Source organism: Mercenaria mercenaria, chromosome 18, assembly GCF_021730395.1.
Source record: "Mercenaria mercenaria strain notata chromosome 18, MADL_Memer_1, whole genome shotgun sequence".
Taxonomy (NCBI): Eukaryota; Metazoa; Mollusca; class Bivalvia; order Venerida; family Veneridae; genus Mercenaria; species Mercenaria mercenaria.
Window position 1 is genome coordinate 23,151,760 of NC_069378.1, and position 288,358 is coordinate 23,440,117.

General features: G+C 33.2%; 1 protein-coding gene across 10 annotated transcripts; it reads left to right on the forward strand.

Annotated features, from left to right (window-relative positions):
• The first annotated feature begins 26,787 nt into the window (after positions 1-26,787).
• LOC128550755 (BDNF/NT-3 growth factors receptor-like) lies at positions 26,788-205,526 on the forward strand. Of its 10 annotated transcripts, none has more exons than XM_053530473.1 (9): positions 26,788-26,911; positions 197,351-197,494; positions 199,679-199,797; positions 201,559-201,919; positions 202,226-202,390; positions 202,717-202,835; positions 203,126-203,299; positions 203,907-204,065; positions 204,830-205,526. In XM_053530473.1, exons 1-9 carry the CDS (start codon positions 26,830-26,832, stop codon positions 205,046-205,048), a joined length of 1,542 nt encoding a protein of 513 aa, XP_053386448.1. In that variant the 5' UTR covers positions 26,788-26,829; the 3' UTR covers positions 205,049-205,526. The 10 variants fall into 10 exon arrangements, with proteins under 10 accessions (XP_053386448.1, XP_053386447.1, XP_053386445.1 ...); XM_053530472.1 differs by lacking the exon at positions 26,788-26,911 and adding an exon at positions 37,413-37,566; XM_053530470.1 differs by lacking the exon at positions 26,788-26,911 and adding an exon at positions 64,108-64,667.
• Positions 205,527-288,358: the final 82,832 nt, after the last annotated feature.

Here is a 288,358-nt window from a genome sequence, read left to right on the forward strand (position 1 = left end):
CCATCACGAGAATAAGCCTTTATCCAGATACATTGACAGGAAAATATACCATTTCAAACTTTGACTTAAGTTTGCACTCTAGACCTAAGGGCTTGAAAAACGTGTTGTATGCTTATACATTTTGCCAAATTTATCAAAATCCGTCGAGATTTTATATTTAGAAGAACGGCTCGAAACGGAAATAGGACACATATCTCGCTATTAAAAATCTCGGCCTTTTAACAGAATCCTTTTTGCATATTCAAACATTTTTTGACGTTTTGCTTTGAGAAATGCAATTTACCAAAATATATTCAAGCTGCATTTGTCAGAACGAAACGTCCAGCATGTAATTATTTTCGAAAGTTAAAAGTTTGGAGACATGAATTGTGCAAAGAAACATAAATGACGCGTTAGTCAGAACTGTCAACGAAAAGCGTTATGATAAAACCAATCTCTCCAAAACCGGAAGGTTTCTGGTTTTAAATAACATCATTTCAATACGTTACTTGCATTTAACGACTTTAATGCAGCCAAAAGATATTTAATTGTCAACGTTTCTATTAATAGTTTTGATTTATTGGCTGCCGATTAATGAACAAAATATTCTGCCAGAAAACATTTTTCACATTCAGGATCAATAAAAAAACGTTTGAAATTGCGTTTCTTAAAATCGTTTAAACTGCAGTGAGAAATTGATATATTTTGGGTAAAAAATCAAACAACTATTATTTTTCAAAGCTACTCGCCCACAGTGAAATTTTTCAACATGTTCATTTCCACCAAGACTGGCATAGAATGTATATATGACACTGAAAAACGATAGTGGGTGGAAATAAAAGTTAGATATTGGTACAAAAGCAAGAAGAATGTAAATTTTCTGCATTATTCCAAAAGCGTTGCAACAGTTTTATTACCTTCTCAATAATAGTTTTGGTCATTTATAAGAATACCTTGCAAAAACAATTTTGTCAGTAAGTTAGTACCACCAGTTACTTTCTGAGTACTCACGTTTTTATGGATTTTTGAAAGAATATTTTTTTCGCTTGAAATATGTGGGATAGTCCCTTTAAACTTACACTCATTTGGCAACAAATCAACGTACAAATGAAAGAACATTTTCTTGACTCTGCTTTGTTTTGTTTTTTGGTCTTTAAAGATCATGTTATTCCATAAAATATTTGCGCAAAGGAATTCCGCCTTTTTCTGGGCTAGTGAGGAATATTGCAAGTTTCGGCAATTCTCATGAACAGATTCATTCAAATTGAATCTGCTATTATTTTTCTTCGTTACAGTGTATGCTTCTGAAGGAACTTCTTTTAGATTTTATCTTTGTCACGTTTACGTTAAGAAAACTTTAATATCAAGTGATATTGGTAGAAGAAAACAGCTGATAATTGATTTTCATTTAAGTATGCGAAGCATATCAAGTTTATATTCATAGACAAACCTTGACGTCCGTGTTGTTAGGGTGCATAGTATGCTCCTCTCTTTATTTAACTAATATAAACAGAACAGAATGAACTTGTTACAGTTACAGATACTGCAGTTTACTTTGTCCTACGTGATTGTAGTCTTAACTTATACACTTTGGCACGATTTAGGCATTGCATAACTATTAAATGATGATATATTAAGATGTTTAATTTTATATGTCTAATTAGTACTTTTTCTAAAGACACATATTATCTATACATGTAAATATTTGAAACGAGGTATTGTCGATTTGTGGACTGTGCGTTTTGGTTTGAAATTGCTACTTAATTGTTTTATAGTTTGTTGTGTTAATCTATTTATACATTATTTTCGAATGTGTGTCACAGGGTGAGAATAATGTGAAACTAGAACTAGAAACCGGGGACATGGAATGTATTTCCGATGCTCTACCGACTGAACTAGCCGGCCGCCTACACATTTTCTCCCCGTTTTAATATTCAAGTCATGTACCATGAAATATTTCCCAACCATCTTAAAATTCGTCTTCGAATTTCAGCGGATACTTTATAAATTAAGCACTTACAGTCATCGGAGACTAACCAGTGTAATACCATCACGGCCTCACGTTGGGCGTCAAATGTCACAGGGTGATAAAAATGTGCAGTATGACCAGGAGTTAAACCCGGGGCCAAGGAATACCGTTCCAATACTCTACCGAAAGAGCTAGCCGGACGCCTTTCTCCCCGTTTTAAAATATTCAGGACCTATACAATGACATGTGTACACTATGTCTAAGATATTTATTTATATACTATGTCCTCTTTTGTTTACGTAACATAACATGGGACTGGATCGTAAATACAACCACAAAGAGCTATGTTCTTGTCTTGTTAGTAGCATGCATCGCATTTTTGTCGCGTAAAATACCCTAAAATATATTTCATAGAAGGACAAAAGTCAGCATAATGTTGGATAATGTGTTAATTTGTTTGAGATAACTTCTGTTAATAAGTAGATGCATGGGGACATGTGAAATGGTTCATTACTTCTTATGGGCAGACTGGTTCTGTTCCTTGTCTCCAAATGGTCATATTAAAGATCAGCTGAGAAACGACCGTTTTCTTCTTTAAATTATTGATTGTCTTTTGTTGTTTGCTTCGTAAAGGTTATTACTATAATCACCAGGATAACGTGTCATCTGATCAGGCACAGATGCTTATGTACTTAGGTAATATTTTATATCAGATTTTTAGAGACAAACACATTCAAAAGCACTTTACATACCAAGGCAGCCATTAAGGGCGCCAAATGTATTCTCTGACAGTACCGGCACAGAACAATCTGACCTATAGACATTTCCTCGCCTAAAGAATATCCACATCATTTATTTGCAGGGGCCTCGGAGTGGTTAAGGTCGCTGACTTCAAATCACTTGCCCCTCACCGATGTGGGTTCGAGCCACACTGGGGGCGTTGAATTCTTCATGTGAGGAAGTCATCCACCTGGCTTAAGGAAGGTCGGTGGTTCTACCCAGGTGCCCGCTTGTGATGAAATAATGCATGGAGGGGCTCCAAGGGTCTTCCTCCTCCATCAAAGCTGGAAAGTCGCCATATGACCTATCATTGTGTCGGTGCGACGTTAAACCCAACAAAACAAACATTTATTTGCTGCATTTCGCTATTATATGTAGAACATATATTTCTGTTTAAGAATAATCATTATGTAATCTGATAATTAAAAGTAAATTAGCTAATTATAAGGTAGATTTGAGCTAGCAGATTCTCTACAGACCCGTTCATGTTCTTCTCCTGCTTGATTAACTCTAGATATCAATACTACTAAATGGACGTTTCTTTTTATGGACAATTGGCTTTACCTGCCAAAACAACGTATACATTTTAATCTATGTATGTTTATGTTTTACTCAAGATCTTTGTATAAGCACCATCTAAATTAGTATCAAAACATATAGACTTTTCCTCGTAAATGCTTTAGAACAGCTCCTCTATTTTCCACAATTGATTCATTATCTTGAACATTAATCAGCGAGTGGCTGAAATTGCAAAATAATTCATTTTGTTTAGAACTGTTTTGGGCGACAGATAATAACATTTCGTTGAAATGGGATCATTTAAGAGTAATACTTCTTTTCTTTTTATTTTGAAAATGAACGGCAGTTTCCTGCAGCTGCAATATACTTTGGAACAAATGGCAGAGTTATGTGTATTTTTGTTGTACAGATTTGATTGTAGAATATGAAATTTTGCAAACGATTACAATACTGAAAATTTCAAATAAAAGTAATATACATTTCAAAGGATTGAAACAGGATTGTTCGGATAGGTTTGCTACTGATGTATACAATGTCAAAGACGCCATGATTACATAGGCGACTGACAGGTCAGATTCCTCAAGGGCCTTGCAGTTTATAAATAAGGTGCTGTTCTTATCTAACTTTTATTTATAATTATATTCTAAAGACCACCGTATGAAGGAATTTTACATACTGGTATGCTGGGTATGTCTTCTATGGGAGGTGACAGCAAGCTATCACAATTTGACAGAAACAGTCAACAGACACTTTCCCTTCGCTGAAGAAACTCATTAAATGCAGTGTGAGATCATGCTTAAAATGCATACGGCATTTGATATGAAGGCACAAGAAGACAAAATCCATGTTCCAGTCTGCCCTTTAACATTAACTGCCCGTTGATGTATCCTGTATAATGACGATGAAGAGAGATTGTTAATAAGCAGCTGAAAACTTCAATTCTTGGAATATAACAGTAGCATAAAATAAACATTTATTGAAGTAACTGAAGAAGTTTCCAGGTCAAGTTTTGTATATGCATATGATGGGGAGCCGTTTCAGAGGAAAGGGAAATCCAAACTGTTATTTGGTAACGTGGACCTCATTGGCAGGAAAAGATAGCATACACCGTGTTTTTCACCACAACTGGTGTCACCAATGTATTTCCTTTACCACAAAGTAAACTCTGAATTACATAAGGCAGGACATTTGATACATGGCGTATTCCTTTAGGGAAGCCGTTCAGTTTTAGTTGCTTTATATACCATGTTAAAGGACTCCAGAGGTAGTTGTAGGATCTCTATAAATTTTAAAATATCTTAAACAATATAAGTTCTTTGGAGAAAGGTGTATTGTTCACTGTGAAAAAATCTGGGTAATGTCTACATTTTGAAGAAAAAAAAAGAAAACGCTTTCTTTGAATTGTATTGTAATCGTCTCTGCGCTTTGAAACTTCAATTATTTCTCAAATATACGTATGAAAAGGTATCATTTTATAACAGACAACCTTCAGGATTTTATCTTCATTCAAAATCGAAGATGTGTAGTGCTACTTTAGCAAGTCAAATAAATTGATTAAAACGAGTTCATTCAATATCTGTATGTTTTCCAGAGAAGTAATGAAATGTTTTCGTAGAAAAATGTACTTGATCTGTTAATAAGATTTGAAAAAGAAGGAATGCCACTTTTATTTCGTTAGATGTTATAACCACAAAACATTGTTGCTGGGAGCTAGGAAAAAATCGTTGATTAATTCCTGCCCTCCGACACAATAAAAGTAAAAAACGACGATACTGAAAACTCGATGGAAAATAAAAAAAATAATGGCATGTAATTAATTCAGATATTCCTTTTATAACTATTTTAAGTAATTTCAGAATCAAGATTTCCAACATGCAAATATTTTGGAAGTTATAGTTACAAGATATGAATAGCGCAGAGAAACAGTAATGAGGCGCTTGTCAGAATTGTCAACAGAAAGCGTTATGATTAAAAAAATCTCTCCACAACGGAAGGCTTCTGGTTATAAATAGCCTTATTTAAATACGTTCTTTGCATTTAACGACTTTGGTGCCGTCAAAAGATACTTAATTGTCCACTTTTGATTTACTGGCCACAGTTCCATAAACTAAATATGTTGCAGAATACTCTAAGAATACATTTGGACTTGCGTTTCGTTTCTTAAAAAGGTTTAAACAACAGTGAGAGTCTGAAATATTATTACATTAATTATATTTTCTGGACTTTTAGGATCATGTAGCCAATTCTAGTATATGTATATTAGTATTCCGTTTAAGCCTGTGCAAGCAGGCGTGAGAGATTCTGCCTTTTTTAATACCTCTCATGAACAAATTCATTCAATCTGAGTTACTCTGCCATTATTTTGCTTAGATGTGTTCTATGTTTTCGAAAGGATCTACATTTGTACTATCATTTGTCACAGTATTGACGCTAAAAAAAATAAAAAGATGCAAATAGAACAAAACAGCTGATCAAATTTCTAAATATAAAGGCACGAAGTATATCAGTTGATATTCTTGGACAAACGTTAATCTCTAGTATTTATGGCAGCATGGTACTCTTCCTCTATATTTTACCAAAGTATACAGAAAAGAATGAATATCGTCACATTTACATGTATCTTAGGATCATTTATTCAAATTTATTTGTCATCTTAGCTCCAAATGCTACGGCATGGTTTACATATTACATTGCTAAAATAGTTTAGTTGACATGTCTGAAAAGCAATATTTAGCTGTATGACATCTGTAAATATTTAAAATAGACTACTGTCGGTTTGTACATTGTGCAACTTTGTTTTAAAACTATCTATTCAGTTGAAACAAAGGTTTGATACTGGTCCAAAGCTGTCATTTTTAATGCTCTTGCATAATGTTTTGTTTGACACATATAATGGGTTTGACATGAGTTCTTTTTAAGTAGGCGTTAGGGGGGGGGGGGGGGCGCGAGTGGGTGATCATTACCCGTATGAACAGACGTTTTGCGTTCTGTGCATCCAAAATATCCTATTAAAGATGTTACTATTTGCTTACATAAGACATAATGAACCGATGCAGCTTATTATTGTATACGCTTGTAACTGTGACTTAGTCATTGGCTTGCTAAAAGGTTAAACATTCGTGCAGCGTGTATTACCGTAAACACCTGAATCTCTCAGACCACGAGTTCTATCAGCAAAATTACGAACATTTCCTTCGTTGAATTGTGGTCCGTATTGTGCTTTATAAATCGTTAAAATAGCAAAAAAGACCAGATTCTATGAGGTTAATTAACCGTGTTGAGTACAATACTGAATTCTGTTGGACCAGTGCGCAGCAGTGATAATCCATATTGCCGAGTCCAAGTATGGTTTATTACTGCTGTATACGATTAGCCTCGTCGAAACATTGATCGTTTTTGATGTCCTCGAGTACAGCTGAGTACATATAGCTGTATAGATGTTTTGGATTTCAGTTCAAACGAAATAAATATGAATTATTTGGACTTTAGGTTTCGAATGATGCTAAGAGACTGTTGTGCTCGAAAAAGATGGACAGTGAACGAATACACAATGAAATAGATGGTTCAGTAAATTAACCAAAATTCGAATGAAAACATCGTCCCACACAAATTTCTTAAATAAATGAAGTGTTATACCCTGTATGTGAGAATGGGTTTTCCTGCACGGGTAAAACACCGGGAATTCCTGTGCGATGATCTGAAAATGTTTATTTACTTAAACCACCGTTTATTTATTTTAGTTTAGAATGATGTATGTTTAAAACAGAAACTATGGAGAGTCTTTAAGTTCTCTGTAATCAGTGTCGAAAAAGTGAATTTCTTTTGATTTTAAAAGCAGAGAATATTTCAATTTGATTTACACGTGTATTGTGCTTTTCTCATCGCTTTGAAAATTTAATTATTTCTTGACAAGTTCGTATAAAACATGCATCCCTTAATTATAGTTAAGGTTCAGTTTTTATATATCTCCGGTCTAAATCATGCTCATTTCGCAAGTCAAATGAGTTAAATGAAAGGAGTTCATTCATTTTATATTTGATTTTCAAAACAAGTGTTGAAATGTGAACTTTTTACAAATTGATGTTTTAATAAGATTTGAAAATGAAGGAATGTCAAGTTGATTTCGTTAGAAATGTGATAAATGAAAACAAGTTTGCTGAGAGCAAGTAAAATCGTTGATTAATTCCAGTCCTCCGATGCAATGAACTCTAAAATAATACAACGGAAGATGATAAGACAATGGCATGTAGTTGATTCAGATATTTCTTTTTATATTTTAAAGCATTTTGTTATTGAAGATTTTAACACATTTACAACTATAACATAACAATCGCCATGTCCTACCAAAAGTCCATCAAATTACGATATGAACTAACCTTGCTTAACGAAGAATATGGTCTTGGTAAGCACAGCTTGTGCATTTCTTTCTTATGATTATACATACATGTATCGGAATATTAACAAAATAAATGATGAGCTTTAGAGTGCTATTCGGATCCTTTTAATGGATATCTAAGTATAATAATTAAATTAGATATACAAACAGGTATTGTAGATAGGAATAACTTCGTTCGGGGAGAAATGACAGGTGAACGTACTCACAGACCAATCCGCTAATTAGTTAGATATTTTTAATTACTGAACCTCACTCCAGCTGATAGTCTAATAGAATGTAGTTTTTATTTTCTCATAAAATACGCTACAAAGTGTCAAAAGCAATCGGTACACCACTGAAGTTTGTTAGAAGAACAAAACACAATGCAAATATGTGATTTGGCATTTTCGTGATACTTTTTAACCAAGTAATGTTGTTATATAAATGCAAGACTTGAATCTTTTTTTCGTCACTTATGACTTCGTTTTATCTTACTGTAAATAGGAAAATATATGTGATGCTTTGTTTTTTGCTAGTTTTCGAGAATTTATTTCATATCCGAATTAAACACAATCCGGAATATTTTTTCCGTCATTTTCCGTAAGCGTAGCTTAGGATTTCTTAACAAACAAAACCAAAAGTAAGAACTTAAATTCATCTTTCTTTTTAACTACAGGCTATGACTGTCTAGATAAGTCAGACAGATACATTTGGTTGAAAGATAAAAGGTAATGGTAGACTTCTCGGAGGCACATAGCACCCCAAACACAGCCATGAAATCGAAATACTTTTCGTAACGCGATAAACATAAATTTGGAGCAATATGCTTTCAAATGGAAGCCATCAGTAAGCCTTCCAAAATTAGACTTGTATAATTGACTATATCAAGACATGATTTGTTGATGTTCTTCAAAAACATAGTGCAAAGACTAAATTATGTACTGTATTAGCTGGAATCTCATCAATGCCCATGGATTTTATTCATCAACTGGTCTATGTCGGTGACTTATATATTGCACATCTCCATAAACGCCCACTCGTGCAGACACTACAAATTGTTTCATGCGTTTCTCCTAAATCCTACAAAAATGGACGAAGGGAGTGGAATTTTGTCTTGCAACTTGTGTAGTCTCACCCTTAAAAGTTAAGCTCTTGATGCAGGTCGTTCGTTATTTTAGTCTAATTATACCTTTGATTACCCTGTTTGTTTGTTTTACTTGATATAATTTTGTTTTTAGTCATTAATGTTTCAACATTTTTCAGCGGGGAGATATTTATTTACATATTTATTATCTCAATTCTTACTTGTTGAAAATAGGGTACATTCGAGAGTGAATGCACTAAACGCGTTTAAATTCAGTTTCCTTAATATGTTACTGACCGTTCCAAGGCGAGTCCTACTGATAACTTTATTTGTTGTTGTTGTGCGTTTCGTATTTTATTTATTTATGTTGTCTTGTTGGTTGGTGGTGTTACTTTGTTATTCCCCCACCAATTATCGCCACTTGGCTTTTACGTCCCCTCTCCTTTTTGTTATGAGTGAGGATATGTACTTACCATTTTTTTTTTGGTCACCGACTTCCCTGGGTTGTGCCACGTGCACGTCCGCGTTTGCGCTGTTGTGTTTTTTCTGTGTAGCGAGACTTCGTTGTTGGAGCATGCCTTTCCCTTTTGAATATTCATTCTTGAATTTTCCACTTCCCCCAAAACCACTTACCCATGTTTGCATTTTGCATATGATTAAATTGTACTTGTCGTTGGATTTTTGAAGCAACACGTCTGTATTATCTTTCGAATACAATTTCTGTTTGTTGCGGGCCTACTGTACGATGCAAGGCTCTTTGGCTTTGTTTGGGGTTCCTTTTGCTTCCGTGAAATCTGCCCTAACGTTTGGTTCAAATTGAAAAAGAATCATTTGATGTTTCAAACAGTTCCGTCAGGTCATGAACAAATAACCGACACCATAAAAAACGAAGTATATAATCACATCAGGAGAAACAAAGAGCTCAACATTTAATTTCACGCTCGTTATTGTTATTTAAGTTGGAACTTAATATAAACAATCTCAATCCAGTCATTTTCAGAAACTTAATTTCTGTATTATTTCAGATTGCTTGTTTCAAATGGTTTATATGTAACATATGTTTATATTACCAATAAGTACAGTTTTAACTCCGCTTACAATATTGTAGCTTTTTTATAACGAGGCAATGAGCACAAAGGCTTTATTTTACATGTTGTCAGACGAAACAGCGGAGATCTTCATATGAATGCAAATATTGAATGAACTCAAACGTCGTACAAATTGTATTCTGTTGAATGACATTAAAATGCTTTTGATTCAAAGTAATTTTTTTCAAATGTTTATTTCATTCAATGATATTTAATGATAAGTCAAATAAAACATCGTTTTTATTCAAAGTTTTAAGCAACTGAAAATAGAATGACTTTATACAAAAAGTCATCGCCAAGCCATTTGTGTCACCAAACTGGTTGCGTGTTCCAAAATGTACATTTACAGCAGATGTAGCGCAAGAGGAGGTAACTGCTGCTGGTAGTTTTGACAATAATCCGTGTTGTTGATATTTCGCTGGACTGAATAAATAAAATGGATCTTTAACAAGTCTTCTGCTGGTGTCTCTTAATTGTATTTAGGTACTCGTTGCATATGCAAATGTTGAGTTCTGTTCAACTTAGGGCTACAGAGTATCGACCTTAGCATGCATTTCCACCGTCCACGAACAGGCTCAATCAAGTCTTCATTTTTGTCATGCTTGGCGATTTGTGGAGTTTTCACTTTTCATTTTTTGTAACGAGAGTACATGGGGAAACTTCATTGTTAACGACATTTTTGCGTACAACCACATCCTACAGTGTAGATTTTTATGAAACTTCTCACTGTTTTACACTTTCCTGTTTTTACTAATATAATATGAGGCTAAAATGTGATGTAATCTTTTTAAATGTATAAATGTGTACATTACATGTAATGCTGAATGTACATGTTCTAGTTTTCCACACATTCAGTGGCATTAATTAAGTAGCAGCTTACAGCACGAGGTGTGCTGCTTCTAATATAGTTTGTCTTTAAGACTGTTCTTAAATCATTATTAACTAAATACATAATGTTATGAAAATGTGGTATCTAATTGTCTCTGCAAACGTGTCATTACCATTGGCAACACAATCCATAAATAGTGTCCCAACGATGCACGGAAACTCCCCTGAAATTAGAAAATAAATGATATGACGGTAATAGATATCGTTTTGCTGACTACTGGTTTCGTACTTCAGTTAGGTTATCATTATTGCGTATACTTATCAATCCGGAGTAGTCATATTACAAGACATAATCACGAGACATTTTGTTACAGCCTGAAACAAATCTTCGGAATTGTTAAGTTTATCTTTATGCCCATCAAGTTAATCATCAAGCCGTTAAGATACTTCAGAAATGCATATTATTTGAGGACTACATCCTGACTACATATAGTTTTTTATCTACGTTCGGAACAAATCAATGCTCTAAAAGTGGGTATAGCCCACCATTGCTTTAAAGTAGTTCAGTAAGTGCCTTTAAAGATTCATGTTAGAGGTTAATTTGTTAGCCTGATTTCATTGAACATTGTAAAAGTAACAGCATTTAGTATGTTGAAAAAGTATTCATTCGAAACATCTTACCAAGGTGCTATATATAGTTGTAATAGTAACGTGACGCATTAATTATTTTTTATTAACTTAAAAATTAACGATGAAACGTACGCAGATCTATACGACAGATTCAAAATCAATTAAAGATACTTTGAACATTTAAGCGTTAAAAGCTCATGAGACAAATGTCACTGATATAATCTCATATTGAAAAAGAAATTAATAACAGGCTCCTCTGTAATCAGTGAGAGAAAGGGAAAATTTATTCTGAGTGTGGAATATTTAATTTAAGTTTACCCGTATATTGAATTCTTCTCGTTGCTTTGAAATTCAATTATTTCTTAACATGACGTATAAACATGTATCTTTTAGAAACAGTTAACTTTCATTTTTTATCTTCATTCAAAATCAAGATGTGTGGTGCTACTTTCAAATAAATTGAATAAAATTAAAGTTCATTCAGTATCTGTTTTTGCTAAAATGTGTACTTTTTACAAACTCTGTTTGATCTGTTGATACATTTGGAAAAGGGGAATGCCAATTTCATTTCGTTATCTAGATGTTATAAATGAAAGTTTGCTGAGAGCTAGCAAAAATCGTTGATTAATTCCTGTCCTCTGACACAATAAAGTCAAACAAAGACGATATTCAAAATTCAATGGAAATAAAAAGGATAATGCCATGTAATTCAGATATTTTTGAAGTAACTTCGGAAGCATGATTTCCAACACGCAAATATTTTGGAAGTTATAGTAAAAAGAATATGAATAGCGCAGAGAAACAGTAATGAGGCTCTAGTCAGAACTGTCAACAGAAAGCGCTATTATTACGTCAATCTCTCCAAAACGGAAGGCTTCTGGTTAAAAATAGCCTTATTTCAATACGTTACTTGCATTTAACGACTTTGATGCCGCCAAAAGATACTTAATTGTCAACGTTTACGTTAACAGTTTTGATTTACTGACCACAAATCCATCAACTAAATATTCTGTAGAATGCTCTAAGACACGTTAAGCTTCAATAAGAATACAATTGTACAGGTTTTAACAAAAGTGAGAGTCTGAAATATTATTACATAACAATGTAGTATTACCGTTTAAACTTACAACCTTTAACAGTTTAATGATATAAACACGCGCAAATATAATGACATAGTCTTGATATTAGAATCCTGGAGTCAATCCTAGTATACGTATAATAGAATACCGTTTAAGCCTGTGCTAGCAGGCGTGAGTGATGCTGCAATTTTCAATACCTCTCATGAACCAATTCATTCAAACTGAGTTACTCATGGTTGCGTTATGTGTTTTGGAAAGGATCTACTTAAAGCTTTTATTATTTGTCACAACATTGACGCTAAGCAAATATAAAAAAGATGCAAATAGAACAAAACAGCTGACCAAATTCCTAAATATAAATGCATGAAGTATATAAGTTGATATTCTTAGACAAACGTTAATCTCTAGGCTGTAATATTTTTTATTTACGGCAGCATGGTACTATTTCTGTATATTTTACCAAAGTATACAGAAAAGAATGAATATCGTTATATTTACAGATGTCTTACGACCTTTTATTCCAACTCATTTGTCATCTTCACTCCAAATAATACGGCATGGTTTACACGTTACATTGCTTGCTAAGATACTTTAGTTGATATTTCTGATATTAAGCAATATTCAAAAGTTGTATGACATCTGTAAGTGTTCAAAAAGGACTACTGTCGGTTTGTACATTGTGCTACTTTGTTTAAAAATGTCTACCTAATTACTGAATCGTTTATGGTATTTGTGCAATATGATCTAGTATGCACAGTATGTGTTAGGTATTAATGTGTACGATATTCTCTGATGTTTCCGCAATGCAGCTGGAGATTTCACTATGGATACAATCAGACAAAGCACGGCTATGGTCGGCGGCATAGTTGCAGTACCATACATTGAAAATCATGTCAGAAGAACACATTTTAAACTTTGAAAATAAAAAGGTTTTCGCAGTTTTTATTTTATTGTAATATTATATTCAAGCAAAATAATTCTAAATGACTCTTTATAAGGAATCTGAAGAGTTATCTCGGCAAATATGAAAAATATGGATTTTAAGGACTTAAGTCCCATACAAAATACATATTGAATTATTGAACTGTAGGTTTCGACTGTTGTTACGAATTTTAAATTACACAAGTGATAGAAAAAAAGAAAAAAAAGCATTGAATAGTTTAAAAATACGCAGGTGAGAAATAAAAAGGCTCATTTAAGTAGTGAAACAACAAACAACTTTGTTGTGGGCCTACTTTGCAAATGCGTGGTGGTGCTCTGTGCATCCGAGAAATCTACCCTTACTTGTACATCTTTTATACAATTGCCAAGGTAGAAAATAAAGGTTTGTAAAAACCTTACAATAATCAAAACGGACAGGGGTCATTCAAACCTAATATGGCGTACGCTATTTGGAAATGTTCAAATTGTTGATAATAAAAAATACAGTTTGCTACCAGAATGATTTTAAAATATACTTACTTAAGTTGTTTTGAAACAGAATTATCATTTCGTTCAAAGCATGTTACTGTATACTAGTATTGTTGAAATCACAGATGTTTAAGACAATTGGCATTTTGCCATACTTAGGTCGCATAATTATGTATGTTTCAGTAGTGAACATAATTACGGGCCACAAACATATTTTGACCATTTGTCCGTCTTCTTTCACAGAATTTATGGTCTGTTTTGGTTGTGGTTGACAGCTGTGCCCACACTGAAAATTTAAGATTTCTTTAAAACGTTAGTTAAAAACATATTGTTTCCCAAACAGTTTTCATTTATGACAGGTATTTTCTTAAATAATACACAATTATATGTCACATGGCCACGTTCCGACTTTGATGACGGAAGAAGACCCCAAGTGCCCCTTCGTGCGTTATTTCATCACGGGCGGGCACCTGGGTAGAGCAATCGACCTTTCGTAAGCTGGATGGCTTCCTCACATGAGTAATTCATCGCAAACCGAATGACGCTTGAACCCTAAACGGTAAGGGGTAAGTGATTTGAAGTCAGCGACCTTAACCACTCGGACACAGAGGCCCCTTAAAGTTCTTTTGAATGATGTATGATGTAGCTCATTTTGTCTCAAATTAAAACAGAAATTATGGAGAAACTTTTAGTTCTCTGTAATCAGTGCGAAAAAGTTAATAGTGGGACTATTTCAATCTAATTTACTCGCAAATTGTGTTTTTCTCGTCTCTTTGAAAATTCAATTATTTCTTTACAAGTTTGTGTATAACATGCATTTTTTAATTATCGTTAAGGTTCAGTTTTTATTTATCTCCTGGTAATATCAAGATAATTATGCTGTGCTCATTTCGCAAGTCAAATGAACTTCATGTAATTAGATCATTCATTTTATATTTGATTTTCCAAAACAAATGTTAAAATGTGAACTTTTCACAAATTGATCTGTTGATAAGATTTACAAATGAAGGAATGTCAATTTAATTTTGTTAGAAATGTAATAAATGAAAACAGGTTTGCTGAGAGCAGGCAAAACACGTTGATTAATTCATGTCCTCCGACACAATAAAGAGTAAAATACGACCATGTTGAGAATATAATGGAAGATGAGAGATAAGCTAATGGCATATAGTTAATTTAGATATTTGATTAAGATCATTGTATTTCAAAGCCTTAATAATATTATTATAATAATATTATTGAAGTTTTAGATATATTTACAACCATAACATAGCAAACGCTGTGCCCTACCGAATGTCCAGGAATTCAAATGTAGTAATTAGGAAGCTTGGTTATGAAAGAATATTGCCTTAGTAAGCAAAGGTTGTGCATTTAATTCTTACAATAATTATTATACATACATATGTCGGAATATTAACAAATAACCGAGGAGATGAGAGTGCTGTTTAGATCCTTTGATTTGATATTATATAAAATAATAATCAACTTTGATATTCGTACTGTAGATAGGAATGTCCCAGAAAAAAGATAATCGCGAAATTACCCACAGATAAAATCCTTTAGTTAGATATTTGTAATTTTTAGAACTCACTCCAGCCGATCAAATTGTAGAATTTTCTTTCTTATAATGTATGCTACAAAGTGTCAAAAGAAGTCGATACTTAAGCAGTTTACATACTTGAATGAAGTATGTTACAAGAACAAAAACCAAGTTGAACGTAAATATATGATTTTTTGTATTTTCGTGCTTCTTATCCAAAGTATAACTAATGTCGCCAAGTTATTGTAGGGCTTGACTCCTTTTTTGTCGTCACTTATGACGTCTTTTTATTATACTGTAAAAAAGGGGAAATATTCGCGTTTTAATTTTCGCTAGTCCGCACTGAACTACCACTAGGCTACCTAGACTGTATTTTTTAAATTTGACACAGAACGAATAAACAATCGGAATTTTCACCCTTTAAAGGGTAATATATTTAATCCCTTATCGTTAGATTTTAAATAATTCAAATTCTGTTATTCTATATTTTTACTGGAAGTAAGAACATGCTCACTGTATAGATAACATTTGAACATTAACATTAATGATGATAGTTTAAATATTCAATTGAATTAAACGTAAAATATATACAGGATGATTCATATTGCCTATTACCATGCTTACTTTTCACGTACTTGCCACAGTAATTTTCAACCATTTTAAATTATATCTACGAATGCAAATGATACACAAATTCATTATTCGATACCGTCTAAGAAGACAGCCGGGAACAGAAATGGATCATCCTGTACATCTTTTGTCATACATGGCAGAGGGCTTATATCCTTCATATTCGATATGAAGACGATTCAGTACCCTTTCTTACACCATTGTGACGTTACTACCTGTCGTCAATGTCCGAACGCGCGGACGATCCGATTACTCGGAGCCATCATGATTTGGCGCGTAATGCACATTGCACAATTATGTAATGACCATTTTCAACGGCCTCTTTGTTACTAATTATAGAAAGGTATATAATATTAAAATACTTATACACAATTACTGCCCCGACTACCAAAGGCAATGTCTATCTAGTTAAACCAGTCAGATACAGTGATTAAAAACAAAATACGAAATGAAATTTAAATCTGAGATAAAAAAAATATGGAATTGGCTTGATACAAAATGTGTGCTTCTACATCTCGTATATGCTGTTAGCAAGCAAATATTAACGCAGATAATGCTTCGGGAAGACATCAGTATTTATATAATAAAATAATCGTAAAACATCAGGAAACACAACATGTTTTCCCAATCTGAATATATTTCACGATGTATGATATAAAATTAATTAATCAATATTAATGCTGAATACTATGATGTATACGAGAAGCTTCATATTACTTCTTCCTTTACCGATTACGGTTATACCTTTTATGTATCAATATTAGACACGACAAAAACTCATTGAGTAATTTCCATAACACGTTTAACATAAATTTGGCAGTCACCAGTAAGCCTTCCAATAATAGACAGGTATGGACAATCAAGACAGTCATGTTTTGTTGATGTACTTTGAAATCACATTGCAAAGACTAAATTATATGCTGTATTTGCTGGAATTTCATCAATACCCGTGGATTTCATTCATCAACTTGTCTATGTCGGAGAAAGATATATCTTATTTCTCAATAAACACCTCGTGCAGACATTACATAGAAATCGTTTCATCTAAATGATGTGATGTTTTTCTTCTAAAGCCTACAAACACGGTTCGAGGGAGTGGAAGTATGTCTTGCAACTTGCCCTTAACAATGAGGCTCATGTTGATCTGGCTTCAAACAAGTTGATTAGTACAATAAAATTATACCTTACATTGACCCTATAAATTTATATGGTTTACATTATATCATCTGATATTTTGTCACTTATGTTAGAGCCTTTCTCAGCGGGGCTTTATTTTATTTACACTGTCTTTTTTAACTTGCTGAAAAAAGGGCAGGTGCGAGGTTGGCATGCCCCAAAAGTGTTTTAACTCCCGGTTACCTTTATATATGTTACTTGCCGTACCAAGGCTGTATCCTTATTTTCAACATGCATTTCTGTCCGTTTCGTATTTCATGTATATGTATATTGTCTTTAAAATGCTTTTGATTCAAAGTGATTTTTTCAAATGTTAATTTCATTCAGTGTTTTTAATGGTAAGTCAAATAAAATATCGTCCTTCTAAGAATGTCTCAAAACGTGTTCATTCAAAGTTAAAAGCGACTTAAATAACAGATAAAGAAATAAAGGCATGTCGACTAAAAAAGAACGAATTTATACGAAAGTCATCGTCAAACCATTCGTGTCACTAAACAGGTTGATAAAATTTCATGTCATCAAGATATGCCGATCATTACATGAGGGCATCTTTGCATTACTATTTTTAATCACACTTGTACATCACCGAACTTCATTAAACTCGAAATGTAAAGCAGTGTTGCATGCTTTTTGAGGATTCTTAAAAAACAATGTTCACATGTGAAGTTATTATTGTAACAAATGAATAGTAATAAAGAAATGATTAAGATATTAGATGAGCACACACATTGGCAGGTATTGAACAAGAAACTAAAATGCAATATTTTAGCATTTAAGATGACTTTGTACATTTATTGCAACAGTAGTAAGTTGTTTGTTTACGTTGGTTTATACCTCATTGCTCAGTTGGAAAAGATAGTTCTACTTTCACAATTAGGTACTGTACTGTTGTCGTTATCATTTCAAAGGTATAGAATCGTGGTAATTTTGACGTGTTACTGTGAGTGGTGGAAAACACAGTTATGCTGCTAACATTTGTATCATAGTTTAAAAAGTATTTTGTTATATTTTTGGATAGTTCTTATGTAATTTATCATATATATAGGCACTTGTTTAGGTCAAGAATACAGTCTACCAGATTCCTGACTTGTCTTCGGAAGAAGAAGGAAACATGTGTTTCGTTTTAAAGGAAATATTATCAAATTAAATAACTTTCTCAAGTTCAGTGAGTTTATATGTTTTGAAACATTCGTCTGTTTTCTTTTTCTAAAAATTGATTACAGGAAATGTCACAATGACGCAAGATTACTTTCAGAACAGACCCTTACTGCTATTTTATGGTAAAAATCACACAATGTTCAGTTGAATATAATTTGCCTTAATGCATTTAGAAATATAAGGCAGTATAGGTCGTGTGACTTAATTACAATAGCGCACTTTAGTTTTGAGTTCGATCTTTTCGGTAAGAACGGAAGGTAATCTCCTACGCAGTTGTCTCCCCTTATAGTAAATGTAGTGCAATGGCAGGTAACTGCTGTTGTTGATTTTTCGCTGTACTGAGTAAAATAAAATGGATCTTTAAGAAGTCTTCTGCTGGTGTCTAAATTCCATTTTGGTACTCGTAACATGTGCAAATGTTGAGTTCTGCTCAACTTTGGAGGGCGTAGATATTAGCATGCATTTGCACCACAGTCCATGAACAGGCTCAATCAAATCGAGTCTGCAGCATTTTTTTTTTGTTATGCTTGGCGACAGTCGGAGTTTTCACTTTTTCTCCTTTATAATGGGAGTAGGGAAATTTCATTGTTAACGACATTTTCGCGTATAAAACACATCTTACAAGATAGATTTTTCATGAAACTTATCACTGCCTCACACTTTCTTATGTTTACTAATGAACCTAAAACGAAAAGCTTTAGATGTTTTCAAATTCATAAATGTGTAAATTACATGTAATGCTAAATGTACATGTACTCGTGTTCCACACATTCGGTGTATGCTTCTTCTAATATAGTTTGTCTTTAGGGCTATTCCTAATTCGTTATAAAACAATAGAATTATTGTTATGAGAATGTACATTTGTCTTTGCAAACGTGTTATTACCTTCGGTAAATATAACCGCTATATAGTATCCCAACGATGCCCTATTAGAAAAAAGTGTGATATGACGGTAGTAGCTAATAGCTTTTTTGCCTAACAAGTTAATTATCAAGTCGTCAACATACCTCAGCAAAAATATTAATTTGAGGACTACTTCCTCACTATTTATAGTATGTTGTCTAGGTTCAAAACATAATCAACGCTTAAAAATGCAGATACAGCCAATTATTGGTCTATAGCCGTTATGTACGTTTCTTTAAAGATTAATATTTGAAGTTTGTTTCCATTGAACATTAATAAAGTTACATAATTTAGTATGTTGAATAAATGTTGTTTTTTAATGTACCATTCCCGTGCCTTAGACAGACAAGCCGTTGCATAATGTGTAATTGAATTGTACCTACTTGAAGACGTTATTGCTTACAAATGGAAATCTTTTTGGAATGTCAATATCAATAACTTTCATTTTTCTTACTTGACACTCAAACTTGTTTTGGATTTGAAGCTATTACATGTTGTTTATCTATTTGTTTTATTACCAGATATTAGTGTCTTAAAAAATCACGCGCCTTTTAAAACACATTTTTATCATATAATTTCATGTACTCACGGGCGTAAAATAGTGTAACATTTTAACCCTGAACAAGATTATCATGACGTTATAAATTATCTTTGTTCTATCTTCATTGGCTTACAATTTGTAAATACATGTTAGTTGCATTGTCATCTATTAACAGATTAGGGTGGTGCACTCTATTTCTGTAAATGAGTAACTTTAACCCTATTATGATTAAGTTAAAACTTACATTTTTCTATATTCATTTCGTTCAGATGCTATCGAACTCAAATAATAAGAAATTGTTATTCTCATTGATTAAAGAGGAAGGTTGTTAACCGCAACGGGTCAGTATCTTATTTTAGGAAGTTAGATAATAATTATCTACTTTTGGCCAGACAGAACTGTTTGTCATGCAACTTTCATCTGTGAATACAGGGAGGAATCCCGCGAATTATATTTAATAATAATGTTCATAAATTTATACGGAATAAATTGACATCCAAACGTGAGAAGAAGAGTATATTTAATCCAAATAAAAAGCAGACAATATGATATCTTCATCACAAACACATTATTTTGAAAGACTGAAGTTAAATAAAAACGTTATAGGAAAAACGCATGTTCGTGTAATAAAGAATCTTATTGTGGCTGTCAATATGATTTGTGGCATTCAAGATTGTATGTTTATGACGAGAAATATTTAAAGCGCACGCACTTGTACCATATAACAATAAAAATGGCACTTCCTCTGAAACTATATGAACTTTTTCAGTTCAGTAAACATTTTCCTTATAAGTTTTGAAATCTCGTTTTATAAACGTTTAAACAGTCAAGGGAAAATTTGATCTAAACTTCACAGCTTATTCCAAATACAATGCAGACCGCTGTTTCTGTTTTTGATAATTGTCCTTAAAATGCCAGTGTCAATTGGTACCAACGATAATGAGTACATTTACAAAGTCAAATGAGAATAACTCTCATCACCATAGGACTGGTTGCTGCATTGGTTCAATAAGTTCGCTTTGTTAAAGGTCCATTACTAAGGGAAAGTGAGTTGGCAATTTTTTTCATAGCCAGTGCATAGACTTCTGCAAGACACTAAATAATGAAGATTGGCAGATCAAAATTTACAGAAGGTCTTTGGAACTCAAAGAAATGTATGTGTATTATGTTGAAATTTCAATGAATCGACAGAATGACCCCCCAGGTCTTTTTAACTTTCTTCATACTTCATAGAAAAATAATTGTACATATAATGCGATTTATTTCGAATTTCTACATAACAACTTTCATTTTCCAATAAAATGAAATAGTCTCTGTGCTTTTTAAAAGAAATTAAAATGTTCACTTTCCTTAGTATTGGACCTTTAACATATTCAAAAGTACACTGTGTATGCGATTCTGACTTGTACGCTTCCAAAGGATCTGTACAACATGCTACAACACGCTACAACACGCTACAACACGCTCTACACTCATTTTTTGTTTTTGTTTCATCTTTTAGTAGTTTCGCATGTGATATAGTTTATCTTATATTCACTAATAACGTTTTTAAAAGTCCATCTGTGTTTCAGTTTTAACCTAATGTGATATAAACACTTATGACTTGCCTGTCAAACGTTAGAACTATTGTCTGAAGTCCGAAGATCCGAGAGTCAATTGTTTCGGCTTATGACCGGCAAGACATTAAATATGGCTTTTATTGAGTGAAAACAGAAATTGATTTAATAAGTTCATCATCTTTTGACTTATTAGCCCAGTGAACGTAATGTGTTCCTTTAATTGTTAATTGTCTTTATCCTGCGCCCGAATTGGAAAAGCTGCATATACATAATTTGTTTTTGAAAATATTGAAAATATTCTTTTGGTCATTTCAATCAATATTTGACTGAATCCTCCCTAGTATAGGTATTATCAAACATTTCAAATGGAAATGTTATCAATTAACAAGTAATGAATACAGTTGAGAGACCTTTAAACACTGCGTGAAAGTAAGCGGTAATTAGAGATACGAAACTACGATTAAATCGCATTTGAACATTAGAAGACGTTTAAACAATCGTATTAACTCAATGCAAATTATGTTGATAAAAGTTCAAAAATGGCTTAAAACTGAAAGTCTAAATGGAACAACTCTAAGTATCTTTTCATCAGTGATTATAATTGTTTATCAAACTGCATGTAATACTTTGCAAGTTATTTATTATTGAAAAATAAAATAGATGATGTAATTGAAAATAGTTTTAATATAACGGGTAAAGAAAAGCTTCATGTTTTAAATTAACATTTTAAACTAATATGAAGATTAAAATATGAGAACGGGAATAAATCCCACAACTCACCATAGATTTTAAGAAAGAAACTGAGCATATGGTTATTTTTTTTTCATAGTCCTTGACTGTATTCACAACTAAAATCATTCCATTTTTTTTTCAAGAGCATGAATATTTTCCAAAAAATATGTAATATCAGCAATATTTTATGACATGTTTTGAACAAAATAATAATTGCGTTAAAAACTAGATTTAATATTTTTAGAATGCTCAAGTGAGTTTTTCTGATCACTCGATGTCCGGCGTCCGTCGTCTGTCGTCTGTCTGTCTGTCTGTAGTCTGTCGTCTAGATCTGTCAACATTTAGCTTGTGTATGCGATAGAGGCTGTATTTTTCAACTGATCTTCATGAAATTTAGTCAGAATGATTACCTTGATAAAATCTAGGCCGAATTTGAAAACGGGCTATGTCAGGTCAAAAACTAGGTCACTAGGTCAAATCAAAGAAAAACATTGTGTACGCAATAGAGGCTGTATTTTTCAATTAATCTTCATGAATATTGGTCAAAATAATTACCTTGATGAAATCTAGGCCGAGTTTGAAAATGGGTCATCTCGGGTCTAAAACTAGGTCACTAGGTCAAATCAAAGAAAAACATTGTGTATGTGATAGAGGCTGTATTTTTCAATAGTCTTCATGAATATTGGTCAGAATGATAACCTTGATGAAATCTAGGCCGAGTTTGAAAATGGTTTATCTCGGGTCAAAAACTAGGTCACTAGGTCAAATCAAAGAAAAACCTTGTGTATGCGAGAGAGGATGTATTTTTCAATTAATCTTCATGAATATTGGTTCGAATGATTGCATTGATGAAATCTAGGCCGAATTTGAAAATGGGTCATCTTGGTTCAAAAACTAGGTCACTAGGTCAAATCAAAGAAAAAAATATTTTGTATGCGATAGAGGCTATATCTTTCAATTGATCTTCCTGAAATTAATTCAGAATGATTGCCTTGATGAAATCTAGATCGAGTTTGAGTATGGGTCATCTGAGGTAAAAAACTAGGTCACTAGGTCAAATTAAAGAAAAACCTTATGTATGCGATAGAGGCTGTATTTTTCAATTGATCTTCATGAAATTTCTTCAGAATGATTGCCTTGATAAAATCTACATTGAGTTTGATTATGGGTCATTGGACCCAAAAAGAAGTTCACTAGGTCAAATCAAAGAAAACTCTTCTGTATGCGATAGAGGCTGTATTTTTCAATTAATCTTCATGAAATTTGGTCAGAATGATTGCCTTGATGAAATCTAGGTCAAGTTTAAATATGGGTCATCTGGGTCATAAAGTAGGTCACTGGGTTAAATCAAAGAAAAACCTTGTGTATGCGATAGAGGCTGTATTTTTCAATTGATCTTTATGAAATTTGGTCAGAATGATAGCCTTGATGAAGTTTAGGTCAAGTTCGAATATTGGTCATCTGGGATCAAAATCTAGGTCACTAGGTCAAATCAAAGAAAGTACTTATTTATACTCAAGATTTTTTGCTCCAATTTTAATGATAATTGATCAGAATATTTTTTTCCATGAAATCATTAGTCAAACATGTTTACACTGTTATGGTGTGTTATGGTGTGTTTTTCACGTGAGCGACCTAGGGCCATCTTGGCCCTCTTGTTTGGTAAACATTTTGGTATCAGAAAGTTTTTTTTTCAGTTATCACCAGATTGAAACATATACAAATTGAAATTTTGTAGACCATATAAGGCTTTTGTCCTTTTGAAGCCTTACAAAAAAGAGCTTTTATCATATTTCATGTTTATACCATGTTCTCAAACCTCCACAAACTGCTAATGAATGTTTCTGCTGTAGTACCAGCATTTGCCGCGTTGAACAAGGAATTTAATTATGTACATAATATTTCTTTCCAGTGTCATTTCTTGTAGCAATTTTACAGAAGACGGGAAGGATTATTAAGGTTTCTTTTAACAGCTGATCCTTCATTTTGTTTATTGTTAATATAAAAAATAGAAGTCACAATTTAGCAGGTTATTCAAACATTATGCGATTAAGAATTGAATCGCACAATGGTTTACTTATGTCTCCCTAATGAAGTCTGTCTGTATGTCACAAAAATGTTCCTCCAACACCACCGGGCGGATTCAGACCAAACTTCCCAAAAGCGATCACTGCCAAACCTAGTTAAGCATATCATTGCAGGTGATTTTCAGCGGAGTTACGGCCCTTGATGTATTTAACGAGCCAGCATTAATGCAATATATCTAAGTTTGAATGTCCAGGAATGAGTTTTCATGTAGTTTTCACCGTTGATTTCCCCGATGCTGAAAAATGTTGTCATGCAGCTCAATATATAGGATGACTGTCTTTATTGAGAGAGCTACACCGTGATGCTCGTTTATGAACAAATGCATTAACTCGTACGTTTGAATAAGAGGAACAAAGATAAACTGAAAATCGTTTACTTTTGTTTATATCTTATATCATTTTTTTTAATACTGTAAACAAGACATGTATCACTGAATGGTTGGAAAATCTGGCTCTAAGGTAATGGTGTTGATAATAAATCAACGGTGTCTCGGCTCAGATATTCACCTATAACTGGTCTTGCATCTCAGTTTAACAAACGATTACTTTAAAATCATTTAATTTCGTGGGCATGAAAGTTCGTGGTTTTGGTCAAAACGGCAATTTCGTGGGGATATGAATTCGTGGATTTTAAATTTTGAACATACAATAAATGGGAATTTTACTTTTTCGTTGGGATTAAATTTCGTAAATTGACTCAACCACGAAATTCACGAAAATTAGTCCCCCACGCATATTAGTGATTTCACAGTATATGAGCATATGAGCCTAGAAACCTGGCTTGTTATATTGTGATTTCGAAACTTAGTAACACAATCCTTTTAATATAAAAATGCATCAATATATTAAGATGGATCAACCCTATGCAATAAGCCTGGAGGAATTGTCTTTGTTAGTTGAACATATTAATGAACATGTAGTTCATAGTGAGTTTACTACTCTATAAATTGAAGGTACTGAGTTATATTAGTTACTGAATCACCTCCGTGAAAACTTGCTGGGTCACCACGATAAATAGTGGGGGTGGGGGAGGGATGTGGGGTGTGGGGGATTGTGTGGAAGGCAAACCAAATAATTTGTTTTACAGATCACTTATTTTCAGCCTATGGCCACGTTTTAACCATTGAAAATGCTAGAATCTTGTGTGAGATTAAACAATAACTGTTGAGCTCCATCGAATAATTCGGACCGTCAGACAATTTTTACTTTTTATCACATAATATATGTAACCTTTGCTAACAAATGGGCCAGTATTTAAATTTTCAGCAATACTCTGCAATATTTCTAGTAAAACATTCTTTTAATATACATTTATTCACCTTTGTCCGTTTTCAAACCTTGTGATCAGTGCAATCATAATATTGTCATAAATTACTTTTTTTCAAAAATGCAAGTTGAATTCGTTACAAAATACCAATTAGTTATTCAAGAAAATTGTTAATTGTTGTATTTTCATTAAATTAGAAAATATATTTCCATGATCTGTTTTACACTATTTCACACAGAAGTTGATAAGAAGTTTTTTCGCCTAGTTGCCTTCTAGCTAAGTTCTGTTTCAGCATATAGAAGAGGCAGACATATTTTGTTTCTAATGTTATTAGAATCAGTATCAATCTAATCGAACAAATCTGAAGACTGAGGAATTTTTCAATGGCGCTGATATCATTCTATTGCCATAATCTTTTCAAGTACAAGCCGAAAAGAAATATTTATCAAAATATGTTTTAGATTTATGGTTATATAATCTGATAACTTCTTTCAACAATTTAAACGTGGTAGTTAACTGCTCGGAAGCTGAATGCTAAAATTGGTCAGTTGTTTGACTTCTGGAATTGTAATAATAAGTGTTTAATTATTTAATTGATTAAATAATTGGCTTCATCGCTTGAGAATGATTACAAAAAGGTGACAAACGACCGGTCGGAGTTATTTCTGGTTTTGTGGAGGTGTTAAAAAATGAAATATTTTCACGTGCAATTCTATCATTTGAAAAAGGTGTATGTTAATATTGAAATTATGATTGAAAGAAACGTGAACAGTAAAAATAAGCAATGACTCAAATATGTTATAGACAATAATAATCTATTTAGAATGAACGTAACTATCATATATTTTTTTTTTAATTTGTATAAGGATAAACCTAAAAAAATCTTCATAGAAACTTTAAATTGGTGCACAGTGAAAGTCAGATAAGTGATAAAAGTCTTTAAGCCTACGTCCTTAAATGAAGTAAGAATGAAAAGAAATACCTTCATATAAACTTTATCAATTCCGTCGTTATAGTCAGATGTTTGATACCTAATTGGACGGTGCATAATACGGATTCAATCACATATAGAAAGATTGTACACATGCTTAATTAACTTTTCTACAATCCTCTTGGTGTCTTTGATTATCCTGAAATGGAATCGTCTGATCAATCCACAGTAACATCGCTTGTTGCACGTCGTCTTTCAGATATATAATAAACAGGATATATTTAAATTAGTTTGTGATCGGAAAAATAGATTGACCTTGACCTTTCTAGAGAATAACAAACTTTGTGAAAATTTCAAATATACTGATCACGTGCAAAAATGTTATCATTTAATGGGAAATGTTATTGAAAAGGAGAATGATTAACGAAATACAGCCAATATAATAACTTATTTCAAGAGAAGCACGTAGACAAGATGTGAAAAGGATGTTATCTATCACTTTATAGACAGATTCAATGAGATATATTCAACAAGTGTGAACAAACACTCTTTTGCAAGCTAACAATGGATGTATGGAATTCACAGTCTGGAATTAAATTGCAAGGATTTAATTCTTCTTCCTACAGCCATATGTATGGAAATACTGGTAAGTAACGTTATACTTTGTTATTATCTCATTTCATATAAAATGTTTAAGCAGTATTTGATATTAAGGCCAGTTTCAAAATTTGTATTTGAGTCATCATTTATCATGTTTATCACATACTCCTATGCCGCGTGAACTTCGTCTAAAAAAACACGCGTTTGCTTGAGAGATTCCTGTAGACAGTTTGAATTGATGCTTCATTCTAAAAGGGCCAAGATTTGACTAATTTTGTAACACCACTTGAACTATAGTGAAACAAAATTAACCCCAAGGACACAACAGCCAAAGACAAAGCATAAATTGCTTTGTACATTACTTATTGTGTCTTTCTCTAAGGAGAGCGCTATGGACCGTATCATTTATAAGAGCATACTGTACGTTTGCGGTATTGTGTTGACGAAAAAGTATTATCAAAGAAACAGATCAAAACTACGACAGTCGTTAAAGAAATACGTAGATTGATGTCATAACTTCAACACAAACCAATGAAGACTTCTTAACGTTATATCATTTATAAACATTGTGTCTCGGCTACGTATGTACTAAATCTAAAATTGATAGTTTAAACATATGTATTCCACATAAATGTACATATAGTTATATAAAACATGTATTACATCTGTATGGATAGGATTAGAACGAAAGACAATGTCTTATAGAGTTTTTCTCCTGCTGAAATTGTTACCATGCAGAGTGTTTGTCCTATGGCTATTTGATTAAACAAGAGGTATGCTGTGCGGCCCAGGTCAACGACGTCTTCATAAACAAAAAAAAAATCGTATTCACTTTACTTGACAATATGTTTTAAACTGAACATCTTCTTTGCTTAAAACACGTAGTGTATTATGAAAAATGATTTTAATATTCATTTTCAACAATATATCACCCTTGGTTAATGTAAACATTTAATATACATTTAACTGAAGAATGTAGATATCTTTTTTTATTTTATCATTCATTTCTTTTGAAACCATAATATATAGGTGTATTATGTCTTATCAAGTTCTTAAAATGAATACCTATGGCTGATTGAGCAATATTTTAAGACAGGTCAATTAAAGCTCTTGTTTTCTACAGTAATTCAAAAGTGTTCCCAAGTTCTTGTACTATCAAAATATTCATTCACTTTTTTTTCGATAGATACCGAAATGTATCAATATTTTTTACTTATGTAAAGCAAATCAAACTTATAGCACAACAAACATTCTAGAACACATTTAAATTTATATATTTATGGAGCTAAAACATTTCATCTTTCCGTCCGTCCGTCCGCAATTTTGTGTCCGCTCCATAACTCATATGTTGTGCGTAAAACCCGGACCCCTGGCTCAAAGGACAAAGTCACAATGGGAGGTCAAATGTCAACAGACTTTTTTTCCTGTCCGGTCCGTAACTCCCATGAAGGGATTTTAATATTACTTGGCACAAATATACCTCATAATAAGACAATGTGTCAGGTACAATTTTCAGAGTTTAAGCTCAAACGTCAAGGTCACACTTGGCAGTCAGATGTTTACATGGCATGAACAGGGTCTGTTTCGTTTCCGGTCCATAACTCTGTTATTTATTAAGGGATTTTAATATTACTTTGAACAAACATTTCCCATGATAAGACGACGTGTCACGCACAAAACCCGGACTCCTAGCTTAAAGGTTAAGGTCACATTTGGAGGTCAAAGGTTAACAGTTTTTTTTTCCTGTCCGGTCCCTAACTCTGTCATCCACCAAGGAATTACAATATTACTTGGCATAAATGTTCCCATTATTGTGATGAAATGACGTTTCATTTCAGTCACGCAAATATGATATCTCCATTTAAGCAAAAAATAACGAATTTAAGTATTTGCTTAAGTATATTTCTTATTTCTATACCCCGTTTTCTGTATAATTCAGAATTATTATGTTTCGATCTATGATATAGTCATATGGTTCTAATATAGATGAAAAGGTCAACATTGAAGACGTATAAAGGACAAGTGAGTGAGTTGGGTTTTACAGCGAATCGACAATATAAAGGGCAAAGCAAGCATTTGAAATAACAGACTTACCTAAGCAATTACTTAAGTTTTTGTTGTGATATTGGGGCCAGATGTTCGCTTCCAACTAACTAACGTTACTGTAACAGCTATCTGACCCGAGCTTACAATAACCGATTTCAGATTGTTTGAGTTGTTAACACATTAGATATCTGCGTAAATTAATCATATCAAGCGATTTCAACTGGAGGAAACAATCACGGACCATTAGACTAACGTTGTTACAATCTAACTTGCTCAAAGGAAGTAACCTGTTTTCATACATTTTCATTGCTTGTTTCACAATTAGTATAATAGGTATAATGCTGTCGTTTAAAAGGGACGGAATATTGATGTTTGACAATGTGTTACTTTCAGTGGTGAATAACACACTTTTGCTGCTAACATTTTTTCATGGTTTAGAAAGGTTTTGTCATATCTCTTGATAGTTGTGGTATACATTGGGACACATTTAGGCACTTGTTGAGGTGAACCTTTCAGTCTACCAGACTCCTGACCTGTAATCGGAAGCGGAAGAAAATTTATTATCAGTGATTTTATATGTCTAGAAACATTCGTCTGTTGTTTTTCTTTTATTTTAAAAGAGTGATTACACAAACTATACCAATGACGCAAGGTTTCTTTGCAGGTGGGACGCAAGGTTACTTTGCATGTGGTACAATTCGCACAATATACAGCTGAATATAAATAATGTATTAAGAAATATAAGGCAGTATAAGTCGTGCGCCTTACTCACAATCAAGAATTCGAGTTTTTAGTTCGACGTTTTCGATCAGAACGAAAGGTAATCTCCTACGCAGAGGTTTCCCCTTACAGTTACTGTATTTTATTGTATTTTCCTTTTCACGTAGGAAACACACCACACAAAGTAAATGTTCATGAAACTTATCTCTGTTTTACATTTCCCTATTTTCACTAATAAAATTAAAACGAAATTTCTTTAAGACTTTGATGTTTTAAAATTTATAAATGTGTAAACTACATGTAATGCTAAATACACCTGTACTCGTTTTCCACACATTCGGTGGCATTTATTCATTAACTAAGAAGCATACAACACGAAGTATGCTGCTTCTAATATAGTCTGTCTTTAACCCTTACCCTGCTAAATTTGTATAATGAATTTATACAATTTTTAATCTGAACAGTATCATTAACTGTTAAAACGGGTGCATTCCAAATTGATACTGACGGAATGGCGAATAGTATAGATCAAAATCAGACTGCATGGATGTGCAGGCTGATCATAATCTATACTGGTCGCTACAGAAGAATCAGTCGTATCCAGCATGATAAGGGTTAAGGCTTTTTTTTTTTAATTCATTATAAAACTAAATAGTTATTGTTATGAGAATGTGCTATCTAATTGTCCTGTAGATGTGTCATTACCTTTGGCAATACAACCGAAATTTATAATATCCCATCGATTCCAGGAAGTTGCCCTGAGATTAGAATGCAAATGATATGACGGTAATAGATATCGTTTTCTGGCTAATAGGTTCTACTTCAGTTAAGATAACATATTGCGTATACTTATAAAAGGCATACTCACGCAACAGTTTGTTACAACCTGTAAACAACTCTTCGAAATTGTAAAGTATAGTTAGTTGTATGCATAACAAGTTCACTTTCAAGTCGTCAACATACCTCAGAATAGAACATTAGTTTGATGACTACTTCCTCACTATTTATAGCATTTTATCCAGGTTCGGAACAAAATTAATGCTCTAAACTGCGGATACAGCCAATTATTGGTCTAAGGCAGGTCCGTACGTTTCTTTGAAGATTGACATTTGAAGTTAGCTTGATTTCATTGAACAGTAGTAAAGTAACACAGTTTAGTATGTTGAAAGAATCTTGCTTTCCAATTCACTTACAAAATGGTTAATTTATGTATGTAACACCCCTTTGCCTAAGACAGACAAGTCGATGCATAATGCGTATTTGAATTTTACCAAGAATGTATTGTTACATTTTTATTTTTTACAAATGGAACTCTTTTGGAATGTCGATGTCAATAACTTTTATTTTTGTTATTTGACACTCAAACTCGTTTTTAAAGCTCTCAGTTAATTTAGTTGTTTTATAACGAAATATATATTATCCGATTAGTGACTGGAAAAAAGATTTATTCCCATTTTGAAACATACGTTTTATTCATATAGTTTCATGTGCTTACGGGCCCAAAAATATTGTAACATTTTTAACTTTGAACACAAGTTCATTAAATCACAACATTAGGGTGCACTGTTAGTCTTTAAATAAGTAATTGCAACCCCATAACATTGAGTTAAAATCTTACACTTTATTTTCTTTTTTTTTCAACCGCTGTCTAAAGCAAATTATAAGACAATGTTACTTCTAACGAATACTGTGAAAGCTTGTTAACTGCAACGGTCAACACTTTTCATTGTCAGGTTAGATAATATCTACTTTTGGCCAGACAGAAGCTGTTTGTCATACCACTTATACTAATAATTTTTATGATTTACGAATTTACTTATTTATTTATTTGGGTTTTACGGCGCACCAACACAGTATAGGTTATATGGCGCCAAACAGGACTACAAATTTTGGTTTCACATCTCATTTACTTCAAACAAAAACATGAGGTATGGAATCAAAATTTGCATACCTGCTGGAATCACAGAGTTACAGCAAAACCAAGTGTTAAGACCCTTTTAGTCGCCTCTTACGATCATGCAAAGGTAAGGCAGTGGTTCCAATTCTTTTCATGCACAGGTCGTCCCAGAACCACATGGGGCGAATGCGGAATAACACGACATCCAAACGTTAGGAGAACAATACATGCTCCAAATGCAGATAAGTTCTTAGCAGTCAATATGATGTGTCTATAACGAAAAGTATTCTTTTGAAAAACTGAAGTTAAATCAAAACGTTATAGGAAAATATGCATGTTCAATGTATATTTTATTGTAGCAGTCAAAATGGCTTGTTAAAAACGAGAAACACTGGAAAGACGCAGTAAGTCTTGTTACATATAACGATATATGGCAGTTCCTCGGGGACTACATGATCATTACTCTGTAGTGAACAACTTCTTCAGTTTATTATGATGTTTTGAATTTCATTTTATAAACGGTATTACTGTCAAGAGTAAATTCGATCAAAGCATTTACCAAATACAGAGCAGAATTGGGCCATTCGCACACTGTTAACGAACCACAGCACTATGCAATATAGCTATGACTACACAAAAGCGTGTATGCCGAACGAAGAATAAGTGCAGAATGCTGCTTCGGTATTTTGGTAAAACATTTAGATTATGACCTCCTAATGCCAGTGTCAGTTTGTACCAACGTTTATGAATACATTTACTAATTCGGACGACAGTAATTATTTCAATGTTAAACGCAAATTAAGTATAAATACCATAGAATCCTTGATGTTTAAGACAGACTGGTAAAACAATTAAACCTGTATTCAAGACTTTATTATTTTGTTGCTTTGTTAACATGATTTAAATTATATGATTCTGACTTAGAATATTATTATCTACATTATCATTGTGTTTGTTTCATCGTTAATTAGTTTACAAACTGCCGAATGTGATACAGTTTTGACCGACATAAGGAGAGGCACGAGTTATTATTGAATGTGCACTTATAGCATTTTTGGACATTCCATCTCACTTTGAAACTCAAACTAAATGTTAAACACTTATTGAATGGTTTGTTGGTCAATAGTCAGAACTATTGCTTGAAGTTTTAAGATCAAAGGGTCAATTGCTTCGAATATTGACCCGTAAGTCATTCAGTACAGGTTTTATCAAATGACAACATAAACTGATTTTCATTGTTTTTATCTTCTTTTGACTAATTAGCCCAGTAAACATGTGTGATGCCCCACTGTGTTCCTTTGTTTTTGTCTGCGCGCGTGCGTGTGTGTGCGTTAGTCGTGTGTGCGTCCACATGCTGTGAACGTGCTTTTCCAGCTGGATGATCATTCGTCATTCTTGAATATAGACCAGTCATACGGCACAAACTATGGATCGACAATTTACATTAGGAGACATGTAATCAAGATATGAACACAATTTTGTAATATTGAGGTTAACATAACATAGAGTGTATTGAGTGAATTTATAACTCTATCAATTGTAATGAGTAATATTAATACTGAGTTTGCTTCTGACCTCAGTGGAAATATGTGGGTCAATAAATCTATAAATTTGGGGTGGGTGTGTGGAATGGGGAGGCAAACCAAATTAATGATTTGTTGTATCGACCATTTATTTTTAACCTAAAACGAAACGAAAATCTATTGACCCTTCAATAAGATATAAGAGTTCACCTTGTGACCTCTTTTTAACCATTGGAAATGCTAGAATCGTGTGGAAGAGAAAATAATAACTTATGTAGTATATAGTCAAGTGTGCAGTATATTAAATAAATTGGTATCTTTTGAATAAATATTAAGTACTTGTATTATCATGCTTATCAGTTAGTGTCAAATATACAGAAGTATAGAACTCCTTTGGTCATAAGTTCGCTTATTCAGAAATGCCTGCCTCTTCATTGCCTGCAAGTCCACAATGGGATGGAATCCACTGAAGTGCTACTTTGCAGGTTATACTCAGGCTCTGCATTCTCCTGGCTAGCTGCGGAGCTTTATTGTTGATCAGAGCTTCCATGACAGACAGTGCGTCTGTGAGAAGGACGACTGAGGAGCTTTCTTCTGCTGAATCTTCAAACCATTGAGGCGGCCTTCATGAGTGCTTCAGTCTCTGCCTTGTAATTGCTGCAGTGTTTTCCTGTGGCTGCATATAGTGTTTCTCTCTTGCCAGATGGGTATTGAATGAAAACTCCTGCTCCTCCATCTTTGACGGCGCATGTGGCTGATCCGTCTGTATAGACATGAGTCCATGATTCCGGAGGATAGTCTTCATTTATCATAGCAAGTGTGAGGCTCTTCTGCCTTCATCCTCTTGCTTCCCGCGATCAAGACGAGGAACAGCAAGTCTCACAGTCACGGAGGACAGATCATTCGCTAGTGGGTTTATAATGTCTTCACTACCTAGGGGAGTCGTAGTTCAGCTCAGTTTTGTACTCTCGGTTGAGTTTCTTTGCCTCATGAACGAAGCTGCTATGTTTGAGCCGATTTTGGTGTAGCCATCTAGCTTAGCTTTCATGGGATGGTCTTGAAAAGACCTGAACTTCTCTGCTTGAAGCAGGACCTTTGCATGTTTCCTGTCTTGTAACGGCTGTGTGCCTGTTAGCTTCTCCATGAAGGAGATTGGTGTAGACTTTGTAGCACCTGTCATGATCCGCAATGCTTGGTTCTGAACCTTGTCTAAAGTCTGTTGGTTAGTTTTGGCAGTAGTGAACCAGGCAGTTGAGTTATACTCTAAATGGGGTCTCATTGTTCCCTGATATACTGTCTTGAGTATTGGCTAATTTGCTCCGCACGTTGTTCCAGCAAGTTTGCGCATCCTGGCAAGCTTCCTACGGGCCTTCCCTTCTGCTTTACTAATGTGGGGCTTCCAGGTTTAGCCGTTTGTCAAAGGTCACTCCGAGATATTTTGCCTCGTCTGCTTCAATCAGCGAAGTATTTCCCATCTTAATTTTACCCGCCCTCTGCTTGACGACAGGGAGAATAGTGATTGGTTTGCTTTTGGATGTACACAGATTATGCCATGAAATATATTAGTATGTTTTGTTGGTGTTTGATTTGACGAAACATCGCACTATTTAGCTTTATTGAATTACTCGGACTTTCAGACAAGTTCTAATTTTTATCACATAATATGTGTAGCCTGTTGCTATTATAAACAAGTGAACCGATATTTAAATTTTCAGCCATATTCTGCAATATTTTTAGTAAAAGTTTCACTTAATTGACGTTTCTTCACCTTTGTCCGTTTTGATACCTTGTCATCAGTGCAATCATGATATTGTCATAAATCGTATACAGTATTTTCAAAAACATAAGTTGAATTCGTTACAAAAAGCAAATTAGTCCAGAAAAAACCTGATTTTAATATCTTCATTAAATTAGGATATATATTTCCATTACTTCACACAGATCTTGATAAGATGTCTATTCACCTAGTTGCTTTCTAGCCAACTTCTGTTCCAGTATATAGAAGAGACAGACATTTTCTTTCTAGTATTATTATAATCAGTATCAATCTTATCGAAGACAGGAATTTCACAATGGCCCTGGTTTCATACTATTTTCATATTATTTTCGATTGCAAGCCGAAAACGAAAGATTTATCAAAATATGTTTTAGATTCATTGTTATGTAATCTGATTACTGAATGTTCTTCTGACGGATTTGACTTACTGACACAAAAACTGTATAGTTTTCTCTTGTGCGATGTGAGACATCCCAAAAAAATCACAGACTAAGTACCTGCTGTTGGCACTTGAATATTGGTGTCTATCTGCAAAAGGAATGCATTCCCATTGCCTGTGGACGATTTTAGACAAAATGCCCCTTATTGATATACCTATTACAAGCCATATTAGGACAAAAGAAATAATAAATAATTTCATATATATAATGATATTTCTTTTACCCGTTACCTTATATTTAATACTTTACATTGCGTGAAGCGTTTAACATTAAATCGTATAAGGAAGGAGAAGTTTAATTTTGGTGCTAAAAAGTAACAATGGAATATAAAAAGCTGTGAAAATGGTAACTTTGGAAATGTTTACTTTACTGAAATAATTCAATACTATTTACTTCAAAATCAGTTTGTTTCTGTTCTGCAAAGATAGGGGGTCGCAATTCAAAAGTTACTGGGCTAAACTGCATTTTTAAATTATATATGCACGACAACTTTAATAAATGGTCAACATTGGCACTATGGCATGAATTTTCGGTGATTTAGTTTCAAAGGTTTTAGTAAAGATCTAGCTCCTCCCTTTCTTACATTTGATATGTTCAAAGTTACTAATACAAACAATTTATTTCGGAAGTAATACCTACCAATGTCTGAATGCAAATCTTGCACTATCTATTATCGAAATTTCCTGTTTATAGTGTTTGTCTGTGGGTTTTAAATTAGAGTCCTTTGAACTGCTTTTCATTGCATGCAATTTAAATTGAATCCGATTACAAGTTACAAGAATTATCGCCATACAATTGTCTTAAATCAATCCGTAATGGAAAGTCAAAGTACAACAATGAAATATATTGCACTTAATCCAATTAAGTTGGAATTAGATAGCAATTAAGGTACCAGTGAAATCAATATCATTTCCCAAATAACAATCTAAAACTGATTATGCTAATGACTATGAAAACTGATTTAAAACTAAGTGGAAAACAATGTAATGTATGTAATGTCATGCCTGACGAAAACAAACCTGGTTCTTGTCAAAGAAATACAATCAATATAATAAGTTATTGTATAAAAGAGACAACTTCTTTCAACAGTTTAAACGTGATAATTAAACTGAAACAGCATATGGTTTATTATTTGACTACTGGAATTATAATAATAATAATAATAATAATAATAATAATAATAGTTGTTTAATTCTTTAATTGATTGAATAATTTGCTTCATCACTTATAAAATGTGTAAATGCTTACAAAAAATTGACAAACTACCGGTCGGAGTTATTTCTTGTTTTGTGGACGTGTTAACAAAAATAAAATATAGACTCTTTCAACGTGTAATTGAAAAAGACTGTAAAATTATAATTACGATTGAAAGAAACATCAACGGTAAAAAGAAACCATGACTCAAATGTGATATAAATAATGTATAAGAATGAACGTAACTTTCACATTTTTTAAAATTTGTATATAAGGATAGACACAGAAATGAAAACTTAAAAAAGTCTCAAATATCATAGAAACTTTAAATGGGAAATTCAGATAAAGGGATAAACGTCTTTAAGTCAACAACCTTAAATGAAGTAAGAATGAAAAGAAATAACTTTATCAATTATAACGTTTAAACGGTCTTTCCCTCGTTATAGACAGATGATTGATACCTAATTTGATGGTACGTAATATGGATTCAATCACATATTGAAAGATTGTGCATATCGAGGACTTAGAGCGAAACTGGTCTATCTGTTTCTATTTCTGTATAGAGATAGACCTGTTTCGCTCTAAGCCGTCGATATGCTCAATCAACATTAGAAAATATTATTTTCTACAATCCTTTTGGTGTCTTTATGGAATCGTCTGATCAATCCACAGTAACATCGCTTGTTGCACGTCGTCTTTCAGATATATAATAAACAGGATATATTTAACTTAGTTTATAACTGGAAAAAAATAGATTGACCTTGACCTTTAAAGAGAGAAACAGACTTAAAGTTTGTGAAAATTTCAAATCTACTGATCACGTACAAAAAACGTTATCATTTAATGTGAAATGTTATTGAAAAGGAGAATGATTAACGAAATACAGCCGATATAATAACTTATTTCAAGAGAAGCACGTAGACAAGATGTGAAAAGGATGTTATCTATCACTTTATAGACAGATTCTATGAGATATATTCAACAAGTGTGAAGAAACATTCTTTTGCAAGCTAACAATGGATGTAAAGAATTCACAGTCTGGAATTGAATTGCCTGGATTTAATTCTTCTTCCTACAGACATGGTTATAAGTATGGAAAAACTGGTAAGCAAAGTTTTACTTTGTTATCATCTCAGTTAATTAAAAATGTTATAGCAGTATTTGATATTAAAGCCAGTTTGAAAATATTAATCTCTGTGCATTAATGTCATCCTTTATCACACACTCCTATGCCGCTTAATCGTGGACGCAAGCTTGAGAGATTCTTGTAGTGTGAATTGATGCATCATTTTAAAAGGGTCAGAATTTGACTTATTTTATTGCACTTAAAATAACGTGACAAAACCAAGTAAAAAAAACAAAATAGCCAAATTCTTTGCACAATACTTTTGTGTTTTTCTCAAAGCAAAGCATTATAAACCGTCTATAAGGGCATACGCTCGTTGCATTTGTCTTGACGGAAAGGTTTTGTCAAAGAAATAGAACGATACTACAAGGGTTGTTCAGTAAATACGTAGACTGATGGCATAACTTCAACACTAGCTAATAAAGACTTCTTAAGTTTTTATCGGTTTGAAACATAGTGTCTCTGACACATGTACTAAATCTGAAATTGTTATCATACGGAGTGTTTGTGCTGTGGTTATTTGATTCAGCAAGGAGTATGCTGTTTAATTAGCGTTGATATTTTATGGAAGCATTTAATAAAAACTGTACTAAGTTATTGAAACATTTTGTAAACTCAGTACTGTTTTGTTGAAATATGAGTGATCTCCTTACTGTGTAATGGAGGTACTTAGTGAACTCTTAACTCTGTTACTGAAGCATTTAGTAAATTCCACATTGTGATGTTGACGCATTTATTTCACTCCTAAATATGTTGTGGAAACATTTAGTATGTTCAATACAGTGATATGAAAACATTTAGTAAAGTCCGACTTGTGTTATGAAAGGATTTACTAACCACCGTACTGTTACGGAAGCATTTAATATACTCCATACTGTGTTATGGAATCACTCATTTAACTATGTACTATGTAATGGAAGAAATTAGAAAACCCCATACTGCGTCCCAGAAGCATTAAATAAAATTCATACTGTATTTATTGAAGCATTAAGTTAAATCAGTACTGTGAAATCATTTGTGTCCTGGAAGCATTTGGTAAACTCTGAGCAGTGTTCGGGACACAATTAATAAACAACTCCATAGTGTGCTATCTGTCCTTACTGTGCAGAAGGACCAACATTTTCAACCCTTGAAAAGTTTCAACATGAAGTATACAGATCGGAATTTTCAGCAGAAAATGAACTATATATGTATAAAAATAGACAAATACAATTTTACGGATATAGACAAGAATGATTTTTTTTATTTCTATTCCGATGTACCGATAAGATTCTAAATGTAAATTGTATACAAGGGTTTCATCCAAATGCCAGATGTTGCTTGACATTGGGCCTTAGAATTGTTTCAGTATATTTAAACTATATTACTGAATTATTATTAGTGATCACTTATGTAGGCATCTTCGAGAGAAGTAAACAATTTGTCTGCTGTACGATTGAGTGTTCAACTGAATGAACTAAATTAATAAATGATGCGCTAACAGCCTTGATCTGACATTAAATATGAATGAATAACAGCTGAACATGCTTGGGTTGCCATAACTGTGAAACGGAGTTACTGTATCTTTTCGTTTAAATTCACCTAAAATGAGAATAGTTGTTCGAGGTAACTTTATCCTTCCGATTAAAACCACCGCAAAGAAAAGTTGTACTATATAATACAATCCATCGTGAATGGTCGATATCTTAATACGAATTCGTAAAAACGTACGATTTCCGTTCAGAGTAAAGACACTATCTTTTCAACTAACAATACCTGGTGAAAACTAAAGGCTTCTACCATAATTAAGGTTAATACATGGTTATTTTGTCTGGCTTTGTATGTCTCAAATGTGAGCATAATACAAAGTAAAATGACCTATAAAAAATTCCACTAAGCCGGTTCCAGGGAGTGTGAAATGTCATTGAAAATGACTTATAGTAATAAAATTAAGCTTAAACTGGTGCTAGAGGGTGTAAAGGGTCTTGAACATTTCATTTCCTCTCATTAACAGACTCAAAATGAGTGTGCTATTAATTTGTTTAATTGCATTATGTGCTTCAAAAGGATTTATTATTATCGTTTTCATAATAATACAATGTAGCTTGATAGATAAATAATATAAACGTTTACTTTATTACGGTTTACTTCCTATGGAAAATAATCCAGCCTTGGACTAATATATACAAATTACTAAATTAACATAAGGAAAGTAGCATACTTATATTTCCTGATAAATGATTTAAGGTATGACCCATGTATGACCCATGTAATAGTGTACCTCCTTCTGAAGAGTATTCAATTTTTACAATAAACCTACCTTGACGTAAAAATTTCAGGGAGTATAGGTTCATACTCCACTGGGACCATTTTTTTTATATTTAATATTCGGAATCCTTCTTTTCTAGTAAGTTTTTACTTTTTTCAAGACTTATTATTCATTTATTGTACAAAAGTGAAAACTTTTCATTTGATAAGCGATTTCTTGCTGTTCAAAGTGAATTTACCTTTGAAACAGAAGGGGGAGAGTAAGACATCTTTAAAAATACTGAGTTACATGCGGTAAAAATTCTCTATTTTGCCTTTACTCTTTAGATTACATATTGTGGAAGAAATGTAGGTAGGTTTTACTTCTACTCCAAGATTATTTTTGAATAACGTGAGCAAAATTTAAAACAGTCCAACAGTACTCGACCTTAATTTTTCAATGTCTGTTAGAATTCTGTCTCATTAAATCCTTTCACATTGTGTTTTATAATTGTTTACCAATAGGTTGACATTTCTTTGTCAAAATTAATGGTAAAATGAATTCTCTGGAAACGTTTTGGGCAGTGGCCATCACTTGAATTTTTTCTCTACTTGAGCTTAAGGAAATATCCTGAATTATTCAAAATTTATAAAAAAAAAAAACGGCACGGTAAAAATTGTTTAAACTTTGCATACAAGTCTCTCACTGGATACAGTATATTACTGTTGCATTGTTTTGAACATTTGAAATATTCACCATTAGGTGGGTCATACCTTAAACCATGGTCAAATGGCTGACCTGTGTAAGCAATCGGATATATAAATGGCTCCCCAGATGTATAATTCTTAGTACAAACGATAATAGGTAAAGGTAGATTTCTCGGAAGCAGGGAGCAGTAAAACCACAGCCTCAGAGCCACGCATTTGCAAAGTAGGCCCACAACAAAAAGAAGCTGTAACGGAAAAATATTACAGACGGGCTGCTTCGAAAATCTAAAAAGAGTTATGAACCACAAACGTGCTCTATTTGTTGTTAAAATCTTGAAAATCTTAATTGCGGAAAAAATATCTATTCATCTGCATAATATCTCATAGCGAATGACAGTTAAAACTTTATCAGTTTTACATATTGAATTGAAAAGCTTAGAGAAATTCTCTCAACTAAATTCTCATTTAAATACTACATTTACCTTTACTAATTAAATGTGTATAAATAAATACTGATGGAGCATTTCAGCAAAACTGCACTAGTGTCTTTGATTAGCATGCTCATGAACAAATGAGTATTTGGTAACTCACAGACTTAAGGAAAACAGCGGCGTTTAAAGTAGTTCTGCACTTTTGATAAACCGGAAATAACTGCGTTACGTCATTTATTCGGCTACCGTACAATAAAGCCTGGATTCGGAAATGAAAGCATTTTATGAATTAATGTCAACCGTTGAGTAAATTTATTAAAACGGCAATGTTAATATCTTTCTAGAGTTATAAATGATATCAAGACAATCTGACGTGCTAAATAATTTTAAAATCATGTATTAAAATCAGCTTGAAATTATCATGTGCAAATATTTCAAAAACAACAAAACGGACTTAAACATTTTACTCACTATAGTAAAGGCCATGTGTTTATATACGACTGTGAGAATTTTAAAATGTACATTATAAAAAAATCTATCAAAGTTATCAAAATTGTAATTTTCCCATAGAATCTTATTATGAAAACTTGTGTGAGGTCAAAATCAGTAGAGCAAAAAGTCGAGCACAAACCCTATCTTTTTTGCCGACTTTCCTAAGTATATTCTGAAGTTTTGAAAAATCAAGGTTTTATCAAATTCTATATTATAGACAAGTACATTACGTGAGGGTTGACTAAATAGTTCACCTTTCTAACTGGTCAACCCAAACCACTTTATTTTCGATGGAAGTATCATTTATTTGTTTCATTCGTGCAGAATTGCCTTTTATACTAAGACTGTTTCATTGCATTTTGTATGTTTAAGGTGCTGGTAATTTTTTACAACTCTGACAGTTGCTCATTTTTTGTTGCATTTTAGAAGCGATTGTGACTATGCTAAAAGTGTGTCTACCAAATAAGCAGGGCTAATTGTAATTTTTACAGCTTGAAAAACTTGATAAGTACATATTCTCTCTTATGAATTCATGAATATATACTCCTGGGTATCGTAGTTGCACTTTCATCTAGTTCTACCTTACAGATGTAATTATCTGAACAGGTGTTTCCCTGTGATTCGTTAAGCAATTCAGTTAAACAAATGTGTAAACATGTAATGTTACTGCTCATTAAAATTCACAACAATTCTCTTTCTGCAACAAAATGAAGTATAAGCCTGTAATAAATGAGAAGAAATATTATAACAACTGCAGAAATATCAGTGGCACTTCCCACTCGGTTTTTACCTATATTTATTGTTTGGCAGCTCTTTTCTTATAATTATAATATTGAAGCTACACACGCAGAATGATTACATCCGTTAAAGTTATAATTAAAAATGAAATGCTCCATCAGTATTTATTTATTACAATATCAACATATATGAATATTCAGGTTGCATTTTGAACGTTTTCTATATATAACAACCGGGTCAGTGTAACATAAATTTATGTTTCAAATGGAAGTTCACTGCTAAATAGTTCTTAGTTTTGAAAAAGAACATGCCGCAATGAAGATGAAATTTTGTCATTTTTATGTTTACTATCTTGGGATAGATGTGTCAGTATTAAATAAATATAAAGTTGAGAGATTTAATGCACCATTCTGCATGTTTCGGACCCAGTATAAACAACGCTAGATAGAGACATCTATTCCAACATTATGGTTTTTAAGTTTCCGAAAAAAAATTTATTGACGAAATAATGGCAATCTAATACAATCCCGCTGAAGCTGAAGCCATTCAATATGTAATTGCAACGCTATATTCGGTCAGGATATTACAATAGCAAATGTAATAAAAGCGGTTAATAAACATTAACTTTCTTCAGACGTATCATGAGCCCACAGCGGAGTTTTCAAACCTTCAAAAAATATCCCTCTTCCTCGTACATGAAATCAGTGTTGTTACATTTCCTGATCCTCGGGGGGTGATGGAGTGCATAGGTGTGTTGCAACTTAATTACCCCTCAGACTTAATCGGACCGAAATTGCTATTATTTTACTTGGTTGCGTTCTACGCGTCCAAAGGATCTTCCTTCAGTTTTATTTAAAATCAGACAGTCATAGATAAGAAGATCCTGGGCGGAACGTTTTTCTATTTGATTACTGACATCATGTTGGGAAGCTGTAAATGACACAATGATTACAGTTTAATTTTTTGAAGGAGTCCGTGAGCACTGAGCAGTTAACTATCTGGCCGCTTTATGTTACAGAAATACAGTTAATGAATGTCTTGTAACAAAATAAATAGAACAATTAACAATGACGGTAAAGCTGCTAGGCAATCGGTAGTATGTAGTTGAACATTCGAATATACCATGTGCTAGTTGGTTATTCGAAATTTATTGGCAAGTTCGATTACTGTATAAACTCAAAATTAAACGCGTTATTAAACATTATCAATTTGGAGGAATAGGGTTATCAGTTTTCACTTTGCATGATTATTTAACTATTTAGTAGAAGATAGTTGGTAACTCAAATTTCGAACAAAATTCGTACCTCTTTTATAGGGATAAAATCATTCCAATTAGCTTGATTTGATAGTAAATCATTAATAATCAGCAGTTTAAATGTATACAGGTCGAAAAGAAAGTTGCAAATTAGGCTGAATAACCGATAATGGAGTTTATAAAATGTATTTCTATTATAATTTACCGTGTAACTATGGTAAACGTATTTGACTAAAACTATCTTACATTTCTTTTTCAAAATTGTTTTACATGTAGTTGTCAGTTTTTGGCTATTGAAATTTCGAAGTAATCTACCTCTCCCAAAGAATACAATTATTCAATTCAACGTTTTAATTTCGATATTGATATAAACGGTTTAAAAGTACAAATCAGTCTCCGCAACGACCAAGACAAGCAGTTGCCGAGTCGAGTGTGAATAATCAACTGCCTACTGGATGGCAGTTGGATATTCGACATTTTTCAGGAAATCAATTTGTCAGTCGAAATTGATAAAACACTTAAAATTAATGCTTGATTTGCTGTAACATGTTAACATTTAACACTTTAATGCATACAGCAGATTTCATGAAGATCAAGAGAGCCAGTTGCCAATTCGCGTGCGAATAAACCAACTGCCTACTGGTTGGTTGTTGGTTATTCGACACTTTTAGGAAATAACTATTTTGTAGTCGAAAAGGATAAATTCATTCAATTTAACGCTCTATTTGTTGTAATACAGTCAAACCTGTCTATAAAAATCACCCTTGGGAGAGCCAATATGTGGTCTTTATTTGGAGGTGGTCTTTATTCACAGGTTAAAATGCACTGTAAATGTCAAAATGGGAAACAAAACATGTGGTCTTTAGAGCCAGGTGGTCTCTGTTCAGAGGTGGTCTTTAACACAGGTTTAAATATTAATACTTAACCCTGTAAATGCATTCAGCAGTCGCAACGACAAGGAGAGTCAGATGCTAATTCACGACATGTTTCAGATTTTGTTTCAGACACAATTCAACGATTAATTTGTTGAAATACATCAATTTCAAACACTTTCAACATAAAGATCACTCTTCGAAACATTCAGGAGTGCCAGTTGCCAATTTTCATGCGAACAACTAACTGTTTACTGGTAGGCAGTTAGCTATTAGACATTTTTCCGGATATCAATTTGTCAGTGATAAAAATGATAAAATCATGCAACTTAATGCTTGATTTTTTCTAAGATATCAATATTCAACACTTTCAACGTAATACAGAAGTCTTAATAAAGTTCAGGAGAGCCAGTTGACAATTCGCATGCGATTAATCTGGTAGGGGTTATTCGGCATTAATTTTTCAGAAAATCGATGTCAGTCGCAAATTATAAAATCATTCAACTTAAAGCGTGATCTGCTCTTAGGTATTAATGTGTAACAGTTTCAATGTATACAGGAGTCTTAATAAAGATCCGGTGAAAATCAATTATTATTGCAAAATGATAAATAATATAATCTGTAAAAAAGATCCTTTGGAAGCAGAGAATGCAACCAAGAAGAATAATAGACTCGGTTTGCCTCCTAGAACCGGCTAAAGCGGAACTCTATTACACATCTTTTTAATGGACTTCATAATCCCAAAGAGCTAGAAAATATAACAACACTGGATCCACGTACGGGGATTCATTCATTCAGGTGAAGCATTGTTTTGTTCCAAGATATTAATATTACACCCTTTGAATGCATTCAGCTGTCTTCGCAACGGCCAGGAGAGACAGTTGCTAATTCGCGACACGTTTCAGAAACTCATTTTTTGAAGACATAAAAAGAACAAATCATTTAATTTAGCGCTTATTTTGTTCAAAGATACAAATTTCAAACACACTGCCAGTAGGCAGTTAATTATTCGAACGCGAATTGGCAACTTGCTCTCTTGAATGTTTCGAAGACTGCTCTTTTGCTCTTTCTAATGAACGTGTAGAAAATTGATAAAAAATGATGTCTAAGAACAAGTTAAGCGTAAAATGGTTTTTATCTTTTATGTCTGAAAAGAAAAGCTTGTTGAAACAGGTCTTGAACTGGCAGTTGGCGGCTATCTTGGTCGTTGCTAAGATTGCTGAATTCATTTAAAGGATTTACATGTAGTACTAATATTCAAAGGATTTTTTTACAAAGGGTTTTATTGAATGATTTACCAATTTCAACAATGTCCTCTAAGTAAGAATCTTTTGTACATTAAACGAGAGCCTGAATATTGGTTCTCTGTGCTGTGTATCCCTCAAAAGTAAGTCATATGTTATTTTGCTTATATTTTAGCTCACCTGTCACATAGTGCTTTTGTGATCGCCCTTTGTCCATCGTCCGTCGGCGTCCGTCGTCCGTCCACAATTTCTTGTGAACACGATAGAGACCACATTTTGTAATCAATTTTAATCAAACTTGCATACAACTTGTATTGGCATCATACCTCGGTTCCATTTGAAAACTGGCCAGATTTGGTCGTGGGTTCCAGAGTTGTGGCTGCTTGAAGAGCCAAAATTTGCTATTTTGGATTTGCAGACATATAGAGACATCATTTACAGATTACTATACATTTAAAGAGAAAGGTATTCAAATTATTTTATAATGCCTTAAGAATCATTCACTACAGGGGAAGGAGTAGCGACACGTAATATTACGGGAAAATTAATTCGATGCCCCAATAATTTCATTCTTTTAATCAACAGCTATACCATTTTATCACAATATTAGTTTTATTTTTTGTTTCAGATTATCTATGAGACCAGGTTATTGGGAATATGTTATTCAAAACTTCGTATCAAACCTTAATTTGATAAAAGTAAAGTTTGTGAGATGTTTTTGAAGCGCAGAACGCAACCAAGCAAAATGATAGCAGACTTAGTTTGATCGAGGCAGGTCGTGTAAGGAATTGAAATGCATTACACATATTTCAGCAATATATTTTGGTGTTAAACACTTCATGCCCACTACACGTCGCTTAAAGCCGCAATAAAGGTCCGGAATAAGATTTATATCTCCCCCACCCAAAAAAAAAAAAAACGCAAGTGTCGTCAAATATATATATCTTGAAGTTATAATGATCACAATGAGATAAATCATTTTAATTGAGGGTGATTATAATTTTAAATTGTTCAGCCTGTTGTCTTCCAGCAAGGGTCATTGACCTGTAAGTAAATTAAGAAAATTTAGGGGTGCGTGATGTTTCTTTACGTGTATTAATATAACCGCTAATCCTGTAATCATATGCAGTCTACCTATTGTTCAATATATTCAATGCCTCATCAATATGTGTACAACCTTTGCCGAAAGATCATAAAAATGCAAATAAATACTGTTAAATTTACTGTTCGGTAATAACAAAACTGAAATCTTTGTTGCTTCAGTAAAAATATTCTGGTCAGAGTATGAGTGTAAATACCTGAGGATCGACAATGTCTTTTGGGCTAAATTGATTTCTGTATTTAATAAAACTAGTACCTGAAAACTTTACATACGGCAATTGCGTCTTTCAATACTTTTTTATGGTGAAAAAAAATTAATAAAATCTGTGGGAAGAAACCTTGGGGCACAAAACAAAATTAAGCAAAATAGCAACCGACTCGATTTGATTGAGTCTATTCATAAAAGGTAATGAAATGTGCAACATTCCTCACGCCTTCTAGCACAGCCATAAGTGTTATTGCATAACGGTAAAATTGAAAATTTTGATCTGAAAAAAAATACACAGCATTGAGTCCAAAATATAAGAGTAAAATAGTTGTATCTGCAGCATTATGGTTGATTGCCGTAAACGCACGCATTTTTATTTATGCTTCCGCTTTAATCGTTGGTATGTGAAAGATCATGCGAACTCCTATATGTTTTTCATATTTGTCATGGTCGGTTGCAACTAAAATAAAACGAAACTACTCGCGAAACTACCTGATTCGCCATTCTACTTTTTGAATTGCAATAAACTAAGACTGACTAAAGACATGGCAGTTTTTATCTTATTCGAAAAATGTTGATTAACAAAGATTGACATCAAAAGATTACAATTTGTAGATAAACTGACCCAATACATTTTAATTTAGCCTTAAAAATAAAAAAAGTGAGGATTATCTTGGTCCAGTATATTTGATTCTAGCAATGTAAACAAGTTTAAATTTCACAATTGAAATTGCGGATACTATGTAACAATACATTCTAGATAATGTAAAACACTAAAATTTAACTATGGTAGATACATTCTTGTAAGGAAAAAGACCAGAAAGATACGTAGAATATGTGGAAACCAGACATAATGACCTTGACGTTATAAATGATACTCTTTGAAACGTGATCTGACTTTTATTTTTCACCTGAGTATAAGCAAAACGGTATTGAAAAAGGAATATACACATGTCATGCTATATTCTTTTAAAAATGTGAATGAACGATGTCATTACATTTGATTTGTATTTGTTTTTGAAGAGCACATTCCTCAGATGTGAAACGGATGTAACATATCCTTTTATAGACATATTTTCTAATAGATACTCAATATAATTACTCTTTTGCGTGTTGACAATGGATGTGAAGAATACAAATTCATGATTTAATTATTCTTCTTACAGTCATAAGTATTGAAATTATGGTAAGCCTGTCTCGTTTACATGTATTTTGTATGGAATTGACATAGTCAACAAATAGCTGACATTTGTTACTGACCGTTCGTACTGAAATTGATAATCAGTGTGAGATTAAAAATCGTCATGTCAAATCCAAAATGTTAAATCAATTGCTTCTTGCAGGAAAAAGAAGCTGCTTTTGTAAGGAATAAACAGAAAATTTAGCATTTTATATTATCTATCGTAAATCAATTTTAAACCTCAAACTGTTGAAGGACGCGGTTTTCGTACTCGTATCCGCACCTGCTACTCTAACACATTTATATATTATCATTAAGACTGCTGGAAAACATACGAAATCCACTTCAACTTTTATTTTTTCTGGTAAAGAAACAAATAGTATTTCATTACTTCAATGCGTTTTAACACTAACGTGCAGCTGATATAAACATATGCACCCTTTTTACGTGACGAGTTTAAATGTTGAAAATGTTTCACAGAAAAAAATTGCACGTAACATGTTAAATTTTTTGATCTTTCATTAAATACATATGTGCATATTTTTTTATGTGATCAAATGTTCCTTAACAATTTCCAAAAGAGAATTTATCTATTGTGTTTGGTTTTACGCCCACCGACACAATTATAGGTCACATGGCGACTTTCCAGCTTCCATAGTGGCGGAAGACCCTAGGTGCCTCTCCTTACATAATTTCGTCATGAGCGATCACCTGGTTAGAACCACCGACCTTCCGTTAGACAGTTGGATGGCTTCCTCACATGCAGAATCCAATGTCACGAGTGAGGATCGAATCCATATCGATGAAGGGCAAGTAATTTGAAGTCAGCGGCCTTAACCACTCGGCCACGGAGGCCCCGTCTCCAAAAGAGAAAGATAAAACTTGACTAATTTTTAAAGAATATATAGTGAAACGAAGGACAAAATACTTAATCAGTTTTGAAAATTTAATAATTTTGTACGTAATCCTCTTTTACATCTTATGTCTATGTCAGTTGTGGTAAATGTATCTGACTTTAGTAATATTGTTGTTTTTTTGTTGTTGTTATTTTTCAACATGTGATTCAAGCTACTACTATTTATTCTATAGGAAGTTTTGCCAGGCGTCAGAAAGTCGTGATAGAATTATTTTCTTATTAAAGCTTTGCACAAAATTTAAAACTCTTTGATCACTTTTTTGTTAGGAGTTTTGGATTTATTTTTTTAAAAGCCAGATATAAACTTTACATCATTTAATGGACTGCGTGGTAGGTAAATGGATCATTTAGAGTTTTTGAAACATCTTTAATGATATCAATTTTGTGGTAAAAAGCGTATTTCTCAAATTTACCGAATGTTTTAATAGATAATTATCTTGTTTTTAAGATATCTGTAAAGTTTGAAAATAGTCCGTCAACAAATACAACAAATGCCAAAATTTAAATCTTACAACTTTTTGCCGTTTAATGCGGATAAAAATCAAAGCATGAATATTTAAAGATATGGCGCCTGCATGAGATATCTGGTACTGACAGAATGATTACAGTACACTGCACACAACTCCCATAAATTGTAATGTGGGAGGCATCTAACGAAAGCAACAAAAAGCAGACACAAACCGACTCGTTCAGTACCAGCTGACGTTATCTGTACGTAAGACGAAGTAAGATAATTATTAATTCTGGCCTTTTGATTCATTTCTAATGTCACTGAATCAGGCATCAATAGTTAAATATATTAAGGAAGACACATTACTATATTTTCGTAAATAATGGTAATATGAATGACGTGAGTAATAAAAAACCACGTGTATCGCAATCATAATTGTATGTTTTTATTACACTATATAGACATGTTAAGACACAAAATTGATACTAATTGCATCAGCTTGTATAGACAAAGTATGGGCATATATCTAAATTGTGTTATCCCTACTTGATAAATGTCTGATCACCTACGACGTGACTTATTTCTCCCAAAGGCTTTTCAGGTCTAAACTAGATGTGATCTGAAAGCATACTGTGATCTAACAATTTTGTTTCAATTAACTCATACTTAACATAGAGGCTACATGCACGCTTATTTAATGTGTGTTTTTTTTAAAAATATTCAAGTACAAATGTAGCATAAATGCCCCACTGAGGTTTGAATTCATGAGGTAACAAACTATGAAACCTGTGTTGTATATACATGTACCTGTAATAAACAACAACTTTGTTCTGACAACAAAGAAACCATGATTATTTTCTGTGATTTTTATGAAAATGTTTTTCTTTTACTTTAAACTTGAAAAACTTTTGGCTTATTGCAACTTCAAAATTGTGTGAGGTAAAGTTATAAAATGTTTTGTTTAAAGAAGTCATGAGCGACAGTTTCGAGATTCACATTAGGGTATCGTTGGTGTTCCACCCTTTACAGTTTGACGCTGTACATGTTTTCATAGCGCCTGACGGAACATATCAATAACTTCTAGATAAGCAGGTAAATATGACCACAGCGATAAAGCTGCTTTGATGCCTATCTTCTGGTCAGTTTCATTGGGAATTTAATGGAGTTTCACTTTATGGCGTATCTTCTGCAAAGGTATTGACCATTGTTCTTCATGCTTAATATTTCATATCAATTTAAGAAGTACTTTTGCGCTTGATATTCCCTTCCTAATGTTATCATTGAGTGTGCAAAAGGTTAAACTTTTATTAACACTGCCTGTAACTTTTCAACATGGTGAGGATTTAGTGTGAGTGTTGGAACACCATTAACGTATTTAAACTCATCTGGTTGTGTTGTACCTCTGACCAATCCAGCTGTATTTAATGTGTTCGTTCAGTCCTTCTTGCCTGTTTGTGCATATATGTGTGTATGTCAGTCACATAAACATCAATACATACACAGCTGTTTTTCTTCTTGACACCTGGCAGATACATCTTTATTCTAAGACTTGATTTTTTTTTCATATGAGGGTAAAATTATTATCAGAATTTTATTAACACACAAACATAAACTTGTCATTCCGTAAATGCGTTAAAGATAAAAAATCTCTATGGCATTCGATCACCATCTGAAACAAATATATCAGTTAAATACTGATAAATAACGAAAATTGAAAGATTAAAGCTACTTTAAGAAAGATGATTTTAAAAAATATAGCTGGTAGTTTTAATGCTGAATTTTAGATATAGGCCGTTCTATGAAATAAAACTGTATTATGTGATAGAAATTGAGATAAAAAATATTTATAAAAACAAACTTTTATCTTCTGAACCTGAAAATTTGAAGAGGTTATCGTCAATAAGTAGAGAGTTTTAATGTTTTTAAGTAAGTCACCCAATGCATTTATGAACGTGACGTCAAGAACGTTCTTAAAGCAGTATGACGTTGTCATGCATGTCATGTATATTTAATATCATTCATGCGGCAAGTTATGTATATCACAAACTTTACATTATGCATTTGAATATTGAGAGACACAATGAAATTTTTACTGAAAAATAACTTTATTTACATGTTTGGTTTCATTAAGGGTTTTTTTTCTGTAACTTTGTCTTCTAACGGTGAAAGGGCGTTTTGGAATTTCAGTTGTCATGACAATACAAATAAAATTTAATCGTCAAATATGTTATAATATTTCATTTGTCTTAGATTACTGAGTTACAATATACTAATTTCTTGTTTCTGCATAAACGCAGGAAAAAACAATGATTTTTCAGTATTTAATGTTTTTTCCAGCATCATAAACTATTTATTATGCAATAACTATATCATGTTACTAGTACAGGATTTTTTCTCATGAAATGACCCATATAATGACATCAATGTTCCGTGTCTGAACGAACATTATTGAGAATGGTTTCCTTTTATTTCTCAGTTAATGTCTTTTTTTTTATTATTATTTGTAGACATGTGCCTTGAATGGTGTATCGCCTCTGCATAGTTGAACAAATACGTTTGCGATTCAATACGTTAGATATAAATGTTTTCCGAGACAATGTTTGTTTTTACAATATGTTCCTCTGGTTAGTGTAACGTATGTTACGGAATCGCTGACAATGAGAACTCTTATTTCCACTGTATGTTTATAACGGACTATGGTGGTATATAATCTTAAAAAAAGTATGAAATGGCGTCGATAAATCTGGATTGAAATAAACAAAGGGGGTTTTGTCAGATACCATTCTAATGTGGTACCCTGGTGTGTACTTCTTTCATGTAAGGCAAAATTATTGTTGTTTCACATCATGCAATGTGCATTTTAAAAACTTACCTTCTTTACATTCAGTGGTATTTGGAACGTTTGGTAGTAAATGTATAGTAAATGTATGTCATTCATTGAGTTTCGTAAAGGCCGGAATTTATCTTTGAGAAAGTGGGCGCATAATATACACATTCTGTTTTCCAAGGAAGTGAATTGAAATGCGATTTTAACATTGTTTAGGAGACATCTGCAATTTCTGCACTGATTTGTTGACGGGATTCTATTTCTCTACTAAAATGCACCAGAAGCCTTGTTTTTGTTTTAAAAACAAAGATCAATCATTCGTTTACATGGATAGAGGGTGCAAGGAGGCGGATGAAATAACTAGCAACTTTTTGCTTGACTGTTCATCGTATTTAAACATTAAATCTAATGTTCCAATAATTAGCAATGTGGTCTATTCCCTTATAAACGTACAATAATAACATTCAGTCTTAATATTTAAAATTTACACGAGCTTACTATGAATATATGTATATTGTTCCTGTAAATATCATTGAACGTTCTTTTCTCGGCAGAATATAAAGTTATTTTGGTTCACTTCTTTTCTGTCACTTTTTTTCTTTTTAGAATGAAACATTTGTATAATCTTTTCTGCATTACCACTTTGAGGAGATAGAACAATGATGTTAACATCTCTACCAGATGATTTGAACAGATAGAAGGAAAATGAGAATTGTAACACAGCTTTTGTAATAAACCGATCTCTGTGGGTTTCTTTTATTACGCATACTATAGGAAATTAGTAAACTTATCTGTGAACATATATTTTGTAAGTAATTTTAGTTGTGTTTGTACGAAGAAAGCACTTTCTGCAGGAGTTGAGTGATGTTTTTGTTGTATGTACTGTACTTTTGACTGACCAAATTGCTGTGCGACGAAGTATACAAAATCTACGGATTGAAAAAAAGCGTTTACATTAGAACTCACGGTTTTACATATTGTATATTTATATATACAATACTTATTTTTATACTTGATTCAATAGCTACGCTTTGATTTATATCAAGATGCATTTCAGAGATTTAATCATGCAGAGAGTATTTGATAAAATAATGCATAAAACAATATGTATGCTAGATAAGTTGCAATAAAGGTACCTTGATCTGTAGTATTGCATTTAGTGGCCTTTTCTTTCAGGCGCGGGCCCCACGACGCATTTGTGTTATTTATCATTTTAGACAGTCAAGAAAGTCATAAAGCTAATTTGAAACGGTTAGAATAGGTTTTTAATGCTTTGAACGTCGAAGAAATGATAAAATGACATAATATCTGACGTCTTAATTTACATCACGAGTAAAGCAAGTAACCCTGTTTCCATAATTATGCGGTAGAAGTTGAATGCAAGATGTAGTACTTGTTTGAGAAACCGGCTGTATTTGATACAGAAAGTAGTAATTAAGAAATAATTTTAGCAAAAGAGTGTTTTATTACTGTTTATGCACGATGGGCGGTTATACGTGGGGCGTAATAATATCACGAGGGCACAGCCCGAGCGAAATTATTTGTACGACGTATTACCGCCCGAGTGTATAAATAGTGTTAAAACACGGTTTTGCTATAAATTATTTCGATTCTAATATGCCCTTAATCTAAAACAGTAGATAAAATATAGAAGCGCTCTTTCTTTGTCGCAACAAAAGCATGGACGTCACCGCACGTTAACGTGACGTTATTCTAGCGTGAGTGTTTTAACAGAGGCAAGCATATTAGAATGATAATTAATATGGCAATGGCTAAAATATTGCAATTTATGTGTTGTTGTTCAGTTCTAATTCCAAGACGATACTGGTGGAATTATGTTACATCACTATGATAATGTTACAAGCTTTGTATTTTCTTACAAGCTTTGTATTTTCTTAGAGGCCCCATGTAGTTCTGGGACGATCTGTGTATGAAAAGAATTGGAACCACTGCCTTACCCTTGCATGATCGTAAGAGGCGACTTATAGGGTCTTAACACTTGGTTTTGCAGTAACTCTGTGATTCCAGCAGGTATGCAAATTTTGATTCCATACGTCATGTTTTTATTCCGATGTAAATGAGATGTGGACCAAAATTTATAGTCATGTTTGACGCCATATAACATATACTGTGTTGGTGCGCCGTAAAACCCAAACAAATAAATAAATTCTTAGAGACAAATGCACATAGGATACAGGGAAGTATTATATTTAATAATTTATATCTAGTAAAGCCAAATATATTCATAAAGCAATGGCAGAATTGTGTAATGTGATCTTCAGACATCGTTAAACAAAAGAAACAGACGGCAGACATGAGGTGCCTACTACATTACGTTATCTCTTCCGAAATGACGGAGTAAGTAAATATCAATTCAGATCTCTAGATGCATTAATAATTCACCTCGGAATACAATATTAGAAGATAAAACACACTGAAGAAGACAGGTCGTAAATATGTTATGCAAAAATGACTATTACTCCAGACAAAATAGTTATCGCTTAGTTAATACAAATAACTTATTCAGCTTGAAAGTGGTTATTATACATAATTTTATGCAGTCTTAGAGAGAAGTATATAAAAAGTGACAATAATTTTTAAACGCATTTTAGAGTTTATAAGTTAATTTATGCAGCAATGTTAAAAATAACTTTTAAAAATGTTCATTATATATGCGCCTTACGTGGCAAAGGATAAACGCATTACGGCCCCAAAACGGATAATTCAAAAGGATTCCGCGCGTTTCATGGAAAGGTAATAACGTTAAGGGATAATGTTTTCGTTTTACTCGTTTTATGCTAGAATAGCGTTATCGCATGTTCATTTGAAATTCGTGTTGTAACATCTTCAGAATCCCTCGGGATTCTGTAGATGTTATAACACGAAAATATATGCGTTATCCCTACATTAACAGTACGATGCATAAGGTTTAAAAAAAGTACGCACTGTATACATGTACAGATAAACATAGTACAAAATGCATGGCATTTAATAATGAATGTAGTAATTATGTAGCATTATATGCAAACTTAATCTATATGTTTAGTAAAGTTAGAAACGTTTGATGAGAATCATATACATTGGAGATAAAATATTTAATGAAATCTGGCCATTTGATATCTTTCAGTAAAATGATTCTAACAGGACCAGTTACTTTTATAGAAAGCCGGTTAATCAATATTTGAAAATTTGGTACCCACTACCGAAAATGAACAAACTGTACAACAGCATTTAAAAAGGTGTTTTAACAGCACGTGAGCGCGAGAATCTTTCTGTTAACACACGTTTTCTTTCCTGTTAAAACATCCCCGAAAAGCGACTAGAATAGCAGTTTTATGCTAGAATAGACATAAACTTGTTAATTATATGATTACCATAAACTATATGAAGTTCATGTTTTATAGATGAAATTCGGATCTTATATACCTTTAACAAAGCGTTGTCAATAATGACATAAGCAAGTAAAACGAATTATGGAATTATCGAATTGCATGAATAATACAGAGTGTTACAAGTAAGGGTACTTTTTAAAGTTGTTTTCTTTCGCTGTAAAGTAAAGATTCAGAATTGTAAATTGAAATTCCCATTGATTGAAAACAGTGAAACTTTCAATAATAAAGCTACATTATTATGTCTATTAATCTCTGAAAGACTTAAAATTATTTTCTGTATTTATTTTGTGAAAATTATCAAATGGATATTCAAAAGAGCTTCTTGTGCATATAGACATGAACGTCTGTCTTAAAAAGAGTGTAGTAAGGGTGAATATAATTTGATAAAAAAACACATTTCAAAAACATGAAATTTAAAGAAAATATGTTTGTTTTAATTACATGTAAAATTAAAATATCTTGCGATCGTGAACAATGATTTTAAATTTTCAGCCGTGACTACGTAACTCGTGAAAATATAACTCCATCTAAAACAGTGTTTTATAAAGATTTTATACATTCGATACCACTAACTGTCCATCAAACATGTTTTGCAATTATTTTAAAATTACAAGAACATCGGAATTTGTAGATTATGTCTCTCTTCTTCATTGTGTTACTTGACAATCTGCACTAAAATCAGTATAACGAATATTTGACGCTACCCATTTACAACAACTACATTAACGTCTGTTTAAAAATCACATTAACACATTGTCCTTAATTCATCTTTTTCTCAATTCAATGATAGTTTATTAGTTGTACTCAAGACATGTCATTTACGAAATTTCCAAATGCGTGAGATTAGAAAATGAGACAAAATTGTACCCATTAGTATTTTCCTCGACGATAATTGAGATGGGATTTTTACATTTTGTAGGAGATCTGTATTTCTGAATTGGTGAATTTTATTACGTGTGCATTTTCTTCAAGAATTGAAATTATTCTCATTAAAATGTCACTTATTTCAATGCTGAAAAGTATGGAAGCGTCCTGGTGCCAGTAGAGAGATTTAAATTTGTCATACGTACGACTTACTATCTCCTACGTAGGAGTTAGTATCTCCTACGTAGGACTTAGTATCTCCTACGTAGGACATAGTATCTCCTACGTAGGACTTAGTATCTCCTACGTAGTACTTAATATCTCCTACGTAGTACTTAATATCTCCTACGAAGGACATAGTATCTCCTACGTAGGACTTAGTATCTCCTACGTAGGACTTAGTATCTCCTACGTAGAACATAGTATCTCCTACGTAGGACATATTAAGTACGACGTAGGAGTTAGTATCTCCTACGTAGGACTTAGTATCTCCTACGTAGGACTTAGTATCTCCTACGTAGTACTTAATATCTCCTACGTAGAACATAGTATCTCCTACGTAGGACATATTAAGTACGACGTAGGAGTTAGTATCTCCTACGTAGGACTTAGTATCTCCTACGTAGGACATATTATCTCCTACGTAGGAGTTAGTATCTCCTACGTAGGACTTAGTATCTCCTACGTAGGAGTTAGTAACTCGTACGTATGTCACTGACTAAAAGACTCTCAAGCATGCGCAGTGGAACAATATACACGTGTGTACTACTATTTAGTAAGGATTATCTGATTATCTGATACCGGTAGATTACATATTTGTAAATAATTAAACATCTCCCTTCTTTCAATGTCTCACACAAACTTCGTAAGTATGAATTAAAGACACATTTGACCAAGTTCTGAATTTGATAGATGAAGTAGTCAATAAATTTGTTTTTATAGATATTTTTGAACATTTTATTTTGTTGTTGTTGTTGTTTTCTTGTTTGTTTTTTTTTTTTGTATTTTTGGGGGGACTATGTAGTTTGGGTAAAGTCACACTGCGCTACCCACAAGGTGCACTTCTAGGCATTGCTCCAGGCATGGGCAGACATCAGGTTACAACCGCCGACATTCCATAAGCCAACCGGGCAGTTTATGAGCATGAAGAATTGAAACATGTCATGTGAGGTTTCGAACCTTTACCATTCGGCTATGGAGGCCTCTCTTGAAATTATGTAGAGAGTTCAAAAGTATGATTAAAGTATATCATGAAAGTTACTAAATATAATTACCGCCAGTTATTGTTCTGACCGATTGTGTGATTTGATTAATAAACTTTCTCTCAATAAAGGTACTGACCTACAAATTTTGGCTAAAAATGGTCTTTCTTTAAAACTGAAGTTCGGTCCTACATACTATGGACATTTAAATTCGAGTTTTTGTTTCTAAACTATCCTTAATCTACTCAATCAAGGAAAAAAGATGCCAGAGCCGGGAATCGAACCCGGGCCGCAACGGCAATGAAAATTTTCCTGCTGTCTTTAACAATATACACCACGGAGGAATATGTATACAATGACCCTTAAATGTAGATATTCAATAATTAGGCAGTTTACCTCAGTAAAACGTTACAAACGCTTTTCAATTTCCAGTGTAAAAAATAATTAAGACAACTACTTCTCATGTGTTTCAATATCATATAATCTGTCAGTAATTAATTCAAAGCTTTCTTAAGCGGTATTAGCATTAATTTCTTGATACTGGTACCTAAAATTTCTCTTTTTTTCTGTTGGTGTACTATCTCAAGGACAGTGCCTTTAATAATCAATATTTATTAGGTGTTATCATCATTTGAGCTGCGCCATGAGAAAACCAACATCGTGGCTTTGCGACCAGCATGAATCCAGACCAGCCTGAGCATCCGCGCAGTCTGGTCAGCATCCACGCTGTTCGCTTTTAAAGCCTATTGCAATTAGAGAGACCATTAGTGAACAGCATGGATCCTGACCAGACTGTGAGGATGCACAGACTGGTCTGGATCCATGCTGGTCACAAAGCCACTATGTTGGTTTTCTCATGGCACGGCTCAATTTTCTTTTTCTACATTCAGGTCAAGCATTAACTAGTTACAGGAAATTACTGTAACTGCATCTAAAGCATGATTTAATATGATAATAAACTATTGATACTTTTTTGTTTCAAACACTCATTTCTACTTTATTTGCATATTAAAGATGATACATTTATGAAGTTTATTAAGGTATAAAGTTCATTAACACCCCTCCCATTTATCTGGTAATAAAATGTACTCATTGGCAAGCACTTCATTATACAGACTGTGAAGGTCATAAAGGATATTTTATGATCCAGGGCACTGGAGTCAATCAAGGGTTATGTTACATCATGAACACATTTGCAATGATCTCTAATGAGATGGTGATTATTATAGCTGGGATGAAAACTGCCTAGCTCAGATCGCATTTGTCCAGTCGTTAGAGTCAGAGGTAAGAGGTAGTGTTTTTTTTTTTCAGAAAATGGTATCAGAGAGGAAAGTGCTTCGAAAAACTAATGTCAAATCAACTTGTGGTCCGACGGTTTTGCTTTCTTTAACATGGTGTGTGTATCTTCTATATATTGTATATGTTGTAAAAAAGAGGAAGAATAGAATAGTATTTAAATAAAGAGAAGCATTTTTTGACAGTAAAATCTTTTAATTACCGAATATCACGGAATTTGTAGGTTTCAGTCATTAAATCTGGTTATCCTTTGTTTTGTTAAGTATATGCCTAGAGAGAAGAAATTAAGGACGAGTAACTTGGTAAACATGATTTATTCCCCTTTATCGCTCTTCACAGTAGAGGCTATTTTTTAATATAAGAGCTAATTTCATGCGAAATAACATTTACAATTTTGTTTGATCAGAGTGACTAGATAAAAGAATAATTGACTAGTTGAAACTAACTAAATGTTATAGAACATTGATAATCGTGTCATGCAATCAGGTCTATATAAATTCATTCTTTGTTATTGGTTAGAAACAGTGGTTAAGAGATAATTTCACTGATTGCAATGAAAAGTTATTTATTTAAGCCCCTTCTCGAGACAACACATAAAATACAAAAATATAAATAGTTTAGAAAATAAATCAAATGTTGCAATAAATGCCATTTATCAGCACGCAATTAAAAAGTCAACCAGCAATGTTCAATTAACACATGTACCGGAAACGCGAGTAGGACCACAGAACGCTGCAGCGCCCCAAAATATGAACCCTTAAGTATGAGTTACTAAGTCCTACGTAGGAGATACTAAATCCTACGTAGGAGATACTAAGTCCTACGTAGGAGATACTATGTCCTACGTAAGAGATACTAAGTCCTACGTAGGAGATACTATGTCCTACGTAGGAGATATTAAGTACTACGTAGGAGATACTATGTCCTACGTAGGAGAGACTAAGTCCAACGTAGGAGATACTAACTCCTACGTAGGAGATAGTAAGTCGTACGTAAGACAAATTTAAATCTCTCTGCTGGCACCAGGACGCTTCCATAGAAAAGTTTTATAGAGTGGGATTGATTAACATGCTACAGAACGGGCCATTGATGATTTCAGTTAACTTGATGAAACAGCTACATGCCTTTCTGATATTTGCATTATTTCTGAGTAGGCACATTGACATCTGATGTAATGGGCAATAAGATCACATAATCCGACAAAACAATATGTCTGTCGAAGGGTTCTTGCATTGCAAATTTAATATCATACATTATTATATATCTTATTGAAACGGTAACAAACCTGCATAGGGCAGAATCATGTAACCCAGGCCAATTAGCCGGAAGCGGACAAGAAATGAGATGGATGTAATAACCGGTTATTGGACCGCAAGGGATGAGTGACGTCATTTTTACTCTGCGTTTCTGTATCGTCGATATTATATGTCTGATTAACGAGCACAAACAACCGAATTATCGTTCTTGGTTTAAGTATGTAGTAATTTCTGTCATCGCTGATAACGTTATTTACGATGTTTTTAGCATGCGTGCTTATACTCCTATATAGATTTAGTCGTGCTAATAAACAAATCAGGCAAAACAAAAAAATGTATATTAAACTTGCTTGTAGAATAAAGTTAAGTCCTCAGGTATTTTCATCGTACGTTACAAAACCTCAAAACCCAAATTATTACATTAACCTAGAAATGACACAAACACCAACTGGGCGTGGATTTATTTTCAAAAATGATGTTGAAGCAAATGTAATTACTTAATTTCCCTTTAGCAGAAACTTTGCGTGTCTGTCACAAACAAAAAAGTCAATTTTTAATGAAGCAGAATTTGAAATTAATTTTTAATCATAATGGACGTATCTGACAGGACGGAGACAACTTTCGTGTGGTGCGTAACAGGAAATTGTGTAATCTAAACAGAGTGAACATGATCGAGTGCTACATGTAACAACAGTACAAATGGAATATACATTTCTTAGTTTAGAGTATAAAGCAATCAGTTCATGACGTATTTTGCAAGTACCATGTATTTGTAAGCAATGTTTAAAAATAAAAATGATTTTAATTACAGACTGTTTTCAAAAAGAATCAACTCACCTTTTCCATATACTTGTCCTATCATCGTATAATTTTATTATTCACAAATAGTGAAAATGCAACCTAGAAACGAATGACATGTGCGCTCTTTATATAGGTCAAAATGATTCTGTCCGTCCTCCCGATTTGTAGAGTTCATAAAACATTAGCCACAACACATATTTCTTACCGTTACATTCTTTCTTTTTCATACTTTATCAGATGAATGTACTTACGACACTCTCTTATCCATCTTCCAGTCTAAAAAAACAACAAATACGGTGTATCAGACTTAAGGCACATATCTAGATCATTAAATTTGCATCAGCGTATCATATTAATTGTTTCGTATTTAACCTTTCAATTAGACATAACTACATCATTCACTCAAACGGTTTTGTATTTTTGTTCAGGAAATCTTTTCCGAATCAATCATTAATACAGTCCTAAAGGTAAAGAAGTACTTTTATCAAAATTCAATAGCTTAGAAACCACAAAACTGCAATTCCTTAAAGACCCACTACAACCTAGTGACCTACTTTTCTACCCATATAAACTTCTTGAAAATCTTTCTGAAAAATACATGCAAAATACAGCTATACTACTGGATGACAGATGGACAATTGAGACCTTTCCTGAATAAATTTGTTTTCGCAACTTGTAAATTTAATCAGTCAGTTTCTTTTCACTATATTCTTTAAAACATAGATAAATAGCTACTGTGCACTGTAAAATCAAAGTATGATTTAACTTAATTAAAACATCAAGTACTGCTAAATAATTCAATTAAAAGTTAAGACATTCAACAATTGTCTTTGCCTAATATATTTCAACTACATTTTATTTCTCATTATTTGATGCAATTCAGTATAATTACTGTAACGGAATAACAAGAGAATAAAGTTATTTTGTCATGGGTCTTTAAAAATAATCTTCTAATCATTAAGTTTTATAATACATAATATATCCTTCTTAAGCTTGATCACAGTTGTCCACGTTCTGACCATTTTCACAGTTTTTTTGGCGTATAATTTATTCACTATACATTTATTTTTTTTTTCTAGTTCATTATATACCCTGAAACCTATTGCATTATTGTGTAGTTAATTAAGAAATAATAAGTTCCCAAACGTGGTTTATCGTAGAATTACCCGAGTTTTGAGTTATAATGCGTAAGAATATATCACGAAGGCCGTATGTTTGTCCTATAATTTCCACAGTTCCCCCGCCATACAAGTCATGTTTAGTTACAATATAAGGGTTAGTACAGTAAGTACCGTATTCATTCATGTGTAGCAGTATTTATTTTTGTTATAATATACATTATAAAAGTGCGATGATTATAACTGCTTGCTCATGCGTTGTTGTTTTTTTTTCAATAAAGTATACAGGAAGAACTCCTGGTAATATAGAATGCACCATTGCAAAAACAAAGTAGATTAAGTTTGATTGAGTTTGTTAATCCTCCGCCGTGGCGGAGGGATGGAGGGATTATAGGAATGGTCTGCGTCCGTCCTTCCGTCCGTCCGTCCTTCCGTCCGTCTGTCCGTCATTCCGTCCGTCCTTCCGTCCGTAACAAAATCGTGTCCGGTCCATATCTCCTAAACCCCTTGAAGGATTTTCATGAAACTTGGGTCAAATGATTACCTTATCAAGACAATGTGCAGAACCCATGAGTCAGCCTTGTCGGTTCAAGGTCAAGGTCACAACTCAAGGTCAAAGGTTTGAGCCTGCCATTTTGTGCCGCTCTATATCTCCTAACCCCTTGAAGGAATTTTATCAAACTTGGGTCAAATGATTACCTTATCAAGACAATGTGCAGAACCCATGAGTCAGCCATTCCGGCTCAAGGTCAAGGTCACAAATCAAAGTTAAAGGTTTGGGCCTTCCATTTTGTGTCCGCTCTATATCTCTTAAACCCCTTGAAGGAATTTTATCAAACTTGGGTCAAGTGATCACCTAATCAAGACGATGTGCAGAACCCATGAGTCAGTCATGCCGGCTCAAGGTCAAGGTCACAACTTAGGGTCAAAGGTTTTAACCTTCCGTTTTGTGTCTGCTCTATATCTCATTAACCCCTTGAAGGATTTTCATCAAACTTGGGTCAAACGATCACCTCATCAAGGCGATGTGCAAAACTTATGAGTCAGCCATGTCGGCTCAAGGTCAAGGTCACAACTGAAGGTCAAATGTTTGAGCCTTCCATTTCGTGTCCGCTCAATATCTCCTAAACCCTTTGAAGGAATTTTATAAAACTTGGGTCAAATGATTACCTCATCAGAATGATTTGCAGAAATTATGAGTCAACCATGCCAGCTCAAGGTCAAGGTCACAACTAAGGGTCGAAGGTTTGAGCCTTCCATTTGGTGTCCACTCTGTATCTCCTTAACCTCTTGAAGGATTTTCATCAAACTTGGGTCAAATGATCACCTCATCAAGAATTCATGAGTCAGCCATGTCAGTTCAAGGTCAAGGTCACAGCTAAAATCAAAGGTTTTACCCTTTCACTATCCATAGCAGTGGCGGGAGATTTAGCTGTCTTTCAGACTGCCTTGTTCATAAGGGAAATGAAATCTTGCCCCAAGCATCTATTTAAGTTAACTCCTGTTAAACAGACGCAATAAATAAACTCATTGATTCTGCAGAACTGGAAAATAACACAACACCAAATGCAAGTATAGGTTGTCAACTTACGTCTGCTACATAAGTTTATATCCTTCATTTACTAAAGGGATTCTTATGCAAATATTTTTTTACCATTTTGCCTACGTTCTTCATAATGTTTCTATTTATATTGAAAAGTTTCTTTTCTATTAATGGACCAGTATCGAATGAAAGTTTGTCCTAACTGGGTGGGAATTGTTCATAAATGCAACGTTATGAGCATTATGACTGACAAAGCGAAAGCTTTTTCGCTCAGCGAAGGCTGTTAGCTCATTGGAAAATACAAACTGACGAGAATTTGCGAGATGCCGTAATTAAAACACAGGTGCTGTTTTAATAAAGCCTGATTCATACTTGGTAATTACCTGACACGGTTACTGCAAAGTTTACTTGTAAATTTGAAATGCTTGATTAATGTAATTCTTTTGTGCAAATGTATGAACAAATAGCTAAGAGTTCACATTATGTTTACCTACATTTTGTATCTAAATACAACATTTGAGACAGTTTTATAGAAATTGTAACGTGAGTAAATGTATCTGTCTTACACAGAATACACTGTGAGGTGCATTCGGTGTACTGGACCGCCTTCACGTGAACACAGCAAAACAAGTTCGTTATTATATAACTAGAAACGTAATAAATTTATCTACAAGTGGATTAAATAATGACTATTGTTAGGCGATAAAATTTGTTTTAGCGTTAATCTCATTTGTTTTTAAACGAAGTTAGATAGAACATTGAAGTACGTACTAAACGGTTTAACATTCTTATAAACAAAGTATTGTGTAGTAACATGGGCATTGCATTTCTATAAATTGTCTGTTATTTCCTAACACAATGGATATATCCGGTTTGAAAAATATTGACTTGAGTAATTTTGGATTTAGTCTACCAGACAACAATTCAACAGCCTTCGCTTTTGAATATGGTAACTATGGTAAGTTATTGCTTTAAGATTGATATCGTATATGTACATATCGGGTATAGGACTGGTATGATTCAAACTGTAGTTCTTATTTAACAAAGCAAGAAAAAGAGTAATACTAACTGGTTTCATTGCTTTTGACTCCTTTTAAATATATTTTTTTAAGTTTTAACTAAAATACGTTGACGAAATATCTATGGTGAAAGGCAATAATTTAAGCCTCAAGTTCTTATTTAACACAGCATGAAAAGAGTAATACTATTGGTTTCATTGCTTTTGATTACTTTTAATATTTCTTTTTTTTCAAAGTCTTAACTGAACTACGTTGACGAAACATTCTATTGTGAAAGGTATTAATTAGAGACCGTATACATAGGTTTGAGGTTAAAAAGCTTTGAAATACATTCTGATGTCAACATTATGTCTAAGAATACGTTTATAAACAAGAGAGCATGGTTATGAGCATTTGAAACTTTTATACAGAAGACAATCTTCTGGTCAAGGAAATGTAACTCTTCTTGGAAATGTAGAGTAGAGGGACACGATATATTGGACATTTTCTTTTTTGCTGAACTTCATTTTACAATCAGTAGTGATCTGGATTGTTTAACAGTGGTCCAATATACTGTTCGCTAAAATATAGAACAATGTCTAAGTCCCTGCAAATATACGTGCTTTAACAGACTGGAAATATTTAAGCCCTGGTCGTGACTCGAACCTATATCCGAGGGCACATTCACAGCGCTATAACAGCAGGTTCTGTGGCAAGGTACACACATTCTCTACCTGACTACATTTACGTTTAACTATTTTATATTCAGAATCAAGGATAATCCTTGTATTGACAGACGCTAACGGCAATTTTCTAGTAAAAATATAATATATTTTTCCAAACTTTTTTATTTGGTTAAGACGTATTGGTTTCATGGTATGAAATTCCTAGCTTGCAGTAGGCTAACACCGGAGACGGTCATTTTAGTCCAGATTTCAACAGTGATTCTATTAATTTCGATAAGTAATCATATATATGCATCGCACAAATTCATTAGCTTTCGTTGTCTATTTGTAAAAAGTGACTAGGATTGTCATTCCATTCTTTAGAAATTAAAAACCAATCTTTACAGTTTTACTCTTACTGTTGTACATATTATCAATTTGAATTTATTCAGGCTGTTTGTTTGCCAGGTAAACAGATTACTTAAAATATGTTCAAATATTTCTTTAAACCACTGAAGAAATGCTTTATCTTAAATATTTTAAAGTAATAGAATCGGATATCAACTAGGTGCATGCATTAGACGTGAAATTACATCAGGCATTTTGCTGATGTTGCTATTAAGGCTTGGTGCGAACCATTTGTTTATGTTCCTTTTCTTGTTCATATCATTGTTTCTTATATTTTTAATAGCTGACCAACAGTGCATGCTTCCTTCTAGAATTGTGCTTTAGCCAGAAATTCTTGTAAACATATCAAAAATAAGATCAAACAGGAACAGTTGCGGGGTTTGTTTTCAGATCAAAGCCAGAACTTTTTCTGGTTTCAAATCAGGCTACTGGCTGCCAAAGAAAAACAAGACAATCAAGCAATTATAGATTTTTTTCAAGCAAACAAAGTTTAAATTATCCTGGAATATATGTTTGATTAGTATTTATTTGATCTATTTCAGTCCAAGGATTTTTTTGGTGTTTCGTTAGCGAGGCAAAATTAAATCACAATAATTATTTTGTTTTCTCAAGAGGATTTTGTCTTGTTTTCCTAAAACATTTTTGCTAAAGTCAATTTAAACAATTTTATGATACAGAAGATTAGAACTACATATAAACGAAACGAAATAATGAAATATGGAATATTAAACGATATTTGCGATAACGATTTTATTTTCAAGAAACTTTTCACCTGTAACAATTTACAGGTGTTTTGTCGAAGAAATAAATAACATGTTTAAATTACGCATTCTTGACAAAACGAATACGACATGTAACTATGAGATATCGAAATAACAGCCATGATGTACAATATTTTATTTTGTAAGAAATTGTCATCAATAACTCTAGAAACTGCATAACAGCCTAATGTTAAGGGGTCCATTTGAACACATACTTGTGACATATTTGTTTATGTACTTTCTAAATGTTACAAATATCACAGACACTTTAAAGATTTTAGTTTATAAAATTTCATAATGTGTGACACGATCACGCTTAGTTAATATTTGCTATATATAATAAGTGCCGTTTCCTATCAATGTCTGTAGAAGTTACGTAGTATATGTGAGCTATAATGGTCACTCATATCGTCCGGCCTCTGTTATAAAATATATAAGAAGATAGTACGGAAGCACAAAACGCAAACAGGACAAACTAATAGCAGACTCTGTTTCACTAAGTCTTTTCGTGAATGGTAATGGATTTGGCGCATCCCGTGCGCGCCCTAGCACTGGCGTAAGTGGAATTCTATTATAACAGTAAAATGAAATGTAATTTATTATCCTAGAAAATATAAGAAAACACTGAGTCCAAGTACGGGGATATTTACAGCCGTCTAACGGCACTTAAAGACTGCTTCGGGATAGCTAATAAGCCAATTTCGTCAGTGCAATCTCCTCTTAAAAGACTTCAGAAGAAGTTGATTTAACTTTGCATGCATTGGACGTTTCGTGGATGGTCCTCGGCAAAAGGTGCTTAAAATGATGCAGTCCATGTATCACTTCATTTGTCATGACTACGGAAAGGAAAAAAACTTGTAAAATTGTTCTGTCGGGAAATGCTGGCTCGATTTTAAAATAATTTTACACAGATCCTTGAATGATCACTTCAAAAGTTGCTGTAATTGTTGTTGAAAAACATGGGCACTTGAAGGCATCGTTATATATATATATATATATATATATATATATATATATATATATATATATATATATAGTATTTTGACCAATAATTAGAGGAAGCTTGGTTGCCTCTTGTCGATTGAAGGCCGCCATTTTTAGATGGACAGAAGGTTTAATGTCAAGGTTACAGTGACATAGACACTGAAACGGTTTCTTCTCATTAGCTTAAGAACACTTGGACCTTGGTTCATCAAACTTCATACGATGATTGCCTGCTGCCGTTAGATTCACCGATGTTGTTGTATGGTCAGTAGACCAAAAGTCCGGGACTATTTTACGTTGAGGCTAAAAACTGTATCCACCGAGTAACTGAAGATCGCAGTGACCTATGTTTTTAAAGCTCCAAAATCTTCTACCTTGGTAGTGATATTTGTGGGAGGAGCCAGTCAAATAACAACGTTACGCTAGGCAGTCTATCAGCTAAACATAGCTTGCTTTCAATGCTTCACTAGCTACTGTGCAGTTGGCGGAGAAAAATGAACTTACTACATTTCATTGTTGGTTATAAATATTATCCATATTTTGTGCATCCATATTTGAATCGAGGATATGAAAAACCCAAAGTTGAGTCTAGCATTGCTCATATTATAAATTTAAATAAGTGGCAGAAATACGTGTTTCTTACACCGTTAGTCTCATTCTAAACTATTGTCGACATTTTTCAAAAACTGTAAAAGACATTTTGATTCGTCTAAAACATGGCTGCAAGAGCAAGGTCAAGCTTGCCCATGTTGCCCAACATAGAAAATTAAAACAAAAGCTTCTTCTCTAAATGTGAAGGCCAGTTTTCATAGCAGTTCGGTAGCATTGTTTCCTGGTATTAAACCAGTTTACGATGTGAAGCTTGTTAGCGAAATAAGGCCATCAATGCCCTCTTGTTAACGTTGTGATCACTTTTATACGTTTGTAGAAAAACAAACCATAAGCTGCTGGAAACTTCCTTTATTTTCAGGAGTACATGCGTATATTGTTTATATATCTATATGGAATCCATGAGCGCGTTATTGACTTACCACTCTTCCACACCTAAGGTGAAACACTCAAATAAATAGTGAAACTGAGAGGCACTCGTATCCTATTAAACAATGCCCTATGCTTCAGTCTGATGAACAGATTGTAACATGAAATGATTTGTTTGTAGTTGTTTTTGTTAAGCGCCCGTTTTCAACAGTATTTCAGTTATATAATGGCGGACAGCTTACCTTACCAGTGTTCCTGGATTCTGTACAAGGAGATTTATCTCTGCTTTCCCTCTCTCTGTTGAGATAAGATGGCGGGCTAATATCAAAAGTTCCCAAAGCGCTTCACAAATGAGGTATTTGAGTAATAAGATTGATAGAGCGAAATTCTCTTCCTAGAGTATTTGCTGATTGGGAAAAAAACGAACACTTGCGATGTCAAAAATAAAACGACTTCAGTAAATATTTCGATTAAAATGTGCATACATTTTCAATGTGAAAATTTCGTAAACGTGTCATATACAATTGAACGTATTTGTTGATAAACAGTTTCAGCTAATTACTGAAATGAGTTTCAAACGGAGATTTAACTAGCTTACTAATATACTTGTACGATTTCTCATTCATCTACTATACATAAAATGAATGAAACTTCATTTATCAAAAGATACGATACGGACCAGACTATACAGCTTGATTAATAGCTTTGACCATTTGCGTATAAAGCATCACCTACTTTACGTTCAAGTGGAATATTCTGAAAGACTGTCACCAGACTCTGTAATTACTTTGCATATATTTGAATTATCTAATAATTCTAGAAATTGTGACACTGTGTTCAAGGGGGTATTTAACTGTAACCTTAATAATGAAATATTGTAAATGGATAAAGTGTTTTTTGTGAAAAATTCAAACAAATTGAAATTTCTGAAAAACGTAGCAATGACTCATAACGTTTAAGTACTAAAATATATATTATTGGAGCAGTTTATAAAGTATTTTGCATATATGAATTAAAAAAAAAAACAAGTATATAATAATCAGAAGTCATTAGATAACAGAATGAATGTACCTGATCTGAACAAAATGAACTTCGGCAAATTTGGATTAGCATTGCCTGAAAACAATTCATCTGCGATTTCTTTTGAATACAGTAATTATGGTAAGTATCTTTTATTTAAAAATTAAACACTGTTTATGTGAAATACTGTTTACAATCTTAGCAATGTACTTTCCAAAATACACGATGCAAAAGATACATCTGCATAATATGAAACGGATCAGGACCGAGGCTAAAGGTTAGGAAGATCTTATCCTGTTATATCTATAACACAGTACTGTTGCAGGTACGGTAAGGCATTGTTTGTGTGATTTTATTGGATATAATTTTTTTTGTTTGATAATAGTGGGCATACTAGTAATAGAGGCTAAAATTTAAAAGAAAACTACAAATCAGAACAGTGTCACAACAATAAAAAAAATGCTAAAGAAAAACAATGGTAAATACGAACGTATTGGCTAAGAAGATAAAACTTGAAGATATGTATAATCATTAATATTCGTTACTGACTAATTTTCGTTGATTTCGTGTTTGAGTCATTCCATGAAACTATATATCAACAAACAGGAGAGTTTCCATTCATATTCTGTTCAAAATCTGAAATCCACAATGAAAATTCCAACGAAATAATAGGTTTTGGTTAAAACCAACAAACTGCGTGCGAGCAAAAGTAAACGAATCTAATTTGAGTAAATACAATGTAGCAAGTAGCATTTATGCTGTGCAGTTATGAAAACAGACGCTCTCCTTTGTCAACTGTTATTGAATCTTTGAATCAGAATCCGGACTTAATTTGTCACACGCAGTAACATTATTCTCACAGGAATACACGATATTGAATTTGTCGACAAGTGTGGCGATCTATATGTACTTTAATGAAATGCGACAGCTGAATAGAAATAGTAATATCGCAAAGGGATCTTATATACAGAAATTGTAAATTTGATTTTGACAGCAGGTGTCGTGTTATAATTCATGGAAGTAATATTTAAACACTACACAAGTTATATTATAATTGTTTTCTTGCAAATTAAAAACCTATTACGTGTCTCGTGCCTAATCGATAAAATGAATAAATAAATATCAAAATGTTGTTTTATTTTGCACACTAACATACTTCATATTTACAGTAAAGGTAAAAGTAAGATTTATTTAACGTCGCATATGATCAAAAGGCAGTTCTTGGTATCCAGTAGCAGATACTTACCTGGGCTTATATTACCTCCTGGTAAATACTGAGAGTCAAGCAAGGGAGCTACCAGTACCATTTTTCACGTCTTTTGTATGACGCGGCAGGGAATCGAAACTCAGACCTCCTGCACTCAAAGAGGTGACTCTATCAGTAAGTTGTTGAGGCGGTTAAACAACGAATAATACTACAATTGACGAGCTATAAGTATAAACCATTATCATTTTGTGAGCATTATTTGATCATGTTTAAATACACCTTTTAACACACAGCTTTATTGTCTTCTTTTTATTGTTTACATTTTACACTAAACACAACTCCACGGCCACTGTCGTGACTGTAATTTATCTTCGTTAGCGAGAGGCAATTATGTTGATATGCATGTAACACTGTGGTCTTCCACTTTTTCTATCTAATTATTTATGTAACACATGTTTTAATAATTCATCTCTATCAAGGCAACACGCTAATTGGAATAATTAACGCTTTAAAGGGAATTGCTTACCTTTCCTTACCTTTATTTATTTTATCCAGTGATAATGTCACATATCAAACTTACAGGCATTTACAATTAGGATTGATTACTTTTGACCGAGACGTTACTTACATGTAGAAATATTGTATCATGCATAAGGCAATGGATTAATTTCCTCGTTTCATCTTGTAATTATAGATAATAAAATGTTAGTGTATTTGGTTAACTAGTTGAAAGGACACATCATTCTATATATTCGTCCCCGCCGAAGGCGGAGGGACATTGTTTTTTAGTTTGTCTGTACGACTGTTTGTCCGTCCGTCCGAAATAGAAAATGCTTATAATTCAAAACGTTTATAAGCTACAATCGCAAAACCTCACATAATCATTAATTAGCAAATGACCTTTGCTCACATAGTATTATTCCCTTCACCGAGTAAAGACAGAGATTTTTCCCCAGATTTCTTTAGAAAGGAAAAGAAAATACTTTGGTTATAATTCAAAACGTGAAAAGGACTGTTTCGCGCGGGCTTTAATTCGCGTATTTTCAATTTTAGAAATGTAAAATAAAGTTAAAAATAATAATAGCGCGGTCTTTAATTCGCGCATCGGTCCTAGCGCGAAATACGCGAAAAGTCGTCCTACGCGAATAAAAATAATCTCACAGTGCCTTACATGAATATTGATTCTTGCATAAAAACTACTTTTTTCACTGGATCCGCCCATGTATAAACGGGAGAAAAATCGTGTGCAAACAAGGCAATTCACGTGCTGTTAATACATGATTTTTATTTTTGATATGCTTTGCCAGGGATAATATATATGTATTTTTACGCACACTGATATTTGGCATCTGCGTCTTGTTTCTTCCTTAACAACCTCATCTTGTAGCATTATAGATACAATGTAATCCATAGTATGTTTAGCTGTATCTGTTTCCAACCCCAAACGTACTGCCCCCATCAATGTACACACTAGCTTCTCTCAGAGTTCACTCCCTTTACAAAGCGTCCGTTCAGTTATTGTAAATAACTGTGAATAAATAAGTATCGCGTGTAACTTGTGCTATTGTTCGTTTTTAGGTATTATATTTATGATTTTGGTAAGTATCAGTCGGTATGTTTTTATCTAATTTCTCGAAGAATGTATATAAACATCTTGGAAACTTGACACTACGTTCGTACTTATCCGTACTCAAACTGCGTGTCCGTACTCAATATAACTCGAATGCAAAGTTATTATTCTTGAAATTGTGATCGAGTCCACCAAATTGTGAAATGATATGAACAATTATTGGTAATTTTATGTTTGTAATAATGAGAGATAAAAAAATCACTTAAATACCTTCAGGATGTGCTTTTGATATTGTTGTTTATTTCCGGGCCCTGGATACGGATATTTAAAACATGTTTACCGTTTCCAAGAACAACAGGAATGGTAAATAAAAAATGTACCGGAATCGTCAAGTCATCATATATGAAAACAATACATAAATCGTCGTAAGATATTTTTTATGCAAGAATAGCGACAATACACGTTTGTTTTGTGTATTAACGTCTGCAGAAGCCCTTCGGATATGTTTGTAACCTCGACCTTCGGTCTCGGTCACAAACAATCCCGCGGGCTTCTGCAGACGTTTATACACAAAAAACGTGTATTATCCCTACATTAGCCCATGAACTTTGCTCATATGTAGTTCTATACCTCGAACCAGTAAAACAGACTTTCCAAAAAATCGAAAATGCTTTAATTTCTGAAAGTATTTTCATTAGAGTCAGCAAACCTCACTCAATGACTGATTAGTAAATGAACTTGATGTAGTATTATCCCCCTTGATCCAGTCAAAGCAGAGTTTTTCCTACTGAATTGGTAAAACATAGGGAATTTGACTCTAAGTAAACTATTGATGAATCTTCATGAAACTTAAGACAAGTGTAGATCGCTTTAGGGCGGTGACGGACGCGCGATTCCATCAAGGCTACTTTATTAACAAGATTTATTGACCTTGAATCAATATATAGTCAATGAATTCCCACACACAACAAAATCATCCATTGATGAATCTTCATGACAATCAACATAAATTAAGATCACTATAGGGAGGCGGTGCAAGCATATCTGTCATCTGGATCTCTTCAGTAAGTGCGTATAGTTATTGCCCTTTAATTGTTTTAAAATTCATACAGTCCCACAAAACAAAGGAGCCCATTGATGGATCTTCATAAAACTTAATAAAATATAGATCACTATCGGGCAGAGTTATTCCCCTTGATTTTATAAAATGTAGGAACCAACAAAACGGCGGAATGGTTATCCTGTACAGAACATGTGTATATCTAGAAATTAAATGAGCCGCGCCATGAGAAAACCAACATAGTGGCTTTGCGGCCAGCATGGATCCAGACCAGCCTGTGCATCCGCGCAGTCTGGTCAGGATCCATGCTGTTCGCGAACGGTTTCTCTAATTGCAATAGACATTGAAACCGAACAACATGGATCCTGACCAGACTGCGCGGATGCGCAGGCTGGTCTGGATCCATGCTGGTCGCAAAGTCCCTATGTTGGTTTTCTCATGACGCGGCTCAAATATCATTCAATATATAGTCTCCTCATTCACAAAACAACTTATTCGGTGGGGGATATAAATTAACTAAATTTGCTTGTTCAATTAAGATTAACTTAAAGAATTGAAGTATGCGATAGCTGTAGTTTTACTAAATACTATTTTTCTTGAACATCGAAGAAATGGGTTTCATACATGTATGCATTAATCAACATTATCAGTCGTCTTAAACTTTACGTAAACAATTATTTGTTTCTTGCTATCGCAGTGCAATTAGCACAAAGCGTTACTGAATTTCTCATGTATAATTCTTTAACAACAACAAACATTGCAGCAGAGTTGCAGCTAAACAAAACAATAACATATGGACAATGTAATGGTAAATGCTTTGCAGTATTAAGTCTTTGTATGAACATGAAACTATGTCGTGTGCCCGGAACGCTTAGTTGAAATACAGCTATCTGTCAAAGTCCTTAATAAATCTTTCACGCTGAAAATTCCACAAATTTGCGTTGATACTAGTGAAAAGAAATGTAAAACACAATTTCGAGAACGGTATGGGAAGAGTACAGCAAATGTATTGCATAATATATTAAGCACTCAGCATGTAATTTTTTTCAGCCGTCCGATTCCGTGGTTTGTATGTATGGATTCGGTGTTAGGACACTAAAGTTTGAGGCAAAAATTGCACTCCTAGCGAGACCTATCCCGTATCATCTGCATATGACTGACCTTAAACGTGTGTATATTTTTAAAGCATGTGACCATACGAATAAAAATGCTGCATAGAAAAGTGTCTCATAATCGTTTACTTTGCCGCAAATTTAAGCTGAAGCTAGATGGATGGAAGGCCGTTTCCGTTCTTTTGAGTTCCGGTACCTCAGGTAAGATTTTAGACACGGAGCTACAGAAATCGATCTAAGAATTAATTTATGTTACACAACAAATACTCGTCCGTTGAAATCTTTAGCTCTGTAAACATCATAAATAACAATTTGAATATATATGCCTTCAGAATGCATCTACCTTTTTCATTCAGAACTCATAGCCGAGTCACAAAAGCGGAACTGAATCCTGCAACATTTATTCGAGAACAAAACAACATGGAGGCGTTTGGTTTAGATTAAAGTCAACTCTGGTTTACATTTACATAATGTACAGTGTACGTTTGATCAAGGGATAAAAATCTTCTTTCGTACATCTGTTATATAACATGGCATATCCAGCAGAGGAGAATAATTCTGCTAGGCAAGTTACGGTAATTAATATATCGTAGGCAAATACATTTTTGAACGAAAATTAATCTTTAAAATTAAGAAATTGTTTTATTATCGTAAAGACCTTGTTTACTTCGAATACTACACTTTACAGAAAAAAAGCGAGCGATATGATAGGATAATTAAATGTCGGTGCTAAAGGTAAAGTGTCTTGTTTAGCATGGGTAATAGACAAAAGTCCCCACCTAGAATAGATGGAACAACTTATTTCCAGCCGAGCCCACGACAGGCGTCATATTTACTTCCCCAACATCCAGTCCCAGTCCCAGAGTAGGCCGATACTGCTGGAAAGGAGTACCAGTTTAAATAAATCACCAAGTACTGAACACTAGTCGAGATATCAGCCGCAACCGGGAATCAAACCCGGATGGCTGGCCTTGTAGTCCAACCTGCTAACCACTGCGCCACTGACTCCCTTAGGTGCTAGGGAGCATAAGTGGTGTAGCACATTTCTTTACCTCTCCTAAACAGACTCGGTCAAACCAAGTCTACTATTATGTATTTCCTTTTGATTGCGATCTTTCCAAGGTGTTATTTTTTATCAAAGGTTATGTAGCATTTCAATTGACTGATAGAATTGTCAAACGGAAATGTTCAATCGTAGGGACTAAAATACGAATATATCATCATCATGATTTATAATGTCGTAAGTTGTCTAAATATTATTACATGCCACCAGTCATATGGTCAGTCATACGTTTGAAATAAAACGAATGAAAATGTATTATAATAAAAATAAGAGCTTCCAACAATTTCTGTTTTCAGATAGTTATTTAATCATGTTCATTCACGGACATTACATTTTATAAATTAATTTTGTCTTTCCAATTTAACAGAATGCCGTCTGTTTACTTTTAAAATGTAATTTTAACATGCATTTAATTATCCACCTAGATGTGATTTAAATACTTTAAATGCAATGTGTTTTTGACAGTTATACCTGCTCCTTCCCGTTAGACAAACAAATGGTATTATCTTGCTCTACAATTTCTTTTGAAAAGGTTTGATGCGATGAGCATTTAAATACCATATAGCACTTTTGTCGTTTAGTACTATTTCCTGAAATAACCGCTCGTTTCGTTTCACAAAAAAACCGTCTTCTTCATTATTGAACACTTAACCATGTATTTAAATATTTAAAATGTGATAGGTTTTTGACTGTAATTCTCAGCAAGCCCTGGTGTTGTTTAATTCCATTAATTTATCTTCCCCAGTCTGTTCTTTGCATTTGAAATAATAACATTTAAAGGGTCGATATTATCATGCAAATACCCATCCCTTTTAAAGCTTTAAATGCATTATATTTTAAACAAATACATGCAACAGGACATGTCATCAACACGATTCCTTAATGCATAGAATTGCTAAAAGTGCATATGTACACAAAGTGTGCCGCCGACTGACTAGCCATTTTAATGAAAACAAACTGAAATGTGACAGTGGTGTGTTTTATTTGATGCCTAGTGGTAAACTGAACACAGAATGCTCGTCAAGATGAGGCTTCCATGATCTGTCACGAAAGCATTAAGTAGGGAGAAGAAAAAACAATTGACATGCCAGTTGCAGTACATAGCAAATTGCCTTGATTTCCGAGTCACCTAACATGTTTGCGCTTTTAGAATGGGATTAAAACACAATATATCTTTCACTGTTAAAATATAAAAAGTACAAAAAGTAAAAATAAAAGCCGAAGTGCCTGTTGCAATTGTTTTAATTGGTAAAATCTTAACAAGTGAAAAATATAAAAAAAACTATTGAAATGCCGGTTGCAATACATATCTCCTTTATTTGTGGTACGCCTTCAATGTTTACCCATTTATAATTGGGTAAGAGTACACTATATCTTTTATCAGTAAAAACGTTAACAAATTTTAAAAAATAAAACAATTGAAATACCAGTTGCAATTAATTGAATATTGCCTTACTCTTCGTATGACCTCAGTATTTTACCTCTTTAAAATGGGATACGAACACAGCACATCTTTTATTCATTTGTCAAAAGCTTTTTTAATATACCTGCATCCTAAAGTATTGAGGGGCAGTTCATGAGGCGTAAATGAAATTAACCCTGGCATCAGAGGCTGCCAGTTATATCAGCGACGGCAATATTTCTCTCAAACATTTGCACAGTGCTTGTCATTTGTAATGGTAACTTTATCGCGATCAGTCTGTGCATTATGCAGTTATGCATTTGTAAGGTACTCATTACTTTCCTAATTCTTTCAAGATTCAGACTTGTTATTAATTTCGAAAGCAAATTCTTCATCATTAAGATTATCTAATGCGCGATAGCAAGGAGAAAATGTTAAAACAAACAACGAGGCATGGCTCTGTAAAATGCAGGGAAATTCGACACGTACGTTATTTATTACGTCATATCAACCTTGGGGGCGGCATATAGTAATTGTAGTGTCCGTCCGTAAGTTCGTTGCACTTTTTTCAAAAGTAGTTTCCTGTTAATTTGATATGCACACATTAAAATTGTATATCCTTTTGAAAATGGTTTGATATAACATGTTATATTTACATATACTATAAAAATTGTTTCTGCTTGTACGAACAATACAGTGTAAGGAGCTGATAAGATTGAAAAATATATTTACTGCATTTATTAATTTCATTTCAAATTTAAATGGATCATAAATCGCATTAGTAGCAATTCTGAAATGACAATAACAATTGCGGATATTAAGGACATAACTAAGGTATCTTTACGCAAATAATGAATAAACAGGAATAATTTGTTGAAATACTTACTAGTATATCAGTTTCGAAAATGTGGTAATCTACTGATATTTTTTTTAAACAGAGCCTGTACAAAAACGTCTAACGATGCCAGATGATATCAAACAAAACATAGTCTAATGGTTCGCTTCCACCAATGTTTCCATGTTCCATGTATTTTAGTAATCACGTCAAGTCATTTTCTTTTTTGTTGAATTCTTGTTATTTCTTAATTTTCTCTCATCTTAAAAGATGAAAAATGTCGGTATTTGATTTTCCTGCGCAAAGGCTGTTGTTTTTTATTGAAGTTTTCTTTGGAAGTCACTCATTTCCATTTGTAAATGATTGTCATTATCGTGTTGTTAACTATCCCGTTGAAAAAAAAATTAGATGAGCTCTTTCAAACAAAAAATGCTCCACAAGACCAGTGTCATTGACACAAATTCTCAGTGTGTAGGATTATTACGCGGAGAGAGTGTACGCAATCGTTTTATTAAAATGATGTTAAGTGTGACATTGGAAAATTTCATTTATGGAAAATTTCATCTGCAGGGAAGTAAAACTGATGAATCATTCATGCTCTTAAGGATGGGTCTTCATTTACTTGCTGATAGAATAATAACAATGAAGAAACAAGTCAGCGTTACAGGATAGCACACGATTGCCATTATTTTCGCGTGAATTCAATTATTTATTCTTTGTAAAACAGCTAAGAACAAGGTTTCTTTCACTGCAAAAATGTATACAAACAACTCAGCAAACATACATTATTACCAAGAAATTTTATCTTGTTTCCATTTAGCTTTCATATGAGCGATTGAGTTTCATATCAAATGAAAAAATGTGAAATGTGATGTCAACTGTTGTTTTAGCACTAACTAAACTCTTTTGTATCACATCGAATCTTACAAGTAACTTACATCTTGAAGTCTGAATTTGACTTCTTGATCGACACAAGAATATTTATTTTGAATGTTTACGGTAATCAAATATATCGCAAATCCTTTGGAAGCATAGAATGCAACCGAACAAAATGGAATCCATGATCCTACAGTAACAGAAATAATGATTATATTTACTTCAAGAAACAATTGCTGTAACTGTATGATTTCTCGAAAAATAGTAAATAATTCAATTAAAATAAACAAATAAATAATTAAAAATAAAAATGTGCAAGTGTACACTTAAACAGATACAATACTGTCCTAACCACTGTTTTGGTATAGACTAGAATCAATTACAGCGTGTTAAACACAAGGTTTAGGTCTGTATCATTAAATTTGCATGAGCCAATCAGACTAATTGAACATCACGTCAGCTATTAACCAGATACATTAATTCTCTAGCGGTTGCGTGCATTTATATCGTTTCGCAACAAAATATTGCAAACACTGTGTAAATATATAATACATATAATGAAACCTTCATGCGGCTCATTTATAAGCTACTATAACTGATAAAGCATTGTCACAAATATGCAGTTAAAGAAAAAAACAAGGATAAACATATAACAAAAAAGCCACGTTTCAAGCCCGTAGCCTTCCCAGCAGTGTACAATTGCACACAAATATGACGGTCATTTATAAACTGCAGTACTTCATTGTGTAATTTGATTTTTTTGCAAACCATTTAAACAGAGGTAAACTTCTTAAATGTCTAAACTAGAAGATGATTGAAGCCACTTCTTATCTGTAGTTTTATAGGAGGGAAGTGTGTTCATTTTCTCTTCCATATCATGCACCTAACGATATTTAATGCTACCCTCGAAATTGTGTTATAAAATTTTCATACAGAAATACCTTGATATTCTATGCCAACATTATTTTCTCTTTTGTTCAAATTACAAGAGATGTAAAATGAAAGTGTTTGAGATAAATGTACTTTTCTCTTAATGAACTTTTCCGGTCACTTATAAAGAATGCACACGGTCTCGGTTTTAAATACTGACTCAGTTTAAAACAAATTATTTTATACCGGCATTGACTGCTATACCTACAAATCCATGTAAAGTTTATACCAATGTCAGCCTATGGAAACGGAACTAGAATTCGCTCTCCATGAAGAAAAAATGTAGAAAGAAAAACAAAAAGTCATAATATTACTTGATTATCATGATAGTTAAGCAGAAGTTGGTTTATACCAGCTTACAGGTTACCCTTCCCCCCCCCCCTCCCCCCACCCCGTATCAGATGTTCATAGTTTTAAATCATTCGGTTACGGTGTGATAATAGCAAAGTTGATTTTATATTGAAACATAGCTTACACCATTTATCATCTGATCGTTTTAGCCGAACTCTTTTTTTTACAGAACCACTGAACGTATTTCCAAATGACAAGAAGCAATAACATGGATATAAAATACTAGACCACACGGCACTTTCAGACTGTTGTTGCGAAGGTTGAATCAACAAATGAAAACATAGAATGCAACCAAACAACATAATATATAACAGATTCTGTTAGATTGAAATGAATCTGTTAAGAAGGTGTTATTAAATGTGCCACATCTGTCAATCCAAGGCATAAGCTTAAGAGGAACTTTGTTTTATTCAATAACATTGAAATCTTTTTAATCTTCTATCTGCTATGAATCAGGCAAATGAACGAAAACTTTCCTCATCCGTTCCCTCATGTTCAAACCGTTGAGGGCACTATGGTAATGTTAAGCATCTTTTGACTGCAACACAACTTAAAATAGACTGAAAAATATTATTGTGTGTGTTTAACATAATTTAGTCAATATGTTGACATTATGTGTAACTTTAGGTTAAGTTAGATAACATTGGAACACATTTATACCTTACAGTTTCATTTCGCAAAGTACTGAATGAATCTACAAAATCATTCCTCCAGATATATTTCATTATCAGATAGCATCATAGTGTGTATGCCCTAAGACAAGCATATCTGTTATTAAATTCACATCTGCCTACCTGATAATTATGTCATTATATAACATGACAAAGTAACTGATTTAGGTTCGTCATTTTTCTCTTAAAACCTGAATCAGTTACTGTGTCTTGCTTTCCCTATTAAACATTACTTTGTCTAGCGCTTTCGTCATTAGTATCGTCACTCATATCATTATCCCTATTATCATCACCATCATCATCATCACAGTAAACATCTTTTTTTGTCGTTTCGTCTGAAATAAAGCTTACTTTGAAATCATTAATATTCGTAAGGAGTTATTGCCATGGATTCCAACTTCATCACCACCATCATCATCACCATTATCACTTTCATCATCACCATGAGGGCTTTACTATCTTATCACTCTTCCATAACTAAGGCGAACCACTCAAATAAACAGGTGAGCGACACACATACATGTATCCTATTACACCACTACCCATACCTCTCTCTCTCCCCTCTCTCTCTATCTCTCTTTCTCTCTCTCAAAATGAGGTGTTTGAGTGATCAGATTGATAGAGCGAAATTATCTTTGCTAGAGTAGTTGCTTATTGGAAAAAAACTAACGCTTGCGATGTCAAAAAAAAACTTCGTAAATATCTCGATTTATATGTGAACATATTTACAATTTGAATGTAAATTCCGTAAACGTAGCAGATAAATTTAATGTATTTGTTTTTATTCAGCTTAATCTAATAACGGAAACTTTTACATAATATTATGCTTATATGACACAGTTTTTACTAGCTTATTAATTATACTTGTACATATGCGATTTCTCATTCGCTTTTACATACATACAAAATAACTCTTTACATAAAGTGAACAAAACGTAATTTGCCGAAGGATACGATACGGAAGAGATTATACCGTTTGATTAATAGCTTTGACCATTTACTTATAAAGCACAATCTAATACAAGTTCAAGTTGGAATATTCTGAAAAGCAATTATTGGACTGTAATTACTTTATGTACATTAAATCATCTAAAAATTCAAACATCAGTGCCATTGAGTTCCAGAATGTATCTAACTGTAACCTTAACAATGAAGTAATGTACACGGATTAAGTTACGATTGTGATTGAAAAATCTGACAAAAGACGTGGCAATGATTCATGGTGTTTCAGTACTAAAATATATCTCGTACTAACACTTTATAAGGTAATTCGCTTATAAGAATTAAAATAAATGTATACATTTGTGGCTGTTTCCCGCTCTTAAAGAACAAGTATATGATAATAAGTTATTAGATAACAGAGTGGATGTGCCTGATTTGACAAATATCAACTTTGGCAGGTTTGGATTAACATTGCTGAAAACCATTCCTCTACAATTACTTTCGAATACGGCTATAATGGTAAGTATCTCTTATTTAAAACTTAAACACAGTTCATATAAAACATTATTTTAACTTTTAACAATTTGCATTCCAAGCTACACAATACAAATAATAAATGTATGCAAAGAATGAGAAAAGAGGCTATAGATTATAAAGACCTTCTCCTATTATACCTTCAACACAGTACTGCAGGTACGAAAAGGCATCGTTTGTGATCTTGTCTAACATAATACTTTTGTATTGAAAAAAGTGGGCGTAGTAGACGTTATATCAAAAACTACAAATAAGAAAAGTGTCACAAAAATATAAGATTCTAAAGAAAAACATTGATAAATAAGTTGAAATAGGGATTGGAAAAAGGATGAAACCCAAAGATATATTCTACATAATAATTAATATTCGTTACTTACTAATCTTCGTTGATTTCCTGTTCTCGTCAATCCATGCGCTAAAATCTTAACGGACAGGAAACTTTCCATTCATGGTCTGTTCGAAATGTGAAATCCCCAACGCAAATCCCAACGAAGCAGCATTATTATGAAAGTTATGAAAACAGAAGCTATCCTTTGTCAACTGTTGTTAAATCTTTAAATCGGAATCCGGACTTACTTTTTCACACGCAATGACATTAGAGCAATGTCGCCAGTTATCGACACCTTAAGCATTAGCATAAGATAACTGATTGTTTACTTACGATAATCTTAGTTGAAACAGATTTTCAACATTATTAATTTTTCATCCGCATCATCAATTAGTCCATAAAGCAACAGCTGTAAGGCAATACGAGTATAAGACAACCACACATACAAAAAGTCGTGGAGGCAGTTACCGACACCATTCGGCAGTTATGGACACCCTAACATTTAAATCAAATAAGTATGTTGACAAACGATGAGTAAACTACGAGATGAAGGGAAGTCAGTTATAACTCTTAAAAATATATAAATAAAAATGATAATAAGTTGCAAGATGTTTAAGACTTTTCATAATTTTGGCTAGAGCTATATTGTATACTGGCCGTGTGTATAAGGCCGATGCTTTTTTATTTGATGTTATACACACGTGCAAGTAGACCTAGGCTAGCTCTAAACTTAGTATACAGTCAGTAGAACATTTTAAAGCCAATAAAGGATGAAACGCAACAATTTTCAATGTCTACAACTGTAGAGAATATATAAGAAGTGTCCAATCACCTTAGTTCCGTAGCATTTTTTTTCGAGTAAGCAGGGTTAAGCTTTCATACACAGTTACATGTCTGTAAACCTACTTTTTTGTAACAGCAATAGTTTATATCAGAGGCTAGATCTGATAATGTAGGCAACGGAAAATGTTTTTCAGTCAATTACACTGACAAACGAACAGACGCATTAATAAACAGACAGACAAACAGAATCCTTGTCACTTTTTCTAAGAAACTAGGTCGAACGCTCAATCGCACTTACGTTTCGTATAAGGGAAGCTCTAAAAGTCTCAATATGATAGGGCTATTATAACAGTAGCTCGATCTGGGATGCTGTATTCGGCTTGAGTAGATTTGTGCCAGATCGGGTCACACTCGGCGCGCAAGCGCCGAGTGTGATCCGACCTTGCAAAATCCACGAGAGCCAAATAAAAAATCCCAGATCTAGCTACTATAATAATGGCCCATTTATTATATGCCTCTGAACGAAATCTTTAATGTTTATCGATATTAAAATGGAACTTAGTGAGGTTTTCATGTACGCTATATATAGAACTGTATCATGTCATGCACGTTAATGAAAGTAGTCCGGCAACATACAATACAAAAGGTACAATACGGATATTTTTCCTGCCTGTTCATATTTACTTGTGAAATACAAGCCGATTTTTTTACAGAATTTATATATGTATATAATAAAGATATATTCTGTTCTGAAAGAAGCATTTTAAGATCTAAATCGACAGGTTAGAGAAACAATCTAGACTATGAATTTTCTAATGGGGTCGAAAACTGCCGACACAATGTTTTTATGTCGGCAGATATCGACACCCGATCCTGTCCTGTATCCTTGGCATCCCATTGTTGTCAAGAACATCTTTCCAATCGGTCCTCGTGTTGCAAACGCGAAAATAACTAAATTTTCGAAAGCAATTTCAAAGGAGACAACACTATCCGCCTTACGGCTTGCAATAACTCTTCCAAATATTGCTGTGCAGATACGTCCTGTCAGTAAGAACAATATCTTGATGTAAAACGATAGTGCGCAGGAGTTTCGCTTAGACTCACAGACATTTAAGAAGAACTTGTGACGTCTTAAACACGTCACAGAAAATATTAAAGACTGTAGCATTAACATATTAAATGAACTCTTACAATTAGGATGTCGATAACTGACGATTGTCGGTAATACCCGATATTACGCTATTCTCACAAGAATAAACGATATTAGATTTGCTGACAGGCGTTACCTTTTATGTGTCTATAATAGCATGCGGCAGTTGAAAAGAAATAGTAAAGATTTTTTAAATGGTAAATTTATAGAAAGAATATTGAAACTTTGATTATTTGGACACGATGCATGTTAAGATTGTTATATAAATTCAGGGAAAGTAAAACACAGCACAATTTATATTATATTTGTTTCCTCGATAGTGTTTTGCAGTTATACCCAACTAGCCCTATTGTTATTTAGTTATTTAATTCCTTTACAAGCCTTTCCATTTGAACTAATAGCATTTATATTATCCTGCAAACACACATCAATTTCAAAGCTTTGTGTGTTTCGCACAAAAGCGTTTTTTGAATCGAGAAATATACAACATTTATAAGAAAAGGTTGAAACATATAAGGGATTTGATTTTAATCTAGTTTTACGTGAAAAATAATCATTACTGCACAAATCTACTGAAAAAACCTGAGTCATTTTACACCTCCATCTAGGGGTGAAAATTGAAGAGTCGCAGCATCGGTGAATACACAGGAGACTGCAATTTTGAATGCAAGAAGAAAACTGTCTTCAGGATTACTGCTGTCTGACTTTCTTTAACGGAAGATTTTAACCCTTACATTATCTTCAGTGCTTGTCATTTGTAAAGGTTACTTTATCACTATAGGTCTGTACATCATGCAATTATGACTTTGCAAGATACTCATTTACTTTCCAAATTGTTTCCAGATTTATCACTTTATCAGACATTCTATTAACTTCGAAAGCAAAACCAATGTAAAATGTAGAAACCGCAATCATAACGATATAAACATAAATGCATGTGGAGGATAGTTGTTGTTGTTATTTTTAAGCTAATATGAAATATATCTTTCTGAGTAATGAGGAATGGCCATTCATATATTTTCACGAGTGTGTAGCGCGATTAAAGATGTGACAAGTTTATCAGCGCGGTACACAGACACGCCTAAACGTTAATGACGTTAGAAGTTTTGTTACGTCACAAGTTCTTTTATGGAATTGTTGTTTTTAAGAAGTAAAGTTATTTGCATCGAGAAATTACAAACAAAACGTGACTATAATTTTCATCCCGGTGTACGCGAAAAAAAGAAATTCAAAATGTACCGGTAGATCTGCAAAGCTACATCGATCACGATGAATGATATATGACTTACTTAATCTTTCATCAATTAGCATAAAATAAACATTTATGAGACTATTGAAGCCAAATGTATTTTAAGCCAAAGAAGGGCTTTGGTACAACAGCTCAATCAATCCTAGCCTGACGAATATAATATGTTTTATTCAACCAGCTCAACAAAGTCAGTGCTGAGGCTGTCCAAATGTAATATTCTAATTATCACATAAACAATGTTGTTTCAAGAAATAAACGTCGTATGCTGGCTTTGAATCAACTTCAAAAATCAGGAATCCATTGTGAGTAATTTGTCGTTTTAATCCTGAGCTTAAAAAAAGAGTTCCATTTTCAACGCTCTTCCATACGGACTTTAGCAGTGAAAATACTTGAGAATGTGAAAATCAGGTTATCTAATGCTCGGTAGCAAAGTGAAAATGTTGAAAACACAGACCAAGGCATGATTTAGTAAAGTACAGGAAATTTCGATTTATATGTATGTATTAGAAAGTGTAAATCCTGTCCAAAATGGTCCGAAATGCAATATTATATTTATATATTATAATAATGCTTTGTGAAATCTTGATTATGTTTGTAGTAATGAAAGTAAGAAGGAGCTGATTAGATGGAAAAATATATTTACTGCATTTATCAATTTAACTACAAATGTAGATGGATCATTAATCGCATTTATAACAATTGTGAAATGGAACAACAATGACGGACATGACTAAGGTTGCTGGGTGCAAATAATAAGTAAACAGGAATAATTTGCTCGAATATTCGAAATATTTAATAAAATTTAATTAATTTTCCTTTTGGAAAATCTGGTCACCTATTGATGTTTTATGATGAAAATCAGAGTCTGTAAGAAAACGTATAATGTTGTCAAATTAAAGCAAACAAATCTTTCTTCCTTCAAAGTTTTCATGTCCCATGCATTTTGGTTATCACTTCAAATCATTATATTCTTTGTTGAATCGTTAGTTTTTTCCTCACAGACATGATCCTCTCATCTTTAAAGATGAAAAAAACATCGTTATTGATGTTCCTCCGCAATGGCTGTTGTTTATTTCAGTCTTGTTAGGCTGTCACTCCTTTCTAATTGTAAAAATAAACTTTTAATTGATCGTCATTATCGTGCAGGAAACAATCCCTTTTCAATTTTTGTTTTAATTTGATCAGCTTTTAATCAAAGATGCTCCACAAAACCTGTCTTTGACATAAATTGTCAACATGTATGATTATTTCGTAGACAGATTGTACGCAGTAGCATTTGTTTTATCAAAATGGTTTGAAAATGTCATTTAAGGAAAAACAGAAACAGTCGTGTTCATAAGGATAGGTCTTCTTTTTTGCCATTGGAGTAATAAGTATTACAGGATAGCACACGATTGTCATTATCTTCGCGTGACGCTAGTTATTTAGTCTTAGTAAACGAGCTAAGAGCAAGGTTACTTTCAGTGAAAAATGTATACAGTCACATAACTCAGTAAACATGAATTATTATCAAATTTCAACCCGTTTCCATTTAAATTTCATTCTAGCAATTGAGTTTCTTATCAAATAAAAAAAGAGATATGATGTCTACAGTTGTTTATTATCGCTAACCAAATATATCTTATAGTACTATTTTGAATCAGACCGAGTATTACAAATAACTTAAAACTTGAAGGCAAAATTTGTTTTCTTTTCTACAAACTGATATTTATTTTGAATGTTTACGGTAAACAAAAATATAGCATATCCTTTGGAAGCATAAAATAAAACCAAACAAGACAGAAACGATGATCCGGCAGGAACAGATAATAACATATACTTCAAGTAAGGGACGACTTTTTACCGCCGCTGCAGGAAAAATGTACTAATACTTTTTTAGGATTTCAAAAAAGCTTTATCAGAAACAATTACTGTAATTGCATGATTTCTCTATTAAGAAAAAACTGAATAAGTAAAAATAAAAATAAAAAAATTTGCGCGTGTTCACATTATCCGATAAATGTTATCCTAACCACTGTTTGTTGTAGACTAAAATTGCAGCGTGATAGACACAATGCGTAATTCTATATCATTATATACGCATGAGCCAACATCACGTCAGCTATTAACCAGATTAATTCTCTAGCGGCTTCATGCATTAAATTTGTATCATTTCGCAACAAAAACATGGAAAATTGTGTAAAAGCAAATAAATATATAATGAAACCTTAATGCGACTCATTTATAGGCTACTATAACTAATAAAGCATTGTTTCACAAATATGCAGTGCAAGAAAAAAAAAAACAAGGATAATTATGTAACAAGAAACGCCACGTTCCAATGCCACAGCCTTCACGGCAGTACACTATTGCACACGGATATGACGACAATTTATAAATTGCTGCAATTCATTGTGTACTTTGATTTCAACCAGACGTAAACTTCTTAAATGAGTAAACTAGAAGATTTTAACGGGAAAATGCATTCCTTAACTGTGGTTTTACAGGAGAGAAGTCAGTCAGTTGTCTTTGCCAATGTCATGTACTTACAGATATTTGATGTTACCCGCGAGATTTTGTAATAAAATTTTCATGAAGGGAAGAAATCTCATGGTATTATATGCCAACATTATTTCCTCTTTCGTTCAAATTACAAGAGATATAAAACGAGAGTTTTTGAGATAATGTTCATAATCAACTAGTTTTCCCAATAAATAGATTCCCTTAAGTACTGTGAGGATTTAAGAATTAAATGTACTTTTCAGTATGAATTTTTCGCTGCTCACTTACTAGAATAACACGTTCTTTGTTTTCAATACTAACTACCAGCTTAAACCAAATAATTTTACGCTGGTAATGATTACTGTACATACACAGCCATGTAAACTATATGAGCCGTGCCATGGGAAAACCAACATAGTGGGTATGCGACCAGCATGGATCCAGACCAGCCTGCGCATCCGCGCAGTCTGGTCAGGCTCCATGCTGTTCGCTAACAGTTTCTCCAATTCCAATAGGCTTTAAAAGCGAACAGCATGGAGCCTGACCAGACTGCGCGGATGCGCAGGCTGGTCTGGATCCATGCTGGTCGCAAACCCACTATGTTGGTTTTCTTATGGCACGGCTCAATTATACATTTGTACCTATCTCATCTCAAAGAACTGGAACCACAACTCGATCTCAATAAAGATAAATGTAGAAAGAAAAACAAAAATCTTACTTGATTACTAGTAGCACAGTTTAGCAAGTCATTTTTGCCGATTATGTTTATACATGCCTGATATAGGTATCAGATATTAATATTTATAAATTGTACGATTAATATTTAAAAACAGGATATTTCGAAAACATAAAATAATAGCAGATTCAATTTTGTTGAGTATGTTCATGAGAGGTTAAGTAGTTTGAAATATCGCTACCAAAACATCTGTTTTAGCGAATCTTCGTTGTACAGACCCATTAAATGACTCCCGAATCTCAAGAAATAGTAACATGGATATAAAGTACAGAGCTCGTTTTGACCCTTAAATACTGTTGTTGTAAAGGTTAATTCCAGCATAAAATGCCATCAAGCAACATAATATATAGCTGATTCTGTTAGACTGAAATGAGTGCATGTGTGTTCGGGTTAAACGTCTTTTTCAACAATCTTTCAGTCATATAAACGACGGTGTCTACTTGTAGCAGTGAGCACAATGCCCGCCTTTATAGTGCTGCTTCAATGGAATATCACGCCGTAGACACGTGACATAATACCCCACCCAGTCACATTATACTGACACCGGGTTGACCAGTCCTAGTACTATCCTCTTAATGCTGAGCGCCAAGCGAGGAAGCTACTAGTACCATTTTACGTCTTTAGTATGACGCGGCCAGGGATCGAACCTATGACCTCCCACACTCGAAGTGGGCACTCTACCACTAGGTTACCGAGGCGGTAGATTTAAAAGAATCTGTTTATACTGGGTTATTAAATGTGTCACATCCGTCAATGCAAAGGCAGTAGCTTAGGAGGAACTTTGTTTTATCAATTACATAGAATGCACGAATTCCTTTTCATTATATATCTACATAAATTCTGTAAAAAAATCAGCTTGTATTTCACATTTAAATATGAACAGGCAGAATAAATCCGTATTGAATCTTTTGAATTTCGTATTGTACCTTCCGTATTGTATGCTGCCGGACTACTTTCATTAATATGCATGACCTGACACAGTAGCTAGATCTGGGATTTTGTATTCGACTCTCGTGGATTTTGCAAGGTCGGATCACACTCGTGAGATCCGATCTGGTAAAAATCCACTCGAGCCGAATACAGCATCCCAGATCGAGCTACTGTTATAAAAACCCTATTTATATACCATCTGCTATGAATCTGACAAAACAATGAAAATTTCCCTCATCCGTTCCTTATGTTCCAACCGTTTAAGGTCATGTGGGAATGTTAAACAAACTTTTGATGGCTACATGATTTAAAGTAGACTGATAAATATCATTTGTGAGTGTTTTAAATCATTTTTGGCAGGATATGTAATGTTAATTCAAGTATTTGTATTTATTAAAAACATAGATATTGGAACATATTTCTGCCTTTCAATTTCATTTAGCAAAGTACTGAATGAATTTACTAGAACAATCCTCTTGATGTATTTCCTTATCAGACAACATATAGTGTGTTAGAACTAAGGTAGTTCTATCTGCTTTTAAATTCACATCTGCCTATCTGATTATTATGTCATTATATAACAATCAGCTAGGCATGCCTTTCTCCAAAGCGTCTGTTTTAAATAACGACGAACCTGCAGCAGTTACTGTGTCATGATTTTCCTATTAAAATTACTAACGTTTTCATCATTACAAGTATTCTTGCATAAAACCTACTTTTTTCACTGGATCCGCCCATGTATAAACGGGAGGAAAATCGTGTGCAAACAAGGCAATTCACGTGCTGTTAATACATGGTTTTTATTTTTGAAATGCTTTGCCAGGGACGTATTTATGTATTTCTGCGCAGACTGATATTTGGCATCTGCATCTTGTTTCTTCCATAATAACCTCTTCTTGTAGCATTATAGATACAATGTAATCCATAGTATGTTTAGCTGTATTAGTTTCCAACCCCAAACGTACTGCCCCCATCAATGTACGCTCTAGCTTCTCTTAGAGTTTACTCCCTTTACAAAGCGTCTGTTCAGTTATTGTAAATAACTGTGAATAAATAAGTATCGCGTGTAACTTGTGCTATTGCCCGTTTTTAGGTATTATATTAATGATTTTTGTTAGTATCAGTCTGTTTGTTTTTACCTGATTGTTCGCAGAATTCATATAATAAACCTCGAAAGCTAGTCACTAGCTTCGTACTCATCTGTACTCTGTTTGTTCGTACTCAAAATAATTCGAATGTAAAGTTTTTATTCTTAAAATAATTGTGTTCCTGTTTATCAATTTTTAAGTTATATGCAAAATTATGTGTAATGTAACGTTTGTAATAACTAAAAATAAAAATAAGATGCTCAAAAACTTTCAAATCACGCTTTTAGTAGTGTTGTTGTTATGTGTGCCCCGGTTATGGATATTCAAAACATGTTTACCGTTTCCAAGAACAACAAGAATGGTAAATAAAAAATGTACCGGAATCGTCAAGTCATCACATATGAAAACAATGCATTTAGTCGTCGTGTAATGTTTTTTTATGCAAGAATAGCGACAATACACGTTTGTTTTGTGTATTAACGCCTGCAGAAGCCCGCAGGATTGTTTTTGACCGAGACCGAAGGTCATCATCATCATCATCATCATCATCATCACTGTCATCATCTCGCAATGAAGAAAACATCTTTTGTCGTCTAGAGTAAAGAAATCATTAATATTCGTGGAGACAAATTGCCGTGGATTCCGTTGATATGTCAGTACGAAATAAACTATTAAGAATTTTTTTTTACAAGTTTTATCTTTGAAATTACATATTGCGTAAAATACACAGTACATATTGCATTACATAGTTACTGTATCACGTATATTTGAGTATTTACATTTTAAATATGAAACTAACTAAATGGAGGGTTTTATCATAATTAAATTGAAACTATAAAATAAGAATTTGCTTGTAATTATTCATTAAGCATTATACTGCAATACAAATTGTATAGTGCTTGCATGAAATATATATTATTATTGTCTTGCTACCCATGTCCGGTCATCATAGAAACAAGTACATGTAACAGCTTTGAATATACATAATATCACAAAAATTAAAATATTTACAATTTGAATATGAATCAAAATAAATGGAGGGTTATATCTTAACCCTTAGCCTGCTAAATGTCTGAAATGGACTGGTCCATCATTCAATTTGGGCAATACCATTTATTATTCAAAGGGGTGTTTGCTGAAAATTTACTGACTGAATAGCGAACAGTGCAGACAATGATCAGCTTGCTTGGATTTTGGTCTGCACTGGGCGCAAAGGCAGAATTACTTGCCGCCAGCAGGCTAAAGGTTAAACAAAGTGCAATTTTGAAATCAGAATGTGCTATGATAATTCAATTAGCATTATATTGCAATACAAATTGTTTATTGATTGGATCAAATATTTTTTATTATTGTCTTGCTACCCGTGTCCGGTCATCGTAGGTACAAGTACATATACACGCTGAAGGGTGGCAGTTTTAAATATATATTCTAAAAACTTGTAAATGAATGAAACGTTCGGTGCGGCATATTTATGTAAGTGGATGCATTGAACAGATTGTGTCCACAAAGTAGAAATACGGATTTTCGACATCATATGTAACAAACACTATATGTAAATATTGCACATGAAGACCTTAGAAATTAACACGTCATAAATAATTCTGAAGTATAGTATTGGGTTATTAATTAATTGATGGCATATATATGCAATAATTATAGCAGAGTCCTCCGTGGCCAAGTGGTTACGGTCGCTGACTTTGAATCACTTGCCCCTCATCGTGTCTCACTCGGGGTGCTGAATTCTTCCTGTGAGGAAGCCATCCAGTTGGCTTAAAGAAGGTCGATGGTTTTACCCAGATGCCCGTCCGTGATGGCATAATGCAGGAGGGGCACCTTGCGGTCTACAACCACCATCAAAAGCTGAAAAGGTTGCCATATGACCTATAATTGTGCCGATGTGACGTTAAATGCATCAACACTAGCTTTGTGGTGAAACTGTAATCAAAGAAACGGAACATGAATAGTTTTAACATCACGGGGACACACGGGGAACGGCACAAGAATTGAGCAGGCTGGTAAATATTAATGATTTCTTAAAAAATTGAAATGAACATTAAATTATTTCTATACCTGATTTTCTAAAACAGATAAAATGATTATCAAATAACTTTTAATCAGACAGCGAAACGACAGAAAGGTCAAACGCGAAATGGTAGTGGTGAATATTGTTTAGGAACTGCAATATTAAAATGTCCTAGTTCTTCTGACTAGATATGACAATTTTCTATCAAAATGATCCCAAATTTATAAAAAGTTGTTATATAAATATCATGAATAGTTACTGATAAAGTATTTGGCTTACAGCTGATTAGGTATCAGTTTTATCTAAGTCAAATTGAAATGTAAAGTGTTTTCAAGCAAGCTTGCAGCGATACACAATTCCTCAAACACTTCTTATATTTGAGTTACCGTGATCAGTTTTTCCCATACAAAGCCAGTAAAAGATTACCGAAGAGGTATCATATCACGTGTCTTTGGCGTGATTTTCCAATGAGACAGCACTATAAATGTGGACATTGTGCAAGGAGAAACCGTCGTTTATATAACTAAAAATTGTTGAAGAAGACACTAAACCCTAAACATGCTCGCATGCACGCACACACTCTCACACGCGCGCTCAACTGGTGTAAAGTTTCCAATAAGACGTTTTCTCATTGCTTTACCCCTCGCATATAAACACTTTTAAAATATCTGTATTTTTGCTGTTTCAAAAATTTCATAACAATGCATCTGTTTTCAAAAGACTAGTTATTCAATTTTCATTACATGGCTAAAACATTGTAATCATGACTCACAAATAACTCTTTATTCATAACCATTCAGATTCATCCTTCTTTAAAAGTTATCGCCAAAAGAAACCAATATCTTGTGACATTCTTCATGCTTCAGTTTCCAACAAGTGTCAGTTATATTGAATTTCTCGACAATAAGTCTACTAATTATACTCTTCAAACTAAGCATGATAGCTAGTACAACGGAAATATATGTCCCTTAATGTCTTATTATCTGTTAAAACCTGGAGTTTGATTTACTTTTAAACAAAAGATCCCATGTAACATCCAAGATTTATTTAGAGTGCAGAGAAATTGCAAAAGAGTTTAATAGTGTTTCTAGTGCAATTAATGTATGATTTTACTCATCAGTTCCGAGATTGTCACCGAATTAAAACAGGGAAAGAAGAAGCAATCAATACGGACGAATACATACTTAATTGACAAACTGAATATTGTATGATTGTTTTAGTATACATTTTGTGTAGCCCGATGTCCCGATTGTAACCTTCTTGTCCCGTTGAATGAAGCTTATCAAGATTAACCTTTAAGATAAAAAATATAATGTATTTTTCTTTCTATGTTTTACGTTTACCATATTTATTGCACGTTCAATATGAATTATTATAGTATTGTTAATTATTTTGTGTATGAATTAATCATGATACTAAAACAAAATATAAAGCTGAACGGAAAAAAGCAAATAATGGACAAAATGTCCAAGTTTTATAGATATTAAATTTATTAACTGCGTAAATATGGAAGACTCGTGTGTTGGATTCAGTACGATATTTAAAGTATATGCAACACATATACTATGGCCCTGACCCAAAGGTTTAAATAAACTCATTGTTTTGTTAGGTTTTGTCACATTATTGCTTTAAGATCTTCATATTTTGAACAAATACACATCCGCCATGTTCAATTAAAAGGCAACGGATCGTTTTTGTGTTCACTTGCCGATTTAATTTATTGTATCTATAAATATACTAAGCAGATAAAATAGATAATTTTGAAAAATAAAATTCTGAAAATTGTGTAAATGCGAATAAATATATGAGCCGCGCCATGAGAAAATCAACATAGTGGCTTTGCGACCAGCATGGATCCAGACCAGCCTGCGCATCCGCGCATCCATGCTGTTCGCTAACAGTTTCTGAAATTGCAATACTCTTTGAAAGCGAACAGCATGGATCCTGACCATGGTCTGGATCCATGCTGGTCGCAAACCCACTATGTTGGTTTTCTCATGGCGCGGCTCATATAATGAAACCTTAATGCCACACATTTATAGACTACTATTACTAGGAAAGCATTGTCACAAATATGTTATATAAGTAAAGGAAACACAATGATGAATAGAAGAACAAGACGAGAAACGCCACGTTCCGAGGTTAATATCTTATAACCCTAATATTATCTGCAGTGATTGTGATTTATAAAGGATATTTTATCGCTCTCAGTCTGTGCATTATAGAATCATGACTTTGCAAGATACTCCTTACTTTCCTTATTGTTTTCAGATTCATCACTTTATCAGACATTCTATTAACTTTGAAAGAACTATAAGTAAACACCATGGCACACAAATGTGACGATAATTCATAAATTGCTGCAATTCATTGCGTGATTTGATTTGTTTTTGCCAACCATTTTAACAGAAATAAACATCTTAAAAGAGTACACTATGAGAAACTTTTAATGGGATATTCAATTCTTAACTGTGGTTTCACAAGCGAAAGTCTGTCAGTTGTGTCTGTCATGTCATGCACTCACAGATATTTGATGTTACCCGCGAGATTTGTTAATATAATTTTCATAAAGGGAAAAACTCTCATGTTGCTATATGCCAACATTATTTTCTCTTTCGTTCAAATTACGTTAGATATAAACTGAGAGTTTTTGAGATTAATTTTATCATCAACTTTTTTTCACAATAAATGTTTCTTCTAGAGTGTGAAGACTTAAGAATTAAATGAACCGCGCCATGGGAAAACCAACATAGTGGGTTTGCGATCAGCATGGATCCAGACCAGCCTGCGCATCCGCGCAGTCTGGTCAGGATCCATGCTGTTCGCTTTCAAAGCCTATTGCAATTAGAGAAACTGTTAGCGAACAGCATGGATCCTGACCAGACTGCGCGGATGCACGGATCCACGCTGGTCGCAAACCCACTATGTTGGTTTTGTCATGGCGCGGCTCAAATGTACTTTTCTGTATGTACTTTTCTCTGCTCACTCAAGGTAAGTGCACACAATCTTTATTTTTAATACTACCTACTCGTGTCATCTTGAAACAAATACAAACCCTGGCACCGATTGCTATATACACGCAGCCATGTAAACTAAATACACTTATACCTATGTCATCCTATAGGACTGGAACTACTTTTCAAAATGTATAAAGAAAAACAAGAATCCCACCACCGCCTCGGTAGCATAGTGGTAGAGCCCGCTTCGAGTGCGGAAGGCCGTGGGTTCGATCCCCGACCGCGTCATACCAAAGACGAAAAAATGGGACTAGTAGCTTCCTCGCTTCGCTTGGCGCTCAGCATTAAGAGGGTAGTGCTAAGACTGTTCAGCGGGGTGTCAGTATAATGTGACTGGATGGGGTATCATGCCGCGTGTCTACGGCGTGATATTCCAGTGAGGAAGCACTGCTCCAAGTAGACAACGTCGTTTATATGACTGAAAAGTTGTTGAAAAAGACGTTAAACCCGAACATCGCTCCACCCCCCCCCAACCCCCCCCCCCCCCCCCCAAAAAAAAAACAACAACAAACACACACACTCACACACACACATACTTGATCAAAGTTTAGCAAGACATTTTTGACGATTATGATTTTTACCTGGTTATAGATATCAGATGTTAACATTTACAAATTATTCGGTTAATATCTAAAAAGGGATGTTTCGAAACATAAATAATTGCAGAATCGAATTTTAGTATGCTCATGAGAAGTTAACCTTTAGCCTGCTGGCAACAAGTGATTCTGCCATTGCGACCAGCGCAGACCAAAGTCTGTCTGCACATCCATGCAGTCTGATCATGGTTTGCACTGTTCGCTTTTCAGTCAATAAATTTTGAGTAAATACCCCTTTGAATAATAAATGGTACTGCTTGAATTGAATGACTAGTCCATTATTTTAAAAATTTAGGAGGGTAAAGGTAAAGTAGTTTGAAATACCGCTAGCACCACTTATTACCTAATTTAGCGGAACTTCTTTGTACAGAACTATTGAATGGCTCCCAAGACTGTTGTTGTGACGAGTCAATCCAGAACGCCTTTAGAAGCTTGGAATGCAACCAAGCAACATGATATATAACAGATTCTGCTGGACTGAAATGAATCTGTTAATACTGGGTTATTAAATGTGCCACATCCGTCAAAACAAAGGTATTAGCTTAAGAGGTTTTTTTTCAACTACATAGAATGTACGAGTTGCTTTTTATCTACTATCTGCCAAGAATCTGCCAAAACAAGGAAATTCCCATTTGTTCCGACCGTGGAAGGTCCATTGATAATGTTAAACATCTTTCGGTGGCTACACAACTTTGAATAGGCTGACAAATATATTTTTCGTGTTCATCACATAATTGCATTTTTTGACATGGTGTGCAATTTAAATTCAAATTTAATTATGTATTTATCGTAGGTGTTTGAACACATTTCTATCTTACAATTTCATTACGCAAAGTACTGAATGAATTTACTAGAGCAATCCTCTCGATAATTTTACTTCAGATAACATCATAGTGTGTTATAACTAAGGCTATTCTATCTGCTATTAAATTCACATCTGCCTATCTGATGATTATTCATTATATAACAGTCATCTGTAAAGCGTCTGTTTTAAAAATGAGGAACCTGCATCAGTTTCTGTGTCATGATAGTCGTGTTAAAATTACCAGACGTTTTGTCATTAAAAGTATCGTCACTCATATCATTTTCCTTATTATCATTACCATTATCATCACAATCATCATCACTGTCATCATCTTGCCATGAAGAAAAGTTTGTTTTGACTTCATTAATTTTCGTGGGTAGTAATTGCCATGGATTAAACCATTATCAACATCATCAGTACCATCATCATGACCGCCATCATTCCGCAGTAAACATCCTAAAAGTGTGTCGTTTTGTGTGAAGAAATTATTAACAATCATGGAGTCTAATAGCCAAGGATTCCGTTGTTGTGATCTAAAATCTCAATAATAAAAAAAAAAACTTCCTACAGGTTTTATATTAAAAAACACATGAAATAACATATTGCTTAAAATACATAGTACGAGTACACAGTATCACATAGAATAAGGATATTTATATTTGATACGAAACAGAATAAATTGAGGTTAAACCAGATCATTCTCAATTAAATTAACAAGAGGACCATGATGGTCCTGAATCGCTCACCTGTCCCCACATGACCCAGTTTTAAACCGGGTATGACATCGTTTTTTCTATTATTTGACATTGTGACCTAGTTTTTGAGCTCATGTGACCCAGTGTTGAACCTGACCAAGATATCATCAAGATAAAAATTCTAACCAATTTTCATGAAGATCCATTGAAAAATATGGCCTCTAGAGAGGTCACAAGGTTATTTTATTATTTGACCTAGTGACCTAGTTATTAACAGCATGTGACCCAGTTTCAAACTTGACCTAGAGATCATCAAGGTGAACATTCTGACAAATTTTCATGAAGATCCGTTCAAAAGTATGGCCTCTAGAGAGGTCACAATGTTTTTCTATTTTCAGACCTACTGACCTAGTTTTTAAATGCAGTTGAATCAGTTTCCAACTTGACCTAGATATCATCAAGATGAACATTCAGATTAACTTTCATACAGATCCCATGAAAAATATGGCCTCTAGAGAGGTCACAATGTTTTTTTTATTATTTGACCTACTGACCTAGTTATTGGCAACACATGACCAAGTTTCAAATTTAATCTAGATATCATCAAGATGAACATTCTGACTTACTTTCAAGAAGATCCACTGAAAAGTATGGCCTCTAGAGAGGTCACAAGGTTTTTCTAATTTTAGACCTACTGACCTAGTTTTTAATCGCAGTTGACCCAGTTTCAAAATTGACCTAGATATTATCAAGATAAATACTCAGACCAACTTTCATACAGTTCCAATCAAAAATATGGCCTCTACAGAGGTCACAAAGTTTTTGTGTTATTTGACCTACTGACCTAGTTATTAACGGCATGTGACCCAGTTTCAAACTTGGTCTAGATATCATCAAGATAAACATTCTGATTAATTTTCATGAAGATCCATTCAAAAATATGGCCTCTAGAGAGGTCACAATGTTTTTCTATTTTTACACCTACTGACCTAGTTTTTGACCGCAGTTGACCCAGTTTCGAACTTGACCTATATATCATCAAGATGAACATTCAGACCAACTTTCATACAGATTCCATGAAAAATATGGCCTCTAGAGTGGTCACAAGCAAAAGTTTACGCACGCACGAACGGACGACGGACGCTGCGCGATCACAAAAGCTCACCTTGTCACTATGTGACAGGTGAGCTAAAAATTATAAAATAAGGATTTCATTCTAATAATTAATTTAGTATTATATTCTAATAAGAATTGTATATTGCTTGCATGAAATATTTATTGTTATAGCTTTGCTACCGTCATTTATCACGTCAGTGTATAGGAGTTATAACATGATTTAAATGATTTAGATCTAGAGTTGTCGCGTTATTCTAACATTTTCATAAATATTCTGGTCTTGTTTTACATTAATACTACAAAGTGATCGTCATTTTTATCGTCTTTTTAAAATCGAATATTATCAACAATAGTCAGTACATGTACGACATCGTCGTTGCTATTTCGTTGACAGCATATTAGCTATTGTCATCTGTCTTCATTTAATTACTTGCGCATTTTGCGCAACAGAAAAAAGAAACAACATATATTTTTGTTTCTTTTATGCTCTCGATGTATTAACTGCATATACAGTCAATGTTTTCTAGCACGTAAAGTAAATTTTTTTTTGTAAAAGTGAACAGAAAGTTTGCAATAAGTGGTAGTCTGCTGTATCACATATGTTCTGAATTATTCAGCGCTCAATTTCTAATATAAGGGATCAATATCAAATGAAATGTATTCATAGAACATTAATCCTAGTTCGCTGGAAATTATTCATAAATACAGTGTTATGGGCAGTCGGATTGATAAAGTGAAAGTTTCCTCGTTGGTGCCGAAAAAAAAACACGCACAAGATGTTTGCTTATTGGAAAATTCAGACTGACGAAGTTTTTTGGGAGTAGTTGTAAAATAAACGTTATTTGTACACGCGCACATAGATGTTGTTTCACGTATATCACTGAATTCTATTGACTTTCTCACATCAGATTATATTGTGCCGGCATCTGAAGAGCTTTAACGTCACTAAATAATTGTTGTTTTTTTTTGTTAATTTTATGTTCATATGGTTAAGTATTTCAAAGTCTTTTAAATTCCATTCGAGTGTTTGTATTGATATTATATTGCTTTATTCAGTTTACGTAATAAAAGTTCTCTAATGCCGGAAGCTCCTTGATATAAACGGGGAGAGTGGGATGATATTTTCGTCATTTTTATAAGAACATCATCTGGTTTATGTTCAAGAGGATTAAATGAAAACTTTGATTCAGATCAGAAGTCTTTAGTGGTTACTAAATTGTTATTGCAATGACCTAAAGCGGATTACGGAATTGCTTCTCTGCCTTGTACAGTGATGTCTATAAATAGTTTTACTGTTAAACAGGGGATAAAATAGAAAATAGATGGTGAGGATGAATTCTTGCGCTTTTGAATGGAATTAAGATTGACTATATCTCTTAAATATGTTAACTTAATATATACTATTGTAATATGTATTTAAGAATGAATTGGTTCAAATTGAATATTTCTTAAATTAAAACATTTGGAATATTTCTAACAAATTAAGATTTAAAAATATTTATGACATAGCTTAGGTAGCAGACTGGCCAATATGGATATACCCGGTTTGAAAAATATTAACTTTGGTAATTTTGGATTAACACTGCCTGACAACAGTTCACATGCCTCAGATTTTGAATATGGCGCTTACGGTAAGTATTTTAGATACTTTTTATTGAAGCATTATTTTGTAGGTAATTTTTTTTGTCATTTTCAGTTTGGTATCAAGCAGAAAATGAACTCGGTGGTATTTTATTAACCGAATGTTTTCATATCTATATGTGTCTAGTAAAATCTCCAATGTCTGTCTTTAAACGAAAGTAAATTTTCAACACAACGTTAGGATCTTAACTTGACCTGAATATTAAAGTTCTGCACAATTTGATTAATTGTTTTCTACAGTGTAGAATTCTATTAAACTCGTGAGTTTTCGTAAGATAGAATAATTAAGAAATAGGCAAATAAAAAAGATAGGTTTATGTGCCTGATTTCTTGCAAAACTGATCTGATCTTGTATCAACATTATAATTTTTAATCTATTGAAAGAACGAAATCTTATCGTTTTTTTACAAATGTACACATGGGGTAAAACAAATTATATACGTAGGATGTTCTTCCTTTCCGTATACCCGGTTCAGGTTTTAGCCTATGTATTGCGGATAGATGACGTAACGCCATGATTTTCGGTTTGTCAAACATGCAGAAGAAGCTTAAAATGAATTTATTCTAGTAGGTCTTCGCATTTCCTCTACCTATCGACATAAATCGAGAGACATTTAGTTAGATTTTACTCAAATGAAATGTATGTCCATTTATTGTCGGGTAGTAAAGTTAGTGAAACAGTTTCTAGTTTATCTCAAAGAGCTCATTTAATTTTGTCTTTGACATCGAAGCAGCATGTGTTCGAAGGAATATTTATAAAATTAAATTACTTTTTCGAACTAATAAGCAGGAAATAGTTACTTCAGATTTACCCTGCAGAAACGTAAGAATGTTCACATATATATTTTAGAGACGACAATGGTATGTGGATCGTTTTGCCTTGCGCTTATCATACTTAACCAATAACAGTAAATTAAAATAAAACCAGTTGAATAAAAGTATCTGATGAAAAAAAATTCTAGAATCTTTATTGGTATGCAGTAATTTTTAATAATATATCATACATTTATATATTTTTAAAATACCATTGGGCCATTTCTTGACCATATTTTTGGATATTATTTGTGATAAATAGTTCAGTGTGTAGCATTTACATTAATCTTTTTTTAGTCTTTTTATAAGATTCGTTCATTTTCTGTAATTGGATGAAAATATTTTTTGACGTAAAGGCAGTTTAAAATGCAAGTTCGAGTGGTTGTGCCGCCACATTTCCTAGTTATTTCGGACATCTTGCAGCAATGTATTACAGTTTGTATTTCCTCCTTTCATAAAATTAGACTTGTGAGAAATCTTTGCATTTACATACGTACAGAAAGGACCGTTTGCAATACAAATCGACAACATTTTACGGATTGCAGGCAGGATTGAAGGTATTTATTTGAAAGTAGAATATAAATAAAAAGTAAAATAGAAAGGGATAATCCCACACATGTCTCCTTTTTCGTTCCGTACACATACGACTGCTTTATGTTGATTGAACATGAAGCATCAAAATGTTACATATACCAATGTCACCCAGTTTGATAACTTGATGCAAGCCAACGACAAAGCACGGCAAATTTAATGCAAAATTAGACGTTACAAAGTAAATGAATAAAACAAAAGCCATTGCAAATTACACCCGTCTAGGATTGCGATTAGCAATATTTATATGGGTTCAGTGCATGTGCTATTTTCTATGTATCTTAAAATATCTCTATATGTTTCGGTAATGTGATTGTAGACAATAAGATTAGCATATAAATGTGATTTAAACGATTAGATTTACCAGGATGAAAGGAGTTAATCTGTATGTAATCAGCATCTTATCGATCGATCCCGTTGTTCCACAGACGATTGCAGTTTTAAATTCTTCATTATGCTGGTTTAAGATGCAGTGGAAACTCGGTAATTCAAACTCCAAGGGATCGAGCGTTTTAGTTCGAGATAAACGAAATTCGAGATAAAAATGATATTTTATGCGCGTGTATTCGAGACGGACCTTAAAAATGGCTTCGGTATAGCCGGTATTTTGAGAGAAGCGAGTTCGGGACTTCACGTTTTAACAGTATTTCAGTCAGTTATACTGATCACACATATTTGTTTATAAAAACACATATCATTGAGTATCTGAATGAAAATAAGCCAAATACTGTACTAAAATAAGCCTATCACAATAACATTTTAGGACCTCATACAGTTCATCTTCATCAAAGCGTATGTGACGCTATGATACCGTCATTTATTATACATATTATCAATTTGTCCTTTATTTGCTTCTGACTTTATAAACACTTGCTTAATCTCAAAACGTCGTACTGAGATTGTATAATATTGTGTTTAATTATTTACAACTTAATATTCGTAATTGATTCTCCCTATCTAGATTAAATACTAGTTGGTTACGTTGCGCTAACCGATAATGTGAAAAGAGTTCATACATTAATATCTTTTAGTTAATTATGTGTACAAACAAAATGTAGCGAATTATTTCTGTGGCCAATAAATATTCTACATTCAAATTTGTATATTCTGGATTCCTGTACCTTAAAGATAAATAGTTACTTATTTCCTGTTTTTCAGTTATTTTTTCTGCAAATTCTTAAATTTACGATCTGTCAAAAATGAAAGGCTCACCTGTTTACATGTTGTTTTTTTTTCGTTGAAAATAATATTGTCCGAGATATGGCATCCAGATTGAAAACGAAATACTCCCAACGCTTATACTTGTAGTATACGAACTAACTGGAATTTAAGACCCAATATATCATGCCCGGGCGCAGCAGATGAAGTCGCGTGTAAAAATATGTCTAATTATGCAAATGTTTAAATGATTCATATATTTTCAGATACAGATTGTTAAAATGTTGGAGAATCATTTCAATTCAGCATTGGCCAGTCTTGCTGTAATGCAGCTCGTTTGCATGTTCATAATACGTCAGTAAATTCGTTTTAAATTTACAATAATGAGCGGTGAATTTTACGCAGAACAGATGGAGAAATATGACCGGTTGTATAAATGTCCCGTCTTGTAAGTATGATTTAAAGGAATTTTTACCCGCTATATAACGAATTTAATGAAAACGATGGGTGCACCTGGAGCGCAATTGTCTCCGTTTCTTAGAACATATGTATGTCCATTTAGCTGAGATTTGTGCCGTTTATTCAAACACTTCTGTGCAGTCCGGCGGGGGAAGGAATTTGTTTGTCAGTTTTGGACAATATCGCATCATATATAGTGCTTATCGGGAACAAGTAAATATTAAAACACTTCTTGTCTAAAGGGCTACTACCTGTTAAACAAAGCATGTGCATTTTCATAGAATTATTAGGGTTTGTTTCAGAAAAATCGGCCGAAAACATAGCGCAACGCAGTTTCGAGTGGGTCCCGACGCAACGCAATCAAGTGGAAATCCTCCTGTGTCTTACTTGCAAAGTCCTATCCGTCATAAAAAGTCATTAGAACCTCATACAGTATAACTTTAGAACGTTCCATATCATTATACTGATCTCGCCATTTCTAATATATTGCACTTTTACATTTTTATGTTCGCTTAACATTAAACATATTTTTGCTGACATTGTCACAAAAAGACAACAACAACAATAACAACTTAAAGCAAATATGAATATCGAAACAATATCATCAACTAAATATTTGTAAGTAAAACAAGAACCACTTAACGTATGGTACTGAACAGCGTACCAAAACAATCACAAGCGGGTTAACTCTTTAAATCAGTATAGTTACATTTCGTTCATTTCATATATACTTTAAATTTACAGATATTTACTATTAACAAACTTAAAACACATTTGAAATCTGTACAAACATGGTAAGGATTTTGAGCAGAAATAAAACAAATCTTGCGTCTAAATGGTAACAACCGTTTTTGATAAAACAATGCATTGCTATTTCATTACTGATATATTGTGCATTTAAGTAGTTCGAACAAAATAAATCAAATCTGATCCATGGTAAAAAGCATTGATCTGTACATGTTTTCATTCATATGCCTGATGAAGCGTGTATCTATTTTGAGAGAGAAACAAGAACGTTGAAAATGACGAGAAAAAAATGAAGCCGAGATAGAATCATATAATAGTTTGATTTCTGTTTTATTAGCATGCAAGTTACATCTGTATTTTGAAATATTGTAGGGGGAGGGGGACGCAACTTCTATACTTCGCCCACCTCGGCTCCTACGCCTGTGGAACACAAAACTAAATTTTCTTCTCTTCAGCTATCGATTTCAATACAAGGCACTTGTAGTTTGTGTGCAAAGTTACTACGTCATATAATGTGCATTCATATTACATGTAGCGCATAATGGTGTAATTATATTATTGTATGATGTGTTACATTCCACGCACAATTTCGAGTTTACATGCTTTCATTACAAAGCGAAAACGCACTTTGTTTAATTAACAAGAACAACAGGCAAACAAACACAGAAGAACCATGATTGTGTGTGATTCTTCTTTAAAAATCCAACACATTCATATCCCTATTACGGCAGCAGGAGATACATTTATGTTACAATAGTAATTAAGATAATGCAAACCAAATAGCACAAGATCTAGGTACAAATAAAGTTTAATTTCAGCTCTCATAACGGTCGCTAATAAACAAACGGGGAAACCAGTGTGCCTCCGGAATATGTGGTGAAAAACGGATTTGCGCATCAAAATCGTTCACCAGTATCATCTTTTCTTAGTTTTGATGATTAAGTAATAGGTAAAAACTAACTTTTTACCGGGTTTATCTGATGTAATAGTTAAATGTCTGAGTATGTTTTAACTGACTGGCTTAAAAATAAAATCTGTACAGAATGTTCCAATGTTTTCGTCGATGCTGGTAAAACTCGTCTTACACCCGACGTGTAAGATGACTCATGAATGAAAATATGCTACTTTAGTAAAAGGAGTACTTAAAAGAAACACATTCGTTTTATTTTACGGCATACAAAAAAAGGAATTAATCACTGGTTATAGGTATGGATTGCAATATCCGGCACACAGGTAATTGTTTTGCGTTAACTCTACAGAGCATCGTTACCATTTAAACAGTTACCCCCGAGCCGGATATTTCCATCTGCACCTACGATCAGTGAAATAGTCTTATAATCTGACATCAAGGAGAATAATCATTCCAAGGAAAATGAAAACTTGTTCGTTCATTTATAGCAATGCTTTTTCTTTACTATCTCAAATTATCAAACTTGTGGGCACATGAAAATGTTCCAGATAATGCCATAATTAATGCTAGTTGAATGGAAAACTGATTTTAGAAGGAAAAACAAGTGTGCATTAATGGTAAATATGATGTTAACGTAGATCATGGACGACATTTTATATGAGAGGCCCGGCAAGTAAGACACAGAACAGTATCCACTGGATTGCGTTGCGTAGCGACCCACTCGAAACTGCGCTGCGTTAGGTTTCCGGCCGATTTTACTGAAACAAGCCCGAATAATTTTATTAAAATACACGTGCTTTGTTTTTAAGAGGTATCCCTTTAGATAAAAAGTGTTTAATTAATTACTTGTTCCCGATAATCACTATATATGATGCGATATTGTCAAAAACTGACAACATTCCTTCCCCCGCCGGACTGTGCAGAAGTGTTTGTATAAACGGCACAAATCTCAGCTAAATGGACATACATATGTGGTAAGAAACGGAGACATTTGCGCTCCAGGTGCACCCATCGTTTTCATTCAATTCGTTATTATAGAATAGTCGTAATCCAAATAAGAAATACAGCAACCACAATTAGTGACCATGATTGAATTTTATATGCTTTGTATACTATGTGATTTGTCCAGAATAGTACCTTAAATATCCCTTAATGCTCATTTATGTGTTTGCCGACAAATGGATTCGAATTTGTACGAGATTTAAATGATTAAATTTACCAAGATGAAAGAAATTAATTTATATGTTATCAACATTTTATTGATCCTATTTTTCCACAGATGGTTCGTTAAGTAGTCATGTAACTATGGGAAGAATTTTCATTACGAATGAATCTTAAAACACAAATATTACTAACATCTTACGGCTCAAATGTTTATAAAAGGCCATATGAAATTTGCTACATGGTCTTGGTAATACTAAACATTGTATTAACCTTTTTACCAATTTGTAATCAGCTTAACCCCACATTTTTAATAATTTCATATAGTTCTATATCGCTGTACCGAATATACATTAAAGACATTTATTTTGGTGAAGACACTGGACCTGTTATGCAAAAAAGTAATACTTTTAAATCAGGTGCAAGAAGCGCTGGTAAAGAATATATATTATAGATATTTACTATTAACAAACTTTATACAAATATGAAATCTGTACAAACATGGTAAGGATTTGAAGCAGAAATAAAAGTCTAAATGGAAAAATAACCGTTTTAGTTAAATCAGCTACACATCATTCCACACAATCCGGTCTTATCTGGCCAGTAATTGAAAGGTTAAAGATATCTTACTTGTATTCCATTTACATTTCATATGGATAAACAAAGGAATGAAGGTGCTGTGACAAGCGTAAGGACACATAATTTAGGTATTTCTGGTTTTTTATTTATTACTATATATGAATGAGATGGTATTGGGATAGAAAAGAAAATGGAGGAACTGAATCATGCTTAAGTGTGTTGTATTTTTCGAAATCAGGTGAACAAAACTCGCGTCTTACTATCTTGATTAAGCCCACAATCCTATCGATAGTGACTAGGGTGTAAGCATTGCACAAGATGGATGTTTTAATAAAATAGAGGCACTTAACGGAAATATTGGTTCAGTTTTACCCAAAGTCATTTGTCTTAGAACTTGAGATGTAAATGAGGGGTATAAGCAAGTTTTGATACTTAAAGGACCCTAGCTAGCGCTTACACTAGATGTTTTGTTATAGTTTGGCCTATAACTGACAAAGCCATTTACATTGTACTGGAATTTGAATAAGATTTTTTTTTTAATTTTAAGGTTACCAAGAAATCAAATTAATTAAGTACAACGGAAGGACGGAACGACGAGGGCCGACGAATATCCAATGATCCTAAATGCTCGCCGTGATTTCTTGTTAATGGGAAAGGTTAATTCTGTTATTATATAATAGCTATAGCGTTCGTGTACAGATGGTCATCGTTTTTCTTTGTGTGTGTGTTTTTTGTGTGCTGTGCTTTTCTGGTTGAGTTTAGTGTGTTCAGTGCCTCTTGGATTTAATGTTACTTTATGTTCGTCCACTTCATCATTCTTCTTTTGAAAATAAAAGGAACACTTTGTCAAATTAAAAACATATACGTTTTACGTAACAAATTCATTCCAAACAGAAGCTGTCATTGTATGATTGATCTTTTAAAATCACTTAGTGCGCACCGGGAGATGTTTTATAATATTATTATTAATCTTGGATGCATTTATATGTCTAGATATTTTCATAATTAATTGTATTCGTCTAGAAAAGGGACGGCCCTGTTGATGATATGGTCACTAAATCTACACATGTCTTTATTTGGTCGGTGTGGGTTATCAAAAAGCGCTGGACCTGTCAGTTGTCGGTTGTATGAGTACGCTACGAAACAAAATATTTTTAAAACAATTTCTTTACGATTTTCACCATTCGTTTTGTTGTTGCTACAAAGGTCGACTTCCGGTTAAGTGCGGTAAAGCATTGATAGATGTCAGAAACGAGCTTAACTACTAAAAAGTCGAGTACACTGTACGTAAAAACAAGATAACGTTGGTGCAAACTGTACGAATATGCACTTACACTTATTAATCTATAAATTTTCAAGTTAATGCATATTTGTTTTGTCAAAGTACTTCACGGCACAAAATTAGTTTACAACCTTACCGATAGATGTCCGCAATACATTTAGTGTCATTCCCTTTACAGTATTTCCTGATGTTTTGCCAACGATTACTAGCATTAGGGGCCATAAGTTTGTCGACGAGTGATATAAGGTCTCTGACATTGAGTCACTTATCTGTCAACCCTATGGGTTCAAAACCTTCCTAAGGGTGAAAAAAAAACTTTCATTAAGTAAACCATCCAGCAGGATTACGGAGGGTCTGCGGTTCCACTTACCTATCCGCCTATGCATAAAATAATATCAAGAGGGGCACCTGTGGTTTGCTCCGCCACCAAAAACTGTAAGGTAGCCCTATGACTTATATTTTTGTCGTAGTGATGTTGAACCCTGCGAAAAATAAAATTATCAGGGTAAACAAAACTAACTTCTAAACATACGGATGTGTTACACGGAATGGTAACCAGTAATGCTCTGGGTCATATTTTTACATGAAAATAATAAAATGTCTTATTTAAAACAAAATCTATAATTAATCGACAAACATTCCAAAGTAGTAAGAGGTCACGTGATTTCCAGTGGACCTTAATTATTTTGCTACCTAGTTCATAATATTTGACCTTAAAGTTATACTGCGCTCTGCCTTCCTTTGGTGTAAATTGCTTTTTCTAACTCAGCGGAATTCCTGGGTTTCTTGCATTTCCGTAACTAGACAAATGCTGTTTGACAAATTGCCATTATATTTATTGGAAAAACTAAACGCGGTACAATAAATCACGTCTCGCTCTGAGTGTAAATTAATTCAGAGATACTGCCCATGCAGTAAATGACTGTTAAAGAAAAATATAAATTGTGCTTTTTGCAAGGTTTTCTGGAGATAATGGACAATCACAAACAAAAGGGCGTTTCATAAAACGAAGGTGGAATTAAAATTTGAAAGAAACATGAATTGAAATTTTAAAGTATAATTCAAATTCTTTTCAAATTTGTTACATAAACTAAAGATAGTTTTAAGATCATCGTAACTTCTTCTTGTAGAAGTAAAGCGGCACGAATTTAAATAATTTCTTTGATTTATTTTTTCGTGCACTTACTTCATTTAAATTTTTCTCAATCATATAGGGGAAATGAAATTAAGTAATATGCAAATAGGCATAGTTCTGCAAAATGACAACAGGACGTCGCCTGGTTTCGATTACAGTTTTGGTGAGTATAAATTTTGTTTGGATACCTATCAAATGATTTAGGGAAATTGGTTTATGCTTTGCGTTAATTTCACAGAAGCTATCACATGTCTAGAATTTTGTTTGGTATAATGGATAACGACCATGTTGGCATTTAACCTTGCTGTCTAATACAACCTGTGTAGAAACTTTTGATATATTTATTTCCGAAGAAAAGTGGGTGTTAAATTTTTGTCTGGTACATAAATAATGAATAAAATATATAAGTATTAGTATTGGATATAATATTTTGTTATATGCATAAAATGAAACAAAAAAAAACTGTACTGCTTGTATGCAGTTTGAGTGGTATTTATATTAGGAATAGTGAAAAGAACGATTTCCTTTGCTTTCAAAGTTCATGAATTAGAAATCAGTTAAAAAGCCATTAAATTAATGAGGTAGTTATTAAGGTATGTTCGATTGTTCATATTAAATTGACTCTATGGTTCAGTACACGTTCTTTTAAAATTAAACAAAACTGTACAAAACTGTCATTTTGTTGGCTTTAAACAATTTTTTAAAACGTCGCTAAGGGCGCTAAGCATACAAAGCCTGTTCATTGTAAATATTATGCAATCTCGGTTATCCCCCTAACATATTATTTCAAATGTAAAGCGAGTTTGTGAATGAAAATTAGATGTTGGTTTAATATATCATTCTTTTAATTAACACTTGCCATGCTGAACACGATTGGTTCTGCCTTTGCGACCAGTGTCAACATGATCAGCCTGCAAATCTGTGCAGTCTGATCATAATCTGCACTGTTTACAGTTCAGCCAGTATCTTTTTTGTAAGCACCAATTAAATGTAGTAAATAAAACTGTCCAAACTGGAAGACGGACTAGTATGATTACAGATTATAATTGCATAGACAGTTTCAGACATTGTAAACCAATATCAGTGTAATGTTTAAGGGTTATTGTTTCATTTATAAGTAAAACTAAATACAAAACATTTAAACGTACATGATCAATGTTAACGAAACTTTGTCGATATCTCGTATAAAGACAAAATATGACAGAGAAATCATAGAAGTTCAATTGATAGTAAATGTATTGTAAAAATGAGTGATCAGTCATTTAAAGTGCACCTATCTTTACTTTCGATATTGAAAAAAGGCCAATTGCCAGGTTAGCATAAAATCTAAACAATAATGGCGCAAATTTCCTCCGCCTTTACAGTTCGATATATAAATGCTTACTGATACGACTGCAAGGCATAACTGTAATAGATCTTATAATTAAAATATAAACTTGAAGGAATACATATAATGAATGAAATAATTCCATCTGATAATTACTTGATGTTTTAAGGTTATAAATTTAAATAGAAACAAGAGTGCCAGAATGTCACAATATACGCCCGTCACAGCAAATTTCTTTACACTAGCACCTGTATTTGCAAATTGAATTTTTATTTTCTAGTTGTTTACAATGTTGTTTATTTTAGAAATTATTGTAAATCTTTTATTTTTCTTAGTGCACAAAAAAAAATCATTACCAGGTTAAGATACCTTAAAATACACCCAAAATTTGAAAGTAACATCAATGTTGTACCACAGGAAAGTGGTCTTGGTTTTTCCCTACGGTCAATTAAAAAAAAGAAGATACAATGTAAGTTATTTATAGTAACAACTAAGGGAAGTTAATCTTTAAAGAGAAAAAAAAATCAAAAAAAAAAAAAAATAAAAAATTACAAGTCCACACAAAAATCCTTACGAGGTAGAGATAGCTCAAAATACACCTCAGAATTGGATGTAACATGCATGTTGTACTACAGAAAAGTGGTCTCGATTTTTCACTACGACTTGTAATGAAAAAGTTACAATATAAGCTATTTACAGCAACAGCAAAGGGAAGTAATTCAAAAGAAGGGACCAGTGCATGACACTCCGTCTCAAGATGGTGTACAATTGTGCCAAGTTACATCAAAATCCCTCCATGCATGAAGTAGAAATGCTCCGGACAAAGTCATTCTTGTATCTGACCTTTGGCCTCTAAGTGTGACATTGACCTTAGACCTAGGGACCTGGTTCCTGCGCAAGACACTCCGTCTCATGATGGTGAACAACTGTGCCAAGTTGTATCAAAATCCCTCAATGCATGAGGAAGAAATGCCCCGGACAATGTTTTCATTCTTGTATCCTTGACCTCTAAGTGTGACCTTGACCTTACCTCTAGGGACCTGGTTCTTGCGCAAGACACTCCGTCTCATGATGGTGAACAATTGTGCCAAGCTACATCAAAGTCCTTTCATGCATGAAGAAGATATGCTCCGGACAAAGTTTTCATTCTTGTATCCTTTGACCTCTAAGTGTGACCTTGACCTTAGACCTAGGGACCTGGTTCTTGCGCAAGACACTCCCTCTCATTATGGTGAACAACTGTGCCAATCTACATCAAAATCCTTCCATGCACGAAGAAGGTATGCTCCGGACAAAGTCATTCTTGAATTTTTCATTCTTGTATCCTTTGGCCTCTAAATGTGACCTTGACCTTAGACCTAGGGACCTGGTTATTGTGCATGCCACTCCGTCTCATGATTATGAACAATTGTGCCAACTTTCACCAAAATCCCTCCATGCATGAAGAAGATATGCTCCGGACAAAGTCATTCTTGAATTTGACCTTTGACCTCTAAGTGTGACCTTGATCTTAGACCTAGGGACCTGGTTCTTGCGCATGACACTCCGTCTGATGATGGTGAACAACTGTGCCAAGTTTTATCAAAATCCCTCCATGCATGTAGAAGATATGCTCCGGACAAGGTATGTGGACGCCGCCCGCCCGCCGGCCCGCCAGGGGCGTTCCCATAATACGTCCCGTTTTTCAAACGGGCGTATAGAAAGTGGAAAACCACAGGTTGCCCAAAACGATATAAATGAAAATGTTGCAGGCTTGGTTTGATTGAGCCTGTTCATGGACGGTAGTGGAAATGAAAGCTACCGTCAACGCCATCTAACCTCTAGCTTCTAGCCCTCAAGACTTTGTGTATTTTATACATTTTAACTATCATTTTATCCGTGAAAAATAAGTTTGAAAAGGATTAATATAGGAGACATTGAACAGTCATATAGTCATGCAGCCAGTCGATCCTTTCCAAAACATTCAAATTTATTTTGCTGGTTAATTAGCACCAAACGTGGCAAAAAGTATTGGTTACACACAACACTTATATCAAATGAAAAATATGAGATATTGATTCAGAACGTCTGTTTTGCTGGAATCGCAGTGATAAAGCAAAACAAAGTGTTCAGACCCCATTTAATGAACTGTTATAAAAAAGTGCCGATGTACGTGTGTGTCCTTCACAAGCGGCCTTCACAAGCATCGCTCTAAGCTATGTTATGTATATTGACACAATATGTACACTGGCATAATTGCTATATAGAAGTTTGTGTTGCACATTACTTTTTACACTTGAGTGTAATCTATGACTCAAAACTGCTATACTGTTTGAAGCCCAATTTCATTTCATCCTGCATTTTTTTTTTACTTGTGCCTCATGAACATATAGTAAATGTGTTGTTTCAAATGCATGTAGGACAAAACTCCTCCGGGAAAATAGCCATACACAATTTCAACAAGCCCTTTATAAGACCTTCTTCTCATCAAAGGTCCTAGTCTTTATTGTTTTCGATGTTATCGACTATTGAATCCGTATTGGTTAAATGATGATATACCTGTTTAGAACTGAAATTCATATAAATGAAAAATGGGATGCAACTTGTAAACCTGTTATGGATTTTTTTTAAACGAAATGATATAATTGTGTACTGGGTTCTGTTTCCTTCTTAGCGAAACCTTGAACTTTATAATTTCTTTTTGGCCGTTATTGTTGCCGAGTGGCAGTTTTACATGGCTAGAGTTCGTAAAACGCAAGCAGTACCTTAATATTATTGTAATACTGTTGTATGTTTTGAAGGTTAAGGTGATCCGCCTTCATTTTTATTCTCGTTTTATTCCGCTGGTTATCACCGTTCTTCTTTGATGTACAATTAAGGCACTTAATGTCACGAAAGTTTGTTACATAAACTCTCCCGTAAAATCACTGACAGCGTTGTACACGTGCATGCGTACGAATAGTGTGTTATCAGTAAAGGGAAAATGAAAATGTATTGTCAGAGCTTTAAATTATCACTTTTAATGTATGTCTGATTTGCTTAACCTTTTGACTTCTAAGTACTAACAATGAGTGGCAGACTACTCTACAGATGTTGCTCTTCACAAATGTGTGCTAAATGTTGAATGACTGCATATTGTTGATGATGTTAGTTCCAACCGTTATCGTTTACACGAACATTTATCATTATTTTCTAAAAGTAATCTTTAGAATGATATTTTAAATGTACTGTCCGAAATCTATGTGGTGTCAATGGTCGCTAAAGCGTTGACACGCAATTTATGTTAATGCTTTTCACTTCTTCGCCATTTCCTTTATGATAATTGTGTGTTCTACGTCAAAGCGATAACGTTAGTTGAATAAGTAAATTGACTATTATTCAATATAGACCAGAAATAATCAAGTCAAAGCCAGAAATAAACTTTAAAAATTGGTGAACAACCGTTTGCATTTTGAACAGAACTACGACATCCACACGCAAACAAATTTTAAAATTTGCATTTAAATGTTGAAGGCTAGTAACATACTTCTTTATATTTTAACTGTCTTTTCAGTTCAGAATTTCCTCTGAATAACAGTTGATTGTTTGTGTGTTCATGACAGTGTATTAAATTGTTGACTTGTCCAGACATAATCCTTTACCAGATGGCGAGTATTAAGAAATGTTGACATCTTTCCTGTTCAGGCTCTGTATTCATTAACAGTATTCTTCTCACAAAACTCTTTACACACACTGTTTATTCACACACTGTTTATTCACTTAAACGTGCTCATGTTTCACATATTAATATGCTGCAAATTTCAAGAATAGTTGTTCGCGAGTTTCTAGCATTATAATAAAACCATAATTGAAACGCATTGTTTTGAAACGGATCCTTAAATCCAGCCATTTTTGTGTGTTATACTTGATCATAAATTTAAGACATGCAAAGAGAAGCACAGAAAGAAATTAGTATCGTAGTTATAAAATCTGTAAAACGATCCATGCAACCAAGAAGAATAAAAGCAGACTCGGTTTGATTGAGTCCGTTTATGAGAGTTAATGTGCAACACCTCTCACGCCCTAGGTTCTTGAGGAGAGGACAGTCATAAATCAGTGTTACGTTTCAGTTCTTCAATTACAAATTAATTATGACTGTGCAGGTAGCTGCACGCGGAAAGACAGGAGCATGAAAAGCCCGGGTATTTTCCGACCGACGCTCGTTTGTTCAGTCACTAGATCCTGCAATACATATCGCAAAAACGTCTACTTTTCAAACGCTTAATAACATGACCGGTTTACTCTAAGGAATTTCAGTATAGTCGTAGGAGTATAGTTTATTTTCTGTTGTAATTTAGATTAATGTGATTCAGACTGAAAGCCCGTAAGATACTTATAAAAGAGCAATATGTCCCAGATGGGTGATATAAGGGACGTAAACGTAAACCTTAAAATAAAATAAGACCACTCGAACACAGAAAAAGTGATCAAAACATTAGATTAAGCCCATTTTATAAGGTTTAATCAGCATCGGATTTTCTTTAAGTAAATAAGCATGTGCATAAAATAATATGCCCTACTTAAGATGATCCAGGAGAAAGATCACTTTTGGAAGTACAAGTTTTACTAATTCATAAGCGTCAGAAATCTTATGATTGTCTGTAAGCACAATATGCTCTACTTAAGTTAATTCAGGAGAAACCATATTTACTTCTTGAAACAGTTAGATAGCGAAGTTCATATGCCGCTCAGCTAACACAAAAACCCAAATTGCATGCATTAAAGCGAAAATTTCATCGATGTGTGCATGAATAGAGACAACCATTTTTCGGGGGTGGGGGAGGGAGAGGGGAAAGGCAGCGCCATTTTTTTCAACAGTTATTAGTCCGCTAAAGGAATGCCCTCCGTCAATCCGCCTGTTCGCAAATCTGGATCCTGCAATTACTCAAAAGGTATTCAAGCTAACTTCATAAAACCTGGTATGTAGACAGTGGGCAATATGTAGATTATCTGCGTACATGACTTATGTTTGTAGATTGAAGGTCAAGGTCACTATTGAAGGTCAAATAAAACGTGTTTCGCTCCATAACTTTTATATGCAATCATATATAGTGCTACACACAAACGTTCCCCATGATGAGACAAAGTGTCAACACATGATCTATGCTTGTCAGTTAAAGGTCAAGGTCACCGTTTAAGTTCAATTAAAAATTTGTTTTCACTCCGTAACTTTTATATGCATTGAAGGATTTTCTTACCACTACAAGCAAATGTTCCTCGTGACCAGACAATATATGGCATGCTTTGTGGTCAAAGGTCAAGGTCACTATTGAAATTAAAGTAAAAATAGATTTTGCTCCATAATATCTAGGTGCATTGAATGATTTTTATTACTACCATGATCAGACTATCTGTCGGCCACGTGACACAAGATTTGTCGGTCAAAGTCGCTGTTGAGGATCAAGTAAAATTGTTTCAGCTTCATAATTATTATGTGCATAAATGGATTTAACTTAGGACTGCACACAAATTTTCCCTATGATTAGACTATGTGTCGCGTACATGATCTGTGCCTATAAGTCAATGTCACTATTGAAATTTAAGTAAAAATAGTATTTGTTTCTTAGCTCTTAAATGCCTAGAAGCATTCTAGTCCCCTACCGATGAAACACCGGAGGGAACTCGCTCAACTGTCTTTTCATCCGTCCGCCTGTCTGTCCGCAAATCTGGATCATGCAATTACTCAGACATCATCTGTCGCCAACAACCACAAATGACGACCACTAACAATGTTTTTCACCGGTAATGGACTTCTGTATTCCCACTGCAATACTTTGTCACTTGTTCAATTATGTTACAGCGAACAATTACCCTCATCAGTGTTCCTGTATTTTGCGCAAGTACTAACTTGTTTTCCGCAAGTGACTGCTAACTTCTCCACATATGCATTTGAGCTGGATGACGAATAAATTTAGACACAATGTCTTTTATCATATCGTCACGGAGAACATACGTCTAGTCCGCAGATTGGACTCCAAATCCATCGAGCCGTAGGTCGGGGCTTTCCCTATGGATAATAGTACAGAAGTTCCAACAACACTCCTTATCAGCGAAACATCAATTATATTGGTCCCTTATGCGGGATTAATTTGCATAGCCACACAACTGTTTTGACAAAAATGCATTCTTTTTGAGGATGTCAGCAAACACAATGTCTTTAGTTTCATCATTTTCTGATCCAAACAAACTTTTATTTCCTTACGGACTTCATTTGATGCATTACTGTCTGTTTCTTAGTTTTAAAACCATATTCGACACATGAATATTCTTAACAGAGTGCACAAGATTACAATATGTTTGACATGAAAGAAGCTTAAAATAATATCAAAGATATAGATTACACAGGCAGGTGATGGTGATATTTATTAACCTGACGAAGTTTATTACTTTCAAGATGCCAACTGTATGATATCTCATGAAATGAATCTTTTATTTGGAGGATTAAGGACGTTTTAAACTGCTTACCATTATGTCCTTATGAGGACGCTTTCGTTTTTGATGGAACTCATTGTTTATAGATATTTATAAGCATCTTCTCATCCACCTGATCAAATCATTGGAACGCAAACCCGAAAAATAAAAATACGAGATTTTGTAAACAAAAAAGACTAGAGGCTGTTATTCAAAACCTCGTACCCTCATTAAAAGTTACAAACTTATAAATACAAAGATTTGATTCATTATTACGGGTGTTTAATCTACTGATTGGTCAAAATTGACAGCGTTGGCATAAATATTTTCTATTACAAAATGAATAAAATAGCTGAAAATTGACATAGTAAAAAACAAACTTTCGGCTTCTAAAATTTGTTGAAATAATACACAACAGAAATATCTACACTGGAGTATTAGCCATAAAAATCAAACCGTGGCGTCATACAACCAAACACAATTGGTTGTGGAAACCCGTTGACTCGATGTAAAGATTTAAATGTCTTAGGATAGTCAAAATGACTTAAAACATTAAGCTTTAAGATTAGTAAACCTATTTATAGGTCTGTAACTTGAATCGTAGGGATTCTTGTCTCTGAGAGGTTTAAGAAAAGCGAAGCATGCGGCTTAAACAGACCGAAATGTGATATTCAGGTTCTGATCCATGGTAATATTACCTTTACTTGATGTATAACATCAAAACAACAATAATGATAAAAACACATCAAATTAAATAACCGTGACATATCTTGTTGAAAGGGTTTGGACCACGCGAGCCAGTATTCGACGACAGGAACAACCGTTCAGATTGCACAAGTTTCTCCAGTCTGTTTTGTTTCTTAAACTTTTAACATGACTTGCCTTACGTGGAATTTCATAACCTAATAAACTTGTCATTTATAGTTTCCTCTGTAAGCATTGTGGTAATCACTGAAATGAATTTACTTTGATGATCCGTAATAAATTTTCCAGGTAGTAATATTTCTGAAACAAATGTTACAATTTAGTTATTTATATATTAGCCATTATATAGATACATATCGTTTTTATCAGAATTCTGGTTGAATCAGGTTTTGATATGAAAAGTATTGATAACGATTCATAATATTATGTATAGTCATCTGCGTTTTAGTGTAGTTTTGTTCGGAAGATAACTATATTTTATGTTTTCAAACTAAAAATGCTTTTTATATTCCACTTCTATATTTTGATAGTTCACTAGTGAAATGAGGAATACAAAATTTTGTTTAAGAAAAGCGTTTAACGTTAAACGCAATAATATAAATCTACACTTTTCTCCAACTACAAAATTTAAAGCATGCATTATTTGTTTAGATATTTTCAATTTGCCATGTCACTGCTTAACTGTCAACTTTAATGTTTTCCCATCATTTAAAAATGTCGACCTTGAAATGTCTGTAGTGATTGGGTCATACAACATTAATAACATTTTGTCTTTCCTGCATTGTATTTAAAATGTGTTAAGTGTTAGTTAATTACTTAGACATAATTAACCTTTTCCGGTGAAGAATTGAAACAAATCGTCTAATGAAGGGTCTAGTTTTCACTGTATTCAGCAAAATTTGACAGAAGACGATATCTAGCGTTTGAAAAAGTACTATGAGATAGAAATATCACTGTGCATTGGTTTGCAAATGGACGCACTCTGAATTTCAGCTAGTTTTCATCTGCTCAAAGTAACAAAATGAGCATACATTCTTTAAACATATAAACATCATTGCATGGTTATGCGTAACAAACAATACTGAACTTTATGTTTTTAAATTATTATGGAGGCACCGCTTAAATGATTTCATATAAGGAAGCATCTTACAACAGTTGTGTCAAAAATGAATCATCATTTTTCGAGGCCGGTATTGTTCATAAACTGACCGAGAAATTATTCTGGATTGTGCTTTCAGAAATAAATATTTGTTTGAAATGAAAATGGACAAAACGAGGAAACGTAAGTTTCTTTAAAGCTGTTTAACAATTTAGAACATAGAAATGTACGTATGAGCCGTGCCATGGGAAAACCAACATAGTGGCTTTGTGACCAGCATGGATCCAGACCAGCCTGCGCATCCGCGCAGTCTGGTCAGGATCCATGCTGTTAACTTTCGTTGTCTATTGGAATTAGAGAAATCGTTAGCGAACAGCATGGATCCTGACCAGACTGCGCGGACGCGCAGGCTGGTCTGGATCCATGCTGGTCGCAAAGCCACTATGTTGGTTTTCCCATGGCACGGCTCATATCAATTGAAACAGTAAATTATTTAAAGAACTATATCACTTTACCATTTTTGTTGGAAGAAGAATGCTTTAAAATTTTGTATTTATTTTTTGTAAATAGCATTACATGTACAACAACTCGTATATTCTTCTTCTTAATACTTATGTAAGAAAGAAATGTTTTCCTTTTTTGTCTTTTATTTGGTTGATAACATTAACAAATAGCTTCCTAGTAAGAGTTCTGTCTTTGAATGTGAAGTATTGTATTTTATAAACGATATATATTATACCAGATTTATATATAAAACCAGATTTATACGCTGTTTCTTATATCATATCAGTGTCAAGTAACAGTTGTTTGTTTAAGGAATATGATTTTCTTTAAAAGCAATCGGGATATTTCTGAATAACGATATAAAAAACCAACTTTAGGCTGTGTCATAAAGCGTGTTTTCATTTTTCATCAAAGTAATGTTTTGTTTTCTATAAAAATGACAACTATTCCTTAGTTACGTGTAGAACATGTTTACAATATCGTCATAGTGAAAGTTTTTCTTAAAAACAACACGTTCTAATGTGTCGTCGCAAAGCAGACTGTAAGTTATCAAAGCATATCTAGTTATAAACATTAAATGTTAGATTAGATTTCTTGGAAGAAAAGGATCAGAGCAGCATCGCAAAAAAGGTCTGTCACAAATATAAACTGTAGTGGAAAGATAAAACAAATAGGTTGCTTCACATACAGATCAAAAAGTACATTTTAATTAGATACGAAAAATATAAAATTTGATACAGGATAAAGAAAATTGGTTTGTTGGAGGAAGATCAAGGACAAATATTCAACACATTCGAGTTCCAATAACGCAACCTCTCCAATCCACAGCAGTAAATGCATGTACGCGCACAAGAACAACATACACAGACACACGCACTCACGCATTCACACACACACGCACACACGCACGCACGCAAAGAAAGATAGAGATAACAAACAAAGGAGCATTGTGAGGCACGCTCAGTAACTGGCATTTGCAAAGCCAGTGGTTGAGAGGTCAGTCTAGCATATAGCCGACACCTGACCTCAGTCATTGTAAAAAGGAGAGGATGCGTAAAATTGGGGTTTAAAAGAAGTAACATGACCAACATACAAGACAGTATACCTAACATTTTATACTATACGTACAAAAAGCAAATTGAATCAGTCAGTTACCTATATACTAGAAACAAAATACGTCCATACGTATCGTCACAATGTCGGCTGGTGTATCGGCAAAACGATATTATTGGAGAAATCAACATATGCACGTTCTTCTGTCCACTGACAAAGCATGTTCTAAGGTAATCTTAACCTAAATTCTGGATAACATTACATACATTTTAAAGAAATAATCTCATAGCACATTTATAGTATCACCACAAATTATGTTAAAATATAATTTTCAAAAGCACGTGTTTTTGGTTGTTTTTTTTTTTAAATAAATATCGCCACTAAACACACTCCCAACATAAAGATAAAAAGCAGGTAATATAAAAGTAAGAATAAAAGCATTTTTAAGGTAGTCCTGCATATTCAGGACAAATGATTTCCTTCAATATAAAATTTAAATAATTTGATAAAGATATTTGCATCTTAATCAAGTTTTCATAATGGAATTCTATAGGAAAACCACAATTTTGATGACATTTTCGTGCATATTTTTTTTTCTGTAAATTAATAAATGTAGATTAGATTATAATGAAACTTCTAAAAATTGTAACCTTACATAAGATGTATAGTATAGTGAAATATGTTTTATAGATCCAGGAGTTGTTTAAGATATTTGTCTATGATTAAAGAGATCCCCATAATTCCAGCTGGTTTTAAGACATTATTGGACAAACTGTTTAATATCATAGTTTATCTCCAGAAAGATGATAAGTTGCCGTTTGAATATATTTAATCACATGTTGCTATTAATTCATATAATGATTATCATTTCCGTATGCCTTGTTCAGTCTTTATTCTACTTTTAAATTGTCAGATAAATGATGTTACGCCATTACTTCCGGTTAATCAAACGCGCAGAACTACTACCTTAAACACGGTTTTATGTTATCGTCCTAACGCAGGTTAGGTTTAAACAGATTTTACTTCGGAAACATTACGTAAATAAATGTTTTCATTCATACAAGTAAATCACAAAACACGGTTTTATGTCAGTGTCCAAACGCTGATTAAAGGTTTCCTTAGCAAAAAACATAGATTTATAAATACGGTAATAAAGGACATTCTAAGGTCTGTTTTATCACAAAATGTTGTTAGGTATCGTCGCAATGGACGCATTATTTATCGTCATAAAGCATGTTTTAGGGATTAAGAAGAATGTACGATTATAAGTATTGTCTAATTTATATTCATGTTGTTGAGTTTAAAGTCACGCCCGACTAAATTATAGGTCATATGGGAATTGCACAAGCTTTTCTCGGTAGAGGAAGATCCCAGGTGCCCCCCGGGTATAATTTCATCTTGGATGAGCATCAGAGTAGAACCACCGGCCTTCCGCAAGCCAACCTGTTGGATTCCTAGAAGAAGAAGAATTCTACGCCCCAAGTTAGGATCGAACCTACATCTTTGATGGGCAAGTGATTTTGAAGTCAGCGACCTCAACAACTTGGCGACGGAGGTCCCAGCTACTGTCTCATGTCTTTTAACGGAAGTTGCCCTTTCCTAATGCACACAGTCAAACGTTTGTGTTTGTAAAATGCACCCTGTAAAAGTAAGTTTGACTGCATTTTGTTGCAAATGTTATATTGGCGTGTACTTCAAAATACATGTATGTGAAGAATTGATTAAATTGGATCAAACCTGATGTCTGACATGCGCGGATTTGCTGTTACACATCAAGTTAAACATTCTAAGCAGTGTTAACAAAGAATGATACGAAGCCCGATGCAAATTAAATTTATCCCTGTGGCGGAGTAAAGTCTGCAAATGCTTAGTCATTAAAAACTGTGAATAGTGCTTCTTTGAAGATTGATCTTTTAATGATTTGAAAGTAAAATATTTGACTGTACATAATCATGATATTCTTGTTCTAAAGGTATCAAACTATTACATTTAATACATAATACTATATTTCTGACTTCATCACAGATTTTAGTTAAAATTAGTTAAGATTTCTTACCTGTTTATTCAAACTTGTTTCCACGAATTGCAGAACTAAGGCAAGGGATTTGTTTTCGGGAAAAAAAACACATGTATTCTCCGTTATTGAATGGAAGTGAAATATTCTTTCCATTGTAGTCGTCATGCTTAGCCTACTGGCCGTAATAAAAACAGGATTCATTTACTGATCATGGGTATTCATCCTGATCATAAAGTAGCCATCTAGAGAGTTTATTGTTTCAGACCAGGGGGTTCTCTAGTTATAAAGCGGGAACTGTTTTCAATCTCACTTCGCACTGGCCTTTATCTTTTACCGACTCACCTCAACATCAAAGGGTTCGTCTACTTTCTACAGGCAAGGCAAATATTCTATGTTTGACGCCTTTAACCCAAATGTTTCACTGTAAATGGTAAAAAACAAACTTGTCAACAGGCTGTCTGACCAGTCGACCGGCAGGCAGATGTACAGAACTTCCGGCTGGCATGAGGAGAACAGCGTACATCATCTTCTTCAGGGCGGGTGAAGGGGGTAAAAGATGATTTAATTCTTTGATATAAAACAAGCTGATATGTACTTGACGCCATTCTTAATAAATTTTGAAGCAATGGCTAATTTGTATTTGTAAAACAGTCCAAACATGAAGCATCCCCTTTGTCTAAGCTCATTAAGGAGATCAGTAAATATTTTTCTGAACGGGTTTTAATACCATTACTTTGTTCAAGATTCGGTTGTGTTTTTTTTTTTATTGGCTTGTCCACTTTGAAAAGCTTTCGCGTCGTCATCTGTCAATATCGTTATACCTTGCGGAAGAAATGGAACTTCTTGACAGGTCAAAGCAATACGGTCGCGATCAAAATACAGTATTTGGATAACAACAATATGTTCCCATCATACTGTAGCCAAAGTATAATCCAGCCATCTTTATTCGGAAGATAAGCACTATTTTAGACAATTGTGGAATGTTTCATTTAGTTAGTCTACCCCGTGTATTAAGAAATCTACAATTACCTATGTGGTAAAATTCAGTGAGTTATTTCCAGTATGAAAATTTAGAAGTTATATTAAGATTTCTTTATTTAAAAAAAAAAAAAAAAAAAAAAAAAATTACCCGCAACAGGAAAATCTTATGACACGATCAAAGCAAAATAAAACCCAAAACTATTTTTTCTACAGCCACCAGTCACTTTGTCAACATCTAAAAAAAAACTGATTAAGAATCGGTTTTTATTAAAATGTTTATATCTTATTACTTTCACACACAGAAAATGTATTGAAAGCTAAACCTTGGGAGCTTTCATCCATCTACTATGGACTTAATCAGCCAACTGATTTTCTTTACATTGACCGGGGACCGTTTTCAGTTACCGCACATATAGGACACAGCATTAACATCGCCCACACCCTAAGGTGGTGTTAATCTTAATCCTCAGTCAATGTAAAGAAAATCAGTTGGCTGATGAAGTCTATAGTAGATGGATGAAAGCTCCCAAGGTTTAGCTTTCAATATATTTTTTTGTGTGTGAAAGTAAAAAGATATAAGCATTTTAATAAGGACTGAAACCACACAGATGAATTTTCATTCAAAGAATCAGTTTCATTACAAACTAAAACATTTGAACAGTTATGGTCTTCTGTAAAGGTATAAAAAGAACAGTATATAGTACATGTGTCAATCTGGGCGTAGGTATGGAAACATATTGACTGGGTTGTGTGTATATATTTCGTTATATAGTCTACAGAAAACAATGGTCAGATTTTGTCAAGATTTATCCACGTTGTTCCAAATTCTCGACATGTAGCGGTTAGGTCAGCCGCCACCAGTACATCTTTACTTGTAACGTGTAGTAAGATTTTTGTTTGTTTCAAGTATACAAGAATGTCGCAACAGAGGTAGAGACATATTTCACGCAATTTTGCGTTTGATTGTGATTTTGTTTTTCTGCTTTGCGTTTAAAAGTTCTTGATACCTCGCAAATATTCCAGTCATTTATTTCATTTCTGTATAATTTTAATGACGTATGATAGATTTTTTTCAAATATTACTATCTATAATTTCCCAACAGAGCGATAATGTTAAAATAAATCTACTTTTAAGAACGATGGTTTCTGTTTAACCTAGTTAAAAATGCAAGAAAATAAAAGCCTTAAAAGAAGAAGAAAGAGTTTGCTCACAAACATTTTAACTACATATTAAGAACTTCTCAAGGCCTAAACATTAATAATCTGTATTTAATTTATCAGAATAAAAAATTCGTATTTGTTTATATGTTATCATTCATTTGAACCTGGCAAAACATACATATATTTTCAAAAGAGCTACTTTTATTAAACCGCCATCTCAGATACATATTTACTCGTACATTATCAAATTACTTGAACTTCTTTTAAATAAATAATGTGGACATGTATCTCCATAAATCTTTCACTTTTTGACATATTTCTTTATCATTTGTGCAAATCAAACGGAACCCGGTGTTGAGGGTTACAAACAGCATGTGCGTAACTCAGATGATTTTGTCATCCGTGCTATAAATGTAAATTGGACGGAAAACAATTTTCCTATGTTTAATTTACAAAGCGCTCATGCATGCATAGTTTGATAACATGCGAACGTAACCAAAGAAACACAAACAAACTTAAAAATGTTTACTGTGACACCCCGAAGATAAAATGGAAAGGCACAACACCGTGTGTAACGTCAGTATTCAATATTATAATTATACGTATTTTCGCGGTACAGATTTCACGTGTTTTCCGCAATATTATAGAAACAGGCATTACTTCTGAGGCACGATATAGTATTGGTAAAAATTGAGGAATTAGCACGACGTAGGCCCTCTAGCTAAAATGTAAACTTCAATAAAGCCACTGTATTTCAGATTGTAGTTAACTGCATCCAATCATTTAATTGTAAAAAGAATATCCCGAATGAGTTATATCTCGGCCAAAAAGTATTCTAGCATATCTTTAGCTCCGCCTAAACTTCACTGTAGACTAAGGGGACTAAATATCTTTAATGCTAAACATAAACTTCTACTTCTATGCACTGGCAAAACTCGCATAATTACTACAGACGTATTTGAGCAGATGGTTTAATGTGAAAAAGATCAATGTCTTGGAAAAATAGATCTGTAATGATCAAATCAAGAAATGCCTTAGGGAAATTATAACGTTTTCCGAACTGCAAATTTTCCAAAAAAACAGACGTTTTTAAGACAAAACCTGCAAGATAAAAAAAACTTCCACAAGATAAAAAATGTTGATAAAAAGTCAAATGGAAGTAGAAAAATCTCTGCTGTCAATTCATGTATTTCAGAGTGTATAACTCTCTCAGAATTCGATAAATCAAAGAAAATAACTTGAACACTGTTGTAGCATGACTGTGTTATCCTCTATTGCAAGTAATATAGATCCGCATTGAAGTAACAAAGGAATGCAGACAGGTTGTTTCCCTTTAGTATAAAGTATCCGCATTGATAATAGAGACGTCTTAGAATTACATGAGGATAACAACTGTTGAATTCCAGTTACGTTTTCTGTAAGGAGTAAGCATGTCCAAATTGGACTGACATTGCTTACCTTTCCTATGACAACTATTTACCAGACAGATAATACTTTGGGATATACCTCTGTAGTTTAGTTTTGTGGCTTGGTGCAAACAATTGTCGCTCTTACTAGGTCACATATGCCGCTTAACTCTTTAGTATGTTGATGTGATAGAAATAGATAGGTGGTTTTCCGTAGATGGTATACCTCCTTTACAATAGCATTCGTCTTTGTCTTTAGCACGAATTTCCATTTGTTCTTAAAGCATCTTGGTGTGTTTACAAGAAATGGGAGGTTTTAAATGCTCAGAAGATTTGTTTACAAGAAAAAAAAAGAGAACAGTGCAAACTTCCAATGTGGAACAATGTGTCACATAGTAGCTTTCACATTGAAAAAAGTATCTAATTGGTCATACCAATGCATATGCATTAATTGTATTAGTACTGAAAGTGCTTTTTACGCGTACATACTTTACTTGTTTGAATAATGATATTTTTGCAATTTTTTTTCATTAATTATTATTAATTATTACAAACTAGTACTTAAGTAACATCATATTACAAAAGTGACACATGGGCCGTTAAGCAGATTTTGAAAATATTTAAATTTATAAAAGTTCAAAGGCAGGTGTCATAATTGACATTTATTTAAAGGCATATTTCAAACTTACGCATTCCGTCATAACACTGTACAAACGTTTTTTTTTTTCTTTTTTGTTTTTTTTTATTTACCGCTGGGCGTGCTGAACAATTTAATTGTTTTATATTAGTATTAGTTTTCCGTTCGCCGACTGCCATTATAAATACTCCACCATACATTGACTTGATTTTAAAGGAGCTTTTTTTCTAATATGAAGTCACTTAGAAAATGATTTCTTTATCCGTTTTGTTGAATGAATATTAGTTTCATCGTTTTCACTATACCGTTAGCAAGATTCTGTAAATTACCATTGACGTCAAGCATTAGTATATCTGACAAGGATATTATTAGCTTGTCAAATTATATATCACTTCGAACGCCTTTTACGCCTATCCTTGTCAGTATTGGTACAGTAATGAATGGGTGTAAAACTGATTAGATTGATGGCAAAGTAAACCTATGGTGAACACTAATTTTGGAGATAGTATCATCATCTTCACCTAGTGATTTACTCACGCATTTCCGTAGTGCAAATTTGTCGAGTTTATTAGACGCTTCTCCTGGATGTATTTTGAACATTGTTGGCAGATATATCAAACTTTTATCCAGCCATTATAAAATATTGAGTGATGGTATTAGAGTGTTGTAAACATGACTGCTAAATAAATCATTTAAATACTGCATCTAAGTAACACTGTTTTATGAATTCATGAGAGGGAAACGGTTTTTACGGTATACTTGTGAATAAATCATTCTCGAGTGTTTAAATACTGCATCTAAGTAACACTGTATTTTATGAATTCATGATAGTGCAACAGTTTTTACTGTATTATTGTGAGAATTGTTGACAGACACATCCAACTCTTTTTGTATAAACTAAATGTTGAGTATTGCATCCATTGCTGTAAAAGAACTATTTATGATATACTTTACTACTGCACTTCATGAATTCATTACCAAAGTACGTATTTTAGAGAAACAAATCAATTTAACAAATAACAAAAATACATCGAAAGTACCATGAGTTTGTACATCAAATATATTCAATATACTGAAGCGGAGCTACGTATGGGATGTTTTAAGCCGGGAATAATGAAATATAATGAACAATGCAGCTTACCCGCCAGTTTTTATTTTGCCAATATCTTTAAAACTTATGAAAGCACCTTTTTCGGCGACGCCGTCTAAATTCGTTTTCGTTACCTATGCCACGTGACATCAGTTAGCAAATCAAACTACTTGATTAAGCATTATAGATAATTTATCAAAATGGAAGATTTATGCAACACTCTGCCTGATTGGACGAGAGGTCAGTTTCTTTCACTCTGTTGATTGTGCTACGCTGAGTGAAATGTAGACAAAGCGTTTATCCTAAACGACGCTGTCCACAGTTTTAAAGCTAACTTTGGCTCAGTATATTTAGCAAGAATATTGATATATCTCAAAATGATAAGTAAGTTTAATAAATATGATAAAAACCTGTTCAAATACCAACATATATCAAATTAAAAAAAGAGCTGAATACGGTCTGCGTATTACATGAATAATGGTGTGATAAGAGTCTGTTATGTAGAGAAGTGCTTTTTGAAAGGTTTTCCTTACAATTGTCGTCTGTATATGAAAAAGTTTCTTGCTTTTATGACTTATTCAATTTGCATATTAAAATGAGTACTTGTTTGCTTTGATATATTTGTTATAAATTATTTAACTGATTTATTATATATGAATATCTTTCTTTAGTATGGTATGCAAATATTGAACTCAGTTGAAATCTGTTTTATTATATATATGCTATATAATGACTGAATCTCATTACACTGAAATGAAGGTACGCTGCATACAGTTTATCTATGTGATATGACTACGGTCAAACTTTGCTTATTAAACAGAAATATTGAAATAATTACAATTGTATGTTTTGCTTGACCTTCACTTTTTTTATAGGTGTGACGTCATTGTCCAAAGATTCATAAATAGCGAATATGCATTTGTTAAAGCGGGATCAGTTGGCCTATTTTAGAAATAAATAAAAATAATAAATAAAAAATCCTTTAATTGATTTTTTCTCATGTATTCTAATCAAACTTGATTTGTAGCATCTTTATTAGGCCCGCAGCCAACTTTGTTCAGCTGGGACATTTAACCCCTTTTAGGGGCTGCTAGAGCTAGAACTAGAAATGCCTTTATACAGCGTCTCATGAACAGCTTGGTGGATCTTTGTCATACTTGGTCTGGAGCATCATTATAAGGTCCTCTTCCAAATTAATTTATATAGGAACTTTGGCCCTATTAGGGACCACTATAGCTAAAAGTAGATATGCGTTTCTTCGCATTAACAACTAAAATGTAATGGATTTTTATCAAACTCGATGTGTAACAATATCGTAAGGTCTCTTGCTATTTTGTTACAAATGGGGGAAGGGACCAATTTAGCTAAAAATATAAACACGTTTAATGACCTATTCTCATGAACCGCTTCATGAATCTTCATTAAAATACTGCTGTAATTATTCGTAAACAATTATTCGTCTAAGGCTAAACGAAACAAAATTGCAACCCTACGAAACCTTTGCTAAAAAATTAAAAGAGAACCATTTAAATTGTTAAAGTGCGGTGTTTAGTTTTGCAAAATGTTAGATGAAAAATTCATAATTTCTTTCCTTATTACAATTCGCCGCCCATCATTTTTAAAGATATTTCTTGTTGAAAATAAGCTTGCTTTTAGAACATTATGTTGTTGATAACATTCCAAATTTCAAAAAAATTTAGAAAATGTCATTATAAATAATATATATATAAGTTTTAAAGATTTACCCATTTAACAACATCAACCCAGTATTGATGAGCCACAAAAATGCACTTAATTATCTAGAATTAGTTAACAAGCGATAAAATGTATGCTGGAATAATATATACATTTTTTTGTGAACTTTTGTGATTAGTTATATCTCCAGAAATGTTTATGGAACATGTGTTTATAAAACACTGGAATTTTAATAAATCCTTTCCGCTAACATATTTTGTGCATTTTATTTTATAACATTTTATTGAAGATTTGCATAGCACTTCATGATGAAGTGAAGTCAGTCAAATCGCAGATTTAATTTTTTGCGGGGCGAGCAGTTTTTAGCAACAGTAAAACTTCAAATCAGTTTTTGCTATAAGGGTAAGGCGATACTATTTGCGGTTTTGTTTCTGTACAATTTATTTTCCTCCAAGCATGTAAAAATCCTAGCAATTAGTGAGTGGATGGACTTCAGCAGTTAAGACTGCTGTAAATGAAACTTATTCATCAGTTGGAATTAGTTAGTACAAATGCAATTAGATCATGTTTCTAGTAAAACATAAAGGTAGCTGAATTTACTGCCATTGTCTGGTATTATAATGAATAAAACAGAGAAACATCGTGACCGTCCAAATAGCACTCCTTACGAGAATAGAGACACACGTAAATGTATACATGTGCATACCAGCTGAGCATATGTTCACATTTACAAACACGAGCACAACTAAAAAAAAGAAATAACATTGACATAAACATACATGAAGAAGGAAAACACTAGGGTATCGTCAATGACTGACGAGCAGCAAAAACACCACTCAAGAGTTTAAACTGGTCCACTTGCGCCAAACCTCACTGTTTATCTACTACCAAGTTCCTATATTACAAGACAGTAAATAATGATACTCCCAGATGAATCTATATAACATTTAACGGTTACCAGTGGAATACATTGCAAAGCATAAAAACGCTCATTTAAATATATGTTAATCAAAACAAAAAATCCGCCATTAGTTTAATCTTACTTTAACTTTACATCAAGGGACGGGACGGCTGCTAAAACGTGTGGACCAACCTTTTTGTATTATTGTTAAATTACTGAATATATTTTCATACTAAATTAATGTAGTAATATATGTCCTTGAAGCTGTATATTGATGTACCGTTGGTTCACTGTTGTGCATATGTGTGTATATTGACGTCTTTGTGTACCTTGTTAGGCAATAAAATATGATAAATAGAGAATATTACTGTCTTCCTTAACTTGAGTTTATCCACCCAGTTGGAGGAAAGGTTTATCCGCTCCGAGTCTTGCGGAGTGTGATAAACCTTTCGGAGACGAGGTGGATAAACTTAATTAAAGAGAGACAGTAACCTAATATTCTATTTATCTTGCAGCCAATAAAATCTGTGTATAACATATATTTCCTTATAAAATGTTTTTCTATACAAAAATAATCCCGATTTCCACTTACCTGTAAATTCCTACGCCCTTGACTGCTTGATCCAGTTACACACGATTCCTTACAATAAAACATTATTTCGTACCTCATGCTTTGTCGTATTATAAATCACCGGTGCTAACAAGGCATTCGTGTGCAAAAAAGCAGAGTGGTTTTGACTCGGATAAAATACGAAAACCACGCTTGAGATGAATTCAAATGCCCGCAGTCTATACCTTAAATTTACTGCTCCATTTCCGTACAAGACAATATGAGGTAAATGAAATTCCTTCCACTATGAAGGGTTTAGATCCAATAATTACAATAAACGACTGCTTAAGTCTGGTTATCTGTGTAAATTTCTAACTAAAAATGAGTGAACGCCGAATACACAAAGTCAAAGTCGATTCACCCTGACTTTAAAAACCGTCACCGTACCATTCCGTATTGAGGTTTACTAGGATAGAGTCAACCATTTTTTTAATTTTTTTTACCTGGGCTGTCCTCATAAAATGATGAAATGTTTGAGCTTCGAACTCTTGGCCCAGTTTACACTGCCTATAGTACATATAATTAAAAATGTAGTCCGTCAATTGTATTGACGGTATAAACCTCTATTGACTGAATAACCCCCAAATTTACACGACAAGCAGATATTGGCCTGATAAATGCTTAGTGGTAGGATAAAACTAACTACAATATCAACACCCATAGAACCTTAAATATATGTATTCAATGACGTTACAGAAGTCAGAGAAATAAGACAAAACACCGACAGCTATCAAATTAGCCGATCCCTGAAGGTTAGTTAAGGAGCTAATTTAACATTTGCCATTGAGCATTCTTTCACGCCCAATCCCATCCCCACCACCCCAACCTGTCACATCACACAACAAAGATGAAAGTGCGATGACAAACTGTAAACTGTCTATAAAAAATCATTCATAGCTTTTTGCGATAAAACTTTGAAAAATTTAATTGATATTGATCTGAAATGTCTATGCTTGAGATTTTTCATACTAAGATACAACGTCTCATATGGGAAACATAAGGGAAAAGACCAAAAAGTAAATTTTAGATGCTTCTCCAACACAAATGAAAGGAGGGAGAAAAGCTTGATTTATGAACATTTTAACAGGTTTAATCATGATGAAAACCAAAAAATATACAATGCACAAACGAACCGAATGTAACGAAAACATTTTTAATAATTCATAAGCGCAAGAATTCGTTTGGACGTTTTACGCAGCAAAATAAGCGCTCAGTAAGTTTTAAAGAACACTTGCGGTTCATGGCAAATTACAATTGATGAATTTTAAACGTTTTTTTTTTCATTGCGTTAGATTTATATCAACCTAATTGTGTTTGCGCCAAAAATATAACCTTTTCAGACCCAGATTCGAACGTTACATATTTTGACGGTTTACAAATGTCACATGTCTTTAGAATTAGGCTATAGAATGAGCAAAATAAACATATTTATCCTGTAGTTCATCATTTATTATAAGAAGTAAGATGAACTAACCTAGACTTTCTGTCTAAGATTATAATATTTCCTTGATCCTCACTCCGGACTGTGAGTTCCTCATGTGAGTAAACCATCAAGCTGGCTTACGGAAGTCGTTGGTTTTACCCAGGTGCCAGCCCTTGATGAAATAGGTCACGGAGGGGCTCCTGAGGTCTTCCTCCACCACCAAAGCTTGACCAGTCTCCATATGACCTATAATAGTGTAACCCAACAAAATACTTTGAAATTCTTATTCCGTTTCTCATGATTTTTATATATTTATTGTTTTATTCAATGTAAAATTGTAACACATTGAACACGATAGTACAAGTAGCATTACAACATTATTCATGAACAATTATTCTTTAAAATTAATTTCTTTCAATGACTTTGACATTTTTTATTTTGCCTCAGCGTCAAGTCAACAACCTGACATCAAATGGCAATATATTTTAATTAAAATTATTCATAATTCAATAGTATTCAGTCTTTGGTGTAGTTCTCTTATTTGATATTTTCACCTTTAAATGTTCATACATACCTCACAGATATATGAACAACAAGATCAAAGGAAGATTATTGTCGAGAATAATTTATTACAATAAAGTATGTGAACGTGTCGAGTTGGTTCTTATGAATTTTATATCTAATTTTATTTATATTTAGAAGTATAGTCATTTAAAGTATGCAAATGTATGTAAACATTTAACACAACAAACTATTTTCGAGTTGACATAATGCCTTGTTCACAAGCCAAGTTATGCATCAAGGTATTCGTTGAATATTTTAAATGTTACGCATGACATTTACTGAAACCGAAAATAGCTTCGAAACAATAAAATTACGAATAATAATCAAACTACGCTAAAGTAAAAGTTTAAACGACAGGCTATACAGTAAATATGTCATTTAAAAGAAACCTTATAATTAAACGCAATAATGTAATCATCTATGCTTTTGACAGCACCAGCAACACGATGTACAGTATATACAATGCATGGTTTATTGTCAGTTTTACCATGTCACCGTTAAATTGTCAACTGAAATATTTTCCGTCATTTAATAGTTGACCTTATTAACTGGGTTAAACAACATTAGTTAAGTATTGTCTGTTATGTATTGGATTTAAGATACACGGCATATGTCGGAGTGCTTTAATTGATTAAAATGATAGATCTTTTGCCGATAACGAATTAAAACAAAAATAATAAAGCAACGGAAGTTGTTGATGTTTAAGCTATATATTGCAAGGCAAACACAGGTTTTATCATGTTTTAAAATAATATATTAGATATGTCACACTGCATTTGAAACATTATTGCATTTTCACACATTAAAGTCGTCTCTATCACAACCACTTTGAAAGCACAATTAAATGTAGACATTTTATACTAATGGCAAATTACATACCGTGACAAATTAATCGGCAATTGAACTCGGGTTTAATTATTCTCTTCCACGCAAGTTACTCTTTACTTTTGTTACAATGTATGTAGCAAATTGTTTTTAATATTTCATCAATTGAAGTAGTGTTTACTCCTGAATTTATTTTGTACATTGTAACAAATGGCTCTTTTCAAAGATTTTATTAACTATCGCAACAGCAGTCTTTAAGTGCCGGGTGGCGGCTGAAAATGTCTCCCCGTCCTTGGACTCAGTGTTGTTATAGTTCCTGTGGGACCATGGAGTACATTCATTTTACCATAACAGAGTTCCGCTTAAGCCGGTGCTAGGGGACGTAACGGGTGTAGTACATTTCATTACCTCTCATGAACAGACTCAATCAAACCGTGTCTGTTATTATGTTGTTTGGTTGCGTTTTATGGTCCCGAAGTTTGATCGAGTGTTGATATATCTAAATAAAATGTCTCAAATCTGAACAAAGTGAATGAATACTATGCAAAACTTAAAAAAGTAAACATCAATAAAACGAAACTTTTTTTGCGAAGTAAAAGTTTTCTCCTACTAGCTATGAAACGATAGAGGTTGCAATTTCATACTGCATGTGCGCACGCGCGGTAGTGATCTATAATAAAAAATAAACCTATGCTAAATTTTACCGGATTGAAGTAATTGTGTTTGGCGTTTATCTATACATTTAAAACTTCAAAGATAAGTGTATTGTTGACCACTTAGACACTTTTTGAAATTAAATCCTACAAAATACGCTTGTAAGACATTGCGACATTTTGTGCTTAGGTATTGCGACATTTTGTGCGACATTTTGTGCTTAGGTATTATTGTTGTTATTGGCAAACTGCTTCTTAATGGTGCGTTCTTCATGATTCCCAAAAAATTCAGTAAGAACCCGGTTCTTATTTCGTAATTTCTAACTGACAGGTTTAATTGGGAAGGTCATGATAAGACCACAATCAGGTGATAACGGCAATTTATTTATCAAACTAATTTATTGTGGTGTACTTTACAGGAATGCAGTGACATACTGATATTATGAATTTCACACTCAGCTTACCTCTAAAGACACGAATTGTTTGACAACAGCAATTTTATGGTTAATTAGGAAGGTCAGATGTCTTCACCCCAACATATATGCCAATAAGTAGGTGAGACATTTTGATAACCGGGCTTTGTCCGGTTATCAAAACCTCTTACGTATACAAATATTAATTCGACTACTTTTGTATGCATGCTGGTATTGGAATGAGTTTTAATACCATAGTTAAATATATTAAGCAGTAAATGCAAACCTAAAACGGCCTGAAATATTCAAGCATATTTGTAAATAGTTCTGTTTTGCCTCGAAACAAATACCGTTTTGTTTCTGGAAGTAGTAATTCTGACACAAAGCGACGTTTGGTCTGGCGCTTTTCATCCCTGACTATAAGTAATACTAGTATTGACGATTATTTACTTTTTTAATATTATAATAGCTTTCTTTCCTCAGTGAAACGAAATAAATGAAAACTAACAATTTTCACCAGTCATCATCATACGTAAATACTGGAACGAGGTTATGCGTAACAAACTATATATAATTGTTTTGGTTTTAAATTATCATATGGAGGTAACCTTTAAATGATTTCATATAAGGAAACATTTTACGATAGTCATGTCAAAAATAAATTAATACAGTCCCAGTGCATATAGGGCATCAACTGACCGAGAAATTATTTTGGATTATACTTTCACAAGTTTAATGTTTATTCATACTGACAATGGATAAAAAGAGAAATCGTGAGTTTTTGTTTAGTTTTCTTGATCAGTTTATTCCGAGCTCGGGTATATATATCAATGTACCTTGATTTAGTAAATAGTGTACTTAATAACTGAAATAGTATAACGAATCATATGTATATGTTATTACCTGTGTACTCAAAGACATATTTTTATTTATTTATTTAATTTTGTTAATAGGTTAACACGATTTTACTGTCGATCATAACAAGAATTCCTTTGAATATAATTTTAGAATTTCTTGAGAAGATTATTGATAAAGCATAAAACGAGAAAAGCGTACACTTTCTTTGCACAAGCAAGACTTTGCATGTGATAAATAAATTAGACCTGTAATGTAAACTGCGCAATCTAAATTTAACAAAATCTGCTTATTATTGTCATCAGTGTCATATCAGCAGCACTGTACATCTAATTACTTTTTTAATAATATATATCTAGGCTTGAGCTTTGGCATTTTGAGTTCTGTACTTCAGTTTCGCAATACATTCACAACAAATGAAAACTACACAGTAATCGTATTATGATCAATATAAAACAAATAATAATACCTGAATACCAGAATAGCAAGTTCACTGGAGTACAAATCTCGAACATTCATTTGTTGAGGACATATCGCCGATTCGAGCAAAACAATTATAAATTCAACTAGCAACTAAAGCCCGGGTGGACACCGCCACCTTAAAGTTAGTCTTAGCTATAGTCATAAACAACGTCAAAGGTATTGTCACAAGTCCATCAACCGAAATGGGCCTTTTGTAATGTATAATAGCAAACTGTTGAATTTAAAAAAAGTGTCTGGTAATGAATTTAACAACTGCATTGGAAAAAAGCTTTCTGTTGTTGTAAAGTGTATATTAACGTAAACTTTAAACAAGTCAAACTCTTGATGTCAAACTTTAGCCTGCTGTCGGCAAGTGGTTTTGCCTTTGCGACCAGTACAAACTAAGGTCAGCCTGCAAAGCCGTGCAAGCTGATCATGGACTGCACTGGTCGCTATTCAGTCAGTACATTTTCAGTGAAAACCCCTTTGAATAAGAAGTGGTACTGCCCAAATTTGATTGATGGAACAGTCTATTTTAAAAATTTAGCAGGGTAAGGGTTAAATTATCTGATGAGAAATCACTCGATATGACATGTTTAGGTCATCATTCAAACAGTATGCATTAAGCACGATATTATGTTTTAACAGATTAAAAATCACTGAAAATTTTCCCTCACGTTTACTTTGTTAGCTCTGTTGAAACTTCTATATAATAGGGCGTCGCGTTGGCATTCGTGTCACAGAACCTTTATATGAAAGCAAGATACTCGGAAGCTTTTAGGTCTGACGCTTTCAAAATTCGCGCTTAATTTTCGGGTCTACTATGTGTCTACTCTATCTTTCCATTACAGTTTCTATTTTGTTAACAGTCGAGTGTGATGCCATTGGACAGCTGTTGTTCCCTTATATTCTTTATAATTTAGATAGGCACACATGGTATTAACTTCTGAGAGGAAGTGCTTATGGTATTTGTTTTTATTTTGTCAGTTTCATTGTTTGCATGCATCTATATGTGAATGAAATGGTAAAAAACGGATTTACCTATTTTGGGACTCGATAAAGTATCTTCTTGAACAATAAACTGCACGTGAGACTACCATCAATCGCCATTTACTATACAAACTGACAGGCTTTTACGGTACATTTCCTAAGAACCGAATTATTTTCAATTACTGGTGGAATAGATCCAAAGAATATTTTTTTCAAGATAAAAAGAAAAAAAAAGAGGAATGCTAAATGCAGTAAATATATTTTTCTGATAAATAAATGCTCGATTCACGTGTTCATCTCGAAATCTAAAGAGGAACATATTTTCTTTAAGGTAGTGCAACCGTAATGAAAACCGGCAAGTTTCGGCATTTTATGCCTTTTTACGAAGAGCCACGTGTTAATGGGTTATATTTAAATCCAAAGAATGCCGAATTGCATCACGAGTATACGCAGTCACACGGAAATTGCCGAGGCGAGTGTCATTATGGGCCCACTGCATTAAGTTCACATATTATCATTATGGAAAGGTATTTTTACGCATATATTTTAAGTGAAGAAATAACATTTCAGAGTAATAATTACAAGTAAACTCTCAGCTGACGTCGTATTACAAAGGTGACACACGAGCCGGGGAGTAGATTTTAAGTAGAATTTAATTTCATATAGATCAAAGGCACGTGTCGGTACGTTTAACATTTATGATCTGTTCACAAGTTTAAAACGCATAAGTTGTTATATCCGTTTTTTCTAAACAGACTAGATGTTTTACGTAGAGCAAGTGAACAGTTTTAATAATTAAGCTTACGGTTTTCTTATAGAAAATAGGTTTTGGACAAACGCTTTAATTTTGAAATTACGCATTTTCAAAAGACAATCATTGCAAGTATTCATTATTGTAGAATAAACAATGAATTTACCTAATTTGTTTTATTTGTTAGCATATTAATACTGAATATAAAGCGAGAGAAATAAACTGAATGTAAAGCGAAAGAAATATGGAATGGTATTTATATCTATTTTCCTAAGTCTTTGGTCTTTGTCTGGCCTTTGTGATCAAACTTTGTCGGTACTACCATAGCCAAGGGTGCACACTGGCCACACTTGCGTTTCGGAGAGGCAAGCTAACGCTGCTGGAAAAAGGACGAGCAGACACCAAGACACCACAACAACTGCCGACAGAACCAAGTGACCACACCACCACTACTTAGAGGACGACAAACAGACCACTCCCATTTTACTGAGAGTAGGGCGCGCAGATCAGATTGCCTCGACCGCTTCAGAGAAAACTGTTTAGTAGTTTTGGATGGATAAACATAACTTTCATTCGTGTTGTCCTTTATTGTTAACAAGATTCTGTCAATTGCAATTGACGTCAAGCAAAGATATATCTGACAAGGTTATTATTAGTTTGTCAAATGATATATCACTTCGAACGCCTTGTACGCCTATTCCTGTCACTAGGGTTACAGGTTGGAATGGAAATTAAACTGATTAGATTAATAACAAAGTAAATCCATGATGAATTGTAATTTTGAGATAATGTCGTCTTGTTAACTTGGTGATTTAGTCACGCATGTTTTCTTTTGAAGTGCAAATTTGTTCTGTTAGCAATGTGTTCCGCTGTGTCAATGTATCAACGAGAGGGTGTGGTAACAACAATGAAATTGAAATAAGTTAGTCGCATGAAATCAAGATAATGTTCACTAACAAATCGACTGTTTTATTTTAATAGGGACGATTTTATAGTAGGTTTAACAGGTGGTGTTCACCTAAGAACTGTTGGCTAGGCAAAGAGTACTCGTAACTCAGTCTTCAAGTTAAAAGTATTATCAGTCACAGCTGTGTTTCGGTTAAGTCATTCATGGAGTAACCCTTATCAGAATACGGCCTTATATTTTGCCGTAAATGTTAATTTAAACATGGATCCTACACCAGCGTATGCATTTACGTCTAAACGATAAACATATTTACATAAACATATACTAGTAAGTAAAACAAAGACAAAATAATACACAATATGTAAAGCATCTAAACTATGCTAGAAATATTCTGACAACCCTTGGCATGCATTCGTTATTCACAAGTTAACGAAGATGAATGGTAAACAAATATTTAGTTTAATCAAATGGTTATAATTTAATTTAACGGTATCTCGTAACGCATCTCTAAATAATGATAAATAACCTAATATTGGTATACGCTTGAATTTCAAATGACTAGCAAAGCATTAGCAGATCAGATTAGATATCAGCCGAAGTGCAGTTCTTTTTCCCTACCAGCATTTCTCTGATCATTTGACTAAGGCGAACCCAAGTATAGAGACTCGTGGTATACCTAAAATTATGTTTACAATCTTCCAGTTCTGTAAATTTTACGTTTTATTTGAAATTTGATATTGATAAATAGATGATGTCCTCGTTTTAATTATATGTAAACTAATTTTAGTAAACACACTTATTAGTCATTGTTTTACAATAATGTGCATTTCTTACAATAATTACTCAGTTCAAAAAGTCTATTCCATTGGCAACCTTAATGAGGAAAACGGACCTGTCATTCAATGAGCATACAGTAAATCATCTGACAAGTGTTTATTTATAATTACATCAAGTGAACAATATACAAATCTCAGGCAAGTCTGTATTTAAAATTGTGCTAGATCGTGCCAAGGTTGGCTTTAAACATTTCAGGAAATTATGTGTAATAAAACCTGTCTACATATGAAAGGCTATATTCCGTATTTAAGACATTTCTTATGAAATATAAAACAAACAGCTTGTCATTTATTTGTTTTTACTTCAAAGTGTTGACAAAATCAAGGACATTCGTGATGTAAGGCACTTGTTTGACAAACTATGCCTTCTGTTCATCTTTTTTTTTTCATTTGCTAGTACAACATATGATTTATTTATTACCTATTAGTTTAGTTTATACTAATTTATCTTAGCTCGACTGTGATGAAAGCTTGAAGAATATTAAAACTACTCTCAAGTCAGTTTCCTAGAGAACCATGTACTGGCGGAAGGTTTCTTCGGGGGTGTCTTGAATTGTGTTTCTAACTCATGTTTATTGCGATGGGGTGTGAAATGATAAACCAGCCAGTAAGACGAAGCTATATTGCCATTTTCATCTACAGTTCTGTACTAGTATTCACACCCATAGAGATTGGGTTGAATGGATTATTATATTTAGTTTTTATTTCATAAAGCCAATGAATTAAATAATAATTTAAAATAAATAAATAAATAAATTAAATCAAATTTAAGTCATTAAACCACATACGTTTATTTGGGGGGAAAAGTCTATACAGCTGATAATGACCTGTTTCCCTTAACTGCAATGATCTTATCTAATTTTCTAACATCGTTGTGTGTTTTCTCATTTAAAGAATCATAATAATTGAATAATTGTTCATTAACAATGTAACATTAAAACACGTATGGGCATACACCTCTCTTGGAACATACTTTCAAAAACAATTTCTATTGACGATACGCATGATAAACAGGCAATGATTACCAAATCTTAAAACGAGAATAATGAAATGATGATTAGATCATTCAGAAGCATTGAAAAGGCCCAAGCTAGACAACAGCCGACTAAGTTAGATTGAGTGTTTTCGTGAAAGATAATGAAATGTGCAGCAATCTTTGCGCTCTCTAGCAATTGCTTACGTAGAAGTATTAATATGACTCCATGATCTCAATGGAAACACTGAGCCTAAGTGCATGGACAATTTTTGATTCAGCAAATAGATTAATTTTTACGAAAATATCAAGCAAAACTTATCAATAACTTAAGGCCTTTGAGGTCAATGTCTAGACTATGTTAAATGTTTATCTGTCTTTGAAAATTTGAGGTTCTATCTCGTGTAATATTGAAATTAAAGATAAACTTTAACCTTAACCAAGAACTGGATTGGTCCATCATTCAATTTGGGCAGAATCATAAATTTTATTATTCGGAGATATGTTCACTGAAAATTTACTGAGTAGCGAACATTGTAGGCTGGTTTTTGTCTGCACTGGTCGCAAAGGCAAATTCACTTGCCGTCAGCAGGCTAAAGGTTAAGAGACCTTAAATTCGTTGTTGTTAACGCTTAGCGTTACGTTTTAAAAAAAAAATCTTCAAACAACACCAACATTCATAGAAAGAAATAATTGTTTCACATGAAAATTGAACAGCATATAAAACATGTATATTACTCAAAGACACAAGTGTCAGTATACTGATATAAACATTGAATTCCGGAAAAGGACTGCATATTGGGGTCACACTTCCGGACAGTAAAACGCCTTTAAAAACTCTCCATTTTCAAAGAACTGTTACATATGTTCGTTTTGATGCATTTGCAATTGCGTACGAGTACTGAAATTTTACATTACTAGGCGGAACGCAGTTTTCAGCAATTGATTATTTTCACTCATTACAAATGCATTCATTTTTAAAGGGGGGCAACTTTTTAGAATATGTAAGTGTCCGTCGTATGAGCCTGAATGGCAGAACATGTAATGGTCAGGTAATATATTGGTAAAGATGTTGTTCATTTATCAAATATTTCTGTGTTTTGATGATATGCTCCATAACCTTAATTAATTTCGTGAATTAATGAATTCGTGAAATACCAAACATTATAAAAATGATTTCAAAGAAACTGGTTGTATACCTGATACCATAATTATTTCCTTTTTGGAAGGACGCATATATTTAAGATTGATGGTCGAGAAGGCATCATATATAAGCTTTATATGTTTGAAAGTGACAAACTTTTTTATTTATTTCTTTAATTTTCCGCTTAAATTAGATACATTTGTTTGCGTGTCGGAATACGTAAGGCATATATTATTGCCCATCACATTTCATATTTTTAAAGATTACTACAGTAACTGAAAACAGAATTATCGTAAATAGTAAAGGCAATCTTTAAATTTCCTCTCTTATGAACATGTAATTTTAATTCAAAATAAAATGTGATTTGAGTTAATTTTTTTTCTTATTCATCATTTATTAATATGTCATTTGACAAAAGCATACGAATGAACAACGATAATAAATAGCTTCCGAACTAAAACTGGACATATTTTACCAACATATTTAACTTGCTGACATAACATTTTTATGCTTACCTGTATATATTGCCTGAAATCATACAATCAATTTTAGCATGTTTTTAACCACATTTATATAAAATTTGTAAGCAGAAAATGTAAAATAATATTCACGCATTTGTTTCTTTATAAACGAAACTAATTCGTTTTGTTTATATGTATGTGCATAATATGTACAGCTGTATATCTTTGTGTGACAATTTTAAAATACCATGATCTCAAAAGTTTATACTGTGTTATGATTTCATGAATAATTATGTTTTCCTAAAAATGTCGATATGTCGAAACTAACATGATTTTTCAAAATCGTGTTGACTTTTGTCGATACAATATTAGTTACTGAAAAGGATTTATCAGAATATTCATTCTGTATTAGGGGTGTCTCTGACTGATCAATTGATATTGTACCTTAGAACACTTGTAAATTGAAGAACATAAAAAGTCTTATTATGTAAGCTTTAGCGACTTGAGAATATCTATTTTAGACATGGTTAATGTCCTATTTTTGTAAGTATCAAACATTAACAAAAGCGTTTAATCCCCAAGTATTACCCAGTCAGCTGAATAAAATAGAGGAAATAATAAATGGAACCTTCTTGCGATTGATCCTCTTTCCTTTCTGGTAATTGTGTTTGTCTGGGGAAATTAGTTTTTTAGAAGAGCGTGCTCATTACCTTGCGTTTTATTGTCATTTCCTTCCTAATACGACATATTTGTTTACATAAGTAGTTTAATAAAACAGCCAATAAGTAGAACATTTAACACGACTGAGCATTTATTTCGACTGTTGTAATGTCAAATAACATCGCCAGCGTCATGTCCGCCAGTGGTTAGCGTGGAAACGGAGTAGGTTAATTGTTTTTTAGCCAAGGTTTTTCATCAAATGGGGTTATAAATGCATACAGTGTAATTGAAGAACATTGGCAGCATTATTGTAAACACAATAACATATATCAAAGATAAATTAAATGGACACTTAATATGAAAAGCTAATCTTCATGCAAACGTTTTGTAGCATTTATGTATATTAAGCTTTTGAATCATCTTTCTAGTGTACAATTTGATAAAACTTTAAACGTCGTATGTTCTTGATCTTAGTGATAAAAAATCAGCGCCCCTTTCTCAATAATCGGAATGATTGTACTGATTAATTATCCCCCATGTCTTTTTGGAAACTACAATAACCTTGCAAAACCTTTGTATCAAATCTACTCTTCCATAAAGTGTCTTAATGTCTGCGCTGTTGGCGTGCCATGTACCATGCAGCACCACAATATGCTCGTAATAATGTTATTGCATGATATGTACTAACGCGGACCTGTAATGATAGCATATATCATATTTTCCAGCTAAGGAAATGCAAGCAAAAGTGTATGTAATCTATTATATATGACTGAACATTATTGCAAATACTAGTTATAGGTCAACATAGAACGACTCGTTTTGTACAACCTTGATTGCTGAGGTTAGACTACTTGGACTTTGTCAGCAAGCAGTCCTCAAAGTACACTTATGTTCAAAGGTTGTGTCCTGCTGTTTTCATCTGTGTTCATTTCGTTTCATTGTCTATATGATTTACTTGATCTATGTCTTCTGTACATATTAATCATGTTCACATCCATACATACAGTGCTATGGACGATGTTAATCGTACAAATAAATATCCGCAATATCTGGAACTGATCTTCGAAACGGAAATGCTCAGATTTTTTGTAAGATTTCACAGCTTTTGTAAAAATATATAAACTGTTCAACAGGATGCGTTGTTACCACATTTGATCTGCATTTACAGTGAAATTACACCATTTTCAATGACTATAACATACATCGAGACAGGTTCCAAATTTGTGTTAATTTTATACAATTATTATGTATTCCAAAGTTATTGAGTCTTTATTTATTTTTAAGGCACCTTATGTGTTTCATTCCATGAAGTATGTTATTAATATTTCTATTACTAGAATACAATTTACTGCATAATTTATATGCCTTTGGAAAATAAGTGTACATATTCACAAGACATTAATTTCAAAATTTATAATAAATAGTGAGTGAAGACAGATATGTGATCAGTCTGGTTGTTTTTGGTTTTAGAAGAATGTGTGAAAAATATGACAGTTCAAGTGTGCAGCCAGTAAGGACGAAGCCAATTCCCTGCCAATGTTATCACATGTCTAGAAATAACAGTGACTTTATTTTCCGAAGTTACTCTGTATTATCGCTCTACATACTTCGAAAATAGATTAAAGGTAGGCAACTTGCTGGCATAGTCTAAAACAAATTTCTCGTGGTTGGGGAAATATTTCATTTCAAATCCGTCTTGAAATATAGACTGGCATGTTTTTTACATTAATATCATATCTAATCACACATTAAAATGATACGGATATAATTTAATATCATGGAGTTCACGTTTTCTCAACGTAAGTTTGATTTTTCTACAATTCTAATTAAAAGTTTATGATGTTTCAAAAACTTGAGTTTTTGTTTGAGTTCACTTGCTAAACACAGTCTGTACCAAAATTGCTGCTGTTACTGCCTGTTTTCTGTAGCAGATTTAGCTTTCTGAACTGAAAAAATTAAACGTATTCAGATGTACATATTGAACTTACTTTCTTGCAGTTTGCTTACTATTTTTTCTTTACAGAATATCATTAAAATTTCTAGAATGAATTAGGAAACGACAATTTATATTGAATGTTTTGTTGTAAATCCATCAAACACTTTTAGAAATTCCAGTAGTTAAAATGATAACATCAAACGAATTTCTCAAACGAATTTCTCAAAAGCAGTACAGCATCTCGCGCATTGGCTTGAATAGCGGACAAGAAGTTCGTTCAAAGTGTGTCAAAACACCTTTTGTATTCTATTGATATAATATTTTTATATTGATTATTTTGCCAGATAAAATCCATGTAAAATAACAAAATTACAGCTACGCGATCAGAATAAAATCTGTTTGTTTATTCTCAATGTCAGATATGTGCTGTTTATATCAGATCATGATGGGATGGATATAATCGATTTTTTCCATCCCAGCTGTGCTCAAGCAGATTAATACCGTTGCAAAATGATATACAAAGGGTGCTTTATTTTGTTTTGTTTTGTTTTTATTTATCTTAATTAGCGGGCGTGACTGTTGAGCATACTTAATATATTTATCTTTCTAATATCCATTATTGTACCAGTCGTCAGTTCAACATTCAAACTAACCTTTACAAGAATTTACTATGGATGGATGTAATGTTGTACGTAATTTTTACAAATTAAGCAGTCTTCAGATTAAGTTCATCTTTCAAAGTGGTTCTTTTAAACTTCCGATTTATGGTTCACGCTTACAATGTAAAACATTTTACATACCATCCTATCGAGACAGATGAGTGTTGTGTTGTTTATATTTGTATCCGTATTCAATATTCGCTTCTAGATATTTTGTGAATGAATCTCTCCAGCTAGGTTATAGCCAACATTAACGAGTAATATATGTATCCGCTAGGTAGCGCTATATATCGTCAGTGATTCAGACTACACATTTATACAGGTAAATAGAATAAAAATGTAAATAATTATAGATACAGAATTATCTGTAAAAACATAAGCTAAGTGGATAATAAATACCTGAAGAATAAATAGAGTATAAAAGTATAAAAGTCACTAAAGTGTACACGTTATTTCAGTTCAAGAACAGATAATATTTTAGATTGTAAATGCAAAAATACATAGTTAATCAGGAGAATTGAATACCTCAATCTTACAAATCATTAATTTTCTTTTTCAAGGAGAAGATGTCTAAACAATACAAATATTCTCAGGCTGAACATAACCATTCTTTAAACGCAATTTGAAATCATGAGAATTTTACAAGTTCTTGACGTTATTCTGCTTGAAAGTAACTGAAATAAAACTGAGATACCTTTTTCTCCCAGATGCAGTTTAGAACCAAAAATACAATTCATAGTAGGTATAATACCATTCAATTGATTTTTGTCTGTTTAATGACTAAAATATATTTCTCTAGTCTCAGTGGTTGATTCAGAGGGCGCCTTGAAAGTAACAATTACAAGTGAAATATAAAGTATCAATTTTGGTAATCAACATTTGGAATAATTTCGTTCTTTTCCATTCTGTTTATTTTTTGGTTTAAATACTCCGGTGCATTTCGATCTATAATGCCGCTGGAGTGGATTAATATCTGCTAAGAAGTAATTGCGATATTCTGATTTTATACGACGCACGTGTACACGTATGTGTAGAATTTTCCTGTTAGTTTCGTAAAGCGTCTATGTAATCAAAATTCAGAATATTTAAAGTTGCCTTGATCATGTACTCGTAAAAAATATAATTTAGCAGGCGCCCAATGTTATGTGTAGGGATTTACTTATTAGCGAGCGACAAATACTAGAGCATCAACATCTTCATAATATGTAGAGTTCAGGAAAACTTATTTTCAACGTGCTACCTTTACGTGCAGTACATGTCTACACGACCGTGTCATCTATATATACATGTTGAACTGTATTGACAAGCACTAAGCTGTAATATACTGTCATGTAAAGAATACTATAAATTTCCAGTTGTTATAAATGATTCATGATATGATATATTAACAAGTAAAATGGCTTATACTTAATAAACTAGTTTAAGAAAATTCTTTACGGACTGATCATATTGCTTCTCTCTGCTTTTATTAAAGATTGCATTATATAAGCAGACTTCCTAGCTTCTTGTTGTATCCAGAAAAAGCGGACTGAAATTGATAATGTTCTTTTCTTATCGCCCGGTTTCTTTCAGCAATACAGTTCAGCATTATGTCTTGCTTTCTAGATTGCTTACAAGATTCCGAAATTTCTCATTGACGCAAAACTCGGACGAGGTTATTATTAGCGTGTCTAATAATATATCATTTTGAAAGATTTTTATGCCTACTCCTGTCAATAGCAGTATAGTTCAGATTGGGATAAAATTGTTTTGCATTCCAAGAGAATGAAATGAGATTGTGGAAAACATGTTTTCGGTGACTGTTAATTCACGATTTTAATATATGATACAGTAACTTTTAAGAAAGAGGGAAGAGAAAGAAACTACACTATTTTAAACAGATGCATCAATCCATTTTGGCGTTCTACAACAATTGCCGAACAGAGTCTGTTCCTGAGTTTCTTTTCACTGGAACTAATTTTAATATTCAGCACCAGAGATATTCAGCCACAGCCACATAAGAAGAATCAAAAGAAAACGCTGATTCATTGCAAAAGTAAAGCAGTTTCGAATCTGATGTCAGTTCTTGTGTAAAAGTCATATATATGAGCGAAAGGCATCTGGCTGATTAATTCCTATGTTTTCTTAGTTTAATTTCAAATGCCATATTGCCGATAGTTTTTTTTAATGGTTGTTCTGAATTTGTCCCTCACCGCTTATAAGATGAAAGTCACTTTTGATTTAAACACAAAAAATAACAATCTGGTAATATATTTTTCAAAGAAGGACAGAAGTAGTATTAGTTATTAGCTGCAGACAAGCTGATTTAGTTTAGTGGTGGCAAATAATACTATATACAACAACAAACATTAGCTTTACCATAAGAGGCTGTTGTTAAAAGTCATAACAGAATGTAATTCGTTTATGTTTTAAAGGTATGCTTATTCATGCCCATCATGAACAATTGTACGATTTTAGCCGCTTGAGATTTTTCTTTTTAAAAAAAACATAATAATTTGAACAAAAAACTATAATAGTTATAATGATTGAATAGAAGCCAGACACACAGGACGAAATCAAACAAAATTAGCAGAGATAATGAACTGTACAAAATACTGTACTGTATATGAGGGGCTATATTTAAGACAAACCTTATGAAAGGATAATCTTTTAACAGACAGCTTGTCGCTTATCTGGTTTTACTTCGAAATGTTGACAAGATCAAGGACATTCATTTAACGATGAACCTTAAATAATTTATACTATCGTATTAAAAAATGGCAATAAAATATTTGGCAAGGTACTTGTTTAACAGACTATTCCATCAGTTCATCTTTCTTTTCATTTGCTTGTACAAGATATTATATTTTTCCTATTAGATTATTGTGTACTAATTAATCTTAGCTCGATAGTGAGGAAAGCTTGAAATTTATTTGAACCACTCCCGAATCCGCTTCCTGGAAATTGTACTGGTGAATAATTTATTGGAACAAATTATTTATTTTGCACCAGTTGGTGTCTTGAATTGTGTTTCCTATTTTTCTACATAATGTCTCTGTCTCTGTTGAAAGGATGTAAATTACTAAACCAGCCACTAAGATGAAGCTAGAGTAATTGCGAGTACCATCTTTTATCTATAGTACTATACCAGTATTCACACCAATAGAGATTGAGTGGATTATTATATTTAGTTTTTATTTTATTAAAGTCAATGAATTCAATAATAATTCAAGATGAATAAATAAATTTAAATCAAAGCCATTAAACCACATCAGTTTATCTGGCACAAATAAAGTATATACTGCTGATAATGACCTGTTTCTCTTAACTGCACTGATCTTAGCTAATTTTCTAACATCGTTGTGCATTTTGGAATGATGCAATTCTCATTCAAAGAATCATATAATTGTTTATTATTGATGCCCTGCAGCATTAACACATTTGTGGTATACACGTCTTGGAACATAATTTCAAAAACAAGTGCTATTGACGATACGCATGATAAACAGGCAATGATTTTAATGGTAATAACTTAAAACGAGAAGAATGAAATGATGATTAGATCATTTAGAAGCATTGAAAAAGATCAAGCTAGACAACAGCCGACTAGGTAGATTTTTTTATTGTGAGAGATAATGAAATATGCAGCAGTGCTCGCGCCCTCTAGCAATGACTTACGTAGAACTATTAATTGGACTCCATGATCTCAATGGAATCACTGAGCCCAGTGTAGAGACTTACTCTAAGTAATCTGTTTACATAGTGAGATTGTTAAGTGAACACCGTTTGTTAATCTTAATCCTGTTCATGTTATATCAGTGCAATTGAGAAGTAACCTATCTATGTTAAATGCTATGCATGGAAAGACAGTAATGCATCTAACAGTCCTGAAATTGTTTTCTTTGATTTTTCTCATATCTCTAGATATTTTTCCCATACTATGACGCATATATATGGGTAGTAGAGATTGTTCTCTTTCCAGCAGTAACGTTTTCAACATATTTTACCTTGTGACTTTTTGTGGGTTTTGACTTTTTCAAAAAAATCGTCTGTTTGTTGATAAATTTCACCACAGAAAATGTCACACTTTCCCCAGGGCATTAATTTATTTAATCTTTACACAGTTTTCTATTCCGATTGCTAATCCTTGTGACAATTATGCAAGATTCCTGCCTAGAGGTAAAAAGTGCATAGTTTGCATGAGGTACTAGGTCAATAGCCACCTAAGCCTACCATGAAGTCTTAACGGATTTGTCTCCATTTTTTTTAAATATTTTACCCGGAATAATGTTTTTCAACTCAAGTAACTTTTTGTCACAAAATGATATTTTAATTTGTTTTCAGTCTACGTACTTTGATGCAGATAATTACACATATATTTAAAATAGATTGTTCCTACTTTAAGTTTGTACTTTTAGTTCCACTGCCTACCAAGTGCGTGCACAATTTTTGTTTCAGCCAAACGGCGGTCATTATAGATATACGTTTTTAAGAATTTTCAAGCTAAACTTGTCAATTATTTATGGCCTTTGAGATCAATGTCTAGACTCTGCTTACTGTGAAGATATGTTCATTGAAAAGTTACTGACCGAATAGCGAACAGTACAGGCAGACTTTTGTATGCACTGGTCGCAAAGGCAATTTCACTCGCCGCCAGTAGGCTAAAGGTTAAGGGACTTTTACTTCGTTGTTGTGAATTAATTTTGTGACTTCATGAATTGGTGAAATACCAAACATTATAAATATGAGTTCATAGAAACTGGTTGTATACCTCATACGATAATTAGTTTCATTTCGGAAGGCCGCAAATATTCAAGAATGATGTCGAGAAGACTTCATATATAACATTAAAATGTTTGAGAGTGAAAACTATATTATTTCTTTCTTTAATTTTTCGTTTAAATTATATGCATTTGTTTGCGTGTCGGAATACGTAATGCATATATTATTGTCCATCACCTTTCATTTCTTAACATATTACTACTGAAAACAGTATTAGGCAATCTTTAAATTTCCTGTCTTACGAACATGTAATTTAATTCAAAATAAAATGTGATTTGTGTACATTTTTTCTTGCTTATCATCTATTAATATTTCGTTTTACAAAAACATACGAAAAAACAATGAAAATAAATAATTTACGAACTAAAACTGGACATATTTTACCACCATCTTTAACTTGCTAATATAATATTTTTTCTTATGCATACCTGTATAAAATTATATTGCTTGCAGTAATAAATTTATTAGCATGTTTTCTTTGACCAAATTTATGTAAACTCTTTAAGCAGTAAATGTTAATTAATATTCACACATTTGTTTCTTTGTAAACGAAACTCATTCGTTTTGTTTATATGTAATAACTATGTACATGTACATAATATGTGCAGCTGTATATCTATTTTTGACATTTCTTTTCTTAAATACTACGAGTTCCAAACTGCATACTGTGTTATGATTTCATGTAATACTATATTTTTTTCCTTAAACAGGTCGATATGTCGAAAGAACATGATTGTTTAAAATCGTGTTGACTTTCGTTGATATAATATCAGTAACTGAAAAGGATTTATCAGAATATATAGAATATATTCATCCTGTATTAAGAAAAACACTGATCGATCAATTGATATTGTACTTGCAAAATTCTTGTAAATTAAAGAATATAAAGAAGTCTTATGTAACCTTACCGACTTGTGAATATTTATTTTAGACATTGTTTATGTCCGATTTTTGTTAGTATCAAACACTATGAAAGCGTATAACCCTAAGTATTACACAATCAGCTGAATAAAATAGAATCTCCTTTTGATTGATCCTCTTTCCATTCTGGCAATTATGTTTGTCTAGGGAAATTAGTTTTTTAGAAGAGCGTGCCCATAACCGTGCGTCTTATTGTCATTTTCTTCCTAATACAACCTATTTGTTTACATAGAGTAGTTTAATAAACAGCCAATAAGAAGAACATTTAACACGACTAAGCCGTTATTTCGACTGCTGTAATGTCAAATAACATCGCTAGCGTCATGTCCGCCAGTAGATAGTGTGTCGAAACGGAGTAGGTTATTTGTGTATCAGCCGAGATTTTTCATCAAATGAAATTATAGATGCATTCAGAGTAATTAAAGAACATAGCCAGCATTACTGTAAACACGATAACATATATCAGAGATGAATTAAATAGACACGTGATCTTCTTGCTAACGTTTTATAGCACATATATATATATACTGTACAAGCTTTTTCATCCATATGAAAACTATTGCTTTTGTATTCAGTTTTCTAGCATACAAGGTTTTAACTGTAAACGTCATATGTTCTTGGCTTTAGTGATCAAAACATCAGTGCCCCTTTCTCAATAATAAGAGTGATTGTACTAATTAATTATTACCAGTCACGTTTAGGAAACTACCTTTATCTTGCAAAACCTTTTAATCAAATTTACTCTTCCATTGTGTTCAAAGTATAACCTTCTGTGCGTTGTTGCCCTGCCATTTGTAGCACTTTGTAGCACTACGCGAGAAAATATGCTCCTAATAATGTTATTGCATCATATATTATCCCAACTGGGAAATACAAGCAAGAATACATTTTAAACTTTCAAATATGTTTTAACAAGTAATAGGTCAACATTGAACGACTTATTTTGTACACTCTTGATTGCTGGGGTTAAACTACTTGAACTCTGTCTGCAAAGAAAGGCTAACCAACTACTTGTAGATTCGACAATTGCAAATTGTGTAAAACGAGACGTCAAAGAACACTTCAAAGGCTGTGTTCTTCCGTTTTCTTTTCTTCTTTGTTGTTTATCTAAAAGTATGTTTTCTGTACATGTTTATAACATACACATCCGCACAGACACAGTTATGGACGATGTTATTCATACAAAAATGATACAATATTTGGAACTGATCTCCAAAACGGAAATTATGCTCAGATTTGTTGTAAGATTACACAGCATTTGTATGTTTTATTGTTTATTAAAGTCTCATCACAAATCAATATTGAAAACATCAAAAAATTCTTTGTACAAACTATGCGGGAGGATGCGTTGTAACCACATTTGGTCTGCATTTACAGTGAAACTCCACCAGTTTAAGTTAATATAACAAACATCGAGATAGATTCTGAATTTATAGTAATTTTATACAAATATTATATATTGCAAACTTACCATTATAATTATTTATTCTGGATTTTAAGGCCAATATGATTCGTATGTAAATTTATTGCACCTTATGTGATTTATTCCATGAAGTATTAAGTATGAAGAATTAAGTATTTTTCTTACTGGAGTACTATTTACTGTATAATTTTATGCATTTGAATAATAATTATGCATATTCACAAGATATTATCTTCAAAAGACACCTTGAAATTTATAATTAATAGTGAAGATATATATATGATCAGTCTGGATGTTCTTATCTTTGGAAGAATGTGTGTAAAAAGATGACAGTTCAAGTGTGCAGCCAGTGAGGACGAAGCCAAATTCCTGCAAATGTTATCAGATGTATAGAAATAACAGTGACTTTATTTTCTGAAATAATTCTGTATTATCGCTCCACATATTTCGAAAATAGATTCCAGGTAGGCATCTTGCTTGCATAGTCTAAAACAAATTCCACGTGGTAATTAAACGCTCGTTGGGGAAATATTTTATTTTAAATCCGTCTTGAAACATAGACTGGCATTTTATTACATTAATATCATATCTAATCAGACATAAAAATGATACGGATATAATTAAATATCATGGAGTTCACGTTTTCTCAACGTAAGTTTGATTTTTCTATACTAAACAGTTTCTGATGTTTCACAAAATTGAGCTTTTGTTGGAGTTCACTTGCTAAACACAGTCTGTACCAAAATTGCTGCTGTTACTGCATGATTGCTGTAGCAGATTTAGCTTTCTGAACTGACAAAATTAAACCACATGTATGTATTGAACTTATGCTCATGCATTTTGCTTACTATTTTTTGTTTACAGAACATCATTAAATTTCTAGAATGTGTTGGGAAACAACTATTTATATTGCCTGTCTTGTTGTAAATCCAACAAACACTTTTAGACATTCCAGTAGTTAAAATGATAACATCAAACGAATTTCTCACAAACAGTACAGCAACTCGCGCATTGGCTTGTATAGCGAACAAGAAGTTCTTTCAAAGTGTGTCAAAACTTATGTTTCGTAAAAGAAACCTTTTGTATTCTATTGACATAATGTTTCTATAATGATTATTTTGCCAAATAAAATCCATGTAAATCTAAGAAATGACAGCTACGCGATCAGAAAAAGAATGTTTTGTTTATACCAATGTCAGTATGTGCTGTGTATATCAAATCAGGATGGGATGAGTTTAATCGATTTATTTTTCATCCCAGCTGTGCTCAAGGAGATTAATACCGTTGTTAAATGATCTACAAAGAGTGCTTTACTTTGGTTTTTATTTATCTTGATTAGCGGGCGTGACTGTTGAGCATATTCAGTACCTTTGCACTTTTCTATCTGTATGGTATAGTAAAATGTACTAGTCGTCAGTTCAACAATCTAACGAACCAATATTATAATTTCTCTGCGAACAGTCTTTCATTTACTATAATGGAAGCAATGTTCTCTGTAATGTTTACATATTAAGCAGTCTTCAGATTAAGTTCATCTTTCAAAGTGGTTCTTATAAATTTCCGATTTAATGTTGTTCACGCTTACAATATAAAACATTTTGCATACCACCCTATCGAGACTGATAAGTGGTGTGTGGTTTATACAAATATCCGCTGTATGGATGTTTTGTGAATGAATCCCTCCAGCTAGGTTATAGCCAATACTAATGAGTGATATATGTATTCGCTAGGTAGCGCTATATATCGTACACTTTTGTACAGGTAAACAGACTTTAAAAAGTATATGGAGATACTGAAACATCTGTAATATCATGAGTTATGTGGATAAAAAATACCTGAAGAATAAATAGAGTATAAAAGTCACTTAATTATACATGTTTTTAGTTCATGAACACATAACTTTTATCCACTGTAAATGCACAGGTTCCTAGTCAATAAGAAGAAATGAATACCCCAATCTCACAAATTGCGAGTTTTTGATTGTATACGACGGACATGTACGCATATGTGTATATTTGTCTCCTTAATTTCGGGAAGCATCTAGGTAATTCAGATTCAAAATATTTAAAGATGCCTTGGTCATGTACTCGATAAGAAAGAGGGAAGATATTGAAACTATATTGTCGTCTGTGCGTGCGTCCGTAAACTTTTGCTTGTGACCACTCTAGAGGTCACATTTTTCATGGGATCTTTATGAAAGTTGGTCAGAATGTTTATCTTGATGATATCTAGGTCAAATTCGAAAGTGGGTCACGTGCCTTCAAAAACTAGGTCAGTAGGTCTAAAAATAGAAAAACCTTGTGACCTCTCTAGAGGCCATATATTACACAAGATCTTCATGAAAATTGGTCAGAACGTTCACCTTGATGATATCTATAACTGGGTCACGTGCAGTCAAAAACTAGGTCAGTAGGTCTGAAAATAGAAAAACCTTGTGACCTCTCTAGAGGCCATATGTTTCAAGAGATCTTCATGAAAATTAGTCAGAATGTTCATCTTGATGATATCTAGGTCAAGCATACTCATTACCATTACACCTTTTTATCTTTTGTTATATCCATTACCGTTCGTATAGGCGAAAGGTTGCTACTCATTGTGTGGTATGATAAAATGTACTAGACGTTAGTTCAACATTCTAACGAACCTTTCATTTACTCTGGATGGATGCAGTGTTCGACGCAATTTTTGCACATTAAGCAGTCATCTTTCAAAGTGGTTCTTTTAAATCTCAGATTTAATATTGTTCACGCTTACAATGTAAACATTTTTCATACCACCCTATCGAGATAGATAAGTGGTGTGTGGTTTATATCTGTATACAATATCCGCTGCATGGATGTTCAGTGAATGAATCTCTTCAGCTAGGTTATAGCCAATACTAACGAGTAATATATGTATCCACTAGGTAGCGCTATATATCGTACACTTTTGTAAAGGTAAATAGATTTTAAAAAGTATATGCAGATACTTAAATATCTATAATATCATGAGTTATGTGGATAATAAATACCTGAAGAATAAATAGAGTATAAAAATCACTTAATTGTACATGTTTTTAATTCATGAGCAAATAATGTTTATCCACTGTAAATGTAAACGTTCATAGTCAATCAGGAGAACTGAATACCTCAATCTCACAAATATTTAATTTGCTTATTCAAGGATGCTAAATAAAACGGAAGATATCTAAACAATGCAATTATTCACACGTTGTAGATAACAGTTCTGTAAACGCACAGTTTTACAATTCGTCGACGTTATTTTGCTTGAAAGTAACTGAAATAAAAATGAGATAATCTGATCATGGTCTGCACTGTTCGCTATTCAGCCAGTAAATTTTCAGTGAACACCCCTTCGAATAATAAAATGTTACTGCCAGTATTGAATGATGGACCAGTCAATTTTAGAAATTTAGCAGAGTAAAGGTCAAGTAGGTTAATGTCTACTGAGAAGAAAATGCGAGGTTTTGATTGTATACGACGCACATGTACGCATATGTGTATTATTTTCTTCTTAATATCGGTAAGCGTCCAGGTTATCAAATTCAGAATATTTAAATTTGCCTTGATCATGTAAAAAATATTGTAAAAAAATAACTTTGCAGGCGCACCATGTTATGTGCAAGGATTTACTTTAGCGACACATACTATAACATTAAAATCTTCATATATAAAGTTCAAGAAAACTTATTTTCAACGTGCTAACTTTACTACATCTATATTTATAGAATAAAATAACTGAACATTGATTTTACAGTCATGTTAAACTGTATTGAAGAGCACTTAGCTGTACTTTACTGCCATGTAAAGAATACTATAAATTTCCAATTGCTATAAATGACTCATGGTATGAGATATTAACAAGTTAAATGATTTATACTTACGAAACTAGTCTTAGAAAATTCTATAATGACTGATCAAATTGCTTCTCTCTGCTTTTATTAAAGATTGCATTATATAAAAACAGACTTCCTAGCTTCTTGTTGTATCCAGGAAAAGCGGACTGAAATTGATAATGTTCTTTTCTTATCACCCGGTTTCTTTCAACAATACAGTTCAGCATTATGTCTTGCTTTCTAGATTGTTTACAAGATTCTGAAATCTCTCATTGACGCAAAACTCGGACGAGGTTATTATTACTGTGTCTAATAATATATCACTTTGAAAGATTTTTATGCCTACTCCTGTCAATAGCAGTGTAATTTACGTTGGGATAAAATTGTTTTGCATTCCAAGAGAAAGAATGAGATTGCGGATTACATGTTTTTTTGGTGATTTTTAATTAAAGATTGTAATATATGATACAGTAACTTTTAATAGAGGGGAGAGATAGAAACTACATTATTTTAAACAGATGCATCCATCCACTTTGGCGTTAAAGTAAAGCAGTTCTACAACAATTGGCGAACAGAGTCTGTTCCTGAGTTTCTTTTCACTGGAACTAATTTTGATATTCAGCACCAGAGATATTTAGCCACAGTAACATAAAAAGAATCAAAAGAAAGCGCTGATTCATTGCAAAAGTAAAGCAGTTTCGAATCTGATGTCAGTTCTTGTGTAAAAGTCATATATATGAGCGAATGGCATCAGGCTTTTTCTTTTGGAAATCATTATAATTTGAAGAAAAAACTATAGTTATAATGATTGAATATAAGCCAGACACACAGGACGAAATCAAACAAAATTAGCAGAGATAATGAACTGTACAAAATACTGTACTGGACTGTACTGTATATGAGGGGTTATATTTAAGAAAACCCTTATGAAAGGATAAACTATATGGTGCAGACAGCTTGTCGTTTATTTGTTTTTACTTCAAAATGTTGACAAGATCAAGGACATTCATTTAACGACGAACCTTAAATGATTGATACTATCGTATTAAAAAATTGGCAATAAAATGTTTGGCAAGGTACTTGTTTAACAGACTATTCTGTCAGTTCATCTTTCTTTTCATTTGCTTGTACAACATATTATTTTTTTGCTATTAGTTTATTGTGTACTAATTTATCTTAGCTCGATAGTGATGAAAGCTTGAAATTTATTTGAACCACTCCCCGAGTCCGTTTCCTGGTTAAAAAACCAGTACTGGTGAATAATTCATTGGAACAAATTATTTATTTTCACCAGTTGGTGTCTTGAATTGTGTTTCCTATTTTTCTAAATAATGTTTCTGTTGAAAGGATGTAAATTACTAAACCTGCCAGTAAGACGAAGCTAGAGTAATTGCCAGTACCATTTGTCATCTGTAGTACTATATCAGTATTCAGACAAATAGAGATTGAGTGGATTATTATGTTTAGTCTTTATTTTATCTAAGTCAATGAATTAAATAATAATTCAAGATAAATAAATAAGGTAAATTGAAGCCATTAAACCACATGAGTTTATCCGGCACAAAAAAAGTCTATATAGCTTATAATGACCTGTTTCTCTTGACTGCACTGATCTTAGCTAATTTTCTAACATCGTTGTGCGTTTTGTAATAATGCAATTCTCATTTAGATAATCATATAGTTGTTTATTATCGATGCCCTGCAACATTAACACATGTGTGGGTATACTCTTCTTGGAACATAATTTCAAAAACAGGTGCTATTGACGATACGCATGATAAACAGGCAATGATTTCAATGGTATTATCTTCAAACGAGAAGAATGAAATGATGCTTAGATCATTTAGAAGCATTGACATGAACCAAGCTAGACTACAACCGACTAGGTAGAGTTTTTTCGTGATAGATAATGAAATATGCAGCAATCCTCGCGTCCTCTAGCAATGGCTTACGTAGAACTATTAATTGGACTGCATGATCTCAATGGAATGACTGAGCCCAAGTGTAGAGACTTACCCTAAGCAATCTGTTTACATAGTGAGATTGTTGCGTGAACACCGTTTGTTAATCCTAACTCTGTCCATGTTATATAAGTGCAATGGAGTAGTAACCTACCTATGTTATATGCTATGCATGATAAGATAGTCATGCATCTAATAGTCCTGAAATTGATTTCTTTGATTTTTCTCATATTTCTAGATATTTTCCCTATACTATGACTCATGTATATGGGTAGCCGAGATTATTCTCTTTCCAGCAGTAAGCTTTTCAACATATTTTAACTTGTGACATTTTGTGGGTTTTGACTTTTTCAAAAACATCGTCTGTTTGTTGAAACATTTCAACACAGAAAATGTCACACTTTCCCCAGGGCATTAATTTATTTGATCTTTACACAGATTCTATTCAGATTGCTAGAGGTAAAAAGTGCATAGTTTGCATGAGGTACTAGGTCAGTAGCCGCTTAAGCCTACCTTGAAGTCTTAGCGGATTTGTCCCCATTTGTTTTTTTTAAATATTTTATCCCAGATCATTTTTTTTTTCAGCTCAAGTAACTTGTTTTAGAAAATGATATTTTAATATTTTTTTTCAGTCTACGTGCTTTGATGCAGTTAACTACACATATATGTAAAACAGATTGTTTCTACTTTAAGTTTGTATTTTTTTTTTTTTTTTTTTTTTTTTTTGTATTCCACTTCCTACCAAGTGCGTGAACAATTTTTGTTTCAGCCAAACGGCGATTATAGATATACGTTTTTAAGAATTAAACAAGCAAGTCTTACCAATTATTTACGGCCTTTGAGATCAATGTCTAGACTCTGCTTACTGTGAAGATATGTTCACTGAAAATTTACTGACCGAATAGCGAAAAGCACAGGCTGATTTTTGTATGCACTGGTCGCAAAGGCAAATTCACTTGCCGTCAGCAGGCTAAAGGTTAAAGGACTTTTACTTTGTTGTTGTGAATTAATTTTGTGAGTTCAAGAATTCCTGAAATACCAAAGATTGTATTATAATTATGAGTTCATAGAAACTGGTTGTATACCTTATACGATAATTATTTCCATTTCGGAAGGCCGCAAATATTTAAGAATGATGGTCGAGAAGGCATATATAATATTTAAATGTTTGAGGGTGAAAAACTATATTATTTTTTCGCTTAAATTATGTGCATTTGTTTGCGTGTAGGAATACGTAATGTATATGAGCCACGCCATAAGAAAACCAACATAGTGGGTTTGCGACCAGCATGGATCCACACCAGCCTGCGCATCCGCGCAACAGTTTCTCTAATTCCAATAGGCTTTAAAAGCGAACAGCATAGATCCTGACCAGACTGCGCGGACGCGCAGGCTGGTCTGGATCCATGCTGGTCGCAAACCCACTATGTTGGTTTTCTCATGGCACGGCTCAATAATATTATTGTCCATCACATTTAATTCTTTTAAATATTACTACTGAAAACAGTATTAGGCAATCTTTAAATTTCCTGTCTTATAAACATGTAATTTAATTTGAAATAGAATGTGATTTGTGTACATTTTTTCTTGTTTATCATTTATTAATATGTTGTTTTACAAAAACATACGATTGAACAACGAAAATAAATAATTTCGGAACTAAAACTGGACATATTTTACCACCATCTTAAATTGCTGGTATAACATTTTTTGTTATGCATACCTGTATATATTGCTTGCAATAATAAATTTTTTAGCATGTTTTCTTTGACCAAATTTATGTAAAATCTTTAAGCAGTAAATAATATTCGCGCATTTGTTTCTTTGTAAACGAAACTCATTCGTTTTGTTTATATGTAATAACTATGTACATGTACATAATATGTGCGGCTGTACATCTATTTGTGACATTTCTAAAATACTACGAGTTCCAAACTGCATACTGTGTTATGATTTCATGTACATATATATGTTTTTCTAAAACTGTCGATATGTCGAAAGAACATTAATGTTTAAATTTTGTTGAATTTCGTTGATATAATATCAGTAACTGAAAAGGATTTATCAGAATATATGAATATATAGAATATATTCTTCCTGTATTAGGAAAGTCACTGATCGATCAATTGATATCGTACTTGCAGAACTCTTGTAAACTGAAGAATATAAAGAAGTCTTATGTAAGCTTTACCGACTTGTAAATATTTATTTTAGACATGGTTGATGTCCGATTTGTGTTAGTTCCAAACACTATCAAAAGCGTATAACCCCAAGTATTACAAAATCAGCTGAATAAGATAGAGGAAAAGTATACAGAACCTCCTTATGATTGATCTCTTTCCTTTCTGGCAATTGTGTTTGTCCAGGGAAATTAGTTTGTTAGAAGAGCGTGCTCATAACCGTGCGTCTATTTGTCATTTTCTTCCTAATACAACCTATTTGTTTACATAGAGTAGTTTAATAAAACAGCCAATAAGAAGAAAATTTAACACGACTAAGCAGTTATTTCGACTGCTGTAATGCCAAATAACATCGCTAGCGTCATGTCCGCCAGTGGTTAGTGTGTGGAAACAGAGTAGATTATTTGTATATCAGCCGAGGTTTTTTATCAAATGAGATTATAAATGCATTCAGAGTAATTGAAAAACATAGCCAGCATTACAGCAAACACGGTAACATATATCAGAGATGAATTAAAAGGACACGTGATATAAAAAATGAATCTTCTTGCTAACGTTTTATAGCATATATATATACAAGCTTTTTCATCCGTATGAAAACTGTTGCTTTTGTATTCATATTTCTAGTATACAAGTTTATTACTATTACTGTAAACGTCATAATTTTTGTTCTTGGTTTTAGTGATCAAAACATCAGTGCCCCTTTCTCGGTAATTAGAATGATTGTACTGATTAATTATTACCCGTCTCTTTTTGGAAACTACCAATATCTTTCAAAACCTTTGTATCAAACTTACTCTTCCATTGTGTTCAAAGTATTGCCTTGTGTCAATGTGTGCGTTGTTGCCCTGCCATTTACTTTGTAGCACCGCGCGAGAAAATATGCTCCTAATAATGTTATTGCATGATATATTATCCCAACTGGGAAATACAAGCAAGAATACATTTAAACTTTCAAATATGTTTTAACTAGTAATATATCATCATAGAACGACTTATTTTGTACACTCTTGATTGCTGGGGTTAAACTACTTGAACTCTGTCTGCAAGGAAAGGCTAGCCAACTACTTGTAAATTTGACAATTTTGCAAATTTTGTAAAACGAGACCTCAAAGAACGCTTTAAAGTCGATGTTCTTCTGTTTTGTTTGTTTATTGTTTATCTATGTTTTCTGTACATGTTTACAACATACACATCCACAATATTTGTAACTGATCTCCAAAACGGAAACTATGCTCAAATTTGATGTAAGATTTCGTAGCTTCTGTATGTTTTATTGTTTATTAAAGTATCATCAAAGTACACAGATCTATATCAAAAACATCCTTACATTCTTTGTATGTACAAACTGTGCGGGAGGATGCGTTGTAACCACATTTTGCCCGCAATTACAGTGAAACTCCACCAGTGTCAGTTAATATGAGAAACATCGATATAGATTCCAAATTTGTATTAATTCTATACAATTATTATGTACTCAAAGCTTACAATTATAATTATTTATTCTGGAAATCTTTTGTAAGGCTAATATGATTCGTATGTCAATTTTGTGAATTATTCCATGAAGTATGTTAATCTTTTAATTACATATTCACAAGATATTATCTTCAAAAGACATCTTGAAATTTATAATATACAGTGAGTGAAGATAGATATGTGATCAGTCTGGATGTTTTTGTCTTTCGAAGAATGTGTGTAAAAAGATGACAGTTCAAGTGTGCAGCCAGTGAGGACGAAGCCAAATTCCTGCCAATGTTATCAGATGTATAGAAATAACAGTGACTTTATTTTCTGAAATAACTCTGTATTATCGCTCCACATATTTCGAAAATAGATTGCAGGTAGGCAACTTGCTGGCATAGTCTAAGACAAATTTCTCGTGGTAATTAAACGCTCGTTGGGGAAATATTTTATTTTAAATCCGTCTTGAAACATAGACTGGCATTTTATTACATTAATATCATATCTAATCAGACATAAAAATGATACGGATATAATTTAATATCATGGAGTTCACGTTTTCTCAACGTAAGTTTGATTTTTCTATAATTTAACAGTTTTCTGATGTTTCACAATATTGAGCTTTTGTTGGAGTTCACTTGCAAAACACAGTCTGTTGTTTTGACTGCATGATTTCTGTAGCAGATTTAGCTTTCTGTACTGATAAAACTAAACATATTCAGATGTATGTTTTGAACTTGTTTTCACGCATTTCACTTACTATTTTTTGTTTACAGATCATCATTAAAATTTCTAGAATGTGTTAGGAAACGACTATTTACATTGAATGTCTAGTTGTAAATCCATCAAACACATTTAGACTTTCCAGTAGTTAAAATGAGACCATCGAACGAATTTCGCACAAACAATACAGCAACTCGCGCATTGGCTTGTATAGCGAACAAGAAGTTCTTTCAAAGTGTGTCAAAACTTTTGAAAAAGAAACCTTTTGTATTCTATAGACATAATACTTTTATAATGATAATTTTGCCAAAAAAAAAATCCATTGTAAAACTACCAAATGACAGCTACGCGATCAGAATAAAAATGTTTTTTGTTTATTCTAAATGTCAGATATGTGTTGTTTATATCAGATCATGATGGGATGGATTTAAACGATTTTTTTTCATCCCAGCTGTGCTCAAGCAGATTAAATACCGTTGTTAAGTGATATACAAAGGTTGCTTTATTTTGTTTGTTTTTTATTTATCTTTACTTGCGGGCGTGTGTCTGCTGAGCATACTTAATACCGTTACACTGTTTTATATTTCGTTATATCCGTTACCGTTCGTATAGGCGAAAGGTTGCTACTCATTGTGTGGTATGGTAAAATGTACTAGACGTTAGTTCAACATTCTTACGAACCTTTCATTTACTCTGGGTGGATGCAATGTTCTACGTAAATTTTGCATATTAAGCAGTCTTCAAATTAAGTTCATCTTTCAAAGTGGTTCTTTTAAATCTCCGATTTAATATTGTTCACGCTTACAATGTAAACCATTTTGCATACAGATAAGAGGTGTGTGGTTTATATTTGTATCTGTATACAATATCAGCTGCAAGGATGTTCTGTGAATGAATCTCTCCAGCTAGGTTATAGCCAATACTATCGAGTAATATATGTATCCGCTAGGTAGCGCTATATATCGTACACTTTTGTAAAGGTAAATAGATTTTAAAAAAATATATGCAGATACTGAAATATCTGAGTTATGTGGATAATAAATACCTGAAGAATAAATAGAGTATGAAAGTCACTTAATTATACATGTTTTTAGTTCATGAACAAATAACTTTTATCCACTGTAAATGCAAAGTTTCTTAGTCAGTCAGGAGAACTGAATACCTCAATCTCACAATATTTAATTTGCTTATTCAAGGATGCTAAATGAAACGGAAGATCTCTAAACAATGCAATTATTCACAGGCTGTAGATAACAATTCTGTAAACGCAATTTGAAATCATGACAGTTTTACAATTCGTCAACGTTATTCTGCTTGAAAGTAACTGAAATAAAAAAGAGAAAATTGTTTCTGTCAGATTAAGTCTAGAACCAAAATGCATTTCATAGTAGGTATAACACTATTTAACTGATTTTTATCTGGTTTTTATTAATGAAAATGTTTCTCGATTCAGATGGTGTCTTGAAATGAAATACAAACTAACAGATTTGGTGTTTAACGTTTTGCGTAATTTCGCTCATTTCCAACTGAATGTTGATTTAAATATTTACCCATCTGTACATTTTTGATTCAAAGTCTCCAGTGTAAATAAATCTGTAATTCCACTTAAGTAGGTTAATGTCTACTGAGAAGATATTGCGAGGTTTTGATTGTATGCGACGCACATGTACGCATATGTGTATTATTTTCTTCTTAATTTCGATAAGCGTCTAGGTAATCAAATTCAGAATATTCAAAGTTCCCTTGATCATGTAAAAATATAATTATTGTTATGTGCAGGGATTTACTTAAGCGACAAATACTAGAACATTAATATATTCGTATGTAAAGTTCAGGAAAACTTATTTTCAATGTGCTGTACGTGCTTTACGTGCAATACATATCTACACGATCGTGTCATCTATATATATATAATAAAATAACTGAACATTGATTTCATGTTGAACTGTATTGAAGAGCACTTAGCTGTAATATACTGCCATGTAAAGAATACTATAAATTTCGAATTGCTATAAATGATTCATGATATGATATATTAACAAGTTAAATGATTTATACTTACGAAACTAGTCTAGGAAAATTCTATAATGACTGATCATATTGCTTCTCTCTGCTTTTATTAAAGATTGCATTATATAAAAACAGACTTCCTAGCTTCTTGTTGTATCCAGGAAAAGCGGACTGAAATTTATAATGTTCTTTTCTTATCACCCGGTTTCTTTCAGCAATACAGTTCAGCATTATGTCATGCTTTCTATACTGTTTACAAGATTCCGAAATCTCTCATTGACGCAAAACTCGGACGAGGTTATTATTAGCGTGACTAATAATATATCACTTTGAAAGATTTTTATGCCTACTCCTGTCAATAGCAGTATAGTTCAGATTGGGATAAAATTGTTTTGCATTCCAAGAGAATGAAATGAGATTGCGGAAAACGTGTTTTTTTGGTGATTGTTAATTTAAGATTGTAATGTATAATACAGTTTTTTTTTCTTTTCTTGTTAAAAAAGAAGGAAGAGAAAGAAACTATATTACTTTAACATGATGCATCCATTTTGACGAACAAAGTCTGTTCTTTAGTTTCTTTTCACTGGAACTTAATTTTGATATACAGCACAAGCGATATTTGAATTTTAGCCACAGTCACATCAAATGAAAGCGCTGTTCATTGCAGGAGTAGAGCAGTTTCGAATCTGATAGCAATTTATGTGTAAAGTTCACATAAAGAAGCGAATGATATCTGGCTGATTAATTCATCAGTTGACTTAATTTAACTTTAAATTCCGCATTGCTGATATTCAATAGTTTAAATGGTTGTTCTTAATGTGTCCCTCACCTCTTATATAATGAAACTCAGTCACATTTGGCTTAAACACAACAAAATAACAATCAGTTATACATTTTTAGAAGCAGGATAAAAGTAGTAATTGCTATGAGTTGCAGACAAGCTGATTTAGTTTATCGACGATAAATAATACTATAGACAACCACAAACATTAGTTTTACCATAAGAGACTGTTGTTGAAGGTCATATTAATAGAATTTAATTCGTTTATGTTTTAAATGTATTCTCGATCGTGCCCATCTTGAGCAAATGTACAATTTTAGCTACTTGATTTTTTATGGTACACAGTTGAACAAAAAACTATAATTATAATGATAAAATAAAAGCCATACACTCAGTGCGAATCCAAACAAAATTAGCAGATAATGCACTGAACAACGAATGCAACGGTTTAAGAAATAAAAGTCTGTAAAAAGACACATTGAATGGAATACATGATACAAGAAAAAAATCTAAGTACGAGGAGAATTTTTTCGGACGCCGACGTAGATGTATTGACTCAAAAAAAGGTTTCTACAAGTATGTCATTTGATTATAATCGTAAAGGAAACGAGTTTTCTAGTGACTTTTCTCAGTTTAATTTCATCTAACAGTTTTACTTTTATGAAAATTGCATTCCGTTTTGTTTACAGACATGTAGATAATAAATGTTGAAGTACAGCTTTGATTGATGTATCATGTGCTGTTCCTTGATTTTGTAAATCTTAAGTCTTGACTTACAGATTACAACATGTTCTATTTTGTAAGTTTTGCGTTACGATCCACCCACATTGACAAGCAACAAATTGATAAATTATTAGCTGACAATGATGCAAATGAATGAAATTCCAGAAATAATTGTCCAAAATATAAACATAAATCTGAAACAAAATGACTTCCAATGAACAATGGGGAAAAGAATGACATTGAAAAGTTAATTGGTTTGTATCATGCGCAGACGGATTTGTGGGACATGACATAGAAAATCAGAATTATTCTGAGAAAGACTATAGAGGAACCCATTGTCTATCCCGTAAACGATCTCTCTGTTGCAATCTGACTAAAGTACATATCCTATTACGCTACGCATAGGATCTGAGAACGACCTATTCATTGCCTCGTCGACGACCCTTCGCTAGCCAATCAGAGCTAACTTACAACATCTTGCAATATCTACTGTAGCCTTGACTTTTGATATTTACAATTTTTGTCAAATGTACCAGATAGCCGGTTAGCTCAGTCGGTAGGCCACTTGCTTTGTAAGCGAGGGGTCCCGGGTTCGAGCCCTGGAATGACTGCACATTTTTCTTACTCTTTGACATTCGAACAAGTCGTCTGACTGGATAAAATAAAAATAGCAATACTGGAAATCCAAAATATACAGAAAACGAATGTGAATGGGTCGTTCTCAGATCTTCGTTTAGAAGATCAAGTACTTTAGTCAGATTGTCTCTGTTGCATGTTAATTGCAGCATAATCACACTTACACACACAAATAAAATAATTCCATCTATAATCCAGCATGGGATCCATTTTGGAATGAATTTTTTGGAGGTAAACTCTGTGATTCATATGGTAGTGGAATACCGTCTGAATGTGAAAATTGTACAGTTTTAAAATTGCACATCTTTGAGATAATTGGCGTTTTACAACTAGAACCTACCGTCTGTGGATACCTTTATACACATCTCACATGTGTGTCCTTAGCATAACTGGCCGAAAATTTTAGATTTTCTACTAGAGGATTCTACAGTTGCGCTAGCGATAACGTTACTTTGTACTTACATTTACTCATTTGATAAATTTTTTAAGAATATAATTTGAATCTTCTAAACTCAACCATGGCAGGCAAAATGGCTGCAGCGTCAGTTTGATTCGATCTCTTTTTGAGAGACAGCGGACAATTCATACTTCTCCACTCAATACAGGTACATTGTATAAACTGCAGGGTGCAAAAGGACCAGACATTATAACCACACTGTATGAAAATACAACAGAAACGGAATATTTATGGACGCCACGCAACACTTATGAAGCGCCGACCAGAGTTTGTGATAATAATTGATAGGGAAGCTATGCAAGAATAAATGATTGATAGGGAAACTATGCAGGAATAAACAATTACTAACTCACTGAAAATTTGTAATAGAATGAATACATTCTGTATCAGAGTGTACACAAACAGATACTTAACGTTTACTCTTTGTTTGCGGCAAACCAGCTTTAATGTTACGAAATTTGAACAGGAAGACGCGGGTTATCAATTTACTTTTCTATGATCTATATTTGCTCTCATAGCTTTCTTTATATCTATTTTAAAGCAAAGTGTTCTTTAGTTCTACACCTGTTCATATGCCAGAAAGTGATGAACGAGACAAAATGTATTATATCTTGTATTACATGGAATAAATGGGATATGCATCAGTCAAAATATGCTCAGTTTTAATTCAGTGCAATTTCATAGCTGCAAGTACATGATCAGTGTTTGTATTTCCTACTGATACACTGTAGATGAAGTTTAACATGTAAGAAAATACATAATCTCAAACAGGAGTAAATGGCAAAACGGGCCCTATCAAAAAGGGCCATATTATGCATATAATGACAATCATTCTGTCAAATTGTAAAATCTAATGTACCTATTATTTCATACTCCTTTATTACATTATGCCATTTATTTCAGGTCTTTCACATTCCCTCAAGATTTCATCAATATTCATAATCGAACAGAGGGACTATTTTCCGAGTAACCACTTCCTTATTGTGGTCCACAAAGGGCAAATAACTGTGCTCCTGTGCCATATAAAATAATATTATGTTATTTCAGAACTAAAGCAAAGATAAAATATATTACCTTGGTAAAATTAAAGAAATAAACTTGATTATTTTAAAGGACGAATATACTTTTTTTTTAAATGTGGCAAATGGAATCTTAAGAGTGGTACGACTTAGTGTTACATGAATGAAATTACAAGTATGGTAACGAACGAGCTGAGCTATGTACAATGCGACATTTCTGAAAATTAACGGGAAGTTTGAAAGCGTTGTTTCACTTCCTTCTACGTAAGACAGTAACAGTTGTTAAAATGCAGAATTTTGAAGGAAAAAGACAAGGCTGCAATAGTCATTCTGATATTATTGTTTTCCTATAACTGCGAAAATACAAGCCTGACATAAACTTTAACTATGGACGTAAAAAGATGAAAGATGTTTTGTATTTATTCAAACTGGACTGAAAGCAAAAACAATGCATAATGGAAATAGTAAAAGTAAATACAATGCAGAAAAAATGTTTTTAAAATATCGAGCTCAGCAGGGAGGGATAACACCAGAAACGTACAAACGAACATTAATAATAGATAACGTAAAATGATACAGCCAAAATATGGACATTAACATGGAGTTGGTCAGTAGTCATACTTGTCTGCAAATCATATCCTGCTCCTATAATTAGGTATAGTTATTTCTCGTCATATGTTTAACTGCTCTTACTGCGGAAGGCTATAATACGGCCATATATTATACAAATGTCATGCATCAGAATGTGATGTGAGTCCATTGATAATATAACAAAAAAATGAGCCGCGCCATGAGAAAACCAACATAATGGGTTTGCGACCAGCATGGATCCAGACCAGCCTGCGCATCCGCGCAGTCTGGTCAGGATCCATGCTGTTCGCTTTCAAAGCCTATTGCAATTAGAGAAACCATTAGCGAACAGCATGGATCCTGACCAGACTGCGCGGATGCGCAGGCTGGTCTGGATCCATGCTGGTCGCAAACCCATTATGTTGATTTTCTCATGGCATGGCTCAAATGTATTAAAATAATTTTGCAATCAGACTAGTAACAAGTCTTTGAACCTTATTATTTTCTATGAAAATACTGTGCCTGTAGAGCACCGTTTCTCTTGCTAATATATAACATTCCGGATGAAAGGTTTACTTTATATAGATATATATCATTCTGGTTGTTTAAACATAGTAGCATGTCTATTTTCAGATAAAAATAAAAATGGAATTATAAATTTATTTACTATATCAGAAACTTGTGAATGCATCACTAGATGCTTGCAATATATCACGGATAAATGTTGTTGCTCTGCAATCAGTTGTTCAGAAAATAAAGATAATAAACATTGATGGTTCCAGTATCTACGCAATTTATAGCACTTCTCCTTGTTTACGTGGGTTATTTTTTTATCGCAATATCATTTTTAAAGTGAACAGCATTGCACAGTTCGTTATAACTTTCAAGCAACAGGCAATTTCGCACAGAAACATGTGTAAAAATAATGCGAAATGTGAAGGAGCACTTGAATCAAAGTCTTGGCAAAGATACTTCTCTTTTGCAAAGTAATAATTTATAAGCACAAGTCTCATAGACATGTCTGCTTTGTTGGGTTATCATGTAGCAGACAAATAAATTATGAGTATACTATCTACTTTACTATTTGAAATTACTTTAACCTTTAGCCTGCTGGTGACAAGTGATTTTGCCTTTTCGACCAGTGCAGATCAAGATCAGCCTGCACATCCGTGCAGTCGGATCATGGTCTGCACTGTTAGCTATCCAGTCAGTAAATTTTCGTGAATACCCCTTTGAATAAGTCCATTTTAGCAGGCTAAGTGTTAAATATCATAAACTTACCTTCTTCACAATACAGAAGCACTATCTGACTGCGTCCATGCAGTCTATATTAGTATAATCCTACATATCTCGTACAAGCGTTATTGATGCTTGATTGTAGAGCAGAATTTCTTGCACATCGGACTGGCGTTTCCGGTGATTTTACCCATGCCGGCAAAACCGATCTGGCACCCCCATGCCAGATGACTCTCGTGCTGTTAATGACAACTTGTGGCTCATGCACTGTTATATATTGTTTATGTAAAATATGAAAAAAGCAGGTACCTTGATAGTTTCTCTCCGTTCCTTGTAGTATATTTCTCGATTCAAAATACGTTAGTTTACCCTAAGAACATAAAGTATCGCGACAAACGATAAAACTAAAGTGGAACTTTGTTATTGTGCGTAACGCAAAACATCATGACGTCAGTTCTGCTTACGGACGTTTTTTTTTCCCGCGCTTTGTGTCCAATCTCTTTTATAAGAAAGAGTGCTACGTAAATATTTCTACCTATTATTTGTAAAATGCGGTATGCAAGAAAAATAATCTGTCAGAATAAAATGCTAGCATGTAAACGATATGCAAGAAAAAATATCAGTCGCCCACCTGCGCATGGGCGGTCATTCGGCCTCATTTCCGCCCAATGCGCAGGTGCCCTCGGGACGGATATTTCTATCCGATTCGTAAACACATGACAGATATTATTAGTCTGTAGATGACTTTTAGGCTTCCAGACATTGCTTGCTATAATGCAAGTAAAAATTAGTAGTTCCTGATGTCTGATTACACAATAACAACGTTTTTCCAAGTGCCTCAGTCACGTGACTAAGTGTTCAGGACATTTTTGATTACCTATTGACAGGTCTTCAAGTCAAGGGTAGTCTAGTAAGATATGAAAGGCTGTAAAATTTATGCTAATAAAGAAGTTATACACAGTTACCTTCCCATAGAAATATGTAGAAGGGACATTTAGTACCGTCTAACCTAAAAGAGTAGTTAAATGAAATGAATATATGGAACATAGAACTGAGTTCACGCGTATAATAGTTATTTAGGTATCAGTGGGCTTTTTCATTCCTTATCTTTAAAACATTAAGAAAGTTTCATACAACATACTTTTGGGTATACATGTTGCCAGTCTTACTAGAAACAGATGAAACTAAAAACAGGTCATAAAAAAGGTCCTTCGTTTTATAAATAAAAAGACTTTTTAATGTGCAGTTCGAACAGAGGATGCCAATTTTCCGTCATGTTATTTTAATCATAGAAATAACAACCACTTTATTTACAGAACTCTACACATTTTAAAAATAGAACGCAGGTAGAAATCTTGCAGACATGTAAAGAATTTCTTGTAGTCATTAAATGTTCATTTGGAAGCTATTTATTACATTTTAGATTGTGTCTTTAAAGTCAATAATAGTCAGACATTGATCGGAACATATGATAACATACCGGTAATTTGTAATCAGACGTTAAAATAATCTGGAATTTATAAAACGCCATGGAGGTTTCCACCACTCAACGTAAGTTTTTTTTTTGAAATTTATAGTTCTAAATTTTGGCTCAGTCAGTGAAGTGACTGTTCCTTGTCTAAAATTGACGAATTAAATGTAGTCATTTGATAAACTCCGGTAGGAAATAATTTCATTCTTTTAAAATTAAGAAAGCTAAATTTTCAAGGATAATGACTGGAGCAATATACAGAAACAAAACGAGACCTTTTTAACGTTACCAATTTCGAAAAAAGGTTAATAAGTTTTATCTTTATCTAAACGTTTTAGAAAATGCTAATGATTTTGACACTATATGTACAAATTTGTTAAAGATTTAAACACTATTTTTACAAATTTGATGTGCATTTATTGTATTAAAGATATCTTATTGTTTTATTTATAGCATGATCTGATCAATATTTATTTCTTACAGTTCTGAAAACTGTATAATTTCTAATTATTTTTGTCAAGACAACGGATACATAGAATCGTTGCTTATTATCACTCTCAAATAGCTAATGCGTCTTATATATCTTATTAAAACGTCAGAACGTAATAGACAAAAGGAAATGACGTTTATAACATGTTTGCCAACCTCTCTTGAAAACACATGTAGTTGGTTTTTGGTGTAAACTACCAGTATGCCTAATGTGATCTTTTCCCACTTTCAAATCTTGTGATAAAAGCTTAGAATTTAAACTATGTATCAGTTGATTCAATGTTCAAGCCTTGTCGGGCATGCCTGTTTGAAACCTACTTTATATGCGTATCTTATTGCCAGTGAGTTATTCTGAAGTAATTGAACCCTTTGGAAACTTAATTACCTGCATCTCATCCAGACTTAATCAATTATGTAGCTTCATTAACCTTTAGCATGCTAGATAAATTGTCGTCTGCTGGAAATGTCGTCTGCTAAAATTTTAAAGTTCATTCAATTTGCTCCAAAATTGGAAGAAATATTGTCAGAGTAGCAAACAGCTTGGAACCTGATCAGACGCCGATTTAATCGGCGTCTGATCTGGTTCCAAGCTGTTTGCAAAGGCTGTTAAATTCGCCTGCAGCAGGCTAAGGGTTAAAATACATTGGAAATTACATTATAGGTGATAGCTTTGTTTGCTTTGTTTGTATTAAGGGTTTTGTGTTGCTACCTTCGGTTAAGCATACTTAATCTTCTGTTGAATTACAGAAGGTAAAACTTTTTGAGATTTTGTATATTCTTTATCAATGATCAGCTCAAGTATCCCTTTTAAAGATAACATGGTGTAATAGCCATATTTCATATCTTGTAACTGGATGGTAATATCTAAATGAAATTTGGTCACTTTAAAGACATTCAAAATTAAAAACGTTTCACCAAGAGATTTTTCAAATTTTATCATTTTTGGGGGAGATAATCGTTATTGAAGTTAACATTGATGCCTTTGGGCAATATATAATTTCTTTGATTATGAGAATCTGAATTTGAGTTTCGAGAAAATTTTGTGGTAGAAAGCTGCATTTAATATGATTCTGATACTAATATCAAAAAGAAATTTAAAAATCCCCGTAGGGAAAAGGAGAAAATTATTATTTTCTAGTTTTCAGGGGAGATAACTCATGAAAAACCAAAATTATCAGGGGAGGTAATCAAAAGGAAATGTTTGAGAACTTCTGTCACTATATAACTTGTCAATATACACCTTATTTTTATCGTTTGACATTTTCAAAGCTTACATTATCAAGTTGTATGTACGCCTTTGGTGAAATTGAGGCCTATTACGGGTAGTCATCCTTAAGGGATACACAGACGGAATTATTGCGAATGAAAAATTAAAGGCGTTGTAGTTATTGTGGAATCGATGTTTCTTATATTTTAGTAACATTCTTAGTTTAAAATAGATCGTAAGTGCTATGAAATTGCTATAAAATGTAATATTTCACATATCAATTGTATATGTTTATTATTGATCGGACAATTTGTGTTACATTTTCAAGTTCGCGAGTTAACATAAGGTCATATACATGTATTGACTATTATAGCAATATTTAGTTCACTAAAACAGCCTCTATCTCTTTCCTTTTATTGACCGAGTGATTTTTTTATATAGACAGATCATTGACCATGTCTTGACAAAAGTACTAGATTATCCCTTTAAGTTAAAGTGAATATTTGAAAGAATGTTTGAAACAGGTGGGAAAAAAGATATTGAAAAGTGATTATTATATTCAGCTGATCTTAAGATAGTTTTGCACGTTCGGATCAAAATGTTTTCTACAATGTAAATTTGACTAAACCCTGATTTTTTAAAACTTTAGAATATACTTAGAAAATTCAGCAAATGAAAAAGATAGGGTCGTATGCTTGGTTTTTGCTAGAATAATTTGTAATGGCTTGACCTGACACAAGTTTTCCTAATTGGAGTCCATGGAAAAATCATAATTTTGACAACATTTCCGCGAATATAATTTTTTCTACAATGTAGATGTTAAGGAAACATTTGAAAGTTGTAACTAAAATTACGGCCTATAATGTGGTTTAATATAACTTGTAGGATTTACTCACCTGCTGCCAACAAAACATAAAATGATTTTCATTGCCGTACGACGAATCCAGGCTTTATTCTACGTTATCCGGATAAATGACGTTACGCCATTACTTCCGGTTTATCAAACGTGCAGAAAGGAATTTTCATTTTAAAAAGACTGATATGATATTCAATGCGCATTTTTCATCAAACTATATGAATTCTCATACTGAGCAGAGTGATGGAATCCTAGATATCAGTCCGTCAAATTGAGAGTATATTTATAATTCTATTTTCTGTAAGTTGTATAGTTGAATTAGTATTGTCTAAGCACTGAATACATTCATGGAAGTAATTTGTTTTATTAAAAATGCAATTTAAAGTAATTATTATGAATTTAATGTGAAGTGTAACTGACGTCTAGCAGAAAATATCAGGAAAACTAATAGAAGATGTTTTCTTGCATGCCGAACAGGAATTTCTCGTGTGTTTATCGGCGCTGAAAAAAATAACTCATTTTACACCACGGGGTGTAAGATGACTCACGTGTTGTTATTTATGAATGAATGCGTAAATTCATACGCTACAATGATAAAAGCATTCGTTCAGTGCTTCACCTGTTCATGTGCAAAAAAAAATGAAATATTTGTTATGAAAAAGAATTGTACGTTATTTGAAAGCAATATTAGCGCCTTAGCCTTTCCTACTGGTACAAAATATTTAAAACGAACTTAATAGAAACAAAGAGGATCTCAAATCGGGTTATTTTGTAACCATTGCTCAATCATCAATAACCAGCAAAATATTACACAAGTATTTAAATACAAACTTCTGTTGTGACAAAATTCCACCTCCTTCTTAAGTTGAACTAGCTTTTGAAATTAGTTTTCTTACAACGTATCATCTGTATAATATATTTATTAGGCGTAAATACATAAGTAACAGCCAAATATATTGTAAAAAATGTTTTCCAATTCAAAACTGAAAAGCGTTTGTAATGGGGTACCAGAGGTAAACTGCCTTAATTACAATGCTTAATAGTTAACCACTACTCAGTACCAATTTCTCCGTGGTGTACTGGTCAAGCAGGTTGGACAGATTTTTTTTGTTCAATTCCCGACCCGTGCATTTCTTCATTTTTTTGTTGATTTCGTATTTTAAGGATAGTTTAGAAACAAAAAGTATGTTTTCGTGCTCATAATGTGGCAAATCTTTAATTTCAAAGAAGGATCATTTTTAGCCAAAACCTAGAATCAAGTGCCTTTAAATTTATTTCTTTCTGTTGATATTTCAGAATCTGTAAGCTATCATGCAGTCCCTGTTTTTATCAGCTCCATGAGCGTAATTGGGGGTGCTGATTTTGACCGACCTCTTTTCAACTGTTTTACAAGCAGACAAATAATTCATTTATTTACCTGTAACTGCAACATGTTTTAACACTTGGAAGAACGTGCATTATCAGTACCAGCACTTGTTTAATTTAACACAGGGCAATGTGGTAGAAAACTGGAACAAAATCGCGAATATGAAAGAATGTAGTGAAATTATGAACATTTTGTCAGTATACCCTTTAAAGCATTCTAGACTAACTTTATGATGAGAAAAACCTAGAGAACTTGAATAGAAAACCATTATAAACAACCGTTGTCTCTTTAGTGTTGCGTTTTCTGAATCATGAACATAATGGTTGGCATAACAGATGTTAAACGTTCGTCAGCCAGTATCAGTTATTTATTTGGGTTACAACTTATCCTTAAAAATAAAACGTCAAATCCGCTGAACTTTTAGTAAAAAGGAAGTGTATGTGATTCAGATGATGATTCCAATGAAACTTTACATGAACGATCCCTATGAATAGAGTAGAAATGCATTATATTTTCTTCTTGACACACGCTTAACCTGTCCTCGTCCCTCGAAATTTGTGAAGCAAACTGCTTCGGAATCCACAGTTTGAATTGTATCATGGTTTACCTGCAGTATCATTATATCTGTTAACTTCTATATATAATATTCTTCAACTGAGGAAAAAGGCGTGACTATAAGCCGTACTCCAACTAAGTTAGAGAACATGTCTTAGGTCCCGCCTACATATAGAATACTGTAGGGAAATGGAACTTCCTGAAACCGTTCTCTATTTCAGTTAGAGTGCGCTTGTCACGTGAGAGTACCAACGCTTAAAATGGAATGTTAACTTGTCAATCAAAATTAGTAGCCGAATGCGTTGTTCATGTTGGCGGACCATGATACAAAACAGAAAGCGCAGGGGCCACTAGTATATTTCTTACTATTCTCATGGACTCCTACGTGCTCTTTCTTTTATAAAGAACATGGCAATGAAACTTCAAAACATATTGCATTAGTTAGATAAGCTTGACATGGGTATTCAAATGTCACACCACACATATAATCAGAATCACGTGTAGATGTGCGTGACAGATAACGCTTAGACCGGAAGTATGTAACAAAGAAACTTTTATCTTGAATAATTGTAGAACTGTATCCCTTCGTGTTATTTGTAAGTGAAATTTTGTACTTTACGATGATTGTAGTGACACAAAATGAAGGCAATTTTAGTTTTACGTTTGACGCAGTAACTTTTTATACACAAATTGCTTCAAACAATTTTTACATGGGTGTATGCACTTCTTGATATTATAATGATAGCCCTATATTTGCTGGTCTATATTAATGTATGGACGATATTTAGTACCTTTGAATCAATATTTGATAGACATATACCTCACCGAGAAGTTAGACAATTTGTATGCTTTCTCTAGAACGTAGCTCGAATGAAAACAAGAACTTGTCTCAGTTGCAGTTGAGAAATATTTATATTTTTACATGCACGTTAAACAAAAATAGTTATACGTTTATGTGATGCACATTGGTCAAATTATACCATAACACGCAATGTGGGAAGGGGATAGTCATCAATAAACCTCATTTTTCACCTATTTATACAACCTGAATTATGTTTAATTTCTGCCTTTAAGGTTCGTTGTTAGATCTGATAAGTCCGCACCTTTGTTTTGCGATGATGTGAAAATTAATTTTAACACATTTGATTTGCAAGCAGCAAGCAATAATCAACTTTGCTTAGCAGTGTGATTAAAATATTAATCTGGAAATGTAAAAAAATCAACTGAAACAACAGGAGCTATTTTGATTTAAATGTAGGTGTAAACATGAACAAATGTGTGATATCACAACGATGAATCTTCAAATGGTGCTTCACGACTGATCGCGGCATAAAATTAAATTTCGCGAAGAAGACCGGAGTGTTGATAAAATATAATATTATTGCAATAGTACAGAACAGCTGTTTAACTTCAATTATAATACGCATATCTAAGTCAAGTATTTCAGAATAAAATGAATGCAAGGCAAAAACTGTTACAGAAACTAAACTAACTGGCAGGTAAAACGTTAACACTTTAATAAATTTAAAAGCAAAAGCATTACTGCAGAAAAAATAATTGCTATACTGCACCAAAAAAAAAAGGCTTCACTGCAACAAAAATGCTTTATTGCACCAAACAAATGCTTCACTGCACCAAAATGCTTTATTGCACCAAACAAATGCTTTACCGCACCAAAAATGCTTTAGTGAACAAACAACAAACTCTAAAATGCTTTACCGCACGAAACAAAGATTGATGAATGATTATAATTTGAATAATACTTACACTTTACCAACAATTGAATTTATTGAAGTAAAGTGCAACGCCAAACATTTGAAAACACTCAAGTTCATATGATTTCATGTTACAACGAGTACTAAAGGTAAACAAATCATGATTTGTGAACGAAGGACAGCTTACCAAGAAGAAATTGTAAATTAAAGTGAGGAAACCAAACTTATAAAAAAAATGATGTAAATGCTCTTTAACAATGCCTAATCATATATGATACCTAGTAATTCTAGGCAACACATACCTGTTTATCTTCTATGAAACTACTGGTGCTACTGTCATCGATAAGAGTTCAATTAAGGGGGATACAAAAGTTTAATGCTACTGTAATACATACTAATGCTAATGTCTAAAATTGCTGCAAAACTGTAAAAAAAAAATAAACAGAATCAGTTCATATCTCTAATGTATCGTTAATGCGTATGTGTACTATTTTGGTGGTAGAGATGTTGAAATACATAATCAATTTGGTCTAAGCACTCTGAGAATATATCTATGATTTTGAATTTATCAGTATACCATGTGCGATGAAAGTACTAGTCCTTCAAAAGCTACCTAGATATGGAAACCTTAAACTATAATCAGCGTCCTGGCAAATTTACTTCATGATCAGTGCTCGAGATAAAAACTATGAAAGTGATGGGTCGGGTCATGAATACGCGTCTTGAAGCATTGTTTCATTCTTTGGTGTTGCATCCAACCTAGAATTTAATCAAAGTGAGGTTAGGAGGTCAGAACATGCTCACAGGTTGAACGCACAGATTGTAGAAAAGTACGCCGTTATGTATGTCTATAGACTTGAAAATCATTAATCAATTACGCTCTAATGTGTGTGTGGTTGTGTCTAGAAAGTACATACAGTTTCGATATACAACAAGAAATACCCACAAATATTTGATATTAACCACTTGTTTACCATCAATAACATCTGCAACATTTTCCAGACGTAAACATGTATAACACTAGGGAAACTAACTTTGCATAGAGATAATGCCTGGAATATTTTATTATACAGATAATGTCTGACAATTTTAGAGTTTCCTTTCGCCTGATTTAAGTGTAAACATTTATCATTTTAGCAAGATTGTATTTTTTTTCACGTATCATCAATGTTTTTTAGATATCTCTCCGAACTTTAAATCATGATAATGTATGACTTTTCTAAAAACTATCAAACTTGCTTCTTGCGTTTAATGTAGTTCTGCACGTTCAGATTGATTTTTTTTTATTCTAAAAAGAATCAAACCCTGTTTTTTCTTTCAAAACTTCAGAATATGCTTAGAAAATTCAGCAAATAAAAAAGAGAGGTCTTGTGCTTAATATTTTGCTAGACTGATTTGAAAAAGTTGGACCTCACGCAATTTTTCGTAATGGGAGTCTATGGAAAAATCATAACATTTTCGTGAATAGATTTTTTTTCTACAATGTTGATTTAAATATAATACTTTTCACAGTCGTAAATAAACATACGATCTATGGTGAAATAAAATGTATAGGTATGTGTGCTTATTTTTGACATATTTGACTATTATTAAAGTAAACCGTACATTTCAAGCTAAGTTTAAGGCATTATTTTAAATTATTTAATATGTCAGGTGTTTTAGTATCACAGTTTAGCTTAAGAAAGATAGTAACAGTGTCATTGTAATAAATGTACTCGAGGGTTGCCATAAACTCATAAAATTATTTTTTTCTTTTTCGTATGCCGAAACCAGGCTTTATTCTACGTTTTCCGGATAAATGACGTTACGCACTCATTTCCGGTTTATCAAACGTGCATAACTACATTAAACGCGATACTCACCAGTTCAGCTATTCATTTCACACCAGATGCCAGGATGCCTCGAAAGCCAATGCATTACGGCCTTGTTTCCAGTTTTAGTGGAAGTATATCTATATAACGCGTTGTTATTATAATTAAAAGAATATAAATTTTTTATCTTAAGGAGGTAGGTTACCTTGTTACAAGGGTAAATTCAAGTTAGTTTAACCGCAGCATTTGTTTGTATTTCGTGTAATATGAAGTTTTACCTGCTACAATCTCAATTTCGTTTGTCTCTGTCCCTCCAAATTCAATTTTTATCTAGGTTTGAAGAACATGACCTTCTAAAGGTATTTCATATTAAAAGAAGAAGGAAAATACGGATATTTAACACTTTTCAGTGTATTTTAGTTTCATTGATATCCGTAGAAGTCTGCATAATTGATACTTTTACTAGTATGCACGTTAGCTTTCTAATATAAGCTTTAAATGCATATGTCGCGGGGCTCGTGTTTCCATGGTAACGCATTTTCTCTCATTTTTAAACAACTATGTATAAAAATAGGGGTTTTCGACGGCTTAAGTGGCATTCTGTTAATGACTAACATGGAATATTTGGGAAATAGTATAAGCAAAATACCATGCACTTTACATGGTACCCTATTTTTCTTAAAGTTTACAGTAACCATGGCAACAGAGATGTTTAAAATAGCTTATATCTTGCTTTTTGTCGTAATTTCTTATAAAAAAATATTGAATAAGATTATCTTTCTAGTTAATGTAGCTTTAAAACATATTATTTCTAACGTAAGTTATATTTTCTTGTTATTTGCATTGATTCAAACAAATTTCACAGCTTAGAATACATACGGCAGTAGCCCTCGCCTGGCATTTTTCATGGAAAAATCGTTCATCATGCTGATATTATTCTAATGAATATTGTTGAAATGAAAATAAAAAGCCGAAGTTGTGTTTCTTAAATAGACCAGTGTCAACGCTTTTGAATTTTACATTTAGATACATAGGTCACGGGCTTCGTTTCCATGGTAACATCAATTAAATTTAAGGAACCACATTTTTCTACTGAAATTTGAACAGTTTTAGATCTTATTTTTAGTATATAAGTAACAAATTATCAACGGAACCTGAAAAATAGGTATTACAAATCAAACTGCTAGATTTTTATTTGAAAATGGCCGTTACAAGTAACCTTTCATCCAACTATATTCCAAATAACATTGGTTACCATCATCCATTTTCTTACAATCCGCATAACGTTTCAATATAACTACATAAAAGAAGCAAAATATTGATGATTATTCAGAGCAAAAGATTCATAACAAATATTTCAGCAAATATTTGTTATTTGAAGATAGTTAAAATAAAGAAAATGCACAGAATTACGTACTTTCAATATAAAAGCTATTAATTTTGCGCGGTAACTGACACGTAACGTCATGACGTCAATGACGTCATTTTAAGGCAACATTGTTTTGATGCGTTTCTGCGGCAATTGATTCATTATTTCTGCATTATTAAACCATAAAGTATCAGATCGGAGGCATGTTCATGATTTGTTTTCAAAAGAATGAATATACAAACACATTTAATTTGTCGTAAACGTCGTCGTAAATCGTCACGTTAGCTTCCGGTTGGACATGCGCACATACAAATATGAAGGTAACCTACCTCCTTAATTATAAGCGAGCTCCTTCATCATATTCACATACTCATTAAGGAGAGTATACTATATCTATATTATATCGTAGTTTATATTAGCTTAATTAAAGTGTAATTGACCGGCCACAGCCGTGGCCAGTATTGCTGGCGTGAGCTTTGACAGCTAGTGTTACATGTACAGACAATAACTCGTTATTTTGATTAACCACTCAGTCGTTATAATAACACACTATTCATATGAGTTTATATATACTGACTTCACATGAAGAGGTGTACAAAGATGCTTAACGGTGAAGTCGTATTGTATGTTTTTGCAAACATTAAGAAAGTTATATTTGAACCTGAGAAGAAGTGAGCATTTTCGAATAAGGTATTAATATTAAGTAGCCTGAGAAGCATATCAGCTTGACATATGGATTAGTGTCTATAAAATCACGATGGCGTCAGGATCAATAACAAAAGGCGGCACAGGTAAATATAAATTTATAGATAAAATACCGAACGCAAAAAGATTAAGGATTATCAAATATTACCTACAATGGATTAATAATGTCTACAAAATCATAATTGCTTCTGTACTTTAACTGCCGATCATCAGAATATCGCACGTCTGATCAGTAATAATTTAAACTGCATCGTATCTTCAAGAAATAAAAAAAAACTGTAGAAAACATAAAGAGAATGGCTGAAGTCCAAGAGTATATCTCGAGTTAGCTTTCGTGCTCGAGCCAAGGATGCTGGAGCGATAATTGTTTAAATGTTTCTGTATGCAAAGTTCTTTAATACTAGAATTATGTTGTACATCATACAGTCATTAATAATCTTATTCGTAAACATTAGTAAACAGTTGCTCTCTGTTTTATATATATCATGTTAAATTGTGGATAAGCACCTGCCAAAATATGAATATAGGTATAATATATTTGATTTATCTTGGATACAGTAAACATTGACTAGAATAACGGCATACCAATTTACTTAAAATAGTTTTCTGTAAATATCATTAAGAATATTCAATATTATACTAAATCAAGCATAAAGTTATCCCGAGATTGATAAGCGATTCCGATCCTACGCATTGCGCATGGTGCATTACTATCTTTTAAAAACATTCGATTTAAATGTTGCAGGTAAACATTGCGATAATCCAAATTAAAGCCAGGTCCGTTTACAAATATAAATTCTTACAAAACTTAAATAGTAAAGACTTTGAACATTCATTTAATAAAATATGATATGTAGGTAACATTAAGGCTTTCCTAGGCAAACAAAAAGAAAATGTCGTATTTAAACGAAATTTATGGTCATTTTTTATAACATGTGTTGAAATGTATGTAGGGTCGCTAGATCTGTTTGCTATCATTGATACACCCCGGGAACGTATGTCAATTTAAAGTGATAGCAGTTATATATAATGAACTTTCTTGTAAGGGCTATATGGTTTTGATTTTTCACAATTTAATCACCAACACTAGCCATTAAAACAACAATTATACTAGAGAAATGTTTAAACTTGGCTTTTTTCCTCTGCGTGCTGATATTCTGTTATTACATGGTAATCGTTGTTCCATTAGCCTAACACTCAGCATTGATCAGAATAATAGCCATTTCTTTGAAAGCCAGTCATTAGTTTAACGATAAGGCTAGTTAAATCTCCCACTTGGTTTTCAGAATTTTTTCAAGGTATTATAATCATGCGTAAATTATAATCACACAGCAATTGCACTTGGCCTTAACTGAACGCTATCATACATAATTCATTTTTTAAAGAAAATGTATACATTCAGGTACACAAAAATATTGTAGAATTCAAAATATTTATCAGCTTAGGCATACCAACATACATCAATCAATTTTACCTCGTATCTATCAATGCCATTTCTGAAGACTGAAGGGTGATTGAGGTATAGTAAATTATGTAACCTGACATTTCAAGCAAATACATTAATAGGTGAGGACCGTATTCCCGTCCTCAATGAAAATCTTGTAACACTGAAATTAAAGCAGTCCCTACTAGTTAAGGATATTAAATATATGTAATGATAGAAATGTTTAATGCTAAAATGACGGTTAGTGAAACCCTACGTGTTACATGAACTAGGTCAGCGACACTAGTAAGGAATCGTTTTAATGGGTTGTTTATGTTCAACAATTATCGGTCTTACGTGACGATTTCAATTCCTCAAAGGAATACTATTCTTCTGGCTGATTTGAATTGCTAAAAACGGTTTAAATTGGAATAGAAAGGGAAAAGGAACCGCATAATCAGAATTATCGCTTGTTTTCCATTGTTAGTGTCATTGTCTTCAGGACGTTAAAACTTTTTTGTTTTAATTTAAAGACTATCTGATTCTCTGTTTGTTTAAATCATTTTCTATTTGATTATAGGCGTTAATAGAAGATGACACAGATATTTCCTATTAGTATTATATATTGCACATTTTTTAAAATGCTTTATTATCTAACACCTGTTACGTTTCGAATTACGTGTATAACCATATTGTCATCCAAAATTACCTGTTTACGAATTGTATACTAACAACGTCTCTTACCTTCCAGAAATTTATTCATTTATTTCATTAATTATTATTCGTTTTTTGGAGAAATGCACATTTAAATAATTTAAGGCCCGACTTTATTTTTCATACTTCTTAATTTCATCAGCGTCAAATATTTGTATGCCTTTTAATAAACTTGTTAAATACTTTAATGCTTTCTATATTATTTTAAAAACAAACAGGTCAGCTATCCAAATAGGGACTGTGTATAATTACTTAGATTTGGATAGAAAGGTAAAACTTTCAATATATTGAATGAACTTACACATTTGCAGTCATAAAGTGAGGTACATTTAATAAAAAACAGTTGATGTTTTTTTTTGTTTTTTTTTTTACTAAATGTCATTATCAGCATGCATACAAACCTTTGACAAATTCAGTTACCGAAAATATCAAACATAGTATCAAACTAGAAATGAGCCATCCCATGGGAAAACCAACATAGTGGGTATGCGACCAGCATGGATCCAGACCAGCCTGCGCATCCGCGCAGTCTGGTCAGGCTCCATGCTGTTCGCTTTTAAAGTCTATTGGAATTCGAGAAACTGTTAGCGAACAGCATGGATCCTGACCAGACTGCGCGGATGCGCAGGCTGGTCTGGATCCATGCTGGTCGCAAAGCCACTATGTTGGTTTTCCCATGGCGCGGCTCAAATTATTAAATCTTACGTTCATAACAAAAACATGGCGGCCAAATATGAATGTCTAAATAATTTGGACAAAACACTATATTATAAAAGCTTGAATGATGTCAACTCAGCTTATTTTTAATGCTTCACAGTACATTATTCAGTATGGTGTTAATTAGTTTGAAGATACAAACATTATAGTTCTGTTTAACACTGTTTATAACACAGAATACAGCATACAGAAAGCTTTATTTAGATTTGAGCAATGAGATTCTCATCCTTACAACAAATTCATATCAAGGTCATCAAACAAGAAAAGATATTTACAAAACGTTTAAACATAGTAATAACTTTAAATGTCAATTAAATATTTCAGAATATAAATAATACAACATTAAGCATTTTATAAGATAAAATATTAGAAGGCATATGTAAATAATATGTACATACACAATTGGAAATACATATTTACTTTTCTAACGCATTGCTTCTAATTTCCAAAGCAAGTTTTTTAAACAGATTAAATTATTAAGTGTTTCTCCGTTTGTAAGTGACAAATGTTTAATAAATGGCCACATATTTGTACACAATATAATGCACATATATTTTATTACATGTATGGGTCTTAAAAATCATCTTTTGAAGAAAACCTTACTGCATTGACGTTTAAAGCAGGCTAACTTGGCTAGATTAACAGTTATAATCGTGTTGCTGACGTTTGTCATTTATTTGTTTATTTGGGAAATGAACATGCATACTTGTGAGTCGCTGCATGCTCCTAATTACTTTAGAAAACGGTGTAAATGACCGGCCATGGTATAGTTGCTCGCTTCAGTTCTGGCAGCTAATATAATACTAATAGACCCCTTATGCATTATATTTACTAACGAGTCTGTCAAAATGTCTCTCAGGAGATACAGTAATGTACCCATCAATTAAGCCTTTGTACTAAAACTTTGGAAAATAAGGAAGGATGCTCTGAAGTGGTATCGGGTCTTCATGGAATTCAGACGTGTATATTTTGAAGGATATACGTGAAAAACCAGGATGATTTTCCAACACGGAAGTTAAATTGATACAGCTCAAGCATGATATACATGTAAAGGATCTGATAGATAGATTGTGCTGCAAAATACGATCACGTGTATGAATCGTACAAATGGCGTTTGGATTAATATTTAAAGGTTATGTATAGTAATACCTGGCGATATAAGATTTTTCTGCTACCAAGTTTTTCATGTCTTTGAGCTTATCAAATGCCATTAAGCTAATATGAGATAAGATATTAATAAACATATTTTATATGTTTTTTCAGACTGACATAAACATGCAGATTGAAATAAGAAATTTGTCTTATTCCTCAAAATAACCTAGTTGTCATATCTTGCAGCTAAATATGAGATAATATATAATATAAACATATTTTTATACTTTAACTTACGCAAGACGTTTTTAAATACAACATGCAGATTGAAGTAAGTATAAATTACCAGTCTAAATAATGTCACAAAATACCTTAGTTTTTCCATATCTTCCGTAATTAGTCTGTCCGAACGTCTGTCGATCCATCCGTATGTCTGTCATTTTTTCACTTTTAAATTATGGAAACATTGTCCGGGATGTAGCTTTGAAACTATTCAAGGGATTTATTTCAGCCCGTTCGAAAGACGTCAACAGGAACGTTGATTTTGTTATACTCACATTCTGGAAAATCTGCCGTTATTAGAATTTCTTTCTCATTGGTTCTTTTTCTCGGAGAATAACACTAAATCTTTTGCACAGATTTTGTTAACATTTCGCACAATATCAGATGATATTACCAAAATCATAACTCTACCAACTACCTATTATTTTTCTGTATTAAACTCATTTGCCGGGAGGGAATTTATAAAAAATGCGCAGACAGAGAACAGTAAGGGAAAAGTGCAGTATGCAATGATCATACATCCACATTGCATACGTCTTTAATCGTCTCCCTTTATAGATTTAGTCAGGTCACTTTAGCTAGGAGAATAATTTCAAAAAATGTCGGTGGAAATTTGCTAAACTTTCACACAATGACAAAAGACATTAAGTGAAAGTGAAGCGCATAAGATCTTACATTTGCATTTAGAGTTTCAGTGTCTATGTCTGACCAGCATTCATTATTTGCAAGTGCCTGATATCTTATTTGATGATACCTGATTAGTGTTCTTGCCAAAAGCTAGATGAACTTTCCTACCCAATAATTAGGTCTACAAAATCACGTTCATGTAAATAAGCACGGATATAACTGGCTTCTGTTGTTTTCATTTTTAAGACCTTTTGTATGTTTTACCCTGGTAAAGGTACCAAATGATCTTTTGAACCATTAATTATAAATTAACAGTGTATTTGCATGGTGGTCGACATTACGTAGTTTCAGTTATAAATAATACGTGGCGGTATAATATTCAATGATTACCATTAAAACGTTTCTTGCAGTTTTGTTACTTAAATGAAAATAGTATGAAATTAGCTTTGAATCATTATGCCCCCGGCATCTACTGATGCAGGAGGCATATAGTGATTGTCCTGTCCGTCCGTCCTACAAGGTTTACCAAATGGGACCGTTTCGTCTAGCATCAATACCCATAACTAGGATGACTTGATACTAATGCAGATGTAAACTGTGACCATTCCTCATCTTCAGACATCACCTGACCCCAGTTTGACCTTTACCTTGAACTTGATCTTGTTTTGGACTTAGATTCCTTTGTATCGACAAGGATGCCACCGGGGTCATCAATCGATTATTGAACGCAGCTCCTTGTTACTACTGTTTTTTTTTTCTATTCGCTTTGTTGAGCTTTGTTAAGAAGAGATAAAATCAATACGCGTGCTTCTTTTATTCAGATTTATCCAGTCGGGTTAGCTCCACTGAATTCATCAGTGTATATATAGTTACTGTTGAGTATAATCTTCCGCACTTTACGTTTTAATTTGTGCAAATATCTCAACAACACTCATTTTTAAAGTTTGTAGGATGTGGCTAATTTAACCAATAAGTAGAGTCTCATACAAAACGCAAAATAATCGCAAAAAGGTTTTGCAATACCTATTTGCACTGTACCAGACAATAATTAAATTTGAAATAGCAACGCAGAAGGAAGAGTAATTATGCGAATAACAACGGCTTTTTTCTTTAACGTTGACACGTAGTTATTTTGTTGCAAGGACTAAAGAGTCCAAGGTACCTACCAAATTATAAATTTGCATATTCATGAGGCTATGGCGTTAAAACCACTTAATCATTCCCTTAAATATTTCCCTTGGTAAACTGTCTAGTAGAGTCTTAATTCTATACTTCCGCATCATAAGATATTCTATTGATTTTCGCGTTGTGTAAAGTATGGCAATAAAATAGTGTTCTGATTAAAAGTTTAAAGTTTATTAAATAATAAGTGAAATATAAACTCATGTTCGGTCTCGCGTGTCTACATGTTCCATGTACCAGTGATGGTACTCTTTGAGTTTGTGACGCCGACTACAATCTAATAAACGCAGTGTATAACTGACCAACATTTATTACTTGCAAATGACAGATAACTTCTTTGAGGATTGTTGATTAAAGTTCTTGCCAAAAGCTAGATGAATTTTCCTGGTTAATAATTAGATCTACGACAACACACTCAATCAACGAAGCAAATGGGGCATTGGTATAAATGACTTTTCTAGTATCATCTCTTTTGTAAGGTTACCAAAAGATTTTAAACTATATATTAGATATTGCTCCTGTATTTACAATACTTAAGTTTGTCGGCATCATTTTACAGGGTTTTTTTTTTGGCTTCTTGAAGCAGGAGATTTAAAACAGTTAAATTGAAAAGCACTTGCGGATAATTTAGTATTGTATTTATTTAATTATTGATGTTATGTACTATCCTTATTTGACTAGTATGCTGCGGTTATTTTCTTGTCAACTGCATTCGCCATTGATTTCATTATTTTCTAGAATTTCGTTCATAACTACCATTTCCATAAAACAGTCATAAATAAAATATTCTGTGTGAAAGCTCAGTGCTTTCCGAAAAACAACAACAACAACAAATGAAATGCATACACGAAATGTTCGGGTTTTATGTTCTATTTTATCTCAACAATAAATTTTGTTTTATTTGTATCTTAAAACCAAAGACGTAAAAAATGGTACCAGTAGCTCCCTTGCTTGACGCTCAGTATTAAAAGGGAAATTGGCCTCTTCTCTCATACCCTCGTGGCGATGGATTCCATTAGGAATGAGGTATCGGGAGTGATTAATATAAGTTGTAGAACTTTTTTCACAATCGACCTAAAATAAATTATGTATAAACTAAAAACGAAGTAAGGCATATCACCACAAAATGTGTATAACTAACTTCATCTTCTTACTGAATAACATTAAGATAGCTTGTTATTTGTTATATTGTTTCCTTTAACGTTAGTTTTTGTATACCTCTTTAGAATTCCTGACTGTACTTCTATCTACGTTTTTTTCCGTCCAACCTAGACGGGTCGATATCATCCAGAAACAACAAAAATTAGCGAAGCGTTGGAATCCCATGGAGGCGTTTTTCCTGCTTTCTGTGCAAGCAATTGCAAGTTCATTGACAAAATAAGAACCACCTGTTGCAATATATAAACCCAAAAGAGAGTTGTTGTTTGTATAATTGCTTGTTGGTATACAAGTATATGTACTTCACAGATATTGTTAAATATTAAACGGGTCACTGACTAGCTTTTACACTAAGCTAACCCTGTGTATATGTAAACACATTAAACATAGACAAAGAAAAATAAATGTCTAAGGAACACAGTGTACCATGGCAAGATTGTTTGATTAATTTATTTTAATGATTTAAAGACTAAATACTATTTTAGAGTAAGGAATTACAACAAAAATAGAAAAAAAGCATCGAAAACTTATGTAATTAATAATCGCACTTTGAACAATGTCAGTACTGACGTTTGTTAGAGAACAAGCGAAATAGTATAACATGGGCCGGTGGTCTAGTGGTAACACGCTTGACTATCAATCCAGAGGTCCGGGGTTCGATTCCCGGTCCAGGCTTTGGAAATTTCTGCGATGCTCTTGAATGTGTCCCACCTAACTAAGAGGCTTGTACTGGTTCTTCCCAGGAAAGATAGGTGCTATATACCGTGCACGTTAAAGAACCAGACTGTCTATTCGCAAAGAGCTAGGCTAAGTTAAGACGGCTTCGTTTGTATCGGTGCTATACACCGGGCGCGTTAAAGAACCAGAGCTCTCTCTATCTGTTCTTTGGGGGGGGGGGGGGGGGCTTTTTTTCACTCTGTCCCTCTGGTCAGATCGCTCTGTGTCTGTACTAGTAGAGGATGAATTTTGAGCCCTGTGTGGCTGCGTTTACGCTATGTAACGCGCATTTGAGCATGTTTATCTTGAAAAGGGCGCTATATAAATCTGGTATAATAATGATAATAATAATAATATAATAATAACATGTCTAGAAACAAGACAAACCAGCATTCGTAACCTGACTGATAAGGACATTGCAGCTGCCAATAACATCTTTAATAAGAAAAGTCTTAGAACAATGGCAAGTAAAATCAACATTATTTATATATATATGTTTACTCGATCTGTCAAATGTGCATGTTCCATATTTTGCCATATTTAAACAAGATGCTTCTTTATACATTCTGTGCCTACACTATTGTGGATCTTGATTGCTTTTCCGATCTTACGAATATATGACAGGTGCAATTGATATAGAAAAAAACGAAAGCATGCATATACCTTCTTTACATCAAACTTATGATGAAATATGTATTGTTGCTGGAAAGTCTACTTCACAAACAAAAAGAACTAAAATCTTTATTAACAGTTGCAGTATATGAACAATTAAGTCTGTCTTATTCCATGATTAATTTCTCGTATTTTGCCGTAATTCGACTCATTTTTTTATTTATACTTACCCTTTTGAATGATTTAGTCCGTCTAATCTAACTTTAGGCCATTTAAGACACTCGACACGCACGTCTTTTCGCCGCTTGCAACAGGCATTTGTTTGGCTTCTTGTCACTACCTAGGTTTTTCGGCGTACACCAATGTGCGCCAGTCTGTCAAGATAGGCTTTGTGGCAACTCGTAAATATTAGAGATATCAGTTGGGATAAATATTTTGAATTTTGTGTACAGTAACGGTAGAAACATACCACAAGAAAATTTTCTAACACATTTAAACAGACCACAAACATAAGATCGTAACAAGTTTTTACGTGCAGTTCACGTCCCGAGTGTTCGTTTATTCAAAACCGGCGAGATTTTTCCCTGCCGTTCAAGTGTCAAACATTTTATCATAACGTTCCGCTAAATCCGTTGTTATTAAAGCAAATGGGTTGCACATGTTAATACTTTTAAGAACAGACACTATATATTGGCATTGTAGCTTTTTATGCTTTCTGCTGTTCTTATTGCTTTGAAACTCAAAGGTACAAACATCATCGTGCAAGGCCTATTGTACTCAAACTTAATTTAAATTTTTATCTTGAGGATAGTTTCATTAAAATGTTTGTCTTTTCATTGTACATGCTGTACACGCCGGGCAACAAATCCAGAAATCGCAGTTTAACAAAATGCTATGTGACGAAGGAATTCCTGGAGAAATGGTTACTGTATAGCGACTGTATAGCGATAAAATTTCGCAGCGTTGCATACAGTATCTAATTCTCTCTGTGTTGAAGTTAAATATCACCTTTGTTTTCATGTTAAAGACAGCAGAAGCAGTGTTACATATAAAGTATATGTATAGTTATTGGTATTGGTTAGATCAAGTCTACGTTCAATGATGGGCATGAGCCTTAAATGGAAAGTAATCACAAACAATTAGTTCAAGCATGATTTCTACTATATCATTATAATCAAATATTCTAATCATGTCAAATATCAATATAGTTCATCTTCATAACAAACCTATGTCAGTCACGTTAAAAACAAGACCATTTTACCCTTAAATGTCAGTATACAAAATATATTGTTGATTGATCATACAATTTACAATATATTAACCTTCATTCTGCCATTTTGCATTCCAACTATTTTATGACCTCAAAAGTGCAACAAAATATCAAAGCAATAATACGCTTTATCATAACCTATTCTGACAGGATTGCAGCGCAAAGATAAATCTTTTAAGTTAAAGTACATATTTAACATAAAATATTAAACTACTTAAATGCTTACCATAGAATGGAGTGAGTGCAAATTCTAGAGGTATTCATCTTTGACAGTTATGTTAATAAGACAATGAAAAAATGGGTTTAGTAGTTAAGACGTAGGTCGCCCAGCGCGAGAGTTGCTTGTTCAAGCCCAGTCTTTGGGTACAATAGCTATAATTTTCCTTCTATACTTGGACTATAGTATAAGCTTATGTTGTTGATATCATACTCAATTCAGCATAATTTAATGACATAATAAAACATACAATTTCCATTCCTTATCAATATTTGTTCAAGCTTTTATCCTGTATCAGTTATTTAATATGCTTCGAGTTTTATATAAAATTAAACTGTGAACAACCGGCTATGATGAGTGCCTTCGGACAGTTAATGTCGTACTAATGTAATATTATTACTGAAGAGTCTCTCAAAATTGTCTTGCGAGACGTAAGAACCTATCAGTCAAGACAGAAGATAAATAATAAATGTTTTGGTATATGAAGAAAAACATCAGTTATGTATTGTATGCAGTACTTCTGGAACGTTTCAACGTGGTTTGATCTTTAGATAAACTGTAGATATAGAATCTTGTTTGATATGTATTGGTTTACTCAGCTTACAGTTTGCTTTAGCTATGTTCTGTATTGCAATAAAATGTCATGCAAAATGGAGTGATTTTAAAAAATTAATTGAACTCAAAGACCAACTAGCTAGCTTGTGCTCTTTTACACAATCAAGGTACTGGATCAATACAATGGCGTATGGATTAACGTTCAAAGGTTAATATCATTTATTTATTATCATAATATTAAATTCATTATAATACACGAACTTAAAGAGTGCTACACAGCAGACATTAAAAAAAGCTAAGATGTTATAATTATAATAAATAATATATGAATTAACTAAACATGAATGTAAAACAAATAAATGTAATTACAAAACGTATATAATAGGCCTTCGTTAATACTTTATTAGAAAGGTATTTCTTAACATATCTGACAACGTCTGAGTGAAGTAAGCCTTTACATAAGTTTTATATTACAACAGTGAAATTATTCGAGTTATGTCTGAGTTTAGAAACGTTGGCATATCAATCAGTTGTTCGCATGCTTAGTGAGAAGGTATTTCAGACGTAAACAGGAGTTAGGGATATACGACTGTCACTTTGATGATGTTAGACAGATCTACAAGAATTTACCATAAGGGTATACCCGGTGTGAGGAGAACTCATGTCTAAATTAAGAGATATAGACATGCAATGTCGCTTTGAAAAACTTTATATAATTAACTATAATGACATATCAAGTAGTCTGTAATCTGATCTTTCTAACTGCTCGTAATGTTGTACAAGATAATATTACTTACAAAATAAATGTTTTCTATACACAGAGGCTAATCTAATTTATGTCATCAGCAAAAGATGCATGTCTTTTCCGCATTCCGCAATATGTCCTTCAAGTTGGCAGTGTGAAACAATAGCAATCAACAGAGATTTTATTTTAAAGTCATAAATATCTATCATAAATAGAATGAAATATAACGCATGAAAATAGTTTTTCCCAGTCGTGACTCAGTCAAGCCGAGTCTGTTATTACTTTGCTTGGTTACATTCTATACTTCCAAGGGATCTTTTTACAAATTGTTTTACTTCAGCAACACGAACACTGTAATATCGTCGCTATGTTTGTAACTAGATAAAGAGTGCTTTTAGTTAAGATAAGAGATATGGAAACGAACTTTAATAGGAACTTGGCCAAAGATAAACTGACAGAATAAATTGCTAATATTGTGTTATTGTACTGGGCGATATGTCGGTATAGATGTGTCTGTACTAGAAACCCATTTGTAAATAAAGGTCAGCATTCTGCCTTCATCAGTTAGAAACCGATTAAAACTACATGGACTTACGAGTTATACGTGCATAGTTTTGAAACTTTCGATTAGTCGTTTAACACAAAAGATTTTAAGTTACCAAATAATTGTCTGGGCGATTTCATGATTAGAGGCCATATTTGTGATATTAAGACTTCGCGAAATGTCCGTGTTGTTTGTTGTAGGACATAACGAAGAGTAATATCTGCAAATATTTTAAATACGAAATTGGCATTACTTACGAATATAAGAGAAAATAAAACCACCATGAATAATACATATTCTTCAGTAAAGTACTGGGGTCTCACATGTTAGCAACCAGCGGTTAAATATCTGATCATAATCTTACGATTGCACTAAAATTACCTCTAGAGGACTTGGCGTAGCTAACCATCTTTCATTACTGGCATTTACAAGATTGTCTATCTTGACTGTAACTGATTACACTTCTTTCCTGAAGCCAAATGGAACCTTTTCCTGTCGATAATTACATCTAAATGAAAAGCCAAACAATATTCCAGCCAGCAGCGTATGAATGTTGGATTGTTGTTCCGCTTGTTTATAAGTCAATGTTCGCCATGAAGTACCGGAAACAAGTATATATATATATATATATATATATATATATATATATATATATATATATAGAAGTGAGTATAGAAGTGAGATATTAAAGAAAAAACATCAACGAAATGCCTTTCAAACACACTGGATCCCGGAAGGATACAAGAACATAAAGATAAAATTATAGAGTATGAGAAAAAAATATATGTTCAAACAGTGTCAAAAGTTTAATCATAAACCCGAGCGCTTTCGGCTTTTTAAAAAAGCCTTTTTCAAGGGTAGCATAAATCAAAACAACACAGCAACGACGTAAATACCGCCTGTATAGTTCGATATATAAATGCTCAATGAACATATCGATCAACAGAATGAGTGATAAATAAAAATAACGGTTTTATAAAAATAGAGCGTTTTTGATTGGTTCCCTGTATTTTTCCTGAGGATTTCGTTCATTGGTTTTGTGTTTAACGCCGTTTTCAACAGAGAAGGTAGCGGAAAAAGAAAATCTATGTTGTGGTCGATGTTAATTAAAAAACTATGTCCGATTGCCTAAGTGATTTAATATCTGCTAAAATAAAATACTAGTATCTGTGTTTTTAATCTTAGTGGGGAAAATAATGCTTCAGCAGGCTAATCTAGTCTCCCTTATTGATGCCAATAGGCTGTAAGGTGTTGAGACGGCGGATCCAGTAGGTTTCTCTTTCCTTTCTTTGCTTATCCGTCCATCTGTCATTGAATTCAATGCAACATAGTAGGATATCCGCAAAGGTGTGACCCTCCAAGTTAAAATGTTCAGCTACCGGCGACCGATTGAATTTGCGTGTTTTCCAGTCAGATCTGTGGAGATTCATTCGCTTTGCTAGCGTCTGTTTTGTTTCCCCGACATATTTTTTGTTGCACTTCCTGCATGTCATAAGGTATATGGCATTTTCTGTTTTGCAATTAGCCACTCCTTTAACTGCAGATTTGCTTCCATTGGAGGAAAGGAATGTACTGATGCTTGGCATGGTAGTGCATGTTTGGCATCTTGGGGCACCACAAGGACCTGACTGGCCTGAACTGGTTGTGTCTGTAGCCGACTTGACTTTAGCCCGAACTAGAATGTCTCACAGACTTTTAGGCCTTCTGTATGCGATGAGGGGTTTCTCAGGGAACATACGACTGAGCCGCTGTGATGACTCAATTGTAGGCCAGTATCTGTTTACAGTTGCACGTATGTTTGGCAGATTTGGATGGTACGTGACCACAAAAGGTGTGCGTTTGCTTGATTCAGTTGTTTTGTGTTTGTATTGTAGCAGTTCTTCCCTTGAGAATGCAAGTGCTTTTTCGGTAGCAGCGAGAACGCAGTCTGAGGAATAGCCTCTTTTTAGAAGGTGTTTTGATAGCTCCTCTGTTCTTTCTTGATACGTTTCTGTGTCTGAGCATATAGTATTATAAGTTTTATCATGCAATTCATTAACCTTTTGGAATCTCGACGTTGAAGTATCATTTTAAATTTTCATTCGTTTCCTAGATTCGTGACTTATTTACATTTTTATCATGGATGGGTTTTACCAGTCAAATGTCTTGACATAATAAAGCGGTCATTTCAAATACTAGTTCTAAATATGTTCGTGGCTCTAAACTCAAAATATCATGATAAGAAAAAGCACATGATGATATAAATTGTTACACCTTTCCCTTTTTGATGTACGTCTGAATTAATAAAAGTTTCTTTAGATACTTATCAGTGTATAAATAAACTTTGGAATAACTGAAAACTCCTAAGTTGTACATAGGTTGCCACCTTTATCTAAACATACTGGTCGTATATTCCTCCACAATTATTGATAGAAAGTCGCAATTAGATCTGGTATTCTCCTTAATTAATTATAGAGGAATATCGACTCTTTTTATACAAAATATTAAGTTACAATAATGATGATATAAACATTATGCTTCCATCTATACCTGAAATTACGTACGTTGAAAATATCTATGTACTTAATGTCTCTCGGATTGCAAGTGTTTCAAACACCATATTTCTGCGATGACATTCACTTATATGTGTTGAAAGTGCGCATTCATATGTATTGGATAAGTTACACAAAAAAAGATAGAAGGAGAGATTTCCAATTTTACTACCAGTTGATACAAGAAATTTTATGATCTGTCTTCCAATTGGATAATTTATTTCATTCATGCTCCTCAAGGGAAATTCGTGCTCGATACTACCGATACAGTTTTATACCAATGCAATCTTGCAAGATGGTGTTTTTATTAACAGCAGTAGCTTGCAGGCTCGTTAAAATGCAAGACAAATCTTTCCACATTTTCAGCTGGCTGTATCTAGATCGAAACATGTTTAAAGTTTTATCAGATGGTACAAAACATAACCAAAATATACTGCCGATTTCGAAAAAGAGAATATTTCAGTAGAATGTTTGTCTGTTAGAAAATACGGGTTGTATATTAAGTTGCTCAGAAAAGAATATACTGTCTCGAAATTATAAAACAAACAGGCAATGTTGCAGCCACCTAAGCCATCTTGAAACACACATATTGGACTTATTGAATTGTTGAAAATTTAGTAAGGTACAATTGTAGTCATTGTTTATCAATCTAAATTATATTGTTATTTGATAATAAAGTTAAGATTTTTTTCAGAGTAACAGGACGGAGTTTTAAATAAGAAAATTATATATACTAGGTATGCTAACGCATGAATTAAGTTTAGGTGTTGACCAATTAACGATGACCTAAAGACTTAACCAGAATGGTAACGGACAGGTTGTTTCTTATAACCATCAACAAAACTCAGAATGATAACGGACAGGTTGTTTCTTATAACCATCAACAAAACTCAGTTTTGTTGTCAAAACACATTTGTTTTAATTATAGATTCGTTTTAGATATTTCTAGAATTTTTTTTTTCTCATAAGAATGATGTCCCCTTGGGTTTAAACAGGTTTGTATTGCTAAATTTCTATAATAAACAGACTTTCTGTGTGCTATTTCAGATCCGAAGAAGATAATACGCTGTGAGTCCGACGAAGACTGTCCGCCCCACAGCTCGTGCCCACTTCGACATAAAATCGAGATGAGGAACATCTGTGTGTGCATACATGACCTGATGCCCGCGAAAAAAGACCAAGAGTGCAAAGGTATTTAACCCATGGTTGTGAAGTTGTGTTTTGATTTATTTGTTGGATTTAACGTCGCACCGACACAATTATAGGTCATATGGCGACTTTCCAGCTTTGATAGTGGAAGAAGACCCCAGTTGCCCCTCCGTGAATTATTTAATCACGAGCGGGCACCTGGGTAGAACCACCGACCTTCCATAAGCCAGCTGGGTGGCTTTCTCACATGAAGAATTCAACGCCCCGAGGGAGGCTTGAACCCAAATCGATGAAGGGCAAGTGATTTGGAGTAAGCGACCTTAGCCACTCGGCAACGGAGGCTCCAAGTTGTGTTTTGAGTCTCATGCAAACTATTCAAACAATGAATGAGAAACTGGCCGTCAAACTATGAATGTGGCTCTTTTCTGGTTCAGTTTATCTAAGATAACGGAAAGCACTTTGAGAGAATTTAGAGAACTAGCAAATATAATTAAAACGTATGCTGTTCATATTGCCGAGAGGCACACCTATTCCCCTAATTGCATTTACTATTCGTCGACGGTACTTGCTTTTGTAATTTCCGAAAGATTGATTTAATAGAAATTCCTGTGTTGAGACAATTTACCCAGTTATAATCTATATTAATTCTCAGATGACTTAAATGTGTTTAGTTCTTTTGGCAGTTTTGCTTAAAATCATCTTATTTTCATGTCTTTTCATTTTTTATTCCAGGAACACTTCAGTTAATTTTCATTATTCTGCCATAATCATTTTTGTGCTGTCAAGAGCTGTGAGCAATAAGTGTGCACGATGATGCCATGAATAATTTTGTACATACTTTATTTAACATGAGTTTTTCAATAAAGTTAAACTGGTCGTTACACCTGTAAAGTGTATTGGAAATAAATTTTGGATCGTGGTATTAAAACAGCTATATATTTTGATATTTTGGTTTGCATGAATCATTCTTATATATATATATTATTTTGTTAGGAGCTCAGTGTTCAGTGGTTAAGGTAGCTGGCTTCTAATCACTTTTCTTCCACTGCTCTCGGATCGAAACCTTGAATGGGGTGTAGAATTATTTCATAATAGAAACCATCCAGCTGGGTGGTTCTACACAGGTACTCGCTTGTACACATGATGTGTTCCTGTACCACTAAAAGTCAGGAACACGTGCAATGGGTGACGCCGCGTTATTCGAAAAAGGTCTTTTAGCTAGAACGTCCTCTCTACCCCTGATGCAGATAACAGCACATTCCACTTGTGATGGTTTGAACATCACTCAAAATTCTCAATTATGTGATGACATCATGAAATAGACAGACGGAATGTTAATGGTTTTACATATTTAGGTATCATCCCATACTTGTTAAAGTATTCAAAGGAGAACCTGAGGTCTTGGACTACTATTTAATTCAGATCGTCGCCTGAGACATTATGTGTTTAATTCAATGTTTTATGCAGTACTTTATTGATTCTCGACACAGTCCGTATTATATGGTGAGTGTTCGCCTGCTAATAGTGAGGATAATCCCCTGGTTGCCATATAAGCAACATTGTTCTGCTAATTCGAACACCATAATAGATACACGAATCTTCTGTCAGTCAGTTGTATGACTTTCTTACTTGACAACTTGAGCAACAAGGCAAGTGATTTGAAAATCAGCGACCAAACAATAACCACCCGGTCACAGAGGACCTAATCTGACTAAAGTACATCTCCTATTACGCTATGCTTAGGATCTGACAACGAGCTATCTATTGATAGCCTCGTTCTGACGACCCTTCCGCTAGCCAGTCAAAAGCTAACTTACAACATTCTGCAATATTTAAAAAGCCTTGGTTTTTGATATCTGCAATTTTTATGTCGAAAGATGACAGATAGCCGGTTAGCTCAGTCGGTAGGGCACTTGCTCTGTAAGCGAGAGGTTCCGGGTTCGAGCTCTGGATTGACTGCAAATTTTTCTTACTCTTTGACATTCGAACAAGTTGTCTGATTGGTTCAAGTAAAAATAGATTTGCGAAAATAAAAATAGCAATATTGGAAATCCAAAATATACAGAAGACGAATGTGAATGGGTCGTTCTTAGATCTTCGTTTAGAAGATCAAGTACTTTAGTCAGATTGCAGAGGACCGAACGAATATACCCGGATATTTGCTTTGGTAACAGAGATAATGTGATATATTACGATTACAATGTAACTTATGCCTTACCTCTGTAGAAGATGCAATAACAGAAGATGAGAAGGCCCCGTCTGGAGTAATTCCCCTTACACATTCAAAGTTCAGACAGATACCAGAAAACCCAGACTACCAAACCACATCAGAAAACTCAACACAGGTACACATTTATTTATGTTTTTGACTTAGAATGATCAAGTAATTGAAACCGACCTGTAATAGCCCTTACTCTGCTAAATTTCTTTAATGAACTTGTCCATCATCCAATTTGTCCAATTTGGACAGTACCATTCCCTGTTAAAAGGGGTGCCTACCAAAAAGGATACTAGCTGAATAGCGAACAGTGCAGATCATGATCAGACTGCACGGATGTGCAGGCTGATCATGATCTATATTGGTTGCAAAGGCAGAATCAGTCGTGTCCAGCATGGTAAGGGATAGAGTAGCATTTTAACTACTTCAGTCTATAGAAAACAACAAAATTATGAATTTAATACACTTTTTGATAAATTATAGTAAGTTATTAAGCATTCAAACGTTTTTACAGATATCCCTAAAAATGTATTGTACACAGTTTCATTAATAGTTCTTCATTTCAAAACGTTAAGTTCGACATATCACCAAAGTGATAAGGTCGGAGTAAAGGTAATGTGGTCATTTCGTGGAAATATGACATAAAAAGACATCATAGATTAAAAGTAACATCTAAAACTTTATGTCAGTTTCAGAAGGCTTGAACAAAACTCACCGATAAAAAAGTTGAACAAGCTCCTGTTTAAGGTATCCGATCCACAGATATGTAAATTTAGGTGCCTAACAAGATTTAGTAAATGAAATGACTGTAAATAATATGCACGAATCACTACAGTCATGTTTTGTGACTGTGAAATGAAAAATCTTAAACTTTTATAACTGGATTTCTGTTATCATTGTATCATTGAAGACTATAAAGCAAAAAATAAAAATTATATAACATATTTTTGTCATGTAATTTATATTTTCTTTTTCAGTGGACAATACACTTTCTAATGATACCAAAATTATATGAGCTTACCAGGCATCAATATTTGATATATTTTGATAGCACTGTTATATAGAACTTGCTTATTTGTGGATCGGATACTTTAACAGAAAATCTGGATACACCGATATAGAGCCTGTTTGATAGAGATCTTCCTTTGTATTTATTTATCTACAAATTGGGCCATTACCTTTTGAAATACTGTTAAATCATTAATATTCGTTGGCATTAATTTTTGTTTTGGGGTTAAGCGTAGGAATTAAATCGAAACTAACATAAAACACCCGCTCATTTTTTTCTACAGAAATAAATAAAATATCAACGTATTAACATTCCAATAAAATAACTGTTTTGGCCCAAACTACGAAATTTCATACCAATATCATCTTAAATTCAGAAAAAATAAACATTGGAGACTTGTACTAATTTATCAAAACTGATAGACACGAAACATACAAATCTAAAACGTTCTATTAACAAATTAGCTTTAAACAAAGCTATTATATTATTTATTGTTTAAAGGGTCACACTGCCCTTAGTTATAATGCGGCTTCCGCATTTATGTTACGGAAATAGAATATACTATTTTCTTGTTAAATCCCTTTTTCGACAATTTTTTCTCATATATGTGTTAGATGTTTTAATATTGATTAACATGATGGTAGGAAGTATTATTGAATCCATTGTTTTTGTTATCTCCCTTTATGGCCTTTACTGTAACATTATTGAAATTAGTGCTTTTCTAACCATGCAGATGTAAATAACATCTATTTGGACAGCTGCTTTATCTATTTCGACGAAACATTTAACACCTTACGAAACCTATAAGATGTGTATTAATACTTACAAAATGTATGAAATAGAATAACTGCAAACCGTCTACTTCTTTTTTTTTTTCAGCAAACGACTTTAAAAGTGCTGACTGACCATTCAGATATTGAAACCTCGTTTTCAGAAATTGCATTCAAAGTTCTCATACCATTAGCGGGAGTATTCTTACTAAGCTTCATCGTGTTTATCATATTGTACCGATACTTCCGGGTTTGCCGGAAGACTAAACGCGGAAAAAATAGTGCCATTGTGAAAGCTAGTGAGGATATTCAATTACTGGACAAAATGAATGTTGTGAATAAAAATCCGTCGTACTTCGGAACAAATGCGGACGGATATGGCAAAACGTGGGTAATACTTGACATTCCAGTTGATAAGATAAGGTTGTTAGAAGTTGTAGGAGAAGGAGCATTTGGTCAAGTTTACAAAGGTAAGCTATGGGCAAACAGATTAAAAAAACAACGTTAATTTATGTCGACATGAGACGTCATCTTAATTTGTTTTAAAGGCTCTAACGTTAGATTCCCCTGCGCCTCATTACTGGATAGCGGCCTTCCCATCATTGTACATCATTGTAACAAAATTTTAATGTCTTTTAATACAAGGATCATTGTTGTAGAAGTACATACGTTAAAAACTAAATAAGAACATATTTTTATGTATAGATTGGCAATAACATACTTTTTCAGACATTAATAGAATTTCTTAATTAACCTGAAAAACAATTTATTCGAAGGTGAACTTGTGCAACAAGAGTCTAATGACACTAGAAGGGTAGCTGTGAAAGTGTTGAAAGAGGGCGTGTCCAATGAAGCACGTGCCGATTTTGAGCGTGAAGTAGAAATCATGAGTGCCTTTGATCATGATAATATACTCAAACTACTTGGTACAGTTTCTACAGGTAAAGCTGATTTTCGTTATATTTTTTTTTGCATTGGGTTACACTGTAATAATTATGTTGGTTTTAAAGTATCTTGATAGCATATTTCTTTCATTACAATTCTTTAACATTTTGCTATGTTTTTAAACAATTTTTTTCCTTCCAAAAACCTTAACGAACTTCAAAAAGACTCTTGTTACTTTACACGTACTTTCAAACTGAAATAAAAGGTATTAGAAACTCATACTGGCATTATTCAATTTAGGTGCATTACGTTGTACAATCCAGAAGTATATTTGCTATACTAAATAGCTGATAATACTGACGATGTATTAATGTTGTTTCAGGGAACAATGACACACCTTATATGGTGTTTGAATACATGATGCACGGTGATCTGGCAGAACTGTTGAGAAAAAACGACCCGGCCATGAAAATTGCTGAAACGTCATTGATTTTGCAGAAGGTATTTTTCACAATGTTATTTCTGTTTTTTGTATTACACAGCAGTGATTTATGGCATTTGTAATTGAAAAATATCCAGTAACTATATATCTTAACAGTCAAATTAATTTACAGATTTCAGCGGTTTACTCTTTGATAATTGCCTTTTCTCGTATAATTCTTTTTTTTTCCAAGTATTACTCTTTTCTACAGTTAAGATATTTGCTTATAGTCTCATAAATAAGTTTGTATTCTGTTAATCTGCTTTGAAGCGTATACATTTTCTAACTTAGGCAGTGTTTATGCTTTCAGACTGACCTAGTTGACATAACAATACAGATTGCCAACGGCATGAAATATCTAACATCACAGCATTTTGTGCACCGTGACCTAGCCACGCGGAACTGCCTTGTTGGAGAAGGGTTTGTCGTGAAGATATCGGATTTTGGAATGTCACGTGATATTTATACCTGCGATTATTACAGGGTAAGTATGGTGACTGAATATTCCAATGCTTTTTGACATGCCAAATAACAAAATGCTGTGGTTGTAGGGTAGGCGAGGGCGCGAGCTCTATACGTTTTTACCGGTCTGAATAATCCCCGATGTTTGGATTGTTTATTTTTGACATGTTTTGAATCTTAATTACTTGTAAGGACGTATGAAATAAAGGGATATTCTGTGAAATGATGTAAGTGATAAAATGATTAGTTATGATAAGATTCAATTTACCGACCATTTGATAAGCATGGGACAGCATTTTATTGACAGGTGGGCGCCAACAATACATTGTATTTATCCATCCGTACATCCTTTATATTATCGGGTCTTCTAGTACTTAACACTTGTTACAGATGCATTTATGCATACAATTTTTAGATAATGCTCGAGACTAGATCTGTTTCATTACATTCATTGGTTTGAAATTTATATTATACAGTTTTCTGTCTGATATTATTCTAAACAATTGGAATTTTAGTCGTCCGTTTTATATACATATTAGCGCATGACAGTTACTGTCAGTATTTATTGATAGCATAAATAGTCTGTCATTGGCTCGTGCTTATCTATGTATACTTATTTGCATATCTAGATCGGCGGATCGAGAATGTTACCTGTACGGTGGATGTCGCCAGAAGCTGTTAAATGGGGACGATTCACGACAGACTCTGATATATGGGCGTTTGGAGTAGTGCTCTGGGAGATCTTCAGTTACGGACGACAACCTTACTATGGGCATACCAATGAAGAGGTTAGAGACTGGATATTACTGTCACATCTTACTGGTTTTAATTCAAATAAAACTTTAGATCAAATGGACCCTCTTTTTTATTAGATTCAAATAGAAATTATTTTCTTGCTATTGATTTCCCAAAGTAATACAGTCGTATTTCACCATTATCGATTTTCGTCGAAAACTGTACCTTATCACTGTGGAGAATTACATGATCAAATTAATCTCTAAACAAAAATTAAATTTTGAAGAACATGGATAAATTTTCTACCAGGAAAATATATGAAATTTAAACAAAGCCTAACATATGACTAATGAAAATGTTGTTGACAATAATGATATCCCGTAATTACAAACACTAATGAAAATAAGAAGTCTCAGTTTCTTGAAGTGTTCCAGATAATCAGAAAGTGATTGTGATTGAAATCTGTGTAGTTTTAGGATACATCTATGTTGTCATATGATAGTCTATACTTTAGATTTACAGCAAAAGTTGCTTCAATACTATCCCATATTAGTCATAAACTTATTTTGGTTTATAGACTATTTTGATCATTGATTCCCCACAGTGATTATTCCGTCAATATTTTTTGCCTTACTTAACTTGGTGACACTAGATATATATATACAAGGTCGAATACATTGTTCTTCCATACACTGTATGTCACTTCAATTGTCGCTTATAACCGTATTACAGTAAGCCTAGACTACTTTAGACAGTGAATGTAAATATGAAATGAAAACTATAAATTATCGGAACTTCAAAACGATTGTTTCTTTAGGTCATAAAGTTTCTGGATGAAGGGATACTGCTACAGAGACCTGAAGAGTGTCCCTCGATAGTGTATCACGTGATGCTACAATGCTGGAAATTGGACCCCAAAGAACGATTGGCCTTTCATAGAATACACAAATATTTGACGGAATACAGTAAACAGTTACAGAGGTCGTCAAAATCATCTTCATTCGATGTCATAAATGAATATGAGATTCCATTGTGAATGTATTAATGCATATGGAATCCATTGACTTCGCCGAACGATATCGTAAAATGGTCTCATTGCTAATTGTTTTAATACACTATAAAACAATTAAGCGTCGTAAAAAATTGTTAATCGGATATCTAAATGTGTTGGACCTAGTTGAAAAGGTGTTTTTCTAAAACCGTATTATACATTACATCATGTGAGATTTTGAGAAATAATTATAAGGAAGATTTATTAGTTTGCAAATACAGCTGAATTTTACTTCATCCAATAGCCCGCTACGACAATCGGCAAGTTGCATATTCTCTGTATGTGATTTCGGTAATTTCCGGTTGTTTCGGAGAGTTATATTTAGCTACTTTACGTCCGAATAATGTCGAATTGCCAATCACACGGAAATTGCCGAATGTAGTGATCAGTCATCTACCTTGATGTAATTCTGTTTAAAGGGGAAATTATTCTATGTTGATTGTTAAATATATTTTCAAATCTTGCCATTCCGTTAGTTTATTTATATTATTTTACATATACATTTGTAGGTAGTAAGGAATTGTCAACTTATAAACAAAACCACAATTACTGGACCTTACTGGTTTTGATTTAAGTACTTACGAGTATAAAGTATTATATTTTGTTATGTCAGTGCTGGACGCTGTTGATTGTGGATAAATATTGTTGACTGCTTACTTTTTATGATAAAAAATACCCGCTGGTCCCTTTTACAGTTCTTTGAAAATATCGTGTTGTTGTATGGAAATTAGAAATTAATTTTCAAATCAATGTTTATGTTAGGCGGCAATAACTATAATTTATTTTCTTAAGGTTTGTAATTTCCTGTGCGGTGTGTACATTTATCAAGGCATTTTGGATTTAAGTCATCTTTCTAAATGGCATTAAATGTTTCATTTAAAAGTCAATTTACCCCCAAGAATGCTTTAAGATCCACTTGTTGATAACTGAAGACCCAGTTTCCCTGAATATTACCTTTAGAGCCAATAACGTCCCTATGCCGTTTATGTGTTTTGATTTTCAGTGTAAAGTGCCTATTTATGAAACATTAAAGCATAATGTGTATAATGTACAAAAATCGTCGACTGAACATCAAATGTTGGTTTAGTTTACTTTACGTTTTCTTATTAAAAGATATGGATAATCAAAACAAGTTTTAGAGTGTTTAAGTATATTAAAACATGGTCATGCTTTATTTTATTTCGATTATTTTATGTGAACAAGTAGATGAAATATGGAAGCCCTATTTCATGGAGCATATAGTGCGCCATATAAAGTACGTCAACACTAAATCACCAAGCAACCATGTTTTAAAAGCGTTAAAATACAGCAGGTAACGCGCCCCTCTGAATAGCTAAGTAGTGCGTAGACGTCAAGTGGTCTATTCTGCGCGTCTAATAATTGATCCTGAATATGTGAATAAGCCGTAACACTGTTCATTTATCAGTTTCATTCTGAACCATCTTTTGTATACAATATTGGACCAAATTTAACATTTCGTTTTCTCGGCGTCTGCATGACACCAAACAATATGCCGACATGACGTCAATGCGGCCTTGTTTTGTATGAAAATTTGCATGTTTATCTCCGATAAGAATATTCAGTGTTGTAATAACAGCCTATTGAAAACATAATGACGGGTTCGGGTTGTAGAGGCTGTTTTGCTATATTCCTAGTGTATCAAAATTCTCCTGGTATTTTTCAAACAGTGTTTCTACTGAATAATGTTACAATTTTTTAAAATATATTGTAAGTGAAGATCATTTTTGAAAAAGGTATTTACGGTACTTTTCAATTGTGACCCAGTTATTACCTGTTTAACAGTTCTGTTATACTCCTCTACTGTTGCAACCTTACTTTAATCGCAGTTTATAGCAAACAAGAAATGAAATGTCACGGTACCATTTTAACATGATGAAAATATTGAAAAAAAAACAAAAACTTATTCTATAAGAAATGGTTACGTCTTCCTATTTAGTAACAATCGAATTTTCTTTGAGTTAAACTAAGACAGAATGAAGAAAAAAGAGTCTCTACTTAATATAGTTTGATACTATATATACAAGTAAATTTTCACATTAAGAGTAAACACAATATGAGCCGTGCCATGAGAAAACAAACATAGTGGGTTTGCGACCAGCATGGATCCAGACCAGCCTGCGCATCCGCGCAGTCTGGTCAGGATCCATGCTGTTCGCTAACAGTTTTTCCAATTCCAATAGGCTTTAGAAGCGAACAGCTGGTCGCAAAGCCACTACGTTGGTTTTCTCATGGCGCGGCTCACACTATATCTATATTTCCCGCAGACACAGTAAACAGCGAAACGTTAGATTGTTTACTGATAGAATCTGAGTCACATCATCCTTTTATAAAATTCAACACACATTGAAATACATTTGTACTTAGCAATGTTCTATGTACATGTACATTGTATGAAATACAGAAAATGTATGTTTCAATGCACTTTTCTAAAAAAAATCTTCAGACGTATTAATTTATTACCGCCCCAAAGTGAAAGGTAATCAACAAAACAAGCTTTGCTCATTATGCATTGTACATTTATAGATCGAGAAAACTGGTAGATAATTACTATAATTGAAGACAGGTGATAGATTTATCTGTCTCTAATCCATGCTACTAATATCTTTTTTCTTATAAGTCGTTACATCATAACATCAACAGTAATAGACCATTTACGACATAACGTAATGTCTCTAAATGGTCAAATTCGTCTCTATTCCTAAAAACTCGGCATCACGAAGAGTGTTTATTTTACTTATTGTTTTAAGTGATCTTAAATCAGCACGTTAATTATTTTTTAAATTATGTCATAAAGTGTTATTGTTGCTTTTGCTGTTTTTAATCTATGATTTTACAATAATTGTATTGTGTGGCTTTTAAGTGCCGTACAAGAACATTATTTTTGTTTTCATCCAAAGGTTAGAAGATTAACCATGAAATGAAAATAATCTGTTAGCGATTAGATATTTAACTCTTACCCTGCTTTTCTAATATGAACTTGTCCGTCTTTCATTTTGGACAGTACCATTGACTGTTAAAAGGGGTGCTTACCAAACAAATACAGACTGAATGGCAAAAAGTGTAGATCTTGATCAGACTGCACGGATATGCAGGCTGATTAAGATCTACACTGGTCGCAAAGGCAGAATCAATCGTGTCGAGCATGATAAGGGTTAAGTGTTTAATCTTTGTGTTCGGGTAGCTATGCCAGTTTAGAAGTACGTTCACATTTTAGAAGTACGTTCACATTTCACACATTTTAGCAACCATACAGGAAATCATTTTCCTTCAGAGTTTTGACTGGAAATAGTAATTTGTTTCTCAGTTGTCATATATATACTTATTTATTGTCACCTTGTTAAATATTTCATAAGAATATTTGTATTGAAGAAAAATACATTAAATTTTGTGTTAATTTGGCTGTCGTTTTCTTAATTCCTGTGGAAAATTCCAAAAACTGAAGTAACACTTTTTCACCAATATTAAAGATACCTTGCTGGATTTTTGGATAATGATAAAATGAATTTTAAAAACATACAGTGTCAACCAAACTGTGCTAAAATACAGTTGATAAAAATAAGTCGTGTGAAATTGATCAAACGATTATCAGGACTTTGGTGTAAAAATAACGAATGATAATGATGTACATTCCTATGTACATGCTTGCCTTTCAAAACAGAACCCTTAGTACAATACAAAATCTTAAAGCAATAAACATCTGGACTATGAGTCTTAACCATATTTGTAAGAAAGAAACGTATAGATAAATTCTAAACGTGAACTAAAATACAGTAACTGTTGATAAAAGTAATTCGTGTGGAATGGATCAAACGATTATCAGAACTTGAGAGTAAATGATAACTAATGATAATGTGCACATCTACGTGAAAGATGAAATTATGATATAAGCACAAACAATTGATGAGCCGCACCATGAGAAAACCACCATGGTTCATTTGCGACAACATGGATCCAGACTGTTCGCTAACGTTTTCTCAAATTTCAGTAGGGTTTGAAAGCGAACAGAATGGATCCTGACCAGACTGCGCGGATGCTATGCTGGTCACAAATGCACTATGTTGGTTTTCTCATGATGCGGCTCAATTTCCATATAACCTGTTACTGTCAAAATACAGTGTAACTTCCGAAAACCGCACACCTTCGAGACGAGAAGAAAAGTCCGGGTTTTGGAAGTTTCCGGTATTCGGAAGTACGGAGTGATTTGGACAAATACAACTGCACACCGTAAGTCGTTCTCTGTGATTTACGAAATCTTAAGTAACAAATTTCATCCTGTAATTTTGAATACACTTAATAATATATTTTATGGCAAAGTTTTGTTGACACTGTATGAATTTAAAAGTAGGCCTAGCCCAAATATAGATGGATATAGTATATTTACATGTAGTTTTCATTATAAAAGCTTATGCGTTTTGGCTCAGGTTGTTCAGTTCGAACACATGACCCATATTAGTAAAGTGTATAATACATATTTCTGGAAAAAAAGACGATATAATTGTCGAATTAACGATTAGATGGGCATTTTGTTTCAAGAAATTCGAACAATACCAAATCATAGAAATAAATTGATTGACATTAATTAAAATTTAAATGGCACATAAAACGTAAATAATATTCTACAAGTATTAGTTATGTGCTTTGAATACCGGAAAAGTATTGCTTGAAGAGCTTAAAGGGGGTCACACTTAAGGACATGGCAATGTCTTTTAAAACTCTCTTTTTAGGATTGTAACTTACATCCGTTTCTTAACATCGTTTTGACAGTTCTTGAAAAGTGCTTATCTTAATCTTGATTTCTTTACAAATGGCATTTGTATACTAGTAGATTTCGGTATCCAGTAATATAAGTACAAAACGGTATAGGACAAAACGGTAAACATGCGTTGGACTGGAAATTTTTAGTTAGAAATACTGTTCATCCACAAAGTTCATTTCAAGATTTTTAGTCCTTTTTCATGGATGAAACATACTCAGTACTTGCATGAAAACATATTAGACATTTTTCATTTCTAAAACATAAGTATCGTATTAAACCTTTGAACTATCGGGATATTTAATACCTTCCTGGATTCGTTTTCTGTATTCCAATAAATATGTTAAGGATGTACGAGCATTTTTTTTCATGATATCCGCCATTTTGAAAAATGTTTCTTCGAATATTTCTTTCTAACTAAACTTTTGCCAAACATTAATGCTGAATAATTAAAGTATGGCTAACAATGTACCATTTTACCACACAGGTTCTAATTGTTGCGAAAAGAAAAACTCACCCTTTATTTTGGCTGGCAGTTGCCTAAAATTGAAGATGTACAAAGGGGTAGGGGTCGGGAATTTTAAATATCTAGTATGAATTTGTCTTTACATAATTTGGTTCTGTTTCATTTCATATACGTACACCGAAACTTTTAAACTCACTGCTTATTTTTATCAAGTGTTTGGCATATAATAAGGTAGAAAAAGGACAATAAGAGATCTGGGAGAAGAATGACGTAATATGAGTTTATTCCAATTGATTTGATGATTGTTAAGTCCTTTTTATCTGCAAATTACTTAACCTAAGTATTTTCTTCTGTTCCCTCTTGTATATGCACAAAGGTTATGGATTCAATTGTCTGACCATTTGAATATCACAGCTGCAGAATACTGATGAAATTAATATAAATGCCACATATTAACATAAAAGGATAATACGAAACAAGATATAGATTAAAAGGACAAACTGGAATTAAGGATACACTTGAAGAACTGTACATGCACACCGACGGTGTTCTCACAAACACAAACATAAGATGAAAAGCACACAAATATACAGTAGCAATGATCGTTAGGAATATGACTGAGGAAATAACATTACTTTCTGTCAAATAAATCGCTAGCATTCGTAATATTTCCCGCGAAAACGTATTGGAAAACACAAAGATTCTTGTGTAAAGACCTAATCAAAACCCATCGAACCATGTACGTTCGTATTCAACGACTTTGGAAAAGAAACAGAGAAACACGACGAAGAGCAATAGAAGAAATCAAGACATTCTATTTCAGGCACGCGATTCATTTTTCAGTACAAAAATGTCTAAGTCGTTTCCAAGAAGTCTATAGATCTAAATAATTATTGTTTACATGAGATCCAGAATATTTTTAATTTCGACAAACAAAACTTATAACAGGGTATTAGTGCGAGGTGTACGTTATTTATTAGCTCGATATTTAGAGATATTATGTCGAAATTTCAAGATACTAAATTGAATTTTATGCTACTATGTCGAAGTTACATGTCTCAAAGTGTCGAGTTACAAAATCGATATGTCGAATTACCAGGTTGAAATTTTGATTAACTTTCTACGATAGCATACTAAGATTTATAGACCTTGGCCAGGATTATGTATCCTGTGTAGTTTAGTTTATACTGAGTTGTTTTAGCTCGACTTTGATGAAAGCTTCAAGCTTATTGGAACCACTCTTAAGTCCGCTTCCCGGAAAAACCAGTACTGGTGTCATATGAGAACTCATGGTCGTGACCCCAGTGGGGCTCGAACCCACGACCCCTGGATTGAGTTTTTCTAAACAGTATGGATCATCAACAAAGACACTTTGTAATTATCAAAGTAAATAAAATTTTCGACAGTAGAGACTTACCTTAACTCGGAATTATCAAAAAATTAGTCGTTAGAGCCACAAGATAGAGTCAGAATTTTGGACCAGCATGTTAGATGTCGCTCTATTCCACCGTCGAACGTCAATGAACTAACACAAGCCTTAATTCAGGAGTAGAACAACATTTCACAGGCCGAAATCAACACACTTGTCGGTTCTATGACCCAACGATGCCAGGCAGTGCTCGATGCTCAAGGCGGCCATACAGGAAATGCTCTTGCAATGAATATAAAAATAATTTAACCTTTGTTTTCAAATTTACGTAAATCTGCACAGTTACTTATTTTGTTCAGTATATTAAGTACTAGTTACTATCATTAAGATTTCAACAAAAATACACTTCTTAATTGCACTGAGTTATTGTAAAATATTTGCAAAAGAAGGAAACATCCTAGGGGCGGACAGTTCAACATTATTATCATTATTGTTCAAAACTACATAAACAACTATTGAGGTATACTGAGTTATTGTCCCTATTTTTAATTTATACTGTAAAAGATAAAACTTTTAGTGGTAGATAGTACAGTTAAAAATGTTATAGCACATATATGCTTTTCTTCATTCATGTGCATAGACACACACGGTGCTTTAGGACCTGCAACTTTTGTACATTAACAGGCAAACTTTAAAACGAATAAATTTCGGGCATATCATTTAACTTAATTTAATTTAGACCTTTGTTTAAACAGTGCTTAAACAGCAAACTGAGTCTTTACAATAAAGATCAAATCACAGACAAAACTTTAATGACATTAATGATTCAAATAACTAAAGTGAGCACCAAACGAAATAAAGTAGCAAACATTTAAGTATGGAAAATACAGTTTTAACTGAATACTGGTTATTTTGGGCAATATGGAATTAAAGTTATTCTAATCTGGAGTTCAAATGAATCCCAGATTTTTGGAATATGTTCATTGCATCGTACAGTGAAAGTTCTATTATCATTTTCAAAGTGCAATTTCTGAAGTAAAGAAACTTAAAAATAACATTGGTAGTAATTAGCAACCTTAAATGTTGCAAAATATTAAAGAAAGTTTCAACATACATTTCTGGCCTGATTCCATGGTAGCAAATAACAACTCGTTGTTACGTATTGCTTTGTTTAACTCTTAGCCTGCTGGCGGCAAGTGATTCTGCCTTTGCGACCAGTGCAGACCAAGATCAGCCTGCACATCCGTGCAGTCTGATCATGGTCTGCACTGTTCGCTATTCAGTCAGTAAATTTTTAGTAAAAACCCCTTCAAATGATAAATGGTACTGCCTAAATTGGAAAATGGACCAGTCCATTACAGAAATATAGCAGGTTAAGGGTTAATGTTACGCTCTTGATGTGTAATTACTAGTCTGTCATACTAGCATACTTTCATTCTATTATGAAATAACAATTGTAGGGTTGGCATAGACCCCTTAAATCTAATACGGCACGTTTTGAAATAATGCAGATGATAGTTCAAGTGTTCAATTTGTGTTATTTTAAGCAAAAGTATTCGATGTCAAGATGAATAAATCAAATAAATTTAATGGACTTTCTGTACTTTGATCTTGAAGGCAAAAAACAGCGAAAAAAGGTTAATTTTAAAAGAGTTTGCAAAGTCTTGCAATTGAAACCTTTTATAATTTTTATTTTATCTGATAAGTGTACTATTAACTTAAAGGTAAACATTATAATTCCTAACTTTCATCAGGTTGTTTATCAGACAAGGCCTAGACAATAACTGATTCGTTAGACTATTCCTCTTTTTTGAAAAATGACAGGTTGAACTGAAATTGTTTAATAATTCACATGATAAAAATGACTTCTTAAAATGTAATCTAAAATCAGGAGTGATTAAATTTTGACTTGCGTCTTTGTAATAGGAGAGATCAGAAACGACCGGAAGGAAGCCATTTTATTTTTTTCAAACCTAAATCGTATAATTTTATCTTATGACAGTGCTTAATAAGAGTGTCATTCACGTTCGTAAAAAGCGAATAAAAGTAATTAAAATTAAGCCTAAGTGAGTGTTCTAGTATGCAGAAACTTGAGGATTTGTCATTGTTACTACAAAGAATCGATTTTACACCGAATAGAATAATTCGTCGTGAAATTATTCCAAAGACGTATTACATTGTTCCGACGGCGGGTTAAAATATATTAAAACATGGCTATGCTATGATATATTTATTTTTCTAATTTTTAACGTAACTGGTACAAGAGTTGTTGAGGTTTTGTCTCGAGCTTTAATATGTACAATTCATACAGAATGTAATGGCTTATCAGTTAACCTGTCCGTTATTTGCATGGTCATTATCGCTTCCATGCGTAAGGCAAAGTGTACTTTAGTTCTGCACCTCTTCATGTGCCAGGAACTATTGACGAGATGCACTGCAATATGTGATATGAACAGGAAATGCATCTATCAAATATGTGCAATTATAAAGCAATATATACCTGTATCTTGGAAAACACATTAAGTCATTGATAAAATATGCTTTATGGAAAACAAAGGAATTCAAATCTTCCGTTTTCTTTTTGTCGAGGAAATAATCAGCTGAATTTCTATTACGTAAATATATCTTTAGCTGTATGTTTAGCAGGTATACAAAATGCGAAACAGTCTAGTCCACAAACGCACTGGAATACGTTTATCACACATGACGTGCTATTATTAAGAACACATTTTTATACATATGCTAAAATAACTCAGGCAACCAGGACAGAGAAATCAAATTTTGAAAATTCTTTCAGTGAAAATCGATCCAGCGAACACAAAATAAACGTAAATGATCATTTGTTAAACTTTCGATCGAATCCGTTACTTGATCAAAACCTGATTAAACTCTTTAAATACTTTCCAGTGCACAGATGTATGTACATTATTAAATATAATAATGAATACCAACGTTAAACAATTTATCAACAACAATGGCCGTCATTAAATCGAGGAAAACTGTCAATGACGAATATGTGTCATGTGAACTCTTAAGTAAATTGATGTCTCGCAAATGAAAGTGCAAATACATAACCTTCGTAGAAATAAGGACATGAAGCAAGACAAATGAAAAGGATATGTGATACATGAGACAGTGATATAAGAAATATTCCTATAACCCTTATGGTAAATCAGAAATTGAAATTTTCATAATATAAGTAGGATTTTTTGAAAGCGCCTTCAGATGAAAAGCGGGAATAATTGTTTTAATAAAAACGTTTGAAAACAAATTTCTGTCACAGAAACAAACCCACACCAGTTATTTGGGATATATATTATGTAGAAACTCAGTTGCAATAGACTATACAGAATTAAAATGATGTAAAATATGAAAATATAAAATTTACGCAAAAATGTTGATATTTTACCTGTTCAACAAAGACAAAATGAAACGCAGCTGCTTTCAATTTGTGTTCAACTTGACTGAACTCCAGACAAATTTCTTTCTGTTAACTTAAAGCAATGTTTTCATTGAACTGTAGAGTACATATGGAATTTCTTAATTAAAGCAAATAAATATACATAGTAAAAAGTAAACTTTAACATAGCGAAATATGACTATTTATATATACAATTTCGGCTTGTTGCTATGGAAACCACAACCCGTTTTTATATATGTCGTTGTGAAATATTACCCTCTTGATGTTATATTAATAGTCTGGGATTATAGGTATATACTTTCAGTCTGTCAAGAAATAACCACTGTATGTTTACATGAATCCGTGAATCTAATACGGCATCTAAATCGTCCGGATGAGAGTTTTGAAATTATTTAGTAAATATCAAGAAATATAAATCGAAATTACTTAAACTAATAAATTATTGGCTGTTCTTGAAGGCCAGAAATTGTATCTGTTTATATGCGAAGGAAAAAATTATGAAAACAATGTGAAATGACCCTTTACATTCCTCTTTTCATCTGAAAATATAGCATTAACGTGATTTCATATTTATTAAGCAAGTGGAGCAATAAGGCAATAGGTATCATCAGGTTGTTTCGTTACACATCCCCTCTTTTTCAATGTAAAAAGCGTAATTTTAGTGATAAGCATAAATATTTTAGAAGTGTTTTTGCATACATCTCTTGCAGATTTATGTTATTGTTATTAATTAGAATCGGTTATACGCCGTATCCAAACATTCATGCTGAAATGATTCAGCAGACGTATTACTACTTCCCGGAATGGCCGGGAAGTTGATTTTAATGTTAAATGCCACAAAATGTGTGCAATTTATTATATTATCTTGTTTACAAATGGAAAGGAAATATAAGAAATGAAACTTTTTTTTTCGGTGTTCATGCGAAATGAACGACAGAATAGGATCGAAAATCATTTCATTTCTTAATTAAAACATGATCATGCTATAATTTAATACATAACTGGTACAAGATGTGAGTGAACGAGATATTACGAGAATCATACAGAATGTAATGGATTATCAGTTCACTTGTATTCTATAGGATCCATAATACCAAAGAAGCGAAGTGTTCTTTAGTTCTACATCTATTCGTGTGCCATACAATGATTCACGAGTAAAACAATAATATGTGTTATAAAGACGAAATTCGAATATCAAATATTAGCGCTTCTAAAGAGCAAAATACCTCTTTTAGGCAAGTCATTCATAATATCTGTTTTAAATGAAACATAAAAAAACAATATAAGAATTCAAAGCTTAGGCTCCCTTTTGCGTCTGGGAAATACTGATTTTGACTATACTAGCATGACATATATGATACATATATATGTAGTATAAATATTGTTACAGATGTAAAACAAACCTGAGGCTAGTCGATAATTACAAATAAAGCTTGCCGTTATCAGTTTTTTTTTTTGCATAGGCGAGATAATAAAATATGTATACAACACTCAATATGGCTGAAGAAAGCTCAAACCAAAGGCAGGTATGACAATTGCTAGAATAACACTCGAGACTAGAGGTTGCTTCTACTTTAAAAGAAAAAGGTCGACACAGCTGCAAAGCTGAAACACAACTGTTGGAAATAAAAAATGCCAACTAGCCAGAATTAAAGACTGTTATTGTGAAATATAGAATTTACGGTAAATGCAGATGAACCTAGATTTAAATAACCATAATTTATGTTTATTGTTGTATAATGCCACCTACATTCCTGAAAATAGCAAATATATATGGGGATTCTAACTAGGACCATCAGTTTATGTCGTACATACTTACGTCGATAGTAATGACTAAATATTGGCGACAAACTGTTCTAATTTATACGTATTAATTTATGTAGATTCTCAAAACTTACTGATAAATTTAAAGTCCTTAACAAACAGTATATTTTGTTTGTTTTGTTTGGGTTTGTCCCCATTTTTCAACAGTATTTCAGTTATGTAACAGCAGGCATTTAAAATAACTCATATTCCTGGATTCTGTAGCAGTACAAATTTGTTCTTTGCAAGTTACTGCTAAATTCCCCACGTGAATCGGTGGTGGAGGACAAATAATTTCAGACACAATGTCTTTTATCATAATCATTATCGTTACGAAGAGAATATACGCATCCCTAAGGGATCAAAAGCGAGTTAAACTAATAAACTAATAATATGAAAAAAAATTATTAACTCTGAAAGAATTTCCAGTTCAAACAATTTTTCAACAGCAACTGACATAAAGCTCTCAAACAATAAAGTGCAACAATTAAATGAACAAAAACCTGGAAGAACTTCCAAGCACAGAAAAAAAACAACAATTTATCAGCAAGAATGATATCATTAGATCCAGCAAGACTGAAAATAAGGAATTTATGTCTTGCGAGCTCAAAAAATTGGTATTTTACAAATCAAAGTGCACGTATAGTTTTTCTCTTTGGTTATACTTTGTTACTATAAACATTGTTATAATGATAAAAGGATGACGCTTTTTTGTCATTGTTCAGATACTTGTTAGATATAGTGTCTTCTCTTTCTTTTGCAGCGACACACATACCTCATAAGCACAGATTACCTCTATAAATTCTACTTTGTTTAGTTCTGCCGTTGCTTTCTTGTTTACGAAAAGTCATTTACCTGCGGATCATACACCGCTTTTCATGGAATATTGCAATCTGTGTATTATTTAAGGTTCAATCCGGGGCTATAGGACGTTGAAGGTAGCACGTATAAAACTGGGTGTGTGTGGGGGGTGGGGGAATTATACCAAGGGGAAATCATACCTTTTGTGGGAGGGGAAATCATACCTTTGCGGGCGGGAAATCATACCTTTTGTTATGATTTACCCCTTCATGAAGATTTGCACTTTGCGGTACTCCGCATGTGTTAAAGGGGAGATAAACGTGACAACACGTCTGCCACGATTGTTGGGAGTGATCTTTACTCTCTAATGACACCAAAATTCCTGGACATCTGCGTGTCGCAGACCGTTCTAAATGACGTAAAAAGAATCAAGGACTACTTGGATGGTGTATCTCCCTTGGTACTGGTTCTGTGAGTCCTTCTACAATGTGAATGTGTCACAGACCGTTTAAATGGACTTAGAATGAAACCAGCTTTTCTGTCATGTCTACAGCGAAAACTTGATTTGCACCAAGCACTTGGGTTTAAGATATTTCTGTGCCCGATAGGCGCCTGGCATGTTAACCGAACAGGCTCTATTATACTAAAGAAACGCTGAAGATGTTCTCAAATTTAGATGATCGCACAATGCCACAGCTCCTACTGGGTACACTTTCATAAGACGAAGCTTCGTGTTGACAACAGAAAATGGCTGCGAAAATATGACCGTAGAAAAGTTATTGCAAAAAGAAATAAAAGTGTCATAAAGGCTTTGTATTCCATCTTCTTAACACAAGTGATACTGTTGTACAAATTCTTACTTCGTCATATCCACTCAACATTATTCGGGATGTAACGCACATCAGCATAACTTTGCCTGAAACGAAAAGAAGGAAAAAAAAATATCAGAGAATGCAGTTGTTGTAAAATCTAATCATTCCAAGACCTATTAATTCAAGCAATTTGATAGGTCAATCAGTTTATCATGTTTGTATTCATGTTTTTATTTCAGAGTTACTTCAATACCGAAGTAATATTTGAAAAAAAAAAACTGGGATTACTTTCCGATTTCTGAAGACGTAAGTATGAGCAATCATAGTCTTAATTATATCATTTCCAAGAAATTGGTAGACAGTTGTTATTAAAATTCTTGGCTAGGTGAAACATGAAAGAAAAAAGCGGTGTAGAATACTATTAGTTTGGTAGCTCACTTCAGATATTTATATAATATGTGAGTTTTTCGGCAAAGTGACTAATGCATGAACACCAGAAACAAATGATTCAATAATTATAATATTTCAAAATAGAATTAATTTATGAATTTCAAAATACTGTTGAGTAGTAAAAGAGGAATAAAAATCAAAGAATAAGAGAAGTGCTATAAACATTGCTGGCATTCGTGATGCAAATATAATTAATTATTGTTTTTAAGTTTTACACCTGTTCATGTGGCAGAAAACATGATCTATGAGGCGGCGTTGCCTACTAAATAATCAGGAATGCAACTTTTAGCTTAAATTGTTTTATCATTTTATATGCATTTAAATTCGGTATGGTGTAGTGATGCAAGGATTTTCCAATACTATATCATTTTAAGTCTCGATATTTCAAATAATGTAAGCTACTATGTATTCTTGGTTGTAATTACTTTTGGATAAACCTATTATGTCAAAGGGTGTTTTCGGGAAGTTATATTTCATGATATAAGATCAAGATATTAGTTATTCTAAAGGTCTTCAGTGGTGAAAGTATGATAATTTAACAGATATCTTAAAAAATGCTAAGTTTATTATTATAGTGAAAAAATATTGCCATATTTTAATTTTGGTCTTAGAATTATTACTAAAGATTTACACACAAATGTTGTTTTTATGCTAACCAGGATATTCTGAACGTTTACAATAATACATCAATAGAAAGCCAAAAACTTGATTTTAGAACTTTTAGCTATCTAAAATGCTAACGTTTTACAATGGGATATACCCTATCAAAATGGTTTTAATTTTGTTTTCATGACCTATTAAAAACTAATAAAATTATTTTGATTTTAATTTCTTTTCGCACTCTCACAGGTCTTTGACACTTTTGAGTTATAATCAATTAACTTTTTAAGAATACAACTTAAAAGCAATGTTATAGCAGGCCCGTCTAAAGCATGCAATGAAAAGTGCTCAGTACAATCTCTGTCACTGGCTTATATGAAATTGTATTACTGAGTAAACATAATTCTAGAGGACCAACATTAATAGCACCTCTGTGCAATGTATTGATTCAGTTGCCTGTGTGGATTCGAAACAGATTTCTGTTACAGCTGTCTTACGGAAGGTCGATGATTTTACACAGGATCCTGCCTATGGTTGCTAAAATTGGCGGGAATCGTAACGTAAAATTGTTATGTTGTAGATGAACACTAGTAGGCAAACTACCTGAATTACACTTTAAATGAGCTGTTCTCAGATTGCATGTTAAACATTGTAACTATTACAATTTGTTGGAATCTCCGAGCACAGTTTTATGTTCATATAGTTTACGATATTTGACAATGTCGCGATACCAGTTGCGTATTATTCTTTATTACACGTCTGTTGGAATACACGAAAAACACATCACCTTGATAATCTCGTTTCTCTTAAAACTATCCTATTATTATCCGAAAAGTTTTATTTTCGAATTGTATCTCTTGAGCATCGTTTTACCAAACATAACAATGCATCATTTTCAGAGTAAAATGTATTAATTCAAAAATATTCAGAGAGCTGCTTTAGCAAGTAAGATTTAAAGTTTTTTCTAACTCAACGTTTTTCAATTTTCGTACAACTGTGAAATTGCTATCAATATTGTATACGTTTTAAAGAAATGTCAGACATAGCAAACCGAGTGTCTCGTAGGTCGTGCTTTTATTTGTTTGAATCCGGATTTACTAAACAATTGCTGCGTTCACACATACGTTTTGTGAAAATCACTTATTGACGTAACAAACGAAATAATCAATTTTGCGCAGCAGTTTTAGTCTGTTTCATTTATCAAAACCGCAGGGTCTCTTTATACAAATGTGTTTGTAGATATGGAATGATGGGTTGAATGAGATCTTTATATTAAAAGATACCACTTTGAATTTCTTAGAAAAATACGAAACTGAAGTGAAAATGTTCTTACAGTAAAACAAATTATATTCGGTTTAGCTGCAACAGTTTATACTTTTATACTTTTACTTGTATGTAAGTGGTTAGCTCATACTGACAATGACAGATCAATGTCATACATTTTTTACTTATATATAGGATGCAAGGAATATCGCACAGTGTCACACATGTGTATTTGAAGAATATATTAACTTTACCTTCCACAAAAAATGTTTTATAGGAAAATGGACGAAAGAAGTTTTATTTGCGCAAATTGTGTCTTTTCTACATTAAGTAACACATATTTTGGTATCAGAAGACTTTAAATGTATATGTGTTTCACTTTTCTGCTAGTCGATATCTTGACTATTATCTATATTTTTCGTCTTTGATTTTCACTTTTCATCGATGCTTCATTCAAACCTGGTGATCACTATCCTAGTCAGTGCGAGGGCGGAGACATAATTTTATTAGATTTACAACATAATGGTATCAAAATTGCCTAAGGATCAATTTAGATATGTGATACAAAAGAAAACAACACAAGTAACAGGATCAGGATTTTCTTGAACAAAATTTATAAGCTGATATATATGTTTTAGCAGTTTGAATCTCAACGTTAGTCTTAGCAATAGGTCACAGTATAAGAATAATTATATCCTTTCCGAACCTGTAACGTAATAAAACGTATTAGCATCTGATGGCCCTTTCACGCTTCCGTAGAATAAACATTTATTACACGAAATTCATTTTGAAAATATTTCTGAAATGTCTAGGTCAGCAACCTCTCACATACGGAAATATCTAACATCCAAGACATATACTGACACCTTCATACAACATCAAAAAGAACCTTTTGAAAGATTTGACGAAGTTCCAAAAATCTCTATGTACCCTTGCTCCGTTACGGACCCCTGTGGATTTGTGTTTATTCCGAGTTCAAATATGTTTTTCTAGATGAAAAGCTGACATGGCGTTTTGTTAGAAAATGCTGAAAATTGACTCCCAATTAGCAAAAAAACAAAAACAAACAAAAAAAAAAAAAAAAACAGTACACGTGCGCACTTTTGACAGGGTGAGCACTGCTCGTGACCCCTAACTATCGACCAATGCAAAGGCGAGTTTCGCTTTCAATTTTAGCATGTCTACTTTCATTTTCTTTACTACCGGAAATAGCTGAAAGTCGTGTGACGTCATTTCTCTGTTGTCAATTTAGCAATTTTTGAACATAGATAATGTCTTGCAGTTCCTTCTATGTTAAATTTATACTACAAAAATTACTGCAATTTGGTTGTATCTTTTGGCACGACTGTTGATTTTTATCGCCAATAATTAAATGAATTTACATATATTTCAGGGTTACCTTTCAGCAACAAACTTGTACCATATATATATATATATCATATTTTACCCATATTATGGTTATAATGCCTCATTTTGTCTATCGTCAAATGAATAATTCAGACATTTCACGTTAAGTATACCCAATGCTTCATAGGCCAACTTTTTACTCCTTTGTTCTCAATTGACAAGAAGTTTATCTCCACAATGTTGTTTCATTGGGGCCGTTTTACTATTTATGTATTATTTTGTGGTACCTTAAATTCATTTTGTGTTATGCTCACTCAGTTTTATGATATCTGTAAATGTTGTTCTAAGCTTATTTAATGATATCAAAATAAGATATAAGATATCTCTTAAAACGAATATTTTCCTTAATTTTACTAAGATGGTAAAAAAACTATTTTAAATCAATTTAATCATCTGATCATGTTTGAAAATTAATATAATGTATATCACAACACATACGTCGTTTTATAAATTCAGAGTATGCATATCAATAATTTATACTGTTATTATATTTATTATTGTAAGCAATTTACTTGTTAAATGGTATTAAGAAGCTGATTATAAGATTTCCAAAACAGTAATTATTTTCGACATCCATAAGTGAACTTATGCTAATTTATCATAAAATGTACGATATTTAAATTTCATTAAGGGAACTCAAGTTTTGTGATATCTGTTATGCAGTTCAAAGATATTTTAAATTCGATTAATATTTGATATCAAAACGTTTACTGATATCATAAAATAATATCAAAAACATCATGAAGTTGAACTAAAATGGCACAAAACAAATCTGGTATTCAAATATCAACAAATCGAATTCTAGATAAACAATTTTTTGATAATTCTAAATGCATTTAATGATATAAAAAAATCTATTTATTACTTCGATAAATGAATTAGTGATATCGCTACATGAGATTTTGATATCCATAAGAAATTTAGGACACCAAATAACAATGAATAGATAATGAAACGATACATCGTTCAATATCCAGATTAAGAATGCACATTTAAACACAATTATTTGCCTTTCACTAGTTTTGGTTCGAGACCTCGCTATGGTATAGAGTACTTTCATGTGACGGTGCTATCCACCTGGCTTACTGAAGGGAGATGGTTCTACCTGGACGCGCGTCCCCGCCTGAAATGGTGGTCAGATGTGCACCTTGAGTATTCTTACACTATGAAAAGCTGAGAAGGCGTCATACTTTATGATATCTGATTGTGTTGCTGTGACGTTTAACCAAAGAAAACATAATTGTAAACAACCAGTCTTGGTGACCGATACACCTATTTCTAGTTCAGGTACGCTGCTATTTTATATGTTAACATGTACTTGTCGCACGTATACTCTCAACCCTGGGTGTGTTAAACTGTTGTGTGAAGTTTATTATAACGTATGCTAGGAATTTGAGAAGAAATGAAAATCTTAAAAAGTGAACTAATTATTAAGTGACCTCAGAAGCGTTTCAAATTATATGGATAAGATTCTATTAAATCACGATGGCATGAGATTTAATATTACATGGTAGTGCAGGTAATTCTGAGTTAATTAAGAAAAAAGGGAGTAATACTGTTAAATAATTATCATATAAAATGCACTGTACACGTGTTAAACAGTGCCTACGTGTTATTCATCATACAACTATTCAATATCTTATGTGTGAGCTGTAGAAAACACTTGCTTTATGCTTTAAATATATCACATTATATCGTTAATGATATGGACCTGCCAAAACATTTATATAGGTATCATATATTGTGTTTATCATGGACAAAGTAAACACTGATTCGAATAACGGCATACCAATTTTCATAAAATACTTTTCTGTAAATATTATGGAGATTGTCCGATAAGTAGATCAAGACTAAAGATTTATCCCGGTGTTTGTTAAGCGAGTCGGATTCTAAACATTGAGCATGTGGCATTCTATCTTAAAACATCCGCTTTACATGTTGCAAGCATAAAATGCGAACATAAACAAAAAAGAATCACGTTTTAAAAGCAACCAGACGGATGTTATATAAAAAAGACGTATTCACATTCATTTTAAATTAGTGGATTTCAGATAACAAATAATTGACTTTTGTCAACTAAGAAGAACTTTGTCACCTTGGAACAATGATAGTATGAACTTTTTAAATGTCCATGACACAATTTCAAAGCAACTAATGCATGCGAAGAATGCATTATTTACAAATCTCTCTTTGATTCAAGTGACATAAGATGCTTCCTTATTGATCTGTTCCATTTATATCCTGTAGCTAGTATCATTCATATTGCAAATGTTCCATTCATAACCTGTTTGACAAGGCTTTTTAGATAATGCATCTTTAATCTATGGTTTAGATAGCAGGCAGAATGACGTCATATAAAATTGACACGGCCTTACGGAGTGCTCTTCATAGAATCACTCGCCCTCTTTTCAATGTCAAAATCAACTAGGGGTCGACTAGGTTTTAAAATATTTCACGTTTCTGTCAAGCAAGGAGCGTGTTTCTCTCATGAATAGAGTCTATCCAATCGAGCCTACTGTTATTTTGCTTGGTTGTGTTATATACTTACATAGGGTTTTGTAATTTTATATCTCTGATAGTTATAATTCATATCCATCTTTTAAGTAAATGTCAATAGGATGGAAATGCACAACGACAGTGTACTTCCCAGCAATGTTTACAAAATGTTTCCTAAGTTTTCGTGAAGAATTTATCTCAGTCGTTTATATGCTGAGCTTCGGCTTCATCAGAAAAGTGTCAAATTATTAGTACTCAATAATGTTCATACTGAGTTTTCCTGGCCGGGCCATATCTACGGGCAATATGCAAACAGATTTTGGAACTGCCTTATCAGACAAATAAATAATCATAAATTTCGGCTCTGTCTTCTTGATACTAACGTTCAAGTTATATATGGTAACCATTGTTCAATGAGACAAACACTTTCAGTAGAAATAATGATAATTATTTATTACAAAACCAATCGTTATTTTACAGGCACAGTTGAATGAATGCCAGTTATGTATTAGTTTTGTGACGGCCATCGTCTGCTGTTACGACTCCAGATTTATTCTACTCCTTAATATGAGCCGTGCCATGAGAAAACCAACATAGTGGGTTTGCGACCAGCATGGATCCAGACCAGACTGCGCATCCATGCTGTTCGCTTTCATAGCCTATTGGAATTAGAGAAACTGTTTGCGAACAGCATGGATCCTGACCAGACTGCGCGGATGCGCAGGCTGGTCTGGATCCATGCTGGTCGCAAACCCACTATGTTGGTTTTCTCATGGCGCGGCTCATATGTAGATCTCTGGGACGGATAACTATTATAACATGCCTCAGTTGGTGTAAAGGGTAGACTAAAACTCCTTGTAGATATTCGAGAAGGTGGTAAGCATCTTTATAATATTTCACTGACATATTCCGAGATAGACAAATCAATCAATAAACTCGACGTAATTGTGACATGAATATCTACCAATGGAAGTTCGGAAAATGACTGTTGATAATTTAATAAAGGAATTAAATTATTAGATATGCACACACACTACGAACTATAGTATTTAGCCCAATTTACAGCTGTTACAGAAGTTCCCATAATGCAAATCGGGTAACATATTCTTCATATGCGATTTCGGCACTGAGAAAGGTTGTGCACGTATTCTGCTACATCAACGTCCGAAAAAAACACTAATTGCCTAACGACAATATGCAATTATACAGACACTGCTAAGTGTCATTACGGAGTCACAACTGTAATTGCTGTAATGATACGATTGTCGCTTCATAAACTGAAGGTATTACATGATTGTACTGGTTCAACGACACTAGTAATGAATCGTAAAATGTGTTTTCATCATATTTCTTAAAGCACTAATTACTATGTTGTCTACTATCTCTACTGTCTCTTTTAATACATCTATAACTATCAAAGGCTTTAATGGGAGAGATCGCAATTGTTTATAATTACATGTATATATCAATACTTATGGCTCTCAGACTAGATCACCCTAAATAATCTCTTAATGAAATTGTATTTCCATACATGACCATCAAATTATTCTTTCTCTGAAAATACAGTTGCAATAAATAGATTCTCTTTTCAGTCTTTAGTATTTCATTACTACATCAACTGTAACATATTGTGTCATTTATTTTCATTCCATGCACTTTTGAAGAGTAAAAGTCGGATTTAAATAAAGTTCAGTTGGTAAAAGTGTGAATGTTTCACACTCATATTTTGCATACGGTACAAAGTTCAATTTCAATTAAATCTTGGTGATAGGGTTTATCAATGTTTAGTGTCAATTTGTACCTGTAATTACAAGGTATCTTCCCTTTTTTCACTAGACTTGAATACATACCATTTTATGAACAGTAATATAACTCACGTACTTTGTCCTTGGTCGTAAAGCTTCTTTTGTATGAAGAATCACTTACGTTAGTGCCATTCAAGACAACTATTTGAAACGTAGCTATTTTCCGTTTTATTTCAATAACGAGGAACAAGGCAGAATGACCATAATGATGCGGTGATTATAGTTTTCGAACCAACATGCTAATGACACTGTACGGAATCATTACGTACTGAATCATGTGTTATCCCTGTTAATTATCTGACAAAGAGTAACAACCGAAATGCCTAAATTTGGGTTAAATGGCATAGGTTGCTGATTTGTTCCAAATTTGTTCGTTTGATTATTTTGGGAAGTGAATATGCATATGCTAAAAAGTACTTTTAGAAGCTATCTGTACGACCGGAATAAATACTTTTACAAACTAACTGTATGAAAGGCCACGTGATAATTTCTCGCTTCCGTTCTTACAGCTAATGTTAAACAAATCGATCTAGAAGTCTAAAGCATTGGTTTTGCAAATGACTCTCAAACGATACAACTGCATATGGGACAATAGAAGTTTTGGAAAAATAAGGATGTACATCATTGACATCATACCCTAAACTTAGTGGTATCAACATGTAAACCAAACGCACACTTTCCTCAGTAACTATTTCGCTGAATGAAACAGTTTAAGTATAGAGCACTTGCAAAAGATCATACAGAAAAAATAGTTTAAACTGCTTTTACAGAATAGCTAAATCGGCCTTCAAATACGAACACATGCATGCATCGTACAAATGGCATTTATGTGTGAGGCTTTGTACAAAATTAGATATCTTGTTGTCAATTTCGTAATTGTTTCAATACCTTGAGCTTTAAAAATATTTGTTTCCTGAAAACAGAGCATTTGCTCTGGCAGTCTTTGATAGATTTTAGATTTTCTTTGCTGACAAAATTGATAAGTTTAGTTTTCTGACTTAAGCTTTCGTTGTCCATATTTAAGTCTTACAACTGTAATGCAAAATTTCTCAAATTCGGTCCAGAAAGTAAGGGTTTCATTACGTCAGATGTGCTTAGCAATCTTACATAAAACACTGTGTATTTTTGTAAGCGGATTTGTTAGTTAAGCTCCTTTTGTTTTCTTTTAATAATTGCTTTTTATATAAATTTACACGGGCATATTGTGTTATACTACGGTGGTATGTTTAGGACATATGTTATTTTTTTTAAGATTAAATTATCTCGTGCGCACGACATCTTATCTTGAGCGATCAACATTTTATCTCGTGCGCACGACATCTTATCTCGAGCGATCAACATCTTATCTCGAGCGATCAACATCTTATCTTGAGCGATCAACATCTTATCTCGAGCGATCAACATCTTATCTTGAGCGATCAACATATTATCTCGAGCGATCAACATCTTATCTTGATCGATCAACATATTATCTTGAGCGATCAACATCTTATCTCGAGCGATCAACATATTATCTTGAGGGATCAACATATTATCTCGAGCGATCAACACCTTATTTCGTGCGCACGACTTCTTATCTTGAGTGATCACCATCTTATCTCGAGCGATCAACATATTATCTTGAGCGATCAACATATTATCTCGAGCGATCAACATCTTATCTTGAGCGATCAACATCTTATCTCGAGCGATCAACATCTTATCTTGAGCGATCAACATATTATCTCGAGCGATCAACATCTTATATCGAGCGATCAACATATTATCTTGAGCGATCAACATATTATCTCGAGCGATCAACATCTTATCTCGAGCGATCAACATCTTATTTCGTGCGCACGACATCTTATCTCGAGCGATCAACATCTTATCTCGAGCGATCAGCATATTATCTTGAGCGATCAACATCTTATCTCGAGCGATCAACATCTTATCTCGAACGATCAACATATTATCTTGAGCGATCAACATCTTATCTCGAGCGATCAACATATTATCTTGAGCGATCAACATATTATCTTCAGCGATCAACATCTTATCTCGAGCGCACGACATCTTATTTATATATATTAAGGCCCTTTGTGTGTGCATTTAGGTCATCAGTAAAACATACTGACAAGTTGTTAATTAGGGTCCCGCCTATTCCGCTGTTATTTAAACTTCCCACAAGTACATGTACAAGTTTATCACATCAATTGGGAAAGCAATGCATATAATTGGTCATCCTATCTTCAAAATCAAATGAACATAACCAATGATGCATACTGCATGTTAGAACAGCAACAAATTTCAGTTCGACTGATAAATTCGCGCAGAAAAGTTGCATGTATTAATTAAGGGAAAACAAGGAAAATCGTTTAATATATGGGCGAAGTATGGAAGCCCTGGAGGGACAATTGATTTCCGTACTTCCCACTTCTGACTTCTAACTTTTGCACTTCTCACTTCCATCTTCTTGACTTCCTACTTCTAACTTCCGCACTTCTGACTTCTAACTTCCACACTTCTGACTTCCAACTTCCCGACTTTCGACTTCTGATTTCAAACTTCCACACTTCTTACTTCCGACTTCTTGATTTCTTACTTCCTTCTTCTAACTTCCGCACTTCTGACTTCTAACTTCCAGACTTTCGACTTCTGATTTCCAACTTCCACACTTCTTACTTCCGACTTTTTGACTTCTTACTTCCCTCTTCTAACTTCCGCACTTCTGACTTCTAACTTCCTGCCTTTCGACTTCTGATTTCCAACTTCCACACTTCTTACTTCCGACTTCTTGACTTCTTACTTCCCTCTTCTAACTATCGCACTTCTGACTTCTAACTTCCACACTTCTGAATTCTAACTTCCTGACTTCCGACTTCCAACTTCTGCACTTCTGACTGCCAACTTTCCTTTTTTGGAAGTCGGAAGTAAGAAGTGTGGAAGTTGGAAGTCGGAAGTATGAAGTCAGGAAGCTGGAAGTCAGAAGTGCGGAAGTTAGAAGTCAAAAGTGCGAAAGTTAGAAGAAGGAAGTAAGAAGTCAAAAGTCAGAAGTAAGAAGTGTGGAAGTTGGAAATCAGAAGTCGAAAGTCGGGAAGTTGGAAGTCAGAAGTGCGGAAGTTAGAAGTCAGAAGTGTGGAAGTTAGAAGGCAAAAGTGCGAAAGTTAGAAGAAGGAAGAAAGAAGTCAAAAGTCAGAAGTAAGAAGTGTGGAAGTTGGAAATCAGAAGTCGAAAGTCTGGAAGTTAGAAGTGTGGAAGTTAGAAGTCAGAAGTGCGGAAGTTAGAAGAAGGAAGTAAGAAATCAAGAAGTCGGAAGTAAGAAGTGTGGAAGTTTGAAATCAGAAGTGTGGAAGTTAGAAGTAGGAAGTAGGAAGTCAAGAAGTTGGAAATGAGAAGTGCAAAAGTTAGAAGTCAGAAGGGGGAGTTGAATCAATTGTCCCTCCAGGGCTTCCTTAGCGAAGCCTACATACTATTTTTTTGTCAAGGACTTAAATTTATTTCTTTGCATCATCACTGACTTTTTGCTGCCTTTTTTTATCAGTTTCCGTATTTAAATGTCTAACCCTGCAAACAAGGAAACGGTTATAAGTATAATCTAAATAAAAACAAAAACGGTGGCAGCCGTATGTTTTTACTAATGATCTGAATTCACACAAAGGTCCTTAATAGATATTGATAAGATGACCGAGAAAAGATGTTGATCGCTCGAGATAATATATTGATCGCTCAAGATAATATGTTGATCGCTCAAGATAATATGTTGATCGCTCGAGAAAAGATGTTGATCGCTCAAGATAAGATTTCGTGAGCACGAAATAAGATATTGATCGCTCAAGATAATATGTTGATCGCTCGAGATAAGATATCGTGCGCACGAGATAAGATAAGATGTTGATCGCTCAAGATAAGATGTTGATCGCTCAAGATAATATGTTGATCGCTCGAGATAAGATGTTGATCGCTCGAGATAAGATGTCGTGCGCACGAAATAAGATGTTGATCGCTCAAGATAATATGTTGATCGCTCGAGATAAGATGTTGATCGCTCGAGATAAGATGTTGATCGCTCAAGATAATATGTTGATCGCTCGAGATAAGATGTTGATCGCTCAAGATAAGATGTCGTGCGCACGAGATATGATGTTGATCGCTCAAGATAAGATGTCGTGCGCACGAAATAAGATGTTGATCGCTCAAGATAAGATGTTGATAGCTCAAGATAATATGTTGATCGCTCGAGATAAGATGTTGATCGCTCAAGATAAGATGTCGTGCGCACGAGATAAGATGTTGATCGCTCAAGATAATTTAATCCTAAAAAAATAATTGCATGTCCTAAACATACCACCGTATTATACATAACATGCCTTATGTTGCTTTTGCGTATGTTAGGGATTCACCTGGCGGGGATAACTTTTAATTGCACATTCCAGTGAATTTAGAACATGATGAGGGTAAGAGTGAGGTAAGCTGCACCATAAACCTGTTTAAGCTCAATAGTGGTGTCTATGTCACTGACCGTGCCCGGTTGCAGTTTTGGGAGGCTGCATTTTAGGATCGTTACTTTCCCTGTTTCATATCTATCCTTGTGTTTTTAGTCTAAAAGTCATATACCATGAAAAAAATCTTTTTACCCAAGAAGAGCCTGAAATTCATTTACCAGAGAGGAGTTTCCGGGTACACACACTTTCAGGGATAATTTTTGCAATCTCCTAATATTTGTGCGATCAAATGCGCAGAATAGTTTCGGTGAAAATGAAACAGTTCAAAGAAACTGATACTTGTAAGAGTCAACCTTGAAACAAGGCTGTCAGGATTTGACTTTACTGAATGTTACATATTAGTATTATAACTTGTCAGTGCTATTGACAATATCATTTTTACTTTATTCTCTAGTTTATTATTCTTTTTTTTTTCATTCATACACCGTATAAAATTATCTTGTTTCTATTTGTATGTAATATGGATTTATTGATATTGTTGGCTTTAACTATTGTGATATGTTTGTCCGTCTGCCGCGGGCAGTGCCATGCATATCTGCACCATTTATCATATGGGATTAGATCAATAATAGTTTGATACTTGAAGTACTATATTGTATAGGGAACAGAACGAACATTAATTTTGAACTATGTACTACATGTAAAACTCATATATGTATAGTACTTGGTTGTCGACACTATATAGTTTTAGCTGTACACATGGTAAAGTAGGTGTAGTAATCACATTTAATGAATAATCTGTATTGCTGGAATTCAAAATAAACTAAAGAAAAATGAAAGTAAGTATTCGTCGGTGTCGTCTTTTTTTTACTTGAATTTACGCAACAAATGTATTCTTTCGCAGCAGTGATGGATGTTAATGTTAATTGTATAAATTCACCAATGATTTCATTATCTTCTAGAAGTTCAATTCAGCCTCAAGATGTAAACACGAAAGGAGATTCTCGGTGTGACTAAGAAATTCTCTCTTAATAAACCCTACAAAATTTCGAACAGGTTTCTGACTGATAATATTCAGACGGAAACTGCAAGTTTTACAAAATTTGATACGCATCAAACATTTTACCATAGTCGAAAAGCTCTTCCTGCACAATTAATATAATAATGAAATTCTCATTTGTGCGAAAATTTATATTCTTTTTCAGTACAATCTTTGCTAGAAAAAAACACAGTAGATTTAATCATTTAAGAACTGAGACAATTCCTTTTTCGCTACTTCATTTGTCAGCCGGTAATAAAATCGGTAATAAGACAAAAACACTGGCATATATGCAAGACAAAACCACAATATTGTTACGGGTTTGCTATTAGATCTTTCTAAAAGATGTTTTGTAATTTATCTTATTGACAAGCGGCTGCCTACGATTAAAACTACAACAACATTACCTAAAGCACTATTGTTTTTGCAGGAGTGTCACGCTCACAATAACATTTTATCAGTATATTTAGTTACACATCAACATGGTTTAGATTTCCCTTTATTTGTGTCAGCTGTTTTTCCATTTCTTCTCATTTTATTGTCTATTGAATTGCATCGAGATAATGACGTTCCACTCTCACATTTGCTGTTTGGCGTAGATTTTAGAAATTTTATTTCATGAAAAGATTCAATCAGCAATCAAAGCGAGTCTAATAATAATAAGTTTCATTATTTGAGCCGTGCCATGAGAAAATCAACATAGTGGCTTTGCGACCAGCATGGATCCAGACCAGCCTGCACATCCGCGCAGTCTGGTCAGGATCCATGCTGTTCGCTGTCAAAGCCTATTGCAATTAGAGAAACTGTTAGCGAACAGCATGCGCAGGCTGGTCTGGATCCATGCTGGTCGCAAACCCACTATGTTGGTTTTCACATGGCACGGCTCATTCGCTTTTTATGCTTCAAAAGGATAATCTGAATCCATTTGAAAATTAGATGTTCACATTCACATTTTCGTGTAAGCATATTACTCTTAAAATTACTTCCAAAATTTCTTATATTAAATATTGTCTAACGGGTTAATTTAATTAAGGCTCTAACGATATGGCAACTGTCACTAAATTATAAACTATTATATACATTAAATAATGATATGTAATGCATATATAAATGTTATACCTCGGTGCGACGTTAAACCAAACCAAAAAAACAAAATGTTATACCTAACAATGCTTGAATCGCTGGAGACTTTAAAACGAGAAAATGCATGAAAACTAAATGTAATATACAATCAATCCCGTGAAAACCTTGAACATAGAACATCTATTTCTAAAAACTGTAACTGTTGCTTGGTAAATGAACGAATATCAAAGATATTTTCATAGGGTTTCAGTTACTTCTAATAAGATAAACTGTATATTGTATATAATCGTAAATTCAATATACGGTTAGTAGTGAGGACAATGTCAACATACAAAAACATCTGAAAAGATATTCGTTTCACAATAAACTAACTTTCATTCTGACATTTTAATCGGCACTTCCTCGATTATGACATTTAAAAATGCAGTAAATTGTCAAAGCAGTTATGATACTGTTTATCAAAACATATTTTGACATTATTTTATTTTCCGCTTAAAAGTGTTAAATGTGTCCTTTTATTACATTGAATATCAAATTACTTGAAGGGAAACGATAATGAAATGGTTAATATGTCAGCCGCCTAAACTAATATTCCTTTGTTCCAGTCCAATCTGTGGACTCTGTCACGTCATTTTAGATGATAGTGGTACTGATTTGTGTAGAAATAGGAATAAAAAGTTTGTAGTTGCATCCCACTCTTGCTAAATTAATTACAATATCAAACTAAAACATATCATTAATTGCCGTTCTTTTCTTGTTAAAGTACCTGCGTGATTTGTTTGTTAATGTCAGTTATATTAATATCAATTATAGCTTGTTTATGTTAAAGGTAGCCGTTAGAGCACCCCAGACAGCTACTAAAATATCAAATACTTCCTGAAGCTAAAGTCACACTGTGACTTTTTAAAAAAACAGGCTCTCCAGAGGGTTTAAATAAGCTTGAAGCTTTCGTCACAGTTGAGCTTAAAAAATAAGTATAAACCAATCAGAATGGGTGCGTTTGATAGATTACATTAGATATATCAAACTAGCTTATCTTATAATTCCGGCAATCTCGAAGACATTGTCAAATCCCGTCCCGAAAACACTTGCACAAAATATCCCATTTTAAGTCGAGTTTCAGTTATCTAGAAGTAAAACGCTTGATCGCTTGGAATTTGAGATACAAAGTTTAAACTATATTTGTAATAGCAAACGTACTTTTATGCGTAGGGCCAGTAAGTGAGCGTGTGCTATATTCTCATAAACAAACAGAGAAAACTGTTGCCTTGCTATGAACATATTATGCCCTTTTTAGTAAGAAATAAGTTTATAAAAGATATCCAATGCCCGTTTTTCTTTAAATTATTTTATCTCAAATGTAGACGATCCTCATCAAATGTGTCTAACTATACACAATAAAGATAATAATTGTGTATGTATAGCCACATTTATAAATCAAATGTCGGATGTTAAAACGATTTCTAGAATATTAGTGGAAGACAAGTACATATTTATGTTGAGTTAAGCTATGTATGTATTAAGTGTGAAGTATTGTAAACCTAATGTATAATGCCGTTAATACAAAGCAATATGTTTTTTTTTTTTTTTTTTTTTTATAATTTATTTTTTCTCTTTTATGACATACATCATACAAACACGTTACACTTGTTTTGTACAATTCTGCAGACCTACTAAATAATAATAAAACAGGAATAATATCTTTGAGATACATAAAACAATTGCAATTATTTCCCCTTCAGTTTTGTTTATAAAATCGTTTTGTATGTCAAAAAAGATAAATAAATGTATCCACTTTGCATGATAAGACGCTTAAATTGAGAAGAAAGTTAACACTGTATAAAATAAAGGTAGAGAAAAAAATATAGAGTATACCCATGTGCGCTCTTGATTACCTTTGAAATAGATTATTTCAAATATTTTTTTTTTTTTTTTCATTTTTTTTTCATGTGTCTCAGTGATGTACGTGGTAAGGATGCATATAGTAGAGTGCCAATTTCGAAAGATCTAGACAGGTTGGACAAAAGTACCAAATTTTGTAAAGCGATAGCTTGGGACAATATAAGACTTTTGGCTGTAAGGGCCAAGGTCACAGCTTATTGGAATTCTATTTTTAGAACATTCAAAATGGCCGCCATTTAAACAAATAGCTATTTTAGTAAAAGTTAGTTTTTATCTTATTCTTGATACATATTTATATGTAAACTAATTCATACTTACTCTTAGTGTCAAGTGATGCATTTTTATAAAGTTAGGTCATGCCACATAACGGCCTGTCCGTACATTCGTCCGTACGTACGTTTAAAATGTCTTCTATTTTAAAACCGTAAGATTTTACAAACATACATCATGAGTCCTGTAATGTGCTGCTTGATCTCGATTGATCTAGATGTGATAGATATGTGTAAAGACTAATTTTTTGTATAAGATATGTTTCATTTTGTTTCGTTCGTGTGTCTGTCTGTCTGTCGCAAAATCGTGTCCGCTCTGTACTTTATTCATACCGAGACCACGGTAGCTTGGGACAATATAAGACTTTTGGCATTAAGGGCAAAGTTTACAACAGTAGCTTGGAGCACTATTAGACTTTTGGCTGTAAGGGCTAAGGTCACAGCTCTTTGGAATTCTATTTTTAGAACATTCAAAAGGCCGCCATTAAATCAAAAAGCTATTTTAGTAAAAGTTAATTTTAATCTTATTCTTGATACATAATTATGTGTAAACTAATTCATATTTACTGTTAGGGTCAAGTGATATATAATCATAATCTTAGGTCATGCTACATAACGGTATGTCTTTATATTCGTCCGTACGTATGTTAAAAATGTCATCTTTTTTAAAACTATACGCTTTTACGTGTATGCATCATAAGCCCTGTGACGCGCTGCTTGATCTCGATTGATCTAGAAGTGATAAATATGTGTAACGACTAAATTTTTGTAGAAGATATGTTCCATTTTGTTTCGTTTGTCCGTCTGTCTTTCTGTCTGTCTGTCTGTCTGTCTGTCGCAAAATCGTGTCCACTCTGTATTTGTAGTCATAATGAGACCACATGTGGAACGCAACATAAGTTTTATATTACTGTTGAACATTGTAGACCAAATGATATAAAGGCAGCATTTCATGTCCGCTAGGGCCTCAAATGACAAAACTATGTAGATGCCAATTCCATTCATATACTGGGAGACATGGTTCATTTTCATTTATGGTTCTTTTGCATCATATACATGTATCTAATAATAAGCTTTGCTCTTTGGTTTTGGTAGTTTTAGCATCGCATTAACACAACTCTAGGTCATACGGCGACTAAATAAGCTTTGTGATAAGCTTTGTAATTTCCATAATAGAACACATATTACATAATTATATTTACATAAAATCTCTATATTCAGATAGTTTTATTTTGATATTGCAAAGTATCAATATTTGATCATATCTATATGCATGTATCTTGAAAAGCTTTATTGTAATGGAAAGTTAAAACGTTTCTTTAATGATTATGTCTTTATTTACTGGATTATTGTTATAATTTATCATTTAGAGATGTTTACATGATTTATATGCACCGCTTACTTCATCTTTTGCATGAACAAATAGTTACCTCAAACAAAGTTAACCTTACTTGCAACTGAAAGCTTTGACCACACAGGACATTTTTCCTGTTCAAATCATCAAACCAACGTATTCTGGTTTGATACTTTTCATGTTTATCCCGGTCACATATCATGTCAGAGCCTTCTGGTACTAGAACATTTTTGTTGGGATAAGTCACTTGTTAAGAAACTATAGGTAAGGGAAGCGGTTGTCTAGAGTTTAAGGTGTCGGCTGCTCAACCCAGAGTTTGATACCGACATGGATCATAACCAAGCCTTCTCAAATGACACCAGTACTCGATTTTCCAGGGAAAGGATTCGAGTGTGGTTCAGATAAGCTTCTAGCTTTCATCACAATTGAGCTTAAAGATAAATTAGTATAAACTAAAAAGCTATAGATATTCATATAGAAAAGAGATGGGATAGATGTATGCACATGAATTTTGTGATCACAATGATTTATTTTTTTTTAAAAAGCCTCTTCTTTTATATAGACATTCTCTTCTGTATGGTGATAAAAAGCCAAAAGGAGATATAGATAGATATAGAATGCTGACATTTATAACTAAAATCTCCCAAATAATTATAGATTATATCATCAGAAGTATATGCACCTTTATGACATATTCCTTATGAATAAATGGAAATACTATGCAACAAAATTGTAAAGCATAATGAAACAATCAAAGCCTTGCTTGCAGCATACATGTATTGCCTTTTAAATACTTGGAAATGTACCACTTAGATTAATGACCACAATTCCTTCTTAAACGACAACAACATGTCTTAATAGATTGAAAGCAGCATACACAATCTGCATCAGCAATAAAAGAAATGGAAGAAACTATTTTCCCTTTATCTTCAATGTTAATTTAGTATGTTTTCATCACACTGGCTTAAAATGGCATTGTTCGGGCAATTAGCTAATTTACTTCAGATATAGGCCTACTTAAATTAATGATTGATCTATACATAATTCATTTATAAGCATAGCATTCTTTCTCAACAAGTAAAATACATAAGCTGGTATACAATAATCATCATTACATTGATTAATAAAGCAACTTGCAGTTAATAATGCTCTGAAATGACCTTACATCGAACTCTCTAACCTTGAAATAACCCCTAGTATGCATTAAAAACTCTGCCATAAGATAACACATTTGTTATAGATAATATAGGTACATGTAGCAAATGGTGCTCTCTATACAAGACATTAAGAAATAGGTACATGTATCAAACATGATTTTGAATAGAGATTAAGAAAATGTTTCCCTAAACCATCTTTAACACTTGTTCAACATGCCTAAAGTACTTTTCAGTAGGATATTTTGTCACGCCTGTTTAGGTGAACTTCACTGTGTCAAAATTCCATAATGTTAAAATCCGATACAGCAACTCTCAAAAACAAAGAGAATATGCATAATTACGTGATTGGAAATTAAAGCACTTCTTTCAGTACTGCACATGTATTTATCCTTTTACATAAAAGAAAGGTAATAAAAAATAATGGACTCAGTATTACTTTATACTTTGTGAATCATGCTTTAAATACCTTTGAAAAATATGTCATTAATAAAGTATCAAAAATAAGATTTAACAAGTTATTAATATATTTAATGTTCATAACAGCACATGCGGCAGTCACATTTATTTTAAATAAACAAAGCCATAATAGCCCTTTAAGGAGTTAAAACAAATCGTTTCTATACATTTATTTTTGCATTTTAACAGGGTATTTCAGGAACAGTCACTTGAATATTACAAAAAGCAATAGGCATTTAACAATTCATAGAAAAAGATAATTTCAAAAATCTTTAAAAAAAACCCTCAGATTTAGCCAAAACAGCTGTTCTGAGATAATATTATATGAATTTTGCGACGGACGGACGGACAGACGGACGGAACAAATAATAACATGCTTCACCTAAAAGTTGATGAAACACTTTTTTTCAGCTGCACCAATACATAATTAAAGTCAAGCTGCACATTACGGGGCTCATCTTATAGTTATAACCACAAGTATACTGTTTATAAACGGCATTTTTGACGTACAGACAGACGGATTTACAGACAGACGTGAAAATTGACATCACTTCAAATGTGTCACTTTAACTCTAAGAGTAGGTATGAATCAGTTTACACATAAATATGTATCAAGAATAAGATAAAAACTAAGTTTTACTAAAAATAGCTATCTGTTTTAATGGCGGCCATTTTGAATGTTCTAAAAATAGAATTCCAAAGAGCTGTGACCTTGGCCCTTACAGCCAAAAGTCTTGTATTGGTCCAAACTACCCCTGTGCAAAGTTTGGTACTTTTGTCCGGTCTGTCTAGATTTTTCAAATTTTATGAAGAATTGGAACTTAGCTAATATTAAAGATTCAAGAAAGACCATTTCTTTAAATGATAATCAATTTTGTTTTGCATTATTGCTATTTCTTTTTCTAGACAAATTCTGATATTTAAATAGGATAAAAACTGATTGAATACGGGAACCTTTTGTCTATTTTTCATTTGAAAAATAAAATATTTCATCAAAAAAATCATGAAATTTATGGTATTGCTTTTTAACCCGTTTGCACAGTGCCAAAACTTATACATTCTAGATTGAACAGGCACGATATTCCCTTTTCTGCAAGAAAGTTACTTAGTCTATTCCACAAAATTTGAACATGATTACATTCCCAAAATAGATGTTCTATACTTTCCACTTGCATGTTACAAAAATCACATAAGTTTGTTCTAGACAATTACATTTTGTACAAGTATTTATTTGTTGGAACTATTCGCATTAAAAATTTATACTGGAAGTTTCTAATTTTTGTGTCTATCGTTGCTTTAAAAATTTGTCCATAAATTTTATTCCATTTTATGTTATTGTTTTCAACAGTAGATCCCCATTTCTTTTCTGATTTTATTTCTGGTTTAAGTTTTACATTTAATTGTTTGGTGTATAGTAATTTGTTTGGTGCTTTTGCTGCTTGAATTTTATTAAGCAGGTTGTCTGTAGTATTGTAAATAATGTTTTCTTTTTTAAAATTAAGTGATTCTTTTAGATCCGGCTTAATGCTGGTGATAATTTGATAATATTTTAGGAATTCATTATCTTCTAGACTGTATAAATACTTGAATTGTTCAAAAGAGTAAAAATCTTTTTTCCTGTAATCAAATAAGTGTTCTAAATATTTTATTCCTTTTTCATACCATTCTTTGTAATACAATGTTTTATTCCCATTCCTTATGTCAGAGTTGTTCCAGATTATCTGTTTTCCACTTATGTCATTTAATTCAACCTTCTTAATGGTATGCCATGCAATAAGAACATCTTTGAGAAATGTGTTGTTTTTACATATGTTTTCAATGTCTTTATCATTTAAATTACATTCAAATACTAACTTTCCCCCTGCTGGTTTAAGAATTGTATTATAGAAAGTACCCCAAATTACACTTTCACTGTTACACATAAATCTTTGTATCCAACAGGCTTTTATCGAGTTCAAAAAACACTTAATATTTATCATTTTTAGTCCTCCTTTCTCGTAATCAAGTTGTAGTACATCTCTTTTGATTTTTTCAGGTTTATTGTTCCATATAAAATTATACATTATCTTTATTATTTCCTTTAATTTTTCTTCAGACGGACTTGGTAAAACTGTAAAGGGATATATAAGCTTCGGTAACGCAAAGGTTTTAATCACTGTAATTTTTCCTAGTAATGTTAGTTTTCTGTGTTCCCATTGTTTCAAACAGTTTTTAAAGCTACATTGTATTTAATTTTGGGTCTAGATTAAGGTCTACATTTTTATTAATATTGTTCGAGAATGTCATACCAAGTGTTTTTGCCGATTCAGATGTCCAGTTAAATTTTTTATCATTACACAGTTTCATATTCGTATTTACTAAAGATCCCGCTCTTAAAATTGTTGATTTGTTGAAGTTAAGTTTTAGTCCTGATATGTTTCCGAAATTAGTGATGACATCAATAAGTTTTTCGAATGAGTTTCTTTGTCCGTTGTTTAAGAAGGTTGCATCATCTGCAAAAAGTGTTTGTTTAATTTCTTTACCATTGATCGTCACTCCTTTAATAGAATTATCGGTGTTGATATAATTTGCTAAAAATTCAATGCATATTATGAAAAGCAGAGATGACAATGGACATCCTTGTCTTACACCCCAATATGTTTGTTATGTTTTATAAGGTATTTCAAAATATGAAATTTGGGTCTAGTATACCGTTAAAGTTTGGATCGAAATTATTTCTACAATATAGAATTTGATTAAACTCTGATATTTCAAAACTTCAGATACCTAGAAAATTCAGCAATAAAAAAGATAGGGTCGTGTGCTTGATTTTTTGCTAGACTGATTTAAAAAATAGGGACCTCGCGAAATATTTCATAATGGGAGTCTATCGGAAAATCATAACTTTCATAACATTTTTGCGGATAGAATGTTTTCTACAATGTAGATTTTGATGAAATTTCTCACAGTTGTAAATAAATACATGGCCTATAATTTGATGAAATAAAATATATAGGTCCGTGTGTTTAATTTTGAGATATTTGACCAAGATTAAAGTAAACCGGACATTTCACGCTAATTTAAGACATAAGTTTGAATTATTTGACGTGCGATATGTTTTAATATCATATTTTGACTTCAGAAATATAGCAAGGGTGCCATTGTAATAAATTTACTCACAGGTTGCGATTAATTCATAAAATAATTTTAATTTCCGTACGCCGAATCCAGTCTTTATTCTACGTTTTCCGGTAAAAGGACGTTACGCCATCACTTCCGGTTTATCAGACATGCAAAACTACCTTAATGCTATTAACGAATTATAGTTTCGCATTATTTAAGATGATTTTTGTTCCACTCCCTACATTATATATAATGTATTCATCTTTACATTAGTGCAAGACACTCGTTTTCATGTCTATACATTTGATACCAAAACACATGTTTATTCATAATTACTTGTGTCTCACACGAGTTCCAAGACTCAGGAAGTAGCATTTAGAACACTAAAATATCGGATCATCTAATGATTGCCAAGGGATATCTGACCATCATTCATTACTGTCACGTGCATGGTTTCTAACTTGATGGCAACTGATAAACCTCTTATCAGAAGGTAGATGAAACTATTTCTTACGAATAATTATATCAAAATGAACAACCACACAGAAATTGAAGCCAGCAGCGTATAACTGTGAGGTTGTTATTTCGCTTGATTATTCGTCTAAGTTCATGGCAAAGATTAAAGTGACTTTAACACAGAAAACAATGTGTATACATACCGGAAACTATTCTACGTTATCAACAAGCTCTGTACAAGCACTGTCATGCAATTAACTCATGTTATTGATTGTCGCCGTTCCAGTATCTTCTTGACTTTTTATTTTTTCTGGATTCAAGAAATATGTATTTTTGCATGACAGTATTGTATTTATCAACTATTGCAGCATATTTATTTTACAAACATATACAGTTGCTTTGATGAATCATTTTCATGGTGGTTAATCTGATTTTGGTTAAGTTATCGATTAGAAAGGAACTTTAACATCTGGACATTTATACTCATGTATTGCCACTGTGTGCTTCATAGATGTCAGAATTTCACTGGAGGTATTTTAAAATTAATTGTTCCTTTTCCGGTTGCCCAGCTAAGATTGCAGTTTATTAAAAGGAGTAATTTTCTTCAGCAATGATGGAATGTTGCTGTAATAATGTATCTTTTGTCGGTATAATCTAATATCAAACAAAACTTTAGTCTATAGTTCTACTACCTGTTTGGTTCTTTTTATATATATATTTATCACTATATCCAGATATGCTTGTTTTCTTCAATGTATGTGGCAAATTGACTAACATAACCTTCGCAAGAAATGCTAGATTTAACTGTCCTGTTTATTTGCTGACTCTCGTAGGACTTATTATCTATATTGGAAAGCAATAAACCTCATGACAAACCAAACAATAAGATATTTGTCAACAGCAAAACTATTGCTTACTTGCTCTTATCGGTCTCTGTTGTAAGAAGATGTCATTTAAAAGTGATCATGAAAGAAAAACATTTTCTCTTGTTATTTTCGACGATTTTAAGAATAAGGATACCTACCTCTTTCGTTATTTAAACTATCACATCAATGCTTGTTTTTCATAGTGATATTCATAAGGAAATATTATTTTGCCAATGCCAATATGGTACCGCATTATTCACGTATGTAGCGTTTGAGAGAAATATTCTAAATGTTAACGAACTGGTTATAGAAAAGCACACAGTCATGCACATTTTAATCTACCTTCATAAAACAGTTATTAGATAAGTGTTGTATTTGATTTGTGTATTTCTATTTATTACGCTGAAATAAGTATTGTCATAAATTTTTTATTGATTCGAACAAAACGACCTCGATAGATTAAAAGTAACTGCTATGTTGATCAAAGAGAAACGATATGACGAAAATCAAAACGACTATAATGGCAGATAAATGCCTAAAGCAAAATTGCAACAATTTTAGTATAAGACAAGTTGATATTAATTGCCAAACAAAAGCCCCCTAAACCATCCAGTTTAAGGTTCCAGTTCAACGAGACGTTGAGCACAACAGGTGTATCCAACTAACCTACGATAATGTCTTAAGTCTTTTTCAATGTTATGTTATCTTTCATTTCAAGTCTCCTTTTAGTAGTCTAATAACGTTACTTTAAAAACACATATTTTGCCTGGGTCGCGAATTCTAAATTTTGAGTATGTTCGCGAGATTTAATATTCGCGAAATTGTAATAAATATATCCTACTTGAACTTGAATTATACTTATGGTGAATATTTAGGCGAAGATTAATTTTCGCGAGATGTGGGGCCTCGCAAATATAGCGAAAATTAAACCCTCGCGAAAATTTCTGCTTTTACAGTATATTGCATATAAAGCTAAATCTAGTAGCCAAAACAAACAAGCTAGTATCAAAGTAATAAGAAAATCAAAAACCAGTCACAACATTCAGGTAGAAAAAGAATATCATTTCATTATGCTTAGTTGAATGTTAAATTAAAAAATACTAAAAGTATCGTTTTTATAGGATATTGATTGTTATGCCCCCGAAGGGGGGCATATAGTTTTTGAACCGTCTGTCAGTCTGTCGGTCTGTCTGTCCGCAATTTTCGTGTCCGGTCCATATCTTTGTCATCGATGGATGGATTTTCAAATAACTTGGCATGAATGTGTACCACAGTAAGACGACGTGTCGCGCGGAAGACCCAGGTCCGTAGCTCAAAGGTCAAGGTCACACTTAGACGTTAAAGGATAGTGCATTGATGGGCGTGTCCGGTCCATATCTTTGTCATCGATAGATATATTTTCAAATCACTTGGCATGAATGTGTACCACAGTAAGACGACGTGTCGCGCGCAAGACCCAGGTCCGTAGCTCAAAGGTCAAGGTCACACTTAGACGTTAAAGGATAGTGCATTGATGGACGTGTCCGGTCCATATCTTTGTCATCCATGGATGGATTTTCAAATAACTTGGCATGAATGTGTACCACAGTAAGACAACGTGTCGCGCGCAAGACCCAGGTCCGTAGCTCAAAGGTCAAGGTCACACTTAGACGTTAAAGGATAGTGCATTGATGGGCGTGTCCGGTCCATATCTTTGTCATCCATGGATGGATTTTCAAATAAATTGGCATGAATGTGTACCACAGTAAGACGACGTGTCGCGCGCAAGACCCAGGTCCGTAGCTCAAAGGTCAAGGTCACACTTAGACGTTAAAAGATAGTGCATTGATGGGCGAGTCCGGTCCATATCTTTGTCATCCTTTGGATGGATTTTCAAATAACTTGGCATGAATGTGTACCACAGTAAGACGACGTGTCGCGCGCAAGACCCAGGTCCGTAGCTCAAAGGTCAAGGTCACACTTAGACGTTAAAGGTCCTTTTTCATGATAGTGCATTGATGGGCGTGTCCGGTCCATATCTATGTCATTCATGCATGGATTTTAAAATAACTACGCATGAATGTGTGGCACAGTAAGACGACGTGTCGCGCGCAAGACCCAGCTCCGTAGGTCAAAGGTCCTTAACTCTAACATCGGCCATAACTATTCATTCAAAGTGCCATCGGGGGCATGTGTCATCCTATGGAGACAGCTCTTGTTAAAAGATACAGTAAACACCAAAAACACTATGCGTTTGTGTCATTGACCAAAAATGACTTTCCCCCACCAATACCAGTAATAACTATTAAAGTAAAGCAGGTCCAAACACATATAATAGAGTTTATATTTTCTCCAGAGAATGCATATTTCAGCGTATTTTGCGAGGGATCAAGGAGATTTACATATTTGATGTTTTTCATCTTACAAATGACTACCCTCTAGATTTCTCCAAATGTCAAATTTATCCCATATTGTCTAGAACAGAGGAAAGTGACGAAATACTAAATTGAAAAAATTTTTACGAATTGAAATAAATACATATAAATCGTTCTGACTTGTTGTTCAACATCCTTATTCAACAGCAATAAATAACTTCATTTGACAAACCATTTCATATGAAAATAGCATATGTATTGGATAGAATACAGCAGACAAATTAAAAGGAGAGACTTTTAACTTTTCCAACAGTTGATACGATAAATTCAATGAGCTGTCTTCCAGTGGGATTATTTACTACATTCATGGTTCTCATGGGAAATACATTCTTGATACCATGGATTTGGCATATACCAAAGAAATCTTGAAATACGATGTTTCTATTAAAGCAGATAGATACAAAAACCGTTAAAGACAATAAAATTATTATTCGGCTGGCCATATCTAAATCGAAATTTCATTTTTTTTGTATTATACAAGAAATTGATAACAAAATAAATTGCCAGTTTCTAGAAAGAGAATCATTCTTTAGGTAGCATTTCTTTCTATTCCAAAATACGGGTTGGTTACCAGATTGCCCAGTAAACATTTATACAATCCAGTTACTGCATATTGAAGTGATATAACAATTTATGCCATGATTTTGCAATAACTAACACGCACAAATTTATAAAATCTACTAGATGAGTTAATGAAACCGAAATAAGGTACCGTATTGGTAAGCATAGGAAAAGGCAGTTATTCATTTTGATCTCAGTTATATATGGGAATTAATATGATATTTTAGATCGATTTTTAACAGTGGGCTAAAATATAATTATGTATTTATTGATATTGCATATGTTCTAGCAAAGTAATGGAGACCTTTCGTCATATAGATTTACAAAATAAATGTTAATTTATTTTATGCAATATCTTAAATTTATAAAATGTTAACTATTTCAGACATGTACTAACTGAACTTTAAAGACACAGCCGAGACAAAACAAAAGTTAAAACCTTTTAGTAGCGATTGCACATTAAGGTGGCTTTTAATGCATTAGGCCATTTGATTTACTAAAACCTTCAATATTTTATCTTTACAATGTAATAAGAACATATGTTTAAAAGGGATTGTACATTTGTAAACAGATAGATAAGACAAAAGAATGTACAGTTATTACGACAACAAAACAGATAATATGTCACGGAAGAAAATAAATGTGCTGCACTCACCATCAATTTTTGGCAGAGGCCTACAGCTACTCAGAAGTTTTATTACATTATATATTCATTTCCATGTTTGCCAGAATGCTGTCACAGTCAGATTTTTCATATTTGTTCTTATATGCGCAGTGCCAGATGATTATATCCTCATAACAATGTAACAATATCGCAAAATTTAAACAAAACAGTGTATTTTTTGAAAGACATTTCCGAAGTATATAGATTTATATACGTTCAAAATATAATAAACAAGATACCACATTTGAAATATCATAAAAGGTATAGGTTTGAATGATACTAGAATGTGTTAAGGACGGGCGTGCACAATGATTTTAAGCGCAAGTGCATAAGTGCCTTTGGTCATGATAATACATTTGTGTATTCTCAAACTATTTGACATAGTTCTACAGGTAAAGTTGTTAATGTATCAGCATTGGTTTCAGTTTAGGAAATTTACCCTTCATTAAGGTAGCTCTGCATGTTTGACAAACCAGAAGTTATGACGTAACGTCATTTATCCTGATCATGAATCCAGGCCTACGAACAGGAAAATAAACTATGTATTAATTTCATTTTTTATGTGTAATTCATGAAAATGACAGCATTGCTTACTTCCTGAGTATAAGAAATGATAAAAGAAAAATATTGACATGCCAAATAATTAAAAAAAAAATAAGGAAGAAGAACACCCTTCAGTTCCGTTTAAAAACTTGCGGATTTTTTAGACAACTGGAAAACATCGGGAAATACGCATACGGACATATACATTTTATTTTGTCCGTATAATAGACGATGTATTGATTTACAACTTCGAAAAGTTTCATTTATTTTACTTCAAAAAATAATTCTTTTCGCAAAATTGTCATGAAATTCTGATTTCCCCACAGATTCCCATTATGGAAACTTACACATGGTCATAATTTTTCAAATCAGTGTAGAACAAAATCAAGCAAATGACCATTTCTTTTTTAGTTTGCTGAATTTAATATTTTGTTCTGAAGTTTAAAAATATCGAATCAAGCTCTACATTGTAGAAAATATTTTGATCCATAACTACCTTGAAGCTTCAACATTTAAATATTGAACGATATTGCTTCTGCTTGCATTAAATAATTTGTGTTCTTATTTGCTAAAATCCCCATGAAAGCCCCACTACAAAATTCTTTTGTAAAGGATATGTTACTTTGAAAATAGAGTTATACAGTCATGACTGATATTTGTATCATCGTAACTCGAAATTTTGATCCCAGGAATTGGTTTACCTGTAGACCTTTTTACTTTTTACTTTTATTTTTCCGGATTATCGACTTCGCCATCTGATGCGGATCTATATTTCTTCTTGAAACTACTACTCTAGATGAATTATATCTTTTTTTAGGTGAACCGTAAGTAATACCGGTCGTATCAAGGTAATATATAAAGTTCTAATTTTCTCGGGTGTGTAACATGTAAAACATCTCTTGATAAGTCCAATTTTTTTGTTAGCCATTTTACACTTTCATTTATATGACCATACAATATGTTGTGCATTTCTTTGGCCAATTATCAAAAAGGTATGATAAAAGTTACAGTAAAAAAAAAAAAAAACATTTCTACATAAGTCCTCTTTACCAGGCAGAGATAGGTTAAAATACACATAAACATTGGATGTAACATGCATGTTGTACCACAGAAATCTGGTCTTGATTTTCCCTACAACCTGTAATAAATAAGTTACAATATAAGCTATTTATAGTAACGAAAAAGGGACATAATTTTTAAGCAAGGCTGTCTCGTGGTGAACATTTGTGCCAAGTTACATCAAAATCCCCCCAGGCATTAAGAAGAAATGCTCCGGAAAAAAGTCATTCTTGAATCTGACCTTTGGCTTCTATGTGTGACCTTGACCTTCGACCTAGGGACCAGGTTCTTGCGCATGACACTCCCTCTCATAGTGGTAAATATTTGTGCCAAGTAATATTCAAATCCTGTTTTGCATGACAAAGTTATACACCGGACAGGAAAAATGTCTCATTGACATTTGATCTCCAAGTGTGACCTTGACCTTAAAGCTAGTGTTCTGGATGTTGCGCAAGACACGTCGTCTCATCATGCGGAACATTTATGCCGAGTAATATTAAAATCCCTTGATGGATGACAGAGTTATGGACCGGACACGAAACAGACCTTATTAATGCCATGTTAACACCACTGCAAAGTGTGACCTTGACCTTTGAGCTAGGGGTCTGAAAGTTGTGCATGACACATCGTTTTATTATGAGGTACACTTGTGCCAAGTTATGATAAAATCCCTTCATGGATGGCAGAGTTATGGACCGGACAAGAAAAAAACCCTTTTGACCTTTGACCTCCAATTGTGACTTTGACCTTTAAGCTAGGGGTCCTGGTCTTGTGCATGACACGTCGACTCATCATGGGGAACATTTGTGCCAAGTGATATTAAAATCCCTTGATGGATGACAGAGTTATGGACCGGACACGAAATTGCGGACGGACGGAATGACAGAATGACGGAATGACGGACGGAAAAGCGCATTCCTATAGTCCCCGAAACTAGTTTTCAACCAGTAGGGGACTAATAAGCTAAATGCCTGACTTCCCGGGATGTAACAATTCTACATTCAAAGCGTTGTTTCGAACCACCACAGCGAGGGCAAGAAACCTGAAAGACGCATCACAAATGACTGTATTCTTTTGTATTTCCATGATGGTAATTATACATGGTTTGCATGAAAAAAAAATGAGAAATGATAAGTATCTAGTTATAAACTGACAGTGTCATATATAAGGCCAAGGCAATGTGCTTATTGTCTCAGTATATTGTTAATTTAAAATTAATGTAATAGAATGCACAGTGTTAGATGTATTAATGTGAGTTTAGATCACACTTTTTTATCTAGTGTAAAATATTTATTATTCTGTATTTATAAAACTGTACGGAAAAGAGAATTACTGAAGAAGTCTGCAGATGAAGTTGTGTAAATACATTAATCCAGGGCTTATATTGTACCTCAGTCATCTTGTCGAATTTCTGTATTATACTAATATTATCAGAATGATTTTCATGAAGTTCATGTGGGAGGAAATAGTAGGCCACTAGGTTGTGGTGGGTCTTTAACCAGTCGGATTCGGGGAACTTTTACTGACTTTAAAATGGTGTTTGAAATCATGATGCAAATCGAACAGAACTGCTGAGAAAAAATCAGCCTGTCATGACAATTGCTGAAACATTTACTTGTTATACGATACGTTATGGTGACTTGAATGACTTGTATTTTGATAATTGCTGATAAGTTAAAATTCAACAGTTTTATTTAAAGTACGGTTTGATAAAAGGTGTTTTTTCATACATAGACTACAATTTTCCAGTTAAACACATATTTTGTTAGCATACATAAGTGTTTGGACGTCTTGGAGCGTTTTAATATTGATATATCCATTCAGGCCTGCCAAGTTGACATAACGGAACGATGCTTGGCATAAGTTTACACTTTTTCTCAGTTTTCTAACCAAACAACTTATTATGACTTAGGTATTGTTCATCAAAATTAATAGCAGAAATTTACAAATATAGATCAAGACAAACTTGAACGCATCTCGATGAATGCACAACGTCGTTAACGTCGTTGAAATATGATCACCATGCGCCGAGTTTGTATAGGTGACTGTTTTTGAAGAGGTATATCTTCGCACTTTATGACCTTTATCACGTCAAATTTGCAGTGCAGCTAGTAGAGAGATTGCAAATCATGATGGTTATTTCTTGTTTTGCTTCATTAAACTATATTAAATCTAGAAACAAAGTCTACATTATTTTTAAACAGCCCCCGTACAGATTGCTAATGGCAAGAAATATAAGATCACACATTTCGTGCACCGTGACCTAGCAACGCTGAACTGCCTTATGAAAAGGTATGTGGTGAAGATAACCTTGTTTTTTTAAATTAACACGATACTGTTTCCTTTTTATTGCAGGTTTAGTGTGGTGGCTGATTATTCCAATGCTTGATTATCACATTTATTCAAACAGTATACATACCCGTAGGAATGCTAGAAGCAACGCGCTTTCGAGATATGAGAGCTTTGTTTCATGGTCATATATCAATACAACAGAACCACTGTCTCTACAGCTGTCATTCTCAATGCACTTAGGAAGCAGACAATTGGAATCTTGCATACTTGAAATGTTTTATTCTCTTTCTTCAATAATGATTATGTCAATGGACATGCTATTTCAAGAATAGAACGGTTGTTGATACATGTATCTAATAATACCTGTTAAGATATTATTACAAATAAGATTACATTTTTGGTCCTGTGTTTTGTACAATGCAGCATTTAATTGGTAGGCCTGTAGCGGTTGTGTAATATTATTTACATTTTATTTTATCGCACGTCTGTTATATCTCAATTCCATATGCATATAATTTTAGGCTAGATAACACTCTAATTAGTTATATTCATGAAATGGTTTCAAATGGTTTCAAATACAAAACACTACTTTACGTCATATAGTGTTCCAGTAAATTATAACTTCAAATTATTTAAATATGTTCACAAATGAAGAAATTGATATTCAGCGTGTCACTTATTATCATTCCTAACTAACGGTTTTGTATATTATAAGTGCTGGTGAAAATTAATGAACTATGTCAGTATATATTACTTCTGCTTATTTGAGTTTACTAATGTCACATAAGCACAGCGTATCTGTGGTATATATTTAGATCGGCTGAAGTTATTGTTACTAGTTCGGCTGATGTCGCCAGAATCTGTCAAATAAAGACGATTTACAACGGACTGCTCAGAGACCTTTACTTAGGGCTCCCACTTCGATGTGGTCTTACAAATGAAGAGGTAAACGGTTTTAACAAGCCCAAGACTTTAATTAATATAAAAGTTCTGTGTCTCATTTAATGCTATAGTCGAATGGAAATAAGTTATCATGCAAATGAAGTCAAAAGTAATAAGAACATAAAATTATTCTAAATCAGTTACCATGGAATTGCATGAATTTATATATTTTATATACGATTTCAGACTATGCCAATAACATTTGTTACATTTAAATTCCATTTTGCTGACTTTTCATTGAGAACAGAAACTTGTTTTTATAACGTGAAATTGACAGTATAGTACTTTCTTTAATTTTTTCATACGCCAAATAAATCCCCGGATGAAAAAAAATAACAATGTTTCCTTCGTATTATTTTAAACAGATTTAAATTGGTAATTCAATTTTGCACATATTTCAAAAGGTCGAACATATTGTTCTTTTCAAGTGCCACCTATAATCTGTAATAATATATAATCGTATTGAATTTACCTTAGGCTTTTGACTTTGTACGTAAATGTAATGTAATATAAACAAGAGCTGTGGTAAGACAGCCAAGCTCGACTATTCGAAATATTGTCCCAGAAGTAGGAAAATATTAGTACCCAAAATGTTCAAATATCGAAAGAGTTTTAAGTTCAAAAGGGGACATAATTTGACCAAAATGCATACGATATCAGAGTTATGGGACTTGATGCTATCAACTAGTTTTATAACCCCGAAGGCACATGTGAAGTTTCAATTTAATATCTGCATTAGTTTTGGAGATAGTAACGTGCATGTAAAACTTTAACCAGAATTTTTTAAGTCCAAAAGGGGGCATAAATTGCCCAAAATAAAAGTCAGAGTTATGGGACTTGACCCAGTGAGGTTGGTAATTGATCTAGAAAATGAAAAAAATAAGTTTCAAATCTATATGCCTTTAAGATATAGCTGTATGTACTTGTACGCAAAACTTTAACCAGGATTTTTTAAGTCCAAAGGGGGCATAATTTGGCCAAAATGCAGGTCAGAGTTATAAGACTTGATGCTATTAAAGGCCAGTCTGGTGTAGGCCCTACACCCAAATTGTAGGAGGAGCTTCCTAAAAATATGTGAATGTGAGTGAGGTCAAGAAACGGTCAGTTTGCTCCTTCCAGGTGAATCAGCTGACTGCCCCTGATAAAAGATTAGTAGAGTATTTGATCCCTGTTGGTCAGCTACAAATGTACATTAGGTCAGAGGAAGTATTTGTAATTTACTGCTGGAATTTAGGTGATTGACAAAAAAAATGGAAGATGCATAAGTGAATTATGTTACTCTAAAACTCGTTGAATAACAGTTGAGTTCTAAACATTGAAGGCTTTTTAGTTGTAGTGTACAAAGATATCTTCTGGATTTAATTGGCACATGTATATTATTTAACTTTATCACATTTTGTGATTAGAAGTTTGAATAGTCTTTGATATAGACTTGTGAAATGTTAAAAATACAACACATTCACTCACTGTAAACATTAGTAGGAATTACAGTAACAAATTTGAACTAATTTATCAAAGAACAATAGTAACATGATACATATTTGTATGAATTTGTTTTATAACAGAGTAATAGACTAGGGTCATTTATCCTTTTTTTACATAATTTATAATTACCATTGACTATCTAGAATATCACTGGAACTGCAAGATTATCAGTAAAGTAGCCAGTGTGATAAACCTCAATTGAGTACAACAAGTGCCTTGTTACCTGACATGGCCTGTGTGTTTACATTTTCCTGCTGACTGCTCTGCTTTATCACATGACCAATGTCAGAGCTCAGATTTCAAATTTCAACTGTCAAATTTTCAAATTCTTGTTATTTTGCAATCAAAATAACTCCTACGAGATATTTTTGTATACCTTAAATTAAATATTTTTAAATAGATTAGAACTTAGAGAATTGATGAGGCAAAATATATTATATAATTTTCATTACTATTTGAGTTATTTAGAAAAAATTGTCAAAAACTGAAGGATGTCTGAATGGTTTTTGAATATGCAATGATTGACATCTTGTGGGAGGAGCCTTTCCTTTTATACTGAGCCCTGGGGTTTAACTAGTTTTATAACCCCGAAGACACATGTGAAGTTTCAATTCAATATCTGCATTAGTTTTGCAGATAGTAACTTGCATGTAAAACTTTAACCAAGATTTTCTAAGTCCAAAAGGGGGCATAATTTGCTCAAAATACATGTTAGAGTTATGGAACTTGGCTCAGTGAGGTCTGTAATTGACCTAGAAAAAGAAAAAAATAAGTTTCAAAGCTATAAGCCTTTAAATGATAGCTATATGTACTTGCACGCAAAACTTTAACCAAGGTGTGACGCCGACGCCGACGCCGACGCCAGGGTGAATAGAATAGCTAGACTATTCTAAAAATGATGCAATTTTAAAACGATTGTTTCTTCATATCATAAAGTTTTGGATGAAAAAAAAAACGTGTATATTGTTACAAAACCTGCAAAGTGTCCCTCGATAGTGCATCGCGTGATGTTAATCGGCTGGTAATTGGACCCCAAAGAGCGATTGACCTTAATATATGACGGAGTACAGCGACCCATCGTCGTTAACGTTTTCGTTCGATGTCGTTAATGAATATATAAATCCCTTGTGAATTTTATGAAATACATAAACAGATATAAACAAACAGAACCATATACAGTCCTTGAAATGGACACATTGCTAAATATGTCTGTACTATACAATAAGGTATCTTTATCTCTTAAAGGCCTACATCTTGGCAGTTGACCAATGGATATCTGTCTTCATTATCACAGTTGGGTGCTAATGACTTTCACAGTATGGTGTCAAGACACGGAGTTCATTGTTTATTGGAATGTCATTCAATTTATTATCATATCAGTAAGTGAGAAGCGGATATAATAGTAATAATAATAATAATAATAAAGACTTTATTCAACCAATCTTCCCTGTGTTTCATTTTATTGTCAAACATTCAATTGATAATATAGTCTTTGTTGTTGTTTTCTGTTGGGTTTACGTCGCACCTACACAATTCAGGTCATATGGCGACTTTCCAGCTTTAATGGTGGGGGAAGACCCTATATGCCCCCCCCCCCCCCCCCCCGTGCATTATTTTATCACGAGCGGGCATCTTGGTAGAACCACAGACCTAGATGGCATCCTCACAAGAGGAATCTAACGTCCCGAGTGAGGCTCGAACCCACAAGTAATTTGAAGTCAGTGACCTTTACCAATCGGCTATTGAGGCCCGTGATAATATGTTATAATTTAAACATTATATGCTGGATTATATTTTGTACCTACTTTGCTCCAAAAATGTTGTAGTAACATAAAAATGATAAACATACTTAGGATATAATATCATGTAACCATGATGTAAAGAAGAAAAGCATGTTTTTAGTTTTTTATATTTTATTTGGCTTATGTTAACAACATTGAATTTACAATATTAGAAATAAGCATATAAAAATTATTTTAGAAATATCATCTTCATTCAGATTGAATTGAGCCATGCCATGAGAAAACCAACATAGTGGGTTTGCGACCAGCATGGATCCAGACCAGCCTGCGCATCCGCGCAGTCTGGTCAGGATCCATGCTGTTCGCTAACAGTTTCTCCAATTCCAATAGGCTTTAAAAGCGAACAGCATGGATCCTGACCAGACTGCGCGGATGCGCAGGCTGGTCTGGATCCATGCTGGTCGCAAACCCACTATGTTGGTTTTCCCATGGCACGGCTCAATTTATATCATAATCTGCTGATAATTTGTTTAAAATATGTACAAATTTACTTTGGAATTTTAATTAGAAATACAATAATACCAATTATCATTTACTTCTTCAAGTATATTGTAAAGAATATTTTTCAAAGTACAAAATACCATGTTAATTTTCATGTAAGAATACAAATAGCGAACTATGCGTATGTTCCAACGTACATTGTATTATTAGTTTATATCTATTAAAAATACCCCGTCACTTTGTTCCTGAATACTTCAACTGTTCCAGCTATTGCGCTTTGTCAAAAATTGTTGAAAAAAACATTACAAGAGATGTTTATTTTTAACCGACGTACTTTCAACAATCTACCTGTAACAAAAACATCTTCAGTTTAAAAAGAACATATTTTTAGTTATCAGTGAGAAATAGATTACGGCATTGACACTTCATGAATGAGAAATGGACAATTGTTATGAAAAGTCTTACGTTCACATCTGCAGGACACTGATCTATGTGATAATTCCTTTTTTCTCATAAATATTTGCTTTTTAAACAAATGATATTTAACCGAGTCTTACTTTTTAGTTGTATTCGACATATATCACTACTTTAGCAAGTATCCACTTGAATTCTGTTACAGACACAGTTTTAGTATTCAGGTTTAATTTAGAGGTGTAGAACATTTTCATTCTTGATACAGTAGTGGAATTTCTCAACTAAGAAGCTGCATTTGTTTATCTTGTAGTCTTTCATCAGCTTTGTTTCAATTGTGCAAACTACATGTAATGTTGTTACAAACGTAAACATCTCGTTTTCTGGGAGATTTCGTGGCGGTTCGTCAAGGTTGATTAAAAGAGAAAGACGTTGTTTCTTGGACGCATTTCTTTGCAAGTTTTATATTTACTTTCAACTCCTATTGGGTTTGATAGTTGTTCATCTTACTAAGGTAACAGCTGGATTGATTTAAACTCTATAGAAGTAACTTTACATTTTGATAGTTTCGACGCTGTAGAATTTAAGTAATGTTTTTAGAATTCGCGATTAAAATGGCGGACTCATATGTAACTTCCTAATTCGTCCCGTGTATGAACCATTAACATGCATGTTGTTACCAATTGATTGTTCTTTTTAACAACTAGAACCAAGCATGGCAGAGAGATAGGGTAGTATCTTCAGTTGGTGTTGCCTGTTTTACGGCTTGGTTTACAGTTCTTACAGAACTGGTAGGTGTGGTTGCTTAATTACTTTTTGGTACAGTCAGATCATTATTTGTTTGTTACATGTAATTTTAGGTATTTTAGTATTTAATGTAATATAGATAAAAATGGAAAGATCGGATCACTGTGCTGTATTTGTAAATTTATAAATACAGTAAGATTACGTATAACGATGCTATATGTGTCCGGTACCTGGTTTGAACGAGAATACATTCCATAACATTTGAGTATGTGATAAACCATGCACTGGTCAGTATGTTTGATAGATAATTATGTATAGAGAGCGACTGAATGCTCTGTATGTTAAATCATTCAATTATAGTAAGCTCTCTTGTAGTATTTTATCGGGCTCTTGGTTGTATATTTTTTCAGAGCAATAGTACTGACGGATATGATGGTAATGTTGATAATGACGATGGTATTGATGATGATTATGACGACTGTTATACAAGTTATCTCGGAATAAATGGAGGAAAACTAAACTCCATGTCTTATTCTCGTTTTCCATATATGAAGAGGCATTAAGGGAAATATAACGATATCACAGTACAATAAAAAATCTTTAAATTAGCAGCCAAACGGTAATCAACTACAGTACTAATTATTTGCACGTATGTTAAATTTAATTCAATAAACAAGTTTGACTTTATATCTGTTTCAGTTCCTAGTCTGTTTTAGCATTTCACCAGCAGCATGTTTTACAGTATTTGAAGGACTCGGGCGATCGCACTAGGAACTATATTGTAATACATACGTATTTAATAGTAATCCTTTGGGAAGAAATATTTATAACTAAAGCATTATATGGTGTTCTTTAGTACAACACAGCCGGTAGTAAGCAGCAAACAGAGCAAAATAATGTACGTGTTTGTGGCATATAGCTGCTTAAAACAAGTTAAAATTAGAACAATATGTCAAACCGGGACGTTTTCTGGGCGATTGCTTAATGGAAGTTGCGGTTAAGGCAGATTGAAATGTATATTAAATCTTAGCGTTTAATTTCGCCAATATATAATTTGTCCTTAACATATACAACGAATTATGTATTTAAAAGTGACACTGGCACATATTAATCGTGTAAATATATAAATTATTTAACTTCATTTGATATGGCTGTATGTCTTTGATAATTTTGTACTTTCCCTTTAACTGATCACATAATTCTGCTGAGGTGTCTAGAACATGCCAGTAACACGTTTACAGCTATTTATTCTGGCAATAAGTAAATATATAAAATATATAACTAAATTGAGGTATACTGCCCTGCGCTTAGCCTGCCTTAAGTACTAAAAGACATGTCTTGAGAAATCCTACACAGTTTAGCTGGAACTTGACTCGCATTCTTTTTGATCGGTAAAATCTTTAGTACTTCGTCTGTTGTAGCTTCTTGATATAATTAAAATGTTAATAAAAAACAGGATAGAAGCCGAACGGGACAAAAATATCAAAATCGTTGGACCGCACTCAACACTATATTCTGATAGATGTGAATTATATACCTCTTGCTGGTAAGTTATGCTCATTGTTTCCAGGAAATATGTCTGTACCTTTATGTTAGGAAACATCATTTAGAATAGATACAAATGTACTATAAGCAGTAGAAAGTGCTTGACATAACTGTCACACTAAGGTAGGGAATAGTGTAACTATACGATGCAGAGAAACTTAAGGGTATCGGTGTCAACCTGAGATATTAATCTTGTTTAATAATTGATGAAGTGTAAAGGGTACCATTCCTTTTAGTGACCTATGTATTTGGTATTTCTGTTATAAGCGTTATTATTTTTCCAAGGGTCAATCTAGTCTCTTTGAATGCTAGAAGTCCACCAAAACAATTAATACTATGTTTAAGATAGATTTTATCAATAAAATACAAAGAGTTATCATTAATAAGACTTTCAAATCTATAGCGTTTGACATTTCATAAATCATTGCAAGTCACCACTTTCAAATCGAATTTGAATCTATTTTATTAAAATGTAGTTATAATACTGACATAGATAGTGTCGATTGTTATTGACAGTAGTGATAACCAAATTAAATGTCTACCAAACGGTGAAGTTGAAAATAAAACTGTAGATAACCACAGGCCGTCCAACACGATATAAACGAAAATGTTGCAGGCTCGGTTGGATTGAGCCTGTTCATGGACGGTAGAGGAAATGCAAACTACCGATCACGCCCTCTAGAGCCATGGTCGCATGAACCGTGCCTTTAGGTGGGGGACTACCTTAAGTAAATCAGACAAAAATATCCGCATTGAAATAACGCAATCTGGTGCAAAATGCTTACGTTTTATTTGCCTTTTGTATTGTTACTGTATACACGGTGTTTCATACAACAATGTAGAAAAACCATGGCATAAGAAAGACAGTTCAATATTTAATAAATTCCATGATCCTAAAAGTTACCCCTAAGCACTATAGAAATGAAAGGCTATTGTTCGTTGAATGACCTTTTCAAGGACAAGATGATAGGAATAACCTTTTGACAATACTGTGGCATTGTTTGTGAGTACACTGCTAATGGGTTTGGACATTTTCAGTTTGATATGTTCCATTTATACCCTGACACATGAAGTATATACCATTCATTGCCAACAATTCCTTTAGTAACATATCAAGACAATCTGAACTCGATAAGTGCTTGTTTGCCAGTGAATATCCTTTATCTGTGACATACGAGAACTGTCTTAGAATGAATGAGGCAATTAGTAAGTAAACAACATCATTCAATACAGACTGCTTTGACAAAGGGCGCAGTCATCAGTTATTTCACTAGTTTATTCCTTAATAGAGACATCTATTGACTACTGTTTTCATCTGGTCATACTGTAGATATGTAATGTGTCATATATGTGTAGACATACATCAATTTAATCTTATGTGCAAATGAAATAAGTGTTTATATTTTATCTTGTACAAGTCCATTGTTTTAGCTTCATTGTGTATATTATCTGTCAAATTATTGTCGAGCTCATACAAATTCATTTTGAAGGATGAAAATTTGAACTCGGTAAATGAAAGTGAGTAATTGTCCTGATACATCTAAAAGAAAAACTTTGAAATTGTCCATATTCTTTAAAGGAAACTTCCCAACAATAAGTTAAGAAAAGAACGAATTGTTTAGTTTTAAAAGTAGCATTTTAACAAAAGTAGACACTGTAAATTATTTTCGCAGACTGAAATTTCTATTATATAAATGCTAATATACCGTATATTATGTACGTTTCTTCCGGTTTTAGGCCTAACTGCTAAAAAAATAACGAGTTTTTATTACAGATACAGGTGTGGTATGTTTACTTATCATGGACTTCTAAATTAAATGTATACTACTCCCGAAACACGTCTAGATTTAAACGTGATCAACACTTCGCTTATTTGAAACTTTGGTACGTAGAAACTGCAATACTCTCGTTCTGCAATGACATTTGAACAATCACTATAAGATTTCCTTGTCATTGTAACAAAACAGGTACCAACTGACAGGCTGAGCAGTGCAACATTACTATGAATTAGTAGTTATCATTTATTCATACTGCATTGCTTTCCGTCAATTAAAAACGAATCTTATATAAATGGATCGATATTAAAGTAGGCCTGTGGTGGGAGACATGTTAATTTACACCTGTCTTTCCGTGTGTGTGTGCGTCCGACTGTCACAAATTTTGTCCGCACTCAAAGTCGAACATTTCTCATGCGATCTTCACAAAACTTAAATGAACTGTGTTTGCCAATAAATTCTCGTCCAAGTTCAATAACTAGCCAAATCGACCCAGGCACTTCGGAATTATGGCCCTTGAATTACTGATTCGAACCGCTCATCCAAGTCCACTTTTAAACACTAAACAAAAACTTACTGAACCATCCAGGTCCACTTTTAATCACTTAACCAGATCTTACTGAACCGAGTGGCCCTTTGAATTATTGAACCAAAACTTACTCCTGAATTACACTTTTCTGAACCAAAACTTGCTCCTAAAGTGTACTTTTTTACTATTCAGATGATTAGGCAGTTGTGGGAGACATGCGCTTTTATCAAAAGCAGCTCTAGTTTTTATTTGTTTTCGGTTGTCATTTCCTCCCATCCTTATTTACAGTAAATTAAAACTGAAAACAAAATTTACGTATTATTCGTTAGTATAACATGCTCGTGTTTTTTTCCAAAAGTTCTAAGTAAAACTATTAGAAACAGATATTTTAAAACATATTTACCAAATAAAACACCAGCCCGCTTAGCTAAATAGGGAGAGCGCCGATCTACGGATCGCAGGATCGAGAGTTCGATTCTCGGGCTGGCTGTATGTTCTCCGTGACGATTTGATAAAAGATATTTTGTCTAAAATCATTCGTCCTCCACTTCTGATTCATGTGGGGAAGTTGGAAGTTATTTGCGGAGAACAGGTTTATACTGGTACAGAATCCAGGAACACATGTTAGGTTTACTGCTGCCGTTACATAACTGAAATACTGTTGAAAAACGGCGTTAAACCCAAGACAAACAAACAAAACCAAATAAAACAGATGAACTGAATATGTTAAACAGCAATTTGATACTATTTCATACATTCCTATTTTGTTGACATTAATTGAATGCGGATAAAATATTTTGAGTGTAGACTTTAATGATCTGTTCAGTGGTTTTTTTGTGTAAATATTTGCCGTTTACACAAGGGACTAGCCAATCACAAGCGGAACAGAAAATAATATTAGGGGTCTAACGTTTGACTATTTGTTACAACTTTAATTTTCAGAAAAATACTAATCGTTTCTATTATGTACACATGGAATAATATTCAAACGTAGGTTTATTTTCCGTATCATACACCAAGTACAGGCTTTATTCCATGTCTTTCAGATAAATGACGTTACGTCATGACTTACAGTTTATCGAACTGCCTTGATATCTCTACTCTCTAACATAAACATTCTTATGTGTATGATTTAGTGTAAAAGCATGTCGATGTTTATATTGGAATTAAAACAATATCTGAGAAACGTTAAATAATTTATCACATAATCCGTGTCTAAAGTGTGCTATTAATGTAATTAAATCATTACCATAATGTCAGACATGCTGAAATATGTATGCCATAAGTTTCGACTGGCCTAAGTACTCATGTGAATACATTTGATGAATTAGAAATAATCATCAGACCGTTTGTGACAACTGTATTAATGTATAGTTCTATAGATAAAAAAAGACCTAAGGACTACGGTGTCCTGTTAGGACCATCGCCGCATACTATGAACTCGAAACAACGGAAAAAGAACAGTTAACCATTATGTTTAGTGGCGTTGCGAATTGTTTCATTAACAGTAAACAAACAGTAAGAGATCTACTTTGAATCCCTTTATTTTTAAAACCTTACTGCATAAAATAGGAACATGAATTTTATAATATGAAGAAATATAAAGTTCAAAAGTGAAGTGAATATTAAGTGATACAAAATGTATAAACAAATAATAAGAAATGTATGCTCTCTCTTATCAATACATCTATCTTCTGTCGAAATATGTTTAATTATGTATGTTGTGTTTATCATTACATGTTTACATTAACGGTGTGTGTGCGTGCGTCTGTTCGTGCGTGTGTGCGTGCGTGCGTTTGCGTCTTTGTCTTGTGCGTGTACATACTTTTACTGCTGTGACTTTGGGTGGCTGCAATTTTTGAAACGTGGGTTTTCTTAATGACAATTCATTTTAATTTGTTTTCTGCCCTTCCCTCCTCCATCCCTCACACTTTCTCAACACTATGCCTATTTCTATATTATTCATATAATTAAATGTTAATTTTAGTGGATATAAGAAGCCACCCGTCATCACTTATGGTCGGTCTATCTTGCTATGTATGACTCTGGCTATGTTTTCTTTACTCTATAGATTAGAAATCTACCCTTACCTTTTTAAGTACAGTTAGGTGCAGGGCATATTACAATGCTGACATACAATCTCCTTAGAAGACACCTACACAGTTCAGCTTTCATACTGCCTATCTTTTAACCTTCCTCAGACACTTTACAAAAGTGGACAACTATTGGATAAGAATGGTTCTTTATTGAAACAACTCTTATATCAGCAACTTGGGAAGTTCTATATTGACGTGTTCCATTTACACCGTTATGTGTAAAAATAATGCTATTCATAACTTGAATTTTATTACCAAGACGTCAATTGCAAACACAATTATACAAAGGTGTTTGGTTAAAGTATTTTTACGTGCTTAATCTTCAACCTAGGGCATTAGATAACAGGCTTGAAAAGTAAATAACTTACTAGGAAACATAAGCCATGTGCCATATGAACTAACATATACAGATGTCAGAAGAAGTGTTGCATTAACGAACGAGGTCACAGCCTTTTTGCATAGGTTAACACTCACAACAAACGACAACATCGCACATGTACTTATGTTATCATTGGTTTTATATGATTTCATGACTTACGGCATTATCAGTATTTATTATTGTATCTTTTAGACATTAACACACTGAACAGTCGGCCTTCGGATTCTATAGTTATTTGATTCAAAATGTCGAGCGTTTGTTCAAACACGCTATGGCAATGAAGTCAAAGACTTCACAGAATATTGTCTGCCTACTATATTTTAGATCCTTAACCAGGCCCTACATATAAAAAGCAATGTCATATTTAACTATAAAATATTTTAATGGTCAATTTTCATTTCTAAATATTTCACACAGCATTTAGGTATACTTTGGTATATCGGTTGATAATAAGGTAAACAGAAAAACAGTTTATAGATATAATATTTTCATTTGGATTTGTCTTGGTCTATGTGACCTGCTCCGATCTTTTATGCAATCGTTTTTGAAAAAAAATAAACAATTGAATGAAGTACTAACGTGTAATACAAAGTCCCCTGCTGAAAAATGATTTATATGCAGTATAACCTAATGATCTGATATCTGTCAATGATATATACAAACTACTATGCTATATATACAATAGTTTATAACACACAATGTTTGTATAAAATTTGCATCAATAAAAATCTACAGTCGTTGATTGCTTAATATAATATCTTTAAATACAATCAGTATGTTAATAATATTTCGTTTTAAGTTGGTAGGAAAAAATACAGTAACTTATATATTAGAGATATAATGAAATAAAATAAATCACCATATTAAAGGGAAGTAATTCTGGAAAAAAAATATTACAAAATTTTAATTGGTTCCATAAGACACATGAAGTTGTTATGTAGAATATTAATACAAAGTTATTTACATATCGATGCATGGATAAAAAAGCTGCAAACAGGACGAGAAAACTGACCTAAAATATCTTATAGACTAGACATGAAAAAGATCAATGATGACTTTTGACCGTGACGGACGGACGGAATGACGAAAAGGTGCAATCCTTTAGTCTCGCAAAATTGATTTTAAATCAGTAGTGGACAAATAAGACATATGGGGAGAAACTCAAGAATGGGGCTTGCTAAGGGGAGGGCTATGTGCAACTGGGTTGAAAACAAATGCAGCGGTAGATTGCTAAGCAACTTTTATACATAAAAATTTGAAACATTTAAAAAGTGGAAACCACAGGTCACCAAACACGACATAAATTGTAAATTTCCAATGTTTTTTTTTCTTTTGATAGACTAACACTGTCATAAATAATTTTGAAAAATACAACCATAAATCGTTTTGTTGATGTTTAATTACCAGATAATATAAACAGCCGCACATGTACCCTGTAGGATTTCTTTCTAAAACTTATGCGTTCTCGGTATGTGAATCTCCTACTTGGTCTCTGTTGCAGCTGCTAAATAAAATAAAAATAATATATAAAGAGTACAATAGGAAACAATAAATATGAATATTTACATAATTATTTATTCTTGCTTCTAGGGAATCTCTAGCTTTTTTATATTTTTGTCAGTTATATTCAAAGAATGGAAGGTGTATATAACCTCTTAAGACTTTAAAACTGCAATCATTCCGTTGAGTTATTGACAAGTACGTACGGTTCGTGGTTGAAATGTACTATTTAACTTAACTACTACACATCAGATTCTGTTTAAGCCATTAGCAAAACGTTTCTCCGGTAGACAGTAGGAGGGTGCAACAGTGAAGTAGATTTAAAATGTTGGTGTCTATATTTCATTTTTAAAGTATGTATCAAATGATGTCAAATGACAAACGATTGCATTTTTTTTTCTGACAATGAATGTTTCCTATGAAAATATTGTGATTAATATGCAGTGCTCATACAGCTGTATTATCAGGTTACATTTCTTACATCTGCATATATGTATATTGATAACCCCCAATCTTCTTCCAAAAGTTTAATTGACGAATGATCGATTGATAGATCGATATTGAAGATTCAGATGTTCATGTATAACTTTTAACTATTTTGTCATTGAAGGAGTATCTTATGTTTAAAATATCTTTTCATATGCATGTGAACAGAAAAAAAAGATAATTTAGTTTATTTATTTATTATTTATTAATTAGATTTTACCAACTAGGCAAAGAGAAATGTGGCACCTTTGTTACGAAATTATCTCAGGAGCCACATTTATTTTTTTATTTGCTTCTTTGGTCAAAGACATTACATTATAAATCATAGGTTAATCGCTGATTTTGTATTAGGTTCAGTGACTTGCTGAGATGGTTTAATAATTAAATTCTTCAGGAATATTTCTATCTATACGGCTGTCGCCTAATTTATTAAAAGACCGGCGTTTATTACATTAAATGTAGTAACGGATACTGTACTCTGTTAGATATTTCTTCAAGTTCCAGACACAGAGCCGCAATAACTGGAAGAGAAAAACCTTCAGATAACAATCTTGTAAATGGCACTTTTGTCTTCATCTTACCTAAAGCAGTGTCTGTGGTGCATAAATTGACTCACGTCCCCTAGCACCGGCTAAATCGGAACTCTGTTACACATATGTTGAATGGACTCCATGATCCCGAAGGACCAGAAAATATAACAACACTGAATCCAAGTTCCAGACACAGAGCCGCAATAACTGGAAGAGAAAAACCTTCAGATAACAATCTTGTAAATGGCACTTTTGTCTTCATCTTACCTAAAGCAGTGTCTGTGGTGCATAAATTGACTCACGTCCCCTAGCACCGGCTAAATCGGAACTCTGTTACACATATGTTGAATGGACTCCATGATCCCGAAGGACCAGAAAATATAACAACGTTACACTGAATCCAAGTACGGGGAGACATTTTACAGCCACCACACGGCACTTAAAGATTGCTGTTGTGATTGTTGATAAAATCTGTAAAAGGATCCTTCGAAAGCATAGAAAGCAACCAAGAAGAATAAAAGCAGACTCGGTTTGATTGAGTCTGTTCATGAGAAGTAATGAAATGTGCAACACCTCTTACGCTCCCTAGCACCGGCTAAAGCGGAACTCTATTACACATATGTTAAATGGACTCCATGATCCCAAAGGACCAGAAAAAACACTGAATCAAAGTACGATTGGTGTACTGATTTATACCGTTCAAATGGGTTATCGGGTAAAGAGTCGGTCTCTACTATACCCTAGAGCTTCCGTGTGAACTTTCTCTAAACGTCAACTAGTGTGTAACCTTCAGAACCTTTTCTGGGTATGAAATATTACTTACATTTATGTCTTAATAATGCATGAAACACAACTATTGATATATCATGAAATATATCTAGTGAGAAAATTATTTCAGACAAAAAAGTTTGAACTTAGAGCTCAAATGAGTCGTTAACACACGCGTATGAACGATAATGTAAGATGAATGTTCAAAATGGGAGTGTACAGACAAGTACTCAATTAAGGTAGTAACAAGCTAAATATCGATATAAGGTTACAGAATATATGTGGATCACTTTAACAACACTGAGCGAAGCGATGTTTATAACTTAGTTAACCTGATTTGTAGGATTCAGTGTTATATTTTCTGGTCCTTTGGGGTCGTGGATTACATTCGTTTTACTACAAACCGGTGCTAAGGGGGGCGTGAGGGGTGTTGTACATTTTATAACCTCTTACAAATAGACTCAGTCGAATCGAGTCTGCTGTTATGTTTCTTGTTTGCGCTCTATGCTTCCAAAGTATCTTTTCACAGATTTTATTAGTTGCCCCCCACCCCCGTATCAGCTATGACAGTTAATATTGCAACATGTTATTTGTCTTACTATCTCAAAATTGTCAAAAGGGATATTTTAAACCATCGGTCATTGCCACATTAGCAGATATTCTTCAGGCACCATGGTTTAATGCTGTGCTGAAACATTTCATCATCTAATTTAATGACCATTTAAAGATAAGATTTTTACTACATTTAAATATAGAAGCATCAAGACTTCCTGTAATTTAAGGTAAACAAAATAGTATTTTTCACTTATATCACTTGGCTTCTTCTTGGCTTCTTCTCCGTATATAACAGCACAGTGTGTAGTTCAACAAATCGTCCCCACCAAACACTCAGTAAAGAAATAGGTTTTCCTTATAAAGAAGCGTAGACATTTTATTTTTTGAATGCCCAGAGCAACACAAAACAGATAATGTTTGTTTATGAAATATCAAAACACAACCCTGTCCAGATTAAAGTTCTAAGGGTTAACTCATGTATAGAACAGTTGTTTCTATAATAATCACGCATTTAACCCTTTGACAAGACACCTTTTCATTGTCTTAGAATGGGAGATTAATACACAGGATCTGATCTTTGTTTAAACAAATCTGTCAATTTAGCAGCTTCAAGTGGTTTGATATCGATATCTATTTACAGTTCATTTGAATTTGTATTTATCTCAGACACTTCCTTTATTTACACAAACTTGCTTTATAATGCATTAGAAGCTGTTCATCTTTAATCTAGTCCATCTGGTTATATAGTCATTTGCAAAGGTAGAATTGGAAGTTTAAACTTTGCAAACAAAACGATCAAAACAGAACCATAGATAAGTTGTTGCTTGGAATATCTATGTATGTCCTAATTGGTGCGCAATCGTTGCAAAGCATGATCATAGTGTGTACGTGACATTTGTCGTGTTGTCCAAGCCCATAAACGGTTTGTGCGATTTTCTAAGATACACTTGATTAACATAAATGTATTGCCATCCATCAATTTAAAGATACATATTTTGACCCATAATCCAGTTGGAAATTCAAAACAGTAAGTACATATGAGACGTATCAAGCATTTTTTCTCTTACTGCTTTTAATGGTTTTTTTGTGTTTTTTTTTTTCTGGGTTTTGTTTGCATTCTTGCTATTTAATATGTACTGTCTTTCTCTTATAATTATGTGGCTGAATTGTCCATATATTGAGTGGAGACAAATAAAAAGCATATTTTCAATAAAAAGTATATAAGTCGCTATAAAAGGATGAATCAAGTAGCACAAAATGTAAATATTCCACTTATTCAGCTTTCCCTGTTAAAGAAAATAATTAATCTCGATCGAATGAATAAAGACATGGCAAGGTATGTGCCGTTACTTTTTGGCGATGTTTCGAATAGATATCTACTAAATTCTTCGATCAAGTAAAATAATATGATCATACTCTTACATTTCACAATCTAAAGGAACATTAGTTTTGTATCACGAATGATTTTCATTATTGCAGTTTGTAGTGATTTTAAAAAATAATTATTATAATTGAAATGAAAATCTTGCACTATGTAGAACACCTCTACAAATCACGAATGACTTCTGCCATGCTCATGCACTTCAATAATTGTTGATAGCAATCGTGGTGTAATTTTCCAATGAAATTTCAATCCTTGCAACTAAACTGTATTTCATTTCGATCTTTTTTAATCCATTTTAAATTACCAAATTCAAAACGTTTAGGAACTAGTTTTAAACCTTATTTCGAGTTTGCATGAGAGAATTTACCTTAATCATTATAATCTAACGTTAATATAAAATCACCTTAGACAGTTATTCAGGATTGTTAAGGACTATGTAGTCAATATGAGTCATGTTTTATAATCTATATCGTTTTGTTTAACTTTTCGAGAGCGTGTGTGCCCTTCAGTTTCTGTTGAGTACAGTCTTCTGCATCTTACTCTACAACACTCAGTATTAGACTTTGCAGAATAGAGCTGATTATAGTTGATTAAATCAATAGGTAGATCCTAAAGAAGCATGGAATGGAATCAAGCAAATTAATTGCAAGAAGGTTTCGCAAAGAACTAGACGTTCTATTCCAGACGATAATTAGATCTAAAACACAGAAAGTAGTGGTGTGCGAATTATTTGCGGCTGTTGACACGTACGTAATTGGCAGCAAATACAAATGAGTACGTGTTGCCTTTCAAATTACGTAATTTGTTTCGTTTCGGCTTAAGTGTTAAAGCCAGCATTTAACACGTTTTCATTATTTCATTAAATGTTTTCGTTTGAAATTTGTCTAGTAGGTTATTGTTTTATACCTCAGCGTGATAAGACAATGTTGTTTCTTATGCTTTGTAAAAGTTAAAATTTACCGAAGATTAATGTTGACACATTCTATATGGTCTGTCTCAAGTGTGTGTGTACTCTTTGATAATGCTAATTATATAAATAGGGGCTTATATAAATGGATTCTACTGTTTAGGTAACGGGTTGTGTCACTTCTTGTTTGTTCATTAGGGATAAGGTTACCGTATGATCAATGAACTTTATTTTATATATTAATCATATATTTACAATCGGAGGTTTTCGGCTCTTTGTAGGGGAAGATTAACACTTTTTTTATTGAACTTAAGGATTGTGTTGTTTTAGATTTAATTCATTATTGATATGTTTTATCCTTTTTCTCGTTTTTTTGACTATAAAAGTACCACTTCATTTATTGAGTTCACGCAATAATTCCTTTGCTGCCGTAATGTTTATGCCAATAACATTCACCAATGATTTCATTGTCTCCTAGAATTCCGTCCATAACTATCACTTTGATGACATGAATTATAAAATAAAATTTTCTTTGTAATCACACAGTGCTTTCTGAAATAACAATAACAAATGAAAAGCAGATATGAAATACTTGGTTTGATCTTGTTTCATGCTTGAAGTGCGGACATGATGCATTGTGTCTGATTTTGTCCGACGCTGCATTGTTTTTGAAAACAATTGTCTACTGTTCTATATGCTTTAAAAAGAATTGTAGGTAAATGATCATATAATTACAATTATCAGAACTGTCTGTTTACTAGTGAGTTATATTGAAAGTTAGTGGCACCTAGAGGTCGTGAATTCGTGTCCAGCTTGAAACACGACCACGCCTTGTATTTTTTTGTTTTTTTGACATCAGAATCGTGCTTTCCAGAAATTAGACGCGCACGTGATAAGTCATCTTAAAAGCTGTATCCGAATCGACCTCAAATAGAATACAAATTGTAGTATACATAATTGACTTAATTATACTTTTCAAGTTTTCAAGTTTTCAGAATCGTCATATATGCAGGGTTTTCAATTAAATGTATATTATTGGTTTAATTAACCAGTATCGGTTTCGATATTGCTTATATATTTTCATTATTTATTCTATTTGATATGTTATGCTAATATTTTCGAGAGTTTTAATGAAAGTGTAAACGTCATTCCATGTTAAAGATGCTCCAATGAACCCGTGGTTAGCTTTTCTAATATAATAACAATTATTTTATACAGTTTATGAAAAGATAAAATGATCACGTTTATGTGCATTAACTGTACTATGCATTAGGTTTAAAACAGTACATACTTTACTGTATACATGTATATAATAAACACAGTATCAATGTGTATACCACTTAAAACTGGCTGTTTTTTTACCAATCAGTTGTAACTACTTGCCATTAGATTATGAATGTAGCTCTATATGCAAAATTAATTTATATATTTTGTAAAGTTAAATATATCTGATAAAAAGTTATACATTGAAGTAAATATCCAAAGATAAAAAATTTTAGTGATGAATAACCATTGGATATCTTTAATAACATGACCTAATGCGTTACTGTTGCAAAGGAGTCTCTCAAAATTGTCTCGTAAAATGTAAAGAAACACCAGTCAAGAAGAAAGGTTAATAACAAAAGTGTTGGTATTTAAGGAAAAACATAAGTCATGTAATGTGTTCAGTACGTCTGGAACGTTTTGAAATAGCATGACCTTTGCATGCATAAATATCGATGTAACTCATTGCAGACTTGGAGCGGTCTTCTGCGCATGCCCGAAAGTGATTATCAATTGTAGCGCACGGCAAAAATATGCATATTTTTGCATGTCCTCATGCATTTAGTGTACAATATGCATAAAATACTGACTAAAGGTTAGGTTTAGTATCACCATGGTTACTAAATATATACATGTATGATATTTTCGTTCAAATTTAGTTAATCCGGTATGTACCGGAGTCTGTAATTTATACCGGCGCTCCAAGTCTGCATTGAGTCACAGTCCATAAATATAGATACTAAGATTAATCGTTTTGATGTTGATTACTCCTTATTTAGTCCGGTCACACATTTTTGTAGCTACATTGCATTTTGTATATAAAAGCGTCCTACAAAAGGAAATTGTAATGATGGTACTTGATGAAATGGCAGTGCGTTTGCTAGATTTATTTTATGTAAACAGGAAAGCAAGCATGACGGGAAGCGGTTATCAAACGACCATGTGGTTTTCCTAAAACAAAAAAAAGACAAATATCAAACAGGGAATGCCACGTACCAAAATCGCAGCCTCCCCAAAACGAAACCTACAGCACGCAGACGTGTGCACCACAAACACACACACATACATATATAAATTATACATACACTCACACACACACAAAGCCAACATACGAGGACAAAACGAACAAACAAAGGAACACACACACATACACGCGCACACACACAAAGCCTACACAAGAGGACAAAACGAACAAACAAAGGAACACAGTGAGGCACCGCCTTGGAACGGTCAGTGGCAAAAACACCACTGGGGAGCTTAAACCGGTTTATGGTGCGCACCCAACCTCACTCTTACCCCCACCATGTTCCAAAGACACGGGACAGTGTAAATAAAAGTAATCCCCTCCAGGTGAATCTCTAACACACGTAATGGAAACAAAAAGGCATGGCATGTAAAACACAAAAATGCTCGTGTATAAAAATATAAAAAGCAAACCTTTAGAACCAAAAACGTATGTACTCAATGCCTTTTCAGAAGACAGAGCAACAAGAGAAACACCCTTAAGGGTCCGACGAAACAGGTCAGAAGACAGATATCAAAACAGTTCAGTCCTGGTAGGATTTAAAAACTGCTTATCATAGAGTCCTCCCCCTCTTCCGTCAGACACAATCAAAGAGGGAAGCGTAGTATCCAACTGTAAACGTATTGAACACTAAACACGCGGTATGTCTCAAAACAGTTTGGTCGTAACCTCTTTTAATAAAACGTTTTATAATTTTACCAAATACATTTGGAAAATTACCATGACCCAAGATCTTACGAAGTTTGTAAACCACATCTCCATAAAAACGGGTTTTGAAATACTTTCTCGCAGAAGTGTCTTTAAATTATTTATATATTTTGTAAAGTTAAATACATCTGATAAAAAGTTATCATTGAAGTAAATATCCAAAGGCATGGCATGTAAAACACAAAAAAATGCTCGTGTATAAAAATATAAAAAGCAAACCTTTAGAACCAAATTATTAAAGCGAAACATGTTTTGACAAGTGTGTTGGTTTATGAATTTTCAACATTTTAAATTATTATTGAATTTTAAAACTAAATCAGAATTACGATAGTAAAATTTAGCAAAATATTTACGCAATTTGTAATAACGGTAGCCTTGCTGAAGAAGTTTACTTGTAATATATAGATTACGTTCATTGAAATGCTTGACATTACTACACGCTCTGGCAAACCGAATTAATTGAGAGATATATACCCAATAAGATGTAGCCTGAGGTACATCCCCATCCAAATGTGGAAAATTTACAATAGTAAAGTAAAAATCATCCCTCTTGTCATAAATTTTGGTATGTATAATATTGTCATAAATAGAGAGATGTAAATCTAAAAACGAAGCATCAGTATCCGAATTGTTAGTTTTAATTAACTGAAGCTCCCTAGGATAAATAGTACCCACCAATTGACCAAAAAACGGATTATCCATATTGAGAATATCATCCAGATAGCGTGATGTATTATTAAATGCAGTTATAATATCTGCTTGCGTATCTGGAGAAAGGCTTAACATAAAGTCTCTTTCATAACAATATAAAAACAAATCTGCGACAAGGGGTGCACAATTTGTTCCCATGGGAATACCAACTACTTGTCTAAACACTGCATTCCCAAACCTGATGTAAATGTTGATCAATAAAAAGGAAAGGGCTTTACAATCTTCGTCACAGGTCCACATTGTATAATGTTTAATAATATTGCTAGTAAAAAAAGCTTTATCAAAACTGCAAGCGAAAAGTGTAGCATTCTCTCTAGCAAAAGTCTTTTGAATATACATGTACATACATCCCTCACAAATCAATGTTTTACTGGTAAAATGTATAGAATATTGCATAGAGAAGTATAGATAAAAGGCCTTCTTCCTTACATTCATTATGTTACTTTATCTTTAAAAAAAAACATTGATGCAAGTGCATAGTGTAAGATAATAACATTGGCATTTATCGCGCTAATCCCACGAATAAAAACATCTTCCTTTGACGATTTAGTACTTGTGTCTTACATGAACTGAATGCAAAGCCAAGCTTAAATAGTCGTAATTAACACTTTAACATCTTACCATAATGCAGCGTTTTATATAGATATTAAGCCACTGGACTAAGCATATTTTACCATCATTCAATATAGACATGTGTCAGATTTCTAGTTTGATGATATTTTCTAAAAGCCACATGGAACTGTTTCTTGTCGTTGACCAAATCTAAATTCATAGCCAAATCAGCAGTATACGATTATAAGGTAAAAATGCTAAATATATTATTTATATAGCAAAGCAAATTATTGAATTCGTAACAATTTAAGTGGTAAAAAAAAACACGGAATTCTGTGTACATGTACATGCCTCATTTTCACAAACCATTTTCATTTTAGTTTGATTGATAGTAAAAGTTGATTTGTCTATTTAAAAGGTGTGTTTAAAATCTGATGGTAATGACTATTTCGTAATGACTTTTCAGAAACGATGGTTTAGAAATGGAATTTAATCTTGAAGTCACGGAGAACATACGCCCCACCCGGGATCGAACTCACGACCCCGCGATCCATAGATCGGCGCTCTCCCTACTGAGCTAAGTGGGCGGATTAAAATTAGTTTGATATCAAAACGAGAAAAGCATCAAAGCCACCCTACTTTAACCATGACACTTTCTGAAAACAATCAGTTTCTTAGAACAAATAAAAGAAAAAGACTTAGAAAATGTCTCATATAACCGTATTTCATAACTCTGCCAATAAGTTAAACACTGTTTATATACGCAAAACTGATCAGAGAGTCAGTCGTTATCTGCAATAAGAAAAGGAAAGCATTAATAAAAATATTCGCAACATCAAACCAGTATATTTATAAGCTAAAATCCATTATATTGTGTAGAATTAAGTGTATCAATGGCTCCGAAGAGTTTTAAAATTTGGGCTAAGAAGAATAATTGCGCCTCAATATTTCACTACGAAGTAAAGTAAACACAAATGTGAATACCGATATTAATTTACCTGTCATAACTCCCACATATTACAAATTTTCGCAATTCTGGGAAACATAAATAATTTCACAAATACTTAGTTTAACAAATACTTCTAAGAAAGTTTTAAAAAACAATAAGATTGAAAAGATTTATGCTTGTAAAGCCGCGAGACAATACACACATATTGGTTTTAATGCCATTTGTTGACATGTGGCCGCAATGGATAATTCTGGTTCTATTATTATGAAATATTTTAAAGTTTGCCGAAAATGATATGAGAAACTTCTTGAACTGTTTAACCCGTTGGTTAAAGTAGACCATTTAAAAGTATGACTGGCCAGGAAATTATAAATGCGCTATTGGCAAAGCTAATATTTTATCCCAAAGCCCTTTTTATCAAATGAATTAATAAAGGAGATAAAATTTCATGCAATGTGGAAGGAGGTTGAAAGGTTATGAATAAATTAATGTAACTTGAAATATTGTCTTTGTAATGACATAAACGCGGCAGTCTTTTTTAATTCAAATACACAAGAATATTATAAAAGAGCGTAGAACGTCAATGGCAACATGATACCAGAGTCAGTTTGAAAAATGCCGATTAGACTCCATTATCCCAAAGGACCAGAAAAAGTTCCAAAACAGAACGCATAAAAAATTAAAGTACCATTACCTTCTACTAATGTCCGGCTATTACTGGTTCTCTGTGATTTTAATACCACTACTTTTCACTGTCTAAAACAGAATTTGACTGAGTGAAATAGTCGAGGCTTGCAACGGAATTTTTACGTGACATCAGAATCGAAAAATAATAAATCACCAAGCGTTTTGTCTCTTATTAGCTGGTTTTATTTGTTTGAACTGTTGACATATACGATCAATCAGGTTCGTCTGAACCAAGAACTCTTGTGAATGTATTTCATGAATTATTATTAGCAAACCGTTAGAAACAAAACATGCTCGTACATTAACAGGTAGATACGAAAATCTGTGTACAATATCTATGACTTTGTCTACGTTTCATTAGACTCGGTACACACATTCTATATAGTCTGACAAAATTCAAATGAAGACACAGATTTCTAGAAGCTTAATGTCGAAAGAAAGAGCAGGAAACTATGCAAATCACATTTTTACACTACTTTTACAGAAATCAATAGAATAGAACTGAAACAAATGTCTTGAAACACGATTTTAGTCTTAAGTTATGTATTTGACTTTTAAAGTTTACATAAAAGATACGCCCGTATAAATGACGTAACGAAACAGCCATAAACATTCTCATAAGTTAAACAAATAATCTTTGTATATAGGTGCGGCGAACAGAATATAATGTCGCAGTAACATGGTAATAGCATAAAGACACAATTTATTTGATTTCAAACTATTGTAAAGGCATGTAAATTTTTAAACACATATTGCTGAAAGAATTATATAGAGCAAAATAAGGTATCGGCGTATCATTTTGTTGTAGGCAGTCAATATACACGTGATACAGTCAAACCTGTCTATAAAGACCATCCTTGGGAGAGCCAAAATGTGGTCTTTATTGGGAGGTGGTCTTTATTCACAGGTTAAAAATACACTGTAAATGCTAAAATGGTAAACAAAACATGTGGTATTTAGAGCCAGGTGGTCTCTGTTGAGATGTGGTCTTTAAGACATGTTTGATATATTGTATATGAAATAAGAGAGGTTTACATAATAATGACTATACACTGCTTGTTCAAACAATCAGTTAAGTTATACTTTCTTTAACTTTAAAAAGTATATTTAAAGGTCCAATACTAAGGAAAGTGAACATTTTAATTTCTTTTAAAAAGCACAGAAACTATTTTATTTTATTGGAAAATGAAAGTTGGTATGTAGAAATTCAAAATAAATCGCAGTATATGTACAATTATTTTTCTATGAAGTATGAAGAAAGTTAAAAAGACCTGGGGGGTCATTCTGTCGATTCATTGAAATTTCAACATAATACACATACATTTCTTTGAGTTCCAAAAACCTCCTGCAAATTTTGACCTGCCAATCTTCATTATTTAGTGTCTTGCAGAAGTCTATGCACTGGCTATGAAAAAAATTGCCAACTCACTTTCCCTTAGTAATGGACCTTTAAGTTAAATTTGGTATTTAAATCTATATTTAATTGAGTCGTTCACCATTAAAATACAGTTGTAACATCTGGCGCACAGATAACGTTTGGTAGCAATGTTGGACAATTTTAGATTTTCATCCGATTTCGATACTCTGTAGATTATCTTGCTCACCTTATCATTTTGGAGTGATTAGCACATTTCTATTTTAGGCCATTATATGCCTTCGTATATATTTCAAGCTTTCAACACGTAAGCATGATTTTTTATTAGGTCTATCGATATTGCTTGCATGTGTCGTCTATCATCACTTGAATTATTCAGGAATTTCATACTGCACTGAATACGCTTGATGCTTTAACGTCTTGTTCGAAAGTCAAGCTCAATGTCAAGTTTTACACAATAAAGAATACAAATTTATATACAACGTAAGCTTTTAATCGTACAACAATTTCTAAGGAAATGTATTTAGTTTCTAAAATCTGATTAATCTATTTAATGAGACAAGGTCTGTGTCCTTACAGAAATTTCATCAAATCACGTTTGTCTAACAATCTTGTAATTTCAACTTTTTGTTCATTTTTCCTAAAGCAAAGTTCATGCCATTGCCGCTGTATAAAAAGAAAGTTACAATTCTGGAAACTTTCTCATTGAAAGAAGTATGCATTTCTCAATTCAATATTTACATCAAAAATAGCTATCAGAATAACTATGGTAAGAAATCTTACAATATATAATGTTTTCTTATCCTAGTTACATGTCTATTATGGTAATAAAACGTGCAAATTAATGAACATTTATGATTATTTTATACAATTTATCAAGTTGACGAGAACCGTTAATGTCCGATCAGGACCTATTTACTTATAACGCATAATTGTGTACTGGATTTATTAAGTTTCTTAAAGTGTCCATATGAACGTCCATTGAGAAAGCATGCGGCAGTAAATATTCAAGTATATACTGAATGGCATTAACAATACAATAAACAATAAACCTTTTTTGAAGGAGAAGTTTTAGTACAAATTCTTACAAAATCGTTTACTTTACTTATATCAATAACGTGTGTAACATACTGATTGATACAAAACACAAATATCGAGAAAGAAAATGATTTTAACATGGAATTGAAATAGAATATTGCCGTTCACATCAAAATAGCGTTCGAGAAAATATCTTATGTTCTATTGAGGAAAATGTCCAGAATTTAAGAACACATAATTTGATCTCCATAATAAAACAGTTACTGCAGAAATATCCACAAAGAAGTCATCTTCATCTAGTGATTAGAAGGCTGATAGCTAAAACCTTTGATAATCGCGTACGAGTCACTCAAAGTAAACCAACGATGGTTTCCTTACGTAAATGTATTCTTTTGACGAATGTATGTTACTACCTGTTTTTAAGAAAATCCCGAGAAATATCGAGTTAAGTTTTGTTTGTCTTGAATACTTTTGTGCATTTGTGGCGATTAAACTTACCAAATTGTTAAACTAAGCGGTAAAAATTCCAATCGTTCATCTTTCAACAATTGACAAAAACAGCGAATTACCCATGTTTGATTAAAGGAATAAGGAATGTTGTGGAAATCTTTAATCTAATTCTTTATTGTGCGCTTTGCCTTTAATATATATTCAGATACCTCATCGATCTAGTCAGTATGTGATAGTACTGTTGCATTTCACATTGAAGTTTAAAAACATAAACTTGAGGAAACTTTGTTTAAATGAGGATATTTTATTCGTTACTTTTTGCACTTAGTTTATTGCGTTTTTTTAAAAACATTGCCTTTTGCGCAGGACTTGCTAGGTTTGTCTGACACCTGGAGTGCACATGTTCCTTAATAAGTGCCGGTTTAAACCGCGGGTATAATTTTATACAGACGAGATTTTAAGCCCTGTTATTTTGCTGAGAATGAAATTATTTATTTTGTTTATCTAATATTCCAATCTACCGAAACAAAATTAATCCAAAGTTATAAAAAATAGACACTTATTTTAAACATTATATGTGAATCCTCTAAACTTTCTAATTCTACTGTCCACTGCAAGCGAAGGGACATCATTTTCTGAAAAAGAGTGCTATATATTGCGCTCAACTCGGTTCAAATGTCTATACAACACTCATTTAATTTACATGATTTCTCCTTGTTAATTAACTTAATAAGAATGTTCTTAGAAAGTACAGAATTGCAAAGCCATAGATGAATTTTCCGGACGTTATTTTGATCTTAAGTAACAACACTGAAGGAAGCGGTTTGCATATTTCATCGGCTTATACTCATACATGAAGTTAATTGACAGGAAGGACTAAATAATCCGTGTTCAGATATTTTCTTCTTTTTCTTTCATATATTACATTTTCTTTCAGTTATCAGTAATTATAGTTGGAATCAAAGTGTTGTTTTTTTCCAGCAAAAGGTTACTCACCTGTTTGCAAAAATTTTAATGAGGTCATATTTGCCTTTTGTAATGTTACTGTATGCACGGTGTTTTTACAATAATACAGAAAAGCCATGGCATAAGAAAGACAGTTCAATGTTAAATAAATTTTATGATCCTAAAAGCTACCACCTTTATGATGGAAATGAAAGGCTGTTGTTCGTTGAATGACTTTTTCAAGGACAAGATGATAGGAATAACCTTTCGACAATACTGTAGCATTGTTTGTTAGAACACTGCTAATGGATTTGGACATTTTCAATTTGATATGTTCCATCTTTAATCTGACACATGAAGTGGATGACATTCTTTGCCAACAATTCATCTAGTAACATATCAAGAAAATCTAAACTCGATAAGTGTTTATCTGACAGTGCTTGTCCTTAATCTGTGAGAAACGAGAACTGTCTTAACATGAGGTTATTTGGTATGCAATACAACAAGGTATTCCTCAATTACAACATCATTCAATACAGACTGCAATGACAAAGGGCGCAGTCATCAGTTTTTCGCTCCTTTATTCCTTAATAGAGAGATCTATTTAAAATTGCTCAATGACTGCTGTATTCACAGCTGGTCATATTGTAGACGAGACTATGATTTATGTGTAATGTGCCATCTACATTGTATGTTTGCCTGAAGAAGTATTTTAATACGAAACGCGTTGCAAACTTGAGTTGTCTTCTTTCTTTAACCATAATTACTACCATCTATAATTATGTAGACATACATCAATTTAATTTTATGTGCAAATGAAATAGGTGTTCAGATTTTGTCGTGTACAAGACCATTGTTTTAGCTTCATTGTGTATATTATCTGTCAAATTATTGTCGAGCTCATATAAATTCATTTTGAAGGATGAAAATTTGAACTCTGTGAATGAAAATGAGAGATTGTCCTGACTGACCTAAAAGAAAAACTTTGAAATTTTCCATATTTTCTTGTTCAGAAAAGAACGAATTGTATATTTTTAAAAGTAGCATTTTAACAAAAGTAGACAACGAAACTTTTCGCAGACTGAAACTCAATGGAATTCAATTCTATGATATTAATGCTAATATACCGTACATTATGTACGTTTCTTCCGGTTTTAGGCCATACTGGTAAATAATAAAGGGCTTTTATTACAAATACAGGTATGGTATGTTTACTAAACATAGAATATACTTCTAAATTAAATGTATACCACTCCTGAAACACGTCTAGATTTTAACTTGATTAACACTTAGCTTATTTAAACCTTTGATACATAGAAACTGCGATACTCTCGTTCTGCAATGTTATATTAACAATCATTAATTTATTTCCTTGTCATTGTAACTATTTAAGAAATGAAATGTTTTTTTCGGTGTACGCTAGCGATTCATGTTTAAATTTGCCGATCCTATTCTGTCGTTCATTAAGCATGAACACTGAAAAAATAGTTTCATTTCTTATATTTACATTATATTTCCTTTCCATTTGTAAACAAGATAATATTATAAATTGCACATATTGTGTGGCATTTAACATTAAAATCAGCTTCCCGGCCATTCTGTTCACCAGACGGAACAACTGCGACGTCATCTAAGGAACGTTCTCCCTGACTATACGCGGACGTCGCCAAAACAGCAGTCGGTTATCACTAAGCAGCGATGACGTAACTTTCGCGCCTTTCCTTTTGCTGTTCATACGGAATGAACGTCATAATTTTCAATGGAAAAGAATAGGGCGAATGTAAATATATATAGATACCAACTGATAGGTTGAGCAGTGCCGCATTAATATGAATTAAAAGTTTTTATTTATTCCTACTGCTTCGCGTTCCTTCTATATACAAATGGATCAATTCTAAACTATGCATAAATCTTTAGATAACATATGTTTTATTGTAAATCATTGATAGCCTCATTTTCTCATTGCTTTTTTGCGCCTCGAAAAACGTTTGATAAAGTAACGTCAACTGTTAAAAGATATTTTCTATGGAAGTTTTTTTTTCTTCCTTCAATTTGTTTCCTTGCCTGTATGGGTCTGATAAAAAATCGCAAAGTAATGAAAATGGAGTTAGCTTTGTAATTCTCCTGTTCTCTGAAACTAGGCATAGGAAATCATTTGCATAACACAACGATTTTTATTTGTTTTTTGTTGTCATTGCATCCCAGCCTCATCATTTACTCATTGCTTTTTTACCGCTTGCCTTTTCCTGCAAAATGAGGGACAAATGTTTGGGCACATAAAGTAACAGCAACTGTAGATGATATTTTCTTAGTCGGAAATGTTTTTTTTCTTCTTTTTTTTCCTTTCAATTTGTTTCCCTTGAAACTGTACCTTTGGCGGGTCTCGTTACACAAAATTCTGCTATAAAGACAAATGATGCTACTTGATCTATCAGCAATTGAACATTAATCGAAAATAAAATGAATAAAAAACACATTTCTCCTGAATCAGGACAAGAAATCTACCAATACGATTCAATAAACTATAGACTACAAAATTTAATAAGGAAAACTTAAAAGCACTGAAGTTTTATTTAGTCAAATAAATACCTAGCATGTATTCAACAAATCTATCAAAATCACGGATTTTCATCTAATTTCAAACAAATGTAAGAAGTATGGTGGACACATTTTCAAGTGGTGTGAACTCACAGTCGACATCGGATGTTTCTTTATGTTTGGTAAAACAAGACTTGCCTATATAAAGCCATGATTCACACTTCAACAAAATTAAAGTTCCGTCTATTACTGTAAGTGTAACACATTGTGTATGCACTGCCCTTCTTTCTTCTAACCATTCTAGAACTTCATTTCTATTCACACGACTATAAATGTAAATGTTTTTAATCTTCTAGTAATTTTGATTGTCTTCTTTTGCTTTGTCTTTGACCACTATTACTTCCACTTAGCAGTTGTTAGATGTATCATTAAAGCTTGCAAAATCCTCGTTTATGTATTGGTGTGAATTGGTGTGAAAAATAATTTCAATTAACGTTTCAAACAACATACAGTGATTAAAGTTGCAAAATAGTTCAATTTAGATATGTGAAATCTTAAACAACGGGATCTACATTGGTTTAATCTGTTTTAATCTGAATAACGTGTGATTTTAGAACTATGAATTTTTACAATGATCCTCGCGCTGTAACTTGTAAATCTCGCACGATTATGCTAATAATTCAGTAATAGCACTTTGTTATTGATACTGTCGAAGTCAAATTCTGTGTTACTTTGGACAACAATTGTACAAGAACAAGATAAAAACAAGAATTGGGTCCTCTATAAACGATGATAAGCAATTTGCTCATAACGTAACTACCTGTGCATGTGCCAAGTAATGGTCAGGAGTCAAACGTTTTCTGCAATATTGTATGTATTTATTAATTTATACTGTATGTATTTAAATATTCGTAATATCAAACAAAAGTTTTTACATTTTGTCATACAGTTGGCTGTGATCGTTAAATCTTTACGATTTCTATTTTCATCTTTCCTGTAAAATAAAAACTGAAAACAAAATTTACGTATAATTCGTTTATATAACATGCTCGTTTTTTCTCTCCAGAAGTTGTACGTGAAATTATCAGTAACAGATATTTTTAAAATTTATTTACCAAATATAACAGATGAGCTGAATACATTTGTATGCTAGACAGCAACTTGATATTATTATGTTAATCAAATCTTGAAAACTTTTACAAATAACTATCAGATAGTTCTGTCTGATAACACACAATATATCAGATTTTACCTTATTTTTTCACAACAGGCTGATATTGATGATCCATGTCCTTAACTGTGTTGTAACAGATACAAATCTAAGCTATTTTTTCAGACTTCTGAGTTTAGACTTATCTGATACAAAATGCGCTGCTGTGGTTATCATTCTGTAAAGTCCATGACAGTAAATGAGTTATAAGCATAATCAAAAAAATAATGACGTTTTTTAAAGATATAATTCTGTAGAATCCATGGTCCCAGAAATAATAAATACTAATAAGGCATACCGAAATTTAGGCCTACGTGTATTGTTTCTTCAGTGCAAAATATAATTAAACCCTGACTGTTTAAAATTTCAGAATATTCTTAGAAAGTTCGGTAAATATATAAAGATAGGACAGTGTGCTCGATATTTTGCCTGACTGATTTGACACATAAATACCTGGCGCAAGGTTTCATAGTGAGAGTCTTTGGGGTATTCCCTATTTTGATGACATTTACGCGAATAAAATGTTTTTGAGTGTAGACTTTAATGATTTGTAAACAGCAAATTTTCTTTTATGTGTTCAACTTCAAATACCATTTATACGTTCAGCGGCACTTTTGAAGACATCTGTACATAAAGTATCAGCCAATCACAAGCGGGACAAAAGTCTGCGGTTTGACTTCTTTGTTACAACTTTCTTTTTTTAGAAAATACTAACCGTTTTTATTATTTACACATGGAATAACATTTAAACGTAGATTTTTTCCTTTCCATAAGCCAGATGCAGGCTTTATTCTATGTTATTCAGAAAAATGATGTTACGCCATGACTTCCAGTTTATCAAACTGCCTTAATATCTCTACTGTCTAAAATAAACATTCTTACGTGTATGATTTAGTGTAAAAGCATGTCGATGTTTATACTAGAATTAAAACAATATCTGACAAACGTTAAATAATAAATCGCATAACCAGTGTCTATAGTGTGCTATTAATGTATGTAAAGTATTACTATAATGTCAGACATGCTGAAATATATATGCAATAAGTTTTCGACTGGCCTAAGTACTCATGCGAATACATATGATAAATTGGGAATAAACGTCAGATCGTTTGTTACAACCGTATTCGTAAATAGAAAGCTAGATCATATGAAAAAAGACCGCTCTTTAAACTAAATTAAAAGCCTTAAAACTAAATATGCATGTGTGCATTGCAAAATGAATTTAGAATTAATTGCTGTCTAAATCAATTTTATTTCAAGTTTTGCAGTTGGCTTATCTGATACATAAACAAAAATGTAACAACTGAATCGTTTCTAGCAACGTGAGATGACGTGACAGGAATATTTGGACTCCTGCATAATCTCCAGAAATGTAAGCCAATTAAATGATACATTTTCTTTTAATCAAAATGGCAATTACATATAGAAACAGTCAGGCATGCAGGTATCTTTAGGTAATAATACTTTATCTTAAATTTATCTTGTATATAATATTTATCTAGAGCCTTGATTTATAAAGTTTATAAAAGTTATTGTTTAATAAATGAATAGGTTATTTACAGGTTATATGCAGTGCAACGGGAGAAAAAAGTAAGCAAAAATGTAATGATATACTATCTTAAGACCACGGTGTCCTTTTAGGACCATCGCCGCATACTGTGAGCTCCAAACAACGAAACAACGATACTACCTTGATGAAAAGTCAAAATAACGACGCTACGATGGTGAACAGTCGGAACCACGATGACGAAAACACGAAACTACGATAGTGAAAAGTCGAAACAACGAAACTACGATCATCATGGTTAAAAGTCGAAATTATTTCGTACTTTCATCATCGTACTTTGCAAGAATTACTTTGTAATTGCTGAGGCCTTAAATAATTTGGTATAAATCACGAATAAGACCTCTTATGTCGCGTCGTGGGCGACCACATTGACCATATGCACTCGGTGTTCATGCAATCTGGAAATCATATGGTCACTGCATCAGAGCTCCTGCTTTTTAAACTCACAACAATTAAAATATTTATTTCTAAGGTTATGCTAATAAGTTTAGTTTACATATTCATCCAAGATATTTGTTTTTACAGGGCAGAAGGTGCTTATGTTCAAGTACTGATTTATATATGTATTATGAGCTACAAATATTGTAGCAAAAACTGTGTAAATAACCAGCCGTTGTCGTAATTGCTTGCATATTTTGATATGTTATTGTAATACATACCTTAACTCATAGTTATTTCATTAGAGTTTCCAAAATATCGTAAGGTGTAATAACACATTGTTCAAATTAACCGTTATGTTTATTGGCGTTGCGAACTGCTTCATTAACAGTAAACAAACAGTAAGAGATCTACTGTAATCCCTTTACTTTTAAAACTTTACTGCATAAAATAAGAACATAAATTTCATATTATGAAGAAATATAAACTTCAAAAGTGAAGTTACATGCTCAATACATGTGGTCGCATGTAAAATTTCGACTTTTAGCTCATATATAAACAAACCATAAGAAATGTATGCTCTCTCCTATCAATACATCAGTTAAATGGAAGATACCTTCTGTCGAAATATGTTTAATTATATATGCACCATATGTTGTGTGCATCATTACATGTTTACATTAACGGTGTATGTGTGTGCGTGAGCGCCTGCGTGTGCGTGTGCGTGTTGGTCCTGTGCGTGTCCTACTTATACTGCTGTGATTTTGGTGGCTGCAAGTTTTGAAATGTTGGTTTCCTATTGAAAATTCATTCTTGTTTTCTACCCTTCCCTCCACCCCTTCCCCTCCCCTCCCCCCTCCCCCACACACTTTCTCAACACTATGCCTTTTTCTATATTATTCATATAATTACATGCTATTTTAGTGGAAATAAGAAGCAACCCCTCAACTAAGTTTTCATTTTACTTGTAGCCTGTAACTTATGACCCTGGCTGTGTTTTCTGTGCTGTATAGGCTGGGCAATCTACCCTTACCTTCTTTAAAGTGCAGTTAGGTGAAGGGCATATTACAATGTTCGCATATAACCTCCTTAGAAGAAACCTACATAGTTCAGTTTTCATAGCGCCTATCTTTTAACATTCCTCGGTCACTTTACAAAAGAGAACAACTAATAGATAAGAATGGTTCTTTATTTAAAAATCCCTTACATCAGCAACTTAGGAAGTTCTATATTAATGTGTTCTATTTACACCGTTAAGTGTGAAATTAATACTATTCATAACTTTAATTTTATAACCAGGACATCCATTGCAAACACAATTATACAAAGCTGTGTGGTTAAAGTATTTTAACGTGTTTATCTTCAGCACTAGATAACAGACATGAAAGTAAATAACTTACTGGGAAACATAAGCCATGTGCCATATGAACTAACACATGCAGAGGCCAGAAGAAATGTTGCAGTAACGGGCGAGGTCGCAAAAATTTCTCAAGACTGTTTGCACATGCTGATACGCACAAAAAACGACAACATTGCTCATATACTTAAGTTATCATCAGTTTTAGACTATTTTATGCTACAATTATTTAATTCAAAGTGTCGAGAGGGATTTAAACAAGCTATATGGCAATGACGTTAAGGAATCCACAGAGTACTGTCAGTCTATCTTAGATATCCTTAACCAGGTCCTACATATAAAATAGCAATACCAGATTAACTATAAAATATTTGGTCTACGTGACCTGCTCCGAAAATTTATGCAAATGCTGTGAAAAGAAATTAAAAAGGTGAATGAAGTACTGCCGCGAAAAACAAAGTCCCATGCTGAAAGGTGACTATAATTTTCTCAGCTGCCGTATAACCTAATGCTCTTATATCCGACAATGATGTATACAAACTATTGTGCTATATATACAATAGTTTATAACACACAATGTTTGTATAAAATTTGCATCTATAAAAATCTACAGTCGTTGATACCTTATAATATCTTTAAATATAAAAAGTATGTTAATAACATTTCGTTTTAAACTGGTGGGAAAACTAGAGTAACTTATATATTAGAAATATAATGAAATAAAATACATCAACATATTAAATGGAAGTAATTCTGAAGAAAATATACAACATTTTAATTGGTTCCATAAGACACATGAGGTTGTAATGTTGAATATTTATACAAAGTTATTCAAATATCGATGTATGGATGGAACAAGGACAAGAAAACTAACCTAAAATATCTTATAGACTAGACAGGAAAAAGATCATTAATGACCTTTTACTTGACGGACGGACGGAATAACGACAAAAACGCAATCCTTTAGTCTCGCAAAACTGGTTTTCAACCAGTAGTAGACAAGTAAAACATACCGGATTAAACTTCTTGATACATATGATATTATTCCTTATGGTTGCAAAAGTAGGGTGAGATTCATAAAAGTCACTGCTATAAGCAGGAAAATGCGATTCTTTCTAACAGGGTAAACAAAGAGGAATAACTTAAGCATAGTGCTTTCTGAGGGCAGCGCTCTGTGGTAAGGTTGCGTGCGATTGGGTTGAAAACAAATGCAGCGGTACATTGCTAAAGCAATTTTTATACCTAAAACTATGAAAATGTTGTGCAACAACAGCAGAAATAAATAGAAAACGTGTTAACGACAGGTACCCCAACACGATACAAATTTTAAATTTCCAATGTTTTTTTTCTTCTTTCTTTTTTGATAGACTTACACTGTCATAAATTTTGAGAAATAAACATCGGCATTAACAACCCATAAATCGCTTTGTTGAAGTTTTTACCAGATAATATATATATAAACAGCCGCACATACAATATGTAGGGTTTCTGTCTAAAACGCATGCGTTCTCGGCATGTGAATCTCCTACTTGGTCTATGTAGCAGCCGCTATGTAAAAGCAAAAGTAGTATATAAATAGTACAATAGGAAACAATCAATATAAATAGTTACATAAATGATTTACTCTTGCTTCTAAGGAATCTCTTGCTTTTTATATTGTTGTCAGTTATATTCAAAGAATGGAAGGTGTATATAACATATTTAGAGTTTCAGTTATTGACAGGTACGTACGGTTCGGATTTGAAGTGTACTATTTAACTACTATACATCAGATTCTGTTTAAGACATCTTCAACCGCTCACTATCTTCTCACTATTCCTGTAAATGGTTTACATAAAGCCGATAGCAAAACGTTTCTCCGGTAGACAGTACATTGTAGTAGGGTGCAGATTGTACAAGAATTTATTAACAGTGTAGAAGATTTAAAATGTTGATGTTTATATTTCGTTTTGAAAGTATGTTTAAAATGATGTCAAATGACAAACGTTTGCATGTTTCCTATGAAATTATTGTGATTTAAATGCAGTGTTCATACAGCTGTATTATCAGGTTGAATTACATTTCTTTCATCTACATATATGTAAATTGATAACATCCAATCTTCTCCCAAAAGTTTAATTGACCGAATGATCGATGATGTTAATGTACAACTTTTAACTATTTTGTCTTTGAAGGAGTATCTGATGTTTAAAATAAAAGTACATATGCATGTGAACGGAGAAAATTTAATTAAGTTTATTTATCTATTATTTATTAATTAGATTTTACCAACTAGGCAAAGATAAATGTGGCATCTTTGTTACGAATTTATCTCAGGAGCTACATTTTCATTTGCTTCTTTGGTCAAAGACATTACATCATAAATCAAAGGTTAATCGTTACTTTTGCATTAGGTTCACTAGCTTGCTGAGACGGTTTAATAATATTTTTTTCCTAGAATTATTCAATATATACGGCTGTCGCCTAATTTATTAAAGACCGTTTATTACGTTTAATGTAGTAACTGATACTGTACTCTTGTTAGATATTTCATCAAGTTCCAGACACAGATCCGCAATAACTGAAAGAGAAAAATCTTTAGATAACAATCTTGTAAATGGCACTTTTGTCTTCATCTTACCCAAAGCAGTGTCTGTGGTGCCAAAGGGAAGTCCATATTTGAAATCTCAATCACAATTATGAGGGCAAGTAATCACACAGCAAATAACGTTTTCGTGTCATTGTTACATCTTTATTTTTAAAGCTTGCTTAATGTTTATGCTTCACTTGGGTTGAATTCTTCATGTGAGGCAGCCATCAAGCTGGCTTACGGAAGGTCGGTGGTTCTACCCGCTCGTGATGAAATAATGCACGGAGGGGTACCTGAGGTCTTCCAAGCTTTGATGGTAGAGGAAGACCCCAGGTGCCCCTCCGTACATTATTTCATCACGAGTGGGCACCTGGGTAGAACCACCAACCTTCCGTAAGCCAGCTGGATGGCTTCCTCACATGAAGAATTCAACGCCCCGAGTGAGGCTCGAACCCACATCGGTGAGGGGCATTTGATTTGAAGTCGGTGACCTTAACCACTCGGCCACGGAGGCCCCCGGATCATGGATTACATTCATTTGTACTATTATAATAGTTTTGCTTACACTGGTGCTAAGGGCGTTG

What these genes read in the sequence shown, in the direction of transcription:
- LOC128550755 (XM_053530470.1), top strand. Translation starts at nt 64,568, where the DNA reads ATGGATATATCCGGTTTGAAAAATATTGACTTGAGTAATTTTGGATTT. An exon ending in CATCAGAAAACTCAACACAG is followed by an intron (nt 199,798 to 201,558) that starts GTACACATTTAT and finishes TTTTTTTTTCAG; the next exon opens with CAAACGACTTTAAAAGTGCT. An exon ending in CGTCATTGATTTTGCAGAAG is followed by an intron (nt 202,836 to 203,125) that starts GTATTTTTCACA and finishes TTATGCTTTCAG; the next exon opens with ACTGACCTAGTTGACATAAC.